General features: G+C 50.1%; 7 protein-coding genes, 1 long non-coding RNA gene and 1 pseudogene across 23 annotated transcripts in view; 5 read left to right on the top strand and 4 right to left on the bottom strand.

Moving 5' to 3' along the window:
• Positions 1-430: 430 nt before the first annotated feature.
• On the top strand, positions 431-6,477 carry ZNF574 (zinc finger protein 574). 2 transcript variants are annotated; one of them, XM_060186044.1, is made up of 2 exons: positions 431-586; positions 3,200-6,477. In XM_060186044.1, the coding sequence occupies exons 1-2, from the start codon at positions 571-573 to the stop codon at positions 5,923-5,925; spliced, it is 2,742 nt and encodes a 913-aa protein (XP_060042027.1). In that variant the 5' UTR covers positions 431-570; the 3' UTR covers positions 5,926-6,477. The 2 variants fall into 2 exon arrangements, with proteins under 2 accessions (XP_060042027.1, XP_007532991.1); XM_007532929.3 differs by having other exon boundaries at positions 437-641.
• A 7,758-nt stretch (positions 6,478-14,235) lies between these two features.
• POU2F2 (POU class 2 homeobox 2) lies at positions 14,236-153,172 on the bottom strand. 8 transcript variants are annotated; one of them, XM_060186062.1, is made up of 17 exons: positions 152,871-153,172; positions 100,846-100,906; positions 49,510-49,575; positions 49,366-49,400; positions 49,181-49,237; positions 44,270-44,452; positions 43,775-44,053; positions 26,183-26,288; positions 26,013-26,104; positions 20,109-20,222; positions 19,778-19,919; positions 19,529-19,677; positions 19,271-19,447; positions 17,713-17,785; positions 16,139-16,340; positions 15,976-16,049; positions 14,236-15,718 (listed from the first exon to the last, which is right to left on the bottom strand). In XM_060186062.1, exons 3-17 carry the CDS (start codon positions 49,565-49,567, stop codon positions 15,390-15,392), a joined length of 2,070 nt encoding a protein of 689 aa, XP_060042045.1. In that variant the 5' UTR covers positions 49,568-49,575; positions 100,846-100,906; positions 152,871-153,172; the 3' UTR covers positions 14,236-15,389. The 8 variants fall into 8 exon arrangements, 7 of the variants coding, with proteins under 7 accessions (XP_060042045.1, XP_060042046.1, XP_060042047.1 ...); XM_060186063.1 differs by lacking the exons at positions 100,846-100,906; positions 152,871-153,172 and adding an exon at positions 67,417-67,460 and having other exon boundaries at positions 17,719-17,785; positions 44,270-44,386; XM_060186064.1 differs by lacking the exons at positions 43,775-44,053; positions 100,846-100,906; positions 152,871-153,172 and adding an exon at positions 67,417-67,460.
• Positions 20,058-20,939, top strand: LOC132536837 (uncharacterized). Its single transcript, XR_009548377.1, has 2 exons — positions 20,058-20,174; positions 20,723-20,939. It is a non-coding gene; the product is annotated as an uncharacterized LOC132536837 (long non-coding RNA).
• Positions 153,173-154,554: 1,382 nt separating the features above from the next.
• DEDD2 (death effector domain containing 2) lies at positions 154,555-176,657 on the bottom strand. Of its 2 annotated transcripts, XM_007532923.3 has the most exons (5): positions 176,512-176,657; positions 175,734-176,110; positions 171,987-172,109; positions 166,659-166,778; positions 154,555-155,744 (listed from the first exon to the last, which is right to left on the bottom strand). In XM_007532923.3, the coding sequence occupies exons 2-5, from the start codon at positions 176,065-176,067 to the stop codon at positions 155,353-155,355; spliced, it is 969 nt and encodes a 322-aa protein (XP_007532985.1). In that variant the 5' UTR covers positions 176,068-176,110; positions 176,512-176,657; the 3' UTR covers positions 154,555-155,352. The 2 variants fall into 2 exon arrangements, with proteins under 2 accessions (XP_007532985.1, XP_060042051.1); XM_060186068.1 differs by lacking the exon at positions 171,987-172,109.
• Positions 176,658-178,320: 1,663 nt separating this feature from the next.
• On the top strand, positions 178,321-178,723 carry LOC103122328 (large ribosomal subunit protein eL27-like; annotated as a pseudogene).
• Positions 178,724-189,040: 10,317 nt separating this feature from the next.
• On the top strand, positions 189,041-194,281 carry ZNF526 (zinc finger protein 526). Of its 3 annotated transcripts, none has more exons than XM_016192499.2 (3): positions 189,082-189,154; positions 191,732-191,830; positions 191,918-194,281. In XM_016192499.2, exon 3 carries the CDS (start codon positions 191,935-191,937, stop codon positions 193,924-193,926), a length of 1,992 nt encoding a protein of 663 aa, XP_016047985.1. In that variant the 5' UTR covers positions 189,082-189,154; positions 191,732-191,830; positions 191,918-191,934; the 3' UTR covers positions 193,927-194,281. The 3 variants fall into 3 exon arrangements, with proteins under 3 accessions (XP_016047986.1, XP_016047985.1, XP_060042026.1); XM_060186043.1 differs by lacking the exon at positions 189,082-189,154 and adding an exon at positions 189,949-190,165; XM_016192500.2 differs by lacking the exon at positions 191,732-191,830 and having other exon boundaries at positions 189,041-189,154.
• A 2,499-nt stretch (positions 194,282-196,780) lies between these two features.
• Positions 196,781-206,343, bottom strand: GSK3A (glycogen synthase kinase 3 alpha). Its single transcript, XM_007532930.3, has 11 exons — positions 205,892-206,343; positions 204,213-204,400; positions 202,969-203,052; positions 202,685-202,795; positions 200,637-200,767; positions 200,436-200,542; positions 199,231-199,328; positions 199,059-199,154; positions 198,499-198,685; positions 197,927-198,019; positions 196,781-197,478 (listed from the first exon to the last, which is right to left on the bottom strand). The coding sequence occupies exons 1-11, from the start codon at positions 206,172-206,174 to the stop codon at positions 197,405-197,407; spliced, it is 1,452 nt and encodes a 483-aa protein (XP_007532992.2). The 5' UTR covers positions 206,175-206,343; the 3' UTR covers positions 196,781-197,404.
• A 4,375-nt stretch (positions 206,344-210,718) lies between these two features.
• Positions 210,719-218,196, bottom strand: ERF (ETS2 repressor factor). The gene is made up of 4 exons (XM_007532931.3): positions 218,021-218,196; positions 213,468-213,702; positions 213,010-213,125; positions 210,719-212,903 (listed from the first exon to the last, which is right to left on the bottom strand). Exons 1-4 carry the CDS (start codon positions 218,040-218,042, stop codon positions 211,627-211,629), a joined length of 1,650 nt encoding a protein of 549 aa, XP_007532993.1. The 5' UTR covers positions 218,043-218,196; the 3' UTR covers positions 210,719-211,626.
• Positions 218,197-253,309: 35,113 nt separating this feature from the next.
• Positions 253,310-254,807, top strand: part of CIC (capicua transcriptional repressor) — a 31,239-nt gene continuing 29,741 nt past the window's right edge. For 3 of the 5 annotated variants that reach the window (XM_016192489.2, XM_016192487.2, XM_016192484.2), the window contains exon 1: positions 253,311-253,458. The gene's annotated coding sequence lies outside the window, so the exon portion shown is untranslated. Of the gene's footprint in view, positions 253,459-254,807 lie in introns of all 5 variants that reach the window. The other 2 variants (XM_016192488.2, XM_016192486.2) reach the window with 1 other exon arrangement.

Below are 254,807 nucleotides of genomic sequence, written 5' to 3'. Positions count from 1 at the left end.
GGGCTGGAGCCGGGGGCCGGCGGGGCGAGCGGCTGCGGGACTGGAGCCGGGGTGCCCGGGCGGGAGGGGAGGAGGCGAGGAAGTGGACGAGCCGGCGACTTAGCGACGGGGTGGAGGTGAGAGCAGATCCGGCCTGGCCGCCCCGGGGCTGCGGCTGTGAAGAGGGAGACGGATCGGGAGAGGGGGCGTCAGGCCGCCCCTCGGACGGGAGTCGAGCCCAGAGGGATCAGGGGGCCCCGATCGCCCGAGAAGGGAGCGTGCGGCGGCGGGGAGTGGGCTCCGGGGACCCCGGAAGGAGCAGGCGCTCGTCTGGAGTCTGGGTGCCCCCCCACACACACACACAGTGGGGAGGTTGAGTTGACGCCAAGCGGAGTTTTATCTAATCCCTGGAGCGGATGAGGGCAGAGTTGAGTCGTTTTATTTATTTATGGTAACTTTTTGATTTGTTTGTTGGATAGAGATCAAGAGGGAGAGAGACACCTGCAGCCCCGCTCCACCACTCGTGAAGCTCCCTTCCCCCTGCAGGAGGGGGCCGGGGGCTTGAACCTGGGTCCTTGCGCACTGCCTGTGATGTGCGCCCTACCAGGTGCGCCGCCACCTGGCCTCATGTCGAGTGGTTTTACAACTTGGAGAGACTTGGGGTGATAGGCCAGGGGGGGGTCTGGGCTCCCCTCAAATAATTGAGGGTGGGAGGGCTGAGTTTTGCAGAGAAGAAAAGGTTTGATTACTGTGAAAGAAGGTCAGGGTAGCCCGAGGTAAGTCAGAGCATGTATATAATAAATATATATATTAAAGTTATTGCTGAAGTTTCACCCACTCCAGGATGGCTTCAGATGGGTAGAGACAGGCAGCAAAAGAGAGAGAGAGAATCCATGCAGCACCAAAGCTTCCTTCAACGTGGTGGGGGCTGGGCTTGAACCTGGGCTGCCAGCATGCCCGAGCGGTGCATTGTCCAAGTGAGCCATCTTGCCTGCCTGGTACACGGGTTTGTAAAGAACTTGAGTTGTTTTGAAGGTTTCTGAGCATCCATGGGAAGGGTTAGGGTTGGAGCGGATCTTTTTTGTAAATACGAGGGGATTAGGTGTGGGTAGCCCTAGAGCGGATATGGGTTGTATAGGATTTTAATTTATTTACTTTTCAGGGAACAAAATAAATGCAGGCCCAGAGATGACTCTGGGTACAGTGCATGCTTCACTATGCCTGAGGCCCCGGGATCAATCGCTGACACTGCAAACACCGTGGACAGCGCCAAGGGAACTTGCTGGATGGTGGAGCAGTGCTTTGATGTCTCTCCCCTTCCCTCCCGTCTTCTTTACCTCTCTGTCAAAATATAGAGTAAAACATGGGCCAAGGAAGTGACTCAGTGGTATTTTTCATGTGTGAGGCCTTGGGTTCACTTCCCTGTACTGCATAAAAAATAAGCATAAAGAGGGTCTAGGGGTCCAAGCCGTGGCACACTGGGTTAAGCACACATAGTACGAAACACAAGGATCCTGGTTCAAGCCCCTGGCTCCCCACCGGCAGGGGAGTCACTTCACAAGGGGTGAAGCAGGTCTGCAGATGTCTTTCTCCCTTTCTGTCTTCCCCATCTCACAATTTCTCTGTCCAGAAAAAAAAAAAAATGGCTGCCAGGAGCAGTGGATTTGAAATGCAGGCACCAAGCCCCAGCCATAACCCTGGAGGCAAACAAAAAAAAGAGAAAGTCGGGGCTGAGTGGTAGTGCACCTGGTTGAGTGCACATGTTACAGTGCACAAGGACCAGGGTTCAAGCCCTCAGTTCCCACCTTCATGGGAAAGCTTAACAAGTGGTGAAGCAGGGCTACAGGTGTCTGTCTCCCTCTCTCCCCCTTCCTTTGAATTTCTGTCTATCCATTAAGTAAATAAGATAATAAAAAATTTTTTAAAAAAGTCTGGGAGGGGTTAGAATTGTAGGTGAGTCTCAGTGTAAAGAGATGATTAGTATGAAGAATATGTACCCTGGAGGCTAGAGTTAAGGTGGTAGGGAGCATCTGAGTATGACAAAGGGATTAAGTTTTTGTGAAGTTGGGTCTGAGTTCTCAGGATAGCCAATTAGGGATGGTGAACCAGTTGGAGAACCATGATACCCAGACTCCATACTTCAAATGAACTCCGATTAGGAAAAGAGGAGTTAATTTGAAGTGTGAAATCTGGGTATGCTGAAGGGAAGTGGAGATGGACTGAGCCATTATGAGGAAAATTGATTGGGGGTAAGGGATGTTGTGACTAGAGGAACCCAGGACTCGGAGAGACGGGCTAGTGGGTTGTAGAGATCTCATGTCTAGAAGGGGGTGGACCATAGGCTAGTATGGAAAGTGGAGTAGTGGGGCATTGGGAGCAGTCTGGTGGTTTTGGTTCAAAAGCAGGTTTAGAACCTGGGATAGGGAACAGGAACAGCAAATCAGGGAGAAGTGAGTGGTTAGGGCCTCTGGGTACTTGGGAGAGGGAATAGCGTAGTAAGTTGATAGGACGAGTTATTGGAGCGGGGGCAGGTGGTGGGCATACATTACAGTGTGCAAGGATCCAGGTTCAAGCCCCTGGTCTCCACCTGCAGGGGGAGAGTTTCACAAGTGGTGAAGCAGGACTGCAGGTGTTTCTCTCTGTCTGTCTCCCTCTCTAACTTCTTTCAATTTCTCTGTCTCTATACAATAATAAATAATACATTGAAACATTAAAAAATAAAAAAAATTAAAAAGAGTCAGTGGAAGGAGGTCCTGAGTGAGAGGACCAGGTTCTTGTGTGATGGGTGGGACCTTGGACCAGCTGTGAGGCTTCACGAGGAGAGAGGTTAGGCAGGTTAGGTTACTAGAATATGAGGGGAAGAGTTTGATGCAGAGGTGAGACTTGGTAAAGAATTGCTGGGAGTTTTTGTTTTCTTTAATTGTTACTAATTGGGAGGGGAACCAGATCATCTCTCTGACAGGTGATGCCAGGGATCAAACTTGAGACTGTGTTACCTCTCAGACTGAGTGTTCGGGAGATATTTTTTCTGTAGGCTTTGTGTGTGAGTATATGTGTGTTGAGATTTAAGAATTGTTAGGAAGGTAGTAGTGGAAACTGAAAATAAGAGAGGCAAATAGATGTAAGGTTTGGCAAGATGGGGAGGCAAGGATAGCCTTGCTCCTGGAAGTGACTGGGGCAGTGGCTTAGCTGTGATTTGTCCCCACCTGCCTTTTCCCAGCCCAGAGCCTTGCTGCCGCCATGACTGAGGAGTCCGAAGAAACGGTCCTGTATATTGAACACCGCTATGTCTGCTCTGAGTGCAACCAGCTCTATGGATCCCTGGAGGAGGTGCTCATGCATCAGAACTCCCACGTGCCCCAGCAGCACTTTGAACTGGTGGGTGTGGCTGACCCTGGAGTCACTGTGGCCACAGAGGCAGGGTCTGGGACAGGCCTCTATCAGACCCTGGTGCAGGAGAGCCAGTACCAATGTCTGGAGTGTGGGCAGCTGCTGATGTCACCCAGCCAGCTCCTGGAGCACCAGGAACTGCACCTGAAGATGATGGCGCCCCAGGAGGCAGTGCCAGTGGAGTCACCGCCCAAGGCGCCTGCCCTGAGCTCCAGCACCATCCACTATGAGTGTGTGGATTGCAAGGCTCTCTTTGCCAGCCAGGAGCTCTGGCTGAACCACCGGCAGACACACCTGCGGGCCACTCCCACCAAGCCTTCTACCCCTGTTGTCCTGGGGTCCCCCGTTGTCCTGGGGTCCCCTGTGGGCCAGGCCCGTGTGGCTGTGGAACATTCGTACCGCAAGGCAGAAGAGGGTGGGGAAGGGGCAGTTGTCCCTTCTGCTGCTGCCACCACCACTGAGGTGGTGACTGAGGTGGAGCTGCTCCTCTACAAGTGTTCTGAGTGCTCCCAGCTCTTCCAGCTACCAGCTGACTTCTTAGAGCACCAGGCCACCCACTTCCCTGCCCCAGAGTCTGAAGAGCCTGCCTTGCAGCAGGAGAGCCAGGCCCCCCCACCTGCCGAAGTGCCCGTGTCTCAGCCTGACCCCCTGCCATCCTCAGACCACAGTTATGAGCTGCGCAATGGTGAGGCCATTGGGCATGACCGCCGGGGGCGGAAGGCCCGGAGGAACAGCAGTGGAGAGCCAGGCAAGGCAGCCACCCAGGAACTCTTTTGCTCAGCCTGTGACCAACTCTTTCTCTCGCCTCACCAGCTACAGCAGCACTTGCGGAGTCACCAGGAGGGTGTCTTTAAGTGCCCCTTGTGTAGTCGTGTCTTCCCCAGCCCTTCTAGTCTGGACCAGCACCTGGGAGACCACAGCAGTGAGTCTCACTTTCTCTGTGTGGACTGTGGCCTGGCCTTTGGCACAGAGGCCCTCCTCCTGGCCCACCGGCGAGCCCATACCCCAAACCCTCTGCATTCATGTCCATGTGGAAAGACTTTTGTCAACCTCACCAAGTTCCTTTATCACCGACGTACCCATGGGGCAGGGGGGGTTCCTCTGCCCACAACACCAGTCCCACCAGAGGAGCCTGTCATTAGTAGTTTCCCTGAGCCTGCCCCCGCAGAGACTGGAGAGCCAGAAGCCCCAGAGCCCCCCGCGTCTGAGGAGAGCTCAGCAGGGCCTACCACCCCTGGCACCTACCGCTGCCTCCTGTGCAGCCGTGAATTTGGCAAGGCATTACAGCTGACCCGGCACCAGCGTTTTGTGCACCGCCTGGAACGGCGCCACAAGTGTAGCATTTGCGGCAAGATGTTCAAGAAGAAATCTCATGTACGGAACCACCTGCGTACACACACGGGCGAGCGCCCCTTCCCCTGCCCTGACTGCTCCAAGCCCTTCAACTCGCCTGCCAACCTGGCCCGCCACCGGCTCACGCACACAGGAGAGCGGCCCTACCGCTGCGGGGACTGTGGCAAGGCTTTCACGCAAAGCTCCACGCTGAGACAGCACCGACTGGTGCACGCCCAGCACTTCCCCTACCGCTGCCAGGAGTGCGGCGTCCGTTTCCACCGCCCCTACCGCCTGCTCATGCACCGCTACCATCACACAGGCGAGTACCCCTACAAGTGTCGGGAGTGCCCCCGCTCCTTCTTGCTACGCCGGCTGCTAGAGGTGCACCAGCTGGTGGTCCACGCCGGGCGCCAGCCCTACCGCTGCACGGCCTGTGGGGCTGCCTTCCCCTCGTCGCTGCGGCTCCGTGAGCACCGCTGTGCAGCTGCGGCAGCGCAGGCCCCAAGGCGCTTCGAGTGTGGCACCTGTGGCAAGAAAGTGGGCTCTGCTGCTCGGCTGCAGGCGCATGAGGCAGCCCATGCAGCTGCGGGGCCCGGAGAGGTCCTGGCTAAGGAACCCCCAGCCCCTCGAGCTCCACGGGCTACAAGGTCTCCTGCAGCCTCCCCGACAACCATGGCGGGTGCGGCCCCTGGGCCCCCTGCAGCTCAGGGAGCCCCTGCAGCTCCTCCCCGACGCCGAGGCCTTGAGTGTAGTGAGTGCAAGAAGCTGTTCAGCACAGAGACATCACTGCAAGTACACCGGCGCATCCACACGGGTGAGCGGCCCTACCCCTGTCCAGACTGCGGCAAGGCCTTCCGCCAGAGCACCCACCTGAAGGACCACCGGCGCCTGCACACGGGTGAGCGGCCTTTTGCCTGTGAAGTGTGTGGCAAGGCCTTTGCCATTTCCATGCGCCTGGCAGAACATCGACGCATTCACACAGGCGAGCGGCCCTACTCCTGCCCTGACTGTGGCAAGAGCTACCGCTCCTTCTCTAACCTCTGGAAGCACCGGAAAACCCACCAGCAACAGCACCAGGCAGCTGTGCGGCAGCAGCTGGCAGAGGCGGAGGCCGCAGTGGGCCTGGCTGTGATGGAGACTGCAGTGGAGGCTCTGCCTCTGGTGGAGGCCATTGAGATCTACCCTTTGGCTGAGGCTGAGGGGGTCCAGATCAGTGGCTGACTGCCCCATTTCCCTCTTGTGCTAAAGGACCTTGCAGCCTGTACATACTGTGCCCCTTCCACCCCTCCTAATCACCATGTAAGTTCTATAACTGGATTTATTCTGTCTTCTGAGGGGGTGCTTGGGCCCCTTGCTATGCATAAAGGTGTTCCTTACCTTCTACCTTTTTAGCACTGGTGCCCCCAAGATGAAACAGTCAATAAAGACTGAGTTGGATGGATATATATATATATATATATATATATATATATATATATATATATATATATATATGCTTCTGTCTGGCCCAGCTGTGTGGGGTGGAACTTGGGGACTGTGAGCACAAGTACTTGTGTCTGTCCTTTCCTGACTGTAATTCTAGCATTTAGAACATTCCTGACAGGTGTTGAGCTGAATTACTGTGCTGAGTTGCCAGTAGTACTTACTGATTTGTAACCTGGACTTCACTCTGGTGCTAGATTAAAGCAATGTGACTCTCTTGCCACTAGAAGTCACCACATACCAGAAAAACCTGAAGTGAGTGTCTTTTGGTGGCAGGAGCATTTGGGATAATCTCCCGGTTCATTTTCTGGACTATTTGGGGCAGTCTCCCCAGGGCTGCCTGTTTTCTCCCGGGGTCCCCAAGAGCCTTGTAGGTGGGGAAGGACAATCTCTTGGGCAGTGGAGGAAGGTGGCTGGGAGGACCACACCCAGCTGTGACCTGGAAAAGGTTCTGAGTGAGATGGCTGAGGTAGGCACCTCACTTGGGGAGATACCTGGCTGTCTTCCTGGTATAGGACTCTGATCCTTTGGGGAAAAGGTTTGTCAGCTGTCTCCTATCCAGTTTGTCACACGTACTTTACTGTATTTTTTGGGGGGGGGGGTAATCACAGTGGCTCCAATTAGGAGAACACTTTCAGGGAAGTGATCTGAAGTTGAAACCAATGTGACTTGCCCAGAACTTGACTTTAAGCCGGCATAAGATAACTTTTTAAAAATATTTTTGTTCTTTATAAAAATATATTTATTAAGAGGAAGAGGAGAGAGAGAGAGACATATGCAGTACTGCTTCACCATTTATAAGCTTTCCCCCTACAGGTGGACCAGGAGCTTGAACCCAGATCCTTGAGCATGGTCGTGTGTGTGCTTAACCAGGTGAACCACCACCTGACCCCAAGAAAACTTTTTAAAACTACATCCTTTAAATATATATATATATGAATGATAGAGAGAAATTGAGAGGGGAGGGGGAGATAGAGAGGAAAAGAGACAGACACCTGCAGCGCTGCTTCACCACTCATGAGTCTTTCCCCCTGCAAGTGGGGACCAGGGGCTCTTACCTGGCTCCTTGGGCACTGTAATGTGTGTGTGCTTAACCAGGTATGCCACTGCCTGCTGCCCCCCTCCCCATGATAACTCTTTAACTTTTTTTTTTTAATATCAATAAAAAAATAGAGCATCAGTCTGGTATGTGTGATGCTGGGGATCAAACTGGGGGGCCTCATGCTTGAGATTCCAACACTACTATACCACCTCCTGGACTGCAAGAAGATTCTTCTGGGGAATTCAGGTAAAAGGGAAGCAGTACTGAGATTAGAGAAAAGGAAGGCCTGGGAAATGTCCCTTCAGCCTTTGTGTTACTTGACCCCCCCCCCCCCCCCAGCAGCCTTTGGCCCTCTGGACACTGGGGCACCAAGACTATGGAAACCCCTGGTTTAGCTGAGTGAGTGAGGGTGCGAGGAGGGTTTATCTAAGCCACACACTGGCAGAGCCAGGGCTAGGAACCAGACCTGACAACAGGTTTTTACTGTCATGCTTTTTTAGTCATTTTCTTTTTGCCATCAATGTTGTTGCTGGGGTTTGGTGCCTGTGCAACAAGTCCACTACTGCTGGTAGCCATTTGTTTTGTTGTATGTCTTTTGATAGAGATAAAAACGGAGGTTGGAGGAAGATAACCCCAGCAGTACTTAACCACTTGTGAATCTTGCCCCCACAAGGACTTGAACCTGAGAACCTGGGTCCATGCACATGGTAACATGGGCACTCTATCGAGTGTGCCACCACCAGGCCCTAGTTTTCCCCCCTCCCCCCTTTTTAGTTTATTCTGATAGAGAAATGGAAGGAGGCAGAAACAGCCAGCAGCACTGTGCTATATTCATAAAGCTACCCCGGGGGTAGCTTTAAGTAGAACTATCAAGAGTCAGGGCACTGACCCTCAGGGCCCACTATATTCTTGGCAAGAGGTCCAAATAGGACAGTCCATGGCAAGTCATGGGGGCACTCGGCCACATTCATGAGGGTACAGGTAGGCACCTACTTTAGCTCCAGTGTGCTCTTGGGTGCCATCTGCTTGTCACAGATGACTGGGTGATAAGGAAGTTTGGGGTTTGTAAAGATCTCACTGCACCTCTGGAGGCAAGGGAGCTGGACCAAATCAAGGAACTATTCTCACTGCTGACATTCCACTCTCCCATACCTGCTTGTGGGAAATGGGCCCAGGACCTGGAGCGACCCGCACCTGCTCACCTGGAAAGTGGAGGGTGCTTTTCTTAAAATCTTGCCAGAGCCATGCAAAACTACTTTTCATTTATTTTTATTCCAACCAGGGTTATCGCTAGGGCTCAGCTCCAGCACTGTTGAGTCCACCATTCCTGAGGACCTCCCCCCACCTTTTTTTCCCCCTATTAGGACAGAACAAGTGGAGGGGGAGATAGGGACAAAGAACGGTAGATACCTGCAGGCCTACTTCATTGGTTCTGAAGCACTTGTGAAGGTGGGGAGCAGGGGCTTGAATCCGAGTCCTTGCTCATGGTAACGTGCACTTAACCAGGTGGGTCACTGCCCTGGCCCCTGCGGGGCTACTTTTTTTTTTTTCTCTTTTATTTATTTATTTATTTATTTATTTATTTATTCCTTTTGTTGCCCTTGTTTTATTGTTGTAGTTATTATTGATGTCATTGTTGTTGGATAGGACAGAGAGAAATGGAGAGAGGAGGGGAAGACGGGGAGAGAAAGACAGACACCTGCAGACCTGCTTCACCGCCAGTGAAGCGACTCCCCTGCAGGTGGGGAGCCGGGGGCTCGAACCGGGATCCTTCCGCTGGTCCTTGTGCTTAGCGCCACCTGCGCTTAACCCGCTGTGCTACCGCCCGACTCCCTACTTTTTACTTTCTAGACTGTTAGACACCTCCCCCCACCCGCCCCAACACACACACTGTACTATTCCGTTTTCTCCTATCACCCCACCCTTTACCACTGAATTTGTAGAATGCCAGCACCTTTGTGCCAGTCCTCCATCAGAGGGTTGGAACAGTGACAGGCCTAAAGGCAGTAAGGGAGCCCCGTTATTGACACCACTTGTGGTTTCCCGTGGTGGTGATGTCTTGGGGACTGGCCCATGTCCTAGCCCATGAAGCTGCTATTCTTGCCAAAAGACTTAGTCAAGATGGGCTAAAAAATGTGAGAATGAAACTACAACAATAAAACAACAAGGGCAATAAAAGGGAATAAATAAATAAATAAATATAAAAAATTAAAAAAAAATGTGAGAATGAATGTCGCTCTAAAAAGGGAATGAGGGTGGGCACCTTGTACACTTCGAAAGTCAGCTCTGGTTTTAAAAGGTCTTGTAAACCTCTGGGAGTGGAGGTGGGGAAATAAGTACTTAGTCTCCTGATGTTCTCAGAGTTGCTGGAGGCAGTGTAGTGGAGTTTTGTCCTAAGCACTGTACTTGAACCGTCATGTCATGTAATCCTTGCAAGCCCATAGGGTAGTAGCCCTACGTTACAGTTGAAGATACTGAAGCTCACACACACTGTGGGCTGTGATCTACAAGGCAGAACAGAAATTTGACTCATCCTATTTCCATGCCTTGGATTCCTGTTTGGAAAATGACTTAGGTCTAACTACTCAATGTCTACTAATTGAATAGAAGTAAAGCCAGAGGCTGGGTGGAAGCATATCCAATTAAGTGCACATACTACTGTGCCCAAGGACCCAGGTTCAAGCCCTTGCTCCCCACCTGCAGCAGGGACACTGAAGCAGTGAAGCAGGTCTGCAGGTATCTATCCCTTTCCATTTCCCCTCCACCCCTATTTTCTCTGTCCTATCGAATAAAATGGACCAAAAAAAGGGAAAAAATGGCCACCAGGAGCAGTGGATTCATGGTGCCAGCACCGAGCCCCTGCAGTAGTCCTGTAGAAAAAAATAAAACCCTACTCCCTCCTTCACCCACCCCACACACACCATTTCCCCATCAGTCTTCCCAGGACAGAGAGGAGACCAAGGGAGCACAGGCATCATTTTCTCTGTACAGTTTTTAATTTTTTATTTTTTTGATGTTGTTCAGATGAATGACACACTCAAGTTACAAAAATGGGGCCTTAAAAGAAGCACATTGTACAATGAACAAGCAGATTGGAGTTAAGAACACTGAAACGCTAACCCGCTACCACGAGAAGAGACAGGGAAGGGGCACGGGGGGGGGGGGGGGGGGAGGGGCTACCAACACAGGGTTCAGACAGAACTGAAAAGTGAGCTGACTCGGTGAGGATGGAGGAGAGGCAGGTCTTCTCCAGGCCTACTCAAATTCCAACGATCAAAGAACAACAAAAGGGAATAAATATTTAAAAAAAAAAATTCCAACAACCAAATCTTGGTCCCCCTCACCCACTACTTGCCACCTCTGCCTTCCCAGCCTCACTCCAACCTGGCCATTCAGTTGAGTAGGCGAGAAACACCCACCCTGGAAAGGGTTGACCCCATCCCAGCTTTCCAAGGTTGGGTGCTCACTTTGGCTTCAGGAAGTGATGGTGGCAACCCAGAAAGAACAGGAGGAGCAGGTGAGAGATCAGGCCCCTGCTTTTCCTCTAAAGACCCACCCCTTCTCCATCCTACCATGAGTCATAGGTCCTCTCTACAAGTTTCTGAGAGAGACCCCAGTCACCCTGCAGTTATATAAATAAATAAATACTGAGCCCCTGGGCTTGGAGGACAAGGCTGGGGGAGACGCAGCAGGGGTAGAGGGAAAGGGAGAGAGGAAGGGCAGGCAGAAAGGGAGGGTCACAGACATAGTAAATAGTTGTCTCCAACACTTCTCTCTGGATTTTCCTCTCCTTTTTGTGTTTGTTTAACAAGGAGCTAACATCTCAAGGACAAATACTTAAAAATATACATTATCTTTTTTTTTTTTTTTTCTTTCTCGCTTTTGTCATCGTCATCTTGCTTTGGAGACTGCTGAGGTCAAAGTTCAAACCGCATGAAGGAGCTGCGGCTTGGAGTTTTTGTGTATTTTTTTATTTTAATTTTTTTCACTTTTTTTTTTCCAACGTATAAAAAGGTAGCGGAGTTGTCTGTGGGTTTTTTTTTTTATTTTTTATGGTTAAATCTTTGGTTTGTTTCTTTTTTTCTCTTGGAGGCCTTTATCTCTCGCACTTGCCTTTCCCACTCAGAGGCCAGTGGGGGCCCGCATGTCTGTCTCTCTCTCTCTGTCACTGTCACTCAGTTCCCCCTACCCTGGGCTAAAGGGAAAGAATGGCATCCTGGGATTTGAGGGTGAGGTGAGGAAATCTAGTCAGGTCAAAAGGTCACTGTGACAGGCTTAATCCCTAACCTCACCTTCCCAGGATGCAGGATTTAGAGACCCTCTCTTGGCCTTCCCATGGGAGGAGGTGTGTGGAAAGGTCCTATCCTCTTCACTCCTCTTGATTTCAGCCCCAAGTCATATAGGAGCATGGGTTGCTCATCTTTGCCCCCTCCCTAACTCCCCCAATTCTCCTCCCTCCCACTTCCAGCTTCCACCCTCTCAGAAGAGAACAGAGAGAGGTGTTCTAGTTACTGGCATTTTTTTTTTTTTTTGGCACAATTAAAGAGCCTACCATGAGGGCAGACCCAGTCTCTGTTCCTTCCTCAAATAGGAGGTCAGTACTGAAGAGAACTCCAGAGGGCTCCCGTTCTCTAATCCACTCATCTCTCTCTTTCTAACCCAGCCCCCCCCCCACCCCTCCACTTCAGTGTCAGCCTTACCCAGAGCCTGACTTGGGGCTTCCCTCCCATCCCCTACAAAGTTCCCCAGCCCCGACTCTCTCGCTCACACACAGACACACGGACACAGGCTCTGTACAGACCACAAAATAAAAACGATGAGATAGTTTTGTTTCCCGGAGTCGAGATGGGGGAACTGGAGTGGAAGGGGACAGAGGGGGGGCATAAATACCCCCATCACCTACCCAACCCTGGCTCCCTCCAGCGGCCCCGCCCTTCCTCCCTTGCCCTGGCTGGCCCCCAGCCAACAATATTTGGTTTCTTTTCTTTTCTTTTTTTTTTTTTTAACATTAAAGTTCTATGAGGTATTTGGTGCCTTATCTCGAGTCCTCAGGGGAGGGGGCCCAGGGGGGACCTGGGGCACACTTGCCCCTCCTTCCCTCCCACCCCCTTCCCAATATTTGGTTTCACAGCTGTAGTTAAAGCTTGGGATTTGGTTATTTCCCCCCTCCCAGGTATTTTTCTTTCTTTTTTTCTTTTCCTAGTTATGGGGGTTGGTTGGGGAGGGCCCCCACCACGCCCGGCTGCACAGGGGTCCCTCCAGCCATTGTCAGGGCATCGGCCCCATCCCTGCCCCTGCTTCCTCCTCTCAGTCCCACTCTCCACACTCTAGGGTGGGGGAGGTCCCAGGAGGAAGGACTTGATGAGGAGAAAGCAGGATGAAGTGGGTGGTGGTGAGTCCTGAATTTTCTTTTCTTTTTTTTTTTTTTTTTTTTTTTTGGTTTTTGGCTTTTTTTTTTTTGGTGTTTTTTTTTTTTTTTTTGTATGTTTTTTTGTTTGTTTTGTTTTTTGGTCTAGAATCATAGTTTTTTTTGTTCAAGTCATCTCCACCATGCCTTCCATGCTGCCTGTCTTCTCGGACGGGTTTTTGGTTGTAATTCCGTTCTTTGTTCAAATGTCCTTCCTGTTAGATCAGGGGTCCTTGGCCCCATCTCCACTCTTGGGCTAGGGTCCAGGCCCTCTCGTCAGTGCCTTCTCTTCAGGAAATCAAAATGGACAAACTCAGAGGTAGGGTCAGGGCAAGGAGTTGAGTCAGCTGAGATGCTTACATTCTGGCGAGGAGGGGCAGGTGCCATACCAGGCCCCATCATTGCCAGGGAGGAGGGGGCATTCCACCTCTGTCCAGACAAGGCACCCCAAGACCTCTGCAACAGCTGCGTCTCTGCCGCCTCCATGACCCAGCTCAACAGTTTCTTTTCCCCGGGTGGGAGAAAGGAGACAAGAAAAAAAGAGAACGCTGAGGCCTTGGGGCCTGGGGTGGCCTCTCAGGGAGTGTCCCAGGCCGTCCTTTCCCTCTGCTCCAGCCCAGCCAGGGCTGTGGCCAGGCTCCACTCTGATTTTAATGGCTCGCGTCCTTCACGGCAACACTTTGGTTTGAGAAGAGACACAGAAAGAAGGAAATTGAGAGAGGTGAGAGAAGCATGAAGGGAGAGAAAGAAGACAGATAATAGACAAAAATGAAGGAAGAGAGAAAGACAGGATAAGAGGACAGGAAAGAACAGAAAAAAATCAAAGAAGGGATCAAACCACCCGAAAGTTTGTTAGTTTTTCTTTGTCCATTCTTTTTGCTTTCTTATTCCTTTTTTTTTTTTTTCCTGTTTTCTTTCTTTTTTTAAAGCTTTTTCAGTTGATTGGGGGGCGGGGAGTTAGGAGTCTTTACCCCTGTCCCTGACACCCTCTCTCAGCCCTGCCCACCCGCTTCCATCGCCTTGGCTAAGGGACAAGCCCTGCCCTAGCCGCCCCCCTCTGGCTTTCCCGAAGACGACGTCCATGAGGTATTTGTGAAGAGAAAGAAGCATCCGTCCTTCTATCTGCCTTGGGGACCAAGGCCCCAGACCACAGGTGCAGGGGCTTTGTTCCATCGTTTGGCGCCTTCTTATTCTTGAAGAGTCCTTGTCTTCTTTCCCTTAAATATATATATATATATATATATATATATATTCTATGATTTTTTCTAGTTTTAATTTATTGTTTGGGAGTTTTTTTGTTTGTTTGTTTGTTGTTGGTTTTTATTTATTTATTTTTTGGTTCAAAATTGTTGGCCTCCACAACAGCAGGAGGGCAAAGTGACTCCCAGCGGCGGCATCTGTCCTCTGTCCGTCACGCTCTGCCCAGGGCTGGGCAAACACAGGGTCCAACCAAGACTTGGGGGGAGGGCTCGTGGGAGCAGCGGCTACCACAGTGCCCTCTCAGTTGGGGACCACAGATCATGGCATTGTCCGTCACCTGGGCCCTGATGGAGAACGCCACCTTGAGGAAGCCCACCACTGGGGTGCATGTGTGTGTGCATGTGGGGGAGGGGGAGGGAGGGGGCAGGGGTGGGGAGAGTGAGGTGAGTTCTCTTTTTGGTTTCTGGTCAATGTCAAAGAACGGGAAGGATCCCACGGATAGGCACTGGAATATGAATTTTTTTTTTTCAGGGAAACTGACAGACGAGCATGGAAAAAAAGACAACTTGAATACCCTCACCTCAGCCCCTCTTGCCAGAAAGTTCCACCTTCCCCTGAGCTGAGGAGGGGGTTAGATTCCAGAGCAGAGGAGGGTGACAGGGTGGAGGAGGGATGTGTGAGAGCTAGAACTTGGCAAAAATGGCCTAGCCCACCCTTCAAAAGGGAGAGGGGGAGGTACCGGGGTGGAAAGTCATCCCAGGCCTTCCACTACTCTCCCCCTGGCTGGAGGAGGGTGGAGGTTAAAGCAAGACCTCCCCACCCAGATGGGGGAGAGCTGGGGCTAGGGGAGAGGAGAACACATCACATGGTAGGGACACATTCTGTTGAGCGCAACGCTAAAAATTCTGTACATCCTTTGGATGAAGCTACTGAATATTTGGTGTAAGGTTGTTCAGGCCCTTTATCTTTCACCTTCTAGAAAAGAATGTTTGGCAGGTGGTTCTGAGCCCACCCCACCTGCCCTGGCCTGGGGGGGGTCTGTCTTGGCCAGCCCAGGGCTGGGGGCTGGGGCTAGGAGGATGGCACATTCTCTTTCTCCTTCTCCAGCCCTCAGTGGGGGAGGCAAGGTGAGGAGGTTGGTCCCACAGCCAGGGCTCGGCTCGGCTGAGGTCCAACTGCCGAGGCTTCTGCGCCCGGCTGGGGTTCATATTTGGTGTAGTAGCGGTGAGGGTGAGCACGCTGAGGTCTGGCTCATGACTGGTTTTTGGTTTGTTTGGTTTTGTGGTTTTTGTTTGTTTTTTTTTGGTTTTGGTTTTCACCTCTGGTTCCTTTGGGGGCAGCTGGTTTCTGTTGTGGTTGTTTTTGGTTTTCTTGTTGATGTCTTGTCTCTTTTTGGTTCGTTGGGTTCTTTTTCTTTTTTTTTTTTGGTCTTTCCTCCCTTGTCACTAGGGCTCCGAGGACTCTCGGCAGACCCACCACCGGCCACCTCGCCCATTTCCCAAAGAGGTTGAGGGGTGGGTGGTCAAAGGAGGAGAGGAGGCCTGGCAGGGTTCCTCACTCGGACTTGGACCCCGCCTCGGGCCCCCCGGGGCCTCCAGGGGTCTGTGCTGCCCCCTCGCTGCAAGTGGAGGAGGAGGAGGATGAAGATGAGGATGACGAGAGGCCAGGAGACTTGCTGGAGATGGAGGCCGCCACGGCCGCAGCAGCTGCGGAGACCAGGCCCACGCCAGGCGGGGCGCTGAGCAGGGGCAGCCCCGCGTGGTTCAGGAAAAGCGGCGAGGTCACCAGGCCAGGGCTCCCTGGGGCCGCGCCGGCTGCCCCCAGCACCAGGTTTCCGCTGCTGTCAAGGCTGGTAAGAGGCAGGGTTCCACCAGAGGCCAGGGCTGGGGTGGGGAGGGGAGATAGACAGAGAGAGAAAGAGGCTGGGCTAGGGGTGCAGTCGAGCGTCCTGCCCCCCCAACTTCTCCTCCACCCGCCGACCCCCTTTTTGCGACCTCTAAGGTGAAATGGGATGGGCGAGCGATGCAGTGAGCAAGGGCGGCGGCGGGGGGGTGGGGTGGGGTGGGGGGGGCAGGGCTGGAGCAGCAATGGGGGCCTGGGGCAGGGCGGCGACTGTAACAGTGACAGAGGCGACACGCACCTTGGATCGTGGCCAGAGGGTTGTTGCTCATGAGGGCCGGACTCAGCCCGGAGCTCAACCCCACCATTGTGCTTCTGCAAGAGGCAAAGCGCAGCATCAGCAGGTGCAGCCCGCTCCCCCATGAAGCAGAGCGACTCCCCCACCCCTGCAACTCCCCACTTACCCCGTGCTGGGGTTTAGGCCCGACAAGCCGATAGCCGAGTGGCTGCCTTGAGGGCTGGGGTTTGTGCTGTTGGTGGTGGCCGGGGGCGGGGGAGTGACAGAGGGGATGGAGTTGAGGGGGGGCGCGGCCCCGCCCCCGCCCCCACCTCCTCCGGCTGTCCGGCTGGGGTGGAGCGTCCCCACAGCTGAGGATAAGGTAGTAACTGCCAGAGACACAGATAGAGTGAAGGAAGCTTTAGCTGCCATGGTCCTTCACCGAAGAAGCTGGTCCACCCCTCCCTGGCCCACAGCCTCTCCTCCACGAGGACAGAATCAGGCTTCCGCCGCCCCATCACCCCCAGGGACAGTGCGCCTTTGCCACAGTGACAGCTATCAGTGTAACAGCAAGAATGGTTACTAATTCACGGGGCCCACGACATGTCCCATCCGGGCACCGGCATCCCACAAACAGCCCTGAACCTCACCCCCAGTTCCTTTTATACAAAACAGCTTCCAGAATAAACAAGAACTTGTCAAGGCCAGGTGGTGGTACACCAAGTTAAGAGCACACACTGCAGTGCGCAAGGACCCAGGTTCATGCCCCTGTTCCCGCCACCTGCAGGTGGAAAGCTTCACCAGTGGTGAAGCAGGGCTGCAGGTGTCCCCCTCAATTTCTCCGTCTCTAATAAACAAAACAGCTCCCAGAAGACAAAGTTCTATGGCTCCCCCTACGGGCCAGGCAGGGAGTGCCACTCAGAGGCCAGCTGGGGTCACTGGCTCCAGGGTTTGAATGAGTGTCTTTGACTTAGTGCCTTCACCTCTCTGACCTGCAGTTCTGTCATCTGGAAAGTGGGGCAATCAGAACCTATCCCATGAAACAAGTGCACAGTAAATGAGCCCAGACTCTAAGGAATTTAGAGCAGTGCCTGGCACTCATTTACTTTCTACCCTTCCCTTACTCTGAGGATGGGGGCGACGTGGTATTTGTTTTCTGTTAGTATCCACATGACATTAGCTATGCTCTGCTCCAGGAAGGGGCAAACTTGAGCATGGGGGAAACACACTCTTGAAGTAACATATTCACAGGTGTAGATGCTGTGTATTAGGTGGTGCCCCCCACCCCCAGAGCACTGCTTAGCTCTGGCTTATGGTGGTACTGAGGACTAAATTTGGGAGCTCAGCCCTGTTTTTTTCTGGGGGGTGGTGGTGGTGAGAAAAACAGAGGTAGGAGAGACACTACAGCACTGCTCCACCACTCATGAAACTTCCCTTTTGCATGGTACTCTCATGTGGCAGCTGGAAGCTAGAACTCATTTCCCCACCTTTGGTAGAATTTACACTCTACTTGGTTTTATAAAGTTCAAATAGGTACAGTTTATATATGCTAGGAACAGAACCCAAGTGGATTTCCTTTCAGCAATCTCCTGCTTTTCCATGAAGTCAGCTGCTCTGCAGGTAGGTGTGAGGCTTCTCTCATACCCACTCACCCCTAGGTTCAGCCCCAAGGCACATTGAATACCCTGAGCTGTCAGAAAGCCACGGAGTTACACTGTGTCATTCCCATACCCCACCCCAGCTTTGCCAGCTTCCACACACCCTGACCTGTTGTGCTCAGACTGCTGGAAGCTTGGGACAACGGCAAGGTCCCTGCACCCCCTTGGGGTGTAACCTGGGGAGGGAAAGAAGAATGCATGTTATGCCGAGGCCTCCCCACACCCCTTCAGATTTCCCTTCTTATAGGGTGGAGGGAGAAGGGACTTTGGAGGCAACGCTGTTTGTGTTACATCAGGTGTCCTCATCATCTCCTTCACAGTTAGCCAGGTGATCTGAGCTACCAGCAAGAAGGAGTCATTCACCCCTAGGACTGTTCCGCCATCTCTCGTGTGGCGTTGCTGATCTAACACCACACACACACACACACATCTCCTTTGCCACTTCTTGTCTGAAGTGACTATGCACTGAAGAGCAACTGCCCATTGTGCTCCGGCCATGGCTATCAATTGGTCCTGCAGAACTAAAAGCCCTCTCCCAGCACACATAGATGGTGTTCTAAGAGTGGGACTGGCACGTAGTGCAGGAGGAACTGCTCAGGTGACCCAGGCAAGGGCAGAGCAGAGCAGGTCTGAAGTGTGGGAGGCAGAGGATGTGTTGTGTGAGTCTGTGTTTGAATGTTGGGATGTCACATTATTCCATTTTCTGGGACAATCCACTAGCCTCCCTTATTGGCCTCCCTGCCTCCAGTCTCATCTTTCTATAAGTCCTAGGAGCCTCCCCCACTCCCCACCCCAACCCTCCCACTCCCACACTGCTCCCTTTCAGGTGGTGCTGGGGATTGAACCTGGGACCTTTGGCACCTCAGGCATAAAAGTCTTTTTGAATACCAATATTTTGCATAACCATTCTACATATGATCCTGTCTCTCCTTGGCTCAAATCTCCTTGGTTCCTCCTGTCTATGGTTCAAGTTCAAGCTCTTCAGCATGTAGGTCAGGTGTCTGCCCCCCCCAGCACCTCCACCCCCGCTCATATACATTCCAGCTACAACCACACTCAACTGCACAGGAGTCCCTCAAATTGGCCTCAACTCTCTGGCTCCCAGTCTGTGAGTGGCTCTCACTTCTTGACTGCTCAGCTCAGATGGTCCTTCCCTCCTCCACACTGTTGTCAGGAGAGGTTTCCCTGGGCCTCTTGCTCCTGTGTAGTGTCAGTTTCTATGGTAGGCAGAATAAAGGGATTCCCCAGTGTGTCTGATCCCAAGTGGGTCTCTGTGTGACTACAGACTCAGGCGCACATGCAAAAATGTAATAATGTCCCTGCCTGTCTGCATCTGCGTGATTTGAGTGTGTGTGTGTGTGTGTGTGTGTGTGTGTGTGTGTGTGTGTTTTGGCAGGATTATCTACCAGGTAACAGGCCTATGCACCATCCCCTGTGTGGCCATGACTTGAGATAACTCTGGTGGTTGTATCTGCCTCACACAAGACCAGAGTTCTCTAGACACTATGTGTCCCTATGCTGCAGCCACATGACAGCCTATCCCCAAGGGTGACTCTGTCTCAGGTCTAGGCACTGTGGTCTGCCAGATCGTTGTACTTCACACCGAGAGGCGAGGGGTGCCCGTGCTTTGTGCCTCCCACCGCCAGAGGGGCTCTTGGTACCAGGTGGGGGCTGTAGCTGGCTGGCTTTCCGGGGCTGGGCAGCATGGGGGCCGCGCTACAGGGGTTGATGCGTTTCTCCTTCTGGCGCCGGTTACAGAACCAGACGCGGATCACTTCCTTCTCCATGTGCAGCTGCTCGGCGATCAGCAGGATCTCCTCTGAGGTAGGCTTCTGGTTCTGCGGGCAGAGGGCTCCTTAGCCAGCGCCCGCGGTCCCTGCCACCCGCCACTTGCGGCCGCCCAGGAGGGGGCCCCTCACCGCTAGAAAACTCTTCTCTAAGGCGAAGCGGACATTTGTCTCGATGCTGGTCCTCTTTTTGCGTCTCCGGCCCGGGAGCCCGTCGAAACCCAGGCTGGGGCTGCTCAGCTGGTTGGGGCTGGGCAGGCTGGAGTCCACAGACATAGTCTCTGTGCCCGGAAGGAGACGCGGGTGAGAGGGCGCCTGCCCGGCCCGGGCCCGCAGCCCTCCTCCCGCCCGCCTTGCCCAGAGAACCCCGGCCTGTCCCACCTGCGTCGTTGAGCCACTTCTCCAGGAGGGGCTTAAGTTTGCACATGTTCTTGAAGCTCAGATTGAGGGCCTCGAAGCGGGAGATGGTCGTCTGGCTGAAGTCGTTGCCGTAGAGCTTGCCCATAGCCAAGCCTACGTCACCCTGGGCCAGCGGGGTGGGCGCGAGGTCAGAACGCGCCCCGCCCACAAGTATGGCCACGCCCTCTTCACCGCCCCCTTCCCTGGTTGGCCAGAGCCACTACCTGGCCACACCCTCAATACGGGTAGTCACGTCCCCACACCGCCCACCGGCAGACCCGGGGCCCCTCAATCCCGCCAGGCGGCCGCAGACCTGCGTGAAGCCCAGCTTGATGCGGCGTTGCTTGAAGGTGCGGGCGAACTGCTCCAGCTCCTCCAGGTCACTGGGCTCCTCGGGGTGGGATGGCGGCTCCAAGCATTTGGGAGGCTGAGGGTGCAAGAGGTGTGGGTCGGGCAGCGTGGGTCGGGTCACGGCCTGGGAGGGTGGTGGACTGGGGGACCGAGGCACCGGAGGGGTCTCCGTTTTGACTGCGGGACTCCTTCACCCGCGGCCCCGGCTCCTCCCGCAGGCTCTCCTCCGCACGCCCCGGAGGTCCCGCACCTGCTGCATTCATTCCCCTCAAGGTTACACTCCTGTGGACTCGCTGCCCAGAGGCGCACCAGCTTGCCAGCCCCAGAAGGAGGACCGGCTTCTTGGCACCGCGACTTCGTAACCGGAGGGGAGAGCTGACTCTCCTCTCCCCACGGGGTCGCGGAGGAGCTACAGAATGCTGGGCAACTAGGGCAAGTCTGTGACCCTCCTTGGGCCTCAGCTCCCCCTTTAGAGGATGAGAGTATGAGGCTGCTCTGCTTACCCCATGGGGCTGTTGGAAAAATCATTTTAAAAACGAGTAAACTACAAATAAATATTTTTTCTTCTTTTTAAAGATGTATTTGTTAATACAAGAGAGAGGAGAAAGAGAACCAGAGCCCTGTTTGAGCACCTGCTACGCTGGAGACTGAAGCCAGAAGTCTCATACTTTCAAGTCTAACACAAGCCACTGTGCCATCTCCGTGGTCAAAGCATTAAAAAAATGTTTTTCATCGAACAAATTGATGAAGAGAGCAACTGGGAGTCCTAATAAAGATGTAACAGCTCTCCCTCTTCCTCCCCGCCCCCCTCTCTCTCAATGTTTCATTTCCCTAAAAAAGAATAGACCTGAAGCAGATGACAGGTGAAAGGATATTGTTTGCATATGTCCTTATCCAGTATCCAAAACCCTGGGGCCAGGTATGTTTTGGATTTAGGAAATTTTCTCTTAAATTTTCTTTTTATTTTAAGAAAGCCTGTATGGGGTACATGATAGATAGTGTGACTTCTTTCCCTCCCCTAGCCCCTGTCCCCATCAGTCAAGGCATCATCAGTATTCACAGCTCTCAGCAGAGCACAAGATGAAGAAAAATGATACACAGAGGCTAGGTGGTGGCACGCACCATAGAGGCACAACACCCCCAGTCAAGTCCCTGGTCCCCACCTGCAGGGAGGAAAATTCAGGAACAACAGAGCAGTGCTGCAGGTGTCTCCCTCCTCCTCCTCCTCCTCCTCCCCCTCCTCCCCTTCCTCCCCTTCCCCCTCCTCCTCCTTCTTCTTTCTCTCTCTCTCTCTCTCTCCTCTATAAAAAATAAAAAGAATGATGGAGTCAAGGTGAAGTTGTGCAGATGTTGAGCTCCAACATAAATCCTCATGGCAAAGTTTAAATTGAAAAAAAAAATACAATGGGGGGGGGCTGGGAAGACAACATAATGGTTCTGCAAAAAGATTTTCACCCCTGAGGCACTGAGGTCCCAAGTTCAAATTCCCAACACCACCATAAGCCAGAGCTGAGCAGTGTTCTGATGTGTATGTATCTTTGTCTCTATATATCTCTCATTAAAATATATAAAATGAAAATTCAAAAGAATAAATGACACAATATCTTGCCTCAAGTTATATACCCTTGCCTTCTGGTGCCAACATTACAATTTGATTTTCTGAGCATTGTTTGGATTTGAAGATTGCAGGTAAGCTTTGTATTAGTCTCTAAACTTTTTCGGATTTCTGAAATAATTTGTACATTTTTGAGGACAATCTACTTTAAAAAATAGGTAGGACATGGGCCCTTTGGAATATAACTAAAATAGACTCCAAATCTTCATCTGTAATATTCCAGCCTTTAGGTTCATGATTAGTCAATAATTTATTTGGCTTTTTATGTTAGCTTTTTTTCAGCTACCAGGTTCCAGATGCTTTCATTATGCCAACTGGACCTCCCTCGGCAGACGATCCCATCAGTGTGTCCTAGAGCCCTGCTTCTCCAGAGCCCTAGCCCACTAGGGAAAGAGAGAGGCAGGCTGGGAGTATGGATTGACCTGTCAACACCCATGTTCAGTGGGGAAGCAATTACAGAAGCCAGACCTTCCACCTTCTCACCTCATAATGACCCTGGGTCCACGCTCCCAGAGGGAGAAAGACTAGGGAAGCTATTGTGGGGGGGAGGGGGATATGGAGTTCTGGTGGTGGGAAATGTGTGGAGTTGTACCCTTCTTATCCTATAGTTTTATCAGTATTTCCTTTTTATAAATAAAAATAAAAAAATAGGTAGGAGGGAACTTAGAAATCTGTAAAGGTGGTTCAGGAGGTGGGGCAGTGGGTAATACATTGGACTCTCAGGCATGAGGTTATGTGTTCTATTCCCAGCATTGCATGTGTCAGAGTAATCCTCTAGTATATTCTCTCTTGCCTCTTCTCTTTCTCTCCTTAACAAAACAAATAAATAAAAAAATACACTGAAACATGGGGGCCAGGCAGTAGTGCACCTGGCTAAGTGCATGTACTATGACCATGTGCGAGGACCTGGGTTCAAGCTACTGGTCCCCATCTGCAGGGAAAAGCTTCACAGGAGATGAAGCAGTGCTGCAGGTCTCTCTCTCTCTCTCTCTCTCTCTCTCTCACCCTCTCCCTCTATGTCCTCCTTCCTTCTCAGTTTCTCTATCCTAGCAAATAAAGTTTTAAAATATAAAAAAATAAATAATCTGTAAAGCATCATTAAGTATTATTATTAAAGTCTGGAACAGAGGCAGCAACTATAAAGAAAGTCCCAGGCAGGACTCCAAGGCCTGGTGAACTGGCCTTGCCTGAGGGCCAATTGCTTTGGACAGGGTCCCTCCTCCAAACTGCCTGTTTGTCAAAATAAGCTGGGGATCTGCTATTTTCTGGGAATTTTATTGACAAACCAATTCACTTTTTAAAATATACTAAGGGGAGAGAACTATATACTGGGGAGAGAACAGTGGTTTATGAAACACTTCCATGCTTGAGGGATCTGGCACAATGGCTAGAGTGTTGAACTTAAAAGTGTGAGGTTCTGGGAGTCGGGTGGTAGCACAGCGGGTTAAGCACACATGGCGCAAAAGCGCAAGGACTGATGTAAGGATCCCGGTTCAAGTCCCCGGCTCCTCACCTGCAAGGGAGTCGCTTCACAGGCGGTGAAGCTGGTGTCTATCTTTCTCTCCCCTTCACTATCTTCCCCTCCTCTCTCCATTTCTCTCTGTCCTATCCAACAACAAACGACATCAATAATAACTACAACAATAAAAAACAGGCAACAAAAGGGAATAAATAAATAAATATATTTTTTAAAGTATGAGGTTCTGAGTCAATCCCTAGCACCACATGTGCCAGAGTGACATGCTGGTTTGTGTGCTGCTTTGCCATGTGCACTGCCCAGGTTAGAACCTAACCTGAACCACACTGGAGAAAAAACGTTGGTGCTGGGAGTTGGGCGGTAGTGCAATGGGTTAAGCACACGTGGCGCAAAGCACAAGGACCAGAGTAAGGATCCTGGTTAGAGCCCCAGCTCCCCAGCTGCAGGGGAGTCGCTTCACAGGCGGTGAAGCAGGTCTGCAGGTGTCTGTCTTTCTCTCTATCTTCCCCTCCTCTCTCCGTTTCTCTCTGTCCTGTCTAACAAACAATGACGACATCAGTAACAACCACAATAATAACTACAACAAACAACAAGGGAAACAAAAGGGAATAAATAAATATTAATAATAAAAAAAACCCTTGGTGCTGTGATCTGTTTATCTATCTATCTGAACAAATTGGTCCAGAGCAGTGAAGAACTGGACCTGGTGGTAATGACAAAAAATGGGGAGGAGGAGGAGAAGGCTCATATTTGAGGCTCCAAGGCCCTACATTCAATCCATGGCACTACCATAAACCAGAGCTGAGTAGTGCTCTGGTAAAATTAAATTTAAATTAAATTAAAGACCAAAAGGACATCTGTAGGACCCAGTTTTCAGTCTTTGGCTTGAGAAGGGAACATAAATTAACACCTCACAGACACCTTCCTCCCAGGACCCAACTCACTGAGGCCACTGGAAGAGATGCAACACATTGGAATCTCAAGGCTTTTGGACCCATCTCAAAATATCATGTTGGTGTACATGTGCATTTTGGGGCTAAGATCCAAATCTTCCATTCAGTTCTCAAAGGAGTCTGTCCCACTTGCATGAAAGGCCCAAGGACCTCTGGTCTGGTTGACTCCGCTCTCTCCTTCTTTCCCCCTCTTTTTGTACCAATGCCTCCATATACATGAACCATTTGACTGTTCTAGGCAGACCTTTGATTTTCCTTTCAGTTTTAGATAGAGGCAGGAAAACTCAGAGAGGAGAGACACCACTGTTCATCAAGCTTCCCCTGGAGCCATATATGGTGTCCTCTTGTGGGGCTGGGGGTTTGCACCTGGGTCCTTGTATGTGGTAAAATGTGCTGACTGGGTGAACTATCTCCTAGCCCTTCCCTCATTTAAAAAAAAAAAAATATATATATATATATATATATTAAGTGCACGTGGCACAAAGGGCAAGGACCAGAGTAAGGATCCCAGTTCGAGACCCTGGCTCCCCACCTGCAGGGGAGTCGCTCCACAGGCGGTGAAGCAGGTATGCAGGTGTCTATCTTTCTCTCCCCATCTCTGTCTTCCCCTCCTCTCTCCATTTCTCTCTGCCCTATCCAACAATAACGACATCAACAACAAAAGTAATAACTCCAACAACAGTAAAACAAGGGCAACAAAAGGGAAAATAAATAAATAAAAATAAGATTATAGTTGTTATTATAAGAAAAATACGGGAGTCGGGTGGTAGCGCAGCAGGTTAAGCGCACATGGTGCTGAATCACAAGGACCAGCATAAGGATCCTGGTTTGAGGCCCCGGCTCCCCACCTGCAGGGGAGTCGCTTCGCAGGCAGTGAAGCAGGTCTGCAGGTGTCTGTCTTTCTCTCCCCCTCTGTCTTCCCCTCTTTTCTTCATTTCTCTCTGTCCTATCCAACAACAATGACATCAACCACAATAATAATTACAACAATGGAAACAACAAGGGTAACAAAAAGGAAATAAATAAATATTAAAAGAAAACAAGGACAACAAAAGGGAAAATAAATAAATAAATATTTAAAAGTACATTTATTTATTTTACCAGATCACTGCTCAGCTCTGATTTGTAGTGGTCCAAGGACTGAATGGAGGTGCTATTTCCCCTCATTACTGACAGAGGATCAGGAGAGAGAACCCAGAACATCACTCTGGCATATGTGATGCCAGGGATCAAATTTGAAATATCATGCTGGAGAATTCAATGCTTTATCCACTGTACCCCCCCACCTACGGCATTCTCCTCTCATCACCCTGCCACCAGCTAGGTGTATTGCTGGGGCTTGGTGCCTGCATGACTCGGCCATTGGCAGCAGCAGAATTTTCTCCTTTCAGTTTTTGACAAAGAATAAGAGGGGAGGGAGGGAGGGAGGGAGTGGGGGAGAGAGGGAGGGAAGGAGGGAGGGAGGGAGAGAGAGAGAGAGAAAGAGAGAGACAGAGAGAGAGAGACCTGCTGCATTGCTCTATTGCCTGTGAAGTTTCCCCCTGCAGAATGGGGCCAGGGGTTTGAACCAGGTCATCAAACAGGATCACATGTGTGCTTCACTGGTTCACCAATTCCTGGTGCTTCTCTCATTTTTATAGAGTAATAAGGCCCCACAGCAAATCAGTGTCAGAGTAGGACTGTGCCCCAGGTAGCTGTGCCTCTCCTGACTTGGTCCTGACTTGGTTAGGGTGACTGTAGGAAGTGAGTGGGCCGAATGCAAAGGAGACCGCCCCCGCTAACCATCATGCCCTCCAGCCTGCCGCAAGTGGACACACTCACCTGTGGGGGCAGCCCGGCCCGGGGCTGGGAGGTCAGAAGAGCTCCCTGGGTTTGCTGAGGTAGCTGGAATAGATTTGGCGTCGGTAGCAGGCCTGGGGGGACAGGAGAGAGGTGTGAGGCAGAGAGAGGGGTGGTGTCTGTAGGGGAGGCAGTAGGGGTGTGGGCCTTACCTGGCTGACTCTGCTGGGCCTGCGGCAGCAGGAACTGAGCAGGTGGCTGGAGGTGATGACCTGGCACGAGCACGAGCTGCTGGAGCTGGAGGAGCTGCTGTATGTCCTGGCAGGGAGGAGGGACAGGAAGACACCTGAGCCCAGGCCCAGTGCCTCCTTCTGCCCGGCGCCTAGGGCTGGCCCTGACTGGGCAGCAAGCACTGGAGCATGGTGCCCTGAATGGCCACCTGAGGCTGAGGAGCAGCTGGGAGGCTTCTCCCAGCTCGGAAGGTTCCGTCTGGGTCCTGGGAGGCTGGCTCTTGACTTAAATGTCCGTTCTTCCTCTCCTCTCCCCTCCCTTCCCCTCCCCTCCCTTCCCCTCCTCTTTCTTCCTTCCTTCCTTCCTTCCTTTCTTTCTTTCTTTCTTTCTTTCTTTCTTTCTTTCTTTCTTTCTTTCTTTCTTTCTTTCGTCACCAGGGTTATTGCTAAGGCTCGGTGTCTGCACTATGAATCCATCACTCTCAGCAGCCATATTTTCCTCTTTTCTTTTTTTTGTTTTAATTTTTAAATATTTATTTATTTTCCCTTTTTGTTGCCTTTGTTGTTTTTTATTGTTGTTGTAGTTATTATTGCTGTTGTTATTGATGTCATCGTTATTGTTAGATAGGACAGAAAGAAATGGATAGAGGAGGGGAAGACAGAGGGGGAGAGAAAGATAGACACCTGCAGACCTGCTTCACTGCTTGTGAAGTGACTCCCCTGCAGGTGGGGAGCCGGGGGCTTGAACTGGGATCCTTAACACTGGGTTAAGCGCATGTGGCACAAAGCGCAAGGACCGGCGTGAGTATCCCAGTTCGAGCTACCGCCCGACTCCCCTCTTTTCTTTTTTTATTGGATAGGGCAGAGAGAAATTGAGAGGGGAAGGAGAGCTAGAGAGGGAGAGAGACAGAGAGACACCTGCACTACTTGCTTCACATTATGAAGTGTCTTCCTGCAGATGGGGAGCATGGGCTCGAACCCGGGTCTTTGTGCATGGTAACGTGTGCACTCAACTGGGTGCACCACCAGCCGGCCCCGGACTTATATCCCTTTTCCTGATGAAGTATTTTCCTTGAAAAACAAGATCAGAAGAGCAAACACAAGTAGAACCTGACTGGAATTGGTGTAGTGCACCAAAGTAAAAGACTCTGGGGTGGGGGTGGGGAAATACAGGTCCAAGAAGGACGACTGCGGACCTAGTGGGGGTTGTATTATTATATGGAAAACTGAGAGATGTTATGCATGTACAAACTATTGTATTTACTGTTGAATGTAAAACATTAATTCCCCAATAAAGAAATCAAAAAAAAGAAAGGAAGTGAAGGCAGGGCTTAGTCTCTACTTGCTGATGTGGGCCTGACAATATGCAGTAAAAGACTCTCGGTCTCTCTCTCTCTCTCTCCCTCTTTTCCTCTCTCATGGCCCACATGTAACCCAACATGTGCATGTTCTCAATTTTCCTGAATAAAGTTTAAGATTCCTGAAAAATCAAAAAAAAAAAGAAAGAAATATTTGCCTTGTCCTTTTATTCCCATAGAGCAAATAGAATTGTTTAAAAATGTAAATCAGACTAAGTCTTCCCTCCTTTTAAAACACTCCCAAAGCAAATGATAGCACATCTGGAATTAGCTTTAAAAGACTCCAGCACACAGTGCATGTGTGGATGGGGACCAGCACTTTGGGAAACTGTTGAATTGTGTCCTGTAGGCCCTCCTCCCACTCAAGGGGTATGCTGGAATTGTAACACCTACCCTCTCCCCTCCAGAAGTGGAGAATGTGATCTTATTTGGAGACTGGAGGCTTGCAGATGCTCCAGTTAAAATAAAAGTTGTGTGTGGGGGGGGAGGGCAGGTAGTGATGCACCTGGCTGAGTACACTTGTTCCCATATTACCAAGTACAAGGACTAGAGTGACAGCCTCACTCCTCACCTACAGGGAGGACGCTTCACTAGTGGTGAAGCAGGTCTGCAGGCCTCTCGCTTTTTCTATCAGCCCCTCCTCTCTCAATTTTTCTTTGTCTTACCAAACAAAACAGAAAAAAGAAAAAAAGGAGAAAATGACTGATAATGGTGGTGGATTTGTAGTGCCAGTACCAAACCCTAGCAACAACCCTGGTGGCAATAAAAAATAAAATAAAATGGGGAGTCAGCAGGGACCAGCGTAAGGATCCTGATTCCAGCCCCGGGCTCCCCACCTGCAGGGGGGTCACTTCACAGGCAGTGAAGCAGGTCTGCAGGTGTCTGTCTTTCTCTCCCCCTCTCTGTCTTCCCCTCCTCGCTCCATTTCTCTCTGTCCTATCTAACAATGATGACACCACCACCAACAATAATAATTACAACAGCAATGAAAAACTACAAGGGTAACAAAATGGAAAATTTAAAAAAATAAAAAATAATAAGATAAGATAAAATAAGGGCTGGAGGGCCTTAACCTAGATGGCTGGTGTTTATACAATGAGGGGGGAATTTGGGCATGGGGCAGACAGACACAGAGGAAAGATCAGGTTAAGAAACATGAGGAAGGACCGTCCTCCACAAGCCAAGGACAGAGGTCAGGAACAGATGCTCCATCAGGATCCCACTGTCAACACCCCGATTTCAGACTGGTAAACTCTAAAACCACAAGATAGTAAGCTTCTCCAGTTTCAGGTGCCCAGTTTGAATGATACAGGCACGATACAGTACTATACAATACTGATCCTACTCCACCTGCTTTGGGACTTCTTCATTCCACCCCCTGGCTTCCCACTCGTAGGTAAGTGTGATGGCAAATTCAAATGCACATGGAATAGCCCTTTGTAATAGAACCTGAACTTAGTGACCAGGAAGGTAGGTGGCTAAGTGGGTAAGATACGTACCCTACAGGTAAGCTATATCTTGCACCTACTTTTTTTTTTCAGAGCAATACTCAGCTCTGGCTTATGAACCTGGGACTCTGGAGCTTCAGGTATGAAAGTCTTTTTGCATAGCCAGTATGCTGTCTCCCCAGCCACTCATTATTTTATTGCTACCAGGACTGAGGTTGGTAGTGCAAACATTACGAATCCATTACTTCTAACAGCCATTTTCCTTATTTATTTATTTTTATATTAAAGGTTCATTTAATTTTAATTTAATTAATTAATTAATTAATTTGCTTACAGGGTTATTGCTGGGGCTCGGTGCCTGCACTATGAATCCACTGCTCCTGGAGGCCATTTTTTTCATTTTGTTGCCCTTGTTGTTATCCTTGTTGTTGTTATTATATCATTATTATTATTGTTGTCATTGCTGTTGTTGTTGGATAGAACAGAAAGAAATCGAGAGAGATGGGGAGACAGAGAGGGGGAGAGAAAGACAGACACCTGCAGACCTGCTTTACTGCCTGTGAAGGGAACTCCCTGCAGGTAGGGAGCCGGGGGCTAGAACTGGAATCCTTATGCTGGTCCTTACGCTTTGTTCCATGTACACTTAACCTGCTGCACTACTGCCTGACCCCCTATTTTAAATATTTTAATGAGAGAGTCACAAGAAGATAGAGAATGAAACCAAAGCACTGTTCAGCTCTGGCTTATGGTGGTGCTTGGAACTGAACTTGGGAGCTCAGAACCTCAGGCATGAAGTCATTTTGCAGAACCATTAGGCTGTATCCCCAGCCCTATTATTTATTTATTAAAAACATTTTAATTTATTTTTAAATTAAAATTTTTATTGGATAGAGACAGAGAGGAATTGAGAGGGGAGGGAGAGATAGAGAGGGGCCGGGCAGTGGTGTACTCGGCTAAGCACACACATATTACCAAGTGTGAGCACCCAGTTTTGAGTCCCTGCTCCCCACCTGCAGGGGGTCTGAGGTCACGACTGGTGAAGCAGGTCTGCAGGTATCTATCTTTCTCTTCCTCTTTCTTTTTTTTTTTAATTTTTAAAAAATTTATTTTCCCTTTTGTTGCCCTTGTTGTAGTTATTACTGCTGTTGTTATTGATGTCATCATTGTTGGATAGGACAGAGAGAAATGGAGAGAGGAGGGGAAGATAGAGAGGGGCAGAGAAAGATAGACACCTGCAGACCTGCTTCACTGCTTGTGGAAGGGACGACCCTGCAGGTAGGGAGCCGGGGGCTTGAACCGGGATCCTTATGGTGGTCCTTGTGCTTCGCGCCCGTGCGTTTATGTGCTTAACCCGCTGTGTTTCCACCTGACTCCCTCTCTTCCTCTTTCTATCTCCCCATCCTCTATTAATTTCTCTGTCCTAGCTAATAAATAAAAAAACTTAGAAAGAAAAATCAAAGGAAAAAATGCAGCCAGGCACAGTGGATTCATAACACTGGCAGAGAACTCCAGTAATAACTCTGGTGTCAAAAAAAAAAAAAGAGGGAGACAGAGAGACACTTGTAGTATTGCTTCACGGCTCATGAAGCTTTGCCCCTGCAGGTGGGGACCAGGAGTTTGAATCCGGGTCCTCGTGCACTGTGATGTAAACGCTTAACCAGGTGTGCCACTGCCTGGCCACTTTAGTTTATTATTATTTTTTTCTATTTTACTTGATAGGACAGAGAGAAATTGAGAGGGGCAGGGGAGACAGAGAGAGAGATGCAAAGAGAAACACCTACAGACCTGTTCCACTGCTTGTAAAGCATTACTCCCTGCAGGTGGGGAGTGGGGAGTGGGGGTTTGAACCAGGATCCTTGCACATGGCAACGTGCATTTAAATGGGTGTGCCACCGCCCAGCCCCTTCACTTATTTTTCTTAGGCCTAGGAGATGGCACAGTTAATAAAGCTTTAGACTCTCAAGCATGAGGTTCTAAGTTTGATCCCTGGCATCCCATGTGCCAGAGTAATAATGCTTTGGTTCCCTCTCTTCTATGTAAATAATTCATAAGTGGGAGAGAGAGAGAGAGAGAGAGAGAGAGAGAGAGAGATATCACATTACCATTCCAGTACATGCAATGCCTGCGAGCCTCGAGCAGGTAAGCCCAATGCTCTTCCAGTTTTGACTGTTGTTTATTACTGAGGTTTCGCTGCTCCAGGGTGACTTTTTTTCCAGATAGAGACAGAGACAAAGAAGAGCAGAGAGACAGACAAACTGACCACAGCACCGATGCTTCCTCCACTGTGGTGGGGCCTGGATCGGAACCTAGGGGTCATGCACCTGGCAAAGCAACACACTATCCAAGGAGCTATCCTGCCAGTCTTCTTTTTCTTCTTCTTTTTAAAAAAACATTTTATTTATTTCGTGAGACATATGAGACAGACATGCAAGTCTGATGCTCTGCCATCCTCATACTTCACCAGCTGCACCACATTTATTTCTTGAATGAACCAAGACTTGATACTCTACTCACCAACTCTTTTTTGTTGTTGTTGCCACCAAAGACCTCACTGCTCCTCACTTTTTTCCAGATAGAGACAAAGGGAGAGAGAGAAAGGTGCCATAGCACCAATGTTCACTCCAGTGCAGTGGGGCTGGATTCCAACCTGGCTATGTGCCTGACAGATCATGCACGCTCTGGGTGAGGTTCCCCCCCTTTTATCAGAGCACTACTCAGCCCTGGCTTATGGTGGTGCTGTGGATTGAACCTGACATGAGAGTCTGTATGGATGACTATTTTCCTATCTCCCCAAGTCCTACATGAGCTATTTTACCAGCCCTGCACGTGCTCAGGCCCCTGCTGGCTCCATCCCCAGCACCACAGGAGAGCATTGTGGACAGCAAGGGAGTTCCATGGATGGTGGTGCAGTGCTTTTGGGGGGGGTGTCTTTCTTCTCTCTCTGTCTCTCTCTCCTCTTTCCCTCAACAAATATAGAATTAAAAAAGGGAGGCATTTCAGCAGTGTTCCACATGTGCAACGCCCTGGGTTTAATCGCTGGCACTGCACAGAAAGGAAGGAGGGAGAGAGGGAAGGAAGGAAATAAATTCAGATGTTCCCTCTGCATCCCCTATTAAGCAGTCACTCTGCCCAGCATCTGTTTTTCTAACCATTTGTCGGCTCCTGGCTGTCCCCTGTCTACCTGTGAGGGCCTCTGCTCTCTGGATGGTGGATGACAGATGCTCCCTGACCTCTCACCGTTCCCACCCTCACTGCTAATCACGAGATACAGCTTCAGGGCCAGGAGACCTAATGCACCATCTGGCTAAAGAACTAAAGCTGATAACATTCCTCTAGTCCAAGCATAATTCAACAGATACATTTTTTGGTCAAATACTGAAAACAGTATGGTAAGGGCTCTATTGGAATATGGGAATAGCTGTGTGTTCTATGGATGACAGTCCAAAGACTACAGATGCTACTTGGTCCTTTGTCCATGGTCCTAACAGAAGCTGATGCCGTTTTTTTTTTTTTTTTTTTTTTTGGTTAGAGAGCAGTAAATAGCAAGGTTAATTTTGTTTCAGCCTGAGAGGTGGCACAGTAGATGGAGCACTAGACTTGGAAACATGAAGTTCAGAGTTCAATCCCTGACATTGCATATGTCAGTGATGCTCTGTTTCTGTCTTTCCTCCCTATTATATATAAATAAATATTTAGGGGTAGGGTTGTGGTTCATGCCATAGAGTGCACAAGGTGTCATTTTAAATTTCTTATTAAATTTTGTTATTATATTTATTTATTTATTGCAAAGAGACAGCAAGAAATTGAGAGGGAAGGAGGAGAGAGAGAGAGAGAAGAGAGACACCTGCAGCACTGCTTCACCACTGAAAAAAATTTCCTCCTGCAGGTAGGGAAAGGGACTTGAACCTAGGTCTTTGCACATTGTAACATGTGTGCTCAACCAGGTGTGCCACCACCCAACTCCTATTTAATTAAATTAAATTTATTTATTTATTTTTACCAGAGCACTGTTCAGCTCTGGCTTATGGTACTGCTGGGACCACTTTGGAGCCTCAGCCACAAGAGTCTTTTTACGTAACCATTATGCTATCTACCCCTGCCCTCTGGGTCTCTCTCTGTCCTCTCCCTCCCTCCCTTCTCTCTCCCATCAGTAAATAAATAAACCCAGAAAGAAAGAAAGAAATAGAGAAAGGAAGAAAGAAGGGAAGGAAGGGGAGAGAGAGGGAGAGAGAGAGAAAGGCAGAAAGAAAGTAAGAAAAAGAGAGAGAGAAAGCAAACGGATGATTCCCAGAACAGCATGCTGGCTCATAAAGAAAGAAAGAAGGGTGATCCAGGAGTTGGCGCAGTGGATAAAGCATTGGATTCTCAAGCATGAGGTCCTGAGTTCAATCCCTGGCAGCACATGTGAACCAGAGTGATGTCTGGATCTTTCTCTATCTACTATCTTCATGAATAAATAAATAAAATCTTTTTTAAAAAGAAAGAAAGGAGAGACAAGGGGAGAGAGGAGGAGAGAGAAAGTAAGAAAGAAAGGAAGAGAGTAAGAGAGAAAGAAAGTAAGAAAGGAAGAGAGAAAAAGGAAAGTAGCCAGGCTCAGGGCTGGGCTAGCCTGCAGACGGCCCCAGTCTCCACCATCGAGAAGCAGCCTGCTTGCCTGGGCCGAAGCCACTAGGGGGCACATCACGACCGCATCAGGCGAAGAAGTTAATCGGAGGCAGTGAGAAGAGCCTCAGGCTGGGATATTCGGCGCATCACCTAATTGGTCCCCAGCTCCTGAGAATAAACTAGCGCGAGGGACTAGCACGCCCCATTAGAGCTGAGAAGGGAAGACACTGCTTCCCGCCGCCGCTGCTGTTTTCTGATCCCCAGCAGTCGCCTGGCTGGCGGTGGCTGGATTTCAGTGAATGAATGTGGTGGCATTTGGGGCAGACTGCTGGGCTCAGCAGCAGCTGGGGTTCTGGACACAGACTAGGGACAGGAAGACCAAAATACTAGGAGACAGCACACTGGGTAGAGCACACAAGTTAGCGTGCACGGGAACCCTCCAGTTTGGGAGCACCTGTACAGCTGTATGAAGCATGAATTACTGTATGAAGCCATGGTGTCTCTCCTCTCTCTCTCTCCCCCCCTCTTTTAAATAATATATTTATTTGATAGAGACAGGCAGATATTGAGAGGGGAGGAGGAGATAGAGAGGAAGAGAGACAGAGAGACACCTGCAGCCTTGCTTTACCACTTGTGAAGCTTTCCCCTGTAGGTGGGGACCAGGGGCTTGAACCCGAGTCCTTGTGCACTGTAATGTGTATGCTTAACCAGGTGTGCCATCGCCTGCCCCCTCTTTTTTAATATTTTATTTATTTATGAGAAAGATAGGAAGAGAGAGAAAGAACCAGACATCACTCTGGCACATGTGCTGCCGGGGATCAAACTCAGGACCTCATGCTTGAGATCCAAAGCTTTTTCACCGCACCACCTCTCGGACCACTGCCCCCTCTTTTTTTTTTTTTTACAGTATCATTCAAATTTTTTGAACACTATTTATTTTGTTTCAGAGAGACACCTGCAACACTGCTCCATCAGTCATGAAGTTTTTCCCCTTACAGGTGGGAACTGAGGACTTGAACCTGGATTTTCTGTGCAAGGTAATACATTTAACCAGGTGTGCCACCCGTCCCCCTTCTCTCTCTTTCTCAATTTAACTTAGTTTAATTTACTTAATGGACAGAGACAGAAGTTGAGAGGGGAGAGGGAGATAGAGAGGGAGAGAGGCATTTGCAACACTGCTTCACAGCTTACAAAGCTTCCCCTCCCGCCCCCAATGCAGGTGGGGACGGGGGCTTGAGCCTGGGTCCTTGAGTTTGCTCAACCTGATGCACTACCACCCAGCCCTGAAAGTCTTTTGCAGAACCATTAGGTTGTTTCCTCAGCCCCTGTCCATTGGAAATTGTCCATTGGAAATCACACAAGCTGAACTCTATCTGGCTTCCATCCTGTCCTCTTCCTGGCAGCTCTCAGCTTCTGGCTCCCGCCCAGACTCTCCACTAGGCTTCGGCCTCCAATACTCACCTCCTATCTGACCACCCCCTTGACTTCCCAATCTGGCAGGTCCAAAGCTAGGCTCCAGGTCTCCTTGTCAGTCCTCTCAAACTCTCTGTTCCTCTCCAGGCTGCCCCAGCTCAGCAGAACCCAGCCGAGGAGGCCCACACTTGAAGAATTACCTGTGGCCTGTTGAACCCAAGCAGAATAGGCTCCAGCACCCCACTACAGCCCTCCTGGTGCAAAGTCTAGAAACTTTCCACTCCACTTCCCTCCCTCCCTCAGTCCATTCTCCCTGAGGCAGCTGGAGGGGCTTTTGTGAAAGATTATTCCATTTGTGCCTTTGGCCTGTTTCACACCCTCTTTCTGGGGCTCACTTGGAAGATGTGCTAGTCTGTCCTGTGTGCAATCAGGTTCAGCCTGGCTCCCACTGCAGTGAAGGAGGCTTTGGTACAGTGGTCTCTTCCTCTTTTTATTTATCTGAAAAAGTCATCCTGGAGTGGTGAAGCTTTGGCAATGACAAAATAAAGTCTTGCTGCTGGGGCAGGAAGATAGCAGAGTGGTAGAGTAGGCATCCATAAAAATACCATAATGGACACCCTGGTTTCAAACACTGTGCCACAGGAGAACTTCACAGCACAGGGGGAAGCTCTGTGGATGGTGAAGCAGTGCGCTGATCTCTCTCTCTCTCTCTCTCTCTCTCTCCCTCTATTCTTTTATCACTTTTTTTTTTTCCTCTAGGGTTATTGCTGGGTCTTGGTGCTAGCACTGGCACTACAAATCCACTGCTCCTGGTGGCTTTTTTTCCCCTTCATTTTATTGGATGAGACAAAGAGAAATTGAGAAAGGAAGGGGAAGAGAGAGAGGGAGAGAAAGAGATGCAGACCTGTTTTGCCACTTGTCAAGTGTCCCCCCCCATGGGTCCTTGCACTTTGCACTATGTGTGCTTAACCAGGTAGGTCACCATCCAGCCCCCTATCACCCTATTCTTTTATTTATTTTTGCTTCCAGGATAATTTTCTGGGGCTAGGTACCTACATCATGAATCCACTGCTCCTGGAGGCCATTTTCCCTTTTCTTGCCTTTGATGTTTTATTGTTGTGGTGGTTATTATTATTGTTGTTATTAATGTTGTTCTTAGATAGGACAGAGAGAAATTGAGAGAGGAGACAGAGAGGTCGAGAGAAAGATAAGAGACCTGCAGACCTGCTTCACCACTTGTAAAGCGACCCCCCTGCAGGTGGGGAGTCAGGTGCTTGAACTGGATCCTTATGCTGGTCCTTGCGCTTTGCGCCATGTGCATTTAACCCAATGCACTACCACCTGCCCCCCCATCACCCTAGTCTTTAAATTACATTTATTATTTCCTTTGATAGGACAGAGAGAAATTGAGAAGGGAAGGGGATCTAGAGAGGGAGAGAGAAAGACACCTGTAGCACTATTTCACTGCTACTGAAGCTTCCCTATCCCCTACACCCCTGAAGGTGGGCACTGGGGGCTTGAACCCAAGTCTTTGTGCGTGATAACATGTGCACTCCACCAGCTGTACCACCGCCCAGCCCTTATCACTCAATTTTTTATAGGGTAGCTGTTACAACAGCCATACCATTTTATTATTCCCCAAGGTCTGGCCACACCACGGGTTTTCTGATTCTCCCTCTTTAAAGATTTATTTATCTATTTATGTATAAAAGAGTGGGGGGGGGGGTCGTAGCGTAGCAGGTAAGTGCGCATGGTGCAAAGCACAAGGACTGGCACGAGGATCCTGGTTCAGGCCCCAGCTCCCCACCCAGGTGTCTATCTTTCTCTCTCCCTCTTTGTCTTCCCCTTCTCTCTGAGTTCTCTCTGACCTATCCAACAGCACCAATGGCAACAATAGCAAAAAGGGCAACAAAATGGGAAAAAGCGGCCTCCAGGAGCAGTGGATTTGTAGTGCAGGCACCGAGCGATAACCCTGCAGGCAAAAAAAAAAAAAAAAAAAAAATCATGGTGCCTGGTATTGAACCTGGGACTTCAGAGCCTCAGGCATAAGCCACTATCTCCCCAGGCCCTCAGTGGGCATGTTTTATGCCTCCATTCCTGCAGAATAGCTTCCCTCCTTCCAGCCCTTCTTTCAAACTCTGCCACTGGCAGCTGCACCCCCTTCCTCCCCAGCCCACGGCGGTGCTCTCCTCTGTCACAGTCTCTGTTCCCATGCTGGGAAGCCCCTTCTCCAATTCACCCATCTGTGAAGTCCTATTCATGCCTTCCTTTGGTTCAGACACCATCTCCTCCAGGAAGCCTTCCCTGGTCCCTCAGACACACGTTGCCAAGCCATGTTTATGTCAGTCATATCATGAAAACAGGTTTTTGTGTTTTTTTTCCCCCTCCCGATTTCCAAAATACAAAGTGATGTTTTAACAGTGCATGTAAATCTTCTTTTTTTAATTTTTATTTATTTATTTATTTTCCTTTTTTGTTGCCCTTGTTGTTTAACATTGTTGTGGTTATTAATGTCGTTGTTGTTGGATAGGACAGAGAGAAATGGAGAGAGGAGGGGAAGACAGAGAGGAGGAGAGAAAGACAGACACCTGCAGACCTGCTTCACCACTTGTGAAGCGACTCCCCTGCAGGTGGGGAGCCGGGGGCTCGAACTGGGATCCTTACGCACGCAGGTCCTGGCGATTTGTGCCACGTGTGCTTAACCCGCTGCGCCACCGCCCGGCTCCCACATGTAAATCTTCTATCAGCACCTCCCCCAGACATTCAAGATGATGCCCCGGGAGAGGGGGAGATGCTTTCCTGGCCTTGATTGAAAAGCCGAGCAGAGCATCCCTCACTGATGCAATGAACAGCCGCTAGGCCCTCAGTGGGGAGGGCCATGCCAGGTGCCAGGCACACATGCCATGAGGCGGCCTCATCGCAGAGGGACCTGGTGGGGAAGGCTCTTGCCAAGCCGTGGAACCCCTGTGACTTCAGCTGGAGTAAGATGGACGGGAGAGGGGTGGGGAGCTTTCGCTTCGTGCTCCCTGTGATTTCTAAGTGACAAGAGTTTGGGGTGCTTGGGTTTTCTTTTCTGGGCTTCATAGCATTTGTCAAGCGAAGCATTTCTCTGCGCCTCACGGCTGCTTGCCCACAAGACTGCAAGTCCCTTGGGGGCACACAGATGGATCTGAGTCACTCTCAAGGGTTCAGCTTCCCGCCAGGCCAGGCACCCAGGAGGCTGGGGAAACGCCACCGATGGGAACGTGGGGTGGAGCTAGAAGGACGAGGCACAGCCTGGGGTGAGGTGGGGTGGGGTGAGGTGGGGTACACCGGGTGGGCTGCAGTAGGTGGCTTGGGCAGGAGGAGCGTGGCAGCTGGCACTAGGATGGTGTGGGCATGGGACAAATGTTCATCTGTCTGTCAGGAAAGTCAAGTCCCAAGGAGACAGAACTCCCAGGAGGCAGACCTGACACTGCTCCACATTTGCTGAGGATGGGTAGCAAAAGGCCAGAGCTGAGAGAAGCCGAACAGGAGGCGCAAGAGGAAAGTGCTCAGCAGGCAGAGGTTCAAGGAGACCCTGAGTACCCAGACCTGAACGTACATCACCATGTGCAAGGACCCAGGTTCAATCCCCCAGTCCCCTCAACTGTAAGGAGGGAGCTTCATGAGCACAGAGCAGTGCTACAAGTGTCTTTCTTTTTCTCTCCCTTTTCTCTTTGTCTCTCAATTTCTCTGTCCTGTCAAATGAAAGGCCCCTGGGAGCAGTGGACTTGACATCTGGGCTCTGAGCCCCCGCAATAACCTTGGTGACACTTAAAAAAAAAAAAAAGCAGAGTACTGGGACCTGGGTTAGTGGAGCTGGATAGAGAGTCTGCTGTTGCTGTCACCGGGGTCCCGGGGGAGGCTGGGGAGGCTGTTCTAGGTAGCTATGGGCAGGTGCAGCGCCTGATGCTCCCTGGGGGACAGCTGGATCTGCATGAGGCTGCCCTGTCCTCCCTCCCCACCTCCTTCAACTGCTATTGAAACATATTCAGGAGATTCACACCCCGCACTGGGTGAGGAGGATAATGGCTGAGGGAGAGACATGGGCTGGGGTCCCCAAAGAAATCAGACCAGTCGGAGGGAGAGAAATCACTGAAGATTTCCTGGAGGTGTGGATTGTCGAGCTGGGGGTTTGAAGGATGAAGAGAAACTGCCCAGGTAAAGGGAGGGGCAGCTGTGGAGAGTCGTGCATGTTACACGTGGGCACTACTGCTGGGGCTCCCGGTGGCCCGATTGCTGGGGGGGCTGGGAAGTTGCACGCCATGAAGGACAACTACAAAAGGCAGAAGTCTGGGATTCTGTGGGCAGAGCCCTGGACTCTGGAGTTTGACTGGGGCAGGCAAGGAGCGTTGGCTGCAGTGAGGACTGATGGCTTCAAGGAGGTGACCATCATTCAGCACAGAGCCCGGCAGCAAGGCAGATGTGCGTGGGGAGCACGATCGGTGCTTCTGCAGAACGGGGTCCCATGCAGGGAGCTCTAAGAACCCAAGTGCCAGCTCAGTGTTAAGGACCGTTCCAAAAAGAAGACGCTGGTCAGGGAGCCGGGCGGTGGTGCCGTGGGTTAAGCACACATGGCATGAAGCACAAGGAACGGCGTAAGGATCCCGGTTTCAGCCCCCGGGCCCCCACCTGCAGGGGGGTTGCTTCACAGGCGGTGAAGCAGGTCTGCAGGTGTCTGTCTTTCTCTCCCCATCTCTGTCTTCCCTTCCTCTCTCCATTTCTCTCTGTCCTATTCAACAACAACGACAGTAATAACAACAATAATAACAACAATGACAATAAACAACAAGGGCAACAAAAGGGGAAAAAAAAAGACACTGGTCAGGGCCCACCAGGAGCCTGAACTCAGTCAAGGAAACAGCCTTGCAGGTGCTGTGGAGTGGAGTGCCTGAGCCAGGGCTTCCAGGGCAGGGCATGGGGAGAGGAGCCACCTGTTCAAGCACAGGGGCACATGAAGGGTCCCTGCTGGAGAGATACTTTTCAGGACCTTTGCTGCCCGGGAACATGGGCCACCAACTCTGTTTACACAAACCAGGCTGACATCAGCTCTGGGTAATGTGGGCAGGTAGGGAGGGTTGGGCTGAAGGGATAGTTTGCTCCCCCAACACACACACTCACACACACACACACACACACACACACACACACACACACACACACACACACACACACACCGATCCAGCCTACAATCTCTGTGGGAAGTCTGCTATCTGCTGTTAAGTATTGAACTGTGTCCCCCAGAGTTGGGGAGAAAGCATAATGGTTCTGCAAAAGACTCTCAGGTCTGAAGCTCCAAGGTTCCAGGTTCAATCCCTAGCACCACCATAGGGCAGAGCTGAACAATCCTCAGAAAGAAAGAAAGGAAGAAAGAAAGAAAGAAAGAAAGAAAGGGATTGGAGTAGGGCACCAAAGTAAAAATCTCTGGGTTTAGGGGGGTGAGGGTGGAAGTTTAGCTTCACAGTGCGGGGGGGGGGGGGGATGGGATGGGACACAGTCTTTTGGTGGTGGGAATGGTATTTATGTACACTCCTATTAACTTGTAGTCATATAAATCACTATTTAATTAATATGAGAGGGGGAAAATTGATTGAATGTCTCAAACCTTTTAATGCACAGACCATAGGCTGAATCTTTGATATGTTGGCTCCCTTGAAAGCTTAGACCAGGGAGAACAGAAGCAACCGGTGGCACAGCTATATACAAATAATGTCAAAGGACATAAATTACAGTGATGTTGTATATGATACAGGAAATCCTAACAAAGGGATTTTTCAAAGTTAACCCAATTGCCAAATAATATGACTATAGCAGTAACTATCTATTGCCTTCTTTTTAAAAAAATATTTATTTATTCCCTTTTGTTGCCCTTATTATTTTATTGTTGTAGTTATTATTGTTGTGTCGTTGGATAGGACAGAGAGAGATGGAGAGAGGAGAGGAAGACAGAGAGGGGAAGAGAAAGACAGACACCTGCAGACTTGCTTCACTGCTTGTGAAGTGACTCCCTTGCAGGTGGGGAGCCGGGGGCTCAAACCTGGATCCTTCTGCCGGTCCTTGCGCTTTGTGCCACATGCATTTAACTCACTGGACTACTGCTCGACTCCCCTCTATTGCCTTCTTAACACTAAGACAGCAGGAACCTCTCACTTCCTCTATAGAGCCTATATGTCCCACAGTCCTGGAAACTCTAGGGTGGGGCTCACTTTCCTGCATGCCTCTCTCAATTCATACCAAATGATATTGCATCTGCCGATTCCAACCTAATCAATGCAACAAGTACCACCTCAGCATGCTTCACTTCAGACTGTGTCCAGAGACGTCAGGCGTGGAGTATCAACCCTTCAGCCTCATTACTCAGGTGAGACCTTTCCTTTCATAGGATTCTCTAATTCCGTCCCAGGAGGTTCACTTCCTAACAAAGTCCCAAAACCTAGAGATAGACCAGGTCCCATGAGATAGAGCGTATGTTCACATGTATCCATAAATTAGGGCAAAATATATACCTGAAAGCAAAAGTACACAATAGTCGGCAGTGAGTCAGTAAAAGGTTCCTAATAAAATAGTGTCCACTTAGACTTAGATACCCTCCTCACTTACTTCCTATTACACTTACCTCACTCACTCCAAAGCTAACCTTAGCAAAGCAAGGACTGCAAAAGCTGAATAAGGGTGAGAGACTGGCATACTTTAACCATGACCCTTTAGTCACTATCAGCTGGGTCCCTAGTTGGGGAGTCCTGAGATTCCCAAACATACATGATGCGCCTAGACCTCGAACAAATCCCTCTCCCCAATGTTACCAGTCATCTCTATCAGGAACAACACAATAGGCCCCTTTGTGGGCCCCATAGGACCTTGCCCTCAACTTGTATCAACAATGGTAGAGAATGTTCCTTGCTCTGAAGGGAGGATGGACAACATACACTATGTTCCACCTGAGAAAGGTGTGTCCTGAAATTGGGGCAGTTTGAAATGTTCCTACTCATGACCACAGAATGTGAGCTCAGATCTACAGGGATGCAGAGGTCACATAGGCTCCTAAGCTGAATATGGGCCCCAGATCAGATGAAATCAGTGGGGTTTACAGTGAACAATATTTATACACCTTTCCCATATTAGGAAGCTACTCTCTTCCCTGATCCAGGTTTTGGGTCCTTTTTCCAGCCATGACATCATCTCCCCAGAAAATAACTTGGATCTACCTTAATATCAGATTTCAGGCTCAGGGAAAAAAACAAAACAAAACTAGTATAGTCATGGGCCTTTTGGAATATAACTAAAATATGCCTACTAGCTATCTACAAAATGGAGGACCCCCCCCCCCCCCGCCCCGCCAACTCTTCATCTGCACTATTCCAGCCTTTAGGTTCATGATTAGTCAGCAACTTGTTTGGCTTTGTATGTTAACTCTCTTTTCAGCCACCAAGTTCCAGTTGCTACCATGATGCCAACCAGACTTCCCTGGACAGACAACCCCACCAATGTGTCCTAGAGCCCCACTTCCCCAGAGCCCCACCCCACTAGGAAAAGAGAGAGGCAGGCTGGGAGTATGGACCGACCTGTCAATACCCATGTTCAGTGGGGAAGCAATTACAGAAGCCAGACCTTCCACCTTCTGCACCCCACAACGACCCTGGGTCCATGCTCCCAGAGAGATAAAAGAATAGGAAAGCTATCAGGGGAGGAGGTGGGATACTGAGTTCTGATGGTGGGAACTGTGTGGAGTGGTACCCCTCTTATCCTATGATTTTGTCAATGTTTCCTTTTTATAAATAAAAAATGAGGAAAGAAAGAAAGAAATGAAGGAAGAAGGAAGGAAGGAAAAAGAGATGGTAGAAAAACCAGCCCCTGGTGCTGGTACAAATATTCATGGAAAGAGGACTTGAGCAAGGGAATCAATGAGGTCTTTAGAATCAGCTCTAATCCTGACTGGGAGACTCATGGGCTGGGGGAATCTGTCCCCCTAAACAGAGAGGAGGCAGCATGTGAGGACTGGAGCAGATTGGTGATGGTCATCTCCAAGCTGGGGAAGACTCCCAGCCCCACTAGAAGCTGGAAGAGGCAAAGAGATTCTCCCCAGAGCTAGTGAGGAAGGCAAATGCCGGCTGTTTGCTTGATTTTGAACTCTGGGTCCAAGATAGTAAGCATTCTGATGCTATGAGGACCTAGTGGCTTTTTTTCCCCTTTCTTTTCTTTTCTTTTCTTTTCTTTCTTTTTCTTCTTCTCTTTCTCATTATTCCTTCCTTATTCTCTTTTTCTGGCTACATTTTCCCTCCCTCCCCTCCTTTCCTTCTTCTTGCCTCCAGGCTTAGCTGAGGCTCCAATACTGCACAAGTCTACCACCTCCAGTGGGCTGTTTCCCACCCACCCCCCACCCAGTAAGAAAGTGTCAGAGAAAAAGGAGAGACACCATGGATGTCCACTCCACCATGCACAGGAAGCCACCCTTTGCCTGGTGTTCCCATAGGCGGTCACGGTCACAGGAAATGAATGCAGCTGCTGCCCACGGAGCAGGACCAGGATGGGGAGAAAGGAGAGGTGCCTCGGGGGGAAGTAGAGGACAATGTGCCCACCTCCAGAAGAGGCTCAGCTGGGTACATCACACCAGGAGGGCATCCTCCCTGAGATGGGTGCATCCACCCGGGGTTTTGGTTTCAGAGCACAGCGAGCTGCCTGGCATGCGGCTGGTGGGGAGCAGGGTCCCATGGACCTATCAGAGCCCTTACCTGTGCTGTGAGCTGGATGGGCTGGGACAGGGTGAGCTGGGGAGCCCCGGGGGGCTGGCTGGCAGGCTGTGATGGTGGCAGGTCGCCTCCCCCTGAGGAGGCTGGGGGCTGCGAGGTCGAGGAGGAGGCAGAAGAGGAGGAAGAGGAGGAAGAGGAGGAGGTGGAAGAGGCGACGGCGGCGGCAGCGGCGGCATTGGACTGCTGCACAGCGGCGGCCAGAAGCTGGGCCTGCGCTTGCTGCAGGAGGAGCTGTTGCTGGGCAGGCATCAGCGCCGTGAGCTGGCGGAGGGGGGATGGGGGAAGCAGAGAAGGCAGAGAGGGGTTAGTGGTTAGGGCCAGAGCCAAGCGAGCTAAGAGGCCAGAGGTAAAGCAGGACGCAGGTGTGAGAGACAGTGTGGCCGTGACTCTGGAAAGAACACCTCCTGCCGCCGGTCCTGTGACAACGGGGCAGGGGGGTACCTGCCCTGATGCCCGCCCTCCACTCCCGGTACTCACCCCGGCAAGCTGACTGCCAGTCAGCATGAGCTGGGCCTGGGGTAGATGTGGCTGAGCAGGTTGGGGGGGCGGGGGTGCCGCTGGGGCTGAGTCGCCACTGGGGTCTTCAGCCTTGATCTGGGGGGGAGAGAGGCAGGGTCCGGGACCCCAGAATGTTAAGTGGAGGCCAGAGAGAATGCCCACCTGTGAACCAAAGAGAGGGCACATGTGTGGTTGAGCAGCCTGGGGCCGGCGAAGGAGGAGCAGACTGGGGTGGGGGACTGTACTGACTGGTCATAGTGGAGGACCCCCCAACTAGCCCTTAGGTGGACTGACACCCCCCTGCACCAGGCTCCACACTGGGGAGGGCCGGTGTTGGACAGCACCTCTCCCCTCCCAGCGACTCTCATGCCTGAGATTCTGAGTGAGGCCCCAGGTTCAATTCCCAGCTCCACCATAAACCAGAGCTGAGTAGTGCTCTGGACCTTTTTTTTCTGTATCTCTTCTCTCTCCTTAAAGTAAAATAGATAAATTTTTTAAAAAATATTTATTTATTCATTTTCCCTTTGTTTTTGCCCTTGTTTTATTGTTGTAGTTATTATTGTTGTTGTTATTGATGTCTTCATTGTAGGATAGGACAGAGAGAAATGGAGAGAGGAGGGGGAGATAGAGAAGGAAGAGAAAGATAGACACCTGCAGACCTGCTTCACCGCTTGTGAACCGACTCCCCTGCAGGTGGGGAGCCGGGGGCTTGAACCGGGATCCTCTCGCCGGTCATTGTGCTTTGCGCCACCTGCGCTTAACCGCTGTGCTACCGCGCGACTCCCGATAAAATTTTTAAAAAATTAAAATACAATAAAATAAAAAATTATGCATGTGGGGGCCCAGGATGTTAAAGAGGGTGTTCTGGATCCTGGCACTGCTCAGCTGCTTCAGCCAGAGGTGCAGGTCTTCTTCCTCCAGTGGAGTAGGACTTTGCTGGAAGAAAGGGTCTTAAGGAATTTAAAAAAAAAAAAAAAACCTTGTGACCCAGAAGGTGGTAGGTGCAGTGAATAAGTGTTTGGCTTAGGAGCATGAGATCCTGGGTTCAGTCCCTAGCAATGCATATGCCAGAGTGATGCTGTGCTTTCTCCCCCACTCCTTTATTTATTTGTTCATTTATTTATTTATTGTTTGCCTACAGGGTTATCACAGGGGCTCAGTGCCAGCACTAAGAATCCACTGCTCCTGTGGCCATTTAAAAAAAAATTTTTTTTTTGATAGGACAGAGAGAAATTCAAGGGGAGGGGGAGACAGAGAGGGAGAGAGAAAGATAGACACTTGCAGACCTGCTTCACCGCTTGTGAAGCGACCCCCCTCTCCCCTGTAGGTGGGGAGTAGAGGGCTCAAACTGGGATCCTTGTGAGGGTTATTGTGCTTTGTATTCCGCGCGCTTACTGGGTGCACATCTGCCGGACCCCTCTTTGGTTTCTCTTCCTCTCTCTCGCTCTCTCTTTCCCTATACTACTTTTGATGTAAATAAAATAAATCTTTGGGAGTCGGGCGGTAGCGCACGTGGCGCAAAGCGCAGGGACCCGCGTAAGGATCCCGGTTTCAGCCCCTGGCTCCCCACCTGCAGGGGAGTCGCTTCACAGGCAATGAAGCAGGTCTGCAGGTGTCTCTCTTTCTCTCCCCTCTCTGTCTTCCCCTCCTCTCTCCATTTCTCTCTGTCCTATCCAACAACGATGACATCAATAATAACTACTACAACAATAAAAAACAAGGGCAACAAAAAGGGAAAAATAAATATAAAAATTAAAATAAATAAATCTTTAAAAAGAAACCACTGTTGGGTTAGGGGAAGATAGCATAATGGTTATGCAAACAGACTTTCATGCCTGAGGTTCAGAGGTCCCAGGTTCAGTCCCCAGCACTACCATAAGCCAGAGCTGAGTAGTGCTCTGTGGGAACAAAAAAAAAAAAAAAAGAAGCTCTGTCCTGTAGCACATGTCAGGAGAGCATCAGGAGTGACTCAGGCAGAGAGGCCCAGGGGTGGCTGGAGAGCGTGTGTCTGCCCACAGGAAGGGGCAGTCCCCGCCCAGCCTTCACTCCTGCCGGGCCACTCATTTCGAAATTAAAATAAAAATGCTGGCAGGTCAAGCTTAGCATGTTTGAGGGCCAGCTGGGAGCCAGGTGCTGCCAGGACCAGCCTCCACACCCCCAGGCCACCCAGCCCTTCCGACCTCAGGTCTTTGTTGGAGGTGAAGGCATTTTGCAGCATAACTCTGGGCAGCCTGTGGCCAGGCCTTCCTCTCCACTAGGGTGGGCTGGGGGCTGGCAACATAGCTCACATGGATAGTGCGCTGCTCTGTCATTTGCCTGACCCAGGTTCGAGCCCAGCTCCCACTATAGTGAAGGAAGCTTTGGTGCTATGGTCTTTTTCACTTTCTCTCTCTGTGTTTATATCTAAAAATAAATAGTGTTCTGGGCTGGAAAGTGTGCTGGCTAAGGGACGGGGTCACACCGTGACTCTTAGGGTAAGCATGGGGGACGTGCTGGCTAAGGGACGGGGTTACACCGTGACTCTTAGGGTAAGCATGGGGGACCCAATTTTATGGATTTCCCACTCTTGGGCCTGGGGGACACATGAGGGAACACCATCCAGCCGTCCACTTTGCACGAGGAGGTAGGAGAGGGGATAACTTGTGCAAGGGGACACAATGGCTCGGCAGGGGCGTGGCAGCTGGAATGAGACTGGGCAGACAGACAGAGGCCCTGGAAAGAACACATACCTGAGTGCCCCAAAGTATGAGATTAAGAATCTCAGAGGCTTTAAGCGGTGCTGCAGGAAACAATACCGAGGGGCCAGGCAGCGGTGCACCTGGTTGTGCACACATATTACCATGTGCAAAGACCTGGGTTCAAGCCCCCCCTCCCCACCTGCAGGGGGAGAGTAGTGAAGCACAAGCAGTGAAGCAGGGCTGCAGGTGTCTCTCTTTCTCTTTCCCTCTCTATCTCCCCCGTGCCTTGACTTCTCTCTGACTCTATCAAAAATGAAGGAGGAGGAGGAGGAAGAGGAGGGGAAGAACAAGGAGGAGGTGGAGGAGGAGAAGAAAGGAAACACCATCAAGTAACAGGTCAGTGTTTGGCTGGGTGCTCAGGGCCATCTGGAAGTCTGGCCAGGTTCTTAACGAGGTGCTGAAGACACAGGTGTTTAGTTTGTGAATATCCACTAAGGATCTACAGGTGTCATATACTCTCATTTCAGTCAGAGCGCTGCTCAGCTCTGGCTTAAGGTGGTGCTGGGGACCGAACCTAGGACCTTGGAGCCTCAAGTAGGAGAGTCTTTTTGCATAATTATTGTGCTGTCTCCCTGGCCCTTGAATGTCACATTTTCATTAAAAACTTTAAAAATATATGTATATGTTGTGTGTCACAGTGAGGACGCCATCTCTCTTTTGGGGTGCTTTTCTGCGCTCTGGTTCTCTCAAGAATGACCTCTGAGGTGGGGTAGGGATGGGGGTTTGGAGATCTGCTGCCTCTCCATGCTGGTTCACGTCCCCTTCCCTTTCCAGTAAATAAGGAGCAGCCTTCAGGCTGCGGCCCTTCAGCAAGCAAGACTCTGGGTACACTATACTAATCACTGTATTTATTTCCATGGCAAGTGATTCTGGTTTTCCATTCGTGAAATTTCCATTTAAAAAGCATTTACCTAAAGTGTTGGTAATTGTCGAAGCTGATTGATGGGTACCTGGAGGGTTTATTTTCATGACACCTAGCTTCTCCCCCACCCCCACCCCCTTCACATTTTCCATAATAAAATGTTTTCAAACTGAAGCCAATTAACAAAATGATTATGTAAATAACTGCCCTGGCTGGCTGGCATGTTGATTGCCTGCAGTAAAGGGAACAGCGGATCTCTGCACTGAGGGGAGGGGGGAAGTGACACAGAAGACTGGGACAGGCTGGGACAGGCTGGGACAGATACCCCCAGCCAGAGGCACCCCACTCTGCCCCAGGTTTTCCGAGGAACTGGGGGCCCAGGGAAGGGAAACGAAAGCCTTCATTTGGGGACCCACTGTCCTCAAAGGAAGCATCCTTGTTGGGGGACTGCTGTGTCTGTGTGAGGAAGCAAGGAGCTGATGAGGAGGGGCTGGTGGACAAAGGTCAGAACTCAGGCCCACCCTTCTCCCCTGGGTCCTGCCTACCTGCTCCCCCTTATAACTTTAGAATGTGGAAGGGACCCCAGGAGCCGGTTGAATAGAGGACCCCCGCCCCATATTTGAGAAGAGGAAACGGAGAAGCCCAGAGAGGGAAAGGAATTTTCCCAGTGTCACACAGCAAGGGAGGGGAGCCAACCTCTCTGCATCCCCACCCCCCACCCCCACCAAGCTGCTTTCTCCGGATCTGTGGCAACTCCCTTGCCCCCCCCCCACCAGTTTGGAGGGGCAGAGAGACTCCAGGAGGCTCAGCAGCAGCGTCCATGGAGCTGGGATTACTGTCCTCTGTGAGCTTCCTGCCTATCTCCTCTCTTCCTGTACCCCAAGGACTCTGCCCCCCCCAACCCCCCATTCAGATGCCCCCAAGAGTGTATGTTGGGGGGCAGGGTGGGGTAGGCCCCTGTTCGCTCAGGGAAGTTGGGATGGGGGCGGGCCCTCAGCTTCCTGTTGTTCAGGGCCCTGGGGCTCTGGGGGGGATTTCCCTGGCCACCCCCAACCCCCAGGGAAGGGGAAGGAGGCCTGGTGAGTCACAGGCCTGGGGCAGGAACCCGAGGGTGAGAAAGGGTGGGAGGAGCCTTGTCCCCAAGGTACAGGGCTCCTTGACCCCCACCCTCAGGCCCCAGGCCTCTGAGGAGCAGGTGGAGGGAGGAGGCCTTTCCCAAATGTCAACCAGAGCCCCTCGCAAGGACACCCCTTCCTCTGCCACCCCCGCGCAGATCTGACAGTTGCTTACCTTGGTGCTGGGGCCCGTTGGGGACACGGAGAATGGGGAGGTCTTATTCTGGGGGTTCTGCAAAAAGAAATAGGGGTGAGAGAGGGAACCAGTGAGGGGAAGCTATTTCTGACAGCCTCATCCCCTCCAATCCCCCGTCTCCCTCCCTCCCTGTCCCCTGCCTCCCTCCTCCTCACAGTCCTGACCTGATGGTTAGCGTCTGGTCCATTTCTTTCAGTGTCTGCAGGGAAGGGGGAAGGAGGGAGGGTTATCAGCGCCCAAGGCTCCACTCCTGCCCTGCCTGCAGCCCACACCCACTACAGCCCCCCACCCACCACCGCCCCACCCACCTGTGTGCTCTGATGGGGAGTCCAGGCCTTGCTTCTCGGCCTCCAGGGGCTTAGACATTCTTATTTCTGGGGACAGAGTGGGTGGAAATGGGGTGAGTGGGGCCGCCATACCACCCAGCTTCTTCCAACAACCCCCCCACACACACACACACACACACACACACACACACACACACACACACACACACACGCACACACACCATAGGGTCTCTATTCTCCTCCCCTACCAGGGGCCTGTGGACACTTGCCCAGTCCTTTTCCTTCTTTTTTTCCTTTTAAAGTATATTATTATTACTATATTTTTATTGCCACCAGGGTTATCATTAGGGCGTGGTGCCTGTACAATAAATTCACTGCTCCTAGAGACTGTTCTTTTCCTTTTTTTCTTTCTTTCTTTTTAAAATTTATTTGATAGGACTGAGAGAAGTTGAGAGGAAGAGGGGGAGATAGGAAGGAAGAGAGAATACTTGCTTCAAGCAATCCTTGCTTCACTGCTTATGAAGCTTCCCACTGCAGGTGGGGACTAAGGGTCCTTATTTATGGTCAGTTTTTTGTTTTTCTTTAACGAGGGTTATGACTAGGGTTTCGTGCCTGCTCAACTTCACTGCTCCTGACGAATGGTTTTGTTTTGTTTGTTTCTTTTAGATAAAGGGTGAGAGACAGAGGGAGAGAGAGAGAGAGACAGGGAGAAAGAGAGAGAAGAGAGACACCACAGCACCACTTCACTGCTCAGAAAGCTTCCCCTTTGCTTGGTGCTCCCATGGTGGCAGGGAGCACTCGAAACCGGGGTCTCAAGCCCAGTAAAATGTGTGTTCCACCAGGTGAACTATCTCCCGGGCCTCTAACTTTCCTGTTTGTGGAAGAGACACAAGGTGGGGTGGGGGGGGTCCTGCCCTGCTCTCACATGAGATGGTGCCAAGAACTGAACCTGGGATCTCAGGCACACAAGTCGGGTGCACCACTACTGTGAAGCCCCATGACCCCTGAAACACATGCACATCCTGCAGCACCCTTACTCAATCCTCCAAGAGGGGGTACAGGGAGGGTCGCCTCCCCACCCCATGTCAGCCTGTGGTGGGTGGTGGGAAGAAGGCCAGGGCTGCCCAGGAGGAGGTGGGAGACATTTCGTGGGGGAGCAAGCCACCCCGCCCACCCCAACGCCTGTCCTGCCTCACCAGTTTCGGGTGAGGCATGTTTTCCACTCTGAGGGGGGCCGGCGGGTGTGAAGGGACTGCAGCGTCCCCAAAGGAGTGAGTCTTCAGATGTTGGGGTGTGAATCAGCACCCACCCTCCGGCCCACCACTTTCCCGTCCACATCTCACTCCCAGGATGCTCAGCACAGCTGGCTCCAAGCTGTAACCCCAACTCCACCAGGAGCTGCTCCTGACCTTGTCCCGGACCCTGACTCCAGCCTTGAATCCCTGCTGCAGCCCCAAAGCCAACTAGCTGCCTGGCCCCTCTGTAGGGTTAATGGAGGGCCCGAGAAACAGATAGCATGAGTGGCCTGTCCTCGCAAGTTATAGAGAGCTGAGTGCACTTGGGGCTGACGGCGGCTCCCGGTGCTGATACCACCCCCATTCCACAGATGAGAAACTGAGGTTCCAGTGGGGAATGAGGTGCTCAGGGAGCAGAGAAGCGCTGACTGCACCCCTAGTTTCTGTGAGTCCAGGGTTCCCCTTTTATTTTTACTTTATTGTTGTTTTGTTTGCCTCCAGGGTTATTGCTGGGGCTCAGTGCCTGCACCACCAATCCACTGCTCCTGGAGCCCATTTTTTCCTTTTTTTTTCACCTTGTTGATTTATCGTTGTTGTGGTTATTGTTGTTGTTATTGTTGTCATTGTTGTTAGATAGGACAGAGAGAAATGGAGAGAGGAGGGGAAGACAAAGAAGAGGAGAGAAAGATAGACACCTGCAGATCTGCTTCACCGCCCCTGAAGCGACCCCTATGCAGGTGGGGAGCTGGGGGCTCGAACTGGGACCCTTACCCCGGTCTTTGGGCTTCAAGCCATGTGCACTTAACCACTGTGCTACCTACCATCTGGCCCCCTATTTATTTATTTACTTGATAGAAACAGAAATTGTGAGGGAAGGAGGAGTTGGGGGGGGCAGAGAGAGGTACCTGTAGCCCTGCTTCACCACTTGTGAAAACTTTCCCATTGCAGGTGGGGACCAGGGGCTTGAACCTAGGTCCTTGTGCATGGCAACATGTGCACTCAACCCAGTGTGCCACCACCCTGGCCCTTCCCCTTCTTTTTATTCGTAAGAGAATTACCTATTCTTTTTTCCCCCCACCTCCAGGGTTATTGCTGGGATTGGTGCATACAGTATGAATCCACTGTTTTTGTGGCCTTTTTTTTCTCTCTCTCTTTCTTTCTTTCTTTTTTCTTTTTTTTTCTTTTTGATAGGACAGAGAGAAATTGAGATGGGAGGGGAAGATAGAGAGGGAGAGACAGCTGCACACCTGCTTCACCACTTATGAAGCAACTCCTTGCAGGTGAGGGAGATTTACCTATTATTATGGAAGAAAGAAAAGAGACAGAGAGAGAGACCCTCAACATGGGAGGTAGTGCAGTGGATAAATCACTGGATTCTCAAGCATGAGGTCCTGAGCTCAATCCCCGGCACTGCGTCTGCCAGAAGGATGTTCTGGCTCTTTCCTACCCCCTTCTCTCCCAGGAGAGAGACAAAAGCATCATTCAGTTCTGACATAAGGTGGTTCCAGGAACTGAACCTGGAGCCTCTGGGGGCTCAGGAGTACAAATCCTGTGCTCTAATTATCAGATATCTCTCTAGTCAAACCCTGCCCTTCCTTCCTTCCTTCCTTCCTTCCTTCCTTCCTTTCTTCCTTCCTTCTACTTTTTAAAATTTTTATTGTTGTTGTTGTCACCAGGGTCTCACTTCTCTGGGCCAACTTTTTCAGACAGAAAGAAAGAAGGCCAGAGCCTGAGAGGGAGAGACACAACAGCAGTGAAGTTTCCCTCAGTGTCACAGACTTCCCCTGAGGTCTGCTGGGGACCTGAATCCAGGCTGCAAGCATGCAAGAAAGGTGCACTCACGAGTGAGCTATGTCAGTGTTGCCAAAATAAATAAAAGCTCAGTGCTTGCACAATTCCACCATCCCTGGTGGCCATTATCTTTGATAAAGACAGACAGAGACAGGGAAAGTGAGAGGGAGAGAAAGAAGGAGAAACACCTGAAGCCCTGCTCCACTAGTCATGAGCCTTCCCTTCCTCCTAAGTGGGGACTTCGGACTTGAACCCAGGTCCTAGCACATGGTAATGCATGTGGCTCTACCAGGTGAGCCCAATGAGCTATCTTTTATTTATTTATTTTTTTGTCTCCAGGGTTATTACTGGGGCTCAGTGCCAGCACTGTGAATCCAAGGCTCCTGGCAGCCATTTATTTTATTTTATTATTTATTTTATTTGATAGGACAGAGAGAACTTGAGATGGAGACAAGAAGATAGAGGGAGAGAGAAAGAGACACCTTCATACCTGCTTCACCACTTGTGAAGTGTCCCCCCTGCAAGTGGGGGTCTGGGGGGGATTGAACCAGGATCCTTGTGCAGGTCTTTGCGCTTTGTACTATGTGCGCTTAACCTGGTGCACTACCACTCAACCCCCAAGCTATCTTTATCTTTATTTACTTTTTAAAAATATTTATTTATTTTCCCTTGTGTTGCCCTTTTTTATTGTTGTTGTGCATCTGGGTGACAAGTCTAGCAGATGGAGACTTGTCTCAAGTGTCCTCCCCCAGGGCTCTGTTCTGGCTCCTACGCTATTCAATATTTACATCAATGACCTCCCAGAAACTTCTTCAAGGAAGTTCATCTACGCCGATGACATCTGCTGTGCAACTCAGGCATCAAAGTTCGACATCCTCAAGGAAACACTCATGAAAGACATGTCTCTGATATCTGATTACTGTAAAAAATGGCGACTAATCCCTAGCACTGCAAAAATAGTATCATCTGTTTTCCATCTACACCATGCCTCGGCCTCACGTGAGCTTAATGTGCAGCTTGGCGATACGAGAATCCGGCATGAAGCCCAGCCAGTCTATCTTGGCCTTACTCTCGATCGCACTCTGTCATATCACGAACATCTCATAAAAACTGCAGCAAAGGTGGGCGCGAGGAATAACATCATTGCAAGACTGGCCAGCTCCTCATGGGGCTTCCACACTACGATCATCATCTCTGGCATTATGCTATTTCACTGCAGAATACTGTGCCCCAGTATGGTTCCGTAGCCCCTATATCCACTTGGTCGATTCCAAATTATATTCCTCCATGAGGATAATTTCTGGAACCATCCGTTCCACCCCGGTTCCATGGCTGCCAGTTCTTAGCAACATCGCCCCGCCAGATATTCGTCGGGATGCGACATCATCTAAGTTCATTTCCCACGTCTACGCTCGACCGGACCTGCCAATATACGCGGATATCTTCACCCACCCTGTCCAATGCTTGACGTCTCGTCACCCAATCTGGTCCCCTACGCCTACACTGAACTTCTCTGTTCCAGACTCTTGGAAACAGAGTTGGCAGTCAGCTGAGGTAAAGAACAAACACCTCATCACAGACCCCTGCAAGCGTCAACCCGGCTTTGACCTAGCACGTTATGATTAGGTCCTCCTCAATCGCTATCGAACAGGCCATGGCCGGTGCGCCGCTATGTTCCATCGCTGGAGAGCCAGAGACGACCCGAACTGCCCCTGCGGCTCCAGACAGACTATGACCCACATAGTCAACGACTGCCACCTCTCCAGATTCAAAGGAGGTCTCGAAACTTTACATCAGGCTCAACCTGATGCTGTTGACTGGCTACGGAAGAAGGGCAAACGCTAGAAGAAATTGTTGTTGTAGTTATTGTTGTTATTGATGTCATTGTTGGATAGGACAGAGAGAAATGGTGAGAGAAGGGGAAGACAGAGAAGGGGAGAGAAAGCTAGACACCTGCAGACCTTCTTCACCACCTGTGAAGGGACTCCCCTGCAGGTGGGGAGCCAGGGGCTTGAACCGGAATCCTTACGCTGGTCCTTGAGCTTTGCGCCACCTGCGCTTAACCCACTGCACTACCACCGGACTCCGCTTTATTTACTTTTTAACTATTCAGTGCCAGAGATGGAACCCAAAGCCTCATGCATGTACATTACCATGGGAGGCAAACTTCTTACACCAATCCCAACGCAGCTCTTCCTGTTCCTAGATCCCCGGCCCCCTAGCTGGGCTTCTGCCCCCGCTGTCCCCAGCTCCCTCACCCACCCTGAGTCCCGACGACTCCTGTCCTGATGGTCCAAGTCCTCCCTGATTTTGACTCCCAACTCGGCCTCGGACCTCACTCATGACCTTCACTTGACCCTAAAGTCTCTCACACAATTCACTTAACCTCTCACGGCCCCACCCTGTCAAAGGAGCTGCCCAACTATGGGGAGTATTCGTGGTGGTGGAGAGCAAGAATCTTTAAGAAGGGTGGGGCAGTGGTGTATTGTCTCTCCTCTCTCGGTCTCTCTCTTCCTCTATGTCTCATCCTCTAGCTTAAAAAAAAAGTAGGGAGTCGGGCAGTAGCGCAGCGGGTTAAGCGCAGGTGGTGCAAAGTGCAAGGACTGGCATAAGGATTCCTGTTGGAGCACCCGGCTCCCCACCTGCAGGGGAGTCGCTTCACAGGTGGCGAAGCGTGTCTGCAGGTGTCTGTCTTTCTCTCCCCCTCACTGTCTTCCCCTCCCCTCTCCATTTCTCTCTGTCCTATCCAACAACGACAACGACATCAGTAACAACAACAATGATAACTACAACAATAAAACAACAAGGGCAACAAAAGGGAATAAATATTTTTTTAAAAATTGATAATAATAACAGAGTTCTCCTGGGAACCAGCAGGTGGCTCACTGGTTAGAGCTCTTATTGCTACAAAGACTTGCACCTCGGGAGCATCTGCAGGGGGGAAGCTTCACAAGTGGTAGAGCAGTGCTGCAGTGTCTCCCTGACTCTCTCTCTCTCTCTCTCTCTCTCTCTGCCTCTCACCCTCCAGCTAGAGGAAAGGAAAATCCCAGAAGTGGTGGAGTTGTGCAGGCATTGAACCTTGGCAATAACCCTGGTGACAAACAAAGAAATAAAAAAAAATAAGATAAAGTTCACCAGAAGCAGACAAATCACGGAGGCATGGAATCCCACCCAGAGATAACCTTGGTGGCAGGAAGAAAAAAAGTCTTTTATTTAAAGAAAGAGCTGGGAAGTTCTCACAACTGAAAACGTCTAGAAATTTTGCAATTGAGAATTACACAATGTGAAACCCTGCTTGCTTTAAACTCCTGATGAAGCAGCTAAGTCAGGGTGGAGAGACATTTCGATCATGTGGCAGGGTGCAAACCCCACCACCAGGGAGGCCCTGGGTTTGAGTCCTGGCACCACATGGAAGCACCATATCATAGAGGGAAACTGTGAATCATGGAGCAGTTCTGTGGTCTCTCTCTCTCTCTCTCTGAAATAAAAATAATGAAAAATAAAGTCAGGCAGGGAGAGGCAGAATTACACACGCACAAGACTCCTAGGTCCTACAGACAAATAAACAAGCAAACAAACCAAAGCCAGGCACTACTCAGCAGGGCTGAGCTACTCTACCCTTTCCCCGGCCCTGTGACCCTGTGCATCTGATCCTGGGGGGGGGGGTCTTCCCAAGATAAATTACATCCTGCCACTCACACATGGGTGTCTCTACTCCCCGGAGTCCATAATGCCCCATCTGGGAACACAACAGGGGCCACCAGTGAGGAACAGAGCCACCAAATAGCCATAAAATTAAACACTCCAGGGGGTTGGGTGGTGGCATACTCAGTTAAGTGCACATGTTACCATGCTCAGGACCAGGGTTTGAGCCCCTGCTCCCCACCTGCAGAGGGGAAGCTTCACGAGTGGTGAAGCAGTGCTGCAGGTGTCTCTCTCTATCCCTCTCTGTCTCCCCCTCCTCTCTCAATTTCTCTGTGTGGGGAAGGTTGCCGGGAGTAGTGGATTTCTAGTGCCTGCAATGAGCCTCAGTGATAACCCTGGTGCAAAATAAATAAGTAGATAAAAAGGAAAAGAATGAACACTTCACAGCAAAGCAGAAGAGCACAGCATGAGCCCCGCACCCACTGCACCGTACAGAGAGGGCCTTCAGCAGGATCCCAGCCCTGTGAAGCTCAGATGAACAAGAGGACACCACATACTCAAGGCCAGGCTGATAAAGACGACCAAACTAGTGGGTACCTCTGGGGGTGGGGGGACTGACAGGGAAGAGCCTGGGGAATGTTCTGGATTGGCATGTCAGACGGTTATGTGAGTCACAACTGTTTTCTTTTTTGGTTACTGCTGGGGCTCTGTGCCCGCACGATCTCACTGTACCTGCCAGACTCTCTCTTTTCATATTCTATTTTAATGAGATGCAGAGAGACTGAGACAGAACAGACAGCATCGCTCAGCCCTGGCTTATGGTGGTCTGAGGCATGAGAATCTTTTTGCATAACCACTATGTTGTCTCCCTAGCCCCCTTTTCCTTTTCTAGAGAGAGGAGAGACCTCGCAGCACTGCTCCGCTGCTCATGAAGCCCCACCCCTACAGGGGCTGCCAGGAGGTGGTCAGGGGCTCAAACCCGAGTCCTTGAGCTGAGTCAAGTGTCCTCTGCCCTCTGCTGGGTGAGCTCTCTTCCGGTCACCTATTCGAGTTTTTACAATGCAAACTTTTATCAAGTGGTTGGAGGGCAGAAGACAGGTGATTTACCATGTCCAAGGCCCTGGGTTCGAGCCCTGGCACCATATGGAAACATCATGGAAAGAGGGTGGATATGGGAGGGTGGAACTTCCTGGATGGTGGAGTGGTGCTGTAGTGCCTCTTCTCTGTTCTGTTTCTCCTGCCCTTTCGCACTTTCTCAAGTAAAAGTGAAAATGTTGGCTCGAGAAGATGGCATCACCCACGTATAAGGCTCTGGCACTACATAAAGAAGAAGAGAGAAAGGAAGGAAGGAAGGAAGGAAGGAAGGAAGGAAGGAAGGAAGGAAGGAAGGGAGGAAGGAAACTTGACTGGGGAAGCTATGCAGTATTATCACATATGCAAGGCCCTGAGTTCATTTCCCAGCACCAAATAAACATAAATACATAGTTTAAATATCCACCCCCTCACCTGCAGGGAGAAAGCTTTGCAAGTGGTGAAGCAGTGTTATAGTTGGTTCTCTGTCTGCCTTCCTCCCTACCACCCCCTACCCTCTCAATTTCTGTCTCTATCCAATCAGTAAATAAAGATAATATTTTATTTTTAATTTGTTTCCCCCCCCTTTTGTTGTCCTTGTTTTATTGTTGTTGTTGTTACTGATGTCATCATTGTTGGATAGGACAGAGAGAAATGGAGAGAGGAGGGGAAGACAGAGAGGGGGAGAGAAAGACAGACACCTGCAGACCTGCTTCGCCGCGACTCCCCTGCAGGTGGGGACCTGGGGGCTGAAACCGGGATCCTTACACCAGTCCTTGTGCTTCGTGCCATGTGCACTTAACCCACTGCACTACTGCCCGACCCCCAATAATTTTTTAATCCACCAAACTGCACCCTTGAATTGTCAATGGTTTACTGTGTGTATATTTTATTTTCACACCCACAAAAGAAAATACTTAAAGGGTAAAATAATAATAACAAGCAGTCCGTATTTCTGAGGCTATAGGTTCAACTGTTGGCACCATCTTAAGCCAGACCTGAGTACCTGGTCTCTGTGTTTCTCCTCTCTTCTCTATTTCATAGTAAGTTTTTTAAATTCTTTTTTTTTTTTTTAGGGAATCAGGTAGTAGTGCAGCAGGTTAAGCGCACGTGACGCAAAGCGCAAGGACCGGAGTAAAGGATCCCGGTTCAAGCCCCCAACTCCCCATCTGCAGGGGAGTTGATTCACAGGTGGTGAAGCAGGTCTGCAGGTGTCTATCTTTCTCTCCCCCTCTCTGTCTTCCCCTCCCCTCTCCATTTCTCTCTGTCCTATCCAATAACAACATTAATAACAACAACAATAAAACAATAAGGGCAACAAAAGGAAATAAATAAATATTAAAAAAATTTTAATTCTTTTCTTTTCCACCAGGGTTATCACTGGGGCTTGGTGCCTGCACAACTCCACTGCTCCTGGTAATCTTTTTTTAAAAAAATATTTTATTTATTTATTTATTTATTAATGAGAAAGATAGGAGGAGAGAGAGAAAGAACCAGACATCACTCTGGTACATGTGCTGCCAGGGATTGAACTCAGGACCTCATGCTTGAGAGTCCAATGCTTTATCTACTGCGCCACCTCCCAGACCACAGTAATTAAAAAAAAAAAAAATAGAAGGCGACAGAGACAGAGAGGAGAAACACCTGCAGCACTGCTCCACTACTTACAAAGCTTCCCTCCTGCAGGTGGGGACTGGGGGTTTGAACCCAGGTCCTACCACATGGCAATATGTGCACTCTACCATGTAAGCTACCCTCTACACCACACATCTTCCCCCTACCCCCAGAAAGAAAGAGACAGAGATGCAGCCTGGGAGGTGGTACAGTGGATAAAGTGATAAACTCTCAAGCATGAGGTTCTTAGTTTGATCCCTGGCATCATATGTGTCAGCCCTGAAGATGCTGAGAGGTGCCAGAGTGTGAGAAGGAGCCAAGAGGAGGCCTCCCACCTGTAGGCACCTCCTGGGTCTCTTTCTGGCAGCCACTGACCCTAACTGCCCCCTCCCCAACCCCTCCTTGCACTTCCCCTGGGAGATCACTCCCACACCCAGTGCTCCCCTTCTTTTTTTTTTTTCCTCCAGGGTTATTGCCTGCACCATGAATCCACCACTCCTGGAGGCCATTTTTTCCCCCTTTTGTTGCCCTTGTTGTTGTAGCCTTGTTGTGGTTATTATTATTGCCATTGTTGATGTTGTTCGTTGTTGGATAGGACAGAGAGAAATGGAGAGAGGAGGTAAAGACAGAGAGGGGGAGAGAAAGAGAGACACCTGCAGACCTGCTTCACCCCTGTGAAGCAACTCCCCTGCAGGTGGGGAGCCTGGGGCTTGAACCGGGATCCTTACATCAGTCCCTGCACTTTGCACCACATGTGCTTAACCCACTGCGCCACAGCCCAACCCCCATGACTCCCCTTCTATGCAAGAAAAACCCAGGACTCCCAGGCTGGCCTGGTTTTTGGGGTGTGGCCCTTCACGCTCCACTGCCCCTCTCTTGCCTCTCACTCCTCCTGCTCCTCCAGCTGCAGAGCTGCCCACCAGTTGGCCTGGCCACCCCCTGCCCCCAGCTCCTGAATGCTGCTACAGCCTGCACAGCACAGCTCTGACCCTCCCACTTGCCCCTCAAACTGGTCTTTGGGGTTCAGGTGCATCCCCTGCACTCCTATGTTGCTCTTCTAGCCACCATCAGCATGGCCCTGATCTGAAGAGAGGCTCTTTAAAGAGGCAGTCAAGGGGCTAGGGAGACAGCATAATGGTTCAGCAAAGACTTTCCTGCCTGAGGTTCTGAGGTCCCAGATTCAATCCCCAGCACCACCAACAGCCAGATGGTCTGATAAAAATAAAGAAAAGGGGGAGTCGGGCGGTAGCGCAGCGGGTTAAGCGCAGGTGGCGCAAAGCGCAAGGACCGGTGTAGGGATCCCGGTTCGAGCCCCTGGCTCCCCACCTGCAGGGGAGTCACTTCACAGGCGGTGAAGCAGGTCTGTAGGTGTCTGTCTTTCTCTCCCCCTCTCTGTCTTCCCCTCCTCCCTCCATTTCTCTCTGTCCTAGCCAACAACAATGATGACATCAATAACCACAACAATGTTAAACAACAAGGGCAACAAAAGGGAAAATAAAAAAAAAATTAAAATTAAAAAAAAATAAAAATAAAGAAAAGGGAAAGGAAGGAAAGGCAAAGGAAAGATTTGTGGGGCAAGGTGGTGAGTCACACAGAAGAGCACACACATTACTATGTGCAACGACCCAAGTTCAAGTCCCCCAATCACCATCTACATGTGGGAGTGGGTGGGAGAGCTTTATGACCAGTGGAGCAGTGTTGTGGGTGTCTCTCCTCTCTGTCTTTCCCTCTATCAAAACAGAAAAAGAAGTGGAAAAGGCCACTGGGAATAGTAGAGTTATGCAGGCATTGAGCCCCAGGAATAGCCAATAAATAAATAAATAACTTAAATGGAGGTTCTAAGGATGCACCCTTGTCCAATACGACCGTTAAAAAAATAGGCGGGGGGGGGGGACTGGGGAGACAGCATAATGGTTCTACAAAAGTCTCTCATATCTGAGGCTCCAAAACCCAGGTTCAGTTCCCAGCACCACCATCAGCCAGAGCTGAGCAGTGAGAAAGAAAGAGAGAGAAGAGGAGAGAGAGAGAGAGAGAGAGAGAGAGAGAAAGAGAGAGAGTCTGTATGTGTGTGTGAGAGAGAGAGAGGAGGAGGAACTGAACAGAGCTCACTGCAGGGGGACAACTGGTGAAGCTGGTCTGCAGTTGTCTGTCATTCTCTATGTCCCTCTGTCTCCCTCTCTGCTCTCTTATTTCTTTCTGTCCTATCAAATAATAATAGGAATATTTTTTATATTTATTTATTATTTATCCCCTTTTGTTGCCCTTGTTTTTTTTTTGTTGTTGTTGTTATGATTGATGTCATTGTTGGATAGGACAGAGAGAAATGGAGAGAGGAGGGGAAGACAGAGAGGAGGAGAGAAAGACAGACACCTGCAGACCTGCTTCACCGCCTGTGAAGCGACTCCCCTGCAAGTGGGGAGTCGGAGGCTTGAACCGGGATCCTTTACTCCGGTCCTTGCGCTTTGCGCCATGTGCGCTTAACCTGCTGCACTACTGCCTGACTCCCAATAAAAATATTTTTAATAAAAAAATTCAAGGAAAAAATGGCTTGCCAGGAGCAGTGGATTCATGTGCTGGCACCATGCCCAGGTGATAACCCTGGTGGCAATAAAAAATAAAAAAGAAAGAGAGGGGGAGTCGGGCTGTAGTGCAGCAGGCTAAGCACAGGTGGCGCAAAGCACAAGGACCGGCATAAGGATCCCGGTTCGAACCCCAGCTCCCCACCTGCAGGGGAGTCACTTCACAGGCGGTGAAGCAGGTCTGCAGGTGTCTGTCTTTCTCTCCTCCTCTCTGTCTTCCCCTCCCTCTCTCCATTTTTCTCTGTCCTATCCAACAACAACAACAACAACAATAATAACTACAACAATAAAACAACAAGGGCAACAAAAGGGAATAAATAAATAAAATAAATATAAAAAAAAGAAAGAAAGAAAGAGAGGGGGCCGGGTGGTAGCACAGTGGGTTAAGTGCACATGGCGCGAAACGCAAGGATTGGCTAAGGATCCTAGTTAGAGTGCCTGGCTCTCCATCTGCAGAGGGGGTGGTTCATAAGCGGTGAAGCAGGTCTGCAGGTGTCTATCTTTCTCTCCCCCTCTCTGTCTTCCCCTCCTCTCTCCATTTCTCTCTGTCCTATACAATAACAACAGCAATAATAACTACAACAACAATAAAACAAAAAGAGAAAAAAAAAATAGTCTCCAGGAGCAGTGCATTCATGGTGCAGGCACCAAGGCCCAGCAATAACACTGGAGGCAAGAGAGAGAGAGAGAGAGAAGTAGAAGGAGATGGGGGGACCGGAGACTTAGTGAGGCATGTGAGCACAGGAACTTCATGCCTGAGGTCTCAGGTTTAATCGTCTAAGCCCACGATGGGCAATGCTCTGGTCTCTCTCCCTCCTCCCATACTCTCCCTCTCACAATAAGTAAACCTTTAAAAAAAAATAAAAGGAGAAGGAGAGACCAGGGCCCCCACACAGAGGGTCGGCGCTGTGAGGGCCTGGAAGAAGACAGCCTTCGACAAGCTGAGGAGAGAGGCCTCGAGAGTGCACAGCCCTGCTGGCTCCTTGACCTTGACCTCGTAGCCTCCGGAACTCTGGGAAAATCCGTTTCTGTTGTTGAAAGTCACCCTGTCTGTGACACTTGGCTCCAGGAGCCCCAGTGAATGGATGCAGCCTCCCACAGCTATGCCCTCCTGGAACGCTGAGCCAGCAGGCATCACCCAGCTCAAAAGATTGGGTTATAAATGCTGGACATGCGCCAGGGACATGGCTCAGCCTGTCAGAGTGCCACCACCTGATGCCAGAGATGAGCAGGGCTCTGATCCTCTCTGTCCCAACTCTCTCTCTCTCTCTCTGATAGTAGATAAGTACATAAATATATAGACCTCCCTTTTTTTAACGAGAAGCAGTGACGTGACAGCCTATATACTATAATACATATTTTGTGTCTATTTAATTTCTTTCTTATTGCCGGGGCTCAGTGCCAGCGCAACAAATCCACTGCTCCCAGCAGCCGTTGCTCTCTCCCCACCCCCTTTCTATTTTATTTGATGGGACAGAGAAAAATTGAGAGGGGAGGGGAGATAGAGAAGAGAGAAAGGTGAACACCTGCAGACCTGCCTCCCCCCTGCAGGTGGTGTGAGAGGGGGCTTGAACCTGGGTCCTTGTGCATGGTAATGTGTGCACTCAACCAGAGTGTGCAACACACAGTCCAGCCCCCTAATTTCTTTTTAAATACTTTTTATTGTTATTATTAATGCAGAGCTCTCCTCCCCCAGCTCACTGGGCCCTTCTTCCCACTCCTGCCTCTATCCTCCTCTCTTCCTGCACTGAATTCAGTATCCTGAGGCCTTGGCGGGGGGGGGGGGGGGGGGGGGGAGGGCATCCCTCTACCCATCAGAGGTGATGGTGGAGGTCCAGGATGTCTCCCCAGACTAGAAAGCTATCCAGGGCAGGCCCAATTCATCATGGGGTCCCCAACAAGTGTGAATGAGTCAGATGCTGGAAAGGGTGGCCCCGGGGGGCCCAACCTCCCCCTCTGGGCCAGCTCACAGGCCTCCTCCTCCATGAGGGCTTCCTTCATCTGGGGTTTCCCTGTCTTTACCCTCCCTTGCCGCTGAACTGTGACCTCAGATAATGCTCCCCCGGAGGCCAGGACCTAATCCCATCCCTCCAGCCAGCCCCCGTCCTGCTGACAGCTCAGCCTTCAGCCGGGGCTGAAGGTCCCCCAGCAATACCAGACAAACACTCCAGAATGGAGGCCCAGTGCTGGAGGGGCTTGAGAGCTGGGGGTGGGGGGGACTGCCACTGTTCCCCACTTCCCCCGGTCTACCTGGTTCCTACCACCCGCACGCTCCCTGTGGCCTTGGTGAGAACAGCAAAATGGCCAGGGCCCCCTCACACCTATACTTCCCACTCCACTTCACTCCCAAACACAGTGCCACCCCACTTAGGGGGCTCATCCTGTCACCTCACCAAACACGGGCAGGAGGCTGAAAGTCCCCCGGGGATTTTGACCGCATCGCTGGCCAGTGCTGACTCCCCACCAGAGGCCCTCAACCTTGGTCCAGGGAAGGGCCCTGTGTCCACCCCACTCTCTCTCTCTCTTTTTAAAATTGCCGCCAAGCATGATCATTAGGGCTCAGTGTCAGCACTACAAATCCACACTCCTGGTGGGTCATTTTTTATTTCTTTTTTTTTTTCCTTCAAAAAAATTTTTATTAGGTAGGATAGAGAGAAATTGAGAGAATGAAGAGATAGAGGGAGAGCGGCCCAGATGGTGGCACACCTGGCTGAGTGCACATGTTACAGTGCACAAGGACCCAGGTTCAAATGCCCAATAGGGAGGAAGCTTCATAAAGTGGTGAAGCGGTGCTGCAGGTGTTTCTCTGTCTCTAACCCTCTCTAATTTCCTATTCTTTAATGATTTCCTGGATGTCTCTATCTAATAAATAACAAAATAGAAAAAAATCTTTAAAAGGAAAAAAAAAGAGAGAGGGAAGGAAATATAGACACATGCAGACCTGCTTCATTGCTTGTAAAGTGACCCCCCCTGCAGTGGGAGGCAGGGGCTAGAACCTGGGTCCTTGCTCTTGGTAATATTTGTGCTTAGCTGGGTGCACCACTGCTCGGCACCCACCCCCTCTCTCTGTACCAGAGCAACGCTGCCAGTCAGTCCCATCCCAGACACCTTGATTTTGTAGGGATGGGAGGTGGGGACAGGCAGTGGGGTTCTGATAGCAGGTGACTCCAGTACACCCAGCCTCTGGTGCCTGGGAAGCCTCCCCTCAAACCCCACTGGACTTTGGCTGGCTGGGCGGTTATCTATGGTATTCCCCTCCTGCTCCTATGCCAGGCAACAAGAAACTTTTTCAAGAAGTTGGCAGGGAAAATGACGTCTTAATTCACTGGGGCCTGGAGTCAGACCCACCCTGGCCCCTGGGGTCCCTGAGCTCACTCTTGGTGGCCCAGCCCCAGGACCCTGTGTCTCCTCCGCCTTCCCCACCCCTTCTTAGGCCCTCCCTCCCCGACTTTCACTTCTCCTCTGCATTTCCCCCAGCCGGTTTTAGCAGACTTGAGCCAGCTTCTCGTTAGCACTTACCGAAATCAGGACTAAATATAGAGGGCTCAAGGGCTGCCCCTCACCCCTCCTCGCCCCACTCGGCCTGTCCCCTGGGTCCCCTGTCTCCGCAGACGCTGCAAATCAAGGCACTGGCCCGGGAGCCCCTGTGGGCAGGGTCTATGCTGCCGGGAACCTCTGTGGGCCCAGCTGGATCAGAGGCCTTCCTGGGAGCAGCCCCTTACACCCACACCCCCACAGATTGTGTGTATGTGTGTGTGTGGGGGTGCCTCCAGGGAGGGGATACTTCTGAGATGTCAGGAGAGAGGAACGGAGGTGCGGGCAGAGACATAACAAGTCAGCCCCACAGCTGTGCCAACAACTGGCAAGGCTCCCTCAGGGCACCTTCACAGCCAGGCAGGGCCTGACACCAGTGCACACACACACACACACACACACACACACACACACACACACACACGTACGTGTGGAGGGGGACAGGGCCTAGGCAGGAAGGTCTGCAGATGGAGACACAGGCCCAAATGCAATGACACAACAGACACTCAAAACACACACCCTGACACCTCTGTGTCCCACGCAGCACTCATAGGCACATATATGCACACCATCACCCCAGAGACACTTATAGACACAGACTGTACATTCACACACCCACAGATGTGCACACACCTACACACACTCAAACATACATGCACACCTCACCTCAGTCTCTTAGAGATGTGTCCAGACATCTGTAAGCCATGCAGACACACCCAATAGGGACACACTCACAGAAACAGGTGTGCACACACCCATTCACACAGATGTCACACACACACACCCCCAATCTAACACCAACACAAACCTCATAGTCACTCACAGACACCTGTAAGTCACCCAGAAACACAGACACCCAAACACACCCAGACCCAGACTCACAAACACAGATGTGTACCACACACACACACACACACACACACACACACACACACACTGGGGTGTGAGTGCGTGCAGTCTGGGGCATGTAGGTGACACACAGGCACAGGCCACCTGCTCCTGTCCAGGCAGGGGAACCTTGGCCAGCCTCACCACAGAGCTGGTGAAGAAATCCCACGTAGAAGCTCGAACCCAGCCCTGACGTATCTGAAGCCCCGGTTCCCACCCGGGCATGGGTAGACAGATGGGTGGTGGAGCTCTGTCCACTCTGCTACACATATCTGCAGAATCATCTCTATCACTGGACACACAACACCCTGCACACCCTCCCTTCCACCTCACCCCTCCTTCATCGCTTTCGCCTTGCTCACACCCACCAGCCCACTTCACATCTCGACCCAGGCATCCTCCTTCAGGAAGCCCTCCCTGACACTCCACCAGCTACCGTGGACAGGTCTTCCCACAGAGTCTTGTGCCGCCTACACCCTGGCCTTGCCCCCTCTGCCAATTTCCCTCCTCCTGGACTGCAGATACCCCCGTGGGAGGCTAGATTTGCAGCCGCCCAGCAGGGGACATTATGAATGCTCACTCATTACAGAGTCACCCACAGACCCTCACGAGTGTGACACAGACATGCTGTTACACCCCGATGGAAATACTGCAAAATATCACAAAGCATTGACACTACCCCCCCCACATTGTGTCTCCGGTACTGTGTGGTACACAACATACTCTGTTTCATCCTCCCTCCTCCCCTCAAGAGATAACTATCATTATGAGACAGAGAGAAGGAGACTCATCACAGAGAACAAGCCCACACACACACATGCCCGGGACAGGGCCGGTGCCTGAGGTTCTCATGCAACTGGCGTTTGGTGGGGCGGTGGGTGACAAGCACACAGACACAGAATCATTTCCAGGTGGCAAGAAGTGACACCCAGGAAAGGCAGAGTTATGGCAGGGAGGGGAGATCTCTGTTCGTTCAGACAAGATCAAGGAGGGCCTCCCCGAGGAGGTGACGTGGGACAGAGATGAGCAAAGAAGTGGGTCTGGAAGAGAGAGCTCAGCCTGTTAGAGCACCGGCTTGCAAGCTTTAGGCCCCAGAGGCTACTGATTCAATCCCTGGCACCACCTTGCATGAGAATTGAGCAGTGCTCTGGTGTCTCTCCTCTCTCTCATTCTCATAAAAAGATCTCAGAGGGAGGGGGAGAAAGAGAGAGAGAGAGAGAATTACCAAGGCCACCCCCACAGAGCCATACACAGACACCTGACAGGCACCCCCAGAAGGTCCAGAACTCCTGGTCACAGGCAAAGTCCAGCAGCTCAACCTTCCCGCCCCTTGGCCTCCATGTCCAGGGGCCCGACAACTGGCCCATTCCCACTCCAGCACAGGGCAGCTGGGTGGGCAGTCGGTGCGGTGCTGGTGCTGGTGTAGCCGGAGAGGCTAGAGCAGGAATGGGGTTGGGGACCCAGGCTGGGACAGGGGGTGGGAGGAGGCACAGGCAGAGCAGGAGGGAAGGGTGGGCTGGACCGGCCAGTAGCACAGCGGGAGGAAGCCCAGGTTGCCCGCGGCCCCTTACCTGGAGCCCCCATGCTGAAGTGAACCATGCTGCCCGCCCCGCGGGGCTTGGGGAACAACTGTGTCATCTCCCCGCCCTCTCTGGGGACCCAGCCCTCTCAGGGCCGGAAGTCACAGGGAGGAAACCACAGGGTCCGCCCCCTTCAGGAGGGAAAATACCCTGGTCCAGGGGCATGAAGACCCACCCTAGCAGGCAGCGGACCCACCTCGAACATGATGGGGAGAGGGCAGTGGGGGACAGTCAGGCTGGAAGAGCTCCATCCTCCCTGCATCCTACTGGAGGAGGAAGTGGGCATGGGGGGGGGGGTTCACACAGATCCCAATAAAACACCTCATCTCTCCAGACCCTACCCAACTAAGGAAAGAGAAAAACAGGCTGGGGGTATGGATCCACCTGCCAATACCCATGCAATCACAGAAGCCAAGACTCTCACTCTATGCACACCCAAAACAATGCTGGTCCATATCCCCAGAGTGGGAACAATGTTAGGGGAAAAGGACCAGAGGGCTCTAGAACCATTCTGTCAAGATTCTAAGACCCAGAGAGAGAAGAGGAAAAAAGGGAGGACATTCACTAGTAGCAACAGGTGTCGCTGTGACTTAGAAAGGGAAAGCAGAAACAAAGGTGGTCAGGGAGATGGTACAGTGGATAAGGCATGAGGTCTCAAGTTCAACCCCTGACAGCACATGTAGCAGAGTGATGTCTTGTTCTTTTTCTCTCCTCCTATCTTTCTCATTCAAAAATAAATATACTCTTTAAACAGAAAAGGGCAAATATATAAAAATGCAGTTATAGAAATAACAGTCCATCTACGGCCATACCACCCTGAACATGCTCGATCTCGTAAGAAATAACAGTCAACCCATATCTGTGATCTTGGGAAAACTATTTCAGTTTCCAGTGGAAGGGATGGAGACATATAGAATTCTGGTGGTGGCAATGGTGTGGAATTATGCCCCTGTTGTCTCACAATTTTGAAAAAACTAAAAAAAAAAAAAAAAAGGCTTTAAATGAAAAATAAATAAAACATGACCTGGAGCTGTGCATGGGGTGGGGGGGCTTTCCCAGTGCCAGCCTCTCACACCTTGCCCTTGGCAAAGGTATTCCTCTTTGCTCAATTTTTAAATTTAATTCAATGTATTTTGTAACGTGTGCTTAAGCAGGTTCACGACCACCCATCCCTTTAATTTATTTTGTTTTGTTCACCAGAGCACTGCTCAGCTCTGGCTTATGGTGGTGAATCTGGAACTTTGAACCCTCAGGCATGAGAGTTTTTTTGTATAACCATTATGCTGTCTACCTTCTCCCACTTTTTAACCAATTTTGCAGATGAAACAGCTGGGGACCAGAGGTGGGATGGTCATCCTGAGGGCCCAGAACACAAGGCCAGGGGAGGCATCCATCCTGCCAGGTCTCCTGGCCTGTGCTGTGTGTGGGTGGGTTAGTAGAGGTGGGACCCAATGGTGCACCTGTCCACAGGTAAGGCATCTGTAGCCACCAATCAGAGGGCGCGGTGCATGTGGGCAGTGGCAGTGAGGGTCACCGGCTGGGGCCCCAACCCCCATCATGGAGAAATCTGCCAAGGGGGCCAATGCTGCGGCCTACCGGGGCCACCCATGGGAGCGCAGTGGCCCACTGGCCCCTGACGCTGCGGCGCTCCTGGCGCGGCGCTTCCCTCGGCGTCCGCCAGGGGGCGGCAGCGCCCAGCCGATGGCGGAGGAGGCGCCCCTCCCGCGCGCCTGCCCGCGCCCCCACCCGCGCACACCTGCGAGGGTCACACAAAGGCGCAGGACTCCCGGTGCAGACAAAGGCTCTGCCCGGCCTGCTCCCTCTTGCTCCTCCCGGCCTGCGCCTGACGGAGAGTCTCCAGACAGTCCGCTTCACCGCCCTGGGGGCCCCAGGACTCGCTGCGCCCCAGCCTGGGGACCCTAAGCCACATGCTGCCTGGGCGCGCAGACTCTCTTTTTCTCTCTCTCTCTCTCTCTCTCTCTCTCACACACACACACACACACACACACACACACACACACACACACACACACACACACACACACACACACACACTCCAGCATCTCTACATGTGGACCCCAGCGCTTCACAAACGTGTGTGCACACGCAGGAACACCCCACTATGCACAGCAACCCCCTCCAAGCCCTCCCATTTAACATCCAACTTCTGATCCATCATGGGGACCCGCACACACAAAGGCACCACCACACTCACCCCGGACACATGGCCGGGGAGACCTGTGTGCCCTCCCCCAGCCCCACACCCTGTCCTCCATGACTAGGGCCCCTCATCTCTGCACAGAGGGGTGGCTTCCAGCTGCCTGCACCCCATACCATCCCACATGGTCAAGGGCTTTTTTCCTGGGGAGACACAGAGGCCACTGGGGTACCCGCCCCCAGCTCCAGCTCAGATCTCCTGCATCCTGGACCCCCCCCACTTCCGGGGCTGGGGGGGCAGCTGCAGAGCTTCTAGGGGGGTAGGGGTCATGCGACAGCCGTATAGCAGAGGGAGACTATAGTCTTGTCTCAAACCTGCATTTGCCCAGTAAGCTCTACCTTGGTTTAGAATTTATGCTTTTTTTGGGGGGAAGGGGGAAAGTCTGCTTTGAAAGTAGATTCATGAGGACATCATGGGGGAGGGACACACAAACCCTAGTGACCCCCATGCTCATGCCCCTCCCAGTACACGGTGGATGTCATCCCTGAAAGGACCTGCTTTTGAGGTGGGTCACTCTAGCCACCATCATCCCAGCAACCTCCATGATGGTCAAGCCAAGGAGGGCCACCCATTTCCTGAGCTGCCCCCACCCCCAGGCCTGCTGCTGAGTGTTGGGGGGGCAGGGGGGGTACTGGGACCACTTCACAGCTCCCCATGGAATGAACTGGCCTCATTGTTGCAGGGGGCAGACTGGTAGGAAATCCTGCAGCAGAATGGCCTGCCCAAAGCAGAGAAGCAGGGTTTGAGGCCCAGGTGGGTTGTGGGGAGAGGGTGACCCCTGAGCCCCAGAATCAGCCTCCAGCCTTGCTGAGTGAGGCAAGTAAGGCAGGTAGTGGGGGCCCACTCGGGGGTGCAGGGAGTCTGGGAGGGAGGCTGCAGGAGCCGGGGAGGCCAGGCCGGGCTCAGGGCTGAGCGGTAATTAAAGGAGACGTAGGGGGCTCCCCAGGGCCAGCGGGGCTGGTAACTGACACGCGGGCCCCATTGCTCCGCTCATATTTCTCACCAGATCGATACGTTTGACTCCCGACAAGACAATAATCGCTTGTACGCGGCCGGCGAGTCGATCAAATACATTATTAGAGCGAGGTCCCCCGGGGGCCCGGCGGGAGTGGTGTGGGGGGAGCAGCCAGCCCACCGGGGACAGCCGAGAGGGCTTCTTCACCCCTTGGGGAGTCCCCCCAGCCATGGCCTCTTCCTCCCCTGGGGACTCTCCTAGGCCCTTGGTTCCCCAGCCTCTTCCTGGACTCTCACTGTCTCTCCCGAAGTCTTGGCTCAGCCCCCCTCTGCTTCCCTGCCCTGTGTGGGGACCCTGGGACGGGTGGGGGTGTAGGTCTTCTCCCACAGGCTCTGGCTCCTCTGCAGGGTTTCAGATAGGCCTTAGGATGCCCCAGCTAGGCAGGAAGCAGGGAGATAGGTTGCTTTCTCAGTGTAAGTCAGTGGCTGGACTCTAAAATCCATGGATGCCAACCCGCTCTGCAGTGGCCTCAGGGGTCCAGAGGGCTGCTGAGAAAACGGGACACACACACACACATACACATACATGGACATCTGGCTGGCCCTGCAGCATGGCCATGTGACCTCAGATGGGCTTCGGGGACTCTGGAATCAAACCCAGCAGCCCATCTCTCTCCCCCAGCTTCTGGGCTGGAGCCTCCACTTCCTGTTTGCATAGGCCCAGGGCCCTGCCCTCGAAACCGCTCCTCCTGTGGCCCCAAGTGAAGGTCAGAATATAACTGCCTCTCATTCTGCTGGGGAGCAGCCAGCACCCGGGGACTTATCTGCTCTTCTCCATCATCATTATCGTCATCAACTAAAGCAGCAGCACTATCGCTGTTTGTTCTGTGCTGGCTGTATAGAAGCACTCATATTCTCTCTCTCTCTCTCTCTCTCTCTCTCTCTCTCATGAAGCTGGGGCCTCACACATAGACATTTTACTACCTTGGGTCATGTTCTTTTTTTTTTTTTTCATGGAGGAGTGGTGGAACCAAACAGCTCAGGAGCTTCCTCTGGTGCCATAGCCTCTCCATGTAGTGCCAGGGCTCAAACCTGAACTGCATACATGACAATGACCTGTCTTACTGGGACTGCATCAATTTATTTTTAAAAAGTGAGCTGGAGAGATATCTCACTGGGTAGGGTGTGTGTCTTGCCATGCGCACAACCCAGGTTCAAACCCTGGCACCACACGGGAGGTGTTATAGCACCAAGAAAACCTCTGATGTTGTGGAGTTTCTCCCACTCTCTGAGTCTATCTGTCTGAATGAAAAAAGAGGCCTGAGGGGTCGGGTGATGGTGCACCTGGTTGAATGCACATGCTACAACGTGCAAGGACCTGGGTTCAAGCCCCCAGTCCCCACCTGCGAGGGGAAAGCTTTGCAAGTGATGAAGCAGGGCTGCAGATGTCTCTCTGTATCTCTCCCTCTCTATCACCTCATTCCCTCTAGATTTCTGGTTGTCTGTCCAATAAATAAATAAATAAAGATAATTTTAAAAAAGATGCCTGGGAGCAGTGAAATCCCACGTGTGTGGAGTCCCAACTGTAAAACGACAACCTGATACTTAGTAACTAAATCAGTAAGTCTCCCATAAATGCTAGGATGAACCAGGTGTTGCTGAGTTCAAATCATGGTTCAAAGCAAACAGTCAGTCCTCCTCAATAAAGCGGAAATGAAAAACAAAGGCAGTCTCTCTCCCCCCTTGAACTTACATAGTCTTCTGGGGAAAACAGTGTTTTATTTTATTTTTTTCATTCTTTTTTTTTTTTTTTTTTTTAACCAGAGCACTGTTCAGCTCTGGTTTATGGTGGTATGGAGGATTGAACCTGGGACTTTGGAGCCTCAGGCATGAGAGTCTGTTTGCATAACCATTATGCTATCTACCCACTGCCTGGAAAACAGTGTTTTAAAGTCATCAAATAGATATGTGATTCCAAGCTGAGAAAAGTCCTGTCAAGAAGGGACCAAGATTTAGCTTAGTGGATAGGACACAAGGGCCTTGCCATACACGTGGCCTGGGTTCGAGCACTGGAGAGAATTTCCAGTGCTGTGGTGTCTCTCCCTCCCTGTGTCTCTTCCTCTCTATCTCCCCCTGCCCTCTCAATTTCTGCATCTATCTAATAGGTAATAAATACAGAAATTAAGGGGGGGGGTGGGCAGTAGTGCAGCAGGTTAAGCACACATGGTGCAAAGCGCAAGGACCGGTTTAAAGATCCCAGTTCTAGCCCCTAGCTCCCCCACCTGCAGGGGAGTCACTTCACAAGTGGTGAAGCAGGTCTTTCTCTCCCCCTCTGTGTCTTCTCCCTATTTCTCTCTGTCCTATCCAACAACAATGACATCAACAACAATCACAACAGCAATGATAAACAACAAGGGCAACAAAAGGAGGAAAAATAGCCTCTGAGAGCAGTGGATTCGTGGTGCTGGCACCGAGTCCCAGTGATAACCCTGGAGGCAAAAAAAAAAAAAAAAAAAAAGAAAAGAAAGGAAAAGAAAAGAAAAGGAAGAGGGTGATACTTAGGGAGAGGTGGAGGCTGGCTGGTGCAGAAAGCGTGGAACAAAGCAGCTCATCACCCACTAGGCACGTGGTGAGTGAAAGAGCATCGCAGACTGTGAGAACATAAGGAGCGAGCTACATGACAAGTCCAGGAGTGGGGAGGAGGTGCACACGGCTGGGATCGAGTGAGCGGCGACACGGGAGGTGAGGGGAGAGGCAGGCAGGCAGCACAGGGTCCTGAAAGGTTCCATGAGCCCTTGGGGCAGTGCACTCAGCATAGTGGGGTACCATGTTTCTGTGTTCCATTTCAGGGATGATGCTGGCTGGGGGGCGCTGTGGGCCAGAGCATGAGGAAGATCGGGTCTAGGCACAGGGATAAGGTCCACAGGGGAGGTAATGGCCAGGAGCAGGGTGGACACAGAGAGGTGGGTGGGAAGGTACACACACATTATAGTACGCTTTCTTCTTCTAGTGTTTGCCCTTCTTCCGTAGCCAGTCAACAGCGTCAGGTTGAGCCTGATGTAAAGTTTCGAGACCTCCTTTGAATCTGGAGAGGTGCGCTGGAAGGAAGCTTCACAAGTGGTAAAGCAGTGCTGCAGGTCCCTCCCTCTCTCTCTCCCCCTCTCCTTCTTATACTGCTTGACCATCCTGACACCACCACCTCTCCTTCTTTATCTTCTCCTTTCCTCTCAAATTTCTCCATTTCTATATAAAAAAGCCTTTCTGGGGTCCCCATGCATACTATAATGTGTGCGTCCAGCCAGATGTGCCACCACCTGGCCCCCTACCAGAAATACTTCTGAGAGCAGACTCAGCAGAGTTGGTGACTGGCTGGAGGAGGGGAGTGGGAAGAGAGGCAGGAATCAGGAACTGAGACCCTGGGGTTGGGAGACGGCAAGCACCTCACCAGGCAAAAGGCCCATCATGGGAGCACCATGGACAGCAGCACTGAGGGGACTCTACATGGTGGAGCAATGCTGCAGTGCTTCTCTTCTCTGTGTCCCCCCTCAAAATAAAAAAATAAATAAAGCATTAAAAAATCAAGCCAAAGGGGGTCGGGCAGTAGCAAAGAGGGTTAAGCGCATGTGGTGCAAAGCACAAGGACCAGCAAAAGGATCCCGGTTCGAGCCCCTGGCTCCCCACCTGCAGGGGAGTCGCTTCACAGGCGGTAGAGCAGGTTTGCAGGTGTCTTTCTCTCCCCCTCTCTGTCTCCCCTCCTCTCTCGATTTCTCTCTGTCCTATCCAACGACAGCAACAACAATAATAACCACAACGATGATAAAACAAGGGCAACAAGGAAAAAATGGCCTCCAGGAGCAGTGGATTCGTGGTGCAGGCACTGAGCCCCAGCAATAACCCTGGAGGCAAAAAAAAAAAAAAAAAAAAAAAAAAAAAAGGAAGGCCTGGCTGAGTCTATTCAGGTTTCTACTGACTCTTCATGTTTTTATTTTTTTTATTATTTTTATTTATTTACCGGATAGAGACAGCCAGAAATCAAGAAGAAGGGAGAGGTAAAGAGGGAGAGACCTGCAGCCCTGCTTCACCACTTGCAAAGCTTTCTCCCTGCAGGTGGGGACCAGGGGGTTGAATCCTGATCCTTGTGTGCTGTAAAGAGTGCGCTCAGCCAGGAGTGACACCACCCGGCTCCATTCTTCGCCTTTTACTTGGGACTTTTATTATCCAAAATTGACTTTTTTTTTTTTTTAATGTGCTGCCAGGAAATGAACCCACGCCCTCATGTACAAGTGATAGAACTTAGTGGTCTCTTGATATGATCTTAAAAGATTCTATATTTTGAGAGAACTTTGCCCATGTAATTCCATCTATTTTTCATCCTTGATGCTCTCATGTGAACCCAGGACCCCCTGTATGGAAGGTGTCTCTACTAGCTGAGCCCTCTCCTAGACTCTATAATCCTCCGCTTTTTTTTTTTTTTTTTGCCTCCAGGGTTATCGCTGGGGCTTAGTGCCTGTACCACGAATCCACTGCCCCTGGAGGCTATTTTTTTTCCCTTTTGTTGCCATTGTTGTTTATTTTTGCTGTTGTGATTGTTACTGTTGTCATTGTTGTTGGACAGGACAGAGAGAAATGGAGAGAGGAGGGGAAGACAGAGGGGGGAGAGAAAGACACCTGCAGACCCGCTTCACTACCTATGAAGCTACCCCCCATTCCTCCCCCCGCAGGTCGCGCCACATGCGCTTAACCCGCTGCGCTACAGCCCGCCCCCCCTTTTTTTTAATGAAACACTGCTCAGCTCTGGTGGCTTATGGTGGTGCTGGGGATTGAACCTGGGAACTTTGGTGCCTCAGGCATGAAAGTCTTTTTGCATGATCATTATGCTGTCTCTCCAGCCCCAACTCCAACCCCATTTTAAAGATGGGGGATGGGGGGGGTCAGGAGATGACTCACAAGTAGAGCACGCACTTTCCCAAGCACAGAGACAGAAGTTTAAGCCCCCAATGTGGGAGCACCATGCAAAGGGGAAGCTTCATGAATGCTGGAGCACTGTTGTAGTACTTTCCTTTTCTCTCTGTCTCCCACCCTCTAACTAGAAAGAAGAAGAGTCCACCAGGAATGGTGGCATTGCACAGTTTCGTGAAGTCCTGGCAGCAAAAGGAAAACGAAGATGCAGAAGCTGAGGCCCGCGCTCACCCGGCTAGATCAACTTCTGTGCTCCTCAACTTGGCTATACAGGGTCCTCCGACATCTGGCCCTTGGCACTCATGACCAAGTGCCTGGCGGTGGGTTCGCCCTCGCCCCCTGCGAGGCCACGCCCCCGCGAAACTGGAGCCCCGCCCCTCCTGCCACTCACGCTGCAGCCCCGCCTTCCTCCCCTCCCCAGCATTGACTGCCGGCTACCAGCCACTGGTCCCCACTGTGCAGGGAGCTGTCCAAAGGCTGAAAGGCAAGTCCTGGGGTCTGAAGGAGCTCAGGGCCAGCCTGCTGCTTCCAGGACAAGTCATGCCCCTCTCCTCCAGGGCCAGGACACCTCAAGCAGGCCACACTGGGAGAAACCGCGTCTGTCCGTTCCTACATCCTGGTTCTGACCTTGCTCACCTCCCTCCCCTAAAATGCCTTTCCCTATCTTCCCATTCTTCTCATCCTCAAGACTTGGCCCAAAGTCTCACTCTCATCGCTCTCCACACTGTTCTTCTATTTTTAAATAGAAAGTTGTATTTTTTAAAAAAACAAATATTTATTTTTAATGTATTTCACAATAGCCAGCAAGATTGCTCTCTTGGATAGCATGCTGCTTTGTCATGGCTATGACCCAGGTTCAAGCCCAGTCCCGATGGCACAGAAAGAAGATTTGGTGCTGTGGTGACTTCCTTAGCTCTTTCTTTATGTCTCTGTCTGAAAAAGTAAGCCAGCAATGGTGAATCCCCAGTAATGACAAAAAGAAGAAGGAGGAGGAGGAGGAGGAGGAGAAGGAGAAGAAGGAAAGGAAGAATGGAAGAAAGAAAGAAAGAAAGAAAGAAAGAAAGAAAGAAAGAAAGAAAGGCTCATGAGATTGGTGTATTGTACCAAAATAAAGAGGGAGGGTTCAGGCCCGGAACATGATGGTGGAGAAAGACCTAGGCAGGGGATTAGAGTGTTATGTGGAAACTGAGAAATGTTACATATGTACTAACTACTATATTTTACTGTAGTTGTGCTGTAAATCATTAACCCTCCAATAAAGAAAAAAAGATAATCCTAAGGATAAAATTTTTTTAAAAAGTAAAGGTAGGAAGGGAGAAAGAGAAATTCATGAGAAAGAATGAAAGTGACCAGAGCACCACTCCAGCATACATGGTGCAGTGACTGTATCCAAGGCCCCTCATGTGCAAGTCCTGTGCTCTACTGGCTGAGCCACCATTAGCCAGTTTCTGTTGTTTGTTCGTTCATTGTGGGGGCTTAACTGCTCTGAGCTTTCTCAGAGAGAGATGGAGGCAGGGAGAGCACCACGCATGGAAGCACTGAACCTCCAGTGCAGTAAGGGCTGGGCTGTAACCTGGGTCACATGCGCAGCAAAGCAAACGTGCCATCCAGGTGAGCTATTATGCCAACCCGCACCCCCCACCCCCAGTTCTGTTTTCTTCATCACATGCTCTGGAACTCAATCACTGTCTACTTGTCTTACCATCTGAAAATATCTCTGAAAGTAGGATCCTTTTCCTTTTCTCTTTTATTATTTATTTATTGGATAGAGACAGAGAGCAGTTGAGAAGGGAGGGAAAGAGAGAGAGAGATATGAAATAAAAACACCTATGATTCAGTGTCCAAGAAGCTTAACTTGGGGGCTGGGAGGTAATGCACAGGGTTAAGCACAAGGTCTGGCAAAAAGATCCTGGTTCGAGCCTCCAGCTCCCCACCTGCAGGGGGTTGCTTGACAAGTGGTAAAGCAGGTTTGCAGGTATCTATCTTTCTCTCCCCCTCTCTGTCTTCCCCTCCTCTCTCTGTTTCTCTCTGTCTTGTCCAACAACAACAGCAATAACAACAACAATGGCAACAAAAATGGAAAAAATGGCCTTCACGAGCAGTGGATTCATAGTGCAGGCACCGAGTCCTGGCAATAATCCTGGAGGCAAAAGAAGGAGGAGAAAAGAAGAAAAGGAGTGCTCTAAATATTATATAATATTATATATATAGATTATATGGCTTCTCTTCTTCAGGTGGGACTGGTGGCTTGAACCTGGGCCCTTATGCACTGTAATATGTGCTCAACTGGGTGTGTCACCAGCCAGCCCAGGAGTCTTTCTCTGGCTGGCCACTGAGGTGTTCCCTGCTCCTCAGTCAGTACAGCCTGGTACACAGGAGGTGCTGGGACCTTTTCTGTGAATGAGAAGATCCCTTCATGGTCCCCAGACCTAGGTAAGAGGCCCTGCCAACTTCTTTGGCCATTTTGTCCTCAACCATTGGGCACCCCTATGAGTCCATCCTTCCTGTTTCCTTTGTCTGCTGCACATACCGCCTACCCCGACAGTCTCTGTGAACCTCCCCTCTCCAGCAGCCTTCTCTGACCCAACAGGAGACCCAGCTACAAGGCAGAGCCTCAGCCTTCCCACAACTTCAGGCAGCACCCAATTTTGTAGCAGTGTGATTACTTCCCAGAGACTCAGCCCCAAGGGGCCAGGTTTGATTCATTCTAATGGAGGCAGAGTCCAGCAGTGCACAGAGCCAGGACCTCAGGAAGGTCTGTTGGATGAGGACACCATACCTGTCCCCTCAGAGCACACAGGTATTTATAAGCCCTGGTTAGGGGTCAAACAGATTGGTGTTTCTATTCATTTGCTGTGTGACCCTGGGGAAGTGACTTCACCTCTCTAAGCCTCAGTTCCTCTCTGTGAAATGGGGACAGCACTGTGGGCTTCCAAGAACTGTGGTTGTCTTAATACCCCCCCCCACATGCAAGGAGTTCAAAAAGTTTACACAGCTGGGGAGATAGCATAATGGTTGCAGAAAAAAAATTTTTTTCATGCCAGATACTCCAGGTTACAGGTTCAACCCCTGGCACCACCACAAACCAGAGCTGAGCAGTGTTTTTTTTTTTTTTTTTTTGCTTAAGTGATTTAAGATTGCCAGACCTTGCTATAAGTTGACACGTGCTCAGTAGATGAGTTAGAGAAAGACCAGAAGCAAGACCTAGTGTCACCATCAGCACAACTACCACACAAATAGGGTGTGTTCATACTCAGGAGAGCAAGTGACCACAAAAGGGGACAAACATACAGATCTGGGCAGGGAACGTTCTCCCAGACCCTTCTGAGTGAGAAAGCCATTGGCAGAAAGATTTATGCAACTTAGTACCCTTCACATTACATAAAATTCATCTGGAAAAGCACGGTTTGTTTTCTACAGGTATGTGGGTTTCAAGCAAACGCAGAGAGAAATGGTCTGGGAGGTAACTGATTAATGAGTGGCAGTGACCTTTCGGGAGAGGACCAGGTCTGGGAGAGCAGAGGGAACTCAAGAGGGACAGATTTAACCTTTTTCTGTTCAGGGTTTCAGTTTAAACAAAGAGACTGCGTTCATTGTTGAATGATGGATAGGATGTATTCAAAGATATAGAAAGAAAAGCAAAGCAATGTTTATTCCAAAAGTGAGGACAGAGGTTCCCTCCAGTGGGGAGGGAGAGAGAGGCTGTTGGGGACACTTAAGGAGTTCAGGTTCCTGCTTGCTGGGTGCTTCCTTTCTCTCCATTTAAGTGCTGACTGCACAGATAAAGACCAAGTAAACTACACATTTAGCAGCTGGGGAGGTGGCTCAGTGAGTACAGCACAGGACCTGTATGTGTGGGCCCCCAGGTTCAACCCTCAGGGTCACACTGCTCTAGTCTTTGATGAAACACATCTTTAAATTTTATATTAGAAATCACTGGCAAGGAAAAAAACTATATATTATGGGGGAGAGGGCTGGATAGACAACATAGTGGAGATGCATAAAGAGTCTCCTGTCTGAGGCTCTGAGGTCCCAGGTTCAATCCCCAGTTTCACCATTAAGACAGAGATGAGCAGTGCTCTGGTCTGTCTATCTGTCTGTCTGTCTATCTATCTACCTATCTATCTATCTCATTAAAATAAAATATGTGGAGGGGCAGGCAGTAGCACAGTGGGTTAAGCTTCACGCACATGGCATGTAGTGCAAGAACTGGCATAAGGATCCCAGTTTGAGCCTCCAGCTCCTGACCTGCCAGGGGAGGTCAGTTCACAAGCAGTGAAGTAGGTCTACAGGTGTCTATCCCTGCCACCCACCCCACCCCCCGTCTTCCCTTCCTCTCTCGATTTCTCTCTATCCTATTCAACAACAACAATAACAACAACAATAATAACAACAACAAACTAGGAAAAATAGCCTCTAGGAGCCATGGATTCATAGTGCAGGCACTAAGCCCCAGTGACAACATGGGAGGCAAAATCAATCAATCAATTAATTAATTATGTATTAAAAAACTATACATTATGACCTGTCAACACGACTGTGTTTCCTGTAGGCAGGAATTCCTGTGATTTCACCCACCCCCTCCAGTTCACTGCCCAGAGTGGACTTTAATAAAGTCCCTGTTTTGCAGGGTGTATCCCAGAGCTGCAAGTTCTGGGTAGTTTAGTCTGGTCGGAGCTGCTGTCCAGGGTGCTAACAGACAAAGCCATACAGACTGTAGGAAACTGGCCAAACAGGCTTCAAACTGCTTACCCTGGACACGAGAGGCAGATCAGTCAGTGCACACACAGATTTAATCCCTGGAACCACATGGGAGCATCATGGACAACACCAAAGGAACTCCAAGGCTGGTGGGGCTTTTGTTTTGTATGGCGTCTCTCCCTCTTGCTCTTCTTTCTCTCTGCCTGTCTTCCTCTCCCTCTCTTTACCTCTCTAGGTAGAATAAAAAAAATAAAAATGAAAAGAACGGGGGGAAAGGTTTCTTTTTATAATTGGCTACTTCTTATTTCTCATCCCACAGGCTTTCTCCACCTCTCCAGCACCTCCTCCCCCCACCCCCATTCTAACTCACCTCAGGACCTTTGCACCTGCTACTCCTCTCTGTCTTTCCCCAGATTTCTTCTCTCACTTCTTCCAGGATGCCACTTACACTTCTCTCCCCCACTCCCTGTCCTTCACACCATCTGCATTTACTTTTCTTTTCTTTCCTTTTCTTTCCCCCTCCCTTCCTCACCAGGACTTCACCACTCTGGGCTGACTTTTTTAGACAGAGAGACAGAGAAGGGGTCTGGTGGTAGGCACACCTGGTTGAGCACACACATTACAGAGTGAAAGGACCTGGGTTCAAGTCCCTGGTCCACACCTGCTGGGGGAAAGCTTCATGAGTGGTGAAGTAGTGCTGCAGGTGTCTCTCTCAATTTCTCTTTGTCTCTATAATATAGAAGGAGAGGGAAGGAGGGAGAGAGAAAGAGAGAGAGAGAGAGAGAGAAACAACAAAACCAAAGCTTCCCCCAATGCAGTGGGGGCTGGGATTCAACCTGGGTTGCACACAGGGCACTATCCAGGTGAGCTATTTTGCCAGTCCCATCTGCACTTCCTCCAACACTTTTCACTGTCTAGCACTCAAGTTCACTTGCATCTATGTGGTTTTTGTTGTGTTTGTTTGTTTGTTTTTTGCCTCCAGGGTTATTGCTGGGGCTTGGTGCCTGTGCTACAAATCCACTGTTCCTGGCAGCTATTGTTTCCATTTTATTGGACAGGACAGAGAGAAATTGAGAGGAGGGGAAGGCAGAGAAGGGGAGAGAAAGATAGACAACTGCAGACCTGCTTCACCGCCTGTGAAGCAACCTCCCTACAGGTAGAGAGCTGGGGGTTGAAACCTGGATCTTTGTACGGGTCCTTATGCTTAGTACTATGTGTGCTTAACTGGGTGCACCACCACCCACTCCCCGTATGCTTTTTATGTTGAATGTCCCCTCTGGGAAGACAGAGAGCAAGTCTTTCCTGCTTGGCTTTAGGTTTCACTCTCCTGTTGAAAGAGGCCTCAGATACACAAATTGCATCGATCGCAGCCTTCTTGTCATTGGGTTGGGCAGGGCCCATTATCATTATGTATTTTACTTCTTTTCTTTCTTTCTTTTTTTTTTTTTCCCAAAGCATACACAGCTCTGGCTGATGGTACTGGGGATTGTACCTGTGACTTCAGAGCCTCTGGCATAAAAGTCTTTTACGTAACCATTATGCTATCTCCCCTGCCCTATTCTACTCATTTTTAATCACGTGCTCCTAGGAACCCATATTCGCATTCAACACTCAGATGAGGATGGCAACAGTAATCATGCTGCCCCACGTCTGCCTCGTTCTCTGCAGAGTCCCCAGCATCCACCACGCAGAAGACACCTGGGCATCTACTTGTGGGAGGGGAAGTGAAGGGACAATGGCCTCCACACGTGTGGAAGGGAGCTAACGGGAGCAAGGGCCCACCCACCCGGACACATGAGGAAGTGAAGAAGATATGAAAGGTCAAGCCCTCAGCTGCCTGAGCTCATCCAGTCCCCTCTTCCCTGCTATCTCAGGCCACACCTTCTCCAGCTCACAGCCTCTTCAATACGATTCAAATCTCCACTGTACCAGAAGGCTGGACCCTGTGCCAAGGGCACAAGACACAAGATACCTCTGAGGAGTCAGTGCTCCAGGCTCCAGTGGCCTCACTGTGATGGTATTTCCTCTACAGCATCCAAGGTTGCTCTGGGCTGGCAGGAGTTCCACGCTCTCCTTTCAGTAACTCTTCAAATCTTCCGATAAATTGGGTGCTCTTTTTATTTTTGCCACCAGGATGCCAGTACAACTCTTGTCAGCAGCCACCTTTTCCTTTTTCATTGTTTTCTTTTGTTCTTTTCTTTCTCCCTCTTCTTTCCTTTCTTCCTTCCTTCCTTCCTTTCTTTCTTCCTTTCTTCCTTTCTTTCTCTCCTCCCTTCTCTCTTTTGACAGAGAGAGAGAACAACAGAGAGAAGGAGAGACAACTGCAGCTCATGAAGCCTCCCTCCTGAAGGTGGGGACTGGGTGCTTCAACCTGGGTCTTCAAACATTATAATGTGTGTGTTCTACTAGGTGTACCTCTGCTTGGCCCTGCTAACTATGCTTTTGAAGACATATTCATGTTGTACTGCATCAAAGCAAGGAAGTCTAGGGGAAGCGGGGGCTAGAAAAGTGTGGAAGAAAACTGTGGGGGCCAGGTCCATAATAAAATTATATGGGGGCTGGGCAGTAGCGCAGCAGGTAAGCACACATGGCATAAAGTGCAAGGACTGGCATAAGGACCCCAGTTTGAGGCCCAGGCTCCCCACCTGCAGGGGGTTGCTTCACAAGCGGTGAAGCAGGCAGATAGCTACTTTTCTCTCCTCCTCTATGTCTTCCCCTCCTCTTTCGACTTCTCTGTCCTATCCAACAACAATAATAGCAATAACAACAAGGGCAACAAAATGGAAATACAAAATGGTCTCCAGCAGCAGTGGATTTATAGAGCAGGCACTGAGTCCCAGCAATATCCTTGGAGGCAAAATAAATAAATAAATAAGAAAGAAAAGAATATATATATATATATATATACACTGTAATGCATTAACCCCCTTAGTAAAAAAGTTTTAAAAAGATATCATTGGTAACATTAATGTAGAGCTTATGATATATGTGATATGTACTTGTCTTGAAGGTCTTAAAGTGTGAAACATTCAATATTTTAAACAGAAAATTTTCAGTAAAGCCCTTTATCACTGATACCCTGACAATTAAAAAAAAGTTTTCTTCATGGATGGATGGGGGTGTAAGGGCTATGCAAAGAGAATCTCATGCTTGAGGCTTCAAAGTCCCAGATCTAATCCCCAGCACCACCATAAGCCAGATCTGAGTGGTGCTGTGCAAAAAAAAAAAAAAAAAAATTTACTTATTTATTAACATGAGAAAGGAAAGAGTGAGGGAATCAAGTGGTAGCGCAGTGGGTTATGAGCACGTAGTGCAAAGTGCAAGGAAGGACCTGTGTAAGGATCCCTGTTTGAGCCCCCAGCTCCCCACCTGCAGGGGAGTTGCTTCACAGGTGGTGAAGCAGGTCTGCAGGTGTCTGTCTTTCTCTCCCCCTCTCTGTCTTCCCCTCCTCTCTCCATTTCTCTGTCCAATCCAAGAACATCAATAACAACAACAATAATAACTACAACAACAAAACAACAAGGGCAACAAAAGGGAATAAATAAAATATTTTTTAAAATACTATATACACATATATGAAAAGAAAGGAGAGAGTGAGAGCCAAAACATCACACTGGCACTTGAGAAGCTTAAGATCAAATTCAGGACTTGACGCTATCAGGTCCAGTGCTCTAGTCAGAGAGCCACCTCCCGAGGCATAAGTGGGTGCTACCAATAGCACCTTCTCCCTTTCCACAGGAGCACCCTGAGGTGGGTCTGAGGGGACAAGTACTTCTTCAGAGGCAGGAAGGGGCAGATTGGTTCTGGAGCCTGGCTGTGCCCCCCCCCCCCACCTACCCCAGCAAGTTGCTACCTATGTTACAGTAATCAAATCCGTAGTTCTCCACTCAAAAGTCAAAAGTGAGGTTCCCGGCCTCCTGGTGCTCTGCCAAAGTGATGGAGGATGGTGACTCGAGGAATGGGTACTTAGATGCCAGCTGTGGGGCTACCTGAGGTGTGGGCAGGGTGTCACGTGAGGGAATTTAACCGAGTTTTCACTTTAGGGTTAGGGGTCACTGCCACGTCACGTGACATGCATTTTGTTTTAGTAAATCCTGAAATGACCTTGAAAAGATGAGTTAAGGTGGCGGCATTTTGCTGTGGTTGTGACCAAGAGCACACATCTGTGGCTCTGTTTCTGTGTTCCCTCATTCTCAGTACACTGGGAGGCTTGAGCACTGGAAGAGGCCTGGGCAGAGGCGGGAGCAGAGACAGCTCAGCCAGTAAAGTACACAGTTTACCTAACATGAGCCCCAGATTGCAGACCCCGGCCACCACATAGGAGCACCTGCATGGAAGTTCGTGAGTGGCGGAGCAGAGCTGCAGTATCTCCTCTCTCTACCTCTCTACTCCTATCTAAAAAAAAAAAAAAAAGAAAAAAGAAAGTGTCTGTGCAAGCAATGAAATCATGAAATTATGCATGTGTGGAGCCCTAGCAATAACCCTGACAGAGGAAAAAAAATAATTGTGTTCCGCTTGAGACAATTAAAAGAGGAATCCCACATCTACTGGTTAGAATCACTTTCTAGGGTGCAGAGGAGATAGCCTAATGGTCATGCAAAGAATCTCTCATGCCTGAGATTCCAGAGTCCTGGGTTCAATCCCCTACACCACCATAAATGAGAGAGCTGAGCTTAGGGGTGGTGGGGGGAGGGAGAAGGAAAGAAGGAAGTGGCACAGCCGGTTAAGTGCACTTAATACAAAGTACAAGGACTCTCGCAAGGATCCCAGTTCAAGGCCCCAGCTCCCCACCTGCAGAAGGGAAGCATCACAAGCAGTGAAACAGATCTGCAGATGCCTATCTTTCTCTCTCCCTCTCTATCTGCCCCTCAATTTCTTTCTGTCCTATCCAATTAAAAAAGGGTGAAAAATGGCCATCAGGAGCAATGGATTCAGAGTACGAGCACTGAGCCCCAGCAATAATAACCCTAGAGGAAAAAAACATTTCCTGTGCACTACCTCATCGAATCTTCTCAACACCCAAAGAGAGGACTATTGTCAACAAGCCCATTTTATAGATGAAGAAACTAGCACTCAGCAAGGCTGCAGCATTCTTGGGGGTAGGGGGGTCACACAGTACCCCACCACACTCTCCCTCTGCCTCAGAGTCTTACCCACCTCCTCTCTTTGACTGGGCAGGAAACACTGAACTTGGACTTGAACTGCTGTTGGAAGCTTCCAAATGCCTCCTGGTCTGCAGCCTGGCAGCTTGGTCTGCATGCAGAGCCTCACACACTTTCCAAGCTTACTTGCCATCCGCAGCACATCTCCCCAGCACCTCAGTCTGGCAGTGGTGCCCCAAACACGGGGTCCCTCAACGCAATCCAGGCTTCTGCCTCACAGAAGCTCCTGCAAGGTCCCAGAGTGAACACAACCCCCCCAATCCCAGTGGGGGGAGAGGCTAGGGTGCCTGCAGGGTGAGACCCTCTTTCTGCCTAGTCAGCTGTGTGACTGCTAATCTAAGTTGTGTTGACACCCATTCCAATAGCACTCTTCCACTCTAGGAACCGTCGGGCCTCCAATGTCTCTGGTTGGATGAATTCAGGGCTCCCTATGTAGTCTCATCTCCCCCTGCACCCCAAGAGGGTCTTTCTAAAGCACAGTCAGGCTGTGGCCCAGGAAATGGTTATATGGTAAAGCTCTGAATCCTCAAGCATCAGATCCTGAGTTACATCCCCAGACAGAGAAATGTTCTGCTGCCTGCCCTCCATATCCCTACCTTTTGACAAATAAAATAATAATAATTAACAACAACTACAACAAAAATAAATCAGGCCAGTGGTCTGGGAGGTGGTGCAGTGATAAAGCTTTGGACTCTCAAGCATGAGGTCCTGAGTTCAATCCCTGGCAGCACATGTGCCAGAGTGATGTCTGGTTCTTTCTCTCTCCTCCTATCTTTCTCATTAATAAATAAATAAAATCTTTAAAAATAAATAAATAAATCAGGCCACATCATTCTCTTATGTAAGAGTCTTTAGGGAGGGCTGGGGAGATGGCAAAACGGTTCTGCAAAAAGACTTTCTTTCTTTCTTTTTTAATTTTTTAAAAAAATTTTTTGCCTCCAGGGTTATTGCTGGGGCTCAGTGCCTGCACTGCTTGTGGAGGCCATTTTTTCCCCTTTTGTTGCCGTTGTTGTTGTAGCCTTGTTGTGGTTATTATTGTTATTGTTATTGTTGATGTCGTTCGTTGTTGGATAGGACAGAGAGAAATGGAGAGAGGAGGGGAAGCCAGAGAAGGGGAGAGAAAGATAGACACCTGCAGACCTGCTTCACCGCCTGTGAAGTGACTCCCCTACAGGTGGGGAGCCGGGGACTCGAAATGGGATTCTTATGCTGGTCCTTTGCGCCACATGCGCTTAACCCGCTGCGCTACCGCCCAACTGCCTGCAAAAGACCAACATGCCTGAAGCTCTGAGGTCCCAGATTCAATTCCAAGCACCATCTTATGCCATGCAGTGCTCTGCTCCCTCTCTCCTCGCTCTCTTTCCCTCCCCCCACACCTCTTTTTCACTGAAAAACAATAAAAACATAGACCCCTTAGAACATACCTAGAGGGAGTAGGGCGGTAGCGTAGCAGGTTAAGCGCACCTGGCACGAAGCGCAAGAACAGGCGTAAGAATCCCGGTTCAAGCCCCCGGCTCCCCACCTGCAGGGGAGTCACTTCACAGGCAGTGAAGCAGGTCTGCAGGTGTCTATCTTTCTCTCCCCCTCTCTGTCTTCCCCTCCTTTCTCCATTTCTGTCCTATCCAACAATGATGACATCAATAACAACAATAATAACCACAACAATAAAACAACAAGGGCAACAAAAAGGAAAATAAATAAAATTAAAAAAAAAAAACATGCCTAGAATAGAGTTCCTAACCCCAGGTCCTTTGCATGTGCACTTTTCTCTCTGCCTGGCTAAATCCTACTCCTCAGTCAAAGGTCAAGGTCATGGTCAAGGTTGCTTCACAAGAGGTGAAGCAGGTCTGCAGGTGTCTCTCTTTCTCTCCCCCTCTCTGTCTTCCTCTCCTCTCTCCATTTCTCTCTGTCCTACCCAACAACAACAATAGCTATGACAACAATAACAACTACAACAAAGGCAACAAAATGGGAAAAATAGCCTCCAGGAGCAGTGGATTTGTAGTGCAGGCACCAAGCCCCAGTGATAACCCTGGAGGCAAAAAAAAAAAAAAAAAAAGTGTATTTGATAGGACAGAAAGAAACTGCAAGAGGATGTGGAAGACAGAGAGGGAGAAAAACAGAGAGACATGTGCATCCCTGATTCATGTCTTATGGAGCTTCCCCACCTCCACAGGTGGGGACAGGGGGTGGGGGACTAGAACCCAAGTTCTGGTGCATGATAACATGTGCACTGAACTGGGTGTGCCACTGCCCAGCCTCAGAAGTAAAGTAAATCTTTCTTTTAAAAAAAATTAAAAGCTGAAGCTTCCAGGATGGGTGAGAGTCAGGAAGGGTATGACCACTCATAGCTGACCTCCCCTCTGGGTGTTTTAGATTTCTTTTTTTTTAATATCTATTTTATTTATTCCCTTTTGTTGCCTTTGCTGTTTTATTGTTGTCATTGTTGGATAGGACAGAGAGAAATGGAGAGAGGAGGGGAAGACAGAGAGGGGGAGAGAAAGATAGACACCTGCAGACCTGCTTCACTGCCTGTGAAGCGACTCCCCTGCAGGTGGGGAGGCGAGGGCTCAAACCAGGATCCTTACACAGGTCCTTGTACTTTGTGCCACGTGCGCTTAACCCACTGCACTACAGCTGGACTCCTGTGTTTCAGATTTCTGTGGTGGCTGGTGCCTATGAGGGGTGGCTGTAACCCCAAAGAAACTAAGGCTTCAACAGGAGCAGCCACCTGTCTATGGTGCCACTGTGAGTCGGTGGCAGAGGCAGGATCAAACCTCTGGCAGGTCTCCCCCACATCTCCATCACCTCCTGACCCAGGGGAGTGGGAGTTCTCTAGGCCAGTGGCTCTAGACTGGGCCAATGAGGAGGGCCAGCCAGAGCCCCCTGGGTCTTAAATGGCAGCCCTGCTCTGTCTCTCACTGGCTGCTGACCTTCCCGGGCTTCAGACTCCCCACCTGTACAGTGAGAAGGGAGCAGGGAGGACTTAGCAGGAGCACAGGGTCTGAGGTCCATCAGCAGCTGTAGAGATCTTCCTTTCTGTTAGGTAGGGTAGCTGGAGCACAGGGCGTGTGTGTGGTGGGGCAGTATTTGGGAGGATAGAGGAGCCATCAGGGCAGGGGCAGTCTCTGGGGGGATAAAAAGCACTACCAAAAGGATTCGTTAGTCATGACACAAAAGGTGGCACAGAGGGTGAAGTAAGTATTAGACTGTCAAACATGAGGCCCTGAGTTCAGTCCCCAGTTCAATGCCAGACTGAGGCTCTGATGTCTTCATTTTTTCTTTTTCTTTCTTTTTTTTTTTTTACCAGAGCACTGCTCAGCTCTAGCTTATGGTGGTGTGGGAGATAGAACCTGGGACTTTGGAACCTCAGGCATGAGTCTGTTTGCATAACCATTATGCTGTCTATCACTACCCTTGTTTGCTTTTTTCTTTAAGATTTTATTTATTTATTAATGAGAAAGATAGGAGAAGAGAGAAAAAGAACCAGAAATCACTCTGGTACATGTGCTACCAGGATTGAACACAGGACCTCATGCTTAAGAGTTCAGTGCTGGGAGCTGGGCGGTAGCACAGCGGGTTAAGTGCACATGGCGCTAAATGCAAGGTCCGGTTTAAGGATTCTGGTTCAAGCTCCCAGCTCCCCACGTGCAGGGGAGTTGCTTCACCTGTGGGGGGTGGGGGGGGGTCGCTTCACAAGCAGTGAAGCAGGTCTGCAGGTGTCTGTCTTTCTTTCCCCCTCTCTGTCTTCCCCTTCTCTCACCACTTCTCTCTGTCCTATCCAACCACAACATCAATAACAACAATGATAAACAACAAAGACAACAAAAGGAAAAAAAAATAGCCTCCAGGAGCAGTGGATTTGCAGTGTAGGCACCGAGCCCTGGATAACCCTGGAAGCAAAAAAAAAAAAAAAAAGTTCAATACTTTATCCATTGAGCCACCTTCTGGACCACTCTTTTTTTTTTTTTTTTTTTTTTTACTTGAATTCTGTTTAGCTCTGGTTTATGGAGGTGTGGAGGATTGAACTTGGGACCTTTGGTGCCTCAGGACAAAATATTTTTTGCATAACCACTATACTATCCCCTTAACCTAAATATATCTGTTAAAAAGTTGGGGGGGCAGGTGGTTGGCACATCTGTTAGAACACACATGCTATAATGCACAAGGACAAGGCTCGAGCCCCCAGTCCCCACCTGCAAGGGTAAAGCTTCATTTGCAGGGAAGCAGTGTTGCCTCTGTCTCTCTCCCTCTCCATCTTCCCTTTCCCTCTTAATTTCTCTGTCTTTACCCAATAAAGAAATAATAAAAGTTCATTAATTGTAGAGAGCAGAGACTGTCTCAGGCACAAGCAAGCACATCCTGTGGGAAGACCCGTGAGTACTGACACCCCCTTGTACCACCACCAGTCAGGGGATGGACCCTGGCCAGAGGACACAGTTCCTCCTTCCCTTTCCACACCCTGTGCTGTGAGGGGAGGAAATGCGGGTGCTGCCTTCCTGGGGAGGCATGAGAAGTATAGTCATGGAGTCTGAAGTGAGAGGAGGTAGTTTGGAAAGAAAACTTGGGGTCACCCCAAAGCCTCCTCAGACAGCACCCCCATATGCTAGCTTCTGGCCAATCCAGCCGAAGGATGTCTGAATCCCACTGCTCCATACCCTGAGCCTCATTCCTACCCAATCTCTTTCCCACTCCTTCACACACACCAGAGATAAATCCTTTTTTCTTTTTCTTTTCTTTTATTTTTTGGGGGGTGGAAGGGGGAGAGACACAGAGACAGGAGGGAGTGAAAGACAGAGAGAGAGAGAGAGAGAGAGGAGAAACAGCTCGGCACTGCTCTACCATCAGGAACCATCAGGAACTCTCCTGGTGCCATCTACGGTGCTTCCTTGTGGTACTGGGGCTTGAACCCAGGGCCTGGAACGATAACATGGAAAGTCTACCAGGTGAGCTAACTCCAGGCTTCCATAGATAGCTCCTGTCCTCACCCACATGGCAGTCACTGAGTTTGGGACAACTGACATGATCTCTGCTGTCCAGAGCTGATTGCAGAGAGAGGACCTGGGGCCCTAAATCCACATCCTGCACGACTCCCTGTGACTCCTGCCCAGGCAGAGCAGGGAGAGTCTCAGAGCCACTGTTTCCTCCAGCATCTCCACCCCAAGCTACCAGAAGCGGGTGAGAGGGGAGGTTGAAGCTGTCAATCTGGGGTGTCTGGGTGGAGGGCACCTATGCTTCCCAGCAGGAGGACGCTGACCTCCATCCCCCTCCCCAGGATCCCTTAGGAACTGAGGCTCAGGGCAGGCAAGTGACAGCAGCAAAGTCACTCAGCAATTCTGTGGCTGACAGACACACAGAGTGGTCTCTGTAGGTGCCAGGGCTTTCCCCCTCTCTCTTGGCACAATGCCCCCAAGAGAACGGAGGAGAGGAGCTTGAGACCTTGCCTCTGCTCTACCCGCAGCCTTTCCAAGAGCCTGAGGGAACCCTAGGGAGTGGGAGGCAGGCAGAGTAGCAAAGACTGGAGGGGAAAGCAGGCAGGGTTGTTGGGAGAGAGGAGCTTGGGGGGGAAACACAGGTAGAAAGAGCAGGTGTGGAGGTTGTGAAACCCCAGGAGGGCAAGGCAGCAATGAAGGAGAGAGTCTAGTCACATGGAGAGAGACAGAGACAGGGGAAAAACACAAAGAGACAAAGAGAGAGAGAACTCAGAGTGGGAGGGGAGGCAGAGCAAGCTAGCGTGGCCACTGGGCCTGCTGTAAATTGTTTCCCGACACCCTGGGCTCTGGCCCTCACACCAATGGTCCTTGGAGGGGAGGGGGATGTGTGGTGTTGTCTCCAGTCTTAGAGGGGGGAGCATCCCAGGATGGGTTGAGATGGACATGGGAGGTGTGCACACACCCATGCTGATCTCTTAGTCCCAGGTACCTCATTCAGATAGAGGCCCCAGTTCAGAGTGGACATGGAAGGGATGTCCACCCCCACCACCATGGCTGTTGCAACCTGCTATGGGGGGTTCAGGGTGGGAGGGGGATAGCTGCCAGCCCATTTCCCCCACCTGCGTGTGACCCACCGCCTGCTGCAGCTTCTCCTGACCCACGCCCCACTCAACCTGTGGCCGTTCTCTGCCTGCCCAGCCATGGGCACCCTCCTGTCCAGCCCTGTGCCCTCCCCCATTCCTCAGCCCCACCACTCTGCGCCCACCTTCCTCTCTCCCACGATGGGTTTGGGCAGGAGGGTGGGGGGGTACACAGCCCAGATGGGGAGGGGGCCTTGAGGATGACAGAGAATGTCCAGGGCTGCATTGGACGTGGATGGGGAAGGGGAGGGGGGTCTCGGTGATGGACGATGCTGATTCTGCAGTGGGGGGCTGGGGGAGGGGTGGCCAGGAAGCGGGTTGAGGGGGGAGCAGGACCAGGCTCACATTTGGCATTCAGGGCAGCTGACAATAAAAATGCTTTATTGCCAAGAAACTGGATCGATCGGGGCTGGAGGGGGCCGGCAGGGGGGACGCGGAGGGCCTGGCGCAGAGGCCGGAGGCCTCCGCAGCGACCAGGGCCGAGCCGCCCTCCCCCCTGCGCCCCCCTCCCCGCCTCCTGCCCTTTCTCTCTCCTGCAGCCACCGCTTAGTTCTTATTATATTTTTTCTTATATATTTTCCCCCAGCTTTCCTGCTCCTGTTATTTTTTTTTCCTTTTAATTTTTTTTTTTTTAAACTCGTTGTACTCCCAATACAGCAGGCTGGGTGGGGGCGGGGCAGGGATGGCTGGCTGGGCCCCCCGGGCTCAGGGCTGAACCCTGCTTTGACTCCGTGTCCCCCCAGTTCAATCAGGGTCCTTTGCCTGAAGCCCATGGGCTTCCTGTTCCTCCACATACATCAGTCATTCATCCTGAGGGCCACCCCCACCCATAAAATTGCCCCCACCCCTAGTCTGGGCCAGGAGCCCCATTGGTCAGCCCTTCCTCCCCTCCCCCCTACCTGGTCCCCTGCCTGCTCACTCCCAGAGCCATTTGGCTGATGGTCAGAACTGTCCGTCATGGGGACTCTGAGTCCCTGGGGACCCAGATGGGAGGAGGGAAGGGGAGAGGTCGGGGGTCAGGCCAAGTCCCCTCAGCTCAGCTCCATCCCCTCCCCCTTCCTAACAAAGGGAGCAGCAGCCCAGTGCTGGGGTGGGGGGGTGGCGGGCCTAGTCCTGGAGGCATCGGTAGGGACCCCCGCCTGCCCCTCCCCTGCCCTCCCCTTCGGGTCAAGGCTAAGGTGATTCCTCAACCTCTCTTGGAGCTGGGAGGGAGGAGGGTTAGGACAGACAAAGGACGGGAGCCCTAGGGAGAGGGGGCTGGGGGGATGCACCTGGGACCCAGTTCCCCCCAAGCTGAGGGAGGGGCAGCAGGCACCCCTCTGGCCCTGGCCTCACCCCGAATGGCTCTGACTCCCATCTGCAGACCCCACAGCCATGTAGAACCTTGGAGATTGGGTAGGGTGAGACGGGAGAGAGGGACCCGAGGAGAGGGAAACCAAGGCCCAGAGAGGGGAGACAGAGTCCAGGATGGAGGCATAGCCCCAGGGTTCCTAGAGCTGCATCTCGCCCCTTCCCCCTTCCTACCTATGAGACCCCACCCCTCAACCCCTGTCTCTGTCTCACCCGGATGGGGAGATGGGGAGGCTGAGATTGGGAAGCAGGTGCTAGAAGCTTCTATGGAGAATGGAGAGGAGAGGCAGAGGCTGAACAGCGGTCCTGCTTGAAGGCCGCTGGGGAGGGGGAGACCAAGTGAAGAAAAAACATCCCTGCGATCAGTTCCTAGTTCTGGCCACAAAGAGCAGGGAGCCAGTATGAGTGGATGGGGCCCTCCTGTGTGCCAGGCCAGAGGAGGCCAAGCAGAGGACACTCAGAGAGACGGTCTCTCCTGCCCACCATCACACAGCACACAAGGAGGACCGGCATCGATGTCCGACCTCCAAAAAACACAGCACCCCGGCCCTGCCTCTAGGCCTCGTACCTGCCCAGCCGGGCCACTGAGACACAGGGGCCTTAAGGTCTCCCCTTGACCTCCCAGGCCCTCGAGAGATAAAGAGTCGCTGGAGACAGAAAGAAATGGGGAGTCTGTGCTCAGAATTGCTCTACTCAGGCATTTACCAGGGAGTGGGCCACAGCCATGAGGAAGAGGGGAGGCCTCTATTTTTTTTAGGTGGGGGTGGGTGGGCCAACTCGAACATGCCCCCATAGCCCACTAAGGAGGCCCCAGATGGGCTGAGGACTATAGGGGTCCCATTGCCCTCCCCCCAAACCTCCCCTCCCTTCTCTCCCTCTCTTTCTTGGCTGGCTATCGACCGGGGCTGTGACATGGTAGATCAATACGGCAGGGATATAAAGCCGGCTGGCTGCCTGCCTGCCTCTGCCTCTCCCTCTCCCCGCCTGCCTTGCTTCCCTTTCCCGGAGATGCACCTAGGCCCCCCACACCCATGTCCCCCTTTGCCCAAGCTTCTGAGGGGCAGGGTTTCCCCCACCCCCACCCCACTTCTCCCTGCAGCGGGAGAGCGTAGGGAGGCTGAGAGCTTGAACAGCCAGAAGAGGGGGTGAGTATGGGAGTGGGCAGGGAGGCCGAGGGGCACGGGGCCACCCCGGCAGGTAAAGGGGCTGGGGTACACCAAGGGACACCCCCCATGGAGACTGCAGGTGGCCCCTCTATAGGGAGCAGCTGGAGGACACAGGGCCTTTTGAAAAGATCTGAGAGAGGAGGGTCTTCTGGGAGGCACCAGAAGGTATAGGGGTGCTGGGGAGACATTAGTCTGAACCCATGGGGCAGGGGAAGGCTGGGGTACTGCAACAAGTCAGGGAGAAGAGGTGCAGAGAGCTGAGGGACCAACCAGCCCTGTCTTGGGGTGACTGCTGGGAGCAATCACCTCAGCATTATCCCAGGGCCTGCAGTGGGTGCTGGGGTATGACCCGGGAGGAGCTCTGTGAGGGCTTGGTGCCTGGGCTGCCATGTTTGGGGTGTGTGCGTGTGTGTGTGTGTGTGTGTGTGTGTGTGTGTGTGTGTGTGTGTGTGTGTATGTGTGTGTGTGTGTGTGTGTGTGTGTGGTCTGTGCAGCCTCTGGGGTTGTGTCCCAGGGGACCATGTGCCTGCCCCTTCCCCAGTGTTGTCCCCACCCTGAGTGTCCCTGAATGCCTGAATGGGTGTGAGCATGTCCATGTGTCCCCAGGGAGGGGTGGTCGTCCTTCTGGGAGTATCCCCAGGCGACGCGGCAGCTGTGGGCATCCAGGATCAGGAAAGTCCTTGTGCTCCAGCCTGGGGGCTGTATTGGTAGCACCCAGTATGGACTCTGCACCCAGGTCCTGGCTGGGGGCTGCTGTCTGGTGGTTGCTTGCTTTCTGTGAGTGTCGGGGACCTGAGGGGGCTTTCTGTGTGGCTGCGTGACTCTGAGTGTCCCCCGGTGCAAGGGCGGCATGCTCTTCCTTGTCTGGGTGGGAAGCTCTGGGCGTGTCCCTGTGTGTGTTGTGGTGACTCAGGGCACACAGCAGTATTGGGGGGGGGGGCCTCTGTGTCGGGGAGGGTGGCCAGGCAGCACAGGCTGCCCTGCTGATGCTGACTGGCTCCACAAGCCTCCAAATCCCAATGTGAGGGCCTGAGGGCCAGCCTGCCTCTTTCCCTCCCCCACCAGAGCCCCCACACCCCCTGCCAAGATGGGCCTATGGTCTTCCCTCATCCCCCCTTCCCCTCCCCTCAGCTCTGGCTCTGGCCCTGGGCTCCACAGCACCCCCAGCTCTGGCTGAGGCCACCTCAACTCCACCAAGCGACCTCCGTCCCTCCCAACCCCCCCAGCGCCACCCGCTCCCCCCACCCTCCCCCCACCACAAGTCCAGTCCAACCCAGACAAAAGCAATTACTCCAGAGGTAGGATGTGAGTGTGGGTGTTAGAAACAGAAAGAAAAAAAAAAAGGAAAGAAAGAAAGAAAAAAGAAAAAAGGAGGGGGAGGGGAGGGGAGGGGGAGTGGGAGACACACACACAGAGGCAGGGACCGACAGTTAGAGATGCAAGAGACGGGGGGGGGGGGGGGGCAGGACAGAAGAGACCCACAGAGAGTGTGACAGACGGACATGAAAGAGACTAGAAGAGATGCACACATAGGCGCGGGAGGCTGAGGCAGAGGGGAAGAGCAGAAGAAGGGCAAACAGGGAGGATGGGATGGAGAGACACAGGAGCAGAGACTGGAAAGATAGAAAGAGACACCCAGAGGGTGAGAGAGCACAACAGAGCAGAAGACCCAGGGGCAGAGCCTAAGGGTCAGAGACTAGGAGACCTGGGAACCAAAGAGGTGGGGGGAGGGGAGAGAGAGAAAGTGCCAGAGAAGCAGGCGAAGCTCAGACAGAAAGGAGAAGCAGAGAGAGAGAGAGAGAGACAGGGAGACAGCAGCAGAGAAGGTGAGGGAGCCTTCTGGGACAGACAGAAGGATCCGGCAGAGACAGACAGTGCGGCTGGGGAGGCTGAAGGGAGGCCAGGTGGTCCCTCCCTCTGTCCCTCATCTCTCTCTGCCTCCATCTCTCAAGCACACACACTCTGATGACCACGACTTTCTCCTCACCCACCCCCAAGTCAAAAGTCAGGGGTGCCATGGCCCTTCCACAGCCTGTGTGTCCCCAGGAGCCAAGGCAGAGTGGAGACAGGATGGAAGACAAGAGATGGTTATGGGTCGGGGTGGGGGGGGCACTTTCCCGGTCACTGTCTGGACCACCCACGCACCGGCTTGTGGCCTACTTAACTCTCTCAAGAGAGGCAGCTGCCCTCATCCCCATCTTCCTCAGCACCTCCCCTAAGCCCATGAGCTTTTCTCTCCAGGCCCCCAGGGCTTACTACCCTCTCTCTGCTTCTAACTATCCCGGGGCCTCTCACCCTGCTGACTTGTTTTCTGTGTCCCTGTCCCTTTGTCTGCTTTTCTCAGTAGCTCCTTCTCCCTGGGGCATTTCTCTGCTGTGGGGTGCTGTCTGAGCACCCACCCCCCAAGTCTCTCCCACTAGACCTTTGTCTGGCTTATCTCTGGACTGCCCATCGCAGATGAGCCTTCTGCCTACCCATCCAGAAGTGTCCCAAGAGGAAGGCCCTGTGGAAGTTGTCCCAAACTTGGGGGGAGGGTTAAGGGCACCTCCTTTCTTGGTTTTTCCCCACAAGCACCTTTATCCCCCCTTCCTCTTCAGCTCAGTCCCCTCTCTTTGCCCTTCTGTGCCGGGTCCCAGTGTGACACTCCTTGGGGATGGAAAGCTAGAATGAACCCATGCAGACTTTGTCCACTCAGAGGAAAAAGGACAACAGGGAGTTACTGCGAGGCCACGGGAGACACAGACGAAGAATCAAGAGAAGGGGAGCCGAGGCCGGGCAGCCACAGAGAGCAAGGCAACCAGAAGCGGAGACACTGGGGGCACTGTGACTGGTCAGTGCCCAAAGGGGGGTGGGAACAGCCTGCAAATTGCCTCAGGTCATGCTCTATGGCCTGCCCCAGACTACCAGCTGGAGAGGTGGCTCTGCTTTGCTGTGGGACAGAGGTCCAGTCCCCAGAGTGCTGAGAGACATGAGCAGGTCTACCTCCTGGGACTCAGCACACGCAGCCCTGTTGCTGACGGACACTCCAAGTCCCTGGGAGGCGGGAAGTGTGGGTGAGGGGGTGACAGCAAAGGCAGCCAGAAGGATCCAGCCACCTCTTGCCACCTCCCAACACCCCACAACAGCAAATGGTCACCAGCACTCCAAGTCCACATCCAGTGAGGAGTGCCACTATCTGCAGCCCCCAGACCCCATCACAGCACATGGTGGTCTCAAAGCCCCGCCCCAGCTCCTGGTTTCTGGAAGGTTTGTGGGGAGAGCAAGCCACTGCCCTCCCACACTGACTGCAGAGGACCAGCAGGACCAGCACCGCTCCTAGCCCTGGCTTCACCCCAGATGCCTCACCACACCAGTGTTCCATGATCTGACTCTTGAGTCGCCCCTGGGACATTCTCCCCACAGAAAGCCACTGAACACCTCTGTGGAAGGATGAAGGAAAGAGACAAAATGGGGACACAGCCCAGCAAGGACTGGGGCCCGACCAGCATCTGGGGTCATGGATGGTGAAAAAAAAAAAGCCAGGTGGGCCATTCACCCCTCACATCCACCTGAACTATAACTCACTCCCTGCGCCCCCCCCCCCAAAGTCTCCTCGGGGCTCTGCTGGCTCCATTAGTAGTGTCTGTGCTTGTCTCCTCACCCGACCTGGGGGCTTCCTCTCCATGTCACCAGATGAGGCAGCTGAGAACCCTTGAGCAGCTGGCTGAAGGAATAAATGGATAGCCATGGCTATATGTCTGTCTGTCTGTCTGCTCACTGTTTATTCATTCCACGAAAGCCCACTGAGCTTTTACACCGGGCCAGGAACCAGGGACCAGGGACAGACCAAAAGAGAGAGAGAGAGTATAAAAAAGAGCTCTCCTCCCCCATGAATTCTAGAAAAGAATCACCATGAACATACTAGGTGATCAGAAAGGATCCAACCAGGGGTAGGTGGGGTGGAAGATAGTGATCTGAGGGAGACAGAGAAGGGCTCACAGCCCAGCCTGGAACTCGGGGCTGGGGTCTGGTGAGAGAGCCAGAGGGAAAGCCCAGAACATCCAGGGCTTAGAAGCAGGCAGGGCTGCTCATCCTAGGTTCCCAGGGTGGAGACCTCCAACAGGTGTGGGTGAGTCCCGACACGGTCCATGTGTGGTCATAAAAGAAAATGGGGGTGGGGCATATCTGTCTGTTGCACTTGCTATTTTGTAACAAGATTATAGCCTCCTTCAGACTCATCTCCCTGGGCACTTGAACTTTTCCTTGAACCTCTCAGACATTTTGGCAACAGCTTTTAACCATTCATCAACAAAACCTCTCTCCAGCTGCCTGATTTTCTCTGGTTCCTAGCAAAGTACCAAACATGAGGCTTCAGGTATAACCTGCCAAACCAAATTCACCCCCAAAGCATGGAAACTGACCACCTGGGTGACTCTGAAGCCTTTGGTGGGTTTGGTGGGATGGCACAATAAAGGCTGGGAGCCTAGGCAATGGCTCAGTGAATAAAACCATATGGGAGGTGCCAGGTTTGAGCCCAGCACCACAGACAGCACCAAAGGAACTCCATGAATGGTGGAGCAGTGCTGTGGTATCTCTTTCTCACTCTCAAAATACAGAATAAAAATGGGGCTGAAAAGGTAGCTCAGAAGGAGGTCCTGGTTCATACTCTAGCAGAGAGAGAAGAGAGAGAGAGAGAGAGAGAGAGAGAGAGAGAGAGAGGAAGGCTGGTAGCACAGTGATTATGCGGAAAAAGACTTTCATGCCTGAGGCTCAACCATGAGATCCCAGGTTCAACCACTGACACCACCATAGGCCAAAGCTGAGCAGTGCTCTGGTGAAAGTAAAAAATATAAATAGAAAAAAAGAAAAAAGAGAGGGAGAAAGAAAAAGAGGAAGAAAAGAAGGAAGGAAGGAAGGAAGGAAGGAAGGAAGAGAGAGAGAGAGAAAGAGAGGGGGGAGAGAAACAAAGGGAGAAAGGAAAGATAAGAGTGGAGCTCGAGTTTCAAGCACATCTGAGGCCACTTTCTGACTCCACAACTTGCTGTCTGGGTAGCTACGGCAAGCTGCCTGCCCTAACCGCGCTTCAGTTTCCTTCTCTTGTAATAGGTAATACAATGAATGAAACGAACAGGCACCGGCACACAAGTGGCCCCTAAGAAATATCAGTTTCTTCATCAGGATGCCACCATGTCTGTCACCATGCATGCCTGAAGCCTTGGGCACACAACAAGCATCTATCTAAACCAAAAAACTAAAATCACAGCACCGATATCCCAACCTCCACTGACTCTGAAATAGAACTCCTTTTCAACGCCTGTTACTTTAGCTCAACTTTCAGACATTCTTCAAAGCCAGCCTCTCTCTCTCTCTCTCTCTCTCTCTCTCTCACACACACACACACACACACACACACACACACCCCCCAAATGAATTCTGCAGCCTGGAAGCTCCTTGACCTTCTTTTCAACAACAAGTGTTTCCAAGGTTTCAAGCATTCCTGGGGAAGCTCTGGCTCCAGTTCCCTGGAGAAAGGTCACCTCCCGCAACCCAGGCTCCTGTGTTCCTAATCAGTGTGCGAGTCTGGGTGCAGGGTAGTCCGTAGCCTCCCCAAGGTTGGAGCATGATTAGAGGAAACGTAGGGATGTGCTCTCCCTGGAGTACTGAGTGTTGCACCACTCAGGCTGATATGTGTGGTTAGGACCACATGGAGATGTCTGCCATTTTGCACTGGCTGCCCACATTTGAAAGATCAGGAGATTTCACAGCAAGTCTGGAATTCTGGCATCTATTTCAAGCTGGAATAATTTTGGAATTTTGACAAAAGGAGGGTGGGGTCCTGTGTCTCTGTAGGGGGAAGGCTGGTGGGGCTGGAAAGCAGCCTCCTCACCAGTGTGTCTTCCATCCACCTCAGTCCCTGCCTCACAAGAGGCAGGCCCTGAGCTACGGCTTTCATCAGCTTCTGAAGTAAGCTTGTGACCCCTGGTGCAGTGAGGATGCCCAGTAAGAAGGCCTCTGTGCATCACCAACAGCCTCGCCACAGCCCCGAGGCCTGTAGTAGGTTAAGCTGCTCTGTCCCCACCTGTCCCCAGATGCTCACTGCCAAGGTCTCACCGAGATGAGAGGAGCAAGCCCCAGAGCAAGTGCCCAGAGCTCCTGCCTCCCCAGGCTAATTCTGAGAGCTCCAGCTTCTGTCTGGGAGTCTCGGGGTAGATGGGGGTCTAAGGAGGGGCTCTGCAACCCTCCCTTGTCCAGGGAGCTTCCAACCATATGTAGAGCCCGCTCCCTGGGGCCACATGCAGGAACTTCTTCCATCTGCACATGGGGGGGGGGGAGAAAAACATGCTATTATCATCCTCCTCTGACAAATAGGGAAATTGAGGCTCATAGAGCTGGCATGTGGATCCAGAGCCAGAATCTGAGCTGTCCCATGCCACCGCCACCGCCCCAGGCCAGTGCCAAAGGAGGCTTGTTATTGTTTCCTTTTAGAGACAAAGAAATGGAGGCTCTGAGGGTTCCAAGTGACTCAGAGTGACAGAACACAGGTGTTGTGACCTTCAGCATTGATCCAAGCCTCCCCATCTTCCCAGAGCCCCGACACTCATCATCAGAAATGCCCATCGTCAGTCACTGGTCACCACTACACCAAGCCACCATTTTGGCCCCCAAACACAGGGAGCACAGGGGAGGAGGCACCATGAGCCAGATTAACTTAGCAGGAGGCAGCAGCAGTGTGAGGGCAGGGCACTAGCCCCAGATGTGGGCCAGGAGAGGACGGGAAAGCTTGGGCTCCTGGGGAAAAGGAGAGCCTGTCCCGTGCACACAGCTACAGGCAGAGAACCTCGAGGCTGAGGCCCTTACCTCTTGGGCAGATGTAGCGAAGCTAATACATTCAGGCCACCAACCCGGTCCAGCCGAGAACCTGGGGAGAGAGGACAAAGGCATCAGTATCCTAGGGGTCACGGAGTGGTTTCACCTGAAGCAGAGGGACACTGCCTGGTAGCACTATCAAGAGTCACACGTCAGAGCCTGTGACCGTTGACAGGCACTGCCCAGCTCCAGCCTTGGTGCTCCCTGCTCATTGGTGGGCTCACTGCTGCTGAACCTCCTTGAGCATCTTTGTCCCCCTAACACTGGAAGGCCCCAAGATGGCAGCTTCCAGCCCAGAACACAAGGTGCTCACTAAGCATGTAGTGAAGCTGAGCGCATAGACAGACAGATGAGGAATTCATTCATTAAATAACTATGTGCCTCCCAGTTTTGAGCCCTAGGATCACTTCTTCTTCTTCTTCTTCTTCTTCTTCTTCTTCTTCTTCTTCTTCTTCTTCTTCTTCTTCTCCTTCTCCTTCTCCTTCTCCTTCTCCTTCTCCTTCTCCTTCTCCTTCTCCTTCTCCTTCTTCTCTTTCTCCTTCTCCTTTTTTTTTTTTTGCCTCCAGGGTTATCGCTGAGGCTTGGTGCCTGCACTAGTAATCCACTGGAGGTCATTTTTCCCATTTTGTTGCCCTTGTTGTTGCACTTGTATAGTTGTTATTGTTGTCATAGCTGTTATTGTTGTGGAATAGAACAGAGAGAAATTGAGAGAGGAGGGAAAGACAGAGAGGAGGAAAGAAAGACACCTACAGACCTGCTTCACCACCTGCAAATCGACACCCTACAGGTGGGGAGCCAGGTGTTTGAACTGGGATCCTTACTCTGGCCCCTGTGCTTTGCGCCATGTGTGCTCAACCTGCTGTGCTACCACCCAGCTCCCACCCTAGCATCTTCTAACATGCAGGACCTCAGTGGTGCTCTCTCATGTAATAAATCAGGGCCAGGTGATGGTGCACCTGGTTAAGTGCACCTATTACAATGCACAAGGACCCAGGTTTAAGCCCCCAGACCCCACTTGCACTGCTTCACGAGTAGTGAGGCAGTGCTGCAGGTGTCTCTCTCCTTCTCTACCTACCCTCCCTCTCAGTTTTTGTTTGTCCTATCAAATAAAATAATATTTAAGCATCTTTTAAAATACATATATTAAGAAAGATTTTAAAATATCCAAAAGTCTCAGGTGGGCAGTGGCATACCTGGTTGAATGCACAAATTATAGTGTATAAGGAGACTTGTTCAAGACCCTGGTTACCACCTGCAGGAGGGAAGCTTCATAAGCAGTAAAGCTGTGTTGCCAAGTGTCTGTGTGTGTGTGTGTGTGTGTGTATGTGTGTGTCCCTCTCTGTCTCCCCCTTCCCTCTCAACTTCTCTCTGTCTTTATGAAAAATAAATAATAATAAAATTAACTGAATATGTTAAATATCCAAAAGACTCTATGTATCTCAAAAACTGTCAGGATAAGTTCAGAAAGGAATCTGGTGGTCCAGGAGGTGGCGCAGTGGATAAAGTATTGAACTCTCAGGCATGAGGTCTCAAGTTCAGTCCCAGCAGCACAAGTGCCCGAGTGATGCCTGGTTCTTTCTCTCCTCCTATCCCTCTTATTAATAAATAAATAAAATATTAAAATGAAAAGTACCTTTAGGAAAAAAAAAACAGAAAGGAATCTGGCTAGATTCCCCTGCAGGTGGGGAGCCAAAGGCTCAAACCAGGGTCCTTGCATGGATCCTTACCCTTTGTACTATGTGCGCTTAACCCGGTATGTTACCACCCAGCCCTCTCTCTTTCTCATTAATAAAGAAATAAATATCTTTTATTATTTTTTATTTTTATTTATTGTAATTGTTCGATTTATTTTATTTTTATTAATGATTTATAATTATTTACAAAATTATAAGATAACAAGTGTATAATTCCAAGCAGTTCCCACCACCAGAGTTCTGTGTGCCTAACCCCTCCATTGGAAACTGTATTAGTTCTCCCAAGATCACAGATATTGTTTGACTTTTACTATCCATCTATATTTATGTATTTGCCATTTTTATTTTTTTTAAATTTATTTATTTATTGGGGAATTAATGTTTTACATTCAACAGTAAATACAATAGTTTGTACATGCATAACATTCCCCAGTTTCCCATTTAACAATACAACCCCCACTATGTCATTTATCATCCTTCATGGACCTGTATTCTCCCGAAATAAGTATCTTTTAAATATAGAAAGGCATTAAGACCAGGTGGTGGCACATCTGGTTGTGCACACATGTTGCAATACTCAAGGAGCTGGGTTCGAGCCCCCAGTCCCCACCTGCATGGGGAAAGTAGTGAAGCAGCGTGGCAGATGTCTCTCTGTTTCTCTCCCTTCTCTATCACCTCCTTCCCTCTCAATTTCTGGCTGTCTCTATCCAGTAAATAAATAAATAAAGATAATTTTAAAAAGAGAAAGGAGAGGAAGAAAGAAAGAAAGAAAGAAAGAGAGGCATCTGAAAGGGTGACTTGTTACTAGGAGCTTGGGAACCACAGCAAGAAGAAAGCTAGTGTCACTGTGGTGTCTCTGTCTGGTGTGCTTGTTCTTTTGTTCATGAGTCTGGTTACTCAGCAGACAGCAAGGCCTCTCTGAGCTGGGGTCTGGACTGAGTGTGGGGGGTGTGAAGGTGGGTTAGACAGGGCCTCTGACTGGTTGACCTGGGAGGCCTCACTGACAAGTTGGGGTGATTAAGAGCTGGTGAAAAAAAAAAAAAAAGGAGCTGGTGCAAACAGGTTGGGGTGGATGGGGTAGGGGTGCTGTGAGGACCCCTGGGGAGGGCAGGGAAGACCCCTGGGTGGGGAGAGGAGTTGTGTCAGCCCCAGGTCCAGTCTAAAAGACAAATCAGCTGTGGTCTAGCAAAGAACTAAGTGGGAAGAGAGCACGTCAGGTGGCTGCTGGCCCTGGGTTCAAGAAGAGAAGGAAAGATGAAGAAGCTAAGAGGACAGCAGGAGATAGGGGGTGGGGACTGGGGGTGGGGGGACACAATCTGGTTTGTCTGTGGAGACATCCAGCTGCATACTGTGCAGAGGTGGAGGGGATGGACGAGATAGCTCAGCAGATAGGGTGCAGGCCTTGCCCTGTGTGAGCCCCAAGGTCAAACTCAGGCATCCCATAGGAGTGTCAAAGCAGCAGGGGAAGCTCTGGTAGGTACTGTGGTCGATATTTATCTCTCCTTTCAAATGAAAAATAAAAAGTCAGCCCAGAAGTGGTAAAATCTCAAGGTCCTGACTCCAAAAAAAAAAAAGGAAGAAAGAAAGAAAGAAAGAAAGAAAGAAAGAAAGAAAGAAAGAAAGAAAGAAAGATGGCAAGGACAGAAAGGCAGATGAGTGGTGGCAAGCTCTGTCCCCAAAGCTGAGTGTCTGTTGAGCTTCGATGCAGCCCGGTCCAGAGTGAGGGAGACCCAGACCAACTCTGCAGGCAGGGGCCAGGTACAGTGCAGGCTGGGTGGGCTGGAGATCCCGGGGTGTGGGCCTCCCTCTGCCTCTTGCCTGTGAGGAGCCATGTTTGCAGGGAAAGCTGTCTGGCCCTGCTTGGTCTGGGTAGTCAGAGAACAGGACAGATGGGACTACAGGACAGAGACACATTCCCAGAGGAGACCCGCTCTCACGGGTGAGGTCAGTGAGCCAGTGAGCCCCTGGGTGCCACGTCAGTGTCCCTAGTGGAAATTCCTGAGAGAGGATGCCAGAGGGAGTTATGGAGAGAGGGAAAGACACCACAGCGCCAAAGTTTCCTTCAGTGCAGCAGGGGCTGGGCTCAAATCTGGGTCTCTCACGTGGCAAAGAAGGGGCACTATCCAGATGAGCTGTTCTGCAGTAACTCTGCAGCCACAGCTGAGGTGACCGAAACCCAGGAGCAAACAGGGATTTGGGGAATGAATGTAGGCAAGACTGGAGATCAGGAAAAGACTCAGGCTGAGACATTGGGGAGAGAGATGAGATAGATGAGGAGGGAGACAGAGAGAGAGGAGAGCAGACAGGAAAGAGGTGAGATGCAGAGACACCAGTGAAGAAAACACAGGCAGAGAAACCAGAAATGAGCCCGAATGGGAAAAGGAAAAGGCAGTGTAAAAGGAATGAGGGGGTCTTCCCAACTCCACCCCCTGCTCTCTTGCTACCTTCTACCTGGGCTTCCTTCTCCATGGGTGGAAGGGGACCCAGACCCCTGATGGGGGTGGGGGGGAGCTAGGGATCCCCCCACTCAGGGCCTGCTCCCCCCCACCCCCCGCCCCAGAGCTAATCAGGGCTGTCATCTCCACGGTGAGGTCTTGGTTAAGGAGATTTAGGGCCAGGATCAATAGGAAATTTAAAAATCGATGCAGCGCGCAGGGCAAAATCGATGGCGTTTAATCGCCTTGCCGATTCCCAGTCAAAACAATTAGCCGCGCTGAGTGTTGAACACGGTGGCGACACGGCATTAACCGTCAATATTGGTGTAAGTGATGGCGGGGCGGGCGGGGAATCCCCAGGCCTCCAGGGTCCCCCGTAGTCACACGGAGTCTTGGGGGCCAGGGGTTTCCCTGGGCAGCGCCCCACCTCGGGGCTTCCCTCTAGCAGTCCCTCTTGCCTCTGCCACCCCTACCTGGCTGCATCCAAGCCTCCTCCTCACTGCCTCTCCCAGGCCCCGGGGCCCCCTTGCACCCTATCACAGTAGGAAGCTGTCCCCCAGCAGAGCCTTGAAACTGAGTAACAGGGAGTCGGGCGGTAGTGCAGCGGGTTTAGCGCACATGGCACAAAGCGCAAAGACCGGCCTAAGAATCCTGGTTCAAGCCCCGGCTCCCCACCTGCAGGGGAGTCGCTTCACAAGCGGTGAAGCAGGTCTGCAGGTGTCTATCTTTCTCTTCCCCTCTCTCTCTCCCCTCCTCTCTCCATTTCTCTGTCCTATCCAACAACAATGACATCAATAATAACTACAACAATAAAACAAGGACAACAAAAGGAAATAATTTTTTTAAAAAAGAAAGAAAGAGAGTAACAGTGAAGTGGGAACAAGTGGAAGGGATCTTCACCCCATTTCACAGATGGGGACTCAGGGGACAGAATGGGGAAGAGACTGGCCCTGAGGGATCCAGCACAGAGAGCAAAGGAACCAGAACCTTGAGTTCTCTCTCTCTCTTTAGTACTTTTTCTTTCTTCCTTTATTTCATTCATTGAGAGAAAGATACAGAGAGAGACCAGAGCACTGCTCAGCTCTGGTTTATGGTGGTGCTTGGGATTGAACCTGGAACCTTGGAGCCTCAGGCATGAATATCTTTTGCAGAACCATTATGCTGTTTCCTCAGCCCAAACCCCAAGTTCTCTGATCCAAAGGCCATGCTCCCTGCCGCTGTGCTGCAGAGAAGGGAGAGTTTTGGGTGCTGGCCAGAGAAGGAAAGGAAGCTCAGAGTCAGATCCCCAGGGCCAGGATGAGTTTGCTGTGTCTGGCTATGCTCCTGCCCAGCTGTGAGTTCAGGGAGGGGAGATGAGGGCCTGGATCCCCAGGGGTAGGAGAGCAGACAGCATCATCCAGTCCATCATAGGGCATGGCCCTAAGAACACACATACAAATCCCCCACCCCCACCCAAGGCCAGATGGACAGAACAACTATCCCCACAGATGCATTCACTGAGGGAAGGCCAGAAGAGCAGGGCTGGGTGAGAGGAGCAGCAGATGTGAAGTCAGCCCAGCCCCCAACACACAGCAGGCAGTGCAGGCTCAGAGAGGTGTGGTTGCTTGCCCAGGGTCACACAGCCAAGAGGGGACAGTTCCATGTTGATTGGACTCTGAGGGGAACATGCTGCAGAACAAAAAGGCAAGGGGCTGAAAGCAAGAGGGTGAGATACATGAAGGGGGAGGGAGTCAGGAACCACAGTGCCCAGAGTGGGGAGGAGGGGTGGCAAAGCAGAGACAAGTGGAGATGACACTCTGACTCCTGACCTGGCAGGGTTGGGACAGGGAACGGAGGAGAGCACGCCCTTGGATGCTCCAAACTTGCCAGGGGATGGGGGTCAGGGGCTGCCTGTTCTGGGATGCTGTGTGGGGAGACCAGAGGCCTCCTTGGCCACCTGCTCCTGGGCTCAGTAGAGCAGGGCGGGGGGGGGGGGGGTGCAGGCAGGGGAGGAGGCCCAGGAGATGAGTTGGGGATTGATCTGACAAGGTCCTAATCAAATGGTCAATATCGCTGACCTGACCACTTAACCTATTGATAAGCTGGCAAGGAAGGAGCAGGTAGCTCAAGGGCTGGAGAGGGAAGTGGCGAAGAGGGCTGGGGAGCCTGCAGGGCAGTGCTGAGGCCACAACCAGCCTACATCTGGGGGCGTTAGTGTCCTCCTCAAGTGCCCCCACACACACACATACCCCTCTACAGGGCACGAACCTTCTGTTCTGGGGCTTTTAGCCCCACTCAGGGCCTCTCGGAATCACATCTTAGCCTGTCACATCTGTGAGGGACTTCGCCTCCCAGCCTCAGTGTCCCTATCTGCTAGTTGAGGGCAGTTCTGAGAGAAAACACTGTCAAACAAGCTGAATGTCCTACATATGGTTTGAGACCAGACCAAGGATGCAGAGGAAGACAGTGGGCTTTGTAGAAACTATACCTGGAACACGCACACTACAGTGCACAAGGACCCAGATTCAAGCCCCTGGTCCCCACCTGCAAAGGGAAAGCTTCATAAGTGGTGAAGCAGAGCTGCAGGCATCTCTGTCTCTTTTCCTCTCAATACCCCCTCCTTTCAATTTCTCCCTATCTCTATCCAATAATAAATAAATATATTTTTTAAAAACTTTTTTACAGTTTTTTAAAAAATAATTATTTATTCCCTTTTGTTGCCCTTATTTTTTTATTGTAGTTATTAATGTTGTTGTTGTTGGATAGAATAGAGGGAAATGGAGAGAGGAGGGGAAGACAGAGAGGGGGAGGGAAAGAGAGACACCTGCAGACCTGTTTCACCGCCTGTAGGTGGGGATCCGGGGACTCGGACTGGGATCCATATGCCGGTCCTTGCGCTTAGCGCCATGTGCGCTTAACCCGCTGCGCTACCACCAGACTCCCAAAAAAACTTAAAAAAAAAAAAAAAAAAGAAAGAAAGCACACCTGGAATAAGTTCAACAACAAGGGGTGTAGAAGGATAAGCATCAAGAAATTCAAGGTGGGGGCTGGGTGGTGGCACACCAGGTTAAGCGCACATAGTACAAAGCACAAGGACCTGCTCAAGGAGCCCAGTTCAAGTCCCCAGCTTCCCATCTGCATGGGGTCGCTTCACAGGTGGTGAAGCAGGTCTGCAGGTATCTTCTTCTCTCCCTATCTTTCTCTCTCAATTTTTCTCTGTCCTACCAAAAAATAAAAATAAACAGTTGCAGGAGCAGTGGATTCATCGTGCAGGCACCAAGCCCCAGCGATAACCCTGGAGGCAGGAAAGAAAAGAAGAGAAAAGAAAAGAAAAGAAAAGAGAAAAAAGAAAAGACAGCGGGTTAAACGCAGGTGGCACAAAGCACAGGGACCAGCATAAGGATCCCGGTTCAAGCCCCCGGCTCCCCACCTGCAGGGGAGTCACTTCACAGGCGGTGAAGCAGGTCTGCAGGTGCCTATCTTTCTCTCCTCCTTTCTGTCTTCCCCTCCTCTCTCCATTTCTCTCTGTCCTATCCAACAATGATGACATCACTAACAACAATAAAAACAACAAGGGCAACAAAAAGGGAATAAATAAATATTTAAGAGAAAGAAAGAAAGAAAAAAAAGAAAAGAAAAAGAAATTCAGGGTGAGGCACTGGGAGGTGGCACAGTGAATAAAACATTGGACTGTACCAGGTAGAACACACACATTACCATGTGCAAGGACTCAGGTTCAAGCCCCTGGTCCCTACCTGTGGGGGTGAGAGGTAGGGGGTTCAGGAGCAGTAAAGCACATGAAGCAGGGCTACAAGTGTCCTCTCTATCTCACTCTTCTCTCTCAATTTCTATCTCTAGCCATTAAAAAAAGCCACTGGGAGACATGGATTTATCATGCAGGCACAGAGCACCTGTAATATTCTGAAAGCAATTAAAAAAATTTTAATTAATATTGGACTCTCAAATATGGAATACTAAATTCAACCCTTAGTAGCCCATGTGCCAGAGTGAAGCTTTGGTTCTCTACCTCTCATTCTCATAAATAAATATTTTTTATTTGTATTTTTATTTATTTATTTATTTATTTATTTATTTATCTATCACCACCAAGGTTATCGCTGGAGCTCAGTGCTGACACTATGAATCCACCACTTTTTCCATTTTTTTCTTTTTTTTTTCAGACAGGGAAAAGAGAAACTGAGGGGGGGGTAAATATAGACACCTGAGATCTGTTTCATCTCTTGTGACATGTCCCCACTACAGGTACGGAGCGGGGACTCGATCTCCTGTCCTTGGACATGGTGATATGTGCACTTTATCATATGTGTTACCACCCAGCCTCCATAAATAAATCTTTTTAAAAAAAAAGAAAGGGGAAAAGTCTAAGATAAAAAAACAGGAAAAAAAAAGTAAGTTTAGGGTATCTACAGTCAGCCCACCAAGTTAAGTACATACTTTACCACACACAAGGACCGAGGTTTAAGCCCCCAGCCACCACATGGAAGCACTGTGCGAAAGGGAAGCTTCACAAGTGGTGAAGCAGTGCTGTAGTATCTCTCCTATCTTTTAAAAAATATTTTTATTTTACTTTAGAGAGAGAAAGTGAGAAAGGCCAAAGTGCTATCCAGCTCTGACTTACAGTGGTGCTGGGTGTTGAACCTGAGAGCTTGGAGCCTCAGGCATGAGAGTCTTTTGCATAACCATTATGCTATCTTCCCAAACTGTATATCTCCTTCCTTCTTTGACCCTCTCATTCTCTGTTTATAACCCTCTATCGGGAAAGAAGGAAAAATGAAAGTCCACCAGGAACACAGATATGGCACAAAGTCACAGTAAAAATAGAAAAATGACTTATAAAAAGTGGAAAGAGGGTGGTGGGCAATAGCGCAGCAGGGTATGCGCACATAGTTCGAAGCACAAATACTGGCACAAGGATCCCAGTTTGAGCCCCCAGCAACCCACCTGCAGGAGGGCAGCTTCACAAGCGGTAAAGCAAGTCTGCAGGTGTCTCTCTTTTTTTTTTGGGGGGGGGAGCAAAACTCTGTTTTTATTAGTAATAGTGATTTAATCATAGTTAACAAGATTTTAGAGTATAGTTCCAAAATGCACCAAAGTCTGTGCCGCCACATTCCCAATGTGAACCAGAATAGTACTCACAAAGTCTTACTTAAGTTTGGCTACTTCTGCTTGCTTTTTTTTTTTTTTTCCAGTTTTTTTTTTTGGGGGGTGGAGTTTTAAGTTCATGTGCTTCTTTTTTCTTTAATTTTTTCCCTTTATTGGGGGACTAATGTTTTACATTCAACAGTGAATACAATAGTTTGTACATGCATAACATTTCTCAGTTTTCCACATAACAATACAACTCCCACTAGGGCCTCTGTTATCCTTTTCCAGGACCTGTATTCTGTCGGTGTCTTTCTTTCCTCCTCTCTGTCTTCCCCTCCTCTCTTGATTTCTCTCTGTCCTATCCAGTAACAACAACATCAATGACAACAATAACAACAAGGGCAAAAAGTGGGGAGAGATGGCCAGAGAGGAGGCTCAGCTATAGAGTACAGGACTTGCAAGAATGACATCATGTGCCAGAGTGGCCTCCCAGTGCTGTGAGGAGTCAACAGGACCCTGTTGACAATGAGCTTAACAAGAGTGTCTGTCACAGAGAGGGAGTGGCATGATGATGGAGACTGTGAAGGGGGTGGGAAGGGATGGAGGGAAGGGAGAAGTTTTGCCTAGTAACTGGCCTTAGTGTGAACAAACACAAGGAGGATATCTGACTGAGAGTCGTCCGCCTTTCCTTCCTCCATTGACTCATTCAATCATCCATCCAGTCATCCAATAAGCATCCCCTGGTCTGGAAAGATAGCTCAGTGGGCAGGGTGCCTGCCTTGCCTTGCACATGGTCCAGGTTCAAACCCCAGCACCACATGGCAGATGCCATGGCACCATGGGGAGTGTCAGTACTGTAGTACTGTGTTGTCTCTCTCTCTCTCTCTCACACACACACACACACACACACACACACACACATGGATGAAAAAGCAAACTGGGAGTGGTGAGAGCTCACAAGCACATGGTCCCAATTCCACACAAAAGAAAATTATATTGAATTTATCTGGATTTCAGGGCAGGCATAAAAATATTTACTATTATATGTAGATTAAACATTATTATATATTATCTACATTAAGCACTATTATATATATATATATATATATATATATATATATATATATATCTTCTATGTCAGTCCTGAATAATATTATACTCATCACCATGTTCACAGCTTTATTATTCAGAATACACAAATATATGGAAACAACCTAAATTTTCATTCACAGATAACTGGAAAAAGAAGTTATGGAACAGTGATATGAGAGGTCGTGCAGTGATAAGGCTTTGTACTCTCAAGCATGAGGTACTGAGTTCGATCCACAGCAACACATGTTACAGAGTGATGTCTGGTTCTTTCTCTCGTTTCCTGTCTTTCTCATAAATAAATCTTAAAAATATATATATATTGTGGTCCAGGAGGTGGCACAGTGGATAAGGCATTGGACTCTTAAGCATGAGGTCCTGAGTTCAATCCCCGGCAGTACATGTACCAGAGTAATGTCTGGTTCTTTCTCTCGCCTATCATTTCTCATGAATAAATAAATAAAAGCTTTAAAAAAAAAAGAAGTTATGGAACATACACTCTCATACACTGCAACTAAAAAAAGATGGTACTGTGTCTTTCAGGACAAAATGGATACAAGCAAAAGTGACTGTGCTTAGTGAGCAAGTAAGGAAGCAAAGAAAAATAATAATAATATATATTTAAATTAATTATCTTCATTTATTGGATTTAGATAGCCAGAAGTTGAGAGGGGAGGGAGTGATAGAGAGGGAGAGAGATAGACATCTGCAGCCCTGCTTCACCACTCGCAAAGCTTTCCCCCTGCAGGTGGATTTTGTTTATTTATTTATTTTAATTTTTTATTTGCTTGTTTGTTTTTACTAGAGCACTGCTCATCTCTGCTTATGGTTGTGCAGGGGACTGAAGCTGGGACTTTGGAGCCTCAGGCATGAGAGTCTCTTTGCATAACCATTATGCTATCTACCCTTGCCCCATATGTATATATATATATTTTTTTTTTTCTAAGCCAGCCCTGAAATCCATATAGGAACAGCAAGAGGTAGGGAGATGGCACCAGTAGTATCACAATAGACCATCATGCCTATGGCTCTGAGATCCCAAGTTCAATCCCCAGCACCACCATAAACCAGAGCTGAGCAGTCCTTCTCTGTCTCTGTATCTATCTCTGTCTCCCTCCCTCTCAGTATCTCTCTCATTAATTAAAATAAAATATTAAATTCAAAAAAGGAATGGGGCCAGGTGGTGATGGCGCACCTGGTTAAGCACAGACATTACAGTGTGCAAGGACCCAGGTTCAAGGCCCTGGTCCCCACCTGCAGGGGGAAAGCTTTATGAATGGTGAAGCAGGGCTTCAGTGTCTCCCTCTCTATCTCCCTCTCCTTTCTTAATTTCTTTGTCTCTATCCAATAATAAGTCAATAAACAAAATTATTAAAAAAATAATTTTTTAAAAAAAGGAACAACAGGGAGTCGGGCGGTAGCGCAGCAGGTTAAGCGCAGGTGGCGCAAAGCTCAAGGACCGGCATAAAGATCCTGGTTCGAGGCCCCGGCTCCCCACCTGCAGGGGAGTCACTTCACAGGCAGTGAAGCAGGTCTGCAGGTGTCTGTCTTTCTCTCCCCTCTGTGTTCCCCTCCTCTCTCCATTTCTCTCTGTCCTATCCAACAACGACGACAATAATAATAACTACAACAATAAAACAAGGGCAACAAAGAGAATAAATAAATAAAATAAATATTTTTAAAAAAAAGGAACAACAGAAGTTTCTGGCTAGGGAATTAGGGTTGACAGAAGTTGTTCTCTCCTCTCTGAGAGTTGCTGCTTCAGTGGCTGCAAGCCCTCTCTTGGGACTCATGCTGAAAGGGGCACTGCACAGCAGCGTTGTGGGCAGGCGTGGCCTGTTGGGTGAGTGCACAGTCAGTGCAGTGAGCCCCAAGGGGCCACCAGCCCTTCACCTTTGTCATTCACCCAGAGCCAGGCCTGACACTCTGGGGATTCTCCACACTCTGGCTTTTTCCTCCCTCCAATTTTTTTCGAACAAGGGAAAAAAAAAGTTCAAAGCGCCTAGCACAATGCCTACCACCTGGCAGGTACTCGATAAATAGCAGCTATTATTAGTATCATCATCACACGCACTCGATCACCCTTCATGCTCACGAAAGGGAAAAAAAAAACCTCTTATTTTACCGCTGCCGCCGCCACCAAGAAAAGTAGAGATTTCAAAGGAGTGATGTGATTTGCCTGTGACCACGGCCAAGACTCGGCAGGGGACACGGCGGAGGTGCTGGACTCCACTGTCTGGGGTCCCCCTCCCTGTGGCATGAGCCAGGGGTGAAAGGGGGGGTGAGGATGAGTTGAGAGAGGAGTGCCAGAGAGGGACAGAGTGGAAAGTATTGCCTGAGGTGGGGGGCCTGGCTGCTCCAAGGCTCAGGCCCTGGAAGGCCCCTCACCCACTCTGGGGTCCCCTGCACCCTCACCTGCACCCTCACCTGGGATGACAGGCATCCATCCACCTCCACCATCAAGTTGGACAACTAGGACTCCTGGGGACACAGCTCCCTTTGCTAAGCACCTATTGTATGCATGGCACCATCCGAAATGCCGGGGATACAGCCCCACACTAGACAGTCCCTGACCTCCGGTGCTGAGTGGGCTGAGTGGGTCTGAGAAGTGGCTGGGTGGGAGGACCACATGCCCTGCTTCTCATGTTTGCATCCCTGAGTTCAATACCCGGCACTACATGGGAGTATTTCAAACGGCACCAGGGGAGCTCTACAGATGTTGAAGCGATGCTTTGATCTCTCTCCTCTGTCTATTCCCCCTTTCTCTCTCAAAATTTAGAATAAAACTTGGGCCAAAGAGGCAATTCAGTGATATTATTCCTACACAAGGTTCCGAGTTCATTCCCCAAAACTGCATTAAGGAAAAGTTGATAGGTAAATAGAAGATAGATGGATAGATAGGTAGATTGGGGGTAAATAGCATAATGATTATGCAAAGAGACTCTCATGCTTGAGGCTCCAAAGTCTCAGGTTCATTCCCCTGCACCACTATATGCCAGAGCTGAACAGTGCTCTGGTAAAAAAATTTAAAAATAAATAACAAATAATAATAATAATAGATAGACAAACAAACAGGTGTTGAGAGTACAAAGGAAAAACAAGGGGGCCAGGTAGTGGCACAGCAAGTACAGTGTCTGTTATAGTCCAAAAGGACCCATGTTCAAGCCCTGGTCCCCACCTGCAGGAGGGAAGTTTCAGAAACAGTAAAGCAGTGCTGCAGGTGTCTCTCCCTCGCTCAACTTCCCTATCCCTTCCCTCTCAACTTCTCGCTATCTCTATTAAAATAATAATAATTATAATAAAATTTTAAAAGAAAGTAAGACCAGAGTGATGGCTCAGTTTATTTAACACCCAACTTGCAAGTCTGAGGCCCCAGATATCACAGGTTCAATCCCCAGTACTTCCTTATGCCAGAGCTGAACTCTGATTTCTCTCTCATAGTAAATAAATAAATCTTAAAAGAAAGAGAGGAAGGAAGGAAGAAAGGAAGGAAAGTAGAAAGGAAGGGAGGGAGGGAGGGAGGGAGGGAGTAGTGAAGGGAGAGAGGGAGGAAGAAAGAGCCTGGAAAAAAATATCTTAAATGAACAGTGTGTTGCTTTGCCATGTGTGCAACCCAGGTTCAAGTCTTGCCCCCTCAGCACTTTGGAGGAAGCCTCAGTGCCATGGTATCTTTCTTTCTCTATCTATCTATCTATCTATCTATCTATCTATCTATCTATCTACCTATCTATCTCTGTCAGCCTGGATAGGTAAAGTTCCAGAGATGACAAAAAGAAGGAAAGATAGAAAGCAGGTGAAGAAGCCAGTTAGGAGATAATGTTCCTTCTGGCTCAGAGGTCAGGGATGGTCGGAGGAAGAGAGGAAGTTTTGAGCAATAGCCCAAGTGAAGTGCAGAGGTGTGTTCTTAGCAAAGGAGACAGTGGATGCAAAGGTCCCAGAGCAGGGCAACATTGGTGTGTTTGAGGAACAAAAAGAAGGTCAGAGTGGATGAGACTTCCAGAGGCTGGAGGAAAGGTTGAAAGTTGAACTGGCTGTGGACACCAGTGCACGTAGAGCCTCTGAACTAAGAAAGATGCTTTAAGGTGATAAGGAGTGACAGGCTTGCCTTCCTGGAAGGTGAGGACTAGTCTCACTTTTAGAGTCAGGCTCTAGCAGCCAGAGAGGTGGCCCAGCAGCTGGGGCACAGGACTAGCATGCTGAGACACCAGGTTAGAGCCCAGGCATCACATTTGCTGCAAAAGTACTCTTCTCTCTCCTTCTCTCTCTCTCTCTCTCTCTCTCTCCCTCCCTCCCTCCCTCCCTCCCTCCCTCCCTCCCTCCCTCTATTTCTGTCATAAAATAAATATATTTTAAAGATTCATTTCATTCATGCCACATGAAAGACGTTTTACATGAGACAGAGACAAGTCACACCGTCACTCTGGTTCGTGCTGCATCAGGGATCAAACTAGGAACTTCAGGCATGAAACCCCAGTGATCTACCAATTGAGCTATTTCCCATAATTAAATTAAATTGAAGAGAAGAAAGAGAGAAAGAAAGAAGGAAAGGAAGAAAGAAACAGAGAAAGAAAGGAAGGAAGGGAGAAAGAAAGAAAGAAAGAAAGAAAGAAAGAAAGAAAGAAGGAAAAAAGGAGGAAGAAGAAAGAAGAAATCACTCAGGAGGTAACACAGTGGCTAGGTCACTGGACTCTCAAGCATGAGGTCCAGAGTTCAATCTCCACCATCACATATGCCAGAGTGGTGTTCTGATTCTCTCTCCCCTTCTTTCTTTCTCGTGTTAATAAATCATTTTAAAAAAATCTTGCAAACATAAACTTCCTAGTTCAATCCCCAATATCATATATGCCACAATGATACTCTGGTTTCCCGTCTCTCTCTCTTATTTTTTTTTTTATTATCTTTATTTATTGGCCAGAGACAGCCAGAAATCAAGAGGGAAGGGGTAATAGGGAGAGAGACAGAGAGACACCTGCAACACTGCTTCACCACTTGTAAAGTTTTCCCCCTACAGGTGAGGACTGGGGGCTCAAAGCTGGGTCCTTGCACATTGTTACATATGCGCTCAACCAGGTGTACCACCACCCTTCATAAATCGGTCTTTTTGATTTACAAAGCCAGGCTCTATCCGCACACTTGTGAGGCCTTTGGGCCCACTCATTTCCTACAAGCACATTCTAGTCAATTTCAGTAAACCCTGGCCATCTGACTGGGCTACCAAGGGAGTGGAAGGTACTGACACCCCCCCCCAAGATCAGACTCCTCAGGACTGAGGAGTCTCTCCAGGTCTGATCGATGAGTATGTCCAGCCTTCAGTTCAGGCCTGGCCACAGGAAGCCTCAGCAAATGATGGTGCTCCAGAGATCACTCAGGGGGCTGTAACCTGCCCCCTGCCCAGCAATCTCCATGTGAACAAACTGTAGCTGGTTCAGCCTCACGGTGACCAGAGACAGGGCCGGCAGTCCAAAGTGGAAGGGCAGGGCAGGAGGCCGCCATGCAGGGTGTCCCTGTCCTCTCCCTCAGTTTCTGCTCATCAACTGTATTTCCCTGCTCTGGGTTAACTTCTCACTTTTATTTATTTTTTTAACATTGTATTTATGTTTATTTTATTGGACACAGACAGAGAGAAATCAAGAAGGGGAGATAGAGAGGAAGACAGAGAAACACCTGTAGCACTGCTTCTCCACTTATGAAGCTTCTGGTGGGGGCTAGAACCCAGGTGCATGGTAACATGTGCGCTCAACCAGGTGTGCCACCGTCTGCTTCTCTGAGATAGTTTTTTCAGACAGAGAGAGACTGATATCCAGAGACAGGGGTAAAGACACCACAGCACTGAAGCTTCCCCCACCTTGCATTGAGGTCCCCAACTTCCTCTGTTCCTCTGTCCCTCCTCTACACCAGCCTCTGAGGCACCCCCACTTATTGTCTGGCTCATACCCGAAGTCCTTCCTTAAAACCCCAGTGTAGAGAAGAGGGGAGAAAAGAAAAGAAAAAAAAAAAAAAAAAAGGAAGGACACTCAGAAGCAGTAGGTGTGACTTAGACAGGAAGAGAAGGGGGGCCGGGTGGTGGTGCACCTGACTGAATGCACTTTACAGTGCGCAAGGACCAGGGTTCAAGCCCCAAGTCTCCACCTGCAGAGGGAAAGCTTCAGTAGTGGAGAAGCAGGTCTGCAGGTGTCTCTCTGTCTTTCTCCCTCTCTATCTCACCCTCCCCTCTCAAATCCTGGCTGTCTCTATAAAATAAATTACAAAATAATAGAATTTTTAAAAAAAGAAAGGAAGAGAAGGACCATAACGAAAAGGGCAAATATATAGAGACAGTTAGTTACAGAAATAACAGTCAACGCATATCCGTGCCTGCAGTTTCCAATGCAGGGAATGGGAACACAGAACTCAAGTAGCGGGAAAAGTGTAGAATTATGCCCCTGTTATAATTTTGTGAATCAATATTATATTATTAATTTAAAAAACCTGTGGTGACAAACAAATGCGCCTGGAATACACGTGAGCCTCAGGGTCCTTCTTCATCAAGTCAGGCCTCTGCTCTCACCCCTCCCTGCACACACCTGGCACCCCAGTGGGGTCCCATGTTTGCTCACACTCCCACGCCTCCATCTAGAAGGCCCTCTGCCCCCTTTTCCTCTGGACCCTGCCCTTCCTTCCTAGGTCACTTCCTTAGTGAACCTCACCTCCACACGCTGTCCCAGGCAGCTCTGCTCTGCTCAGTGCACTCCTTGCTCCTCTGCCAGCCAGAGGGACCCCATTTCCCACAGAAGGGGCTTCCTGGGGAAGGGGAAGGGTCACTGAAGACTCAGATGCAGGGAGGCCATATCCTGTTTCATTTTCTTAAATATTTGTTTATTTTCGGGGTAGGGTGGTGGTGCAACCATTTAAGCATACAAATAATCATATACATGGACCAGATTTCAAGCCCCAGGTCCTTACATGCAGGAAGGAAGCTTCACAAACAGTGAAGCAGGACTGCAGGTGTCTCTCTTTCTCTCTCCCTCTCTACTTCTTCCTCCTCTCTTAAATTCTCTCTGTCCTATTAAATAAAAACAAATTAATATGATTTGTTTACATCTCTTTATTTTCATGAACAAGACCAAAACACCCTCAGCTGCAGCATAAGGTGGTGGCTGGAGGTTGAACCTGCAACCAATTAGGGGCCTGAGGCATATTAGTCCTGAGCTCCTAACACGGTGAGCTACCTCCCCAGCCCGTGTCATGCGTTATTCATGCCCATTGTGACCTCGGTGAATCTCTGGAGGGATGTGTGTCAAACCTGGGTCCTTATGCATTGTAAAATGTGCGCTCAACCAGGTGTGCCACCACCCAGCCCTCCCATAAGCATTTTCAAGTGTAAGCATCTACCCACAACCACAGGAGTCTAAAGGTATCATGAATCCAAAGGAGGGTGTGTTAGTACAGTAGGTCCTTTCTGGCTACCACATGTGGCATGTGTGTACCCCAGAGGCACGGGGATTTGGGGGAGAGTGTGTGGAATGCTTATCTCTTTCAGTATCCATGTTTCTCCTTTTTCTGCTGAAAAAGAAATTCCAGGGCCAGCAAAATAGCTCACTTGGATAGTGTACTCCTTTTGCTATGTGTGCAACCCAGGTTTGAGCTCAGCCCCTGCCACACTAAAGGAAACTTTGGTGTGGTGGTCTCTTTCACCCTCCCCCATGCTCTGCCTCTCAACTTCTCAGTCTCTATGGAAGAAAAAAAAAAAACCTCCACTGAGGTCACCCTGATGCTCAGGGGGTTGCCCTTGTGATGTCTGGAGGGGACCCCTAGGCTTCTGCAGTTGTGTATGTGGGACTCTAGGTCTGGGGTGTCCATCTCCGCTTGTCTGCAGACATAGGAGCAAGTGTCTACAGAGGTACTGAGGGCTCAGCATGTACGTGTTCCCTAAGACAGGGCTAGGGGACCGTTTTTCTGCAGAGGGCCACTTGGATATTTATAACATCAGTCTCGGGCCACCTAAAATCATCAACTTAAAAATTAGCATCTAATGTTGCTATGAAAAAAAAAAAGCTCTGTGATTTATTGAATCTCAAGCCCTGCCCACAGTTGCCTAGGCAGGGCCCCAGGGCCGTATGCAGGCCTGGGGCTGCAAGCTCCACTCTCCAGTCCTAAGAGAATCACTGGTTGAGGGCACCAATGAGTGGGCCCTAGGCCTCTCCTGTTTGAGAATCTGTATGCGTCTATTCCAGGGCCACAGCTAAGGATAGCATGCGCGTCTGTTTCAAAATTTGCCTGAGCATCTGTTCGAGACAGTCGTGTGGCCTCTGTAGTTTGGAGAGCGAGTGTGAGTGTGTGTGTGTGTGTGTGTGTGTGTGTGTGTGTGTGTGTGTGTGTGTGTGTGTGTGACAGAAGCACATGTATACCTGCATCTCTCTTCCCTGAAATGCTCCTGCTAGTTAGGCTGGACGATTACCTACTCTCTCTCTCTCTCTCTCTCTCTCCCTCTCTCTCTCTCTCTCTCTCTCTCTCTCTCTGCTGTGAGCGAGAATGGGGAGGGGGCCGGGTGTCAGCCAGCTCCTGTGTCACAAGGTTAATTTCTCCGCAGCCAGGCAGGCTGGGCCCTGAGGGGAGTGGTGGGGGAGGGGCTGGTCCCCACAGCCCCTCTGATAAATATGTATTTGGGGCTGCTGTGTTCAAAGGTCACCGGGGGAGGAGGAGGGGTGGCCTGCGCCACGCCGTGCTGGGGGTGGGGGTGGCTAGGCCTGGCTTGTGTGACCCCTCCAGAGGGATGGTGAGATTCAGGGAGGCACCCCCTCATCCTGGCCTGGCCCGCCCCACCCACAGCCAGGCTCAGAGCCAGGTCCTGCTGTGGACACAAATGCCCCAACTCTAGAGCAGGCAGACACACAACCCCACCGCAGTGGAGCCCCAGACAGAGACTCACACGGACACACAAAGACGGCCTCGTGGGCGAACAGATGCTCCAAGACGTGGTAGCCTGGAGCCGGAGCCACCCCTTCTCCCTGATCCCAACCTTCGCCCCCATGCCAAAAAAATAAATAAGTAAAAAATCACAAGGACACCAGAGAGTAGAGCATCTCAAAATAAGAAAGATCCCTCTATACTAGGTACACAAAGGTTCATGGGGTCCAGTGAGAAAGATTGCTCTGTGGGTGCTCACCTGCACGCACACCACACACCACACACACACAAAGGCGTGGACAGAGACGTATATTCCAGGAATCCCAAAACCACAAAGTTCTAAGGAGGGATGTACACACTGATAAGCGAGGATGAGGGTACAGGCATGCAAACACACAGATGCTTATGCACACCCACACATACAAAGACCCTCAGGACATGCAGGCCAGGCAGGACGCTTGGCAGAGCCAGGCTGGGGTCCCCCAGTCTGCTGTAATGCCACTAGCCCTGGCCCTTCCCTATAAAGCAAGAATGGCCACCTGGGCTCTGGACCAAGGCTCCCTCCCCCTAGCCAGCTCCAGCCAAAGGAGCCATCATTTGTCCAGCTCTGTGTCACATCAATTGTCGAGCCTCCCCTCCTCAATGACCAGCCATCTCAGCCCTCGGCAGCCTCAGCCCTTAGCCGACTCCTGCCTCTGGCCTGCTTTAGCCGAGTCTGCCCTTACCTGGCCGAACCATCCAGACCACCAGAGCCCTTTTGGGGTCTGCTGGATGCCTTTCCTCAAGGGAAGCCAAGGGGCCCTGTGGTGGGACCCGAGGCCCCTGCCTTAGGGCCACCCTCCCTCAGCACCCGGCTCATACTGTCATTCTTCAATGACCGCTGGCCAGGGTGGTTCTGGTGGATCGAGAGGTGGTATGGAGGGAGTGAGTGTGTGTGTGTGTGTGTGTGTGTGTGTGTGTGTCTGTGTGTCCCCTCTTGTGGACATGTGTGCATGGATCGAGAGATTGCTACAGCTATGCCTTTAGTCAAAAGGAGTGTGTGTGTGTGTGTGTCTGTGTGTGTTTGTGTTTGTGTTGGTGTGTGTCTGTGTGTGAATAGGGGGTGAGGAAGCCAACGGCTGTACTTGAAGTAAAGGAGTGTGAGCATGTACGTCGTGCCAGGGGAGTTTGGATGTCAGAGCTGAGCTTCACACGTGTGCACATGTGTGTGCTCTTTCATGGAAGAGTGACTAGGTTTACGGGTATGGTGGGCTTGCTGTGGGGGGCATCGGGGGTGTTTCTGCCTTGGACTTGGGGTGGGGGGTAGGCAGAATGGTGGGGATCCATTTCCCAGGCGGCCGTGAGCAAGTGCACTGTATATCTCTCACACTCCGTTGTGAAAGTGACAGATGCTGCCTCGCTGGCCTCACTGCGGAGGATTAAGTCTGTGAACGCCACATGAGTCCGCACCCTGGTGGGGGAGGGTCCCAGGCGCTCTGACACCCGACTGCAGGGTCCTGAGGTGAGGGCAAGAGCACCCCCCCCCCGTTGTTGGTTTCCTCAAGGGAGATGGTGCCTGAACGGAGGCCAAGGCGGGCAATTCTGTGTGCGACACGTGCACATGCACAGCCAGCCCGCCTTGCCCGAGGCACACTGTGTGCACAGGACCACAGGCGCAAGAACAGCCCCAGAACAGGCAAGATACAGTGCAAACTTCTAAGCCTCCCTGCAACACCCCACAACCTGGGCTGCTGGCTTGGCCCTGCTCAGCCCCTCCTCCCTCCTGAGCCTCCTTTGGGACGACCTCCCTGTTTACACCTGCACCTCCCTCTCCCTCTGGATTCCTGATGGCCTGGGAGCCCCCAGAGTCGAGTCCAAGGCTGGAATAGGGCATGATCGCACCACAAAGCTGTTTCCAGGTGATGGGCGACAGTGCTACCGTGACCGAATGCCTTCACTCACTCAGGGACTCACACCACTCAGTACTCAGAGAATGAGATGACCCAGTACATAGGGTCCCCACCTCTAGCCTCCTTCCCCATGTGTCAGCCCGGCAGGTTACATGTTTAATAAGGGGGGAGGGGGCAGGGACGTGATCAGGATCAAGGACACTGGTCAGGGCATTCATCTGGGGGGACAGGTTCTTAACCCCTGCCTCTGTTTTTGAACAAGCCTTGCTCCAAACCACATCTTGACCTCAGCTTTCCCCTTTGGGATGCAAAGCAAGAACATGGCCCTCTACAACCTCAAAGAGCCACCTAAGGCTTCCATCCACCCACTGGGTGCTGGGAGGCAGTTCTATGGATTGACTGGGGTGGGGGGGAAGGTTGGAGGGGCAGGGAGTAGAAGGTGGGGAAGGGGAGGGGGTAGAGCCAGAGGAAGAAAATGATTTGGGAACAGCTGAAGGGAGAGGGAAAGACCAAGCTGGGAACCAGGAAACCCAAGACCTTGATCCTGGCTCAGCCTGTTTACTCTGGGTTGGAGAGAAGTGTGGACACAGACCCTGGGCTGTGAGGGTGGGTCTCCAGGGCTGCTGTGAATGTTGCGTGATGTGAGGGGCGGCCTCAGGGTCATTGTTATGACTGGATCAGGAAGGACTGGGGCCCAAGGGACAAATGATAAGCACTATATATTTACAAGAAAGAACAGACCCCCAGTCCAAGACCCCCCACAGGCTCCTCTAATGCTTCTCTGCACCCGGGGTTTCCTAACCGCCGCCACCCTGGAAATGAACCAGCAAGTTCCAGACACGGAAACTGTTCCTTTGCACCCACTGTCAGCATCCAAGTTGCCCCTGGTGCTCTCTGTGCCCCCAGCACTGCCAGACCCCATATGTTAGGATTATGCACCAGGACTTTGGTAATTTCTCCCCAGTGGGGTACACACACACACTCACACACATTCACACACACACACATTCCTGGCTGTCATATTGGCAGAAGGGGTTCTGGTCTATGGCCCCCAAGTATATGGAGTGAGTGTGGCCCCGGAGACTGGGGATCAACTGGCTGGAAAGACATCTGGAAAGTCAGTACACCGGCAGGATGTGTAGGCTCACCTCTGTCCCAGACACAGCATGGGCGTGGGCACTCACAGGGAATCATACATGCACACTGGCGCACATCCGTACATGAACACACAGACACACAGATATGCACACTGTGGCAAAGTGCTTTCCCTGCCACAGACACCCTCCATTTTCCCTGCAAAGGCCAGCAGAAAGAAGGAAAGACAACGGAAGTCCCATGAACAGCCTTGCAATCGGCCAGAGGCTAGGCAGTAGCCTAAGGGAATGGGGGAGGGGAGGTCTGCACCTCTGCAGTGGACACAGATGGGCTTCAATCATAGGTAGTCCATGGAAATCAGGAAGTAGATCTGAGTTCCCAGCAACTGGATTGCTGCCTGAGGGTCAGCCTCATACCCCTCCAGGCTGATCGGCTGCTGCCTCTGCCTCCACCACCACCACCACCACCACCACCACCACCACACACACACACACACACACACACACACACACACACACACACACACACCGGACGCTTTGTTACTAGAGACAGCCAGGAAAGGTGTGTGTGGATGAGTGGACTTTAGAGGGAGGATGGATTTTTACAGATTTTGTATTTCATTTTTTTTCCCCACCCCAGAGCACTACTCAGCTTTGGCTTATGGTGGTGCTGGGAATTGAACTTGACGCCTTTTTGTATAACCACTATGCTATCTCTTCAGTCCCTTTCTTTTTCGTTTCCTTTTCTTTTTTTTTTAATTTGTTTTATGAAATTTGAGACAGACAAAAGCACCGCTCTGTCATATAGGGTGCCAGGGTGGAATCCCAGGCCTCACACATGCAAGGAATGTGCTCTAGCCGCTGAACCATCTCCTCTCTGGCCGCAGGTTTTGTTTTCTTGAACCCTAGCAAGCCCACAGTCCACCCTCGACCTCCGGCCTCTCATCTCGAGGCTCACAGACCCAGAGCCTCCACCCTCGCTGTGGCGGCCACAGCAGCCTCTCACAGAAGAGGTACTTTCGCAGGTGATACTATTTAGCAGGTGCCTCTGCGCTCACACACCCCGTTCAGATCTCGTCCACACACGCAGCACCTCTACCCCGGCCATGCTATGAGTACAGTCACGCGCACACACACACACCCAACGCTGATGCCAGACTCGACATGCAGCCCTGCACACGCGTGGACACTGGACATGCACAGAGCCCAGAGCACCTCCCAGGTGTCCACACACCCGGGGGCCCCTGAGTATCTGGACATGGAGAGGAGCAGCTTCTACGTACACACACCTATCACCCACAATGGGGACCCCTAGAACCCAACCCCCCCAACAAAAAAAAAACATGTCTTGATTCCACACCTTTGGCTCCCTGTTCCGCCGAGGCTCCCAAGCACTGCACACAGTCAGTCTGCCCCTGAACATCTCTGGAAATGCACTTGGGCCTTGTCCACACGGACACGGCAGCCATGGCCTGAGTCTGCACACGCCAGCCCCCCATTGCGCACAGTGCTGCAGCCACCCCCTTGCCTGGGGGAGGGGGCAGATCTGCCCAGCCCCATGGCAAGAAGCTAAAAGCTCCGAGTTAAGTGGTTTGATGTGTCTCTCTCTAAATCCAGGGGTTGCCCCCAACTCCTCAGGCCCTGGGATTGGGAGAAAGTGGGGAGTGGTCTGCAGGCCAGAGGCTTTCTTTCAGCATCTTCCCCTTCCTCAGCGCCTCCCCAGAATCAGAAGCCCCAAGGACCCTCCCAGGTGAACCCCTACCCCACCTTCCTCCCTTTTGCCCTCCCCACCCGCCATCCTTGGCATCTTTTCCTCTGTCCACACCCATCTCTCTCACAGTGGGGCTGAGTCCCCAGCCACCAGCCCTGACTTGAGGTCTTCCCCTCCTCCCCCTACGGCCCCAGTGAGCCTCCCTGGGACTTTTCAGGGAGGCCAGAAGAAAGTGTGTGTTTGGGTGGGTGGGGGGTTAGAATCCATAGGGCAGACCCAGGCCCAGAGCAACAGAAAGGGGAGGATAGACATACATGGGGGGGGTACATGGTGGGGTGGGTACAGGCTCTGGTAGGAACTTGGGGGATTCTTGTCTTTACACAGAGCCCGTCTCCCTGACACAACCACTCAAGACCAATGCTCAAAAGTGATGAATAAATGAAACTGGGGGGGTGTGCAGAAAAGACGTGGGAAGATGGGGGATGAGTAACAGGGAGGGAGGCTGAAAGAAAAGGAAACAGGGAAAGAGGAAAACAAGAGAAGGAGAGGGAGGGAGGGGTAGAGAGAATAAAGATAAGAAGGGAAAGGAAAACTTGGGGGCAGAGGTAGAAGAGAGAAAGCTTTTATTGAGAGGAGGAAGAGACAGAGGAACTGGAAATCGGGGAGAAAGAGAACTCAGATGGAGGAAACGGCAGAGAAAGGACGGGAGAGGAAGAAAAGAGAAGGCAGCAAAGAGGCTGCCGGAGGGGTTCCCCAAGTTACAGACTTTGTCCAGAAGGCTGATGGGGGCACCCCAGTTCCCCAACATCACTCTTGCCCACCTCCTGCCAGAATCGCCCCATCCCAGCTGCTCCTTCTTCCCATCTTCCGCCCTTTCCGCAGTCCCAGCCCCCCATTCTTTCTCCTGCCCCTCTCTGCCCCCCATCCCCTCCCTCTCTCAGTCCCTGTACCCCCTTACCTCGCCCCCCACGCACCCAGCTTGCTTCTGTGCTTCAGCCAGCATCACCAACCAGTATCGTCCTCCTCCTCACACTACACCGGCCCCCACGCCCCCAGGAAAGGGGGGAACACAGGCTGCACCCGCCGCCAGCCTCGGTCCCCCCAGCCACCCCTTCCCCAGAACGCGGGATGGAAAATGGGGATCCCGCCCAGCTCGGTGACCACGGAGCCGGACCCCACCACCTCACCCTTCACTCTGCGCTCCTTTTTTGTATATGGTGGCCCCGGCTACGACGGGTTTTATTTTCCTCCTCTCTCATTTTTTTTCCTTTTCTCCTTTTCTCCTTTTCTTTATTATTATTATGATTTTTTTTTTTTTGGCCTGGGGCGGCCGGGACGCAGCGCCCACCGCTGGGTCTCCTCGGCTGGCTGAGCGCAGCCAGGTCCGCCTGGCTCTTTCTCTGGCCCGGACTGCGCTCGCCGCCCTTCTTTCTCTCCTCTGTCTCCCCAGCAGCCGCCTCGCCTTTCCCCATCCTCGCCCCTTCTCCCCTTTTCCTCTCCGGCCCCATTTCTTCCCATCCCCCCCCCCCCCGACCTCCACGCACATCTCTCCTTTGGTTCCTTTGCTGCCACCGACAGCAAGCCCTCCCCTTACCCCCCACACACAGCCCCCCGCGCCGTCACCCCCCAAATAATAAAAATACCCAGCCAAGGGGCAAAGCCCCGCGCCGGGCGCCGGAGGGAGGGAGGCGGGCCGGGCGGGCCGCAACGGCTCGGGCAGCCGGAGCTCCGAGCTCGGTACTCGGAGCTCGGTGCTCCGTGCAGAGCGCGGCGCCCGCCCGGCTCCCGCCCGGAGAGCTCTCTGCAATAGGCCGAGCCGGCTGCATTAAGCTTCTTGCAATCAATAAAGCGCGGGTCAGATTATGCAAAGCGTAGATATTAATATGCAAAGTTTTAAAGATTTTTAAATGGAAGGGCGAGCGGCGGCGCGGGCGGGCGGGCGGGCAGGGGCTGCGAGGGGAGAGGGAGGAAGGGAGGGCGGGCGTGCGGGCGCGCAGGCGAGCTGGGGAGAGAGAGGAGGAGGCTGCCCGCCGCCCGCCCGCCCGGCTGCGCCGCGCCGCCTTGCCTTACCGCTGCTCCCATCGGTAGGCGCCGCTGTCTTCGCCATGCGCGTCAGCTGCACGGCTCCGAGGGGATGGCCGAGGAGGAGCCGCCGCCGCCAACGCTGCCCCCGCTCCCGCTCCCGCTCCCGCGCCCGCTCGCTGCCTGCTGCTGGCGCTGCTCTGGCCGCTGCTCCTCGCCTGAGCTGCCGGCGCGAGCCCAGGCGCGCGCCATCCCCGGCTCCCACCTTGTCCCCATGGCAACCCCAGGCCCAAGGATGCTCAGAGAGAGCGCGAGCGAGGGAGCGCGGGGGGAGCGCGGGAGAGAGGGAGAGGGCGGGGAGCGCGGGGACACGGAGGCAGGGAGAGGCCCCTGAGACACAGAGACTGAGAGACAAGAGAGATAGCTGAGAGAGACGCGGCGACAGGGAGAGGGGAGGGGCAGGGAGGGGGCACACTGAAAGGAGAAGCGCAGAGATGCGCAGAGACAGACAGAGATACAGAGACACAAAGAGACCCAGAGACGCTGAGAAAGAGGGGAAGGGAAGGTAAGAAGCAACGGGGGGGGGGGGTTCAAAGGCAGACAGAGAGCCTGAGGCCCAGAGATACAAAGAGACACTCGGAGACCGCGAGAAAAGTGAGAAAGCGGGTTGCACAGAGGACATAGGCAGGGACAGACTCAGAGACAAAGAGATGCCCAGACACAGAGATATACAGAGACACTCAGGCACAGGGACAGAGAGAAGGGAGAGAGGGTAGGGAGATAGAGGAGGACTCAAAGGCAGAGAGAGGCCCTAAGACTCAGAGATAGGAAGGAAAGGGAGAGGGAAGATGGCAGTAGGAAGAGACTAGGAGGCAGAGAGATGCCAGAGACACACAAGAAACACTGACAACCAACAGCACAGGGCAGGGGGGAGAGGCGAGGAGCCTCTGGTGGAGACAAAAGCAGAGTGACACCAAGAACCAGAGAGACAAAGAGATAAAGGGATGAGGTCCTAGAAAACAGAGACAAGCAGACACACAGGAGATACAGATGGTCATAGAGACAGAGACAGAGAGACATGGGAGAGAAATAGGAGAAAGACCCAGAGAGGGAAGAAAAAGCAAGACAGAGTTGGAGAGATATAGAGAAAGGAAGACACACAAGTACCCATGGAGAGGCACACAGAGATAAGAGACCTGAAGACTCAGAGATATGAAGAAAGCAGCATTAAGAGAAGGGAGTAAATTCAGAAAGATACCAATAGAGACCAAAAGATAGAGACTGAGACAGAAACGGGGGAGGGAGGAGATTCAGGCAAGGAGACAGGTAATCAGTGAGATACAGACAGAAACACAGAGAGAAGCAGGTGCTGAGAAGGAGCCTGAGAGACAGCAAGAGACAAACAGAGAGAGACAAAAAAAAAACACAGAGAGAGGCCAAGAGACAAAAAGAAATGCAGAGACACAAGTACAGTGGTGAGGTGGGGCACAGAAAGACAGTCAGAGATGGCAAGATACAGGGAAGGGGTGGTATGAGAAGGACAGAGACGCTGAAAGAGGCTCCCCTGTGGGCAGAGATCCACGGGGAGATACCAGACAGAGACTGCCAGGGATCGGAACTACTGACAGACACTTGGAAAAAGAACAGAGGAGGCAGGTGTCAGGGGGAGGGGTGTCTAAGGGAGCACCACGCAGGACATGGCAGAGGTGTGTGTGAATGTTTGTGTTGGGGGGGGGGGGTGGAGGGGAAAACAAAAGTAGGCACGGGAGGGGAGGGGGACACAGTACCGGTCCCCTTCCCCTGCCAGGCCCAGGATGCTGGGGACAGAGAGGTGGGAAGGGAAGGGAGGAGTAGAGCAGAAGGAACCCCACTAAGAGCTGGGGGGACTCAACTCCAGGCCCTGTCGCCCCCTGCCGGCGGGGGTTGGGCGGTGCAGCAGGAGGCCGGGGCTTTGAGTAGAACCCAGCCCGGGAGACAGGGGTAGGGGTGGGGGGAAGGCGGCTCAGGAGCGCGCCGCGCGCTCCCGCACCGACTCCGCAGCCGCCTGTCGCTTTGTTACCCGCCCCGCGGCCCGTGAGGAGCTAGCGGGCGCTCGGGACCCGAGGCCATAGCCAGAAAGCAGCCCCCACGTGTCCGTGGAGGCTCCCGGAACTGCTCGCCCGGTGCAAGTGCGGAGCAGAGATAAATGTGGGACACTGCCCCGCGGGAGGGCAGAGTGAGCACCGGGCGGCACGCAGAGGACCCGAGCCAGCTGCCTGCGACCCTGGCGAGCAGAACCACACAGGCCAAGGGCAGTACACTCTCTCTCCTCTCTCTCTCTCTCTCTCTCTCTCTCTCTCTCTCTCTCTCACACACACACACACACACACACACACACACACACACAGGAGCGTACAAAGCCAATAGGGCACTCAAGCAGCCCATGCCATCCTGAGGTGGCGCCGTGCCTACAGGCTTGAACTTGGAACCATGAGGTCCCAAGTGCGATTTCTGACATGTACCACTTATGCTCTTGTGTAAATGAATAAATCTTTTAAAAAGAGATAGAAAAAAAAATTAAATTAAATTAAAAAAAAGAGAGATAGAGACGGGGCCGGGCAGTAGCGCAGCAGGTTAAGCGCACATGGCGCAAAGCACAAGGACCGGTGCAAGGATCCCAGTTCAAGCCACGAATCTCCACAAGCGGTGAAGCAGGTCTGCAGGTGTCTATCTTTCTCCCCCATCTCCACTTCCTCTCTCAGTTTCTCTCTTTCCTATCCAACAACAACAACAATGATCATGATAACAACAAGGGCAACAAAATGGAGAAAAAATGCCCTCCAGGAGCAGTGGATTCCTAGTGCAGGCACCAAGCTCCAGTGACAACCCTAGAGGCAAAAGAGAGAGAAAGAGACCTGGAGCCACTCCACCCACCCACACAAACACCATAGTTCCCACACTGTGTGCGCAACACAAATAATGCAGAAAGTGCCTCATGGCCCACACCTGGGAAACAGGGCTCAGGCCTAGGATTTCCCCCTGTGAACCTGGCAGACACCCAGAAGCAGTGTGGACAGCCCACAGACAAGTATAAGAAACACCTGCCCCATTTCCAAACCAAAGGTTTCTGAAGAGGGAGGGGCTAATAAAGAGTGTTGTGGGTCAGGAAGATAGCTCTGGGTTAAGAGCGTGGGACTTGCATGTCTGTGGCCCAGTTCAATCCCCAGTATTGCATCCATACTTCCCTTGAAAAAAGAAAGCACAGAGAGTTGGTAGTGCACATGGTGCAAAGCACAAGGACCTGCATAAGGAATCCGGTTCGAGCCCCTGGATCCCCACCTGCAGGGGAGTCGCTTCACAGGCAATGAAGCAGGTCTGCAGGTGTCTTACCTTTCTCTCCCCCTGTCTGTCTTCCCCTCCTCTCTCCATTTCTTTCTGTCCTTTCCAACAATGATGACATCAATAACAACAACAATAAAACAACAAGGGCAACAAAAGGGAATAAATAAATATTTTTTAAAGCATTTACTAGCTCAGGGAGATAACATAGTGGTTATACCAAAAGACTTTCATGCCTGAGGCTCTGAGGTCCCAGGCTTAATTTCCAGCATCAAAAGCCAGAGCTGATCAGTGCCAGGAGGAGGGAGGAGGAGAAGAAAAAAAAAAAAAAAACAGGGTTGTGCAATGGCTCACCCGTGGAACACATGTGTAAGCATGCACATGGACCACGGTTCAAGCTTCTAGCCCCACCTGCAAAGGGGCAGCTTCACAACTGATAAAGCAGGGCTGCAGGTGCCTCTCCCTCTCTCTCTCTCTCCCTCCCTCTGTCTCTCCCTCTCTATCTCCCCCTCTCCTTTCAACTTCCCTGTTTTTAACAGAAAGAAAGAAAGAAAGAAAGAAAGAAAGAAAGAAAGAAAGAAGGAGGTGGGGGAAAAGGAGAAGAAATGGTCACTGGGAGAGGTAGATTTGTCATGCTGGCACTGAGCCCAGCAGTAACCCTGGTGGCAATAAACACTAAGAAGAGAAAAAGAGAGGGGGAGAGGATTAAAGATAGTGGTGGCATGCCTGGTTGGGCACGAGTGCTATAATGCACAAGGACCCAGGATTCAAGCTCCCGGTCCCATCTGCAGGGGCAAAGCCTCACAAGTGATGAAACAGGTCTGCAGGTGTCTCTCTCTTTCTTCCTCTTTCTCTCTCTCTCTCCTTCCCTCTATTTCTCTCTGTCTCTATTCAATAAATAAATAAAACATTTTTAAAAGAAAGAAGGAAAGAAAAGAAAGGAAGGAATAGAGAAAGAAATAGAGGAAGAGAAGAAACATTTACGGAGAGCTGGGATAGGCCAGTGCCCAGCTACGAGCTAAAGATACAAAAGCGGGGGGAATCAGGCGGTAGAGCACTGGGTTAAGCACAGGTGGCGAGACACGCAAGGACTGGCCTAAGGATCGTGGTTTGAGCCCCCGGATCCCCACTTGCAGAGGAGTCGCTTCACAAGCAGTGAAGCAGATCTGCAGGTGTCTGTCTTTCTCTCCCCCTCTCTGTCTTCCCCTTCTCTCTCCATTTTCTCTCTGTCCTATCGAACAACAACAACATCAATAACAACAATAATAACTACAACAATAAAGCAAGGGCAACAAAAGGGAATAAGTAAATAAATATTTTAAAATATTCAAAAAAAGATACAAAAGTGGGTTCGAGCCTCCGGCTCCCCACCTGCAGGGGAGTCGCTTCACAAGTGGTGAAGCAGGTCTGCAGGTGTCTATCTTTCTCTCCCCTTCTCTGTCTTCCCCTCCTCTCTCGATTTCTCTCTGTCCTATCCAACAAGAGTGACAACAACAATAATAATAACCACAACAACAATAAAACAACAAGGGTGATAAGGAGCAGGGAATTCGTGGTGCAGGCACCAAGCCCCAGCAATAACCCTGGAGGAAAAAAAAAAAAAAAAAAAGATACAAAAGTGAACCAGCTATGTCCATATGGAGACCCTCACATGGAGGCACACAGGGCAAAGGTGCAGTCACCAATAGGCAGGAGTGCACATGAACCCCGGCAGCAAAAGGAAGAGTTCAGACACAGAAGATGGCATCCTGGTTGAGTCCACACATATGCTAGGGCAGGAGTCCAACGATGGTGACAGAAAAGTAAATCGGTAGTTGGAAAGGGCCAGGGCAAGAAGGAGTGGACTGGAGCAGAGGGGCAGGAGGGGACTCGGGGGGATTCCTGGAGATGCCTTGCAGCCTGGTTGTGGCTGCGGCTACCTGACTCTGTGTGCATGAGATCTCATCAAAATGCATGCCTAAAATTGGTCAACAGTAAGCCGGAGAGTTGGTTTTTGTGGACACACCGTTCATATGTCTGAGGTCCTCGGTTCAATCCTCAGTGCCACAAAAATAAATAAACAGGGGGTCAGGTGGTAGCACAGCAGGTTAAGTGCACATGGCACACAAGGATTGGCTCAAGGATCCTGGTTTGAGCCCCCAGATCTTTCACTACTCCCTTCCATCTCACACTGGCACATGTGCTCTTTCTCATTCTCTCTGTCCCTGCCTCTACCTCTGCTTCTATCTAAAAAACCAGAAACTGCTGAAGAGATAGCATAATGGTTATACAAAAGACTTTCATGCCTGAGGCTCTGAGGTCCCAGGTTCAAACTCCAGCACCACCATCAGCCAGGGTAAACAGTTGCTCTGTTCTCTCTCCCTCCCCCTCTCCCTCTCCCTCGCTCTCTCTCTCTCTCTGACTTTCTATTTCACTCATTAAAATAAGTAGTAAGAGCTGGGTGGTGGTGCACCTGGTTGAGCGCACATGTTACAATGCCAAAGGACCTAGGTTCAAGTCCCCAGTCCCCACATGCAGGGGAAAAGCTTCACAAGTGGTAAAGTAGGGCTGCAGGTGTCTCTCTGTCCCTCTCCCTCTCTATCACCCCTTCCCTTTCAGTTTATGGCTGTCTCTACTCAATAAATAAGTAAAGACAATTTTAAAAAATTTTTTAAAATAAGTATTAAGGGCTAGAGAGACAACATAATGATTATGCAAAATAAGTATTAAAAAGAACAAAAACGGGAGTCAGGCGATAGCACAGCAGGTTAAGTGCACATGGTGCAAAGCACAATGACTGGTGTAAGGATCCCAGTTCGAGCCCCCAGCTCCCCACCTGCAGGGGAGTTACTTCTCTCCCCCTCTCTGTCTTCCCCTCCTCTCTCCATTTCTCTCTGTTCTATCCAACAACAATGACATCAATAACAACAACAACAAAACAACAAGGGCAACAAAAGGGAATAAATAAATAAATATTAAAAAAGAAACTAAGGGCTAAGATACCTAACCTGGTAGACCACACAATTTCCCAATGCTCAAGACCCTGGGTTCAAGCCCTTCACCACAAGGGACCACTATGGATGGCACCAAGGAGCTCCATAGAGAGTGGGGTCTTACTAAGGTATTTACTTTTCTTCCTTCTCTTTCTTTTCTCTCTCCTTCTCTCCTCTGTCTCCTTCACTAAATAAATAAATGGGAAAAAATAGCCCAGGAGGTCATCAACTGAGTCATACTTGCACAAGGTAGTGAGCCACTCTCCACTGTCTCATTAAAAAAAAAAAAAAAAAAAAAAAAAAAAGTTGGGCAGAGGTTAGATAGCATAATGGTTATGCAAACAGACTCTCATGCCTGAGGCTCCAAAGTCCCAGGTTCAATCCCCCGCACCACCATAAGCCAGAGCTGAACAGTGCTCTGGTTAAAAAAAAGAAAAAAAAAAAAGTCAGGGGTTTGGGAAACAGGTTCTGGAAGAAGATTTTCATGCCTGAGGCACCAAAGGATCCAAGTTCAATCCCAAGCACCATCATAAATTGAGTAATGCTCTGACAAAATAAACAAACAAACCAGGCAGTGGTGTACCAGCTTAACACGTTAACATGCTCAAGGATCTGGGTTTGCACCCTGGCTCCCCACCTAGACGAGGGAAGCTTCACGAGTGGTGAAGCAGGTCTGCAGGTGTCTTTCTGTCCTTTTCCCTCTCTATCTCTATCTCCCCCTCCCCTCTCCATTTCAAATTCTCCTCTATGTCCTATCAAATTTAAAAAGAAAAAATGGGGAGTTGGGTGGTAGCGCAGCGGGTTAAGCGCACGTGGCGCAAAGCACAAGGACCGGCGGCGTAAGGATCCTGGTTGGAGCCCCGGCTCCCCACCTGCAGGGGAGTCTCTTCACAGGCGGTGAAGCAGGTCTGCAGGTGTCTGTCTTTCTCTCCCCCTCTCTATCTTCCCCTCCTCTCTCCATTTCTCTCTGTCCTATACAACAACGATGACATCAATAATAACTACAATAATTAAACAAGGACAACCAAAGGAATAAATAAATAAATAAATAAAATATTTAAAAAAGAAAAAAAAAAAAAAGGAAAAATGTCTACTGGGAGTGATAGATTCATTGTGTAGGCACCAAATCCCCCAAATAAATAAATAAATATAATAAATAAATAAATGGTGGAAAATATCTTATTGGATATAACATGCACCTTACCAAACCTGAAGCCCCAGATTTGAGTCCCCAAACCATATGGGAATAGGAAGACATCAAGGGAAGCTCTACGGATGGTGGAGCAGTTCACTGTTGAGTCTCTCTCTCTGACCAAGAGATGGAATACACAGTAGAACTCACACTTTACCATGCAAAGAGGAAGATTCACAAGGAGTGGTGTAGTACTATTGTATCTTTACCCTCTCTGTCTTTCTCTCCTGCTCTGTCCCTCAGCCTCTATTTGGGGGAAAAGTCTGGGAGTTATAAAGTTATGCATGTAAAAAAAGCCCCCGAAGGGCACAAAAGTTTTTTTTTTTTTACTTATTAGAAGAAATAAAAGAATAAAGTGGGGTTGGGGAGAGAGCGTGATCGTTATGCAAACAGACTCTCATGCCTGAAGCTCCAAAAGTTCCAGGTTCAATCTTCCTTGACATCATAAGGCAGAGCTGAGCAGTGCTCAGCAAATCCCAAGGACCAGCTGAAGGATCCCGGTTCGAACCCCGGCTCCCCACCTGCAGGGGAGTCCCTTCACAGGTGGTGAAGCAGGTCTGCAGGTGTCTTTCTCTCCCCCTCTCTGTCTTCCCTTCCTCTCTCCATTTCTCTCTGTCCTATCCAACAATGAACGACATCAACAATAACAATAATAACCACAACGAGGTTACAACAACAAGGGTAACAAAAAGGGGAAAAATGGCCTCCAGGAGCGATGGATTCATGGTGCAGGCACTGAGCCCCAGAAATAACGCTGGAGGCAAAAAAAAAAAAAGGACTTTCGCACAGATGATGAATGAACAACTTTGACAAGTGAGCAGAGGAAAAGGACTTTCGAATGGAGCAGGTGAGAACTGAAAGAAGCTCCATATGTCTCAAAGAAGAATGAGAGGCAGGATTTTCAAGACTCAAATGTAGAGACCAACCAACGTCCCTGATCCAAATTCCACTGGGAAGACCACTGGGCAGCTGCACACTGACCAAGCCCTTCTTCCAACCGCAATGGCCCCCAGAAGGGACACTGCCCCACAGCAACCACTTCCCTCCCCCATATGCACATCTTTCCAGACCTTCTTCCTGGCTCTCTTCCCACTGAGAAACAGCCTGTACAAGCCCCCAGTCCTTGTCCACTGGCCCACATCAAACACCAAGCTTGCCCGGAAAGCTCTCCACTTGGACTCTGTGTAGCCACTGCCCCCTGGTGGCTTGAGTGAGGTATTACTGAGGACAAAGGGACAGCCTCAGAGCCAGGCCAGGTCCACCTCTCTGAGCCCCCTCCAGGCCACTACCATCACTGTCCCCCTCCCAGGAGGCCTCCTCCTGGATAAATCCAACAGGCGCTTTTCAGTCCTATCTGACTTGCTTTCTTGCAGCACGAGGTCAATGTTTTATTTTAAATGTTTTTTGTTACTTTTTTTTTTTTTTTTACTTATAAAAAGGAAACACTGACAAAACCACAGGATAAGAGGGGTACAACTCCACACAATTCCCACCACCAGAACTCTGTATCCCATCCCCTCCCCTGATAGCTTTCCTATTCTTTAACCCTCTGGGAGTATGGACCCAAGGTCACTATGGGCTGCAGAAGGTGGAAGGTCTGGCTTCTATAATTGCTTCCCTGCTAAACATGGACGTTGACAAGTTGATCCATATTCCCAGCCTGCCTCTCTCTTTCCCTAGTGAGGGGAAAAAAGTATTTTTATTTTTTATTAAAAGTATGTTTATGGGGGTCGGGCAGTGGCACGGTGGGTTAAGAGCATGTGGCGCAAAGCACAGGGACCGGCGTAAGGATCCCGGTTCGAGCCCCTGGTTCCCCACCTTCAGGGGAGTCGTTTCACAGGCGGTGAAGCAGGTCTGCACGTGTCTCTCTTTCTCTCCCCCTCTCTGTCTTCCCCTCCTCTCTCCATTTCTCTCTGTCCTATCCAACAACGAACAACATCAACAATGGCAATAATAATAACCACAACGAGGCTACAACAACAAGGGCAACAAAAAGGGTGAAAAAATGGCCTCCAGGAGCGGTGGATTCATGGTGTAGGCACCGAGCCCAGCAATAACCCTGGAGGAAAAAAAAAAAAGTATGTTTATTTTTACTGACTAGAGACAGAAATGGAGAGGAAAAGAGAGATAGAAAGGGAGGGAGGGAATGAGGGAGAAAACTAGACCTACAGCACTACTTCACTGCTCATGAAGCTTGACCTTTGCAGGTGGAGACCAAGAGCGTAAACCCAGGTCCTTGCACATTGTAATGTGTGCACTCAAGCAGGGGCACCACCACCGGATCCCCCAATATTTTATTTTGTCATTGCTGAGGTTTCACTAGTCCAAACCAAGCTTTAAGGGAGAGGGAGAGAGAGCTGGGTGGGTTAAGCACACATGGTGCAAAGCGCAAGGTCTGGCACAAGGATCCCCTCTGGAGCCCCCCCCCCACCTGCAGGGGGTCGCTTCACAGGCAGTGAAGCAGGTCAGCAGGTGTCTATCTTTCTCTCTCCCTCTCTGTCTTCCCCTCCTCTCTCGATTTTTCTCTGTCCTATCCAACACAACAATAACAATGACAACAATAACTACAACAAGCACAACGACAAGGGCAACAAAATGGGGAAAATGGCCTCCAGGAGCAGTGGCTTCGTAGTGCAGGCACTGAGCCCCAGTCTAACCCTGGAGGCAAAAAAAAAAAAAAATTAAATTAAATGAACCTTTAAAATAAAAATAAATAAATAAATAATGAGAGAGTTCAATGAAAATGAGGACACAAGCTATCAAAATATTGGGGACACAGCTAAGGCAGTACTGAGAGGGAAGTTCATAGCCATACAAGCACACATTAGGAAACAAGAAAAGGCACAAATAAACAGCCTGATTGCACATCTTAAAGACCCAGAAGAAGAAGAACAAAGGAACCCTAAAGCAACCGGAAGGACAGAAATAACTAAAGTTCGGGCAGAAATAAATAACATTGAAAATAAGAAAACCATACAAAAGATCAACGAAAGTAAATGTTTGTTCTTCGAAAGAGTGTACAAAATCGACAAACCTTTAGCCAGACTCACAAAACAAAAAAGGGAGAAGACTCAAAAAAGTCAGATCATAAATGAAAGAGGCGATATCACAACAGACACCAAAGAAATTCAACATATCATGCGAGGCTTCTATGAACAAATACATGCCACCAACATAGAGAACCTGGAAGAAACAGACAATTTCCTAGATACCTACGAACTTCCAAAATTAAGTAAAGAGGAACTAGATAACATGAACAGGCCCATCACAGCTAATGAAATTGAAACAGTTATCAAAAATCTTCCCAAGAATAAAAGTCCTGGACCAGATTTTTTTTTTAATAGTTGTTGTTATTGATGTCGTTGTTGTTGGATAGGACAGAGAGAAATGGAGAATGGAGGGGGAGAGAGGAGAGAAAGACAGACACCTGCAGACCTGCTTCACCACCTGTGAAGCGACTCCCCTGCAGGTAGGAAGCCAGGGGCTCAAGCTGAGATCTTTACTGGTCCTTGTGCTTTGCGCCACCTGCGCTTAACCCGCTGCGCTACTACCCGACTCCCATGGACCAGATGGTTTTACAAATGAATTCTACAAAACCTTCAAAGAAGAACTAAAACCTCTACTTTTAAAAGTCTTCCAGAAGATTGAAGACACTGGAATACTACCTTCCAGCTTCTATAAAGCCAACATCACTCTGATACCAAAAGCAGACAGGGACACAACCAAAAAAGAAAACTACAGACCAACATCTCTGATGAACATAGATGCTAAAATATTGAACAAAATTTCTAGCCAGCCAGATACAGCAGTATATTAAAAAGATTGTTCATCATGAACACATGGGGTTTATCCCAAGCATGCAAGGTTGGTTTAATATACGTAAATCAAACAATGTGATCCACCACATCAGCAAAAGCAAGACCAAAACCACATGGTCATATCAATAGATGCAGAGAAAGTCTTTGACAAAATCCAACATCCCTTTATGATCAAAACACTACAAAAATGGGAATAAATGGAAAATTCCTAAAGATAGTGGAGTCTATATATAGCAAACCTACAGCCAACATCATACTCAATGGTGAAAAACTGGAAACATTTCCCTTCAGATCAGGTACTAGACAGGGCTGCCCACTATCACCATTACTAGTCAACATAGTGTTGGAAGTTCTTGCCATAGCGATCAAGCAGGAAAAAGGAATTAAAGGGATACAGATTGGAAGAGAAGAAGTCAAACTCTCCCTATTTGCAGATGACATGATAGTATACATAGAAAAACCTAATGAGGGAGTCGGGCGGTATAAGCGCAGGTGGCACAAAGCACAAGGACTGGCCTAAGGATCCCGGTTCGAGCCCCCCGCTCCCCACCTGCAGGGGAGTCACTTCACAGGTGGTAAAGCAGGTCTGCAGGTGTCTGTCTTTCTCTCCCCCTCTCTGTCTTCCCCTCCTCTCTCCATTTCTCTCTGTCCTATCCAACAACAACATCAATAATAACTACAACAATAAAACAACAAGGGCAACAAAAAGGGATAAATAATAAATAAATATTTTTTTTAAAAAAGAAAAACCTAATGAATCCAGCAAGAAGCTTTTGGAAATCATCAGGCAATCCAGTAAGGTGTGAGGCGACAAAATTAACATTCAAAAGTCAGTGGCATTCCTCTATGCCAACAATAAGTTAGAAGAAGTTAAATCCAGAAATCAATTCCTTTTACTATAGCAACAAAAAAACAATAATATATCTAGGAACCTAACCAAAGAAGTGAAAGACTTGTGCACTGATAATTATGAGTCACTACTCAAGGAAATTGAAAAAGACACAAAGAAGTAGAAAGATATTCCATGTTCATGGGTTGGAAAAATTAACATCATCAAAATGAATATACTACCAGAGCCTTATACAAACTTAATGCTATCCCCATCAAGATCCCAACCACATTTTTAGGAGAATAGAACAAATGCTACAAATGTTTATCTGGAACCAGAAAAGACCTAGAATTGCCAAAACAATCTTGAGAAGAAAGAACAGAACTAGAGGCATCACACTCCCAAATCTCAAATTATATTATAGGGCCATTGTCATCAAAACTGCTTGGTACTGGAACATGAATAGACACACTGACCAGTGGAATAGAATTGAGAGCCCAGAAGCGAGCCCCCACACCTATGGACATCTAATCTTTGACAATGGTGCCCAGACTATTAAATGGGGAAAGCAAAGTCTCTTCAAAAAATGGTGTTGGAAACAATGGGTTGAAACATGCAGAAGAATGAAACTGAACCACTATATTTCACCAAATACAAAAGTAAATTCCAAGTGGATCAAGGACTTGGATGTTAGACCACAAACTATCAGATACTTAGAGAAAAATATTGGCAGAACTCTTTTCCACATAAATTGTAAAAACACCTTCAATGAAACTAATCCAATTACAAAGAAGACTAAGGCAAGCATGACCCTATGGGACTACATCAAATTAAAAAGCTTCTTCACAGCAAAAGAAACCACTACCCAAACCAAGAGACCCCTCACAGAATGGGAGATCTTTACATACCATACATCAGACAAGAGGCTAATAACCAGAATATATAAATAGCTTGCCAATCTCAACAACAAGAAAACAAGTAACCCCATCCAAAAATGGGGAGAGGACATGGACAGAATATTCACCATAGAAGAGATCCAAAAGGCTGAGAAACACATGAAAAAATGCTCCAAGTCTTTGATTGACAGAGAAATGCAAATAAAGACAACAATGAGATATCACTTCACTCCTGTGAGAATGTCATAAATCAGAAAAGGTAATAGCAACAAATACTGGAGAGGTTGTGGGGCCAAAGGAACCCTCCTGCACTGCTGGAGGGAATGTCAGTTGGCCCAATCTCTGTGGAGAACAGTCTGGAGAACTCTCAGAAGGCTAGAAATGGACCTACCCTATGACCCTGCAATTCCTCTCCTGGGGATATATACTAAGGAAACCAACACACCAAAAGATCTGTGTACACCTAAGTTCTTAGCATAATAGCCAAAACCTGGAAGCAACCTAGGTGTCCAACAACAGATGAGTGGCTGAGCAAGTTGTGGTCTGTATACACAGTGGAATACTACTCAGCTATAAAAAATGGTGACTTCACCATTTTCAGCCAACCTTGGATGGACCTTGAAAAATTCATGTTAAGTGAAATAAGTCAGAAACAGAAGGAGGAATATGGGATGATCTCACTCTCAGGCAGAAGTTGAAAAACAAGATCAGAAGAAAAAACACAAGTAGAACCTGAACTGGAATTGGTGTATTGCACCGAAGTAAAAGACTCTGGGCTGGGTGGGTGGGGAGAATACAGGTCCAAGAAGGATGACAGAGGTCCTAGTGGGGGTTGTATTGTTATATGGAAAACTGGGAAATGTTATGCATGTACAAACTATTGTATTTACTGTCAAATGTAAAACATTAATTCCCCTATAAAGAAATTAAAAAGAGAGGGGGGGTGCTAGGGAGTGAAAGACAGAGGGAGTAAGACTCCAGAGCACAGCAGCTTCCTCCAGTGGCAGGGGGGAGATGAGCTCAAAGCTGGGTCTTGAGCATGGCAAGACGGGTGCACTATCCAGGTGAGCTACCTTGCCAGCTCCCACAAGCGTGGTTTTTTTTAACAATTAGCATTGTTTTTCTCTCTTTTCAAAATATTTTATTTATTTGTTTATCCCCTTTTGTTGCCCTTGTTGTTTTATCATTGTAGTTATTATTGTTATTGATGTCATTGTTGGATAGGACAGAGAGAAATGGAGAGAGGAGGGGAAGACAGAGAGGGGAAGAGAAAGATAGACACCTGCAGACCTGCTTCACCGCTTGTAAAGTGACTCCCCTGTAGGTGGGGAGCCGGGGGCTCGAACTGGGATCCTTACGCTGGTCCTTGCGCTTTGCACCGCGTGTGCACTACTGCCCGACTCCCTCTTTTTTTTTTTTTCTTTTAATAGCGAAATCAAGAAGGAAGGGAGACAGAGAGGGAGAGAAAGGGGCCTGGCAGTGGCACACCCAGTTAGCCACACAAAGTACAAAGTGCAAGGACCTGCACAAGGACTTAAGCTCAGGTTCAAGTTCCCGGCTTCCCACCTGCAAGGAGACACTACAAGCAGTGAAGCAGGTCTGCAGGTGTCTGTCTTTCTCTCTCCTCTCTATCTTTCCCTCCTTGCTCAGTTTATCTCTGTCCTATTCAATAATTTAAAAAATGGGGGGAAATGGGCAGGGGTAGATAGCATAATAGTTCTGCAAAGAGAATCTCATGCCTGAGGCTCCAAAATTCCAGGTTCAATCCCCTGCACCACCATAAACCAAAGCTGAGCAGTGTTCTGGTAAAAAAAAAAAAAAAGAGAGAGAGAGAGAGAGAAATGGAAAAACTTGATGCCAGGAGCAGTGTATTCATAGTCCCAACACTGAGCCCCAGCAATAGCCCTGGAAGAAAGAGAGAGACCTATATCACTGCTTCACCACACATGAAACTTTCCACCTGCAGGTGGAGACTGAAGGATTGAACACAGGTCCTTGTACTCAATCAGGTAAGCCACCACCTGACCCTCAAAAGATTTTTTTTTTTCAGGAGTCAGGTGGTAGTGCAGCAGGTTAAGTGTAGGTGGCACAAAGCATAAGGACCAGTTTAAGGACCCCGGTTCAAGCTCCCGGCTCCCCACCTGCAGGGGAGTTGCTTCACAGGCAGTGAAGCAGGTCTGCAGGTGTCTGTCTTTCTCTCCTCCTCTCTGTCTTCCCCTCCTCTCTCCATTTCTCTCTGTCCTATCCAACAACAATGACATCAATAATAACTACAACAATAAAACAACAAGGGCAACAAAAAAGGGAATAAATACATAAATATAAAAAAAATAAAAAAGTTTTTTTCCCCCCAGAGTAGTGTTCAGCTCTCATTTATGGGGACTGAACCTGGGACCTTTGGTGCCTCAAGCATGAAAGTCTTTTTGCATAACCACTATGGTATCTCCCCAGCCCCACAGCATCTTTTTAAAGCCCTCTTTTCATTTCAGAAAGTTCACTTCCTTGGCCCTCCTTGGTCCCACCAAATGACTTTCTTTGTTGATAATATACAAAGTTTCACATTTATGTTCAGATTCTATCTCCTGAGCTTCAGACCCCAATGTCCAGTCACCTCAAAATTAACACATACAGGTCAGGACGCCACTTTCTCTACCACTCTCCACAGACCTGGGCTCCCTCTCTCCATCCTGGTAGCAACATGAGACCTGCCATTCAAGTCAGAAAAAATTACCTCACCTTGACAGCTTCTTCATGCTCGTGCAAGTCAAGCTCCAAATCCCATCCACTTCAAGTACTTCCTTTTTAAGAATACAACTCCAGGAAATAAACCCAGGATTCCTGCATGTGTAATAGCCTCCCTATGTCAATTTCTTCATTTCTCCCCCTGCCCCCGCCTTTTGACTGCAGGGTGATTGCTGGGGCTCGGTGCCTGCACTATGAATCCACTGCTCCTGGGAGCCATTTTTTTTTAATTGATAGGACAGAGAGAAATTGAGAGGGGAGGGGAAGACAGAGAGTGAGAAAGAGAGGCACCTACAGACCTGCTTCATCGCTTGTGAAGCGACCCCCTGGCAGGTGGGGAGCCGGTGGCTCGAACTGGGATCCTTGCATGGGTCCTTGCACTTCGTACTATGTGCACTTAACCCAGTGTACCACCACCCAGCCCCATATTTCTTCATTCTTTATTTTAGAGAGAGAAGCACAAATAAAAGAGAGACATCACAGTGTTGCTGTGTCTTTCTCTTTCCCTTTCTCTCCCTCTCCTATCTTTATCAGGAAAAAAAAAGAAAAAAAAGAAAAAAAACTGGCCTCCAGGAGTGGTGGCATCATTGTGACACCAAGCCCTATTGGTAACCCTGATGGCAATAAAATAAAACTTGAAAATAGCAGCCCAGGAGGTGGCACAGTGGTAGAGTTCTGCACTTATAAGTATGAGGTCCTGAGTTTGATTCCCAGCATCCTACCCGGCAGAGTGTTGCTCTGGACTCTCTCTTCCTCTTCATCTATCTACCCATCTCTTGTGAAATAAGATACAAAAGAAAGCTTTTAAGAGATGACAATTAAGGAAGGAGAGATACCCTGTGCCTCAGGCTCCAAGGTCATAGGCTGAATCTATTTCACCACCACAAGCCAGAGCTGAGCAGTACTCTCGATTAAAGAGGAAGGAGGAGGAGGAGAATGAGGAAGGAGTTTCCCCAAAGTTGGAGGGGCATTAAAGGGAGAGGGTAGGATAAACTGAAGCTCATGGGTGAGGAAGAGCAGTTATGTGCAGGCAAGTGTGGGTTTGCTGTGAGAGAAAACTGCTACCAGACAGTTGGATGGAACACGCCTATTAAATAATTTTAGCCATTTTTTAATTTTTTTATAAAGACAGAAGTTGAGAGGGAAGGACGAGATGAGAGAGAGAGAGAGAGAGAACCCGCAGCATTATTTCACCACTTGTGAAATCTCCCTGCAGGTGGGGACCAGGGGCTTGAACCCAGGTCCTGATGAATAGTAATGTTTGCTCAACTAATTGAGACACGCTCAGCCCCTATCTCTCTTTCTATCTGAAAAAAAAAGTTGGTTGGAGTGAAGAAGCGCCTCGTGACAAAAATAAATAAATAAGGAGGAGGAGGAGGAGAAAAAGAGAGATAAAGAGAATAAAGAAAATTGGTCAGGGGCTGGGTGGTGGCACCTGGTTGAGCGCATATGTTACAGTGCGCAAGGACTTGGGTTCAAGGCCCCAGTCCCCACCTGCAGGGGAGAGTTTCACGAGTGGTGAAGCAGAGCTCCAGGTGTCTCTCTCTTTCCCTATCACTCCCTTCCCTCTCAATTTCTAGCTGTCTCTATCAAATAAATAAAGATAATAAAAAATTTTTAAAAAGAAAGAAAATTGATCGGAGAGGCTACTTAGTGATATTATGCCTACATAAGACTCTAGGCCAGTCCCTGGTTCCAAGTTTAAAAAAACAAAACAGAACAACTATCATAGCATCCAGGTGTGTGTGTGTGTGTGTGTGTGTGTGTGTGTGTGTGTGTGTGTGTGTAAACGTGTAATACTATTACACACACACCTGAGCCTCCAGAAGAGACCACAGGTGCCTCCCTCACATTTATGAGGCCCTGCATATACTCAGCATCCACATACTCAGAAGACACCATTAGCTCCTTGGCTGAGTCACTCAAGGATTCCAAATGCACAGCATCTAGATGACAAGAGTTACTTGTTGCTTTGAAATGCTAACTTTTGGATTGCTTGAGTATGCAGAAGTCAAGGAAGGCAAGCTTTTCAGGACAATGAAGTTAAAAACTACAGATAAAGACTGCAAAAAAAAAAAAAAAAAAAAGTCCAAGACCTGACAATAGAAAGTCATTAATAAGCTCCGTGCAAATGGTTTCAGTGAGTTAAGACTCAGTTGGGACTGGGGGCTCAAACCTGGGTCTTTGTGCATTGTAACATGTGCACTCAACCGGGTGCACCACCACCTGACTCCTTAGTGTTCTTCTCTATACTAAGCTAACCCACCCAGACCAGGGTTAGGGACCTGCTGATAAATGAAGCAGAAGGCCAGAGATGTAAGGGGATCTTGAGAGTGTGCTGAGGTCTGGGAGACAGCTCAGCAGGTAGAGCACACGACTTACCTGGGTTCCACCTCTGGCACCATCTAGAGCACTATGGGCAACACTAGAGGGACCTCTGGATGAGGGATCCCCTGGTGCCCACATAGGAGCACCAAGCATAGGGAAAGATTCATGTGTGGTGGAGCAGTGTTGTGATGTCTGTCAGCCTTCTCTCTGTGTGGTTCTCTCCCTCTCTGCCTGTCACCTCTGGGAAAAAAGGAGAGAAAAGAACACTCCGCCAAGAGTAGTGGAACTGTGTGAGCACAGAGCTCCAGCAAATCCCTGGCGGAAGAAAGAAAAGAGAAAAGGAGAAGAGAGGAGAGGGAAAGGCAGGGTGGTGGTGCACCTTGTCGAGTGCACATATTATAGTACATAAGGTCTGTGGTTCAAGCCCCCATTCCCCACCTGCATGGGGGAAGCTTAATGAGCTGTGAAACAGGTCTGCAGGTGTATCCTGCAGGCATTCTAGTTCTCTCTCTCTTTTAATTTTCTTTTTCTTTTTAACTAATTTATTTATTCATTTATTTTACCAGAGCACTGATCATCTCTGACTTATAGTGATGTGGGGGATTGAATCTGGGACTTCAGAGCCTCAGGCATGACAGTCCCTTTATATAACCATTATGCTATCTACCCCTGCCCTCCCTCTCCCTCTCTATATCCCCTTTTGCTCTCAATTTCTCTATTTCTCTATCTGAAATAAATAAGTAGGTAAATAAATAATATATTTAAGAAGAAACAGAGAGGAGGGGAAAAGAGAGGAGTGGGGAGGAGAGGAGAGAGGGGAGAAGGAAGAGGGGACTCAAAACTCAGGTCTGTGTGCATGGCAATGTGTGTGTTTAACCAGGTGCACCACTGCTCAGACCCCCTGGGTGTTTCTGCATGCCCCCCCTATGCGTTGTCCACCGTTCTCTACCACTTGCACAGGCTCATCTGAGCTCTCTTTGCCCTCTGACATCTCCACAGCTTCCCCAGGAGGAAGCATGGCAGAATATTAGAAAAAGAAGCTCTGCTCTGGCTGACTCTTCTGCTCCCAACTCTGTGGCAGCCGTGGTTCAGGCTGTGGTCACACCTGCCACCCTGTACCTCTCGCACTTGTGCCACAGTCTCACCAAGCTCCAGAAATACTCTCCTCACCTCATCCCTGGGGACCCTAAGGTAGCCCCAGATCCCTGCTTCCCACCACCCTTGTGGGTTCCATGAGCCCTGCCTCTGCAGATAGTCCCTGCTTTACAGTATCTTCAGATTCCCAGTGGTGGTGCTTGCTGTTTCCAGCAGGGGCCGTGACTATTAGAGAGCAGGTGACAGAGATCAGAAGGTCCAGTGTGAGCTGGGCAGGGAGAGAAGTCAGGAGGGGTCTGGTCCATGAACAGACAGAGTCCAGGAGCGAAGTATCCTCTCTGTGAGCTGATAGCCACAGGCAGGCTGGTGGGGAGGGCTAGCCAGGCCTGGAGGGCGGGTGCTGAGAGCAGAGTGCACAATGTTAGATTTCACACAGGGAAGCAGTGCTGGGTAGTGATTAAACCAGGTATTTTATCAGCCTGACAGGCGGCATAGTTGCTAGTGTTAGACATGGGAGCATGAGGTCCCCTATGCTAGTTTTCTCTCCTTCTCCCTCCCCCTCTCCCTCTCCCTCTCCCTCTCCCTCCCCCTCTCCCTCTTTCTTCTCTTTCTCCTCTTTCTCCTTTTTTTTTATTTTTTCTCCTGCCTCCAGGGTTATTGCTGGGGCCCCTGTTGTTTCATTGTTGTAGTTATTGTCGTCATCGTTGTTGGATAGGACAGAGAGAAATGGAGAGAGGAGGGGAAAGACAGAGAGGAGGAAAGATAAGACACCTGCAGACCCGCTTCACCACTTGTGAAGTGACTCCCCCGCAGGTGAGGAGTCAAGGCTCACCCGGGACCCTTACACCTGTCCTTGCGCTTTGCGCCACCTGTACTTAACCCACTGCGCTACAGGCCGACTCCCTCTCTCAATTTCTGTCTGTCCTATCCAACAACAGCAGCAGCCATGACAACAGTAACAATAAATACAACAACAAGGGCAAAAAAATGGGGGGATGGCCTCCAGGAGCAGTGGATTCATGGTGCAGGCACCGAGCCCCAGCAATAACCCTGGAGGCAAAAAAAAAAAGTGCAAGTGCAAGGTCTGGCTTAAGGACCCCGGTTCAAGCCCCTGGCTCCCCACCTGCGGGGGGGGGGGGGGGGGGGGAGGGGTTTGCTTCACAAGTGGTGAAGCAGGTCTACAGGTGTCTTTCTCTCCCCCTCTCTGTCTTCCTCTCCTCTCTCCATTTCTCTCTGTCCTAGCCAACAATGACGACATCAATAACAACAATAATAATAACTACAACAATAAAACAACAAGGGCAACAAAAGGGAATAAATAAATACACCCAAGAAGCAGGTGGTGACTCACCGAATAGAATTTACAAATTACCATGTGTGCAATGACTCAGGTTCGAATCCCCAGGCCACACCTGTAGCCTTGGGGGAGCTTTACAAGTAGTGGAGCAGTGCTGTAGGTCTCTTTGTCTCTCTCTCTCCCTCCTATCTCTGTTTCTCACTCTCTATCAAAAGAAAAAAAATGGTGACATTGTCCAGGAACAGAGCCTCAGTCCCTGGGTTAAAAAAACAAAACAAAACAGGGATTTAGGGGTTTGGGGATCTGCAGAATAGCTCCCTTGGCGTGCTGCTTCACCTTAATGTGTTTGACCCAGATTCAAGCCCAGCTCCCACCACAGTGAAGGAAACGTCAGTGCTATGGCTGCCTGCCCTCTCCCCTGTATTTCCTTTCTGTCTTTATCTGAAAAAGTTGGTCCAGAGTGGTGAAGCCCCAGGGACAACAATTAATAAAAATAAAAAACAGGGTGGTCCGGGAGGTGGCTCAGTGGCTAAGGCACTAGATTCTCAAGCATGAGGTCCTGAGTTCAATCTCCGGCAGCACATGTACCAGAGTGATATCTGGTTCTCTCTCTTTCTCTCTCTGTCTCTCTCTCTCTCCTATCTTTCTCATTAATAAATAAATAAAATATTAAAAAAAAAATAAAAACAAGGACTTTGAACCTGGGAACTAACATTCTGGGAGGTGACACAGCGGGGGTAAAGTGTAGGATTTACAAGTCTGAGATCTTGAGTTTGAAACCCAGCACCGCATATGCCAGATGCTCCTTCTCCCTTTCTGTGTGTCTCTTTGTCTTGAATAAACAAACAAACAAATAAATAAATATTAGGGAGCAAGAGGTGGAACACCCAGTAGAGTCCACATGTTCCTATGAACAAGACCCAGGTTCAAATCCGTGGCCCCCATATGGAGGTGGGGAGTCTTGACAAGTAGTAAAGCAATGTTGTAGGTCTCTCTCTCGCTCTATCTCATCCTTCCCTCTCAGTTTCTCTCTGTCTCTATCCAAAAATAAATAAATTTAAAACAACTAAATAAATCTTAAAATAAACAAATAGGTTTGGGGCCCAGAAAGGCCTGTGTTAGAATCCTGGCTCTGCCACCTGACTAAATGTGTCACCCAGGAGTGGCTTCACCCTCCTGTGCCTGTATCCTCCTCTTTGAAATGAGGACACTAATTCCAGCCCTGCTGGTCTGCGTGACAGGTGAACCCATGTGAACCATCTGGCACAGTGCCTGCCTGGGGCGTGAGCACTAAGGAAATGTTTGCTGCTCACGCCACACTTCCGGGTAGTGACTAAGCCCAAGGCGTGTGTGGTCATGGGAGGGGCCGGCTGGAGTGGGCGGAAGGTCAACAGAGGCCTTGGCAGGTGGGACAGAGAAGAAGTCTGTGAGGAGGTGCGAGGCTTCAGCCGTGCCAGGAAGGAGATACCAGATGCCAGTGAGGAAGTAGGACAGAGAATAGTTGAATGTGAAGACAGCCTTGAGGAAGCCAGGCTAGAGTAAGAATCAGCCCCAGCTGAGTTTTCCAGCCCTTCAAGGATGCCCCAACCCTCATGCACCAAACCACCTCCCCTCACCACCCCCACACACACACTAAGCCACGATTTGTCAGAGGGATTAGACCTAACCCCTCATCCTGTAGTAGCCAGAACTCTCCAAAGCGTACACTGCTAGGGCAGCAAAAGGGAATAAATAAATAAATAAATAAATAAATAAATAAATAAATAAATATATCACTATTTAAAAAAAAATGTACACTGGTAAGTGACTGATGAATGACTTGGGGATGAGGAAAAGAGAAAGGGCCTGGCTGACACATTTAATAAAGTGTCAGAGCCAGGATTCTCACACAGGACCTTCTGGGTTCCAAATGTATTTATTAATTTTATGGTATACTTATTTATTTATGATAGAGGTTGTGAGAACCAGAGGGTCACTTTGGCACCTGTAATGCTAGGGTTCAAACTTGGGAACTCGGGCTTACAAGTCCGGTGCTTTATTGCTATGCTACCTTCCATGCCATTGGACCTTTTTTTTTTAATTTTTAAAAATACTTATTTATTTATTCATTTATTCCCTTTTGTTGCCCTTGTTGTTTTTCACTGTTGTTGTAGTTATTATTGTTGTTGTTATTGATGTTGTCATTGTTGGATAGGACAGAGAGAAATGGAGAGAGGAGAGGAAGACAGACAGGGGGAGAGAAAGACAGACACCTGCAGACCTCCTTCACCATCTGTGAAGTGACTCCCCTGCAGGTGGGGAGCCAGAGACTGGAACAGGGATCCTTAACGCCAGTCCTTGCGCTTTGCACCACCTGTGCTTAACCCGCTGCACTACCGCCCGACTCCCTGGACCTTATTATTTATTTATTTATTTATTTATTTATTTTTAACCAGAGCACTGCTCAGCTCTGGCTATGGTGGTGCTAGGAATTGAACCTGGGACCTCTGATGCCTCAGGTATTAAAGTCTTTTTCAAAGACAGCATAGCCATTATGCTGTCTCCCCAGCTCTGATATATACTAGGTATGAGGCTGCCCCCCACTCACACACCTCACAGTCCAACCTGTAGCATCAGCTCAGAGCAGGAGATGGGGCGGGGGTGCAGACACACTCAACTCCCTGGTCCTTGTGGGGTTTTTTGTTTGTTTGTTTCTTTTTGAAATATATATGTTTATTTTGCTACTTATTTACTTTACCAGAGCACTGCTCAGCTCTGGCTATGGTAGTGCTGAGAATTGAATCTGGGACCTTAGAGACACAGGCATGAAGGTTATTTATATAATCTTTATGCTGTCGGGGTTAGGGGGGTCGGGCAGTAGTGCAGCGGGTTTAGCACACGTGGCGCAAAGCACAAGGACCAGCGTAAGGATCCTAGTTCGAGCCCCTGGCTCCCCACCTGCAGGGGAGTCACTTCACAAGCAGTGAAGCAGGTCTGCAGGTGTCTATCTTTCTCTCCCCCTCTCTGTATTCCCCTCCTCTCCATTTCTCTATCTTATCCAACAACGAATGACATCAACAACAACAATAATGACCACAACAAGGCTACAACAACAAGGGCAACAAAAGGGGGTAAAAATGGCCTCCAGGAGCAGTGGATTCATGGTGCAGGCACTGAGCCCAGCAATAACCCTGGAGGCAAAAACAAAAAAACAAACAAAAAAAAACTTTATGCTGTCTCCCCAGCCTGCCCGTGCTTTCTGCCAATGAACAAAAGCTTTCTCCCTGCCAGACACTCACACTAGACCCTCTTTACCCTAGATTTTTATTTTGTTCTGTTTGCTTCTCTGCATCCTCTTTACTTTTAATAGCCCATGCTTTAAAAAAGCAAACAAGCCTCTTATTCACTTCAAACAAATGTGTTCTGAGACCTTCAAACATACTCTGTCATCCATCAGTAATATCTTTGTCCATTCTGTCTACACAAACACCTCCTACTCCTCATTCAAAAATGAGCAGAGGGCAGCCAGGAAGTGGGGCAGTGGCTAAACCATTGGGTCTAAGAGCGTGTGGTCCCTAGTTTGATACCTGGCAAAGTGATCTCTGGTTCTCTTTCTCCTCTTTCTACCGCTAATACATAGATAATCATTTTAAATGAACAGAAATGAAACATGGAGAAGAAAAAATAGACCACAGTAATGTACTACCACAGATCCACCCAAACAGCAAAATTAAAGTGTGTTGGCTTGGTATTAGTAAGGATGGGAAGCAGAGAGAGCTCTCAATCAGTGCTGCAGGAGAGTAAATTGGCACAAACACTTTAGACAACTAATGTCACAAAGTGGTAGACTGAAAAATGCTTCCTCAAAATGCCCACAACCTGGCATCTGTGAACATTATTTTATATAGCAAAAAAGAACTTTAGTGGTCCAGGAGATTGCACAGTGGATAAACTGTTGGACTCCAAAACATGAGGTCTTGAGTTTGATCCGCAGCACTGCATATGACAGAGTTATGCTCTGATTCTCTATCTCCCTGACTTATAAAAATGAGTAAGGGGGCTGGGCAGTGGCGCACCAGGTTAAAAGCTCATAGTATAAAGCGTAAGGACCTGCACAAGGAATTCAGAGCCTCTTTACACAAGGCATGAGGCATGCAGTCTACTTTTAAGGTACATTCTTGGCTTCAAGTGAGTATTTGGTTTTTGGTTTTTAGCTTGCTTTTACCAGAGCACTGCTCAGCTGTGGCTTATGGTGGTGCAGGGGGTTGAATCTGGGACTTTCGAGCCTCAGGCTTGACAGTCTATTTCCATAACGATTATGCTATCTACCTCCTCTTATTATTTTCTTTCTTTACTAATTTATTGGATTGAGAGAAATTGAGACAGAAGGGGAAGATAGGTAGGTGGATAGAGGTGGAGGAGAGGCATCTGCAGCACTGCTTCACTGTTCCTGTAGCTTTCCCCCTGCAAGTGGGGGGACTGGAAGCTTGAACCCAGGTCTTTGTACATGGTAACATGTACGCTCAACCAAGTGTGCCACTATTTACTCATTTTATTATTATTATTATTATTATTATTAACCAGACCACTGCCCAGCTTTGGCTTATGGTGGTATGGGTGATTGAACTAGGGACTTCGGTGCCTCAGGCATGAGAGTCTCTTTGCATAACCATTATGCTATCTACCCCCACCTATTTACTCATTTTAAATGAATGAGAAAGGTAGACACCAGTCTTTTCTTTTGCATAACCATTATACTGTCTCCCCAGCTCACTAAAATACTTTTTCTTAAATGTATCTTGGTTGTGATGTTATTTATTTATTTATTTTTGGCCACCAGGATTTCACTGGGTTTCATGACTGTGTGATTGCACTGCTCCTGGTGGACTTTTCTCTCCTGCCCCTCTTTTTCCAGAGACAGTGAAAGACAACATGTTACCATTCCAGCACAGGTGAAGCTTTGCCTTTGCATGATGCTCCCATGTCGTGACCTCAAATCCAACACCTCCCACAAGGCAAAGTGTGTGCCTTGCCAAGTGAGCAAGCTCCCTGCCCCCTAGAGCTAATGTTTTGTTTTTTGTTTTGTTTTTTTTCCTCCAGGGTTATCGCTGGGACTCGGTGCCTGCACTGCAAATCCACTGCTCCTGGAGGCCATTTTTCCCATTTTGTTGCCTTTTTTGTTGTGCTTGTTGTAGTTGTTATTGTTGTCATAGCTGTTGTTGTTGGATAGGACAGAGAGAAATCGAGAGGAGAGACAGGGAGTAGGAGAGAAAGACAGAAACCTGCAGACGTGCTTCACCGCTTGCGAAGCGACCCCCCTGCAGGTGGGGAGCTGGGGGCTCAAACCGGGATCCTTACACTGTCCCTTGCACTTCGCGCACCATGTGCACTTAAGCCACTTCACTACCGCCCAACTCCCGAGCTAATGTTTAATGAACAGGAACGGGGGAGAGGCCGCACTCAGGCTAGAACCCTCTGAGGCACCTAAGAGGCCAGCTCCGGCCGACGACAGAGAAAGAGAGAAAGAGAGAGAGGGAGATGGAGCTCAAAAACACTGTGCTCACCTCACTCCCACCCCACAGTGTCGCGATCAGGACCCTGCTGGGTGTAGCAGATGATTGAAGGTTGACCTTGTCACCACTTACATTTATCTTTGTCCATCCAACCACACCCTGTGCGGGAATGCTCTGGAAGTCCTTTGTGGAGGCTGTCATCTCTGCCTGGAGTCCCTGGTCTCTGACACCCTGCTGAACTCTTCAGCAGCCTACCCCCGGCAGGTCTGCACCCTGTATGGCCCCACCGGCCCTGGTCTCGGGACACAGACTGTCCACACGCTACCCTGCAGTCTAGTTGGACTGCTGAAGCTCTTAATGTACCTGCGTGGGCCTCATGGCCAGCAGCGGACCCACTACAAGTCACCCAGGAGGCTGTCGAAGATAGGCCTCAAAGGTTCCCGCCATGTCCCCAAACTCACTGCGCCTGCGCAAACGCCACTCTCACGTGACAGGCGGTGGGCGTGGCCGGCTAAGGGGCGTGGCCAGCGCCGGTAGAGGAGTGGGCTGAGGCAGGGTCACCGCGGAGAACTGGTGCCGGGGAAACTGGCCTGGACCTTGCCCAGAAAGGGGTCAGAGCTGCCATTCCTGAGGGCTGGGAAAGGAACATCTATAATTCGACCCAGCAAAGAAGAGCCTGGTAGACGCAGCTGTCAGGCCCAGGAGAGTAGAGCCCCATGTCTGGAGGCTAAGGAGCATTCCCCATCATCCCCAAGAAAACGGGGTGCCCCCACTTCCTCTCTAGCCTGTCTCCAGTAGGGAAGTACTGTCCGCTACCTCAGCACTGCTACCCTCTCCCTAAAGCAAGTCACTTCTCTCTGAGCCATTTCTTGCTTAAAATTAAAGGGCAAGAAAAAGCCTGTATGCTTGAGGTCCTGGGTGTGAATCCCAGCACCGCATACAAACTAGACAAAACAGAACATCAAAAGTCTCTCAAAATTAAAACACACTTTTTAAAATGGATGCAAAATCTTTTCTTCACCAAGGGTAGCTAAGTTAAATGCATCTTAAATAGGTATCCAGCAGACTCTAAGTCCCTCCAAGAGATGGAAAACGGACAGTCCAGGGACACAACTGGTATACCAAGTTTCAGATCCTAGAGAGGACTCAAGTCCATTCCTATAACCATTCAGGTCAGAACAGGTTTCCAGGATGCATGAGAGTCTCTCTACCCCACAGGAAAGGCCAGCAGCTGGAAATCCCTGCCCACCCCAGCCAGACTCCTCAGCCCAGCTCCTCCTCCTCTGGAAGGAAAACTCAGGGTACTGTGTAAGAAACATGAATTCCTAAGCCCTTCAACAAGGGATAGGAAAAGGGGAGGCCACCCCCCTCTTCAGCTGCAGCCACTGAGCAGCAGGGAGTGGCCTGAAAAAAAGGAACAGAAACTCCAGATGAAAGGGTGAATGTCCGGAAGAGGTGAGGGGTTGGATCACCAGAGTGGCACCAGAAAACCCTGGCTGTCATTGGCTTCCATCTCTGAGCTGTCAAACCTGAGGACAGCTGGCTCACCTCAGTTAGTTTTAACTTTTGTTTTAACCTCTGTTTTAACAAAGGTACTCCAACAACATATAGGAGCAAAGCATGTGTTCAGTGGGGTTGGGAGAGTTTGTCGCTCCACAGCTGTATTTCCTGATAGATGAGGAAACAGGCTCAGAAAGGAGGGCAGCTGGCAACTACAATCTAAGACCTTGCCCACTCTGTAATACTGACAAGTCAGGAACTCGGGTTGGTGCTGGGTCCCTCTAGCCCATAAAGAAAGAGTCCCAGAGAGCCTTAGTGCCCACCGATGCCCCTTTCAAGGCAGCTTTATTGGTGTCATTTGTGAGAGGTCTTTCCCATCTGCACCCAAGCCTTTGTGCCTTCCCTTGAGAAGGCCGTAAGTTTCTGGTCATGGCTCCACAGGCGACAGCAAGCCTGGTCTACTGCTGCTGCTGCTGCTGCACAGCGGCAACACTCCAGGTACGGGTCCATGTGCAAGTTTGTGTCCAGCTCTGGGAAGCAGAAGATGGTTGAAAGCCAGGCCTGCTTGTGGAAGCTGGGCCAGGCCTGGCCAGCTGTAGAGATGTGTGGGTGAGGTGAGCAGGCCCCCTGTGCAGCTGGGCTCCAGTGCCCATGGGTGCAGCTGAAAGCCCAGGGTGGGGGTTATAAAATCAGAGATCCTGAGAGAGAAGCCCTTAGGCCAAAGAAGTATGTGAAGCAGGCCAACGTGGGGTAGGGCTCAAAAGAGGTTGGTGTGTGCACACACAGAGCCAGCGTCAGGACGCCGTGTGCAGGGGGCCTTTGGTGCATATGGTGACACCTCCCCCCTTCCTTGGGGAATCTGCCTGCTTGAGCCCCCAGCCTCCTGAAGCTGAGGGAACACACCTAGGGTGGGGTTGGGGGAGGTTGGGAAGGAAACTCAGCTGGAAGTGGTTTGGGCCTCAGCACCCACATCCTGTGGGTGGGGCTCAGGGGGCCTGGCTGGCACTGTCTTCAGAGCTGCAGCCAGTCCTCCAGGGACAAAGATGGTCTTCTCCTCTAGGGGAGAAGTGAGCCCTGAGGCTGGGAGGTCAGGTCAATCCAGCCAAATCCAGGATCAGGAGGCCTCGCTGGGGCGCCGGCCCCCTTCCTCTTCCATCAGCAACAGGCGACGGCGGCCGGCCTCATAGTCAGCCTCGTCCACACTGACCAGCAGGCGCACAGCCTCCCGGCCCACTGCCTCACGCAGCGCCTCAGTCAGGAACACGCCCCGCAGGGCCTGCAGCAGGGCGCCACTCAGGTAGTCACCCCAGAAGGCATCCAGATAGGAAAGCTCTGAGAATTTGATGTCACAGACAACGGAGCCCAAGTCCCTGGAGCGCAGCACCGCAGTGGCCTGCCCAAACACATCCAGCTGCCTGGCCAGTGCCTGGGGACGCCGAGATGCCACACCCTGCTCCAAAGCAGGCCCATGCTCGCAGTACTCTGCTCGCACCCTGAGCCGGATATCTGTGGAGAAGAGAAAAGACTAGTCAAGGAGGGGCCAACAACTGACACAGTGATGGGGACTAAGAGAACTGCCACCCCTTCCCATCACCCCCACTCTGGCCCTCTTCCACAGGCTTCTACCACTGCCCCACATCCTTCCCTATTTAGTAGCTACACCCAAGCCTAGTGCTAACCCTCACTCAGCTTCTCTCGGTGCTAACCTCCTGACCTGGAGACTTCCCCTGCCTCCCTAGCATGCCCCACTCCAGCCTTGCCTCCTAGCTGCTCCCCTACATCCATCCCAAGCAGGTTCTGCCCAGCCCTGCTACTCCTCCAGCTGAGCATGCTCTATCCCATCTTTCTCTCTTTAAAAACTATTATCTTGGGACTTGGGCAGTAGCGCAGTGGGTTAAGCATACATAGCACAAAGCACAAGGACCGGCATAAGGATCCTGGTTCGAGCCCTGGCTCCCCACCTGCAGGGGAGTCGCTTCACAGGCAGTGAAGCAGGTCTGCAGGTATCTGTCTTCCCCTCCCCCTCTGTCTTCCCCTCCTCTCTCCATTTCTCTCTGTCCTGTCCAACAACAACTACATCAATAACAAAAAAAAAAAAAAAAAAAAGCAAGGGCAACAAAAGAGAAAATTAAAAAAAAAAAAAATTAACTACTGTGGTCCAGGAGGTGGTACAGTGGATAAAGCATTGGACTCTCAAGCATGAGGTTCTGAGTTCGATCCCCGGCAGCACATGTACCAGGGCGATGCCTGGTTCTTTCTCCTCCTATGTTACTCATTAATAAATAAATAAAATCTTTAAAAAATAATAAAAATAATTATCTTTATTTACTGAACAGAAATAGCCTGAAATTGAGAGGAAAGGGAGAGATAGCAAGAGAGAGACAGAGACATACCAGCAGCACTGCTTCACCGTTTGTAAAGCTTTGCCCCTGCAGGTGGAGACCAGGAGCTCGAACCCAGGTCCTTGCTCAATATAACATGTATACTCAAACAGGTGTGCCACCACCCAGCTGCCCCCACCCCCACCCCATCTCCACAGCACTCACTCTGTCTTCATGTTTTTGCCCAAATACCACCTTCCCATTAAGGCCTATCCTGAACACCCTGTTTAAAGTTTTATACACACACACAGCCCAAGTCTGGCCCCCAACATTGGTCCCCATGCCCACAGGGAGAGAGGCATCACCACTCTCACCAAATGCCCCTGTACATGGATTCCTGACCCCTGGCGTGTGTCCCACCTGTGTCCAAGGCACAATCAATCACCTACCCCATGCCTTCCTTCACTGCAAAGCTTGTGACCTATCTCCCCACCATGTGAACTCCAAAACGGGTTTTTTTTTCCCTTTTTGTTGCCCTTGTTTTTTATTGCTGTTGTAGTAATTATTATTGATGTTGTCATTGTTAGAACAGAAAGAAATGGAGAGATGGGGAAGACAGAGAGGAGAGAAAGATAGAAACCGCGAGTCTGGCAGTAGCACAGTGGATTAAGCGCAGGTGGCGCAAAGCGCATGGACCAGCATAAGGATCCTGGTTCGAGCCCCCAGCTCCCCACCTGCAGGGGGTTCACTTCACAGGCGGTGAAGCAGGTCTGCAGGTGTCTATCTTTCTCTCCCCCTCTCTGTCTTCCCCTCCTCTCTCCATTTCCCTCTGTCCTATCCAACAATGATGACATCAATAACTATAACAATAAAGAAAACAAGGGCAACAAAAGGAAATAAATATTTTTTTAAATTTTTAATAATAATAAAGACAGAAACCTACAGACCTGTTTCACCGCCTGTGAAGTGACTCCCCTGCAGGCAGGGAGCCAGGGGCTCAAACCAGGATCCTTAACACCAATCCTTGAGCTTTGCACCATGTGCGCTTAACCCATTGCGCTACCACCTGACTCCCCAAAACGGGGGGGGGGGGGGGTTAACAGGTTTTTTCTTTTTTTCTTTTTCTGGAAGGCAGGGATCAAACCCAGGATCTCAGGATCTCAGACATGCAAAGAACACACTACACCCCCAGCTGGAGCTTTTGTCTGCTTTGTCCACTTGTACAGCCCCATGGCACACAGTAGATGCTCAATATATACTAGGAAAAGCAGTGCATGAACTTTTTTATGCAACCAGCCTCACTTGTCTCCCACCTTCAAACACTGAGATTCACAGAATGTCACCCTCCCCACCAGCCCCAAGAACTGACAAGTGCTTGTTCCTACACAGGCTGCTGGGAAGTGAGCCAGGAGTTCCTGGCTGCAGAGGGCACATGGCCAACCAAGAGGAGAGAGAATGAAGCCTTTACGGGGTCAAGGACAATGAACCCTAACTTCACATAAGCCCTGAGCATCTGGATTTAAGCGACAATCAATTCTCTTGTTGCTTAAAGTCAATGTGAGTTGAGTTTGTCACAATCCTGCCCACATCCGCTCACATGAGGTGGCAGCTCTGCACAAGAGACAGGACATAGAACTTCTGAGGTTACCTCTATTATAAAGTATCACCTCCACATGGGGTCACTGACTCCCCACCTGTGAAATGGCACCATTCACAGAACCTCCTTGTGCACAGAGTGTGAGGCTGTCCTGAGGACCCAGCACAAGCAGCAGTAACAACAGACCAATTACCACAGGGATGGCTCTACACGCTAGACTCACGTTCCCCACAGGCAGCCCTGTGAGGCAGGCCCTGCTGTTGCCCCTAATGTACGGATGAGGAAATGAGGCAGAGAGAAGTAAAAGGAATGGGGGCCGGGCGGTAGCGCAGCAGGTTAAGTGCACATGGCACGAAGCGCAAGGACTAGCATAAGGATCCAGGTTTGAGCCCCTGGCTCCCCACCTGCAGGGGGGGGTCACTTCACAAGCAGTGAAGCAGGTCTGCAGGTGCTGTCTTCTCTTCTTCTCTCAATTTCTCTCTGTCCTATCCAACAATAGCAATTGCAACAAAATGGGAAAAATGGCCTCAAGGGGCAGTGGATTCGTAGTGCAGGCAATGAGTCCCAGTGATAACTCTGGGGGCACAAAGCAAAAAAAAATGAAGGGAATTTCCCAAGGTTAGTGCTGGGCAGTGGCAGTGTTCAGCAGAGGCCTCCCAGGCCCCAGAGAGCAGCTTCAGGCAATAGTAACAAGACTCTCCCAACCCAGGAGACTTCAGGCACTATGTACACTGGTTCAAGTACAATTTCTCTGGGTCCTAAACCAGAGGACAATCCCTGCTATTAAGAGGATTAAAGAGGAACAGTGATTACAGAGAATCTGGCTAGCACTGGGCACAGTATCCCACCACCCCCCCCCCGTGACTCCCCAAAGCTCCAAGAATGGCAACTACTCATGGCCCCTGTGCCCAACACTTCCCTCAGCAGGAACAGTCCTATGAGGCAGGAGCTACATGCAGCCGATCTAACAGGTAAGGAAACTGGAGCTCAGGGAGGGGAAGTGGCAGATTCCAGACTCTTCACCTTTCATAGAGCATCTTAGTAGCAGAGCACAAAGTTCAAGCTGCAGGTCTCTGCTGCCCAAGATGATTTCTTGCCATTTACCACTTCCTCCTCCCGCTCCAACCCCTTCCTCTTTCTGCATCCTTCTCCTTCTCTACCTGAGGTCCAGCAAACTCTGCTTGGCCTCAGTCCCCAGAACATCTCTGGGCAATCAGACCAGATCCCTCTATCCTAAGAACCTGGTAAGACATTGGGCCCACATCCTTGGGTCCTGAGTATCAGATGACCATGCCCTTAATCAGCGTGGGCCAGGAGCAGGAAACAGAGAAGAGCAGCAGCTGTCCAAGGCCACACAAGACTGCTCAGTGGCAGAGGCACAGAGCCAAGTGATGGAGTCCAACAGACCTTGGGGAGAGTCCCAGCTCTACCACTGTCCAGCCATGAGGCCTTGGGCAACTCTCTGAGCCTCAGTTTCCCCACCTGAAAAACACAAATAAGAGGTCCCTGCTGCATGGTGGTGTTACAAGGATTAAATGAGGCAGCAGGTGAAGCACTTGACCCAGGGCCTATGACACAGACACTACCCAGAAACCGGAACTCTGATTTCAACACCCACCTCCTACGCCTATGGTCACTGGCCCAATCGGGTCCTCTCTGGCCTAAATTTCTGAGATAATCCCCTCCCTTGTCTCCTTCAATCTCACTCCATCTTCTCATCCGGTCCTTCATCACAGAGAAGTGTTCCCAGTTTGAGCCTTACTCATAAAAAAGGGCCTGTCCCTCTCTCCTTTCCAGAATGCTCCCACTGCCCACCAAGGCCCAGTTCCCGAGACTCCTTGTACCCCCTAGGGGGATAATTACTGCTTCCACACAGGTTGCTAACAGACCTGTGACACAAGCTGTAGCCAGAGCCCACTCCTGACAAAGGCAAGTGGGAAGCACACAGAGTCAGAGCAGATCCGTGTCCCATTCATCCTTTCACTCCTCAGACTGACATCTACTGAGTGAGGATGGCATGTGTGCCTCACTGCAAGTGGGTCACCAAGATGATATGTGTACAAGTGGGACTGGGAACCACAAAACTCCTATTTAAGAAGTGTGTAAAATTGTGGTCCACAGACTCCTGGGAGTCCTTTTATCCTCGTTATAGCAAAGAAAGACCTGCCCCAGGTCACAGGCCCACCTCTCGTTTGGAGCACAGGAAGCTAACACAGAGGGAGAGGGCAGAAGGCACACTGGGAAGAAGAGGAGAATGTAGGATGAGCCCCCGCTCCAGCTCTGAACTAGATGCAGTACAATCACGTCTCCTTTACTTCTCACTGAGACAGTTAATAACAACAAATAACACCTGTGTAGTCCACACTGCAAGCCAGGACACACTACACATCTACTGACCCTGTTGGTCGATTCCTGCAACCTTCTGAGGTGCTATTATCCTTTTTTTGTAGATTGGGGAATTGAGGCACAGAGGCTGAATCACCCACCCAAGGCCACAAAGCTGAGGAAGTGGTAGAGCTGGAATTCCAACCATGGGGCCTGACTCCAGGGCCTGAGTCCTTAAGTGTCCAATCCTGTTTGCTGCCTCACACAACCACACATATCAACCTATAATTAGAAAAACATCTCTAAGACCAGGAAAGAAACTCATGGAGTGCAAACTGTAACCTAGATGGCAATGATAAGAGAGGACCTCTCCAAGAAGTGACATTGGAAATAAATGCAAATGACAAGTAGACTGGAAATAAATGCAAATGACAAGTAGACTGAGACAGGGAGCTGGGACAGCGGCATTCCCAGAAGAGAGGACTGCACCTCTGAGTCCAGAGGCAGGAAATGAACTTAGGGTGTTCACAGGGGAGGAGGAAGGCACCAGGGGAAAACTGGAGAGGTGGAGCCAGAGCAGCGACTCTGGGGCCTCCTATGTGACCACACCTTTCCACGTACCTGGCACCACCCTCATGGGGACAACTGTGAAGATTACAAGATTGCATGCAGGAGAAGAACTGAGCTCAGGGGGCCAGGTGGTGGTGCACTTGGTTAAGTGCATGCACTACCATGCACAAGGAATTCAGTTTAAGCCTCTGGTCCCCATGTGCTGGGGGAAAGCCTCACAAGTAGTGAAGCAGGGCTCCAGGCTCCAAGTGTCTCTCACTACCTAGCATTCCACTATTGATGTCTCAATGTCTCTATCTAATAAATAATAAAACAAATAAAAGAACTAAGGTCAGTGCCTGGCAGGGACCACATACAGGAGGAAGGACATGGCCTCTAACCACACTGAGTCAGATGACTCAGGCCACTCTGTGAAAGCAGCAGGGTGTCAGCAACAGAGTCAGGGCAGCAGTGGGGGGTGGCTGAGATGGCTGGCACAAGATGGGACAGGGAGAGAGGATAGATTGGTCCATGTGTGACAGCCCTGGGCTGGGGCCTAGCTGATCACCTTCTCTGAGCCCTGGGGCAGCTGTAGGGAAACACTCCCTACCCAAGACAGGGAATGGGGCTGTGCCTCCCTAAAGATGAACGATGGAGAGCAAGGATCTGAGTTTAAGCCCCATTCCCCACTGTAGGGAAAAAGCTTCACGAATGGTGAAGCAGGTCTTCAGGTGTCTTTCTCTCCCTCTATCTCCCCATCCTCTCTCAATTTCTCTCTGTCCTATCTAGTAAAAATTAGAAAGGAAGGAAAGAAGGAAAGGAGAAAGAAAGAAGGAAGGAAAGAAAGAAAGGATGGAAGGAAGGAAGGAAGGAAAGAAGGAAAGGGGGGGAGGACGAATTCTGGTGTTTCCTGCACACAAGGGGCCAATAACCCTCTTGTCCCCCAACTCCACACCCCATTGGTCTCTTTTGGGGCAGAATGGGGTATCGTGGAATGGGAAGGGCTTCCTGATGAGAAACCACTGGAAGTACTAGGAACAGTTCCTGAGCCAAGTGAGCAACACTGTGCTGTGTGTGGCTGGGTGTCAAGAGATGAATCCCCACTGGGAATTCCCTGTTGGAAAACCCTAGTGAGATCTGCTGGGGATAAACAGGCTCTGATCTCTAGAGGCAGATGACAAAGAGAGAGACATCCAACAGGTTCCAAAGCTTTCAAAAGACCCCTTCCCTCTGCTATCACACCTAGACCATCACCACCTTTTCTCTGTAGTGAAAAGATCTTACCCTAGCTCCAGCCTCTGGTCAAAAGTTCTATTAAACTGCCTGAAGCAAAGAAAAGTGGCTAAGTCAGAGAAAGTGCCTGCTAGGGCTGGGTTTGGCGTGCTTGATAGAACCACATATTACAGTGAGCAAGGGCCCAAGTTCAAGACCCCCAATCCCCCCTGGAGGGAGGAAGCTTCACAGACATTAAAGCAGTCCAGAGAGAGAGAGGGAGAGGAGGAGAAGGTGTGTGTATCTTCCCATTCCCTATCGATTCCTCTGTCTCTAATAAATATGCATACACAGAAAATCTTTTTTTAAAAAAAATAGTGTCTGCTTATTGACTGAAAGAATACAATAGCACCTAGAAGGTGAGCTTGAAAACTTCATCAAACGGAAGTCGGGCGGTAGCGCAGCGGGTTAAGCGCACGTGGCACGAAGCGCAAGGACCGGCGTAAGGATCCCGGTTCGAGCCCCCGGCTCCCCACCTGCAGGGGAGTCGTTTCACAGGCGGTGGAGGAGGTCTGCAGGTGTCTATCTTTCTCTCCCCCCGTGTCTTCCCCTCTTCTCTCCACTTCTCTCTGTTATATCCAACAATAACAACATCAATAACCACAACAATGCTAAAACAACAAGGACAACAAAAGCAAAAAGAAAGGAAGGAAGAAAGAAAGAAAACTTCATCAAAGCAGAAGCTGATCAAGACTCTCCACACCCAACTACCAATTCTTAAAAAAAAAAAAAAAAAATCTAGAGATAGGGGCCAAGCAGTGGTACACCCAGCTGAATATACACATGATACCAAGCACAAGGATAGATAAATAAAATATTAATAAGAAATGTATAGAGGTATGGGTTGTGCAATGGTGCACCCAGTTGAGCGCAAATATTACTATGCACAAGGATATGGGTTCAATCACCTGGTCCCCACCTGCAAGGTGGAAATTTCACATGTGGTGAACCAGTGTGGTAGGTCTCTCTCTTTTAAAAAAAAAAAAAAAATCTTATTTATTTACTTATTATTGGATAGAGACTAAGAAAAAATTGAGAGGGGGAAAGGAAGACAGAGGAAAGACACGAGAGACATCTATAGCCAAGCTTCACCATTAGTGAAGCTTCACTCCTACAGGTGGACACCAAGAGCTTGAACCCAAGTCCTTGTCACTGTAAAGTGTACACTTAACCAGGTATGCCTCTGCCTGCCCCTGCAGGTGTCTTTTTATCTCACCTTCTCTCATGTCTCTGTACTATCAAAGGGAAAGAAAAAAAAAAAAAAGGCCACCAGGAGCCGTGGATTTGTCATGTAGACACCAACCTCTAGCAGTGACCCTGATGACAATGAAAAGAAAACCCACAGAGGAAATAAGAAGACCCCAGAAAATGCCTCTGAAACAAGATAGCTAATGATATGAGATCAGCCTTGAGTGGGCATGAAGCTGTGGGTAGAAGCCAGGGTTCATTACACCAGTAAATCCGTTTCTATAGAAAATGCTGGGGCTGGGGGGTAGGGGGGGTAAGCACATGTTATATTGTTCAAATCCTCCAATTGCTTTCCATCATTCAAAAAACTGCAAAGTCCTCACCAGGGAGGGCACCTTCTTTGCACACACATGAACCAGGTTTGAGCCCCCAGACCTCATGTCACTGAAAGAAAGGCTGAATAGAAGACATTTAATCAGGTGGGGGGGGGGGGTATCCTTCTGGCCCTGGGTTAGACTGCATTCAAAATAAGCCATTCCTACTTTCAGAGGGGGAAAACAGGGCCCTTCTGGGAGAGCTTCACTCCAGTCCCACCCAGCTTGGTGAGTCAGCAGTCAAACCTGTTACCATCCCCCCCAACAAGGCCAGCCACACCCCACACTCCTAACAACCTCTGTGCCAAGGCCCTGCCCTCAGGAAGAGACCTGAAGTCTCCCTAGAAATGAGACCCTCCTCTGCCCCTACCCAGCCTGCTCCTTGGGGAGGCTGCCCAGTCAGCCTGGTGGCTCCAGTAATTACCCCTGACTTGGGGAAGAGTCATAGCACACAGCCACCCCTCAAGCCCAAGGGTCTGTGAGTCTGTTCCTCCTGACAGCACCCAGCACAGGAATCAGAAGCCTTACGTGTGGAGAAGGGGCACCCATGGCCCTGAGGAAGCAGATGTGGGTGTACCCTGCCCCTGGAGAAAGATTTTCAAAAGGTGGGAAGAACCGCCCCTTGCCCCACCCCCACCTTAAGCAACTAATCCCTCCCATATCCCCCCGCCCCAACCCTGCTTGCCCAATTCAGAGGGGGTAGCCAGAGGGGTACAGGGTGTGTGAGACAGACCTAGAGGTGCACCCGCCCCCGTCTGTGTCCTCCTGATTTGTCAAGGCAGAATCTGAGCATAAGCCTCCACAGCAGAGCACCCCCACCCATCGACCCATCTGCATGGCCAGTTGGTCTAAAATGTTTCTTTAGTTAACCCCTTCTCATCCACTCCAATGTGACTCCCCGGGGGCCAGACCTCTGCCGTCCTTGATGGGCTGTGCAGTCTTTACCCATTTAATTTACTCAACACACACCTAACAGCGCATATACTATTGATGAGTACCTAGAGATGCCGCAAGCATTTTACAAGTCATAACTCATCTACTAACTGATTTTTTTTTTTTTGCCTCCAGCATTATCACTGAGGCTCAGTGACAACGAATCTACTGCTCCTGGCAGCCATTTTTTCCATTTTATTGGATAGAACAGAGAAATTGAAAGAGATGGGGAAGGTAGAGAGGGAGAGAGAGAGACACCTGCAGACCTGCTTCACCCTTGTGAAGGGATCCCCCTGCAGGTAGGGAGCTGATGACTCTAACCAGAATCCTTGCACTTCATACTAGGTGTGCTTAACCCAGTGGGCCACTGCCTGGTCGCCTTAACTGATTTTTTTTTCTTTTTTTAATTTTTTTAATTATCTTTATTTATTAGATAGAAGCAGCCAGAAATCGAGAAGGCAGGGGGAAATAGAGAGGGACAGAGACAGAAAGACACCAGCAGGCATGCCTCACCACTTGTACAGCTTTCCCCCTACAGGTGGAGGCTAGGGGCTTAAACCTGGTCCTTGCATATTGTAACATGTGCACTCAACCAGTGTGCTACCACCTGTCCCCAACTGATTTTCTAAACAGGGGTCAGAGTTCCTTTAAGAACGAGTAGGTTTGCACAGCGGGGTGGCGCAAAGCCCAAGGATCCCATTTGAGCCTCCTCCGCCTCCCTACCTGCAGGAGAGTCACTTCACAAGCAGTGAAGCAGGTCTGCAAGTGTCTATCTTTCTCTCTCCCTCTCTGTGTTCATTTCTCTCTGTCCTATCCAACAATGACAACATCAATAACAACAATAACTACAACAATAAAACAAGACCAACAAAAGGAAATAAATAAATATTAAAAAAAAACAACAGGATATCAAATTTCCCTCACTTCCCTGCTACACTTCTTTGACAGCACCTGATGGAATGAAGTCCAAGCTCTCAAACAGGTCTTTCTCGTCAAGTTCCTGCACCTGCTCCCCACCCTCCGATCATGACACTTACTATCTACTGTGAGCTTCAGTGTTCCTGTCCACCACCCCATTAGATGGACACCTCGACAAGAGCAGATGCCCCTCTTACTGTTCCTACCCCTTGCATACTGTACAGAAGCAAAAGAGCCAACCACTCCCTAACAATGGGCCCAGGCCAGACACTGTTCCAAGTGTACTACATGAGTTCTCTCTCTTTTTTTTTTTTTTTCCTCTCAACAATCTCATTGTAGAGCTATGAGAACTGAGGCACTGAGAGGTCTGCCTGAAATCAGACAGCTTTTTTAAGTACCAAGGCTTAAACAAGACGATCAGCTTGCCCCAAGGTCTTTGCTTGTTACCCTGCATTATCCTACCACTGCAGAAGACCAAACTGTTGAGTAAGTAAACCACTACAGATGTTTGCTAAATAAAGAAATGAAACTGCGCTGATCCGGAAAGTGGCCAATGGATAAAGTGTTGGACTCTCAAGCCTGAAGTCTTGAGTTTGATCCCCGGCAGCACAAGTACCAGAGTGATATCTGGTTCTTGCTCTCTCTCCTCCTATCTTTCTCATCAGTAAATAAATAAAATCTTTAAAAAGAAAAAAGAAAAGAAATGAATGAAACTAAGGACAAGTTGTTGGGGAAGGCTTCCTAGAGAAGGTGACATATTAAGTGATCCTTTGACTATAGGCAGGATGACACTAAGAGGACAAGGAACCTGCTGTGCTAAATTAATGGTTAAGAGCCATGCCCCTCGGCTAGGTGTGCCCGTGCCCAGACAAATATCCCAGAGACTCTGGAGTCTGCCACAGGCACCACTGTTCAGCACTCCCCAAGATCCACAGTCACTCACCACAGGTCACTTTGCCTTCTGAGGAGGGTCTGGCTGGTTCCTGCTCCCCTCTCCGCCGCCGCCTGGCACCACCACTAGGTCGGCCCCGACTCCGCCGCTGCCGTTTAGTGGGTGGGGAGCCTAGGGACAGAAAGATGGGGTGTACTCAGCACCAGAATGGCAGACGGGAGTACCAAAGTAGGTGCAAAGGAAAGAGCTCAGAACAGGTCTCTCTATACCATGAAACTAGGTGAGCCACTTTGCTGCCTGTTCATAAGATGGGGGTGTGATCTAGCATCATCGAACAGCGCAAATGAGCACACCCCACCACACAGCAGCCCCAGGCAACCCTAGAAAAAGCCCTAAGCCAGGACACAGCATGGCAACAGCCACTGACAGGAGCACTGTCTAGTTTATAACTATAGGGCATTACTTATAACTAATGACCAACTGTTTATAGCCTGAAAACTTGAAAATAACAAATGTCTGGCAAAATGATAGAGAATAATTTCCCAAATACAGTGTTCATCAAATGAGGCAAAATGCAAAATTAAGTCCATAGTTATACTTTGCTTAAGGAAAGTGGCAGAAAACAATACATCTGCTATTTTTACAAGATAAAACACTACAGGGGAAAATTAAGAATGAATTGAGTAATTACTTACTAGCCTGAAAGGAAAAAACAGTATAAAGTCTACTTTTTTTTTAAATTGCCACCAGGGCTAATACTGGGGCCTGGTGCCTGCATGCTGATTCCACTGCTCCCAGGGGCTAGTTCGTTCCCTTTTCTTTATTTCTGATAGAGACAGAGTGAAATGGAGAGGGAAGGGGAAGGTATGGAGAAAAAAAGAGAGATACCTGCAACCCTGTTTCACTACTCATTAAGCTTCCTACCTGCAGACAGGGAACAAGGGCGTGAGCCAGGGTCTGGCACAGTGTAACGTGTACTCTACAGGATGCACCATCACCTGGCCCCAAATGTACTTCTAATGACATTTTGTTTTATATACTTTAAAAGCTTTGACTTGAGTTATATAGCTGTTTTATGTTTAAAGAAAATTAAAAGAAAAAATAACCATGAAACTAAAAAAAAAAAAAGAGAGAATAACTTAACTATATGTATAATGACAAAAATACTAGAAAAAAATTTATTCCAGGTAACTTAGAAGAACATTCTGACTAAATTCTCAGTGGAACATACTTGCAGCAGAGAAAGAAATCACAAACCATATTTCAATCACTAGATATAATCAGAAGCAATCAGCTAGGGATTTTGTAGCTATTTTATTGTAGTTGCAAAATAAAGCAAGTAGACACACATCTCCAATGTTATTAAAAATCATGATTTTGAGGGGGCCAGGCAGTGGCACACCTGGTTAAGTGCACACATTACAGTGCACAAGCCCCTGGTCCCCACCTGCAGAAGGAAAGTTTCACAAATGGTGACACAGGGCTGCGGGTGTCTCTCTGTCTCTCTCCCTATTTCCATCTCCCCTCTCAATTTCTTTCTATCTCTATGCAATAATGAACACATAAAAATACAAATAAAAAAAAAAAAAAAGAAGCAATTACAGAAGCCAGACCTTCCACTTTCTACACCCCATGGTGACCCTGGGTCCAAACTCCCACAGGGTTAAAGAATAGGAAAGCTGGGCGGAGGGTAGACAGTATAATGGTTATGCAAACAGACTTTCATGCCTGAGGCTCCAGAGTCCCAGGTTCAATCCCTCGCACCACTGTAAGCCAGAGCTAAAAAGTGCTCTGGTTTAAATAAATAAATAAATAAAAATTAAAATAAAAAGATTTAAAAAAAGAATAGGAAAGCTATCAGGGGAGGGAATGGGATACAGAGCTCTGGTGGTGGGAATTGTACCCCTCTTACCCTATAGTCTTGTCAGTGTTTCTATTTTATAAATAAATAATTTTTTTTTAAATCATGATTTTTCAGTATGAGAGAAAAATTTTCCTTGTATTAGTTTGGCATTGAAAGTACTGATATCTGTGGTCCGGGAGGTGGCGCAGTGGATAAGGCATTGGATTCTCAACCATGAGGTCAAGAGTTCGATCCCTGGCAGCACATACACCAGAGTGCTATCTGGTTCTTTCTCTTCTCCTATCTCTCTCATGAATAAATGAATAAATTCTTTAAAAAAAAAGAAAGAAAGAAAGTACTAATATCAACTTGTTTGAAAGCAGTGGCTAATTAATTTTTGAAGCCTAGAAAGCTCACACTCAGCCACCAGAGCTTGGTTCCTAAATGCCACTGCTTTTCAAAGATTAACCAGACTCCTCCAGGGCTGAGGGAGGGCAAGCACAGTGAGCCTATGCCGTCGTACAGCGTCACAGAGCAGGATAAACTCAGAGGATGATGGAGGCACATCAGAAAGACTCATGAGTGAGTCAATCTGAACCTCAGGAAGGATGACTATCACAGGGTAAATAAACTGAAAGGCATGAATTTATAATGGCATCTCCCCCACCCAAGAGGGGGAAAAATACGTATACTCCTCCAAGAAGAAGTTGGAAAAGTCATGGCTCACCTCTGCATCGAAACAGAAAAGTATGTCATGACTTTTCCAACAGCCCAGTAATTATAAAGTCATCACTTGGCATAAAAAATCATGACATCATGACACTCAGCAGGGAAGCAATTACAGAAGCCAGACCTCCCTCCTTCTGCATCCCACAATGACCCTGGGTCCATACTCCCAGAGTGATAAAGAATAGGAAAGTGGGAGTCCGGTGGTAGCGCAGTGGGTTAAGAGCACCGGCGTAAGGCTTAAGAATCCCGGTTCGAGCCCCCCAGCTCCCCACCTACAGGAGAGTCGCTTCACAGGCAGTGAAGCAGGTCAGCAGATATCTTTCACTCCCACTCTGTCTTCCCCTCCTCTCTCCATTTCTCTCTGTCCAAACAACGACAACATCATAACAACAATAATAATAATTACAACAATTAAAAAAAAAGACAACAAAAAGGGAAAATAAATTTTTAAAGAATTTAAAAAAAAATAGGAAAGGTATCACGGGAGGAGATAGGATATGGATTTCTGGTGGTGGGAATTGTGTGGAGTTGTACCCCTCTTATCCTATAGTTTTTGCCAAGTGTTTCCTTTTTTTTTTTTGGTTATTGATGTCATTGTTGGATAGGACAGAGAGAAATGGAGAGAGGAAAGGTGAAGACAGAGGGGGTTGAGAAAGATAGACACCTATAGACCTGCTTCACCACCTGTGAAGGGACGCCCCTGTAGGTGGGGAGCCGGGATCTCGAACCGGGATCCTTAGCCGATCCTTGCACTTTGTGCCATGTGCGCTTAACTCACTACGCTACCGTCCGATTCCCTGTTTCCTTTTTATAAATAATTTTTTTTTTTTTAAAAATCATGACAATAGCAACAGGTTCTCACAGAAATCACCAATGGATGAGATGCTGATGGAACAGACTGTGCCAAGGTGTCAGCTCATAGAATGTTTACTGACAATAATGGTGGGGGATTAGGAGAAAATCCCTCTATAATAGGCAAACACAGTAACTACTCCCTTAACCAAGTGACCAGAACTGCCTACTCACAAGCTTACATCTCATACCTCCTAATGTTCTCTAACGTGAATGACACCAACCAAGGCACATTCCTGCCAAACATGTATGGTGAATCTAACCAAGTCTCCAGACCCAAGTCCCACCTCACAGGAAATACAAGGAACAAGGGGCTGGGCAGTGATATGTCCGGCTGAGAGCACATGCTACCATGTGTAAGGATCCAGGTTCACACCCCCAGCCCCCACCAGCAGGGGGAAACTTCATGAGTAGTGAAGCAGTGCTCCAGATGTCTCTCTCTTTCCCTATCTCTCCCACCCCTGAAACCTGTCTCTATCCAATAAATAATACACAAATAAAATTAAAAATGCAGGTAACAGAAAGCCAAGTTAAAGGGTACCATTAGTAAATAATCACATACTCCAGAAACAATTGAGACCTTCTACAAAACAACCAGCCTGGGAAGGTCAGTATGTCGATACCATGAATAGAAGAAAGGTATAGGGACAGAGGCAGAGTTCCAGTTCCATCCTAAAAGGTGGAGGAGACATAACAGTGGAGTGCACAGCTGTCAACTGTGTATACTCTTTTTTTTCACTGCTCTGAACCAACTTTTATCACACAGAGCCAGAAACAAAGTGAGGGAAAGGCACATAGCACTGATGTTGCCTCCCGTGCAACCTGGCTCATGCACATGACAGAGCAGGTCCACTGCCCAGGGGAGCTAGCTTGCTGATTTGTTTCCTGATTTAGGGGTAAACTATTCTAAAGGCTTCAAAAGAGTGTTTTACTTCACAGAGTTCCACTAAAAAAACAGAATTACATAAATACACAATTAAAAGTACAAGTTGCAAAATATTAAAAATTATTAAATATAAGTGGAAAATTTGAGCACTTCATTTTACAAAACAAACTCTCAACTTCTATGTATGTTTAAAATTATGTTTAGGCAGCCTGGGAGATGGCACAGTTGATAAAGCATTGGACTCCGAAGCATTAAGTCTTGATTTCAATCCTCGGCATTACATGTGCCATAAAAACGCTGTGGTGTTCTCACTCTCGGCGTGTCTCTTTTCCCCAAATCAATAAAACTTCCTAAAAATTATGTTTGAGGGAGTTGGGCGGTAGCGCAGCGGGTTAAGCACACGTGGCACAAAGCGCAGGGATCGGCTAAGGATCCTGGTTCGAGCCCCCGGCTCCCCACCTGCAGAGGGGTCGCTTCACAGGCGGTGAAGCAAGTGTGCAGGTGTCTATCTTTCTCTCCCCCTCTCTCTTCCCCATCTCTCTCCATTTCTCTCTGTCCTATAAAAAAAATTATGTTTTTCTAAAGGGGGAGATTGAATAAATTAACTGGCATAACAAGTAAAAAGTCCTAGGTCCTAGGTTCAATCTCCAGCACCACCATAAGCCAGAGCTAAGCAGTATTCTGGTAGGGAAAATTAAATAAATTAATACACACACACACACACACACACACACACACTAATACCCAGTGGCTGGGGAAATAGCACAACTGTTGGGGCATTGGACTTTCATGCCTGAGGTTCTTGGTTCAATCGCTGGGACCACATGTACCAGTGATGCTCTGGTTTCTCTCTCATCCTCTGCCTCATGTGAAACTCTCTCTCCTATGCAATCAATGAATACCCATAGTGTAATGTCATTTAAGTGACACACACACACACACACACACACAACAAAATGAGAAAGAATGATCGCTTGGATCTTTTCCTGACTGTACCAGGTTGGGACTGGCTCATCAGGATTCAGAAGGAAAAGAGGGACACTGCCCTCACATACCCAGCTAGTCTCACCTGTCTCCCACTGACCCTGCTGAGCATTTGAGGAACTGCTTGACTGGCGACGGTGACTGCAGCTTTCCTCTGCCCTCTTTGAAGAAGAGTTGGAGGTACCACAGGTGTAGCGTTCTGGTGACACTGGGGAAAAGAGAACGAAAAGAAGTACTCAGCCTCCAGTCCCTTCCGGGTTCAGCAGTATCTGCCCCACAGGAATCACAGGATAGACCCACTCCCTTTCAAATACCTACTGCCTGGTGATTACTCAGTGACTCCCAAGATAGAGAACTCATCACCTCCTGGGGCCTCCCAACCCACGTCTGCTGTAGCTCCAATTATCAGTTATTCTGGAAGCTGAGTCATGGCCAAGATCCCTGCAATGCTGGCCCCTATCAATTGCCAAGCAGTCTCTGTCCCTGTGGTCAGAGAAGTAAGCAGGCCTCTCTGTAGGCTTCCCACATCTTTCCTTCCAGGACCTGACTTCCAGAAGTACTTTCCAAAAAAAACAAACTGCCAGCTCTTGTGTTCTCTGCTGGTTATCTAAATTCCGGGGCTTTACTGTGAGCAGAGGTAGCTCATAAGCAACCTCCCTAAATGAACCACTGCACCTCTAGTCAGTCAGCCAAGTGCTTAACAATTCAAATGTACACCTGAAACCTCCCTACCTCCCTCCTCCCTTTCTCAGGTCTACTGTCCTCCAGTACTTCTTCCTACTCAAGGACTGAACACTGGAATTTAAATCCTACCTGACAGTTTTTTATTATTTAATTTTTTTATTTTATTTATTAATGAGAAAGCTAGGAAGAGAGAAAGAACCAGACATCACTTTAGTACATGTGCTGCTGGAGACTGAACTCAGGACCTCATGCTTGAGAGTCCAATGCTTTACCCCCTGAACCACCGTCCAGACCACCTACCTGACATTTTTTAGCTGTTATCTGTAAATCCATGTGATGTAGTTTCTCACATACCCTTCTGCCCTTGTTTCAGTTCCCTTGGCTCCTGCCATGCTGGCCTCTCATGATGCCAAAGTCATTCCTGCTTCCAGGCTCAAAAGCCTGCCTTCTGCTCTGCCTGGAATTTTCTCCTCTGAGATCTACTAAGGATGACAGTGTGACCTCAGTTCACTTGTCACCATCTCAGATAGGTCTTAACTGGTTACTCTAGTCACCCTCACTATCCCATTACTTTCGGTCTTTGAAAATCACTTGTGAAAATGAGTTACTTGTTCACCTCTTTCACTGTTTAATTCCCACACTAAATGGAAGCTTCACGAAACAGAAACTTTTGCCAAAACTGTCAAATAAAATATACCATCATTGCATGGGGAAAAGGAAATGACTTTGATTTTATAATTGGTGTTGTATTTCAGCAGCAAGAAAGGCATGCAAAGGCAGGATGCTAATTGTTGGCGCCCTTCCTCAAATGTAGTTTGGGGCAGAGGTATTTAAGCTAAAAAGAAAAAATGACAGAAGTTTATATACCATCTACAATTTAAAGTAACAAAATACTTCTCTGTAAGGGTATACATTAGTGTCTGCCTGAGCTGACAGAAAACGTCTCCTCTGCAAAGTGGATAGGGTGTTGGACTCTCACACATGGAGTCCCAAAGTTTAACCCCCAGCAACACATGCCACAGGGATTCATATTTTCTTTATTTTTTTTTTAGAATTTTTTAAAGACTTTATTTTTACCCTTTTGTTGCCCTTGTTTCATTGTTGTAGTTATGATTGTCATCATTGTTGGATAGAACAGAGAAAAATAGAGAGAAGAGGGGAAGACGGGGGGTGGGGGGGGGATAGACACCTGCAGACCTGCTTCACTGCCTATGAATCGACTCCCTTACAGGTAGCTGGGGGCTCGAGCTGGGATCCTTACGCTGGTCCTTGCACTTCACGCCACATGCACTTAACCCGCTGCGCTATCACCCGACTCCCAGGCATTCATATTTTCTCCCTCTCTCTCATTAATATACAAAACTTTAAAATAAGAAATGTCTCCTGAACACACAATAACAAGGGCAACAAAAAATGGGGACAATGGCCTCAGGAGTAGTGGATTCATAGTGCAGGCACTGAACCTGAGCGATAACCCGAGAGTATCTCTTGGGTCAGATGATCCATTCTAGGTGAGAAGAAATGCAAAACAAGAGACAAAAGGCTCAACCCAGCATTTCATGTTTAGGTGAGAAGGCACTTCCTGAGCTTCCATAGCTTCTCTCTGAGGCAAGAGGGAAGGAATCTAGGCAGAAAGAAAGCAGCTCTGATAGCTGTGCCAGGAAAAAAAAAAAAGTTAATTCTAACATTTTTTTTCTTTTATTTTCCCTTTTGTTGCCCTTGCTGTTTTTCATTGTTGTTGTAGTTATTACTCTTGTTATTGATGTCACCGTTGTTAGACAGGACAGAGAGAAATGGAGAGAGATGGGGAAGACAGAGAGGAAGAGAGAAAGATAGGCACCTGCAGACCTGCTTCACCGCCTGTGAAGCGACTCCCCTGCAGGTGGGGAGCCGGGGGCTCGAACCGGGATCCTTATGCAGGTCCTTGTGCTTTGCGCCACCTGCACTTAACCCACTGTGCTACCGGCCAACTCTCAGTATTTTTTTTTAATATACATCTACTTTAATGAAAAAAGAGGGGGAGCTGGGCGGTAGCACAGCACATGGTGTAAAGCGTGAGGGCCAATGTAAGGATCCCAGTTGGAGCTCCCTCATTTGGCTCCCCACCTGCAGGGGTCACTTCCTAAGTGGAGAAACAGATCTGCAGGTGTCTCTCTTTCTCTTCCCCTGTCTTCCCCTCTTCTCTCCATTTCTCTCTGTTCTATCCAACAACAGTATAACAACAATAACAGTAACAAATATAACAAGGGCAACAAAATGGGAAAAATGGAGGTCATTTTTGGATTCGTAGTGCAGACACCAAGCCATAGCAATAACCCTGGAGGCAAAAAAAGAAAAAGAGAGACAGAGAGGGCAGAGCGATAACCACAGCATTGCTCTGGCACAAGTAATGCCAATGATGTAATTTATGACCTCATGCTTCCAAGCCCAATGACTTACCCACTGTGCCACCTCCAGGGTGGAAATTCTATTTAAGGCTGAGCCAAAACTCTTGCAGCTCCATCCTGCTTTCCAATGCTACGCTACAATCCACCAGAGCCTAGCACACACGACTCGGCTCTTTTTTTTTCCAATATTTACTTATTTATTCCCTTTGTTGCCCTTGTTGTTTTAATGTTGTAGTTATTGTTGTTATTGATGTTGTCACTGTTGGATAGGACAGAGATAAATGGAGAGAGGAGGGGAAGACAAAGACGGAGAGAGAAAGATAGACACCTGCAGACCTGCTTCACCGCCTGTGAAGTGACTCCCCTGCAGGATGGGGGCCGGGGGCTCAAACTGGGATCCTTATGCAGGTCCTTGCGCTACAACTCGGCTCTTCTAGGAGGGTTAGTTCCTTAACTTCTCTGAACCTGTAGTCCTCCCTGTACACTGGAGACAATAACATTCCCTCATGGGGTTACTGAAGGGATATAAGGTGACAGTTTACACAAAGAGCTTAATGCTGTGCCCAGGCAAGAAATAAGCCTTCCATAAAAACAGTGGCCAAACTCCTCCTGAAGCCAAGTCTCCACCCTCTCTGAGACCCTGAGAGGAGGGGGCGGTGAGATGGGACACCACGAGCTGTCTGTCAAGTGCCCCAGGGTTGCAGGGCAGTGGGGAGCCACACCTCTAGCCCCGGGGGCGGGAGGCTCGGTCCCCACCTCACCTGGGCGGCGGCGCCTGCGCGCCAGGTGGGGCAGCAGGTCGTGGCGCGCGAGCACGCGCAGGAGCTGGCCCAGCAGCCGCAGGTTGCTCTCGTCGCACTGCCCGCGGCGCTCCAGCTCCAGCAGCAGCTCCAGGCCGCTGCGGGCGCGGGTCAGACCGCCGGCCGCCCCGGGGGCCTCGTCCAGCAGGAAGGCCAGCAGCTCCAGTTCACACTCGCTCAGCTGCCCGCCCACCACCTCGAACATGCGGTGCAGCGACAGCATCCCGTAGAAGTCCAGGCATTCGTCCTCCTCCCAGCTCGGGCCCGGAGTCTTGGTGGGCGCTGACAGCGCCATGCCCGGGGGCGGGGCGGAGGTGGGGCGGCCGCAGCAGCTGGGCCTGGGGTCCAGACAGGAGGGGGGGGTTTGTTAGGGGAGCCCGTCCCGGGGCTCCGAGCCCTCCCGGTACCCCCCGCGCCCGGGAGGAAGTGGTATCGCCCGGGGCCACTACCCCCGACGCCCAAGCCGGCCGCGCGCCCCTCCCCAGGTGGTACATTCCCACCCCAACATGGGATCCTGTCCCCCCTACAAGCCCAGGGACGCACCGCCGGGGAGCCCTGCAAACGACCCTTGGACTGGGGGCGGCGCGGGGCGGGCGGGCCCCGCGGCTCCACCCCGGCGGGGCCGCCCGAGTGACCCTCTGCCCTGCGCCCGCCACCCGGGCTGCCGTCCGAACCCAACAGGCACCCTCACCCCCGCCCACCCGCCACTGGCCTCCCTAAGACCCCTCCGGATCCTCACCAGTTCCCAGCGTCAAAGAACTCCCCGGGAGACGGCCGCAGCCACTTGTTTTGGATCTTTCTGGCACCTTCTCTATTATTACGCCTGCGTCATCACGCCCCTCCTCCTTCCCTCAACTCGCGCAGGTGCGATCGCCACGCCCCTTCGGCGCAAGCGCAGAGCGAGGCTGTAAGCCCCCGCCCCCAACTGTAGCTTCTCCGGCGGTTTGGGCCGCGCCTGCGCAGAGCGAGAGCGAAGCTAAGCCGGGGTTACTTCCGCCCACCGGTGACTCAAGCCCCAGGGTTCCTGTTGCCCCACCTAAGACTCCTAACCTGCCGCCCCTTCTAACCCAGAGCTAGGTGCCCACATAACTGCTAGCCCTCCGTCTGCCTATGGCAAAGAACCACCATCAGCCTTTTCAGCTCAGAATGGCACCCAGAGATCACTTCCGATTCAGACGGACTTTATTTATTTATTATTTATTTATTGAAGACAGCCAGAAATTGGGAGGAAGGAAGAGATAGAGAGGGAGAGAGACACCTACAGCACTGCTTCACCATTCGCAAAGCTTCCCCCCCCCCCCCCCCGCAGGTGAGGACGGGGGCTCGAACCTGGGTCCTTGTGCATTGTAACACCTGCAGGTGGGAACCACTGGTTCCAACCCAGGTCCTTGCGCATTGTAATACATGTGCTCAACCAGGTGCGCTTGGAAACAGAGTTGGCAGTCAGCTGAGGTAAAGAACAAACACCTCATCACAGACCCCTGCAAGCGTCAACCCGGCTTTGACCTAGCACGTTATGATTGGGTCCTCCTCAATCGCTATCGAACAGGCCATGGCCGGTGCGCCACTATGTTCCATCGCTGGGGAGCCAGAGACTACCCGAACTGCCCCTGCGGCTCCAGACAGACTATGACCCACATAGTCAACGACTGCCACCTCTCCAGATTCAAAGGAGGTCTTGTAACTTGACATCAGGCTCAACCTGACGCTGTTGACTGGCTACGGAAGAAGGGCAAACGCTAGAAGAAGAAGAAGAACCAGGTGCGCCAACACCCGGCCCTCAGAGACTCACCATTGGGCATCCTGGTTGGTACTAGCAAAAAGAAACTTACATTCCAACTGCACCATGACCCTAACTAGAAAAATGATAAAATTTAAATTAAAATTATATATATTTTAATTACATTTTTCATTATTATATTTATTTATTGGATAGAGACAGCCAGGGAGAGAGACAGAGACACCTGCAGCCCTGCTTCACCACTCGTAAAGCTTTCCCCCTGCAGGTGGGAACCACTGGTTCCAACCCAGGTCCTTGCGCATTGTAATACAGGTGCTCAACCAGGTGCACCACCACCCGGCTCATATATATATATAATTTTTTTTAAGTATATAGCTGGGGACATCTATTAAGTCTCCTATCCTGATAAAGACCAGGATTTGTCAGGGGACGGGTGGTGGTGCACTTGGTTGAGTGCACATGTTACAGTGCACAAGGACCAGGGTTCAAGCTCTGGGTCCCCACCTGCAGTCTCTGCTTCTCTCTCTCTCTCTCTCCCTGTCTATCTCCGCCTTTCTTCTTGATTTCTGGCTGTCTCTATCCAATAAATAAAGATTAAAAAAAAAATTAAAGTGGCCCGGGAGGTGGCGCAGTGGTAAAACTTTGGACTCTCAAGTATGAGGTCCCGAGTTCGATCCCCGGCAGCACATGTGCCAGAGTGATGTCTGGTTCTTTCTCCTCCTATCTTTCTCATAAATAAATAAGATCTTTAAAAAAAAAATAAAAAATAAAGAGGAGTCGGGGTAGGCCCTGGTTGCTGCTGTTGAAATGGGCAAGTTTATGTAACCCAGGAAGGTGGTGCTGGTTTGCCAGACACTACTCTGGATGCAAAGCCGTCATCGTGAAGAACATTGATGATGGCACCTCAGACCGCCCATACAGCCATACTCTGGTGGCTGGGATTGATCATTATCCACACAAAGTGACAGCTGCCATGAGCAAGAAGAAAATCACCAAGCAGTCAAAGATCAAGTCTTTCATGAAAGTTTATAATTACTATCACCTTATGCCCACGAGGTACTCTGTGGATATCCCCTTGGACAAAACTGTTGTCAACAAGGATGTCTTCCGAGATCCTGCCCTTAAACGCAAGGCACGTCAAGAGGCAAACGTCAAGTTTGAGGAAAGGTACAAGACTGGCAAGAACAAATGGTTCTTCCAAAAACTATGATTTTAGATGTTTTCTTTCAGTCATTTGTTGTATGCTTTACATTGGTTTGTTCTAGCTCTCCCCCTGCCAAGAAAATTGGTTCAGTCCTGCTAGATTCGCGGCCGCTTGTCCCTGCCCCAAGGAACCCCGAGAGAGTTCCAGAGTTTCAGAGTTGGAGAGTTCGAGAGTTGTTGGCGCCGCCACGGGAGAAGGAGGCAGCAGAGTTCTGTTTGGTGATTAGTTTGGTTTAGTTTATGAATCGTTGTTCTTGAATAAAGAAATACAGCTTCCCTGCCCAGCCGTGTGTCCTCGAGTCTCTGTTACCCACCCGTGAAGCTAGCCCGGCCTGCTGGAGCCTCCGAATTTAACAACAGTCATTAAAAGTTAACAAAAGTTAAAAAAAAAAAAAAAAAAAAAGGGAGTTGGGTGGTAGCGCAGCAGGTTAAGAGCAGGTGGCACAAAGTGCAAGGACTGGCATAACGATCCCGGTTGAGACCCAGGCTCGCCACCTGCAGGGGAGTCATCACTTTTGGGATGCGTTGGATCGACCTTCCCGTGGTGCATCCCGTGAGTACCCATTCATTGGGGAAACTGACGATCCTTCCTAGACGACTGAATCCACATGGATCCCAGTCACTTTTTTTTTTTTAATTTTTTATTTAAGAAAGGATTAGTGAACAAAAGCATAAGGTAGGAGGGGTACAACTCCACACAATTCCCAACACCCAATCCCCATAACCCACCCCCTCCCCCAGTCACTTTCAAAGCCATTAACTGGCTACGGAAGAAGGGCAAATGCTAGAAGAAGAAGAAGGTGGTGAAGCAGGTCTACAAGTGTCTGTCTTTCTCTCTCCCCCCTTTGTCTTCCCCTCCTCTTCTCTCCATTTCTCTCTGTCCTATCCAACAACTACAACATCAGTAACTACAACAATAAAACAAGTGCAACAGGGAGTCGGGCGGTAGCACAGTGGGTTAAGCGCACGTAGTACAAAGCTCAAGAACCAGCGTATGGATCCCGGTTCAAGCCCCCGGCTCCCCACCTGCAGGGGAGTCACTTCACAGGCGGTGAAGCAGGTCTGCAGGTGTCTGTCTTTCTCTCCCCCTCTCTATCCCTCTTCTCTCCATTTCTCTGTTCTATCCTACAATGATGACATCAATAACAACAAAGACAACAAAATGGAATAAATAAATAATTTTTTTAAAAAGTGCAACAAAAGGGAATAAATAAATAAGATCAGGACTTGTCCAGTTCGTACTGGTGCAAGAATATATATCTTCTTCCTGAAGAAATAGGTCCCTTGGTCCCATTGTCCATTTCCTGAAATCGTCCATCAGGACCTGTCACTGTAGTTAAATACCCCCAGCACCCCAGCATCTTCAATAACACTCCCATAATCCTTTCCAGTCTCTGTCCTCCAAGGTCACGATGTCTCAATGCCGCCTCTCTAGTCTGTACCTATGAGTCCCACAGGCAAGAGTGGGTCTCTGAAGTGTCTTCCCTGAAGAACCTTGGTGGTGGTCTGGGAGATGGTGCAGCAGATAAGGCACTGGACTCTCAACTATGAGGCGCCAAGTTCAATCCTCAGCAGCTCCTGTACCAGAGTAATGTCTGGTTTGTTCTCACCTCATATCTTTCTCATCAATAAAATAAAATTCTTGGTGTTGGAAACAATGGGTTGAAACATGCAGAAGAATGAAACTGAATCACTGTATTTCACCAAATACAAAAGTAAATTCCAAGTGGATCAAGGACTTGGATGTTAGACCACAAACTATCAGATACTTAGAGGAAAATATTGGCAGAACTCTTTTCCGCATAAATTTTAAAGACATTTTCAATTAAACAAATCCAATTACAAAGAAGACTAAGGCAAGTATAAACCTATGGGACTACATCAAATTAAAAAGCTTCTGTACAGCAAAAGAAACCACTACCCAAACTAAGAGACCCCTCACAGAATGGGAGAAGATCTTTACATACCATACATCAGACAAAAGGTTAATAACCAGAATATATAAATAGCTTGCCAATCTCAACAACAAGAAAACAAATAACCCTATCCAAAAATGAGGAGAAGACATGGACAGAATATTCACCATAGAAGAGATCCAAAAGGCCGAAAAAAACATGAAAAAATGCTCCAAGTCTTTGATTGTCAGAGAATTGCAAATAAAGACAACAATGAGATATCACTTCACTCCTGTGAGAATGTCATACATCAGAAAAGGCAACAGCAGCAAACGCTGGAGAGGGTGTGGGGTCAAAGGAACCCTCCTACACTGCTGGTGGGAATGTCAGTTGGTCCAACCTCTGTGGAGAACAGTCTGGAGAACTCTCAGAAGGCTAGAAATGGACCTACCCTACGATCCTGCAATTCCTCTCCTAGGGATACATCCTAAGGAACCCAACACATCCATCATAAAAGATCTGTGTACACATATGTTCTTGGCAGCACAATTTGTAATAACCAAAACCTGGAAGCAACCTAGGTGTCCAACAACAGATGAGTGGCTGAGCAAGTTGTGGTCTATATACACAATGGAATTCTACTTAGCTGTAAAAAATGGTGACTTCACCGTTTTCAGCCGATCTTGGATGGACCTCGAAAAATTCATATTAAGTGAAATAAGTCAGAAACAGAAGGATGAATATGGGATGATCTCACTCTCAGGCAGAAGTTGAAAAACAAGATCAGAAACGAAAACACAAGTAGAACCTGAACTGGAATTGGCATATCGCACCAAAGTAAAAGACTCTGGGGTGGGTGGGTGGGGAGAATACAGGTCCATGAAGGATGATAGAGGACCTAGTGGGGGTTGTATTGTTATATGGGAATCTGGGGAATGTTATGCATGTGCAAACTATTGTATTTACTGTTGAATGTAAAACATTAATTCCCTAATAAAGAAAGAAAAAAAAAGAAGGGTTATAGCTGAAAGCTAAAAAAAAAAAAGTAAATAAAATTGTTAAAGAAAGAACCTTGGGCATAGAGGCCACCCACCCCCGACCAAGTGACCCTGACCAGGTCCTCACCCATGGCTTTCTCTTCCATTCTGAGAGAGGTTGGAGACCAGGACTCTGCTTGGAAATGGCTAAGCAAGAGTGCAGGTCCAGCAGGGGCCTCAGAGGAGTCCCTTCCTCTTTTTGGCCCATTCCACTACCTGCAAAACAGATGGCTACGTAACCTATTGAAATCCAGTTCTATGCCCAAGAAACAATAATAAGCGATTTATTTGGGTGCAGCAATATTTCTTTTCATCACTGGGACTTCACTGCTTCAGGATAACTTTTTTTTTTCTTAAAATAGAACAAGACAGAGATGGGGGCACAGGTTGGGTAGAATGCACATGTTCATCACCCTGCACAAGGACCCAGGATTGAGACCCAGTTCCCAACTTCAATGAGGGAGGGGGAACATTAACACTTGTGGTGAAGCAGGTCTGGAGGTATGCACTTATCTCTCTTTCTCTCACCGCCCTCTCTCCTCCCCCTCTCATTGCTTTCTGTGCTTTCTAACAAAATAGGGGAAAAATTGACTGCCAGGTGTGGTGGGTTTATAGTGTCAGCACCAGGTCTCAGTGATAATCCTGGTGGCAATTACAAGAAAAAGAAAGAAATGAAGGAAGGAAGGAAGGAAGGAAGATGAAGTAGCAGAAAGAGTTAGTGAAAGAGACCACAGCACCAAAGCTTCCTCCAGTGTAGTGGGAGCAGGCACTATCCAAGTGAGTTATTTGGTCAGCCCTTGAATAAACCCAGGGTATCATGTATGCACAATATAAACTGAGCATCCCTCCCCTGCCGGAGCCAATTTTTTCATTGTTTTTAATTTTAGAAAGAGGGAGAAGTAGGATGAGGAGAGACGCCATAGCACAACTCCACATCCCTGGAGCTCCCCGATGGTGCTGTCCAATGTGCTCCCATGTGGTGCAAGGTCTCTAACTCAGGGCCTCAGACATGGTAAGGCACTACTGAGTGAGCTGTCTCCCAGCACCCAATAAGTGAATATTGCTAACTCAGCAGAAGAATAGGAAGAAAAGGAAAGGAATTCAACACTGGAAAGGACAGTGTTCATTTCAGATGAGTTACAGTGAACACTACAGTGGATCAGGTACTATGCTGAGGGGGTTTTTGTTAGAAAAAAAAATAATAGGGGGCTGGAGAGATAGCATAATGGCTATGCAATTGCCTTAAAAGCCTGAGCCCCTGAGATCTCAGGTTCAATACCCAGCGCCACCATAAGCCAGAACTGAGCAGTGTTCTGGTCTCTTTCTCTCAGTATCTTTCCCTCTGTGTCTACTCTTTCTCATTAAAATAAAGTAAATGAAAATAATTTAAAAAAATTATTTAACAAAAACAAAAAAATAGTAGAAGGCAGAATACTCTAGGTATTGAGACTTGCAAAAATTTACATAGGAAGTTACGTGGATTGGTATGTACCCAAAGCCAGGAAGCACCTGGAAACCAGCCTCCTCACTTGACAAAAAGATCATAAGGTTGTGAACATAGTCAGATACCATCCAGTGGACCCTCACCTTTGTGAACCAAACCAATTGGAAAAAATGTTCAGGGCAGGGGAGATAGCATAATGGTGACTAAAAGTACAACTATTGAAGAAACATGAAAATGAAATTATTTCCCTACAGTAAATTCCAAAACAAATGTTTTATAATGTTTTGTCTGAAAATTGTTCAAGATAAACTATCATAACAAAGGGCGAAGGGTAGACAGCATAATGGTTATGCAAACAGACTCTCATGACTGAGGCTCCAAAGTCCCAGGTTCAATCCCCTGCATCACCATAAGCCAGAGTTGAGTAGTGCTTTGGTAAAATAAATAAGTAAGTAAATAAATAAATAAATAAATAAATAAAAATTCATGCCTAAGGTTCTGAAGTCCCAGGTTCAACCCCCCACACCACAAGCCTGAGCTGTGCAGTTTTCCAGGAAAAGTAAAATAAAAAAATAGACTTCCTGCTCAAAATGGAGCATATTCCCTACCTCACCATTCTCCTCCCCTCTCTTTTTTTGATATTTTTTTTATTTTTTTTTTATTTAAGAAAGGATTAATTAACAAAACCATGGGGTAGGAGGGGTACAACTCCACACAATTCCCACCACCCAATCTCCATATCCCACCCCCTCCCCCGATAGCTTTCCCATTCTCTATCCCTCTGGGAGCATGGACCCAGAGTCATTGAGGGTTGCAGAAGGTAGAAGGTCTGGCTTCTGTAATTGCTTCCTCGCTGAACATGGGCGTTGACTGGTCGGTCCATACTCCCAGTCTGCCTCTCTCTTTCCCTAGTAGGATGGGTCTCTGGGGAAGCTGAGCTCCAGGACACATTGGTGGTGTCTTCAATCCAGGGAAGTCTGGCCGGCATCCTGATGACACCTGGCACCTGGTGACTGAAAAGAGAGTTAACATACAAAGCCAAACAAATTGTTGAGCAATCATGGACCCAAAGCTTGGAAAAGTGGAGAGGAAGTATTAGGGAGGTACTCACTGCAAACTCTAGTATACTTCTGCTTTCTTACTTTGGTGCCATACTCCAAACTCAGTCAATTTCTGCTTTGCGTTTCTACTTCTTTTTTTACATGCATAACATTCCCCAGATTCCCATTTAGCAATACAACCCCCACTATTTCATTCATCATTTTTCATGGACCTGTATTCTCCCCACCCACCCACCCACCCCAGAGTCTTTTACTTTGGTGTAATACTCCAATTCCATTTCATCTTTTTTTGATATTTTTAAAATTTATTTTATTTATTTATTGCTTCCAGGGTTATCACTAGGGCTCAGTGCCTGCACCATGAATCCACTGCACCTGGTGGCCATCTTTTCCATTTTTGTTGTTGTTGGATAAAACAGAGAAATTGAGAAAGGAGGGGAAGACGGAGAAGGAAAGTGAAAGATAAACACCTGCAGACTTGCTTCCCCTGATTATGAAGCCACCCTCCTGCAGGTGGGGAGCTGGGGGCTCGAACCAGGATCCTTGCTCAGGTCCTTGCGCTTCATACTAATATGTGCTTAACCCAGTGCACTACCACCCAGCCCCCCTATTTTTTTTATTTATTTATTTATTTATTTATTTATTTATTTATTTATTTTTCCTCCAGGGTTATTGCTGGGCTCGGTGCCTGCACCATGAATCCACCGCTCCTGGAGGCCATTTTTCCCCCTTTTTGTTGCCCTAGTTGTTGCAGTCTCGTTGGGGTTATTCTTCTTCTTCTAGCGTTTGCCCTTCTTCCGTAGCCAGTCAACAGGTCAGCTTGAAAGCTGTCAGGAGCTGCTTGTTGCTGGCTTTGAAAGTGACTGGGATCCATGTGGATTCAGTCGGCTAGGAAGGATCGTCAAGTTTCCCCAATGAATGGGTACTCACAGGATGCATCACGAGAAGGTCGATCCAATGCATCCCAGTTGCGGTTATTATTGCCATTGTTGACGTTGCTTTGTTGTTGGATAGGACAGAGAGAAATGGAGAGAGGAGGGGAAGACAGAGAGAGAGGGGAGAGAAAGACAGACACCTGCAGACCTGCTTCACCACCCTTGAAGCGACTCCCCTGCAGGTGGGGGGGGGGCTCGAACCGGGATCCTTACGCCGGTCCCTGCGCTTTGCGCCACGTGCGCTTAACCCACTGCACCACCACCCGACTCCCTTTATTTATTTATTTATTTATTTATTTATTTATTTATTTTGTCTTCCTCCTCCAGGGTTATTGCTGGGCTCGGTGCCTGCACCATGAATCCACCGCTCCTGGAGGCCATTTTTCCCCCCCTTTTGTTGCCCTTGTTGTAGCATCGTTGTGGCTATTATTATTGTCCTTGTTGACGCAATTCGTTGTTGGATAGGACAGAGAGAAATGGAGAGAGGAGGGGAAGACAGAGAAGGGGAGAGAAAGACACCTGCAGACCTGCTTCACCGCCTGTGAAGCGACTCCCCTGCAGGTGGGGAGCCGGGGGCTCGAACCGGGATCCTTACGCCGGTCCCTGCGCTTTGCGCCACATGCGCTTAACCCACTGCGCCACCGCCCGACCCCCTCCCTTTATTTATTTTTAATGACAGAGAGACACAGGAAGAAAGATACACACAAAGAGCTACCAGAGCACTGCTGATCTCTGGTTTATGGTGGTGCTTGGGATTGAATTTGGGACTTTGGAGTCTCAAGCATGAAAGTTTTTTGCATAACCATTATGCTGTCTCTCCAGCTCCCCTCTTTTTTCCCCTTTAATCCTCACTCTTCGGGTTTTTATTCTTTATTTTTTTATATTAATTTATTTATTTCAATGAAGAGAGAAATACAGAAAGATAAAGACAAGAGCACTGCTCAGCTCTGGCTTTTAGTGGGGTTGTATTAAATCTGGGAACTCTGGTGTCTCGGGCATGAAAGTCTTTTGCATAGCCATTATGCTATCTCCTTTTAAAAAAAATAATTTGTATTTATTTATTTATTCCCTTTTGTTGGCCTTGTTGTAATTACTGATGTCATCATTGTTGGCAGAGAGAAATGGAGAGAGGAGGGGAAGACAGAGAGGGGGAGAGAAAGATAGACACCTGCAGACCTGCTTCACTGCCTGTCAAGCAACTCCCCTGCAGGTGGGGAGCCGGGGCTCGAACCGGGATCCTTACGCCAACCCTTGCACTTTGCGCCACCTGCGCTTAACCCACTGGCTACTGCCCAACTCCCAATATTTATTTTTTTATACAGACACAAACTGAGAGGGAAGGAAGAGACAGAGATAGAGGGTGAGGGCAGGGAGAGATAGCATAATGGTTTCTTCTTCTAGCGTTTGCCCTTCTTCCATAGCCAGTCAACAGCAAAGCTGTCAGGAGCTGCTTGTTGCTGGCTTTGAAAGTGACTGGGATCCATGTGGATTCAGTCGGCTAGGAAGGATCGTCAGTTTCCCCAATGAATAGGTACTCACGGGATGCACCACGAGAAGGTCGATCCAATGCAACCCAAGCATAATGGTTATGCAAACAGACTCTCATGCCAGAGGCTCCCAAGTCCTAGGTTTAATCCCCTGCACCACCATAAACGACAGTTGAGCAGTGTTTTGTTAAAAATATATATATATGTGGGGGTCTCCATTTGTCTTTGTCCTATCCAACATCAACGACAGCAATAACAACGATAAACAAGGGCAACAAAAGGGAAAAAAATAGCCTCCAGGATCAGTGGATTCGTAGTGCAGGCACCGAGCCTCAGCAAGAACCCAGAGGCAAAAAAAAAAAAAATTAATTTAATTTAAATTTTTAAAAAATGGAGGGTGAAAGACATCTGCAGCATTGCTTCACCACTCTTGAAGCTTCGCCCCAGCCCCTGCAGGTGGGGATTAGGGGCTTGAAACCAGGTTCTATAATAATGTGTATAATATTTTTTCATTAATTTTTTAAAATTATATTATTTATTTTGGAGAGAGAGAATTTCAAAGGGAAGGGAAAGATAGGGAAAGAGAGGGATACACCTTGTGCCTTGCAACAGTGAAGCTTACCCCTACCAAAAGGTGGGCATAAGGGGCTTGAATCCTAGTACTTGTGCACAGTAATGTGTGTGTTCAACCAGGTGTATCACTGTCCAGCCCCTCATCCTTTCTTTTTCTTACCTTTTTTTCCTCCTCCTCTTCCTTCTTCCTTTTTTCTCAATGCCTGAGCTTCACCAGGCCAGGATTATTTTTTCCTTGGCTATAAAGAAACAAAGAGGGGGCCAGGTGGTGGCGCACCTGGTTTAGCACACGTTACAGTGCGCAAGGACCCAGGTTCGAGCCCCCAGCCCCCATATGCAGGCGGAAAGCTTCATAAGTGGTGAAGCAGGGCTGCAGGTGTCTCTCTCCCTCTCTTCCTCTCTATCACTCCCTTCCCTCTCAATTTCTATCTCTACCCAACAAATAAATAAAGATTAAAAAAAAATTAAAAAAAAAGAGAGACAAAGAGGCAGAGAAATATCGTGAAAGAAGCCACAGCGCCAGCTCCCTCCAGTGCAGTAGTGGGTGGGCTTGAACTCGGGTCATACACGTGGCAAAGCAGTTCACTATTCAAGAGAGCTATTTTTCTGGCCCTCCACCAACTGTTCTGTTAATGAATCTCTCTCTCTATATGTGTGTGTGTGTGTTAATAAATCTTTTTTTCTATAATATATACATCCCACTAAACTCAGGTGTTCATTTCACAAAATATCCGGCAACATCAAACAAGAGCCGGTTCTCCAGTAAACCGGGTAATGACTTCTTGGGAGACTTTTAAATATATAGTCACGAAAGAGGGGGAGTGTGGAAAGACAGAGCTAGAGAGAGCATGATAGCGCCAGAGCAACCACCCAGGCACATTTGGTGCCAGGGATGGAACACAGAACCTCATGCATGACATGAGTGTCTAATATTTTATCTACAGGGTCACCTCCCAGGCCACCAAAACTCTTTTATTTTAAAAAGGTTTTATTTAATTAAGACAGTAAGACAAAGAATCCCCATGCAATGCCAGTGATGGATTGTGGGACCTCCTGTTTGAGAATACAAGTGTTAGGGACTGGTTGTGACACACCTAGTTGAGCGCACATGTTACCATGCACAGGGACCTGGGTTCAACCTCCACCACCACCACCACCTGCAGGGGGAAAGCTTTGGAATGGTAAAGCAGGACTGCAGGTGTCTCTGTCTCTTGTCCTCTCTAGTTCCCCCTTCCCTCTCAATTTCTGCCTCTGTCCAATAAATGAATGATAATACAAAAGAAAAAGAATGAAAATAAAATTAAAGAAATAAAAATAGAATGCAACTTTATTCATTGCCGCCCTCTGAGCGGCATAGGTGACTTTTAAAATGATGAACCTTTTACGTTTGATTTCACCCAATCCCCTCGGCCTGAGATGGATGTGACTCAAGCTTCTTTTTGCACAGAAGTGAGGCCGCGGGCTATGCAAAAGGCTCTCATATCTGAGACTCTGAGGCCCTAGGTTCAATCCACAGCACCACCATAAGCCAGAGCTGGGCAGTGCTCCGGGAATTAAATTTAAAAAAAAAAAAACTAAGACCCAGAGATCGGGGGTAGGGGAGAAATAGCTCAAGTGGCTCTGGCCCCAAGTGTGTTCTCAGATATGCTGTCTCTTCAGCCATGAAGTAGTGTCAGCTCTATCAAGTCCCGCAGCTCACAACACTCCACGGTTCCGGTCTTCCAACGATGCCCATTCCTCGCTCCTGGCAGAGCGGCCCGGAAGAAGTGCGCAGGCGCACCCCGAGCCCCGCCCACGGGCCCAATTGTGTGCGTGGAGACTCTCGGAGGCCGCCTGACCATCAGTGCGCAGGCGCCGTGGCGCGTACCTTGCGCAACCGGCTCTCATTGGTCCGAAGAGCTAAGGGCGCCGCCCAATAGGAGGCGTGGATAGTGGGGGGTCCCGCACGCCTGGAGCAGGGGGTCTGTGTCAAGAGCGGCGGGGGCTGCAAGAGGCAAGCGAGACGGGTGAGGGCGCCGCGGGGCGGGCGGGGAGAACAGCGCCGGCCTGCGGAGGGGGCGGAGGGAGAGCCGGGGGACTCCGGGGGGCCCGAGAGCTCGGGGGCCTGCGCCAGGGTGGGAGCGGCGCCGAGTGGAAGGAGGGCGCTCCTTCCTGTGTGCCCGGGACCAGTGCGGGAGCTCCTGCGGGTGCAGCGCCCAGAGCCCCGCTCGCTGGCCCGCCTCCCTCCGGTGGCGAGGGGAGGGGGGCTGAGCAGTGGCAAAGTTGAACTTCCAGGTCCCGGGTGGAAGGACAGACTTCTCTACTATATAAAAAGCCCCCCCCCGCCCCCAACAGTCCGCAGGGGCGGCCGTGGGGGATTTAAACAGAAAAATCCAACTTTCAGATCTCCCGGACCTCCTAGGAGGATCTCTGTGTTCGTTTTTGTTCGCTTGGTCGTTTTTACCAGAGCCCTGTTCAGCTCTGGCTGATGGTGGTGGGGCTGGGGATTGATCCTGGGACCTCAGAGCCTCAGGCAGGAGAAGGGTTTTTTTTTTTTTTTTTTTTTTTAACTTAACCAGGTTGCCATATGCCTTGTGTCATTTGTTTATATTTGTTTTTGCCCCTGGAGCTTTCCGCACCTACAGGATTCCACTACTCCCAGTGGACTCGTTATTTTTACATAGAAGAGGAGAGACAGGGAGATAGAAAGAGGAGAGACACCACAGCGCTGCTGCACTGCTTATGTGACTTCCATGACACTTCCATGTGGTGCCATGACTCGAGCCCAGGTCCTCATGCATGGTAAAGCTAGCCCCGGGCTCCCTCCTTATGCCTATTAGGCACATGGCAAACTTTGCACCAGATCCTAGGCCTCACCCAAGGAGGGAGTTCTGTGTTTGAAGTGAGACCGGAAACAGGAAAAACGAAGTGAACTCTCAGACCCCTAGTTGAATCCTTACAGGAAGGCCTGCTGTCAAATAGCTGCTGTGCGCAGGGTGCCCTAGCTACTCGGAAAATTCGTGGAGGTGTTCATCTAGGTGTGTTTAAGGGGAAGTTTTCCTCCTGGACTTGTGAATCATTTACTTGGTGAACACTAAGTGAAAGCAGGGCCCCATAGGATGCTGTGTTGTGGGAGTCCACTGTCTAATAGGAGAGTTGGTCTGGTGGGAGAAGTGGTATATTCTGGAGACAGGGAAATTCTCAGAGCCTCAGTTTCTGGGAGAAGCATCATTTACCCACTAGGTATCTGTACTGAGCAGCTGTCTTGCATTGTGCACTGTTCTTATCCCTGTAAATAACATCAGTGATGAACTGACTAAAAGCCCTGTCCTCTGGGAACTTAACATGAGCTCTTGCCTGTTTGGGCCTGTAAACTGAACTCCAGTTGCTCCCCCATCCCCAGCACCAATGGATAAGTTGAAGAGCTAGCCATGGTGGGGATCAAATTTAAATAATTAGCTCCTAGGCTTTCCAGGGTGGCATTTTATTTGTGGAAGGGACACTGAGCCCCTACTGTTTGAAGGGCCCTCTGTGGTCAGTCAGGTTGAGCCCATACATGTAGCAATGGAGCTGAGCCCAACAGAAGGAAGTTCAAAAGTTAAAATCTTGGGTAGGGGAGACAGAAAATGGTTATACAAGAAGACTCTCATGCCTGAGCCCCCGAGGTCCCAGGTCTGATCCCCAAGCAAGCCCCACAATAAGCCAGAGTTGAACACTGGCTAAAGGAGGAATCAAAAGAAAATACTGGGGAGGCTTTTGTTAGACTAGTAGAGGGAAAAGCAGACAAAATAACAGTTTCAAAGACTTATAGTCCAAAACTGGCATTTAAGTAACAGCTTTACCTTTTATCAAGGACCAGGGACTTTGTGGCCAGCGCTACTTTTACCCTCAATTCACAGGTGAGTGAACAGTCTTTGTGGAGAGGGAAGCAAGTAATAGAGCTCAAATTAAGCCAAGGGCAGTCTGTCTGTTTCATAATATATCTTACCTGTTTCAATGAGAGAAACCAGAAAACTGCTCAGTTCTGTTTGATAGTGGTGCTGGGGAAAGAATCTGGGACTTTGGGCCTCAGGCCTGAGATTCTTTTTTTATTTTTTAATATTTATTTATTTTCCCTTCTGTTGCCTTTTTTATTATTATTGTAGTAGTTGTTACTGATGTTGTCGTTGTTAGATAGGACAGACAGAAATGGAGAGAGGAGGGGAAGACGGGGAGAGAAAGATAGACACCTGCAGACCTGCTTCACTGCTTGTGAAGCAACTCCCCTGCAGGTGGGGAGGTGGGGGCTTGAACCTGGATCCTTACGTCAGTCCTTGCACTTTGTGCCACACGCGTTTAACCCACTGTACTACCGCCTGACTCCCAGGCCTAAGATGCTTTTTGCAGAACCATTATGCTGTCTCCCTTACCCTTGTTTTGTTTTAATGTTTTGTTTTGCTTTATATTTTACCTGTATTTATGTGGAGAAGGAGAGTGTTGCAAAGAGAGAGATGGGGAGAAAAAAAACTACAGGCAAAGGCCAAGAGGCCCAAACATATTTATCGTATTTTTGGAAGGAAGGCATAAGAGGCCAAACTGAAGAAAGTTGTCTGTCTTTCCTGCAGATACCTGGCACCAGAGACTGCAGAGCAGATTCAGAGGTGTGAGCTTACGAAGACTAGAGCATAGACTTCAGGTTCAGGTTTGCTGATTGACAGAGGCTGGTGAGTGACAGGAGGGCCAAGGGCCCTGAGGCCTGTGCCATTCCCTTGGGTTCCCAGTATCCCACCAACTCCATTTTCTTTCCCCAGAGTCTGCCTTCCCCACAATGGCAGAAGTGGTAGCCGAGGTAGTCGAGATGCCAACACAGATGTCTCCAGGGGCCCTGGAATTGTCAGCCCCGGTGCTAGGGGAGGTGGCAGAGATGTCAACTGAGGTGATGGAGATGACACCTGGGGAGGCCCTTGCCTCCTCCCTCTTCTTCCAGCACCACCAGTTCATGTGTTCAGAGTGTGGCAACCTCTACAACACACTGGAAGAAGTCCTTTCCCACCAGGAACAGCATGTGCCCACTGTCACTGAGGAGGAGGCGGTGTTGGCCACCCAGGACACCAGTCTGGAGCAAAGCAGCATGGAGGATGGGCCTTTCCAGTGCTGTGAATGCAGCCAGCTCATCCTTTCTCCTAGTGAGCTCCTCGCCCACCAGGAAGCCCACCTTCAGGAGTCTGCAAGTGAGATCCAGTACCAATGCAGGGACTGCCAGGAGCTGTTCCCCACACCGGAACTATGGATGGCTCACCGGCGGGCCCAGCACCTTTCTTCAGCAGTGGTCGAACCACCGGAGCCACCTCCTACCTCACCTCCACCTCCGCCCCCTGCTCCACCAGAACCCAAGATGGAGCCCTACGAGTGTCCCGAGTGCTCTACCCTGTGTGCCACCCCTGAGGAATTCTTGGAGCATCAAGGCACGCACTTTGACTCTCTGGAGAAAGAAGAGCGCAATGGGCTGGAGGAGGAAGAGGAAGATGAGGACGAAGAGGAAGAATCAGAGGACGAGGAGGTGGCAGCAGAGGCTGGTGATGACACTGCAGGAGGGGACAAGTCCACAGCAGACCAGGCCTCAGGCTGTGGGGATCATCCCCCACAAAGAAACACCCCAGGGGCACGTCGGCGACACTGGCGGGCCTCTCGAGGCCCTGCGTCAGCCACCCACCCCTTCCACTGCAGCCAGTGCCAGCGCAGCTTCAGCTCCGCGAACCGGCTGCTGGCTCACGGCCGGGCCCACATAGGGGGCACGCACGAGTGCAGCACCTGCTCCAAGGTCTTCAAGAAAGCGGCCTCCCTGGAGCAGCACCAGCGGCTGCATCGCGGCGAAGCCCGCTACCTCTGCGTGGACTGTGGCCGAGGCTTTGGCACCGAGCTCACACTGGTGGCCCACCGGCGGGCCCACACCGCCAACCCACTGCACCGCTGCCGCTGCGGCAAGACCTTCAGCAACATGACCAAGTTCCTCTACCACCGGCGCACTCACGCTGGCAAGAGCGGAGTGCCCCCCACAACCACTGCAGCCTCCCCAGCCCCAGTGGAGCCCCCACCACCCCCTCCAGCCCCGGCTCCACCAGTCCAGCTGCCCTGCCCTCAGTGCTCCAAGTCCTTTGCTTCAGCCTCTCGGCTCTCCCGGCACAGGCGCACAGTCCACGGGCCCCCAGAGCGGCGGCACCGCTGCGGCATTTGTGGCCGGGGCTTCAAGAAGCTGGTCCATGTGCACAACCACCTGCGGACACACACGGGCGAGAGACCCTTCCAGTGCCACTCCTGTGGCAAGACCTTTGCCTCCTTGGCCAACCTCAGCCGCCACCAGCTGACCCACACGGGCGTGCGGCCCTACCAGTGCCTGGACTGTGGCAAGCGCTTCACGCAGAGCTCCAACCTGCAGCAGCACCGCAGGCTGCACCTGAGGCCGGTGGCCTTTGCCCGAGCGCCCCGCCTGCCCATCACCGGGCTCTACAATAAGAGCCCCTACTACTGTGGGACCTGCGGCCGCTGGTTCCGTGCTATGGCTGGCCTTCGGCTGCACCAGCGGGTCCACGCCCGAGCCCGGTCCCTGACACTCCCGCAGCCTCCACGCTCGCCACCCCTAGCTCCACCCCCAGCCCCCGAGCCTCAGCAGACAATCATGTGCACTGAGCTGGGGGAGACCATCGCCATCATCGAGACATCCCAGCCGCTGGCACTGGAGGACACGCTGCAGCTGTGCCAGGCGGCCCTGGGGGCCAGTGAAGCCAGCGGGCTACTGCAGCTGGACACAGCCTTCGTGTGACACAGCAGAGCAGCAGCTGTAAGGGGGCTCAGCTGCAAGTGTAGATACCTCTGGAGAGGGGGTGGCCCAACCCTGGCGAGCTACTCTGGCGCCCACCATGTGCCTCGATCTACCCCAGCCTTTTCCAGCTGACTCCTCAGAAGGGCCCTGCCAGGTTTCTCCCATAACCCCTTCTTCCTGAAGGGAAACTGAAGCTCTGAGACATGATATGCTGTCCCAGGGCACCTTGCTGCTCTGCAGAACGAGACTAGCCAATGTGCTCTGTTCCCCAGCACCCCAGGACCCAGCAGCATTGGGCCACCTCCCCTGAGCCTCAGCTGAGGGCCAGGTCTGCTGGGCACAGTCACAGATATGCAGTATGGCAGGAGGAATGCTCAAGTACACATGGCCTTGCTCTCTGAATGTGTCTCTGATTCATTGGGTCCCCTAAGCCTTCCATCCATCCCATGTGCTGGGTGCTGCCAGGGGCCAGAGACCAGCCTGGGGAGGGACAAACAGCTGTCAGCCCCAGACTCCTCAGGACTGATGGACAGGTGGGCAGCTGTCGGTCAGAGAGACCCCAGGGCAGGGAAGTTCCTGAGGAAAAGAAATCTGCTAGCAGATGCAGAGAACCTTCCAGGCACTAGAGAGAGGGTATTCTCTGCATGCCCGGAGGTTGTCTGGTTATTCATGACGACACAGTGGTCATTTGAAGGCCTAGGCACACGACAGGCACGTGTATTCTCACACCAACAGTCGTGGGAGGTGTTTAGTGTCCTGTACCTCATGTGAGAAAACAGGGACACACTTGCCTAAGATCTCATGTGGGCAAAGGTGTCACTAAGATCTGACTCCAGGAGCAGGTCTCTCCAGGTCACGTCACGTGTGTGACGGGTGGTGCAGAGTGATGGTGAGCTGCAACCACGGAGGGGCCCAGAGCACACAAGATTAGTTGTCACCAGAGGCAACGTGAGCTGGTGTCACAGGGCTTTTTTTATTTTAACCAGAGCACTGCTCAGTTCTGGCTTGTGGTGGGGGAACTGAAGTTAGGACTTTGGAGTTTCAGGCATGAGTCTCTACATAACCATTATGCTACGCTGCGCGCACACACCCCTTCAGCCTTTTTTTAAAAAGATTTTTTTTTTATGTATTTATTTTCCCTTTTGTTGCCCTTTTTTTTGTTGTTGTTGTAGTTATTGATGTTGTTGTTGTTGGGATAGGACAGAGAAATGGAGAGAGGGGAAGAGGGGGAAAGAAAGATAGACGTCTGCAGACCTGCTTCACCGCCTGTGAAGGGACTCCCCTGCAGGTGGGGAGCCAGGGGTTCGAACCAAGATCCTTATCCTGGTCCTTGAACTTTGCGCCACGTGCTCTTAACCCGTGGTGCTACCGCCCGACTATCCCCTTCAGCCTTTTTAAAGGTCACCTGGCTTGACAGTTCTACAGAGGCATGGCCATGGGACAGGCTCCACCCTGGCCCCCACAGACCTGGAGCTGCAAGTTGTCTGGGAGGGAACTGGGCAAGGATGAGGCAGAGGAGGCAGCCTAGCTCTGGGAAGGCCTCTGTGGCCCTGCCAAGTTCAGGACATTGTGGGCTGTCTTGAGTCCGAATGGGGCAGGGAGCTGACTGGAGACAATCCAGTAGGGAAGGGTACTGGGTTGGTGAGGGCCAACCCCTAATGTGACTGGGAAGAAAGGGTCCCTAGGAGCCACAGGTCTGTCCTTCATCCAGCCTAATGACTATTCATCTGGGGAGTGAAGCAATTTCCCAGATGTCCAGGGGGCTCAGAGCACTTTAAAGACACTCCTGGGGCTGACCTAACAGATTGCAGAGTCCAAAGGCCACGGTCTCTAACCTCCCACAGGGAAACGTTCAGGGACACGCTCGGAGCTGTTCTCTTCACAAATAGAGCCCAGTGGAAGCATGTCAGCTGCTCCCCACCCCCACCCCCACTTCTGGGGCCTCCTACCCTCACCTGCCATTGGCACTACTTGGAGATTCCATCTGCCCATGGCCCCACCCTCTGGCCCCAGCGTGTCTGCAGTTACTGAGAAAGCCAGCCTCTGTGCCAACTTCCCAGCATTGTTGATCCCCAACTCCCTCCAAAGCATGGACCAGGTAGTTGCCCTGTTTCAAATGTGGAAATGAAGCTGGAATCGTAGCACAAAGGGGAGCGGGTGGTGGCGCACCTGGTTGAGCGCACGTTACAATGCGCAAGGACATGGGTTCAGGCCCCTCGTCCCCCCTGCAGGGGGGAAGCTTTGCAGGTGGTGAAGCAGTGTTGCAGGTGTTTCTCCCTCTCTAGCACCCCCTTCCCTCTCAATTTCTGGCTGTCTGTTCAATAAAGAAAAGACAGTAAAAAAAAGACAGCCTGCCTCTGCTGCCATTCAGGTCCTGGCGCTAACTAGAGGTGCTGTGGCAACGGAGCAAGAGTCTGTCTTATCTCCCTGCTTCTATCTGAATGGTGAAGTGGGGGTAGAGCAGTGAGACCCATCAAAATTCGGGGGGGGGGGGAGTATGAAATGAAAGTCTGAGGACAGCAGCATCTACACCCAGGCTGTTTTGGCTGAGTTTCCTTGGACCTTGGCCCCTGGAGCTGCAGCAGGCTGCTCAGGCTGAGACAGTCCTTTGTTCAAGTCTACTCTGCCAGGTACACAGCGGCTGACCTCTCTGGTCCCCTTTATCTTACCAGTCCCGAGGGGTTGACACTCTGAGGGGAAGCAGATGATTTGGGCCAGGTCTGGGGCAGGCTCCTCCCCAGCTCAACATGTAGGCCAGTGCTGGGCCTCAGGCTTGGCTCGCTCTGGCTGGTGCAGCCCCCTCCTGCCCCAGACACCTCCTCCACCTCTGGAAATAGGCAGCTAGACAGGAAAACAGGTTTTCATGCCAATAATTTATTGAACGGAGGTCTGTACACAGGCAAACCTTACTGTGGAAACTAAGACATCAGGAGCTCCCTCACTTCCCCAGCCCTCCAGGATGGTGGGAGGGAGGAGGGAAAAAACCTTTAGGGCAGGACAGGTGAGGGGACACAGCTGGGAGAGGGGGAGGGGCCAGGTCAGACGGTGAGATTGACGTTTTCTTTAAGAAAAAAATTATAACAATCTATTTACACCCGGGGACCAGGGAAGGGAAGAGGACAAGGGTTGGTCTGGTTCTATTTACAAGGGACATGGAAAGGGAAGGGGTGGGTGGGCCTGGAGACAGTGGAGGCCTAGGGGTGGGGTGGGGAGGGGCCATGGGGGCAGGAGGTATTCTTGTCTCCAACCCCCTTTCCTTCCTTCTCTCTCCCTCCCCACGACCAGTTAAAATCCTCTTAAAAAGCCCACCATAGAGGTGAGGCTGGTGAGGGAGGGACTGGAGGTGGGGACAGGGACTCATTTTACCTCTGCCCTCTCTAGTCTAGGGGCCCAGCCAGGGCAAGAGCTTCATGGCCTGTGGCCCCCACTTCCCAGCTCCACTTAGGGCTCCCAGATGGAAGGGTAGCTGGCAGGGTCCTCAGGAAGAGTTAGTGAGGGAAGTTGTGGCATCGGGCGACTGCCATTCGGAGCCGGTCTGAGTCTCACTTAAAGCTGAGGGGGGAGGAAGGAGGAGTTAGCTTGTGTCTTTCAGCCAGGACCCCCCACCCCAACCTAGAGCAGAAAGTGGGTGGTGAGATGCTACATTAGAAGTCCAAAGCTGTTCGTTTAGGTCCAGCACTGCAAACCCAGATGGCAAAGGACCAGTCTGGTGACTGAGCGATAAACACAAAAAGGGACACAGGTATCCACAGTGCTGCCCTGAGGGAAGGCAGGCTCAAGAGAAATGGGGAAGCTGTGTTTTTACATGAAACGGCCCCGATTTTTAAATGAGAGCAGCAAATTCAATAGTGTGGGTCAAACACACTTCTTCAGTTTTCCCACTAACAAACATTAAGGATAAGCAATTATGCCCTGCAATGGGGGGGGGGGGCTGTTCATGCCATATAAAATGGGCTTCTTGAAGGAACCTCAGAATTACAGGCACAGGCCCCCAACTTACCTTGTGAGGGTGGTGTGAGGGAAGCAGAGCCCGCCGGGGACCGCAAGTGAGGAGGGACAAGAATGGCATTGAGAGATGGTTGGATGGAGAGTTCTAGAGACAAGAATGGACATGCCCGGTCAGGGTGCAGAGTGAGACTTCTAGAAACCCAGCTACTGATTGGCAAAACCAGATGTTTGTGGAAAGGTGTCACCACTGGACACTGTATGCACAGGTGATACCACTGAGCTGCCTCCCCAGCCCCAATTACTTCAAATTATTTTTTAAGAGAGGGCACCACCAAAATACCACTCCAGCATCCATGGAGCTCCCTCTGGTGCTGTCCATGGTACCGGGGGCTGAACCCAGGATCTCACACATGGTAAGCCAAGCGTCTTACCCAGTGGATGCTGTAAATAAGAAACCATTAAGAATCTAACAAAGGCAGATGGGAGAGCACAGGGTGGGTGGGCCCACCCTGAACTTGGGGAAGGGAGTAATCTCCCAAACCCCAGGCCTTGCTTGTAGCCCACCCCCAGGTCCCACTCCTGTCTTCAACACTGAACTCTGCAGACCCTGGGCTACGCCCTCACCACCAGGACTGAAGTTGAAGAGGGCGGGCAGCGGGCGGCTGTTGGGGAGCTGGGTTCCAGGACTTCGAAGTTCATCAAAGAAGCTGTGGGCACAGGCTTCCAGTGGGGAGAGCCTGGAGGACGGTGTGTACTCCAGCAGGCTTGAGCAGAGGGCAATGGCCTCAGGTGGTGTTCGAGCCTTGAACACCTGTGTTTGGGAGGGTGGGAGAGTCACAAGAGCGAGACCCGCAACACTGTTGCACTAACCCCCTAACTATAGTGCCCAATAAGAATACAGCCATCTGCTTCCTACAAGCCATTCTCCAAATGAGGAGACTGAGGTATTCCCACCTCAGGAGGTCAGTGTGTATCTATCGGGAACACCCCCACCCCCAGGTTCTATGATTGAGCCCTGCCTTGAGCTCTTTCCCCACCACTGAAATGGGACTTTGGAATGTACTATGACCCCTCAACTTTTCCAGTGTGGGAACTACCAAGCCAGGTCCCCGGACCAGTTGGCTCCCAATGGGGGGGGGGGGGGGGCTCTGTCCTGCTGACTCAGTCCTCCAGCCCTGGCCTACCTTTGTCCAGGGGTGAGCTTTAATCTGGGGGAACTTGAACTCCGTGTAGTTGGGGTTCATCTCTCGGATCTGTTCCCGGGTTGGTGTTCCCAGCACCTGTAGGAAAAGTGGGGTCTGAGCCAGGGTCCCTGTCCCCCAGCCCTGCCCCTGCTTTCCTGGGCCCTGGACTCACCTTGATAATCTCCACTAGCTGGTCAACCCCACTGTCCCCTGGGAAGATGGGCTGGCCCAGAAGGAGCTCAGCCAGGACGCAACCGGCTGACCACACATCTGAAGGAGAAGACGGAGGAGTCTGGGAGACCATTCCCATCCCCATCCCCTTACAAAGCTTCGATCCATTTCTTATTTATTAATTTGTTCCCTTTTTGTTGCCCTTGTCTTTTATTGTTGTAGTTATTGTTATTGATGTTGTTGTCGTTGGATAGGACAGAGAGAAATGGAGAGAGGTGGGGAAGACAAGAGGGGGAGAGAGAGAGACACCTGCAGACCTGCTTCACTTGTGAAGTGACTCTCCTGCAGGTAGAGAGCCAGGGGCTCAAACCAGGATCCTTAACGCCAGTCCTTGCGCTGTGCAACACCTGCGCTTATCCCACTGCGCTACCGCCCAACTTCCTTTTCACTCCATTTCTAAGGGGCCATCCTGAGAGGTGCTTGTTCAAGGTCACTTATAGCTCATAAGCACTGGGGCCAAACTTTGAGCTTTCTGGTCTGACTGCACTGTACTCTCCCACCTAGATGTGTTTCCAGCTCTCTATTCCACGACCCCGATAAGCCTTCTCTCTGCTTCTCACCTCTGAGGACAGACCAACAAGCCTACAGCAGGCACTGTACTGTGAGCTTCAGGAAGGTGAAACGTTCCTCCCCAGACTGTCTTGCTCACTGCTCTCAGGGCTGTCCTGCCCGAGGGCTGTCAGATGCCTCAGCCTTCCTGCCTCTCAGCATCAACTGACACTCAGGGGCCACAGAGCCTCCTCACACTGCTGATGAAAGCTTTCTCTCACACCCTGTCTTCGTGCCAGGAAGGTTGTGCTGTCATTCCCACCAACAGAGAAGGACACAGAGGCTGTGAGCAGCTCACACACCTTACACATGGTGGCAAAACCTCACTTCAGGTTCCCCCAAGGTGACTGTTGGCTCCCCCCACCCCCAGCTGAGAACAGAGGGCTGACTGGCCCTGCCCTGCAGGGTCCCAGCATGCATGGGCCCTAGACCGCTCATCCAGCATGGCCCTCCCGAGTTGGCAAGCACTGCATAAAAGAACAGAGGACAGGCTTTTGTCACCAGCCTGGCAGAGAGCAAGCAGCAAAAACTGAAAAGCGGCTGTGACTGCGGCCCTCCCTCACTGCCCCCCCCCCCCAGCCTTCCCACAGCTCTAACCAATGGATGAGGTGTAATCTGTGGCTCCAAAGATCAGCTCCGGGGCCCGGTAGTAGCGAGAGCAGATGTAGGAGACATTGGGCTCCCCCCGCACCAACTGCTTTGCACTGTGGGATGAGACGGGTGGGAATAAGAACAGGGTGAGGGTTGGGGTCCCTCCTAGACTCTTCAGGCACCCCACACACCCCAGGCCAGACCCACCTGCCAAAGTCGCAGAGCTTGAGGACTGCTGTGTCGGGGTCCACCAGCAGGTTCTGGGGCTTGATGTCACGGTGACACACACCCTGGGAGTGGATGTAGGCCAAGCTACGAAAAAGCTGGTACATGTACACCTGGGGCGGGCAGGGGACAACAGAATCCTAGTCCAGTTGTGCACGGAACACCCAAGGCCCCACCTGTTCAGGACCATGCTCCTAGACTTCCACTTCTCCTGCTGCTCCTTGGCTCACATTTTTTTTTAAACTTTTAAAAATAATTTATTAAAAAAAATAATAATAATAATTTATTCCCTTTTGTTGCCCTTGTTTTATTGTTGTAGTTACTGTTAGTTATTGATGTCATCGTTGTTGGATAGGACAGAGAGAAATGGAGAGAGGAAGGGAAGACAGAGTGGGGTAGAGAAAGACAGACACCTGCAGACCTGCTTCACCACTTGTGACTCCCCTGCAGGTGGGGAGCCAGGGGCTCAAACCGGGATACTTACGTCGGTCCTTGCGCTTTGCACCGCATGCGCTTAACGCGCTGTGCTACCATCCAACTCCCTGGCTCACACTTTTAACAGACACCAGAATCACTTGGAAGACTTGATAAGACATGGGTTGTGGCTCTATCCCAGTGAAGTCCAGGACAGGGCACTTAAACAAGTCCTCCGGTGAGCACTGGCCCACACCGCAACCACAGCCCTGGGCAGCAGAAGCCTCAACAAGACAGACACCTGGGGCCCTGGTGTTAGCAGGCTGGGGTACCAGGCGCTCATCTGCCCCCTCACCAAAACCACTGGCAACAGGAAGGGCTCAGCCTCTTCCACCCATCAATCAAAACCACCCACAAGCCAGCCCCTCTCCAGCTGTGCCTTCCTGCCACTCTCCCTCCCACTGACTTGAGTATAAGTGCTAATAAGAGTGGGGAGCTCTGGGTTCACCCCTGCCTCGCCCCCCTGGGCCTAGCCCAGTGCTAGGCATGTGGTAACCGTGGGGTTTCTCCACCGCAGGCCCATTTCCTGGGCCCCTTCCTCTGTCCCCTCACCCTGCACCTGATGTCTCCTCCTGGAGGCCTCCTGTTTCCAGAATCCCAGTGTGGCACGTTTACATCCCCAGTGACAACACTTGTCCACCCTGGTCAAGCCAAGAGCTCGTCAGGATAAGGCCTGTGTCTCAAGTCAGCCAGGCACCTGGCACTGCCCAGTGTTGAGCCCAGCCCAAAGGCACCCTCGGCACCAACAACTAGTAGAGCCCTTTGGCTCACCTAGGAAGAGGGTGCTTACAGCCAGTGGGAGGAGCAGCTGGGCCCCAAGCCACCTCCGGCAAATCTACACCCACCCACCTCCTCCCAAGGCAGCAAGCTGCTCCCAGCCTGTTCTCCACACTGGCTCTGGGCTCCTTCATTCATTCACGCACTCAAACACCTCTGGAAGAGCTGTAACTGCCAGGCACAGCAGCGGGCAGTGGGGAAGGAGCCTGCGCAGGCGATGAAGAAGATGGACCCCCGGCTCCATTGTCGCTCTCCTCCTTCCCACCCCACCTGTCTATCAAGTGTCCAAAGGCCGGGGCTCTGACCGCAGTAGCCCTACTCCATACTCTCAGTCCCCACCCCTGAAAGCAAGCCAAGCCCACAGACACTATAGGTGCCACCAGGCTCTCACCAGGCAGGTAACCTTGCAGCTTCCCCACCCCCTGGTCAGCCTGGCTTCCCTTTTTTATCGTTATTGTCATTGTCATTGAGGCATGACTGCTCCAGGCTGACTTTTTCAAACAGAGAAAAAGAGGCAGGGAGAGGGGAAGATGCCATGGCACTAGAGCCTTCTCTACTGCGGTGGGGCCTGTGCCTGGGCTGCATGTGTGGCAAAGCAGCACACTATCCTTAGCTTCCTAACTTAACTCAGTCCAGGCTGGGGAAGCTGCCCTGTGTCTCCCTAGTGTCTGGCAAGCTCCTTCTCCTTAGACAGAGGGCATAGGTAGCAAGCATGAGGTGTGCAAAGACCAAGAAGGCTTAGGGGGAGGAGGGTCCCCACAGGCTGCCCGCCTGCCTACCTTGACATAGATGATAGGGATGGTCAGCTTGGCCTTGGTGAAATGGCGGGCCACCCGGTACACCGTCTCAGGCACGTATTCCAGCACCAGGTTTAGGTAAAGCTCATCTTTCTGCAGAGAACAGAGGAGAGGTGTGAGCCACTGTGAGGAAGCGGTGAGGAAGGGGGAGAGAAGGTTGTGGGTAACTGTGAGGGGAGGGTGGCAGGTCATAACGAAGGCTGGCAGGGGGATGCGTGGCATCAAGGTGGGAGAGGATGCTCCCCACACACACCCCTGGATCTCACCTTTTCCCCACTGGAGTAGAAAAAGTATCTCAGCCTCACGATATTGCAGTGGTCCAGCTTACGCATAATCTGCAGCTCTCGATTCTTAGGGGCAAAGGGAGACATCCTCAGAACACGGCCAATGCTCTGCCCGCCACCCCCCCCCCCCCCGCCCCAGCAACCCAACACCCTTCAGCCCAATCCTACCCACTGTGGGCCAGCTCCAAGGTTCCTTTGGAGCAGCTACAACTCCTCATCCCCCTCACACAGAGCTGGAGGCCTCCAGATCACAGATGTGCTTTCCACAGCCTACTTTTTAGAATCATCTGTTCACTGCTCACATTTGAAAATCCAGTAACTTTACACAGGAACCCAGTTTTTCCCCCCAGATTCTTTGAAAGATCAGATGATGGGGGCCAAGAGGCTCACCTCCCTGCCTGGCACAAGTCACTGAGCTCACCCTTCAAATGAGTCCTTTAACCCTGGTCTGGATCTTGAGTGCCAAATTCTCTTCCAAAAAGGTTTCTCACCTCACCCTTCTTCCCTATGACCTGTCCCCAGAGGGAACTCTTCACCTCAGAGCCCTCTAGCTATGAAAACTCTAACCAAACCTAGACTGACACCCTGGAGCTCCCTGCCCAGGTAGGGAATGGGTTCTTGCCTCCCGGTTTGGGCTCAGTTCTCCACTGGAACAAGCTTTCACTCCTCCACCATGCCAACCCTCCCTGGGCTTCTATTCCCTTCCAGCACGAGGCCTCCTCTAGCTCACGGTACACACCTCTACCCTGGGGAGACAGAATCCATGGCCATGCTCATTGTTTGGCGAGCAGGAGGCAGGCTAAATTTTATCCAGTACTTGTCAAGCTATGGGGGCAGAAGGCGACCATACAACTTCCGTTCTCTGAGCTGAAGTGTGACTTAGTAGAGTCTGGGAATCAAATTCTAGTTTTGACCTTGAACAATTTTCTTATCTGAGTCTCAGTTTCCAGTTTATGCATACTTAGAATAGAGTAACAACGCCTGCCCCTCAGAAATCAATTATGCAAATTTAACTAGCACTTGCATATAAAGCACTCCTGCTCAACAAAAACCCAATAAATACCGGCTCTGCACTCACCTGGAATCTATACTCCCTCCCTTTCTCCTCTTCTCATCTGGTCTGTGCCTAGACTCCCCAAGGAAGCCTAAACCCCATTCCCCTGCTGTGACTCTCAACAACTATGCTCAATCCCCAATTTTCCACACTCCCATTCCCTCCAAGCTACCTTGAACCTCTTGTCCTGGAGAACCTTCTTGATAGCCACCAGCTCCCTGGTGTCTGCCAGCCGTGCCTGGTACACGACCCCAAATGAGCCATTGCCAATCACTTTGATGTCTGTGTAAGCCACCTCCTGGGAGCGCTCGGGGCCTTGGCCTAGGGTGGCGACCACTGTGGTCACCTTCCCGCTGTCACCTGGGAAAGAAAGGGGACACACAAACCACTCACTTTTCCAGTCCTCAGGTCTCACCTTGGGGCAGGAGGAGGAGGGAATCTCTACAGAAATCTACTGGGCCTGGCTGCAGGATGCCTCCTAGCTCCCTCTCTCTCTTCCCTTCAGGAAACAAAATTTGTCTCTTTCATTTGAGGGAATACTAACACCTAAGCCTCCTTTACTGCTGTAACCCCCAATTCTCACCTGCGGTGAGCAACAAGGTCCTGTCCCTCAACAAACACTTCCAATGGCTGAGTCCATCCAACCATTTAATGCCCCTCGGACTGGAAAAAGCCCAACCTCCTCCACGTAAGAGGACTGTAACCCCAGGCACCTCCCCTTGAGCAAGGTGCTAACATTTCCCACCATGCAGATGGGGTCCGGTGGTCAGGTCCTCACTGTGAGGACAGTAAATTCACCACTGGGTTTCTGGCTCCTCCCGCTTTGTACCCTGACCCTCCCTTCAGGGGAACAGCTACCCCTTCCTCACCCCAATACCTGACCTCCCTCCCTCTGCAGGTGGTCCCTAGCAGATAAGCACTGAACTGTGACAGTGGTGAATGTGATCGCTAATGGCCAGATCCTTCCAGCCTCAGTCCCTTCAAGAAAAACTGTAGTTCCTACAATGCCTATTGTGAGAAGGGCAGCAAACTCCAGTGCTATTATTAGGGACACAGACCCCCTTTTCTTCAAGGAACTGACAGAAAGTTGTGCGAGTTGCCGATGAGCCAAACCCGAGGGCTGGGGGGCCAGTGACACCTGCACTCCAGGTACCGCGGGATCCCAGCTGCAGGCTCCCACCATCTGTGAACCACACCCCGCACACCGAGCAGGAGGTGCACATCCTCAGACCCACATTCTGCGAGGACCTGCCTGTGACTCCACCTCAGCCCGGGCCATTTTTGTGAAAAGGGACCGAGCTTTGTGCAGAACGACGACAGCGGGCTCGTCCTGCGGGGTCATCTCGACGCGTCCCGCAAACCACTGATTCCCACGGTGGGGGGGAGGGGCGGGAATCAGAGAGCAGATAATGACGGGGTGTCAGCTGTGGAAACCCCTGGCCTTGGTTTCCGGGGACAGTCACCCCAAATCTCTGCTTCTAAATGGCAGCCCCCCACCCAGCCCTGTCTTCTAAAGGGAGCAAACGTCCAGGCCCCCGCTGCCTGGCCATCGCTGACCACGCTCTTCTCTTCGAGAAACACCCCTCGGACGCCACTTGCAAGCGACGACAACCCCCCCGCCCCGGGTTCTCTGCTGGATGGCGACATCCAACCTGGATTTGGGGGTTCAAACCCCACGACCTCCTGTGGGGGCGCAGGGGGGCGCAACGCCTGTTTCTTTGAGGGTCAGCGGTTCCGAGCCGCCAGGTCCTTCCCGGGAGGTGTGGGGGAGGCCCCGTGACCTCGAGCTCCTCTCGGGGCGTCGGGAGGAGGCAGGTCGGCGTCTGGGGGGCTCCGACCCCCGATACTCACGGCCCAGCTTGACTCCGGGCGGCGGGAAGCTGGTCCCCGCGCCAGGGCCGCCACTGCTGCCTCCGCCGCTGCCGCTGGGGCCGCCACCGGAGCTCGAAGCCCCCACGCCCCCGCCCATGGCTCCGACCGACGCCTTCCCGCCGCTGCCGCCGCCCGGGCCGGAGGCCGAGCCCCCGGGGCCGCCGCCACCGCCGCCGCCTCCGCCGCCTGGCTCCGCAAACGAGCTCGTCCGCGCCCGGCCCGAGCCCCCAGGGACGCCCCCCGAAGGCGCGCCGCCGCTCATGGCGCCGAGCGCAGGCTCAGGCCGCGGGGCTCGGGCTGCCCGGGCCGCCCCCGCTGCCGCCGCCGCCGCCTCCCCCCGGCTCCGGCCTCTTCCAGGCCGCGCCGCTCGGGCTCGGGCTCCGGCTCCGGCCCAGCCGCCCGCCGCGGGGCACGCCGGGAACTGCAGTCCGCCTGCCCTGCGCGCCGCCGTCACCTCCCTCAACCAGCACACAGGACCGCGCAGCACGCCGGGAAATGGAGTCCACCAAGACCTCAGTCGATCACCGGTGGGGGGGGGGCGATTAGGCCGCACTGCAAGTCGGGAAATAGAGTCCCAGGCCGTCAATCAGCCGAGTGCGCTGAAGCCAGACCCTGAAGCACTTTGGGAAGCTGAGTCAGAATCGCCTTCTCACGTCCTTGCGATAACCACGAGCCCCTAGATGTGCCTCAGAAACGGAATCGCAGCCACCATGTGAGCCTTATGGGCCTGATGCACGCCGGGAAACGGAGTCCATTGGTTGTGTCGGCCCATTCGCATCCGGTCCATTCTGGGAAATGGAGTCCGCGCAGGTAGACCGTGAGGCAGGCCGGGAAATGAAGTAGTCGCCACACCCTCACCCGCATTGCGGGTGTAAGTGGCTCCCAAGGCACTTGGGAAATGGAGTCTTGAGTGATTCCCTCCCTCCCAAGTGAATACTGCAGTTTCGGAGATAGGCGAGGAAATGGGGCAGGTCGAGCGCTCCGCCTACCTCCAACGCTAGGCCGCAGTGTCTGCCGGGAAATGTAGTCAACCGCCGAGGCTTCAGCGAGATGGCCATGACGCGTCCCGGTGTCCACTGGGAAATGAAGTTTAAAACATTCTTCCGGTTAATGGAGGGGGAGGGACTTCGGTGAGGCGGGGCGCCGAGGCTCGCCGGGAAGAGAAGCCTGGCGGGCGTCTGCGGGGCGTGAGGGAAAGGAGAACGTTGGCAGTGCCCTGGGGCGACTAGAGGGTCCTTTCAAGGCCGAAACGGACCACCCCGCTCAGAGACTACTGGAAAATTCTCCTTTCTTAAGTTCCAATTTACACACTTGGGGTGGAAAGGCCGTGCCCACTCCCTTGCGACTGGGGAAACAAAGTTCCGGGAGGTTTTTCAGAACTCTGAGTCTAGCTGTTTCTTGCAATCTGGGTTGTTCCAGGAGCCGACCGATATAAACGAAGAAAACAGAATTTCTGTCTTGAAGCCCAGTTCAGCATGGGTGCGTCCTTCTGCTGCCTAAACAAAAGGATCCTAATAACAGGACCAAAAGGAAGCCGGCTGCTAGTGACAGGTTTCGTCCACGCATGATGTTACCCCATTTATCAGTTAATAGCTCAAAGAGTCGACCCAAAGGGCAGTGAGAAACAGTTCGTGTGTGTGTGTGTCCGCGCGCACAGACAGCCCCTAAGATGTGTGTCCCCCCCAGAGTAGTTTCTATGTGTTTATAAGGACAGTACCCCAAAGCAGTTTGCGTATTTGTCCCAGAAAAACTTGGAACTACAAGCGTCCCTTTTGTTTTTTGGAACTATAGGAGCGGGGAATGGAGCCTGTAAGCTTAACGTTAATCAGAGCCTGTGTTCATATTAACTTCCATGCCCTTCCTGAAACCAGAAGAAAATCTTGTCCTTTCGGGTCAGTTCCAAACTGCCATTCCCAATGGGACACGGACCCGGGGACCCGACCCACGGGCGCCCGAGTCTTCTCGAACTACATTACCCAGAAGGCAAAGAGCGGACACACGCCCGCTCCCTCCTCAAAGACTGAGCCATTAACGCGAACAACTCGGGGCGAGTGTTTCTGGGAGTTGTAGTTTCCCAGCCCTGGATGTGCTAGTGCCCCCTCAAGGCAGCTCAGATATGCAAAGCAAAAAACATGAGTTAAGCCCTAAAACCTGGGGAATCCAACGGAACCAACAAGATCCACTGGGGCAGTAAAGCAGAGAACAGGATAGCGCCCTTTATGGTTAATACTTGTGAGACATGTGGTCCAGGAGGTAATGCAGTGGATAAAGTGCTGGACTCTAAAGCATGAGGTCCTGAGTTCAATCCCTGGCAGCACATGTACCAGAGTGATGTCTGTTTCTTTCTCTTTCTCCTCCTATCCCTCTCATTAATAAATAAATTAAATATTTAAAAAATACTAGTGGGACATGTGCAATGGGTCTCCCATGGGGCAGAAACTGCCTAGAGTTTATTGGGGTCCCTAGGAGTCTGGACAACAGCCTGAGGACATCTTACTAGTCTATTCCTAGGGGCTGGAAACATTTTATTCCAGAGAGGGTGTTAGGGTGAATTGTTTCATTTTTAAAAAATAAATATTTATTTATTTATTACCAGGGCACTGCTCAGCTGGCTTATGGTGGTGCGGGGAATTGAACCTGGACCTTGGAGCCTCCAGCATAACCATTATGCTATCTACCCCCACCAGGGTGAGTTGTTTCTATGAGGGGCCGCCCCTGGGCTGTCTGGAAATGTTGAAGGGAGTCTGGGTGAAAGGCTTACTTGTTGGGCTGCAGACACGTGAAAACAATGACAAGAGACCAGTGGAGAAATCAGAGACTAGGGGTGTCTTTAAAAGCTCTGAGAGAGACTATGAGGAACTATTGGCAACTGGGATGGTAATGTCCTAGAGACCTGAACGAGTAAGGGATGACTGAGAGACATTAAGAGGCACTGGGATTCTGTGGGGGTTGCAGGAAATTAAGTGTGAGGGACAGACACTGTTGGACAAATTAAAGGATGGTGTCCTGAGAGACCTCTGAAGGACTTTCTACTTCCAGAGACCTGAGACTGTGGGAGGAAGCATGGGTGTGGTTTTGCATGAACTGTGATTAAATCGAGGTGGGTCACTGAAATCAAGGGAACTAATTGAATCTTCAAGGTCAAGTGCTACCTGGGACATCCCACTCAGCCAGAATCTGGGCAGCAAGTCTGGTTGGGTTGAGATCTAACCAGAGAACATCTCAGGAGCTGAGCCCTTTTGAATGAATCTACAATAGATATTCTCTGAAGGCACTGGAATTGAGAGCTGAGACTAGCAGCCTCCCCCACCACCTTCCAGTGATGACATTCCCCCCTTCTCCATCACACCACCACCAACTCAGACTCAGCTGCATCTATGTTGCCAGGAGACGTGCCTCATCCTTACTTCCCGAAATAGCCTAGTGGCCCCCACCCCAGGGAGTGACTTACATCACCCAGGAGAGGGAGCAGTTGCCCACAGGCTGCCACAGGAGCCTCGGTTTCCTGCCAGTACCCCAGCCCTGGATCCTCTCTTCACCGCTAACCAACATAATCTGAGACCACCCACCCTGGGCTGGCGTGAAATGAGAACAAAGCCAGACTGGGTAGTAGTTGCCAGTTCCTTCCCTCTCAAGAGTTGCAAAGGGTTGGATTTCTTTGAGAAGCCAGTCCAACAGTCCCTGTCTGAGCCTTCAATTCCCACTCCAATTCTTAGCAGCTGTGTGGCCTTGGGGAAAGTCCTTCCCCTCTCTGGGTCTGGGGCACCTCACCTGCATTGAAGGGGTTGGGCTTTCTCTAAGAGCACAGCCCACCTGGATTTCCTCCTGATTCTTTCAAGTCGTATCAGAACTCTTCCATCTTGGCTTCTAGCTTTATGAGCTCTTAGATCCGACAATCTTGAGATCCTGGTCCAGATCCAACCATCTTGGCTTGGGAGAAGAGCTCAGGAGTTGTTGAAAGAACATGGGCTTCAAAGATAGATGACATTTAAAGTCCTGGCTGGTTTTAGGGCCTCAGGCAAGTGATTTCAAGGAGAAAAATGCAGCTCAACTAGGCATCAGCACACAGTAGGTCAGTTGATAGCGGCTCTGATTAAGTCAACCCCTTCTCAACTTGTTGGGAGGTGAGTGGGGGGAGGACACCAAGGCTCAACCAGATCACTGAAACACCTTGTACAGTGCTTTCAAGAATCCCTCCCCCCAGAGATTCCAAGATTAATTCAGAAGCTCCCCAAGGAAAGTGATGTGAGGAATGTGCTAAATGGAGGATGATGCAAAGCCCCCAACCTTCACCAGACTTGGGACATGGATTGGAACTTGGTCTAGGCCAAGGGAGCAGGGAGAAAAAGGGAGACAGTATGGTTAAGTGTTTACAAGGACAAGCAAATCCCTATGGAACAGAGGCAGAGTCTGAGTTGAAGACCTTAATCATCAAGCCCTGGGGGCTGGAGGGTGGTGGTGGAGGTTCAGGTCATTGCCCAGGCCTGAATTTGACCCCAGTAGGGCCCCTGGTCACAGATCCCGTCCAGGCATGTCTGTCAAAATCAAGGAGGAGGACCCAAGAGACAGCTCAGCCAGAAGAGTGCATACTTCTTTCTGCATGATCGAGAACCCAGGTTTGAGCTCCTGGCACCAGGTGCTGTGTAGTCTCTCTGCTCTCCCACTACCCCTCCCCCTTCAAAGGTAAACAGTCTGCTAGGAGAGGTGGAATCATATTAAGGACTTGGTCCAGACAGGCAGACACACAATCAAACAAGCAAATCCTCTGACCCTCAGTGGCTGTACCCAGGACAGATCACTACATCCAAAGGTCCAAAGTTTTATTGTTTTGAATACATTCTCCAGCAGCTCCCCAGCTTCGCTCCCCACCCCCACCCTTAAGTCCCCAATACAGAATAAGGCTTGACCATAGACCACCACCCCAGAGACCCCAGCTGGGAGGCAGAGGGGGATTCCAGTTTGGTTTCAGGACACCCCTTCCCCACTCACCCACCCCCGCCTGCCTGTGGGCTAGTCCTAGGAGCAGCTGGGGGTGAAGGGGGTGGACTGGTGCTGGGGTGGGGAGTGGGAGACGGATAGCAGGCACTTTGTAGAGAGATCTGTGGCCTCTGGGTGGCACCCCTCATCCTCCTCCATCCCCCCTGCTCCTCCCTCCCCAACACACAGAATTTTTGGTTCATCGTAAAATCTCCCTCCCTCCCCTGCTGCAACTTTGTGGGGTATGAGAAACCCAGGCACTCGAGGCCCCTGGAGGGGCAGGGAAGGCAGGATCAGAGCAGAGGATGGTGGGGTGAGGATTGGGGGTGGGCGGCGCAGGAGGCGAGAGGACAGGGAGGGAGACAAGGCTTTACTTCCTAAGTGATTGTAATAAAAAAAAGTTCCTGGGCGGTGAGGCCACAGCCTCGGTTCAATATAAATTCCCCAGAATGGAGGTGCCCCCTTTTTAATTCCCCCCACCCACCCACCCACCCACCTCCCACCACCACTCTGCCCAGAGCTTAGAAACCCACAGACAGGGACAGACCCCAGCCCTGAGCACCCACCCACCCTCACCATTAAAAAAAAAAAAAATTAAAAGTTGTATACAAAACCTGGGGAAGGGAAAGAGAGAGGCATGGAGACCAAAGGGCTGCCCTCACCTCCAGGGCATGGGGGGTTAAGGCAGCAAAAGAAGCTCAGGGGTAGGGGGAACAAGGGTCCCCTGCCCACAGCCCTCAGGAATCTCGATGCTCCAGAGAAAGCTGGGCTGTAGCATGCTGGAGGTCAGAGCTCACCCTCCTAGGTGTGAGGGGACCCCCAGCCTCCCCAGGTCCCTCCCCACGCACCTTCTTGTCCTCACCCTCGTCCTCTAGGCCCCCAGTGGGGCCCCCACCCCCTTCCAGGCGACAGTCTTCACTCCAGCGCCGCTTAAAGCGCAATTTGAGAGGCATGCACTGTGCTGCCCCGGGGGCTTCGCCAGGCTCGGGCTTGGGGGGCGCAGGGGGGGCCCGGGGCGTCTTGAACACCTCCCCATCTTCCTCGTCCTCATCGCTGATGTCAGTCACCTCCACTTCCTCAGATTCGCCCTCTGAGATGGGCTCCACTTTGATCTGGGGGGGTGGCGGCGGGGGGACCAGGGCCCCCACCCCCTCTGCCAGCCCGGTTGTGCCGACGCTGCCACTCTTGTCAGTGGCCACCGGAGCCTTTTCCCCAGCTGCACGCTGCCGGCGTCCTAGTGGGGGCGGCTGGAGCTTAAACTTGAACGGGGAGGAGGAGGAGGAAGAGGAGGATGAGGATGAAGAGGGGACTGGAGGGGTCTCAGGTGCCATGGGTGGCAGCTGGCACTTGTCAGGGCGCTGGGGCTGGGGCACCACCAGCCCAGGGTAGTGCAGGAAGGCGCGGGGGCTGAGGTGGTAGTTGTAGACGCTTTGGGTGTGGGCCTGAAGGTACCGTTTCATGTCCTCGGGGCTGAAGGAGAAGTGGGAGCCCCCTCCTGAGCCGCTGGGGCCTCCCCCAGCACTAGGGTACATGGGGCTCAGCGTGGGTGAAGGGGTGTAGGCGAGGTGGGTGGGCGTCATGGGGAGAGCCGGCGAGAGCTGAGGGGGGAGCAGGGAGCCAGGCCCAGCCAGAGGAGACACGGGGAAGGGGCTCAGGGGCTCCGGGGCACCCCGGGGCCGGGGATAGACACGGAAAACGCCTGGGTCATGGGGCAGGCGGGCCAGAGGGGGCCCTCGAAATGCGCCCAGTTCTGGAGGGCCGGGTGGTCGACCCCTCGGGTCCTCTCCCAGAGGCTCCTCCAACTCAGATGTGCCATCACTGCAGTCACTGACTGAGCCTCGGCCAAGGCGTCGGGCCACCACAGCCGAGAAGAGGGACGAGGAGGAGGAAGAACACGCCGGTGGCGATCGGGGGTCCTCAGTGGGCGAGAGCACCTCGGAGGGCGTCGAGGGAGGGAAGCGGAAGTGGGTGCCACCCGAGGGCACAGGTGGGGCGCTCTGGGGCACAGCGCCCCCTGGCAGGAAAGGGAAGACTTGGCATCAGGGCCCCAAATCCAGCCAGGATACCCAAACAGACCCAACTCCACCTTCTGAGGCCACGCCCACCAGCCCCCTACTCACCTGCCAAGCCCACATCGATGAAAGGGTAGTTGACCAGCACCAGTTTGTTGAAGTTGAACTTGTAGGTGAACCGTTTCCCCTTGGTTTTGTGCAGGATGCGTTTGTTGTAATAATAACTGTGGGGGGAGAAACAGCTACAGACGGAGCCCTGAGCCTAGACTTCTCCCACTCCCACCAGCATTCAGCAATAAAGCACACAAAGAAAGGGATCATGAGAGAGAAAAATCAAGTGCCCAGAGGCTAGGGACCAACTCTACAAATCTGGGACCAGACTGGAGGCCACACCCAGAACCCTATTCTCTCCTCTAGGTAACAAAAGAGAAGTCGGGACAAACCCCAGGTCACACTGCTACACCCAGAGCCAGGGATCAAACCCCAAAAGCTTATTCCCACTGACTGGGTGCATGGGTGGGGCAGGGTCCTCACCCCATAGGGGCTGTTCACACTCATCCACTCACCGCAGGGCCCGGCTCAGCTTGTCGTAATTCATCTGGGGCTTGCACTTGCGGACGCCCCAGAGCCGAGCCACCTCATCGGGGTCCTTGATGACAAACTCCCCGTAGTCCCCCTGCCAGGCAATGACGCCCTGGTACTCCTCCTTGCGCAGCAGCTCCAGGATGAAGTGCCACAGCTGGATCTGCCTCGAGCCGGGGGACGACTCTGGCTTGTAGGCCCAGTCTGGGAAGGCGAACCCTGAGGGCAGGGGAGTAGCCCTGGGTCAGTTTGGGAGGGCAGAGGTTGGGGGGAGTATGGGCTCTTCTGAGTCTCATCTTGGGACCCCCCTTCCCAGCCTGCCCTCCACAGAAGGAAATCCCTTTCCAAGCCAGGCCCAGGGTTCAAGAGAGACAGTGTGTATGTGTCTGTCTGTGCAAAGGGGGCTAGACAGGAGCTGGGGAGGGGGAGGGGAACCTGAAGCCTGCTCCAGCGACACAGGAGAAACAGGAAACCGTCGGCGGCGGGTCCCGGGGCCAGTGCCAGGGGGCCAGGCACCACGCCAGGCCGGCGGGCAGGGCTGCCAGTGGGGGAGGGGGAGGAAGGGGCACACGTGGCCAGACAGGCTGGGTTGAGACCCTGCCAGCCCCCCCACCCACCAGGATGGTAATACCCTTTCCCCAGCTCCTCTGGTCCCCTCATAGGGCATCCGGGGGTGCTGTCTCCCTCGCAAGATCTACCAGAGCCTTCATTCCCAGCCCAAGGCCTGTTTTTTTTTTTTTTTTTGCTTAAAAGGACCAGGAGGGGTGGGGTGGCTGGTTGAGGATGAGGTCAGCGCTTGCACACACAGAGGCTTCTGTCTTCCCTGGAGAGTGAAACCCAGACTGTCTGAGCGAACCCCCCCACACACACCAGCCCTGGACCCTCTGGGCTTCACTGCCCTTCCCTGTCCCAGACACACAGGCCCCACCTGGCCGGGAGAGGGCCAGGGCCCTGAGGGGAGCCCCAGCATGCTTGGGGCTTGTCACCCTCTCCCTTCTCTTGTCTTCTCACCCTCAGTGCCTCCCTTGCCCACCTGCCTGTCCGCCCCAGCATTAACCTTGGGTAGAGGTTGGTGGTGGGCTGGCTGGTCCCTGGAGAGGGTGGGCAGCCTGTGGGGGGAGTAGAGGGGGGGCTGTGGTTGTTGTCATTTCCCAAACCCCCGGGTAATCAGGGGCCATCAATAATTCAGCACCAGGCAGCCGGTAATGGAGGGGTGGGAGGAGGGAACAGGGAGGAAGAGAAGGGGAGGGGGGAAGCAGGGCAGGGGCCATGGTGCCACCAGAGAGAGAAGGCCAAGGTGGACAGCTCAGGCTGGGTGGGGTCCAGGGTAGGGCATGCTTTGGGGTTTGGCTCAAGCGGGCACCAACATGAGCTTGGCACATCACTGAGCCATTCCCAGACTGGATCCAGCATGCTCCGGACTCCAATAGGGGGTCCCTCCCCTTGGGGACACAGACTCTGTAGTTCCATAACCCACAGGGACCACGCCCCCTAAGTCCAAAGCAGACACCATAGTCACCATGGTCTGACCCCTGGCCTTGGATTGTGCATGGGGGCCAAATTCCCTACCGCATCCTGAAATCCCACCCTCAAACCAGCCCCTCGGGGCTCCAGGGCTCTGACCTCCAGCTGGTCACAGACCTGAGGTTCAGCAATCACAGCCTCTGCTCCATTCAGAAGTGACAACCCTGCCCACCCATCCCCATATTGCTTTCCAGGGACCCCAGCATCTGGAGCCCCATCCTTCGATTGGAAATCCAGGCACTCACTCCATCATCCTCCCCCACTATACTATCCATGCCAGGCCCTGGGAGAAGCCTTGGGACCCAACCTTTAGTTCTGTGGACCCTTCAAGTCCCTCTAAAAAGCTTCTAGACCCCACAGAGTTCCAAGCCCCATGCTCCTCCTACCTAAGCCCCAAATCTGGCTCTCAGACCTGGGAGGGGTAGGGGTGTCCAGTCCCTGAGACATCAGTTTGAGGCTGGGGGGTGTGTGTGCTGACTTCCACCCTCCCCCCAAATTAAAGCCACCCTTCCCAGCCCACCAGCCCCAGCCTCCTTGTCCCGGTAACCAGGCAACGTGTGTGCAGCGACAGTCCTGGGAGCGGGGGAGCAGGAGGCTAAAAATAAACTTTGCAGAAGAGAAGGAGTGAGAGAGACTACATGCAACACAAAGAGAACTCGAAGGGAGGTGGGGGCTCCGCAAAGGCCTCAAGCTGCATTCCGGGGGCTGTCCCAGGCTTACTGCTCCGCCCCCCTTCCTAAACAAGCCCCCTGAAGGACCAGGACTTCGGCAGAGACCCTCCCCACGCCCAGCTCAGGGCCCAGGCCAACAGGGGCTTTCCTCATCGGACACAGCATACATGAGGGCCTGTTCCTGACTTTGGGGGGGGGGAGAGGGAAAAGGGGGGGGTGACGTCAGGGTGTCTCAATGGGGCTCTGTTCCCCAGGCCTTGGAGCCAGGAGCCAGGCACGGGCAAGAGGAGCGTGTGTGAGTGTGTTGTGTACGGGTCCACGTGTTTAAAACCAAGAGCCATCAGTCCTGCACCAAGAAAGCAGGGGTGGGGGGACGGCGGCAGAGTGAGAGGCGTAGGGCCTCTGAACATCAGGGAGACAGCAAGGCGGGGAGAGCGCAGCTGACACAGAGAAGGGGTTCAGACTATTTCCAGACAGGGTGTAGAGGTGGCAGCAGACAGACAGGAAAGGCTGGGATGGCGGGGGTCCCAGAAGACACACCTGGCTCCTACAAGGGGCAGAAGAGAGATTCTCCCACAGACTGTGAAAACCTGAGGGGGGGTGGAGAACTCCTAGGCACCCTCCCCCCCTTTCCCAAATTCACGTGACTGGCCAAACTTTTTTCTTAGCAAAGGGACCGCGGGGGTCGGAAGGGAGGAGTGATGGTAGAGGAAGAACACACCGGCCTTCTGGGGTGGGGGGCCACCCACCACCTCCCTGCTCCAGGCTGCAGCCCTCGGTGGCGCCAGGCCCGGGAAGAAAACAGGAAGTGGGAACAGCCGCGGCGGAGGACAGCGGGCCCGGGATAGGGGATCGCACGGAGGGGCGAGGAGGGGTTCGGCCGGGGAGCCCCGGGGTGCGATCGCCAGTCACCCCCCGCTGGAGGCCCCGGACGCCCGGGTCCCCGGACCGGGGCGGGGGGCGGCCCAGCCGGTCCCATCAGGCGGAGGCCCGAGGCGGGCGGGGAGAGCGGACGGGGCGGGTGCGGAGGGTGCGGGGCCCTGACCCGGGGCGCAAGGAGGCTCGGTCGCCCCCGGGCCTGCGGGACGCACGTGACTGGTCCCACCGCACTCCGCCCCGCTCCCCGTGGGCGCGGGCCCTTTAAGAACCGCCCCCGGGTGTGCGTGCGGGTGGGGGGCGGCGATGGGTGGGCCGATTGGGGTGCACACCCGCACCCCGGAGCCTGAGCAGCCGCTGCAGCCGCCGCCGCCGCCGCCGGGGAAAGGAAACAAGTTTGAACAGCAGCGCCCGGCCCCCTTTCCCTCCCCCGCCCCGCCCCGGGCCGGATTCCGACGGGGCAGCCGGGCGGGGGGCGGCTGCGACCCCTCCCCCCGCGCCCCGGCGCAAAGTCCAGCCCGCGCGGGCCCCGGGGCGGCGGGGGAGGGGACCGGGGGAAAGTCCGCGCGGGAGGGGGGCTAATCCCGCCGCCCCCCGCCCGGGGAGGGGGAGGGGAGCCGTGGCCCCTTAAGGAGGAGCGAGTTGGCGGGGAGACGGGAGGGGGGTGCGGAGGGGCGAGACTGGCGTCTTGAAAGGGAAGAAGTGGGGAGGGAGGGAGGGGCGAGGCTCCACGTCCCCCCCCATCTCCCCTACCCGCCTCCGCCCTGGGGACCCCCCCCCCGGCGGCGCGGGACCAGGAGACCCGGGGTCTCCGCGGAGCCACCTTAACGCGGCGCGTTCTCAGGTCGGAAACAAAAAAGTTCCTTTTTCGAACGTTCGGGCGGCGCTTTGGAACTTTGCGACTCGGCGCGGGCGGGGGCGGGGGAGGGGCGGCGCGGACGCCCCCGTCGGGCTCGGGGCCGCCTGCGGACACTCGGGGTCCCCAGCTCCTCTCGGGGGGCCGCTGCGGGGCGCGCGCCGCGCTGAAGGTCACGGGCCGAGACGGCGCCGCGCGCGCAGCCGGGAGCGGCGGGTCCCACGTCCCGGCCCCCCCTCACTCCGCGCCCCGCACACGTCCCGGTCCCCAAGGTGCAACGTGACAGAGCAGTGGGGAGGGACCCCGACACCCACCCCCGTGATCCCAAGAGGCAGCGGGGACGCCGAGCCCGGGGATCCGGGCGGGGAGAGGACCGGCGACTCTCAGCACACACACCGCTGCGCCCGAGCCCGCAGTCGGGGTCCCCCCCGTGCAGCAACCCCCCCACATTCACACACGGCTCGTGCAACAGGTTTCGAGCGCTTCTGGGGGGTCCCCTGGAACCGGGGCTCACTCGGGCTCCCCCCGCCCCCTTCAGCCCCCCCAAAGTTTCTCTGCCCGGTTTCCCGGGGCAACAAGTCTCCCCCACACGTGCTGCCCCCGCCCCCACCTGTGTCCGCCGGGGTCTTCATGCTGAGGGGGCCCGGGGCGAGGCGCCCCGACTCCGGGCCGCAGCTCCAGGCGCCCGCGCTGCCCCGTCCCGTCCCGCGCCCGTCGGGCCGCCCTAGCCGCTTCACCCGGCCTCGCCTCTCAAAGCCTCTCCCCTCCCCGCCGCCGCCTCCCGGGTTAATATCGCACTCCGGGGCCGGGACGCCCACGCCCCCCGGCCGGCTACGTCACCGCCGCGTCGCCATGGAGACGCTGCGCCCGCCCCCTCCTGCACACACACACACACTCACACACACACACACACACACACACACACAGTCGCCGGCTCCCAGCCACTGAGGACCGGCCGGCTCGGAGCTTAAAGGGGCCGCACGGTGGGGGAGGAAGGAAAGAGGGGGCGGGGGTGGGACGGGGTCCTAGGGGTCATGACCCTTCCTGGAGGCTCCAAGTCTGCAGATAACTCGGTGTCCCCGGCACTCGCGACCTGCCGCCCCTCCTCCTCTCCTGCCCACTGCAGGATCCGGAGTTTCTTTTGAGAGCCAGTAAGAGGGGCGGCGGGGTTGTGGTGGTGGGGGGGATCAGAAACTTTTTGTCGGGGAGGCAGGGACCTTTGGGGAGGAGGGAGATTCTTCGCTGCAGCGGGACAGTGACAGCACTTTGGAGAAGGATCGGCATCACGACATCTCCCAGCCTGGCTTTACCCAGCCCCCCCCCAACACACACACACACACACACACACACACACACACACACACACACTGCAAACACACCCTGAGTCTGAAAGGGGGCAGCTGTCCAGGGGCGGGGTGGAATGGGTGGGAAGCATTTCCCAGCATCGGAAATGGGGAGGTGGCTGTGCCCTCCGGGGATGGGGTCCTGGCCCTCCAGACAACCCCGAGCCCAGCTGGGAGGAAGTGACCAGATAGAATGCATTCGGGAGCGCCCCCTCCATCCCGGACTGCAGCTGTCCCGGGAACGCGACTGGCGCCGGAGGTGCCCCCACCTCCACTGCCAGGGCAGGGGGTTCCGGAGGTGCGGCCAGGATGCGAGGGGGCGACCAAAGTCTGAACAAATGTGTTCCCAACGGGGCACTGGGTGGAGGTGGGGGTCGCCGGGAGAGAGGAAGACCAGGCTGGAGGCTGCTGGCCAGTGCGTGGGGCAGGGTTAAGTCCTTTCTCCGCAGCTGGAGGGATGGATGGAGCCTGAGGCTTAGGGGAAACAGGAAATCAACGCTGATCAGATGGCCAGCAGGAGCCAGCATTCCGAATAGAAGGCTGCTAATAGAGGCAACATTCACTGGCAGAGCCTGGGAACAGAGGATGCAGTTCTGGGAGGGATGCTCACTGACAGACTGAAGCCAGGAGATGGGCAGGGAGAGAGCCACAGGCTACTGAAAGGGAAGGCCTACAGGGTCAGGCCCTGGGCTGCCAGGGCTTCAAGTCCCGCCTCGGTGGTTGGGTTCATAGTTGCTTTAGACCAGTCCTCCTCACTGCCTCAGAAGTCCCAAACCTTTACCTTAGAGACACTATGGCCTCCGGGGAAGCGTCACCCCCTTGGGGAGTTATGTAACCTTGCCTACGGACAGTGCAACTCCCCCACGGATATTGTAACCCTCTGGGAGCAGTGTGGTCCAGCAGTAAGAATCGAGATCATTGTTATAACAGCTCCCGAATTCCGAGTGTTCAGGATGTGCCAGGCACAGTGCCAAGCATTGTCCTGGGCATCTCCTCACTTCATGCTCCCAAAACGCCAGAGAGAGGAAATCACCAGTGTCAGCCCCATGGACAGATTAAGGCACTTGAGACTTGGGTGAGAAGATCAGTCTACCGGTGGTAGTTCCCTTAATCACTGGGTTTCACTGCTCCTTTACTGCCCTCTCCACACCCCTTGGAAAGAAAAAAAAAGATAATGGAAAAGTTCAAATACAATAAGACAGCCTTAGTGACCTCTCCCCACACCTTGCCACCAGCAAGACCAGGATCTACTGCCTCTCTGTGACATAAAGCATTCAAGTTTCCTTCTTATAGCCTCAACTTCCACCTCTGTAAAATGGGGGTATTATCAGATTCTGCAGGGCCAGGTAGTTGTAAGAAATCGGGGTAAGAGGTATTCATGCAGTGAGTCCTGGTAGTAATAATTTGCAATAGCAGAGTGATCTATATACCCTGAGAATAAGGAAAGCATCTTCCACCCTCACAGACTCCTACTGTGCAATAAGCAACTGACATTGATGGTGTTGGGCTGAGGAGATAGCATGCCATGGTTATGTAAAAAAGACTGACTTTCATGCCTGAGGCACCAAAGGTCCCAGATTCAGTCCCCATACCACCATGAAACAACAGTTGAGCAGTGGAAGAAAAAAAAAAAAGACAATAACAAAACAAAGACTATGTAAAGTTTCCCCTTAGTACCATAACCCCACCCTGACCCAGCTGGAGAGGTCAAAGCCATTGCTACTGTGAGACATCCTCATGGATGATGGACAGTGCTCAGGCAGAGTGAACCACCCTCAGAAAATGGAGATTCCTTAGGGGAAAATGTACCCCAGGGAGAGTAAATTGTGGTTTGTGCAAAGCCTTCTGCAGGTATTGTGACCCTGCAGGGGTCCGTGTCACTCTGTCACAGAAGCAAGGACCCTTGTGCATTGTTCACTTGCCTTTTGAGCCTATGACCCCACCCCCAGCCCCTGCCCAGGGATGGTGAACCCCATTATTGTGTGCAACACTCCGATGTGGTGAACTTGTGAAAGAAACTAATCATCAGGTCCAGGAGGTGACACAGTGGTAAAGCATGGGACTCTCAATGGAACATGAGGTCCCAAATTCAATCGCTGATATCACATGAGCCAAAGTGATGCTCTGGTATGCTTCCCACACACACACACACCTTTCTCTCTCTCTCTCTCCCACACACACACACACATACAAATACACATTACAAAAAATAAAAATAAAAAACTAGAGAAGGCAGGGTGGTGGTGCACCCAGTTAAATGTACTACTATACACAAGGGCCTTGATTCAGGCCCCCACTCCCCATCTGCAGAGGAGACAATTCATGAACAGTGAAGCAAGTCTGCACATGTCTATCTTTCTCTCTTCTCTACTTCCTCCTCTCTTCTCAGTTTCTTTCTGTCATATCAAATAAAATGGGAAAAAAAGGGCGGGGGGGGGGTAGATAGCATAATGGTTATGCAAACAGACTCTCATGCCCAAGGCTCCGTCAAGTCCAGGGTTCAGTCCCCCACACCACCATAAGCCAGAGAGGAGCAGTGCTCTGGTTAAAAAAAATAATAATAGGGAGTCGGGCTGTAGCGCAGCAGGTTAAGTGCAGGTGGCACAAAGCACAAGGACAGGCATAAGGATCCTGGTTCCAGCCCTGGCTCCCCACCTGCAGGGGAATCCCTTCACAAGCGGTGAAGGTGAAGCAGGTCTGCAGGTGTCTATCTTTCTCTCCCCCTCTCTGTCTTCCCCTCCTCTCTCCATTTCTGTCTGTCCTATCCAACAACAACGACAATAATAATAACTACAACAATAAAAGAAACCAGGGCAGGGAGTCGGGTGGTGGCACAGTGGGTTAAGCGCACATGGCGCAAATCATCAGGACCTGCATAAGGATCCCAGTTCGAGCCCCCGGCTCCCCACCTGCAGGGGAGTCGCTTCACAAGCGGTGAAGCAGGTCTGCAGGTGTCTGTCTTTCTCTCCTCCTCTCTGTCTTCCCCTCCACTCTCCATTTCTCTCTGTCCTATCCAACAACAACGACATTAATAACCACAACAATGTTAAACAAGGGCAACAAAAAGGAAAATAAATAAATAAAAACTTAATTTATAAAAAAATAAACAAGGGCAACAGAAGGGAATAAATAAATATTAAAATAATAATAATAAATGAAAAAAAAGGAAAAAAGCGCACATGACGCAAATCCCAAGGACCCACACAAGGATCCCCATTTGAGCCCCCTGGTACCCCACCTGCAGGGGAGTCGCTTCACAAGTGGTGAAGCAGGTCTGCAGGTGTCTATCTTTCTCTCCCTCTCTCTGTCTTCCTGCCCTCTCTCAATTACTCTCTGTCCTATCCAACAATGACAGCAATAACAACAACAATAACAACAACGATAACAACAAGGGCAACAAAAGGGAAAAAAAAGTCTCCAGGAGCAGTGGATTCATGGTGCAGGCACCGAGCCCCAGCAATAACCCTGGAGAAAAAAAAAAAAAAAGTTATCTGGCAATCACCAAGATTGTACAGGTGCCAAGTCCCAGGAAAACCCAGTACCAAAATAATAATAATAATAATAATATTCACAGTCTACCATCAACCCTAAAAACAATTACTGTTTTAATGGATATTGTATTTACTATAGACATAGTAAGACCCACAGGGCTGGGGAGATGACATTATGGTTCTGCAAAAGACTTTCATGTCTGAGGTTCTAAGGTCCAAGGTTCAATCCCCAGCACCACCATATGCCAGAGTTGAGAAGTTCTCTGGCAAAAATGAATGACTGAATAAACAAACAAACTGTCTGGGAAGAAGTGATACAATGGTAGAACACAGGACTTACAAGCATGAGGTCCTGGGTTTGATCCCCAGTGCTGCATGTGCCAGAGTGTTTTTCGAGTTCCCTCTCTCAACCTACATATTAATTGTGAAATAAGTATTTAAAAAGAAAAGAAATGGGCTGGGGAAAAAAAAAAAGAAAGAAAGAAAGAAATGGGCTGGGGAGACTGCACAGTGGTTATGCAAAAACACTTTTATGTCTAAGACTGCAAGGTCCCAGCTTCCATCCCCCCGCTCTGCCACAAGCCAGAGTTGAGCCATGCTATGGTGTCTTTGTATCTCTCTCTGAAATAAAATTTTAAATAAGATTTATCAAGAAAAAGAAGAGAAATAGCAACCTGGAAAGTGGCACAACGGATCGAGTGTTCACTCTCAAGCATGACATCCTGAATTAGAGCCTAGGCATCTTTCAGGGTGATGGTCTGGTTCTCCCCCACCCCCATTAATAATTAAATAAATCTCTTTGTGAAATATTTTTAAAAGATTTTTTAAAAATTTATTATCGTTATTTATTGGATAGAGACAGCCTGAAATCAAGAGGGAAGGGGAGAGAGAGAGAGACCTGCAACACTGTTTCACCACTCAAAAGCTTTCCCCAGGAAGGTAGGAACTGGGGGCTCAAACCTGGTCCTTGCACATTGTAACATGTGCACTCAACCAGGTGAGCCACCACCTAGCCCCCTAAATAAATCTTTAAGAGAGTATAAATAGGGAGTCGGGCAGTAGCACAGCGGGTTAAGTGCAGGTGGTGCAAAGTGCAAGGACCGGCATAAGGATCCTGGTTCAAGCCCCGGGCTCCCTACCTGCAGGGGAGTCGCTTCACAGGTAGTGAAGCAGGTCTGCAGGTGTCTGTCTTTCTCTTCCCCCTCTCTGTCTTCCCCGCCTCTCTCCATTTCTCTCTGTCCTATCAGACGACGACAACAATAATAACTACAACAATAAAAACAACAAAGACAACAAAAAGGAATAAATAAATAAATGTTGAAAAGAGAGTAGAAATAGTAGGATGGGTCGGGTAGTAGTGTAGCTGGTTAAGTGCATGTGGCACGAAGCACAAGGACCGGTGTAAGGATCCAAATCTGAGCCCCCAGCAGGTGTCTGTCTTTCTCTCCCCGTCTGTCTTCCCCATCTCTCTCCATTTGTCTCTGTCTTATCCAATAACAACGACATCATCATCAACAACAATAATAATAAGGGCAACAAAAGGGGAAAACATAGCCTCCAGGAGCAGTGGATTTGTGGTACAGACACTGAGCCCCAGCAATAACCTTGTAGGCAAAAAAGAAAGAAATAGTAGGACCTGAGTTACAGACTTCAATGCCTGAGTCCCCAGAGATGCAAGATTCAATTCTCTGCACCACCATAAACCAGAACTGAACAGTGTTCTGTTTTAAAAGAAACACACAACACACACACACACACACACACACACACACACACACAATCATCTCAGGACTCACCTTATCTATAGAACACTTCTACCTTAAGAGTGTGACAGGGCGGTGATACACAGGGTTAAGGGCACATACTGCATGCAAAGCACAAGGATAGGTGCAAGGATCCAGATTGGGGCCCTGGCTCCCCACCTGCATGGGAAGGTGTCTCTTCACAAGCACTGAAGCAAGTCTGCAGGTGTCCATCTTCCCCCCCCATATTTTCCCCATCTCTGTCAATTTCTCTCTGTTCTATCCAACAACAACAATAACAGTAACAATGGAAAAAAGATGGCCACCAGGTGCTGAGCCCCAGTGATAACCCTGGAGGCATAAATAAATAAATAAATTGCACATGTCATCATACACAAGGACCAAGTTCAAGCCCCCAGTCCCCACCTGCAGGGGGGATATTTCACAAATGGTGAAGTAGTGCTGCAGGCGTCTCTTTTTTTTTTCTGATCTAGCCTCGCTCCCTCTCAACTTCTCTCTGTCCTATCAAATTTAATAAATAAAGCTTAAAAAGATTTTTAAAAAGTGTGAGTGACCAGATGGTTGAGGGAGACAGTGTAATGGTTATACAAAAAGACTTTCATGACTGAGGTCCCAGAGATTCTAGGATCCATCCCCAGTTCCACCATAAGCCAGAGCTGAGCAGTTCTCAGACTAAAAACAACAACACCTAATCAGAAAATGTAATGCCATTATGGTATCACCCTCCCCCATCTCCCTGACTCAAAATGCATAGGCCCCCTGGGTTCAGTTCCAGGTTCCCTTCTCTATCTGCAGTCTTCCCCTTGAAGATCTAGCCAGCCTGTCCATGGCTTGTAGCCCTTCTCTATTGTCTCTAGCCCTCACTTCCCTGAGCTGTGGTCTTGCACATCAAACCACTTCAACAGCATCTCCATTTAGATTTTTAAAATTTTATTACTTTTTAATGCAACACTAGGGAATGAACCCACGATCTCACAGCCCAATTTTTTAAAAAATGATTTTATTTATTTATTAATGAGAAAGATAGGAGGAGAGAGAGAAAGAACCAGACTTCACTCAGGTACATATGCTGTCGGGGATTGAACTCAGGACCTCATGCATGAAAGTCCGGTGCTTTATCCATTGCGCCACCTCCCGGACCACACAGCCCAATTTTTTAAGTTTTTAAATAGTCTTTTTTTTAAAAAAATTTTTTTTTTTTTAAATTTTTTTTTTTAATATTTATTTATTTATTCCCTTTTGTTGCCCTTGTTGTTTTATTGTTGTAGTTATTATTGTTGTTGTCTAAAAAAAATTTTTAAGGTTTTATTTATTTGTGAGAAAGATAGGAGAAGAGAGAAAGAACCAGACATCACTCTGGCACATGTGCTGCCAGGGATCAAACTCAGGACCTCATACTCATACATCCACTGCGCTACGTCCCAGACCACAATTTTTTATATATATATATTTGTTTATTTACTTTCCCTTTTGGAGTCTCAGGCATGAGAGTCTCTTTGCATAGCCATTATGCAATCTACCCCTGCCTTTACTTTCCCTTTTGTTGCCCTTGTTTTTATTTTATTTTATTTTATTTATTTTCCCTTTTGTTGCCCTTGTTGGTTTTTTTATTGTTGTTGTAGTTATTATTGTTGTCGTCGTTGTTAGATAAGACAGAGAAATGGAGGGAGGAGGGGAAGACAGAGAAGGGGACAGAAAGATAGACACCTACAGACCTGCTTCACCGCCTATGAAGCGACTCCTCTGAAGGTGGGGAGCCGGGGACTCAAACAGGGATCCTTATGCGGACATCCTTATGCCGATCCCTGTGCTTCACCCCACAAGCACTTAACCCACTGTACTACCGCCCGACTCCCTGCCCTTGTTTTTTATTGATATAGTAGTTATTATTGTTGTTGTTATTGCTGTCATTGTTGTTAGATAGGACAGAGAGAAGTGGAGAGAGGAGGGGAAGACAGAGAGGAGGAGAGAAAGACAGACACCTGCAGACCTGTTTCACAACTTGTGAAGCGACTCCCCTGCAGGTGGGGAGCTGGGGGCTTGAACCAGGATCTTTATGCTGGTCCTTGAGCTTTGCGCCATGTGCCTTTATCCGCTGCGCTACCGCCTGACTCCCTTCAATTGTCTTTCTTAATTATCTTTATTTATTTATTGGATAGAGACAGCCTGAAATTAAGAGGGAAAGGGAAGATAGGGAGAAAGAGAAAGAGAGAGACACCTGCAGACCTGCTTCAGCACTCGCAAAGCTTACCCCCTGCAAGTGGGGACCAGGATCTCAAACCTAGAGCCTATAACATGTAACACTGTAACGTGTGCTCAGCCAAGTGTGCCATCACCTGAACCCACAGCCCAATTTCTTTATCCTTCCTCCCGTCTATGTTACTATTGCTATCATTATTATTTTATCTATTTATTTTTAACCAGTGCACTTTACAGCTCTGGTTTATAGTGGTGTTTGGGATTAAACCTGAAACTTCAGGTCTGAAAGTCTTTTCTTAGGGACAGTGGCACACCTGGTTGAGGCAAGAACTCAAGTTTGAGCCCCCATTCCCCACCTGCAGGGGGAAACTTTCACAAGTGGTGAAGCAGGTCTGCCAAGTGTCTATCTTCCTCTCTCCCTTTCTATCTCCCTGTCCCCTCTTACCTATCTTACCTCTTACCTATTTTTTTCTCTTACCTATCTAATAAAATAGAAGGAAGAAAAAAAGAGAGATATAAAAGGAAAAAATGGCCACTGGGAGAGGTCGATCATAGTGCAGGCACAGAGACCCAGTCTTTTCGCATAACTATTATTGTCTCCCCCTGGGCTCCCCAATCTTTTGAAAGAGAGGAAGAGAACCAAAGACAGGATAGTGGGAGAGACAGGGCGGAGAGAGAGCAGACCACAGCAGGGAGCCACAATCCATGGAGCTTTCCTGTTGCCATCCATGGAGTATCCAGCTGGGGTGATGAACCCAGAGCCAGAGCCTCACATACCATGAGGCTTACAATCTACCCATGGAATATATATATATATATGATTTTTTTTTTTTTTACCAGAGCACTGTTCAGCTCTGGTTTATGGTGGTGCAGGGGATTAAACCTGGGACTCTGGAGCCTCAGGCATGAGAGTCTGTTTGCATAACTATTATGCTATCTACCCCCACCCAGAACTATTTTTTATATTTAAAAAAATGCAGAAGGGCCAGGCAGTGATGCACTTGGTTAAACACACACACACACACACACACACACACACACACACACACACACACACACGTTACAGTGCTCAAGGACCTGGGTTGAAGCCCCCACTCCCCACCTGCAGGGGGAAAGCTTTACAAGTGGTGAGGCAGGGCTGCAGGTGTCTCTCTGTCTCTCTCCCTCTCTATTGCCCCCTTCCCTCTCAATTTTTGGCTGTCTCTATCCAATAAATAAATAAAGACAACTTTAAAAAAAAATCTAAGAAGGGGGGCGGGGCGGTAGCACAGTGGGTTATGTACACATGGCATAAAGCTCAAGGACCGGCATAAGGATCTGGGTTCAAGCCCCCAGCTTCCTACCTGCAGGGGGCTTGCCTCACGAGCGGTGAAGCAGGTCTGCAGGTGTCTGTCTTTCTCTCCCCCTCTTTGTCTTCCCCTCCTCTCTTGGTTTCTCTCTGTCCTGTCCAACAACTATGACAGCAACAACAACTATAGTAACCACAACAACGATCAACAACAAGGGCAACAAGGGGGAGAGGTCTCCAGGAGCAGTGGATTTGTGGTGCAGGCACTGAGCCCCAGCAATAACCCTGGAGGCAAAAAAAAAAAAAAGAAGAAGATGAAGAAGAAAAGTTAAAAAATAAAAAAAATGTCGGCTCCAAAGTCCCAGGTTTATTCCTTCACACCACCATAAGGCAGAGCTGAACAGTGCTCTGATAAAATTAAATAAATAAAATGTAAAAATTAGGGGGACTGGGCAGTAGCATACCCGGCTAAGTGCACATAGCACTAAGTGCAAGGATCCAAGTATGAGCCTCCAGCTCCCCACTTGCAAGAGGGATGCTTTACAAGAGGCGAAGCAAGTCTGTAGGTGTCTCTCTTTCTCTCTCCCTCTATCTCCCTTTCTTCTCTTCATTTCTCTCTGTCCTATCCAATAAAATGGGGGGGGGGATGGATGCCAGGATCAGTGGATTAGTAGTGTCTGCACCAAGCCCCAGCGTTAACTCTAGAGGCAAAAGTAAACGAAAAAGAAAAAAAATTAAACATTTATTTGTTAATGAAAGAAAGAGAGAACCAGATCATCAGTCTGGCACAGCTAATGCCAAGGATCAAAATCAGGACACCAGGAATTGGGCGGTAGTGCAGCGGGTTAAGTACATGTGGTGCAAAGTGCAAGGACCGGGATAAGGATCCCGATTCGAGGCCCCGCCTTCCCACCTGCAGGGGAGTCCCTTCACAGATGGTGAAGCAGGTCTGCAGGTGTCTATCTTTGTCTCCCCCTCTCTGTCTTCCCCTCCTCTCTCGATTTCTCTTTGTCCTATCCAACAATGATGACATCAATAACAACAATAATAACTACAACAATAAAACAACAAGGGTAACAAAAGGGAATAAATAAATAAATAATCAGGAATTCATGCTTGAGAGTCCAACACTAACCATTGTGCCACCTTCTGGGCCACTGGGCTCTTCTTTTTTTATTTTTAATATTTATTATTTTTTAAATATTTATTTATTTACTAATTCCCTTTTGCTGCCCTTGTTGTAGTTATTGTTGTTACTGATGGTGTTGTTGTTGGATAGGACAGAGAGAAATGGAGAGATGAGGGGAAGACAGAGGGGGAGAGAAAGATAGACACCTGCAAACCTGCTTCACCATCTGTGAAGTGACTCCCCTGCAGGTGGGGAGCTGGGGGCTCGAACCGAGATCCTTACTCTGGTCCTTGCGCTTTGCACCACCTATGCTTAACCGTCAGCACTACTGCCCGACTCCCACTCATGAAGCTTCTAAGCTGTAGGTGGGGACGAGAAGCTTGAACTGGGGTCCTTGAGCACCATAATGTGAGTACTTAACCAGGTATGCCACTGCCTGGACCCTGGTTACATTTCAAAGAGACAGGGAGAGAGGAAAAGACACCACAGAGCAGTGGAACTTGAAACTGTTCTCACGCATGGCAAAGCAGCTACATTTCCAGGTGAATTAACTTTCTGGCCCCTGACTCCTTTATTTTGTTCCATTTCCAGTTTGAAGGGAATTAACTCCGTGGGTTGGGGAGATATCACAGAAATACCGCACCAGACATGAATGTCTGAGGCCCCAGAAGTTGCAGGTTTAGTCCTTAGCATCACCTCAAGCCAGAACAGTACACTTCTCTCTCTCTCTCTCTCTCTCCCTCTCCCTTTCCTCCTCTCTCCCTCTCCTTTCCTCTCCCTCTCCCCCTTCCCTCTGGTGAAAATAAATAAACAAAAATCTTTGAAGGGAACTTTCATCTGCTCTTCTTGTAGTTACTGTAGAATCATCCCCACCTCACCATCAGTACCATCACCACCCCTATCTAGGGTCTCCTTACTGCTCTTTCTTTTTTTTAAATTTATCTTTGTTTATTTATTTATTGGATAGAGATAACTAGGAACTGAGAGGAAGGGGGAGATAGGGAGAAAGGTAGAGAGACACCTGAAACCTTGCTTCACCACTCACAAAGCTTTCCCCCTGAGGTGGGGACCAAGGGCTTCAACCCAGGTCCTTGCAAACTGTAACTTGTGCACTCAGCCCGGTGCACCACCAAGCAGTCCCTTGCTCTTTCTGTTGTCACTCAGCCTACAATCTGTCCTCCACCTTAAATCTGCAGCCTGAGGGGTTCAGGTGTCTTTCTTGGCTGCGCTAGGCCTTGGAAGTCCAGTGGCCTTTGTTCACAGAGGGTGGGGGCACTGAACTCAAGGAACCTCCGCAACCTCACCTCCTTTCCCTTTTTTGTCTTGTCTTTTCTTTCTTTTATTTATTCATGAGAAAGACAGGAGGAGAGAGAAAGAGCCAGACATCACTCTGCCACATGTGCTGCCAGGGATCAAACTCGGGACCTCATGCTTGAGAGTCCAAAGCTTTACCAGTGTGCCACCTACCATACCACACTCTTTTTTTTGTTGTTGTTGTTGCCTCCAGGGTTATCGCTGGGGCTCAATGCCTGTAATACGAATCCACTGCTCCTAGAGGGTATTTTTTTCCCATTTTGTTGTCCTTGTTGTTGAGCTTGTTGTAGTTGTTATTGTTGTCATAGCTGTTGTTGTTGTTGTTGGGTAGGACAGAAGGAAATCAAGAGAGGAGGGGAAGACAGAGAGGAGCAGAGAAAGACAGACACCTGCAGACCTGCTTCACCACTTGCCAATCAACCCACTGCAGGTGAGGAGCTGGTGGCTCCAACCAGGATCCTTATGCCAGTCCTTGCATTGTGCCATGTACGTTTAACCCCCTGCGCTATTGCTCAGCTCCCCCTTTCTTCTTTTTTTTATATTTTATTTATTTATTTTCATTTTTGTTGCCCTTGTTGTGGTTATTATTACTGTTGTTACTGATGTCGTTATTGCCGGATAGGACAGAGAGAAATGGAGAAAGGAGGGGAAGACAGAGAGGGGGAGAGAAAGATAAGATACCTGGAGACCTGTTTCACCACCTGTGAAACGCCCCCCCCCCCCCAAACCCGGATCCTTGAGCTTCGTGCCTTGTGCGCTTAACCTGCTGCGCAACCGCCCACGCTACCGCCCGACTCCCCTCCTTTCCCTTTCATTACCTCTCCAGTTGCCTGAGTTTGTTTTATTTTGTTATTGCCTGGACTTGGCCACTCCAGAATGATGTTCTTTTTTCCTCTCAGATAGGAGATAGATGTTGAAAAGGTGGTCGCACACATGGCAAAACAGCTCTCTCTTCTTTCCTTCCTTTCTTCCTTCCTTTCTTTTTCTTGCCACCAGGATTGTTTCTAGGGTTTAGTACCTGCACAACAAATCCATCTCTTCCTTTTTAAAAAATTTATTTATTTATAAAATGGAAACACTGACAAGAACATAGGATAAGAGGGATACAGTTCCACCACCAGAATTCTGTATCCCATCCCCTCCCCCGACAGCTTTCCCATTCTTTACCCCTCTGGGAGTATGAACCCAGGGTCATGATGGGGTACAGAAGATCGAAGGTCTGACTACTGTAATTGCTTCCCTGCTGAACATGGGCGTTGACATCTCTTCCCTTTTTAAAAATTTTTTTGGTTTATTTATTTATTGGATAGAGAAAGTCTGGAATCAAGAGGGAAGGGAGGGAAGGGGGAGATAGAGAGGGAGAGGGTCAGAGAGATACCTGCAGCACTGCTCCACCACTCAGAAAGCTTTCCTCCTGCAGTTGGGGACCAGGGCTTAAACCTGGGTCCTTGTGCATAGTAACGTGTGCTCAACCAGATGCGCCATAACCCAGCCCCCAAATCCAACTCTTCCAATGGCCATTTATCCTCCCTCCCTTGCTCCCATCCTCCCTCTCTCTCTTCCTTCCTCCCTTTTTTCTTCCTTCTCTTCTCTCTTCCTTCCTTCCTTTATTTATTTCTTCTTCCCTCCTTTCTTTCTTCCTTTCAAACAGAGAAGTTGAGGAGCCAGGCAGTGGCTCACATGGTTAAGCACAGTGTTCAAGGACCCTAACTCAAGCTCCTGGTCCCCACCCGCAGGGGGAAAGCTTCAGGAGTGATGAAGTAGGGTTGCAGATCTCTGTTCCTTTCACTTTCTCTCTCCCCCACCTTCTCAATTTCTCTATGTCTTTATCCAATAATAAGTAAATAAATAAAAATAAATTTAAAAAATGAAATTGAGGAGGGTAGATAGCATAATGGCTATGCAAACAGACTCTCATGCCTGAGGCTCCAGAATCCCAAGTTCAGTCCCCCACACCACCATAAAGCAGAGCTGAGTAGTCTGGTAAAAAACATTAAATAAATAAATAAATAAAATATAATGATGTTGATGATGATCGAAGGGGGAGGTAGAGAGGGAGAAAGAAAGAGAACCACTGTAGACCTGCTTTACCAGCTGGTGCAGAGTCCCCCCCCCCCCCCCCCCGTAGGTGGGGAGCAGGAGCCTTGCAAACAGTAATGTGTGTGCTCTCTGGATATATCACTACCCGACCCCTTTTCCTTTTTAGATGAGACTGAGAAATAGAAAAACAAAGAGGGTAAGAGAGAGACGTGAAGCTTCTCCCTCTGCAGGTACTTCCACATGACAACTTGCGGTTTTTGTGTTTTTTTTTTAAATTTTTTTATCTTTATTTATTTATTGGACAGAGACAGCTATAAATCAAGAGGGAAGGGGGTGATAGAGGAGAGAGACAGACTCCTGCAACACTGCTTCACCACTTGCGAGGCTTTCCCCCTGCAGGTGGGGGCTGGGAGCTCGAACCTGGGTCCTTGCACATTGTAACATGTGCGCTCAATCAGGTGCACCACCACCTGGCCCCTGCTTTTTTTTTTTTTTTTTTTTTAAACCAAAGCATTGCTCAGCTCTAGTTTATGGTGGTGCAGGGGATTGAACCTGGGACTTTGGAGCCTCAGGCATGAGAGTCTGAGTTTTTTTTTTTTTTTTCCAGACCAGGCTGAGGAGTCTGTCCCTCCATTTGTTCAGGTTTTGTTTTTTTGGGTTTTTTTTGTTGTTGTTGTTGATCTGTTTTCTGTTTGATTTTTCTAAAATGGTTACTTATTTATTTTGCCACCAGGCTTATCTCTCTGGGGCTCAGTCTGGTAATCTTTTTTTTTTTTTCTTCCCTGTTTCTTTCTCTCTTTCTTTTCTTTTTTTATTTTTATTTATTATTATTATCATTATTATTGGATAAAGGCAAAGAGACACTAAGAACAGGGGTAGATAGCATAATGGTTATGCACAGAGATTCTCAAGCCAAAGTCCCAGGTTCAGTCCCCTGCACCACCATAGGCCAAAGTTGAGCAGTGTTCTGGTAAAGAGAGAAAGAGGGAGAGAGAGAGAAGAAGAAGGAGAGAGAAAGGAAAGAGAGATACCTGCAACATTGCTTTAACATTTGTGAAGCTTCCCCCCTGCAAGTGGGGACCTGGGGCTTGAACTGGAGTCCTTGCTAATGGTAACAGATGCACTCAACCAGGTACATCATTTTTCTTTCCTTACCTTACCTTACCTTTCCTTTCCTTTTCTCATCTCTCTTCCTTTCTTTTGTTCATTCATTTATATTTATTTATTTTGGATAGAGACAGAGAAGAACTGAGACGGAAGGGGGAGACGGAGCCAGAGACAGAGAGACAAAGGGACCTGCAGCCTTGCTTCAACATTCATGAAGCTTCCTCCCTGCAGGTGGGAAGCAGGGACTGGAACCCATGTCCTTGCACTCTATAATGTGTGCACTTTACCAGGTGTGCACCTCCTACCCCCCTTCTTTTTTTCTTCTTTATTTTTTTCTTTATTGGGAGAGAGGCAGAGAGAAAGAGAGACACCTGCAGCACTGCTCCACCCTACAGGTGGGGACCAGGAGCTTGAGCCTAGGTGCTTGTGTGCTCCAGGCCTAGGGAGACAGCATATTGGTTACACAAAGGGACTTTCATGCCTAAGGCACCAAAGGTCCCAACAACACCATACATCAGATTTAGGGAGTTGGGCAGTAGCACAGGTTAAGCACATGTGGCGCAAAATGTAAGGACCGGCACAAGGATTCAGGTTCCAGCCTCTGGCTCCCCGCCTGCAGGGGAGGGGAGACGCTTCACAGGCAGTGAAGCAGGTCTGCAGGTGTCTATCTTTCTCTCCCCCTGCTCACTCCATTTCTCTCTGTCTTATCTAACAATGACACCATCAATAACAACAATAATAATTACAACAATAAAAGAGGTGACAAAAGGGAATAAATAAATATATAATATTAAAAATAAATCAGATCTAAGCAGTGCTCTAGTAGAAAGAAAAAAAGGAAGGAAGGAAGGAAGGAAGGAAGGAAGGAAGGAAGGAAGGACTGTACTCTATCAGGTGAGCTACTATTCCAGCTCAATTTATTTACTATTTATTTATTTTCACTAGAATATTTTGCAGTTATTACAGTGGGGCTGGGGATTGAACCTGGAACATCAGAGCCTCAGCCATGAATGTTTCAGAACCATTATGCTGTCTCCTCAATCCTCCTTTGAGTTTCCACATGAAAACCATCTTCCACGCAGGTGGCACAAATCGCAGGAACTGGCATAAGGATTCTGGTTCGAGCCTCCAGCTCCCCACCTGCAGGGGAGTCGCTTCACAAGTGGTGAAGCAGGTCTGCAGGTGTCTATCTCTCTTTCCCTCTCTCTGTCTTCCCCTCCTCTCTCCATTTCTCTCTGTCCTATCCAACAACGACATCAATAACTACAACAATAAAACAAAAAGGGCAACAAAAGGGAATAAATAAATATTAAATAAAAACTAAAAAAAAAAAGAAAGAAGGAAAGAAAATCATATTCCTTTTTTTATATATTTATTTATTTATTGGATAGAGATAGCCAGAAATTAAGAGGGAAAGGGAGATAGAGAGGGAGAGAGGCAGAGAGACACCTGCAGCACTGCTTTACCACTCGCAAAGCTTTCCCTCTGCAGGTGGGGACTGGGGGTTCGAACCTGGGTCCTTGTACATTGCAACATGTGCGCTCAACCAGGTGCGCCACCACCCGGCCCCCTGAAAATCATATTCCTAAGAAGACTCTCAGGTTTGATTTTATTTTTATAACTACCATGCTGCTTCCTCAGGCCTGGGGGGTTTATTTATTTACCTATTTACTATCAGTATGGGGGTCACTCACATACAGGATTCTAGCATTCCTGGGCCAATTTTTTTTTCTTTCCTATTTTATTTCAGAGAGAGATAAAAAGAAAACAAAAACAGAGGGAGAGATACCATTTGTGAAGCTACCCCACTGATGTGCCCCCATGTAGTGCTAGGGTTTGAACCTATGTCCTCTTACCTGGTAAAATAGTAAGGTATGAATTCTACTAGAACTATCTTCGGATCCTGCTATTTTATATCTTTTAATAAATTTGGGGGGGCGGTTTGTGTCACAGCCGGTAAAGTGTATATGCTATAGTGCACAAGGACCCAGGTTCAAGCTTCCAGACCCCACTTGCAGGGGGGGTGTTTCACATACAGTGCTGAATGTCTCTCTCTCTCTCTCTCTCTCTCTCCCTTTACTTTCAATTTCTTTCCATCTCTATCTAAATAAATAAAATTATTTTTAAAAGAAAGGGTTTTTTTGTTTTGTTGTGTTTTGCACCCCAGAAAAGAATTAGGAAAAAAATGGTACAAGAAGGGAAACATGGCCCCAAAACAGAATATATAAGATCTGTGGAAATAAAGCAGTAATGGGCTGGGGTGGTGGTGGCACACCTGGTTGAGTACACATTACAGTGTACAAAGACTGGGTTTCAATCCCCAGTCCCCACCTGCAGGGAGAAAAGCTTTTCAAGTGATGAAGTAGTGCTACAGGTGTCTCTCTCTCTCTCTCTCTCTCTCTCTCTCTCTTTCTTTTTGCAGGTGTCTCTCTCTTTCTCCACTATGGTCTGAATTTCTAGCTGTCTCTATCCAGTAAATAAAAAAGTTAAAATGAGGACTGGGGAGACAGCATAATGGTTATGCAAAGAGACTTTCATGCCTGAGGCTCCAAGATTCCAGGTTCAATCCCCAGCACCATCATAAGCCAGAGCTGAGCAGTGCTCTAGTCTCTCTCCCCTCTCTCTGTATCTCATTAAAATAAATAAATAAATATTTTTAAAAAATTAAAATGAAATAACGCAGTAACAACACATTTAAGAAAGTTTAAGATGTGGTCCGGGTGGTGGTGCAGTAGATTAAACCATTGAACTTGCAAGCATGAGGTTCTGAATTCAATCCCCAGCAAAACATGTACCAGAGTGCTGACTGAGAGTCTGGGTGGTGGCACACACAGTTAAGTGCACATAACACCAGAGTGATGTCTGGTTCTTTCACTCCTCCTATCTTTCTCATTAATAAATAAATAAAATATTTTAAAAAAGGAAATTAAGATGAAGGACACCCCTCTCTTCTGAGCTTCTCACGTGTTGTGTCTGGGGTGGTTTGCCTATTGCTGTGTTCCCCTATACTGGCCCCGCACCAAGGTGAGGCCTATGCCAGGACACCTAGGGAAGGGGACATGAGTCTCTTCCTGTTGGCCTGGTCTGATGAGTGGGGAAGTGGGGGATGTTTATCCCCCTGTCCAGGCTCTAAATGTGTGTGTGTGTGTGTGTGTGTGTGTGTGTGTGTGTGTGTGTGTGTGTTATAGAGCTCTGCTCAGCTCTGCCTTTGGTGGTGCAGGGGATTGAACCTGGGACCTCAGAGTCTCAGGTATACAAGTTTTTTGCAGAACCATTATGTTATTTCCCCTGCCCCATCTTATTTTATTTTATTTTAATTTATATTTTGTTGTTGCCTGAACTTTACCAATCCAGGCTGATTTTTTTTTTTTTTTCAGTTACAGAGACATGTAGACAGAGGGGGAGAAGGCAAGACATCATAGTGCTGAAGTTTCCTTCAGTGCTTGGGGGCCAGACTTGAACTTGGGTAATACTCATGACAAAGTAAGCACTCTATCCAAATAGGCTATTTTGCCAGAGGCCCTCCGTCCCTTTTGTGCATTATTTTTCTCCATGGCACTTATCCTCATCTGACACATATTTCCATAATGCATTTGCTGGTCTGAATCCCTCCTCTATGATGTCAGCTCTTAGAAGGACTGGGAATTTTTTTTTCTCTTTGGCCTGTTTTCTTGCCTACAGTATCCCCAGAGTCGGGCCCAGTGCCTGATAATCAGTAATGAAATGAATAAGAACATTTTTGGGCTGTGAAACCTCTCTCTCTTTCTCTCTCTCTCTCTTTCTTTTTTCTTTGACTCCAGGGTTATCGCTGGGGCTCAGTGGTGGCACTACAAATCCACTGCTCCTGGTGACCATTTTTTCCATTTTTTTAAAAAAATCAAAAAAAATTTAATTTGCTTTTCCCCCCCTTTTGTTGCCCTTGTTGTTTTATTGTTGTTGTTGTTATTGATGTTGTTGTTGGCTAGGACAGAGAGAAATGAAGAGAGATGGGGAAGACAGAGAGGGGGAGAGAAAGATACCTGCAGACCTGCTTCATCGCCTGTGAAGTGACTCCCGTGCAGGTGGGGAGTTGGGGGCTCGACCGGATCCTTATGCTGGTCCTTGCGCTTAGCACCACGTGCACTTTATCCACTGCACTACCACCCCTTTTTTTCTTACCATTTTTATTGGATAGGTCAAGGAGAAATCGAGAGAGGAAGGAGAGAGAGGGAGAGGGGCTGGGTGGTGATGTACCTGGTTGATTGCATATGTTACAATGTGCAAGGATCTGGGTTCAAGCCCCTGGCTCCCACCTGCAGGGGAAAATCTTCACAAGTGGTGAAGCAGGGCTATAGCTGTCTCTGTCTCTCTCCCTATATCCCCCTTCCTCTCAATTTCTGGCTGTCTCTATCTAATAAATAAAGATAATTTTAAAAATACATTTTAAAAAAGCAGGAGAAAGGCAGACACCTGCAGACCTGCTTCACCTCTTGTGAATCATCCGTCTGTCCCTACAGTTGGGGGGCAGAGGGGCTCCAACTGGATGCTTGCATGGATCCTTGTACTTAGTACTATGTGCACTTAACCAGATGCGCCACCACTCAGTCTGATGAACCCCATATATCCAGTGCAATAGCAGTCAGAGAAGCCCCATGCATACAGGGAAACCTCCACTGGCAGTGGATGCCAGTGGAACCCCTGTTGCATTGAAGCACACATATAGGCCCCTCCCACCATGTGAGTGTGCCCATCCCGCTACATGGCATCTCTGCAGATTATTTACTATGTCGCTTTTCCTTCATCACCTGGGCTTTGCACCTGTGTGATTCTACTATTCCCAGCAGACTCTCTTTATCTTTCCAGATAATGGGTGAGACACAGAGAGGGAAAAAGGCAGAGAGAAGGAGAGACACTACAGCACTGCTTTCCCACACATAAATCTTCTCTGCGTTGTGCTCCCATGTCATGCCAGGGGATTTGAACTTGGATCGTCACACATGGTAAAGTATGTGCTCTAGCAAGTGAACTATCTCCTGACCCTGGCCTGTATTCTTGTTTTTCTTTTTTCTTTCTTTCTTTTTTTCTCCTTTCTTCCTATTGTATTTGATAGGATAGAGAGAAATTGAGAGAGGAGGGTGAGACAGAGAGAGTAAGAGAAAGGGCTGCAGACTTTTCTACTGCTCATGAAGCAGCCCCCCCCCCCACAGGCAGGGAGCAGATGCTTGAATCCAGGTACTTGAGGGTGGTGACATGTGTACTCAATAGGTGTACCACTGCCTGCTTCCCCTACATATGTTTTCTTCTTTAATTTTTATTTATTTATTTATTTATTTATTTATTTATTTTGCCTCCAGGGTTATTGCTGGGGCTTGGTGCCTGCACCACGAATCCACTGCTCCTGGAGGCCTTTTTTTTTTTTTTTTCCCTTTTGTTACTCTAGTTATTTTTATGGTTGTTGTGGTTATTATTATCATTGCTATTGATGTTGTTTTTGGATAGGACAGAGAGAAATGGAGAGAGGAGGGGAAAACAGAGAGGGGGAGAGAAAGATAGACACCTGCAGACCTGCTTCACTGCCTGTGAAGTGACTCCCCTGCAGGTGGGGAGCCCGGGGCTCCAACCGGGATCCTTATGCCGATCCTTGCGCTTTGCGACACATGTACTTAACCCACTGCACTACCGCCCGGGCCCCTAATTTTTGTTTTTAAATTTCTTCTAGTTTTCAAATCTTTTATTTTTTCATCCAGGGTTATCACTGGGGCTCAGAACCAGCACTAGAAATCCACTGCTCCTGGTGTCCGTTTTTCCTATTTCTATTGGATAGGACAGAGAGAAATTGAGAGAGGAGGGGTAGATAGGGAGAGTGAGGGGGCTAGGCAGTAGCATAGCAGGTTAAGTGAACATGGCATGAAGTGCAAGGACCGGCTCAGGAATCCAGTTTAAGTCCCCGGCTCCCCACCTGCAGTGGGGTCGCTTCACAAGCAGTAAAGCAGGTGTCTACAGGTGTCTATCTGTCTTCCCCTCCTTTCTCGATTTCTCTCTGTCCTATCCAACAAAAATGACAGCAATAACAACAACAATAATGGGCAACAAAAGGGGAAAAATGGCTCAAAGCGCAAGGACTGGCTAAAGGATCCCGGTTCGAGCCCCCGGCTCCCCACCTGCAGGGGAGTCGCTTCACAGGCGGTGAAGCAGGTCTGCAGGTGTCTCTCTTTTCTCCCTCTCTCTGTCTTCCCCTCCTCTCTCCATTTCTCTCTGTCCTATCCAACAATGACGACATTAGTAACAACAACAATAATAACTACAACAATAAAACAACAAGGGCAACAAAAAGGGAGTAAATAAATAAATATTTTTAAAAAAATGTAAAGGGAAAAAATGGCCCCTAGGAGCAGTGGATTCGTACTGCAGGCACTGAGCCCCAGTGATAACCCTGGAGATTAAAAAAAAAAAAATCGAGAGAAAGAAATATTGCAGACCTTCTTCATTGCTTGTGAAGCGAACCCTGCAGATGGGGGGATGGATGCTGGAAATGGGCTCCTTGCGTGGGTCCTTGAGCTTAGTACTGGGTGCACTACTACCAGGCTCCCAAACATTTTTTTTTTTAAATCAGAGCACTGATCAGCTCTGGCTTATGGAGGTGCAAGGGATTGAACCTGGGACCTTGGAGCCTCAGGCCTGAGAGTCTTTTATCATAACCATTGTGCTATTTATCCCCACCCTTAATAATATTTTTTAATGTTATTTATTTATTTATTTTCTTTTATTGCCCTTGTTTTATTTTGTTGTAGTTAGTATTGTTATTGATGTTATTGTTGTTGAATAGGACAGAGAGAAATAGAGAGAGGTGGGGAAGACAGAGAGGGGGAGAGAAAGATAGACACCTGCAGATCTGCTTCATAGCCTGTGAAGAGACTCCCCTGCAGGTGCGGAGCCCGGGGCCTCAAACCGTGATCCTTATGCCTGTCCTTGTGCTTTGCGCCATGTGTGCTAAACCCACAGCGCTACCGCCCAGCTCCCAATAATCTTTTTTTCTTTTAATATTTATATATTTATTTATTTATTCCCTTTTGTTGCCCTTGTTGTTTTATTGTTATAGTTATTTAAAAAAATATTTATTTATTTACTTATTCCCTTTTGTTGTCCTTGTTTTATTGTTGTAGTCGCTGTTGGATAGGACAGAGAGAAATGGAAAGAGGAGGGGAAGACAGAGAGGGGGAGAGAGAGATAGACATCTGCAGACCTGCTTTACCGCTTGTAATGCGACTTCTCTGCAGGTGGGGAGCCAGGGGCTCGAACCAGGTTCCCTACACCGGTCCTTGCACTTTGCGCCAGGTGCGCTTAATCCGCTGCGCTACCACCCTACTCCCCCAGTCATCTTTTTTTTTTTTTTGAATGAGAAAGAGCAAGAAATATTGCAACCCAGAAGGTAGCACAGTAGGTAAATTGCTTGACTTGTAAGCATGAGGTCCTGAGTTTGATTCCCAGTATCACAGGCACAATAGTGAGGCTCTGGTGTTTCCCTCTCCCTCTCCCTCTCCCTCTCCCTCTCCCTCTCCCTCTCCCTCTCCCTCTCCCTCTCCCTCTCTCTCTCTCTCTCTCATATTTTATTGATAAACACATTTTTTTTCCCTTCAGGGTTATCGTTGGCACTTGGTGCCTGCATTATGAATCTACTGCTCCTGGAGGCCTTTTATTATTATTATTATTGGTGGTGGTGTTCTTGCTGTGTTGTTGTTGGATAGGACAGAGAAACTGAGAGAGGAGGGGAAGACAGAGAGGGGGAGAAACAGACAGACACCTGCAGACCTGCTTCACCGCCTATGAGGTGACCTCCCTGCAGGTGGGGAGACAGGGGCTCAACAGGGATCCTTGTGCCTTTCCTTGCTCTTCGCACTATGTGCGCTTAACCCAACACTCTACCTGAGCCCCCAAATAAAGTTTTTTAAAATTATTTTTATGATCCTTATTTATTGGATAGAGACAGAATTTGAGAGGGTAAGGGGAGATAGAGAGGAAGAGAGACAGAGAAACACCTGCAGCACTGTCTCAACACTTGAGAAGCTATCCCCCTGAGGTAGGGACTGGGGGCTGACTCGAATCCGGTTCCTTGTGTATTGTTACACGTATGCTCAACCAATTGCACCACCACCAACCCACACAAATAAAAGTTTTTGAAGTCTTTATAGAAGGTTAGTAAAATAGCTCGCTTGAATAGTGTGCTGCTTTCGTCATGTGCGTGGGCCAGGTTTGAGTCCAGCACCCAGCATATTGAAGAAAGCTTTGTGCTGTGGTCTCTTTCTGTCTCTCTCTCTTTCTCTCTCTATGCCTCTTTGTCTCTGTCTCTCTCTAACTGAAAAAAGACTTCCCAGAGTGGTGAAGTCCAGACAATGAAAAAGAGGAAGGGTCCGGGCAGTAGCGTAGTGGGTTAAACACACATGGCGCAAAGCGCGAGGAACATAATAAGGATCCCAGTTCGAGGCCCCAGCTCCCCACTTGCAGGAAAGTTGTTTCACAGGCGGTGAAGCAGGTCTGTGAGTGTCTATCTTTCTCTCCCCCCTCTCTGTCTTCCCCTCCTCTCTCCATTTCTCTCTGTCCTACCCAACAACGATGACATCAATAATAACAATTAGTACAACAATAAAGAAAAGGGCAAAAAAAGGGAAAATAAATAAATATTTTTAAAAGATGTAAAAAAGAGGGGTTGGGCAGTGGCGCAGTGGGTTAGGCGCATGTGGCGCAAAGCGCAGGGACCAGCGTTGTCTTGTCCCGTGGGACCTTCAACGTGGGTTAACCTAGGAGAGGGAGTGAGGACAAGGACAGGAGGGAAAATGGGGACAAGACACACGAGAGAAATGAGACAAGTCAAGATTCTGATCAAGTCTGTTTATTAGCACCAAAGATGCTGTTTTTAAGGCCAGGGCAAAGGAGGATCCCGGTTCGAGCCCCCGGCTCCCCACCTGCAGGGGAGTCGCTTCACAGGTGGTGAAATAGGTCTGCAGGTGTCTATCTTTCTCTCCCCCTCTCTGTCTTCCCCTCCTCTCCATTTCTCTCTGTCCTATCCAACAGCAAACAAGATCAACAATGGCAGTGATAGTGACCACAGTGAGGCTACAACAAGGGCAACAAAAAGGGGGGGCGGGAAATGGCCTCCAGGAGCGGTGGATTCATGGTGCAGGCAACCAAGCCCAGCAATAACCCTGGAGGGAAAAAAAAAAAGATGTAAAAAAAAAAAGAAAAGAAAAAGAGGAGAGAGAGAAAGAATTCACTCTGAAGTGGTAAAATCACACATGTGTGAGGCCCCAGTGTCACAAGAGTAAAAAACAAACAAATAAGGGGTCAGGAGATACCTTCCCTTAGCCTCCACCCCCCTTATTTTTAACAGATAGAATCAGAGGGAGAGACTGAAAGAAACCACAACACTAAGATTTTCTTCAATGTAGTGAGCACTAGGCTATCTTGCTGACCCACTCCAGTCTAATTTTTAATTTCTCTCTTGAGGGAAAGAGAGAGGGACTGTACAGCACTGCTCCACTGTCCATGGAGTTCCTGCTGGGGCTGTCCATGGTGCTCCCTTGTGGCACTGGATATTGGACTAGGGCTTCACTCACAGAAAAGTGTGCACTCTACCTGCTGAGTCATCTATTGGCCTCTATGTTTGGGCGTGTGTGTGTGTGTGTGTGTGTGTGTGTGTATGTGTGTGTGATACCAGGACAATTTAAGATTTCTACTTGGTAGTTCCAGTGATACAATCAGTGCGTGGTACTTATAAGATGTTCTACTTGTCCATGTCATCTTGTTTTTGTCTGTTGCTGGGGGATTGAACCCTGGGGCTCATGCATACAGAACCTGGGTTCCACCATCGCGCCCCCTCCTGGCCCATCAGTCTTATGAAGTCCTGCATAGTGTGTCTGTTGGCCACAAACCCGGAGAAATCCAGTATGAACTGTCTGGGTCCTGGCATCCTTCATGCTTTTTTGTTTGTTTGTTTCTTTTTTTCTTAGAGGCAGAAAAAGAGAGTGAAAGAGACCACAGCACCAAAAGTTCCTCCAGTGTGGTAGAGGCCGAGCTAGAACCTGGGTCTGGCACATGGCACAGCAGTGCATTATCCAAATGAGCTATTTTGACGATCCTCTTGTTGCCCTTCATAGACTATATTACCCTGCCCCCCAAAAAAATTCATAATTTGGGCTGGGGAGACAGCATAATGGTTATGCAAAAGATTTGCATGCCATAGACTAAAAGGTCACCATATGCTAGAATCTAGCATCACCATATGCTAGAACTGAGCAGTGTTCTGGTCTTTGTAATCTTTCCTTCTGTAAATTTCTCCTTTTTCTTTTATTATATTTATTATCTTTATTTTTTAAATTTCTTTCTTTCTTTATTTATTTATATTTTTTAAATATTTTATTTTATTTATTTATTCCCTTTTGTTGCCCTTGTTGTTTTATTGTTGTAGTTATTATTGTTGTTGTCGTCGTTGTTGGATAGGACAGAGAGAACTGTAGAGAGGAGGGGAAGACAGAGAGGAGGAGAGAAAGATAGACACCTGCAGACCTGCTTCACCGCCTGTGAAGCGACTCCCCTGCAGGTGGGGAGCCAGGGTTTGAACCGGGATCCTTATGCCGGTCCTTGTGCTTTGCGCCACCTGCGCTTAACCCGCTGCGCTACAGCCCGACTCCCTTTTTAATTTCTTTATTGGGGAATTAATGTTTTGCATTCAACAGTAAATACAATAGTTTGTACATGCATGACATTTCCCAGTTTTCCATATAACAATACAACCCCCACTAGGTCCTCTGTCATCCTTCTTGGATCTGTATTCTCCCTACCCACCCACCCACCCAGCCCAGAGTCTTTTACTTTGGTGCATTACGCCAATTCCAGTTCAGTTTCTACTTGTGTTTCCTTTTCTGATCTTGTTTTTCAACTTCTGCCTGAGAGTGAGATCATCCCCTATTCATCCTTCTGTTTCTGACTTATTTCACTTAACATGAATTTTTCAAGGTCCATCCAATATCAGCTGAAAATGGTGAAGTCACCATTTTTTATAGCTGAGTAGTCTTTATATATATATATATATATATATATATATATATATATATATATCACTACTTTATTTATTTATTTATTTATTGGACAGAGGCAGCCAGAAATCAAGAGGAAAGGGAGAGAGCGAGCGAGAGAGAGAGAGACCTGCAGCCCTACTTCACTACTCACAAAACTTTCCTTGCAGGTGGGGACTGGGGGCTTGAACCTGGGTCCTTATGAACTGTAACATGTGTGCTTAACCAGGTATGCCACCACATGCCCCCCCTTCTGTAAATATACATCTTTCTCATTATGATTTTAAAAAATCATAATTTTAGGGGGCCGGGCAGTAGTGCAATGGGTTAAGCGTACATGGTGACAAGTGCAAGGACTGGCCTAAGGATCCCGGTTCGAACCCCGGCTCCCCACCTGCAGGGGAGTCACTTCACAGGTGGTGAAGCAGGTCTGTAGGTGTCTATCTTTCTCTCCCCCTCTCTGTCTTCCCCTCCTCTCACCATTTCTCTCTGTCCTATCCAACAATGAATGACATCAACAATAACAATAATAACCACAACAAGGCTACAACAACAAGGGCAACAAAAGGGGGGGAATGGCCTTTAGGAGCAGTGGATTCATGGTGCAGGCACTGAGCCCCAGCAATAACCCTGGAGGTAAAAAAAAAATCATAATTACCCATCCAAAAAGATCTGTGTACACATATGTTTTTGGTAATAGCCAAAACCTGGAAGCAACCCAGGTGTCCAACAACAGATGAGTGGCTGAGCAAGCTATGGTATCTATACACAATGGAATACTACTCAGCTGTAAAAAATGGTGACTTCACCATTTTCAGCTGATCTTGGATGGACCTTGAAAAATTCATGTTAAGTGAAATAAGTCAGAAACAGAAGGATGAATATGGGATGATCTCACTCTCAGGCAGAAGTTGAAAAACAAGATCAGAAAAGAAAACACAAGTAGAACCTGAACTGGAATTGGCGTATTGCACCAAAGTAAAAGACTCTGGGGTGGGTGGGTGGGTGGGGAGAATACAGGTCCATGAAGGATGATAAATGACATAGTGGGGGTTGTATTGTTAAATGGGAAACTGGGGAATGTTATGCATGTACAAACTATTGTATTTACTGTTGAATGTAAAACATTAATTCCCCTATAAAGAAATAAATTTTAAAAAAAAGAATAGGAAAGCTGTCAGGGGAGGGGATGGGATACAGAGTTCTGGTAGTGGGAATTGTGTGCAGTTGTACCCCCTCTTATCCTATGGTTTAGTCACTGTTTTCCTTTTATAAATAAAACATTTAAAGAAAAAAAAAGAAAAACAAGATCAGAAAAGAAAACACAAGTAGAACCTGAACTGGAATTGGCGTATTGCACCAAAGTAAAAGACTCTGGGGTGGGTGGGTGGGTGGGTAGGGAGAATACAGATCCAAGAAGGATGACAGAGGACCTAGTGGGGGTTGTATTGTCATATGGAAAACAGGGAATGTTATGCATGTACAAACTATTGTATTTACTGTTGAATGTAAAACATTAATTCCCCAATAAAGAAATTTTTTTAAAAATCATGATTTTTCAGGTGAGGGTAGATACCATAATGGTTATGCAAAGAGATTCTCATGAGTAACGTTCCAAGGTATCAGGTTCAGTTCTCTGCACCACCACAAATTAGAACTAAGCAGTTGTCTGGCTAAAAAAAAAAGTTGGGGGTCCGGCAGTAGCGCAGTGGGTTAAGAGCACATGGCGTCAAGAGCAAGGACTGGCTTAAGGATCCTGGTTCAAGTCCCCGACTTCCCACCTACAAGGGGGTCACTTCACAGGCGGTGAAGTAGGTCTGCAGGTGTCTTTCTCTCCCCCTCTCTATTTCTCCTCTCTCGATTTCGCTCTGTCCTATACAACAACAACAACAATAATAATGACAACAAGAGAACAAAATGGGGAAATTGCCTCCAGGAGCAGTGGATTGATAGTGCAGGCACCGAGCGCCAGCAATAAGCCTGGAGGCAAAAAAAAAAATCTCATTTTAGTCTTAACTAAAACTTTTTTTTATTGCTGGGGTTATTGCTGGGGTTTGGTCCTAACACTACTAATCCACTGCTCCTGGAGGCCATTCCACCACCACCCCTATTTTATTGGATAGGACAGAGAAAAATTAAGAGAGGAGGGGAGGGAGAGAGAAAGATGGACACCTGTTGACCTGCTTCACTGCTTGTGAAGTGTTCCCCACTACAGGTGGGGAGCTGGGGGCTAAAACCTGGATTCTTGCTTAGGTTCTTGTGCTTTGTACTGTACGCTTAACCAGATGCACCACTGCCCAGCTCCCAGTCTTACCCTAACTTTACTAATGATATCCCACTTTTCAGATGAGGAAAGTGAGGTGGAGAAAGATGACTGGCCTAAGGTTACACAGTTCAAAATTTTATAAGGTAAGGACATCAAACACTGAACCATAATGTCTCTTGTTAGATTGACAAATGCCCAGGAATTTGCTCTGTCCTGTAATTCTTCCCCAAAGTACTCCCATCATCACAGCAAAGAAAAACATGATGGACCAAGTTACCAGGAAATCTGTAGCAGCATAGCATCTTCACGTACAGATAAATTCCTGAGTAATAGGGATCACACTAGTTTTTACTTTTCAGGACTTAATGCTGCTGAAGGTACTATCCTAAATGTCTTTAACTTCCTAGCAACCTATTCTAGAGTCCTTCTCCCTCTCTGTCTCTTTCTTCTTCTCCATCTCCATCATCTCCATCTCTGTCTCCATCTCTATCTCTACCTCCCTCACCTCCCCCTTAAACCAGAACAATGCTCAGTTCAGGTTTATGGTGGTATCAGGGAATGAACCTGGGGCTTTGGAATCTCAGCTATAAAAGTCTTGCATAATCACTATGCTAGTTCCCTAGGCCTGAGACTGTCATTTTTTTTTTTTTTTAAGATTTACTTATTTAGGGTCAGGGGAGAAAGTGTAATGGTTATATAAAAAGACTATATGTATATGTATGTATATATGTGAAAGAACAAGGAGCACCATACTGACTGTGACCTAAACTCAGGACCTCATTCTTGCAAGTTCTGCAATCTGTCAATATCATTGTGATACCTTTCAGACTATAAAAGATATATGTATATATATATATATATATTTTTTTTTTTTTTGCCTCCAGCGTTATTGCTGGGACTCGGTGCCTGCACCATGGATCCACTGCTCTTGGAGGATATTTTTTCCCTTTTTGTGGCCCTTGTTGTTTATCGTTGTTGTTGTTATTGCTGTTATTACCGAATGAGAGAAACAAAGTCAAAATGAGTGGAACTCTATGGATGTTGGAGTGCTTTGTGTATTATTTATCTTATTGTCTCATAAACAATAAAATTAAAATTGGGGGCCTTGAGAGAGCTCACTTAGTAAAATGTACACTCTACCATACATGAGAGTCCAGGTCCGAGTCCCTGCCAACACATGGGAGTACCACACAGACGGGACGCTTCAGGGTTAATGGAGCAATGCTATAGTGTCTGTCCTTTGTGTCTATCTTCCTCTATCTAGGAGAAGAAGGAATCAGTGGAATTGTACTGGTATGAAGCCCGAGTGGCAAAAACTAATTATAGGGCTGAGGAGATAGTATACTGGTTTTGCAAAAGACTTTTATGCCTGAGGCTCTCATGTCTCAGGTTCCATCCCCTGCACCACCATAAACCACAGCTGAGCAATGCTTTGGTAAAAAAAAAAAAAAAATTACAAAGCAAAACAGGGGGCTGGGCTGTGTTACACCTGGTTGAATGCACACATTACCATGTTCAAGGACATGGGTTCAAGACCTGTTCCCCACCTGCAGAGGGGAAGTGCTAGCAGTGGTAAAGCAGGTCTACAGGTCTCTTTCTCTTTTATTTTTTAATTTTTTGTTAGATAGAGACAGAAATTGAGAGGGGTGGGGGAGATAGAGGGAAGAGACTGAGAGACACCTGCAGCTGTGCTTCACCACTCAGGAAGCTTTCCCACTGCAGGTGGATCTCTTTCTCTTTCTCTATCTCCCTCTCTCTTCTCAATTTCTCTCTGTCCTATCAAAAAAAAAGAAAAAAAAATTAAAGAAAAGTGGCCACCAGGAAAGGTGGATTCCTAATGAGCGCACCGTGCGATCTATAATAACCCTGGTGGTAATAAAAAAAATGAAAACAAAACATAAAAAGATTAAAATAAGAAATTTAGGCTGAGGAAGCATCTCAGGAGTGGAACATATATGTAAAACTCTGAGTTTGATCTCTAGCATGGACTAGATAAATAAAATAATTCCCAGACAGAGGGTGGAGCTGAGGTTTTGAGAGATCAGGTAACAACTGGGAAGAAGCAGAGCTGAGACTTGCCCCTGAGCAGTCTGCCATATCACCCTCATCCCCAGGACAGTGTCATTTCACTGAATTGTGTAACTGAGCTATATTTTTATGTAATTTGCCCAGGGGCAAGGTACAGCTCCTGGTGCACACCTCCCCTCAAGGGCAGGGGAAGGAAGCCATGGGCAGTGCGGACTCCATGAATGGGCCTCTGAGTTGTGCATGGAGGAACTCAAATAAGCAGTGGGAACTGGCCTGTGGTTGTTGTGGACACAACACAGCCAGAGACATCCTGACCCCTTTCCTTTCCTTTCCTTTCCTTTCCTTTCCTTTCCTTTCCTTTCCTTTCCTTTCCTTTCCTTTCCTTCCTTCTTCCCTTCCCTTCCCTTCCCTTCCCTTCCCTTCCCTTCCCTTCCCTTCCCTTCCCTTCCCTTCCCTTCCCTTCCCTTCCTTTTATTTTTTGTCTCCAGGGTTAGTGCTGGGGTTGGGTGCCTACACTACAAATCCAATGCTCCTGTCAACCATCATCTTCGTTGTCATCATCATCTTCTTCTTCTTCCTCTTCTTCTCCTTCTCCTTCTTCTTTTTATTGGATAGGACAGAGAGAAATTGAGAGGGGAGGGAAAGATAGAAAGGGAGAGAGAAAGACACCTTGCAGACCTGCTTCACTGTTTGTGAAATGATCCCCCTGTAGGTAGGGAGCTGGGGGCTCGAACCTACATCCTTGAGGGAGTCCTTGTGTTTCCTACTATGTGTGCTTAATCTGATGTGCCACTGCTCGGGCCCCCCTTTGCTTCAGGTTTAAGCCCAGCCCCCACTGCATTGAAGGCAAATACTGCCATCACTCTTTTTTTTTTTTTTTTTTGCCAGAGTACTGTTCAGTTCTGGCTTATGGTGGTGGAGAGGATTGAACCTAGGACCTGAGAGCCTGAGGCACAATAGAGTCTATTTGCATAAGCATTAGCTATCCCCCCCCACCCCCCCCACCCCCCGCATTGAAGGAAGATTCTGTGTTGTGTTGTCTTTGTCTCTGTATCATTTTTCTTTCTTCCTTTCTTTTTTCTTTTCTTTTTGTTAGTAAAGCACTGCTCAGCTCTGGTTTATGGGTTATGCGGCATTGAACACGAGGTGTAGGAGCCTCAGGCGTCAACATGAAAGTCTTTTTGCATAGCCATTATGCTATTTCTCCCTCCCCCTTTATTTATTTCATCTGTCTCTATCTGAGAAAAATTATTCTGTAGTGGTGAAATGCCAGTAATGACAAAAATAATAATAAGGTAAAAAAAATAGAAACAGATTTTTTAAAAAAATCTTTATTAATGTGAGAGAGAACTATAGCATCACTCTGGCATATATGATGTTGGGGATAGAACTCAGGAATTTATGTTTGAGAGTCCCAAGTTTTACCCACTGCACCACCTCCCAGGTCACTTTTTCCCCCCCAGAAAGATAGATAGATGATAGGGGAGAGACAATGGCACTAACTAGAGTTTCTACTGCCATAGAGTCCAGGGGTGGAACCTGGATTGTGCCCATGGCAATGCCAGTGTCCTAACAGGTGAGTTAGTTCTCCACACCTCCCCCCACACCATCTGCACCTTTGACCACAGCAGATGGCCCCAGGGCAGGGAACGGTCCTTTCCCTCCTGCCTGATGCTCATTGCTTGTGGCAAGAGGTGCAGCAGCCCAGCCAATGGAAATCTCCCACCAACACCTTGTCAACACCTAGGCTGAGTCTCCCCAAGGACAACAGAACTGCTTTCCTGTCTGACCAAGTAAGTTAACAGGGACCCCATGTGTCCTCTCAGGTGCCTCAAGAGATGAAGCCTTGGATTCTCTCTCTCTCTCTCTTTTTTTTTTTTTTTTTTTTTTTACCAGAGCACTGCTTAGCTCTGGCTTATGGTTATGCAGGGGGTTGAACCTGGGACATTGGAGCCTCAGGCATGAGAGTCTCTTTGCATAACCATTATGCTATCTACCCCTGTCCTGAAGCCTTGGATTCTCAAGCATGGAGGTCTGAGTTCAATTCCAGATATTCATTTCCATGTGCCAGAGTGATGCTCTGGTACTCTCCTCCTTTCTCATAAATAAATAAATAAATAAATAAATAAATAAATAAATCTTGGTGGGGGGGGAGTGAACATGGACCACATAGAGAACTTACCATGGCTGCTACGGATCTCTGTTGTCATGGCATGAGCCACTCTTAAAAGAGTCCATGAAAGGGGGCCAGGCAGTGGTTGAGTGCACACATTACCATGCTCAAAGATCTGGGTTCTTCCAACCTGCAGGTTGGAAGTGTTTAAACAGTGCTGCAGGTCTCTTTCTCTCTAATTTGTATTTATTTTTTATTATTTTCATTTTTGCTTTTTTTTTTTTCCTCCAGGGTTATTGCTGGGCTCGGTGCCTGCACCATGAATCCACCGCTCCTGGAGACCATTTTTCCCTTTTGTTGCCCTTGTTGTAGCCTCGTTGTGATTATTATTACCATTGTTGATGTTGTTTGCTGTTGGATAGGACAGAGAGAAATGGAGAGAGGAGGGGAAGACAGAGAGGGAGAGAGAAAGACACCTGCAGACCTGCTTCGTTGGTCCTTGCGCTTTGTGCCAAGTGCGCTTAACCCACTGCTCCACCGCCCGACCCCCCATTTTTACTTTTTTTGCCTCCAGGGTTACCACCGGGGCTGTGCCTACACTATGAATCCACTGCTCCTGGAGGCCATTTTTCTGATTTTGTTGCCCTTGTTATTGTTGTATTTTTTTAAAAAAAGATTTTATTTATTTATTCATGAGAAAGATAGGAGCAGCGAGAAAGAACCAGACATCACTCTGGTACATGTACTGCGAGAGATTGAACTCAGGACCTCATCCTTGAGAATCCAATGCTTTATCCACTGCGCCACCTCCTGGACCATGTTATTGTTGTATTGCTATTGTTATTGTTGTTGGCAAGGACAGAGAGAAATCGAAAGAGGAGGGGAAGACAGAGAGGGGGAGAGAAAGATAAGACACCTGAGACCAGCTTCACAGCTTGTAAGGCAACTCTCCTGTAGGTGGGGAGCCGGGGCTCGAACCCGGATGCTTAGGCGGTCTGTGTGCTTCGCGCCACGTGCACTTAACCCGCTGTGCTACCGCCCGCCCCCCGATTTATTTTTTAAAATATTTTCATTTGTTTATTACTAGATAGAGACAATGTGAAGTTTTGTGAAGACTTCCCCTTGTATGGTCCGCCCATGGGGTGTGCAGGAGCTTCACCCTGGATCCTGGTGCATGGTAAAGCGTGCTTGCTCCCTACAGGTTGAGCCATCTTCGGGCCTCCCAGTGAACCCTATTTGGACAACTCATATTCCTTGCAGAGACCGTGCAAACCGGCCATATGCACACTCCAGGGTATTTGCAAATGTGACAAGCACAGCAGCAGGGGCCTGCCGCGGGTTGGGCGCATTTTCTTAATTGGTGCAATCCCACAGGGATACTGGGAACCTTCCAGAAGCAGCAGAAGCCTCCCCCTAAACCCAGAGTTTGTTGCTCCCCACCGTCGATTCAGGGCAAATCCCACATGGAAAGGAGCGGATGCATCGCTGACAGGTCCACATCTGGAAAGCCTACACCTGGGCCCAGTCCCCAGACTTTCAAATGACATCTCCCTCCTGCCAGGTGTGAATAACCACAAAGTGATGTTCCCCATGGGATGCAGTGGGAACACCAAGAAGCGCCACGAGTCCCGATCTCCTCTTCTCCCAGCCCACGGCCCAGGGGGCAGTCAGAAAAACTCCCCTCCCTAGATGTCAAAGTTTGGAAGGTGACTGGTCCCCAAACCACAGGCGGCACGCGCCAACTATACCGCAGCGCGCGCCTCCTGGCTCGCGCACCTACTCTCCCCTCGCGGTGGCAACAGGGCTTTCCGCGGCGCCGCGCCAGACTTTCCGCGGCTGGGGATTGGTGATAGTCCCGGCCACCCGGCAGCCAATCAAGCGGGGGGAAGGTGACATCACTCGCTCGCCTCCCCTCCCCCCACCTCAAACTTCCCTACTCCCGGCTACCGGCAGCAACAACCTCGTGGGGGAGGGGCAGGCGAGTAGAACCCGGTGAGGTCATTGCACCGCCCCGACCGTCGCTGATTGGCTGCGGGCCCCACGGCGGCCGTTGGCTGCTCCTCGGACCTCCCCCTCGTGCCGCTACGGCTGCCACTGAGAGGAGCCACCGGCGACGCCCGAGCTGGGAGTCCGGGTGAGTCGGGGACCTGGGTCTAAAACGCTCCTGGTATCTAGTGAGACTCACAAGGAACTGCCCTTTCCGACTTTTTCTCCTTTCCCGGGATCTTTGGTACTCCAGGTACTCTGTTACATGGGAGTTGTAGTCTTGCTTTGCACTGTCGACTATGGGCTGGAGACGTCAGAAGACTACCATTCCCAGCAGGAATTGCGACCAGCCGGTCAACAAACGCCTAAGCCACGCCTCCAATCCCGCTCATTGGAGAGTCAGTTCCTTAGTCCCGCCTGCATGCATTTCATTGGCTACTGTCCCTCGTAGAGGCTGGGTTCCGGCCTAAGGTGCAAGGCGACTGGATACTGTATCTGTCACTCGGTGATAAGGCGGTCTGCAATTGGTCGACTTTGGTGTCCATCATTTGTTGTGAGGCAAGGCCCCAGGCAGATCAGGCGGTCGTAGGCTCAGGTTAGTGTCGGTCCCAGAGGGAGGCCGGTCTTGGAGTTTGGCCCCTCCCATAGCGCTGCCGGGTGGGCGTGATTGGTTATGGCAAGCGTCGCTCGTCCTCGAGAGGCGGAGCCTCTCAGTATTCGACTGTCTATTGGCCTAGAGCCGCGCCGGTCAGCAGGGTTGTGGCCGCTGATTGGCTGACTGCTCCAGCTGTTGCAGGTCCATTCACCATTTTGTGTGTTGGAGTAAAAAAAAAGGGAGAATCGAGAGGGAGAGCCGGAGGGGGGGCGGGGAGGGACCGGACCGGACCGAGCTGGGGCCACGGCCCCCCGCCCCGAAACCCTGCCGAGCCCGAGGTGAGGGGCGGGGCCAGGGCTGACATAGGCTGGGGGGATTTGGGGTGCCGGGGGCCGAGAGGGGACAGGTGGCAGGAACGGGTAGGGGGTACAGGGGAAAAGGGGTGGGTGGGATGCTGAAACAGAGTGGAGGAAGTGGTGAGGAGCAGGGGTTGCCGAGGAGTGACAGGAAAGGGGTGGTGGACAGAGAATGAGTTACAGGAATGGAGGGGTGACAGGACTGGATCAGAGTGACAGGGAGAGGGAGGGGATAGAGTTGGAGGGGTGACATGAAGAGGTGATAAGGACAGAAGGTGACAGGTCCAGAAACTACTGACAGGGAGAGTGATTGGGAGGAGCAAGTGACAGAGATAGATGAGGGTGACAAGGAGGAGATGACTGAGGAGGGGGCCTAGGACTGGTGAGGAGAGAGGGGAGGTAGAGGTGGTCACAGGGTGGGAGAGAAGCTGGTCCCAGGAGAGCAGATGGGGGCAAAGAGCGTGAGACCCTGCAGACCCAGGGCTTGGGTTAGTTGGGCTGCCCTGCACCTCAGGAGTTACTGCCCAGATACTGAGGCAGGTAAAGGCCCATGGAGTCTTGGGTGGGAGTTCTTCAGAGCTCAGTGGACAAGAAGAGACGAGGGGCCCCATGGCAGAAAAAGAGGCTTGGCATCTGGGGTGAAGAGACTGAGCCAGGTCGGCAACAGGATGCCGAGGTGCCAGGCATTGTGGTTGTAGGCCCTGGGTGGGGTTTGCAAAGGTTTGTGTTCAGGCAGGACCCAGGCTGGATCTGAGACCCCAGGATCATGACCCTTGGGGGGAAGGTGGTGGCAGCTGCCTCACTTTTGGGCACTTAGTTTCTTGCCCCAGCGTGAGACACCCTGGGGCCCTCTGGGGCTCTGATGACTGGCACCCCAGGGTTGGCCCAGAGAAAGGACAGGCCCAGGGCTGCAGAGTGCTGGGGTGAGGGGTGGGGAAAAAGGCCTCAAATAGGAAAGCACAACATTAAGGGTGCCAGAGGAACCTAAGATTGAGTCAGGGGTCCTGGGCCCCCCCCAAACATCCCAAAGGGCCCCCGGCCCTCCCAGAGCTTCCCCTTTGGCCTTTCAGGTTTTCTTAGTCACTTCGGAGTAAAGTTTTTTCCTTTTTCTTTTCTCAGGGCAGCTAGAAAGGGGGCGGGCAATAATGACTGTTCAGGAAGTGAGTGAGGTTGGCCTGCTAGGCTTGTCCTGCTTTCTTTGACCTTCTCCCACTTACCCCCACCTGGAGTCGGAGGGCATATTTTGGGGGCCGGATACTTAGCCACCCTGCATGAACCAGGCCAGCCAGGGTGGGGATGCATGCAGGCTGGGGGGGGGGTGTAGGTGGGCA

Source organism: Erinaceus europaeus, chromosome 2 (assembly GCF_950295315.1).
Source record: "Erinaceus europaeus chromosome 2, mEriEur2.1, whole genome shotgun sequence".
NCBI classification, from domain to species: domain Eukaryota; kingdom Metazoa; phylum Chordata; class Mammalia; order Eulipotyphla; family Erinaceidae; genus Erinaceus; species Erinaceus europaeus.
This window is presented reverse-complemented; position numbering and strand designations above follow the sequence as displayed.

What these genes read in the sequence shown, in the direction of transcription:
- POU2F2 (XM_060186062.1), bottom strand. Translation starts at nt 49,567, where the DNA reads ATGTCTAAGCCCCTGGAGGCCGAGAAGCAAGGCCTGGACTCCCCATCA. An exon ending in GGGCCGGGCTGCCCCCACAG is followed by an intron (nt 20,223 to 26,012) that starts GTGAGTGTGTCC and finishes TTGCACCCTCAG; the next exon opens with CCTCCCAAATGCTTGGAGCC. An exon ending in CCAGCTACAGCCCCCACCTG is followed by an intron (nt 17,786 to 19,270) that starts GTACCAAGAGCC and finishes TTCCCTCCCCAG; the next exon opens with GTTACACCCCAAGGGGGTGC.
- DEDD2 (XM_007532923.3), bottom strand. Translation starts at nt 176,067, where the DNA reads ATGGCGCTGTCAGCGCCCACCAAGACTCCGGGCCCGAGCTGGGAGGAG. An exon ending in GCGCAGGCGCCGCCGCCCAG is followed by an intron (nt 172,110 to 175,733) that starts GTGAGGTGGGGA and finishes TCTTTTCCCCAG; the next exon opens with TGTCACCAGAACGCTACACC. An exon ending in AGAAGGCAAAGTGACCTGTG is followed by an intron (nt 155,745 to 166,658) that starts GTGAGTGACTGT and finishes TCTTCTCCACAG; the next exon opens with ATATCCGGCTCAGGGTGCGA.
- ZNF526 (XM_016192500.2), top strand. Translation starts at nt 191,935, where the DNA reads ATGGCAGAAGTGGTAGCCGAGGTAGTCGAGATGCCAACACAGATGTCT.
- GSK3A (XM_007532930.3), bottom strand. Translation starts at nt 206,174, where the DNA reads ATGAGCGGCGGCGCGCCTTCGGGGGGCGTCCCTGGGGGCTCGGGCCGG. An exon ending in AGCTAGTGGAGATTATCAAG is followed by an intron (nt 199,155 to 199,230) that starts GTGAGTCCAGGG and finishes CTTTTCCTACAG; the next exon opens with GTGCTGGGAACACCAACCCG. An exon ending in CTTCAACTTCAGTCCTGGTG is followed by an intron (nt 198,020 to 198,498) that starts GTGAGGGCGTAG and finishes TCTTGTCTCTAG; the next exon opens with AACTCTCCATCCAACCATCT.
- ERF (XM_007532931.3), bottom strand. Translation starts at nt 218,042, where the DNA reads ATGAAGACCCCGGCGGACACAG. An exon ending in AAGCTGAGCCGGGCCCTGCG is followed by an intron (nt 213,126 to 213,467) that starts GTGAGTGGATGA and finishes CTCCCCCCACAG; the next exon opens with TTATTATTACAACAAACGCA. An exon ending in CATCGATGTGGGCTTGGCAG is followed by an intron (nt 212,904 to 213,009) that starts GTGAGTAGGGGG and finishes CTTTCCTGCCAG; the next exon opens with GGGGCGCTGTGCCCCAGAGC.